This window comes from Lynx rufus, unplaced genomic scaffold (genome assembly GCF_022079265.1).
Source record: "Lynx rufus isolate CCGP_SWC_20201006 ecotype Redwood Valley unplaced genomic scaffold, mLynRuf1.p SCAF_2, whole genome shotgun sequence".
NCBI classification, from domain to species: Eukaryota; Metazoa; Chordata; class Mammalia; order Carnivora; family Felidae; genus Lynx; species Lynx rufus.
Genome location: NW_025814834.1, coordinates 60,093,031 through 60,303,871, shown reverse-complemented (window position 1 = coordinate 60,303,871; position 210,841 = coordinate 60,093,031). Strand labels below are relative to the sequence as shown.

Genomic DNA, 210,841 nt, shown 5'->3' with positions numbered 1-210,841 from the left:
GGAGCGCTGGTGAGCATTCCCAGATGTGGCTCAGAGCTGCAAAGCCTCCAGGCCTTTTCAAGGAGCCTCGTCTTTTACCAAGAGCAGTGAGAAGCCATTGAAGTAATTGAGGCAGGGGTTGGCGTTCCTAATGGTAGCCCTTGGAGGGCAGGGTCATGGCTTCATGGCACCACATTGCAGAGACAACGTGGTGTCATCCTTGATTCCTTAATGACTATTTTATGCAGGCTGAAAGGTAAGGCAGGAGGAACCGTGGATATTGGCAAATATCAAAAGCAGTCACGGACCTGGACACTCACACAGAGTCACGCCATCCTTCCTCCTGACTTAGTGCGCACTGAACTGCTTTTTAATTCTTTTGCTGCAAAATAGACACACTATAAAATTTACCATGTTAACCCTTTACAAGTGTACAATTCAATGGTATAAGGTCATTCACATTGTTGTGCCACTGTCACCAGTATCCTTCTCCAAACCTTTTTCATCAACCGAAACTGAAACTACCCATTGCACGGTCATTTCATACTCTCCTCCCCCAGCCCCCAGTAAGCACAAGCCCACATTCTGTCTCCATGGATTTAGAGGTTGCCTCGCATAAAGGGAATCACACAATGTTTGTCCTTTTGTCTCTGGCTTGTTTCACTTAGCATTATGTTCTCAGGGTTTATCCATGTTGTAGCATGTGTCAGAACCTTCTTCCTTCTTAAGGCTGAAAAAGATTGCATTTCATGCGTATACCACATTTTGCTTATCTATTCATCCGTCATTTGGTTTGGATGAATCTTTTTTGGCATTCTGAATAATGCTGCTGTGACCATGGGTATACAAATATCTGTTCGAATCCCAGCTCTCAACTCTTTGGATATGTACCTAGAAATGGAATTGATGAACTGTACGGGAATTCGTGTCTCATTTTTTGAGGAACTGTCATGCTGTGTTCCACAATCGCTGCACCATTTTATAGGCTACATCTGACATAGCCCATGCCTACCTATGTCACTTCCTTGGAGACCAAGGCTGCCGATGTATGGCATGAATTCTGGGAAGAGCAGTGGCCAGGGCACCCAGGACTCAGTACGTGGATATCCAAGCATTGATCAGGAAGCTTCCATTTGTCACGATGCCCTCCTTTAAGCCCCCTCCTTTAAGCCCCATCATAGCCCATGAGGCAGTGACAGACCCAGAACTGTGGACTGTCCCTGCTTCTTTCTTGGTAATCATGGCAGATTACCATTGCCTATTGCTCGACGCTGAAGGACTAGAGGAAATGTTATTAACCCCAAGAGAATAAGGGCATGGGAATGGGAAAAGTGTCTGCCTTGCTTCAGCTCCTTTGCACGTGCTTATCCAGCAGCTAGGGAAGGTCAAGGAGGATGCTACAGGAAGCCAGCATTTTTGTTCTTAGGGCAATTTAAATCTGGAAAGACTGGGACCAAAGGCCTGCTATAAAGGGAAGTGAGCACAAGGCACTGTGACCTCAGGGGCACTGGTGTGGGAGGCCCTCCAGACCTGGGGAAGAGAGAGAGGCTGGGGCCAGGGCATGGGAGAGCTGTTTGATTCTGCAATAGTCCCCTCTCTTCAACCAGCAGGGAGGGTTCAGATTCTTCCCTGGCAGGGTCAATCAGAAAGAGTGGAAATTCTACAGTAGGAGGACCAACACAAGAGAATAATTGGAACAAAAGTTGGCATAAAAGTCTTCAGAATGGGTTTTTGCAGCACCTGAGACTAGAAGAGGATTGGAGGACCCTCATGAAGTCTCCATCCATCCATCCATTTATTATTTATTTATTTATAATGTTTATTTATTTATTTTGAGAGAGAGAGAGAGAGAGAGAGAGTGGGAGGGGCAGAGAGAGAGGAAGAGAGAGATCCCAAGCAGGCTTTGTGCTCTTAGCACAGAGTGTGACACAGGGCTCAAATTCATGAATGGTTAGATGATGACCTGAGCCGAAATCAAGAGTTGGACACTTAACCGACTGAGCCGCCCAGGCACCCTAGTCTCCATCCATTTAATTGAAGGCAGGTGGCAAGAGTCTCTAGCATGATAACAACAGACACCTGGCAGGAATGGAGTACAATTGATGGTTCCAGTAAGAGTCCTGACATTTCAGGGCAGAGAGACAGAGTCGAATGGTTCAGTCTCCCCAGTGAGGAGAGGGGCTCAAGGTGAGGAGACACAGCAGCTCTGTGGTAGAAAGATTCTGTACCAGCCAAGATGAAGCAGCTTTAGAAGGATGGGGAATGAGGTGGTTCATTCCCATTGTGGAAAGATAAACCATACCGGCAAGTATATCGGTTGTTGTGTGTATATTAGACAGGGTTCTCCAGAGAAACAGCACCAGTGAAATGTATGTATATGTGGAAGGAGATTTATTTTGAGGAGTTGGCTCACACAACTGTGGAGACTGGAGACTCCAAAAGTTGCAGTGTGGGCCAGCAGGTTGGAGACACAGGAGAACCGATGGTGTAGACAAAGTCCAACCAGTGTGCTGGAAAATTTCCTCCTGCTTGAGGAGGCCAGGCTTCTTGCTCCGTTCAGGTCTTCAACTGATCGGATGAGGCCCACTCAATGATTAAGGGCTTTCTCCTTCCTCAAAGTTCACCAATTTAAACGTTTATCTCATCCAAAAACATCTTCTAAGTTCACACAGAAAATAAACCGTTGCCCTGTGTAACAAATCTCCCCCAAATTAGTGCCTTAAAACAACGACAACGATTCTACGGTGGAACTGGGTAGTTCCACCAATCTGGGCCAGGCCTGGTGGATCAGGTTGTGGCTCAGTCACACACCTGCAGGGGGCTTGTATAGGCCGGCCTCAGACGGAATGGGTTCATCTCTGCTCCACACGGCCTTGCCTCCTCCAGCAGCCTAGCCTGCGCTCACTTGTCAGTGGGGAAGGGTTCCCAGGGAGCAAGCAGGTAAGCAAGAGCTCTCGCGTCCCAGGCTCAGAACGGGCTCGCCATCGCCAACACTCTGCTGGCCACAGTGGGTCAGGAGGACAGCCAAGATTCAAAGGGCAGAGAAATAATTCTGTCTCTAGATGTGCCAGAGACACATCTAGAGACAGATGTCTCTAGAGACATCTAGATGTCTCTAGACAGATGTCATCTAGAGACAGATGTCTTCCAAGTCCCATCACAAAGACTGGATACAGGGAAAGGAAAACTTGTGCCCTTGTCACCAATGGTCTACTAGAGTGAGGCTAGCACAAGTCGCGACTGTCTGGAAGGTACACTGCTCTTGTTTGTGGAGAGTTTTTCGGGACCTGGTGCCGCCAGGTGTTTTTTGTTTTTGTCTTGTTTTGTTTTTATTTCTTTAAAGTTTTATTTACTTATTTATTTTGAGAGAGAGAATGAGCAGGGGAAGGGTAGAGAGAGGGGGGGAGGGAGAATCTCAAGGAGGCCCTGTGCTGTCAGCGCAGAATCCAATGCGGGGCTCAAACTCACAAACTGTGAGATCATGACCTGAACCAAAATCAAAAGTCAGCCGCTTAACCGACCGAGCCACCCAGGTGCCCCTGGGGCTGCCAGGTGTTTAAAGTGCTTCCCTAGGGTGAATCTAACTCTTGGGGAAGGAACATGGAATATCAAAAAGATAATAGGCTTTAAAATCAGACGGATCTGGATTTGACTCAGCACCTTCACGTGTGTTAGGAAAAGAGGCAACCCTTGCCTCCGGCTGCCACCACCCCACTGGAGACTTCCTCTCCCACCACGCTTCCTTGTGTGTGCCACAGCTTGCACCACTATCCGCAGTCGGTCTCAGCTGTGAACATGGGCCGATGTATTTAACCTCTGAGCTCCAACTTCCACATCTGCTAAGGGGAGTCATAATACCTTCCTCACAAAGGCTGTGTGAGGCTTCAATGAGTTAAGGTATATAAAGCACCTAGCATACTGAGTGCTTGGTGCTCAAGAAGTATCAGTGCCTTTCCTGACTCTCTGCTATACTGACAGGCAATAGTGAAGAGAACTTCAGAACATTCAAGGACACCTGAGAGTCTTCAGCCAAAACAATCACGAAAGGATGGAAAGGTGAAGAAACTTACATGGCAGTTGAGCCATTGAAACTGACTTGAGGGGCACCTGGGTGGCTCAGTCGTTTAAGCGGCCTACTCTTGATTTCGGCTCAGGTCATGATCTCATGGTTCATGAGTTTGAGCCCCACATCGGGCCCTGCCTTCACTGCATGGAACCTGCTTTGGATCCTCTGTTCCCCTCTTTCTGCCCTCCCCCCCCACCTCTCTCTCTCTCTCTCTCTCTCTCTCAAAAGTAAATAACGTTAAAAAGTTTGTTTTTGTTTTTTAAGAAAAGAAATTGACTTGAGGGAAGGGGCAATTTGAGAGGCATGGCCTTTACCCTCAACCTTTGTCCTTTACCCCAACTTATACCAATTTCAAAATGTTCTTGCTGGAATAATTGAAACAGGATACCGCTATCTTGAATGGACCCATCTTAAAAGTTATTTGCAATGGACTAGAAAACATTCCAAATTACCGAGTGAAAAAAGGGAGAGGTGAAAAGACTCGGGCTTTTTACCAATGGATAAAATGTTCATGTGTGAAAGAGTAGATCAGAAGCTCCGCCAAGTGTGACACAAGCCATACACACATCACACTAGGAGTTAGATTTTAACCTAACTTGGGTGTTCATTTACATGTTCAGTCCACATCACCTCAAAACGATTATATGCTGTTATGAGGTTCCTCCTAAGAAAGGAGTTCTTCATTGGTAGTTCTAATCTTCCGTCACTTGATGTTCACAGGTTGTTATAAACTCTATTTGTATTTGTGGCTTAAATTGAAGGTATGAGCCAAAGGGTACGCTAAATTAGGGATTATTGCTTATGGCACTCTATGTGAGCCAGGTGATGCTGGGTCCTTTTAATTAAGAATGTGTTTTCAATAACAACACAAGCAAATGAATAACATTAAGTCAACATTGAAAGGCTTGCATAGGAGAGGATTGTGGGAATAACTGAGATACAGTTGTATTATAAGCCTCATGTACAGAGTTCACTTACACATTAGAAAAAAAAAATCTTGGGAGCAACTAAATAAAGTCTGTAACACAGGGCAGGGAAATCTTTTGAGCACCAAGAGAAAATGATGGCTGGGGGAGGGGGGAGAGGAAATTCTATACTTCCATTTAAAATGAGAATAAAAGCCAGATCAGTAAGGAAGATAGAGTTGTAAATACAAAGTTCTCTGAATTCTGACTTCAGAAGAGACTTTTCTGGGATATATTGGTTCAGTAATCAATGCTTTTCACCTGTCACTTCACCTGCCATTTTTTGAATACCTACTATATGCCAAATGCATGCACATAGCATTTTCTTCTAAATACCTATGAGATGAATAGTCTTACTGTTTTATGCATGGGGAAACACTGAGAGAAATTATCTTGCTCAAGGTCACATGCTTAAATTACAGCAGAGTTGGGGTTTGAAACCAAGTATAATCTGCTTCCAAAGCATATGTTGTTAACTGAGGCCATACTGTCTGCCTCTTTTTTTCGTCCCCACGAGAACTGATTATTGAGGCTTTTGAGGCCACAAACTAAAAAATAACAGAAGAGGGTTTAGGAACGAAAGCATGAGATTTATTTTGCCAAAATATTGTAAGTGGAGTTTAGACAAGAGATTTGGGTCTATTTTTCTCTAAAGTTTGTCTTCAAAACAGAACTCTGTGTGTGGCCCTCACACTTCATATATCTGCCATGGGGAATCTTTAATTTCACAGGATATTATAACATTTCTCTGTATTTGCCACAAAGAATCCACTCATATTCAGGAAAGGGCTTCTGTTGTATTTGAAACACTTTATCTCTTAAGCTGAGTGGTTGTCTTCATTCATGTTTTCATATTATTCTCTATGTCTTATTTCATTAAAATCAAGTCCTGAAATTTGAGGGATGTAGATTTACTTGAATATTTTGTAGAAAAGATGGAGAAGGGGGTTTTATTACAGAGTCCCATAGTATTGGATTTAAAAATATCTCCACAGGACATATCTTGTCTTCCAAATCTTTCTTCTTTGCTGCCAGTCATATGGTCTCCTCTGTCCACTCCTGGTTCCCCACCCCTCTAGTTTGCAGATCATCCTTGGGGACCCAAAGTCATGTTTTCTTTTGTATGCACATCAGCTTAATTTTCTCATAGCCCTAGTTCCAAACATGAAAATCTCCATTCCGGCCGAGGATGAAGATATTGTTTGTCCTCAGCAAACAGAAGACCCTCTGTTATAGGGTCATTCTCTTTATTTTTTATTTTTTTAATTTTTTAAATGTTTATTCATTTTTGAGAGAGAGAGAGAGACCGAGTGGAAGTGAGAGAGGGGCAGAGAGAGCGGGAGACACAGAATCCAAAACAGGCTCCAGGCTCTGAGCCGTCAGCACAGAGCCCGACAGGGGGCTGGAACCCATGAACCGTGAGATCATGACCTGAGCCGAAGTCGGACGCTCAGCCAACTGAGCCACCCAGGCCCAGGGTCATTCTCTTTAGAGGGGTAGTATAAAAGACAAAACAAACAAACAAAAACACCTTTTGTAAAATTGTTATAATAGAGAAAATAGTCTTATTTAAAACCAAAACTAGCTAAGCTCCTTCTGCCTCCTAAAGGTGAATGTCATAATTCATACTGGGAAAAGTAAATCTCTCCCCTCTCACTTTCGATTTCAGAAACCAGTGGGAGAAGAAAGAAGGAGCGACTGAAACATCAGTCTTCCGCAATTCTGCTGTGCCCTAGCACACATTCAACACGGACATACATTCACAGCAATAGGAGTCTACCAAATCATTACCTTTCCATGCGGATAAATTTCCAGAATGCACATTGGTGTCACTCTTCCTTTGTCTTAAAATTCCCTAAGTCCTAATAAGCTTAGGGAATAGTTTTTCCCTGCTGTTCTTGACAAGTCTCAGAGGCTGCAATGATATTTTCAATGCCCTTCAAAATATCAAAGGACTTCTACCAATTCCGAATTTTTTCCTGACCTTTACCATCTTGATAACTGGATGCTCAAGTTGTAGCAAACATTTCATTTAACTGTTCATTGGGGCTACTCTTCCTGGGTATTCTTCCTGGCTATGCGTCCAGCACTCTCTCTCATATTTTGTCACTAGCTATCATGAGTTATAACTTCACAAAATGAGAAAGAACAAGTCCAAGGCATGATAGCACTAATTCTAGTGTACTGGCTGAGTAACTATGAAAATACCCTGAAGCAAGCCTGCCAATCAACGTGTCCCTCTATGTACTTGAGATTCCCATGGAATCTTCCTATTCAGGGAAGTGTCCTATAGGAGAAAAATCTACTTCACAATAGCAGGGAAAATCCATGCCAGCTACTTAATAGTCAACAAAATTTTTAATACTTAAATATAACTAGAGATATCCAAGAAAACTAGTACCATAAGAGAGAAAAATAACGGGAAATAAAGAGAAAAAACTGACTCCAGAGGAAACAGAAATAATTCAGTAACTGAATAATAATAATAATAGTAGTAATGATAGCAAATATTTAGAATGTGGAACATGACTAATAGTAATAAGAATAATACATAGTTTTACTGAACACTAATTCTGAACCAGGTCCTGGTTTAAACACTATATATATATATATATATATATTTACTTATTTAATCCAAACATACACACACACAAACAAACCCTATTATGGTCCCAATTTTACAGATGAAGAAACCAAGGCTCAGAGAGGCTGAATAAAATACCGAAGGTCACACAGGTCATAAGCAGCATACCTCAGCCCCGGTCTATTTAATTCCCAAGCCCATGTTCTTTGTCCCTATGCTATATTGCATTGAGAAGCTTCATCATTGAGTTTTAGATACTTTGAAGTCGTCACTAACATCTGTCTCAAGGGATCCATCAAGTTATCAAATTCTCATATACTAAGACCACTCAAGTTCCAACCTTGATTTGCCTAAGAGTCTGGGAAAGGGTGAGAGCTTGAATTTGATCCCCATCTACATACACATTAGAGATAAGACTACCGAAGTAAAACCTATGACTTTGAGAATACCTATAAGCTTCATTCATAGGATGTTAACACTAAATCTTGTTGTATCTAGATCCCTTGGGACCAGTAATAATCTGAATCATCTGGAGATACATCTGATGCAACTTCCCTCAGAGTCTGGGGATGTTTGTTATAGATCACAAGCTGTATAATCTAACACACTGAAACTTGTTAGAGGGGTTTATGCAACTAAAAATGGAAAGTGGAAAAATGATGCAGATAAACTGGTTGTATAGACAAGCCAAGGTTGGTTAAGGGAGACTGAAGTTTGATTACTCAAAGGAAATAATTCAGTAGGATTTTGCAAACCTGACATGATTATTTTGAAATGTTTGCCTTAACAGTTTGGTAAGGTTTACTTTGTATTAGTAAAGTAAAACACTAAGACAATGATCCAGCTTTTCAACTCTTTTACTTTTGCCTGATATCCAGGGGTAAGGAGAATTGTGATATGTAGGAACATGAAGATTAATCTCATGCATAATGATTTAAAATTGCAATATGTGAACGTAAGTACTGAAATAAGTGGCATGTAGGAGGCCTCAGCTCATTGAAAATGAACACTGGTGCGATGGAAGGCCTAATAAGTAAGATGATGTGTGACATAAAAGGAAGCAAAGACTTAATGAACCTCATTCTCTGATTTGAAGGTAACATGTCTAAGCCTATTATAAAAAACAAAGTCACCCCAGATTCTCTAGGAGTCAGGGAGTCAGTGAGTAGATTTGTAAGAAAAGAAAATATGTACACACACTGACTCTAATATATATATTATCTTATCCTATATATATTTAATATGTGAATGCAATATATATATGTGTGTGTATATATATATATATATATATATATATATATATATAGGCATTCTCTTGCTCAAAAAAAGGTCTAGAATCTGTCTCTTTTTAGAACACTGATACTACACATAGGAAAATAAAATATTACTGTTTTAATTTTTTCATGTAGAATATTTCTTGTATCAGTGGAAGAATATCCACTGAGAAAAAAGGCTTAATTTCCTTTTATAAATAGCTGTGGATTAGAGTACATCAATAGTTCTCTGCTATTGCTGTGCGTTTAAAGCCAAGATGATGACTGTATTGAAAAAGAGGGAAGAGAAAATCAATAGATTATTGCTTCAATGGAGCTCACAACAGTGCTGATTAGAGAACACAAATGGATTGCATAATAGTAAAATAACTATAAATTGGGGATGGATTTAAGCCTATGTTAAGACCATTCTTAACTGCATTGTATCTTTAGAAAACATGCATTGAAATTACAACAGCAAATTAAATCTATTCGACCGCAAAATTTAATACATAAGAAATAGCATTTATTAATGATCTGGAAGAGGGAGTAAATAGCATGTTAATGAAATTTGCAGATGATACTAAATTGGAAGGTGTTACAAACAACAATGTGGACAGGAGTTTAATACAAATGGACCTTTAAAAGTTAGGGAAAGCCAACGGAAGCAAAAAAAAAAAAAAGGGCATACAGAACTTAGAAAAATATTCACTGAAAAAATTTCAACTTGAGAAACAATAATATAAAAGAAGTGTGGATGGAAAAGTGACTTTGAAATTTGATCAGGATTTCTGATTTTAATAAACTAGTTAATCTACTCTTGAGAGGTCTTAGACCAACTACTAGGAAAGAATCATTCCTTTACCCCTCCATCCCCTCTATAGGCAGACCAGAAGAACTATATTGATCACTTGCAGGCCTTTGGGAGGTAAACAAAATGAAGAAAAAAGAGACCAGGTAAAAGAGTTTTTAAAAATTGCATATTGAAGACAAAGGAATAAGTAGTAAATAGGGAAGATACATGATTACATATTGGTATCATCATCTAATAGTGTTTACAATGAAGAGGGGCCATGAAAAATCTACAGATGCTTGAAAATTTTATATAAAAGCTGGTTGATGTCACTTGATTGTTTAAGAGCATTTATTCATTGGAACTAATAATTACCATATGAAATATAAGTCTTGCTTTTCCAGATATCAACAAATAAAAGAGTTTTCCTTCTCAATCACAGGTGCCCAAACCCAACAAATTTGTGATATGCTGAATGTCTTATGGGAAAATATCATTGGTCTTCCTAGAATGTCTGGAAATTTAATTTTCAGTTTGCTTTATCTAGAAAAATGGCAAGATGGGTTACCTGGAAGCTCTGGAGACACTAAGAAACTGAGTAATGTGTCTCTAATGTCCTACCAGCTCACCCGGGGCTAACCTATAGGTATCTGGGGATGAAAGCTTGGGTCTGCTTATTGAATCTGTTAAAGCAGAACCCTCATTTTCAGAAACATGACTATTTTCATAACACTGTTTCCCTTAAGATTTCATCTTCTCCTTGAGTGGAATCTGCCACTGCCACATGTGTGATGGAGGGAGGAGAAAGTATTCCTCGTGGCCAGGTGTGATGCCGAGAGTGAGAAGTGATGGAGGAAAACCCAGGGTAGGAGGTGGAGGTGCTGGGAGAGGGGCAGCGCCAGGCCCATGAAGATGGGGATAACGTTAGTGAGGAAAATCTGGATTAGGTCATGTGCCCTAAGGATCTTGGACTTGATTTAGCAGTCAGTGAGGTGTCAGCAAAAGTGGCTGAGTAAAGGTTTTTGAGTTTTGATATGATTCTTCTATATACCGTATTAGATATTCCTTCCAAATACATGTTATTCCCTAATTAGATAGGCACGCCTCCGGGATCTTCATCCAAAGTACAGAGAAGTTGGACAGGGCAGGATAGAGAACAAAAGGCCAGCAATATACCATTAGAAAGCCTTTGTAAGGGAACACTGTACCCTAAGTGACACCAGTATTTCTGGAGTATACCTTTGAAGCTGTTGTCCATCTGACAGCAATTTACTGTATTATGTTGTCATTAAAATCCCCTTCTGATTTTGTCATGTTTCACTGAAGAAGTCCTCATTGCCCTCCGTGATTCCAGCAGAGAAGACTAGGTTTGTCTGGTACGTCTTGATTTCAATGAATCCATGCCGGTTCTTGGTGTTCACATTCAAAGCAATTACCAGCTCTTCATCGAATCCTGGCATTTAATAATAACTCTAGGATCTTGCCAGAAAATCATATCAACTGTTACATATTTGGGGAAGAAGCATATGAGTTTCTTGCAGTAAAGTAGGGCTAAGGGCCAACAGGAGAGATGGCGAGGCCCAAAGCTGAAAGGGTATAACAAGCTCAGTTATCATTCAGTCACATTTTAGATCTTGGATATTGAAGAAGCATAGCACAGCAAAGAATAGTAGAGAGTAAGCAGTGCATACAACTCAAGACCCGGGTATGTAGGCTTTTATCATCTCGCATGACCATCAGGCAGTATGGTCCCAAGCAAGTGACAGCTGCCTAGGGATAGCCTGGTACCATGTCCCAGATTCCTGAGGTCTAGCAAAATGCTCTCTTTCCTGTTCCGGGCAGCTGACCGGTGATGCTGCGTGTTGAGGCACGCAGGACACAAAGGGATGGATTCCCTCCAGCTCAAGGAGCACCTCAGACTCTCTAAAATAGCAGTTCTCAAAGTGTCCTTCTGGGAACCTCTTTAGTGCACCTGTAAAGTCAAATCTCGTCTCCTAAAGATGCTAAGATGTTATTTTCACTGTGCTCTCTTACGAGTATACAGTCCAGTGGACTCTCCCAAAGGGTACGTGTGGTGTGATACTGGAATACAGGAAATGCAGATGCAGATATGAGAATCCAACTTTCTTCTTTTAGGCCAGACATTAGAGAGGTTTGCAAAAAGTATAAAACAATGACACTCTTCTCGCTACTTTTTTTTTTTTTTGGACAATATTTGTTTTTCATTAAAACATGTTATTTAAGCAAGCATAAGTGAATTTTAAATACAGAGATTTCTGTTTTGATTTCTAATGTGATAAATATTGATAGAATTTACATAAACAAAAACTGTTTGGCACCCTCAAGCACTCGTTTAGGGTGTAAAGGAGTCCTGAGACCAAAATGTGGGAGAATTGCTTAATCTAAAAGAACAAGCTCTGAAGTCCATCTCTTGCTCCCCGAGGGAAGACAAGTTGCTAAAGCTTTCCAAGGCTTTTTCCTGCCCTACCGTGCAGGATGATGATTCGAACTGCCTGATAAGATGGTTGTGATGGAGAGTGTGTGGAAAACTCTTAGCTCAGTGCACAGCACATGAGCTCTCAGTAAATACTAGCCATCACTGTTATTATTATCATGATGATTATTCTTGTTGCTACGGCTGCCACTGTTTCTACCATCATGAGAACTATTACTCCCTCCTGGCCATGGCTTTACTCAGATATCTTAAGGATTTACTCCTTGAACTTGTTAAATGTTCTTGGGCCTTTGTACTTCCTGTTCCCTTTGCTTGTGATACTTTTCCCATCTTTTTGTCCAGTAAATTCACTTCATTCTTCTTCTATGGACGTAGGGTTTCTTTGACCTCTCAGAATTGTGTTAGGTGCCCTGCTGCAATCCCACATCTTTGCCCTCTTAAGAGCACACCACAATATAATCACTTGTGTCTTTTCTGGCTTTTCCACTGCGCTCAGCAAACTCCGTGAGAACAGAGACCACATCTTGGTCACTGTTATGATCAGCGGCTCAGCACAGTGCCTGCCATTCAGTAAATGCCAGTGGAACACATTTTGCAAAAGTCTCCTATTTCTCTTCTTTCCCTTCTGCTTGCTCCTTTCATGCCCTGGAACACCTAAGCAGGTTTGGTACCTGAAATATTCCTGTGAACTCGTAAGTCCTTACGTTAGATGTGAAAGCTAAGTTCCAACAGTGACCTGGGCTTCATTTGTGATTTGAAGGTAATGGTCGCTTATCTCAAAGGATGTGTGACCATGTGCCTTCATTTCCCAGAGTGGTGCAGGAGGTAGAACACCAATCGTTGTGTAAAAGCTGGTCATTCTTAGCTATGATGAGACTACTCACAGTCTGCAATGGGGGACTGAGATGGCTAAAGAAAATGCTCCTGGGTACCAGCGTGCCTCAGAGCTCTGGTCACTACAAAGGGAGGGAAGGATAATCAGAATGCTTTCTTCCTTGTAAATTGCCTTTCCTTCTATCCTTAATAGAATTTATGTCTGCACTTCTCTGATCTACTGATAGCTGGTGGCAGTCCCAGAATTTCTATTCAAGGGGAGCATAGGGACAACGATCTGGATGGGGGACCAGAAGACTTTTTTCTGTAAGCTCTATTTGCATAGCAAATATACTGTTTTTTACTGACATTGCATATTTATTTTGGAGGGTGTTCTTGGATATAAGAGGGTGCTAAGGACTCCCAATCCACCCCACTGCTGAGAGTACATCTATTTTTAGTGTGGAGACATTTGAAGTAAAGGAATAGGAAGACTTGATAAGAGAGGTTTGACTAGGTCTCTTTTCTATTGCTATTTATATGTGTAAAGCTATGCAGGTGAGAATTAACCAATATATTCTCACAAAAAAAAAAAATTGAAAGTTTGAAAAAGCAGAGTCAGTCAGGCATGGGAATAAGCACTAGATTTATTTATTAGGTCTGGGGCCCAAAGAGATCAATATAGTCATAAGGAAAAGGGTAGCTTGACCAAAGAAGAGTCAGACTTGAGGCAACCAGTTTATCACACAACTATGTATTTATTTCAGCTACGGACAGAATATAAGATATGACCTCAAGGAACTTGCAACCTAATTGGGAAGACGAGAGAATGCCTACCAGATGATCATTTAAGCAGACTTGTGAAACTACTCTTGAGTGTTCACTGTTCCTGCTGGTTAGTCTCTTCACCTAATTAAGTAAGGAAAACAGAATGAAGGAAAAATGGATGGGTAGGAAAGGGGATGTGGTAAAAATATGACGACTCTTAAGGCATGTGCTCCAAATTTAAATACATTCAGGTTTAAAGCTGGAGCCTGGGGCTAACATCTAACTGGGCCCTCTTATTTTGCAGAGGAGAAAACTGTAGCCTGTCTAGCAAAGTACCTCAACTGATAAGTGGCAGGACTAAACAGGAGCCAGGTCTCTGATTCCCAGTGTCCTTTCCGTCACAGTGCAGTGCCTTCAAAGGTGAGGTAGAGTGACTGGAGTCATGTTATGCCTGGGTTCATCCTGAAGTCTTACTTTACTCTTTAATGTTTAGATGATTTTTAGAATTATGTGATCACCTACAACAGTAATTTTGTTAGCATGACAGTTTTCATCAATCGCAATTTCTCAGTTACCAAAATAGACTCCATCAGTGCTGAAATTCCGAGTTCTCACCACAGGGAAAATTCAATAATTTAAACAACAGGCTAGAGAGTTGTGTGTTTAGCTTATGTTCCCCCATCCCTCCGCTTTCATATCTTCAACTGGCTGATGACTTAGAATTGTATTTCTCTCATGACCTCTTTTCTGAATCTCTGTTTCATATTTCAACCGCTGCATCTCTACCTGTTTTTCCTCCCATGACCTGGAACTCAACAGGAAGCCAGCTTCTCCCCCACACATCCCTATTTCGGTCAATGACACCATCCTTCTTCCAGTCATCCAGGTCTGACACTTTGGCATCATCTCTGACTCTTTCCTTCTTCTCTTCTACCTCCCCAGTTTCTGTGGCCTCTTCCTGAAACATGGCTCTCAATTCCATTCCTCCTTTTCGGGTTCCATTTTGTACACTCTTGCTCAGGTCCTCAGAATCCTATTACCACGTTGTGACAATATTGACCTCTCATGCTGCCTCCCAGTTTTGCTCTAGCAACACATCCTACAACCATGTGGGCTGCGCTCGCTCGCTCTCTCTCTCTCTCTCTCTCTAAATCACTGTTCAGACACAAACACCTATTTCAATGATTCTAGTTCTCCACAGTTCCCCAGTGCCCATGGATCATAAACCCCAAACTCAAACCCCTGGATAATGCTGCCAGTACCTTTGCGACCTCGGCTCACTTTTCCTCCACAGAATCATCCTTCCCAATCAACAATCACTTTTCTTCCCAATACCTTTTACCACCTGTTGCTCACACGTGAAAAGGATTCTAGTCTTCTCATCTGAACTCAGTTTTGTTAAAGTCACCAACCAGGGCAGCAGACCATGACCCCTCCTCACAATTCCGTAGGTATTTACTTACGGTTCCATCACGGCAGCCTTCAGCCCTATCTCCTAGAAACATCTTTCCAGGTCTGTGCCCTTCCTTCCCAACTAGATAATTAACTCCTGCAAGGTATGAAGCAGCCTCCCATCTCTTTGTACTCCCAGCGCCCCTGACACAGTAAATATTTGTGGGAAAGGACTGACTTGACCATACAAGTGGGGTCAACTTGTTAAAATGAGGTGAAGCTACCGAGAGGTCCACGGGCACGCCTCCCTCTCCCCTCCACGCGCTGCAGGGCTAGTGCGCTCCCCGCTCAGCTCCTCCATCCGGGGCTGCGGAGGCTGCCGGGGCGGACGGAGCCCTCGGGGGTGCAGGCCCGGGAGGCCCGAGCGCTTCCCCACGCCCCGCCGGCCCGCTAGTCTGAGCAGCGGCGCGGGCAGGGAGGCCCGGCCGTTCCGCGCTCGGAGGTAGGTGGTGCTGTTGTCGCGACTGTCTTCCTCATTGGCGCGGGGCGGAGAGGCGGAATGTTCAACTCCTGACTCGGGCGGAAGCGTGGGAGCCGCGCGGGCCGCCGTCCTCTCGACCCCCGGTCGCCGTCCCTGCCCTCGCCGCGCGCGGGCCTCGGCGCCCCCGGCTGCCGCTCGCGCCCGGCCCGGAAGCCAGGTAAGGGTCAGGCCGGAGGCCGCGGAGGGCGAGGTGGGTCGGAGGCCCCTCGCGCTCGCGAGTCTCCCGGCGTCTCGGGGCCGAGGCCCTGACGGCCTGCGGGGCCCCGCTGGTCGCCCTCCCCGACCCAGGGCCCTCCGGGCGCTGCGGCCGGAGCGAGCGTTCCCGCCGCCCGCGGAGTTCCGCGCCGCGGCCCAGAGGGCCCAAAGTTCGGACCGGTCCCACGCAGAAGTTGGCGCCCGGAAGGGCGGGCGCCGCGTGTCGGGCTTTCTCGGCCCTGCGCTCGGCGCCGGCGTCGGGGGCCACCGCTTCCCCTCGCCGAGCGCCGGGCCCCCCACCGGCCGAGCCCGCGACCCCGGGGCCCGAGCGCCGGCTTCTCAGCGGGCGAGCCGGCACCTCTGGGAGGCGAAACCGAGTCTTCCAAATCAGGGCTGGGCGCGGGCCACTTCCCAGCAGAGGGCTGTGCTTGCGAGGAGAGACCACTAACTTCTGCTTTCCACCCGGCCCGGGCGGCTTCTTCCACCTCGAGCGGCCCTCCCCGGGACAGCGTGCGGCTCGCGCCGCCCGCACCCTCCAGCGGCCCTTTCTGCCACCGGCGAGGGTAGCTCCCACCCTACCCGGGTGTCCCTCGGCGACCCCCATGGCGTCCCCCGGTCCGCGGGCCCCGCGACCTGGCCCAGGCCGGCAGGGCAGCGCTGAGGCCGCCGCCACGCCTCGCTTGCTCCTGACAGCTTGCAGACCGACTTTGATACAGACCCGGCGAGATGGCTTCGAATTGCCTAAAAAACGGGGCAGCCCATTGTTAAGATTGCTGCAAATGTGCGTTTCTGATGCGCCTCGAGATCTCTCATAAGCACTGTTTATGGAGGACTTAATTAGTATTTTTGTTAATAACGAAAGCAACATCGTTTAGTGGCCCGCTCTGGATGATACTACAATAAGCAGCTCTCGATTAATAATGGTGTATTAGAATCGCCTCAGATGGTTGCTGAAGTATATTCCTGTTTTATCCCCGAACCTGTTTTACGGGGAGCCTTCTTGCTTTTCTGACCTCAGTTGAAGTGAGCAGTCAGGATTCAGTGGATCCCAACCCACAGTCACTTTTAAAGACAAAAATAAACAGGTGATTCAAGACAGTTAATGATTTCTTTGTAGTAGGCCTACATCTCCACAGTGAAATTTCATGTCGTTTTTCGATTTTCAAAAAAAAAAAATATGTGACAGCTACATTTTAATTATGGTTTTGGCCTTTGTTTAAAGTTCCGGCTACAGTAGTGAGCGATTTGGGAGATTGCAAATGAACGTGAATTTGGTTTGTTTGGAAACAGTGAATTAAGGTAGAGGAAAATGGTCTTCTAAAGCAACGTGTACTCTTAGTATTCCACAGCATAATTCCTACTATAACTTTTCTCGAGTTTTTTTTTAACCTGGAAGATATTATTTAAATCAAAAGTCATAATGGTAATAATTCCAGAGTAAATGACCACCGTGCAATGACAAAGGCCCTTGTCTAGGAAAGGAAAGATTGATCTCTTCTTACTCTTTTAGGGGACACATAAGACACATTAAAGAGAGACAAAGAGAGAAATATCCAAATATTAAGCAGGAGGATTTGGATCTAAAAATGGATGGTCAAAGATCTTGGGAACTGAGGGACCTTCTTGCCAAATAAGGAAACTTGGCAAGCTGCTCTGTGTATTTTAAGTTAGCACAAGAGTGAGTGTTATTGGCAATATATTGGCTGAGTGCCTATCTGAAATGAGCAGTGAAACTGACTTTGACAGGGCTACCAAACTATAAACAGGAGTTATGAGGGGCGTGGAGTAAATAATCTAGTCAGAGAAAACATTGGCGAAATTACAATGACGTTTCATGAAAAGAGGTCAGACATAGAGTGAAGCTATTAGTGTGGAGTAAAAGAGAAAAATGGACAGTTTTTAGAAATTGTTAGATTCAAAGAAAAGAGAGGAGAGAATCAATGATTTTTTTTTTTAAGCCAGAAAAAGGTGTTTTGTGGTGATATAGTACCTCTTGGAATAAGATAGCCTTATATCTGGATCCAGAGATACTGAAAATAAAAATCAATTTGGATCATTTGTTTTCCATTTTATTCTACCCAGGACAGATTGACAGGGAGGGTGTCTTGTCTATCTAAATGTAATAGGAACAGCTAAGGCACCTTTTGGTCTTACTGCAGGGAAGATTTAGGCTACTTCTTTCGTGGCTATTAACCTTGCCCCACTACACACAAATAAGCAGAGTTCCAGCTGTGACCAGAAAACTGTACCTGTTAAGGAAAGAGAGCTATAAATGCTAGAGCTTAGATTGGTCTGACTGATACATGGGTGCTTTTGTGTCAGACCCTCCTACGGACAGCTGAAGCATCGATTATGCCCTAATAGCAGTTAAATAATCCCAACACTGTAGAAGATTCTCTGAGAACAAAGCAGCCATGCTTTGCCACCCTAACCCCACATCACAATTGCTAATAGGAAATTAAAGCCTCAAATGGAACTTCAGGTGGATGACAAGCAATCCAGTGATTATTGTAATAAGCAAAGTGTTTAAAGAAAACGGCAGATTAGAAGGAAGAGGCAGAATGATACAGTGAGAAAAAAGACATACGGTAAAAAAAAAAAAAAAAAAAAAAAAAAAGATATGACTTTGAAGTCAGACCTGAGTTTGAATCCTAGTCATGTCGCTTGTAAGTTCAGCACTTGGCTTGGGCAACTTTCATACCCATCCTCAGTTTTGTCATGTGTACATTGGGCACAGTAATGCCTTCTTGCTGCACAAGCTTATGAGCACGTGGTAATGCTTGAACCAGAGCTTAAAACTTCAGCCACCATAACTGAATAGTAAGGAGTGTTTTCCACATTCTCAAATCAGACACAGAGCAGGCTGCTTGTCTCACCTATACCCAGGTAAGGCTTGCTCTTGGTAGCTGGCCCTGTTCCCAAATCATACTTCATGTGTATATGCAGGGCTGGGAGGTTTTCATAGATACTCCCCTGCTTTGAGTATAAGGATTTGAAAAGCAGCTTTGTGTACCTCTGTGTTTATGTATAACTTTGAGATTTTTTTGCGAAAGAATCTGAAAGTTAATGCATTTAAATATCTATGTGAAGAATTTGAAGAACTCAGGAGTTGTGTGACTAGGGGAAGGTTATGACCTAGAAAAGCTAAACCAAAATTACTTGGAACCCTTCTTAAAGCTGGCTTTGAGCACAGTTTATCTTCAGGGACTAACCTCCTTCTTTCTGGACTTTGTATAGGAAAACCAAAAAGAGAAGGTAAGAATCATTATCTAAAAGGTCATGGAAAAAGTCTGCTTATGAGACTTTTTTTTTTTTAACCAAAGTATCCTATTGTGGAGAAGAATGTATTTCTTCAGGGATCTGTAAATATCCCCGTAAATAAAACAAAGACTCCCATATAAGCAAGCACTTTCTTTAAAATCTTGTATTTAATCTTAAAAACTCATGTGAGGGGCGCCTGGGTGGCGCAGTCGGTTAAGCGTCCGTCTTCAGCCAGGTCACGATCTCGCGGTCCGTGAGTTCGAGTCCCGCGTCAGGCTCTGGGCTGTTGGCTCGGAGCCTGGAGCCTGTTTCCGATTCTGTGTCTCCCTCTCTCTCTGCCCCTTGCCCGTTCATGCTCTGTCTCTCTCTGTCCCGAAAATAAATAAAAAAAGGTTGAAAAAAAAAATAAAAAAAAAAAACAAAAAAAACAAACTCATGTGAATTTTGCATTCTCTTCTGTACTGTTTGACTTTACTGAACAAACCAGTACAGGCATGTATAGTCCCTTAGATCTTAAGGTAAAATTGACTTGTAGGAACTGGATTTATTCATACACCTTCTGCACAGTGCTGGGTGCTCCATGTATGGAGGAGCGTGAGCCTGGTTCTGATAAATGAATGTGTGCCATTAAGCTCTGCAGCCCAGCCCACTGCATGGGGTAATGCAATTTCATTTTGCTGAGAAAAGAATAATAGTATATCATCATCCAAAGATTTTTTATTTTCTGTGGTTATACTGTGGCTTTCAGCATGAACAAAGCTTTTTGCCTTTGGAAGTGGAGGAGAGGGGAAAGAATAGTGGAAGGATAGAAATCTGGAATATGATGCTCACCTTTTCAACCTGTTTGGGAGGAGAAATTGAGGAGTATGGCCCAGTCATCTCCATTATTTCCATTACTGATGCTGATCACTGTTCCTTTACTTTGCCGGGGACTCTTAGGTTCATGACTGTATCCCTGAGAAAGAATACCGTCCATACTTTGTAGTAGGTTGATTAGTCATAGCATACTCATAGGGTTGGAGTAGGTCTTAAAAACCATTCATGCTGTTCTAGCTGTTGCAAGAATCTCCTATTCCACATGGCCACCTCCCATTGAACACTCTCAGCGATAGGCAGCTCACTACTAGACAGAGTGGCATATTTTCTTATTAGGTAATTCTAATAACCAGGAATTCTCTCTGTAGTTTTTAGCTTTGTCTCTGGATCGATACATAATATAGGGTCTTCCATGGTCTTCTCTGGTTTTAGCAGTCCCCATTTGCTGTCATCTTATGTCGAGGTTACTAGGTTTTAACTGTCATATTTATCCTTCTCAGGGAACATTTGTTCCAGGTAATTAGTCCAAGATGGTACCTGTTTGTTAGCAGCTAGGGTAGTCAGATACTTTCTATTTGACAGAAAATGGTGCAGCACAAGAAGCAGCACATTTGGGGATGGGTGAGCCTGCTGACTGAAGTAAGCCTGGTTTATTCTTGTTTTCTCTGCCACCTCCCCAAACATCTGTGAATTCCTCTTCCTGCCAACCCATGGAAATGTGCTGTCTCAATGCTCCTTTATTTTCTTCAGAGACTCTGGTCCAGCTTTCTTCTATGCCTCCAGTCGCTCAACACAACAACCACCTCTGCCATGACCCATGTTATGGATTGTACCTACTCCACGTTGCCTAGTTGGGCTTCTATTTGAGCACAGACGCATTTCCACACAGTATTTCTGTGCCATAAGTGCCCCTGTCTCCTACATTCCTGTTCCTCCAGTGTTTTGCCTCAAGTAATGACATTTCTGGCAAGGAAGTATGTCATGGAAGTCTATTTTCATTAATTGAAATATTAAAGTACAAGTAAGAATGTTTCATTTAACTAGCTCGTTTTTATTTTAACCTTTGCTCTAATTAGAGGGGTTTGTTACTTCTATGATGAAACATAGAGGGAAAAAAATGAAACAATAGCTATTTTTTGGATTCTTAAAGTCTGCTTCTCTCTGATATCCATGACTAAAGATCCTATTCACTGAATTCAACCAGTTCTTTACAGGATATGCTGTTTTCCAGTAGAAGCCTTGGAGGAAGGAAGGGATATCTATGGTAGACACAAGTACTAGTTGGTTCTGTTTGCAACCTAGTCTCCTCCAGCGAGTCTTACAGATCTTTTTTGAGTGGTTTAAAAACAACAGTAGAACAGCAGTCCTGTTCAAGAATAGAATCTTAGAATCTTTGACCTTGCTCTTATGAACAAATAACGCCAAACTCCAGCTTTCCCCATGCTTTGAAGATAAGACGTGTAGGAAAGAAAGAGTTGTAGAACCATAATCCAAGTGGTATTGTTTTAATACACATGATGAAAAAGCATATTTTTATTATTGTATTCACTAATCTGTGTTAAGGAGGCTGAAATAATACTAGCATAAATAAATATTAGAGCAACAAGGTTGGCAAAATAATTTGTCGAGAGCTGTTTTATAAAAGGGTTTTTTTTTCTGGTCAGATTTAGGTCATAATAAAATAGTTTTTTTTTCTATACTGTGTCAAAAATAAACTTTTGTGAAGAAGGGAAAAAGGAAAATGTAAATTCGGGATAGAAAAAGAGGAAGAATCTGAATTCAGAAATCACAGGTCCATATAAACCTAAAAGAAAAATCCAGAAAAAGTCCAAAGACCTATTTTCTAGTAAAGTTATTAGTGCTTTTATAAGGTGGGTTTAATTTGAAAAGAAGTTATGATTTGCAGGTATTTAATGAAGCTGGTTGTAGTTTCTTGAATCCATCTGACATGTAGTAGATAAGATTTAAAGGAAGACAGTGGCCACCATGGAAGTAGGTATACTCTAGAAATGTACCAAGTGAATGCTATCATTGAATTAATAGGTCCTAAAAACTCTGGTATCTTAAAAAGTGCCACACACACACACACACACACACACACACACACACAAAAACAAAAAAAACTATCATCTTTTAATAACTTAGTCTCATTATGAAAAAAATAATTTAAAAGAAAATTATAATTACTTAATAAGATCTTGCAAAAATAGCCAAAACCAAAAGCAGCAAACAGAGCAGTGAGAAAGCATTAAAACATATGCAGATAAGAAGGATTCATGGACCAATAGTACATTTATCTGTTAATCATTGCTCTGCAAAACTAATGGAGATACAAAACAATTCTGAAAACACAGGGAGGAAAACTGAGGAAAGCATATCCAATGGTGAAAGCTGAAGGAGTAGATGACTAAATATTAAATATGGTAACAAGACTTATAAAGATAACTTGAGAACCATAATTTCCATGTATTGAGTATTGTGTACTAGGTGCTGGGCACTATGCCAGGCACTTTCATGGCATCTCTTACTCCCCAGCAACTATGCAGGATGGGTATTATTTCCAGTGAGAAAATGGAGGTCAGAGAGGTACAATGCCTGGGCCAAGGTCTAACAGCTAATAAGCTCAGATTCACTAATGGATCTAATTGGGGTGCTTCCCCTGGACCATGCTGCTTTTGTGTTGCAATAGTGGTATTTGGAAGTAAGACTCATTAAAGAAGTCAGGTAATACTCTGCAGACTTCATAATTTTGAGCTAGCAACTTGAAGACATTTGGTAACAGAACGGAAGAGATTTCAGATTTTTTATTTATTGGGTTGGAAATGTTAGGGTCAGAAAATGTGATTGGTTCAAGGTTACCAAGAGCTAGAGGCAGAATTCAAACTCCTATCTATTTAATTCTAAATCTTGTTTTTTTAATGTTAGAACGTTAGTCTTTTTTGTTTTATTTTGTTGTTTTTAATTCAGGACCAAAGTCCATTTTTTTGGACTTGAAAGCTGAAAACTTTAAAGTCAAATAATACTCCACTTAAGGTTTTCTGCCTCCATATAGTTTCACTTTTGATAGTTCATTGATGGTCACACACACACACACACACACACACACACACACACACACACGTGTATATGTTTGCTTTCAGCAATTTCGTAGTTAAAAATCTTTTTTAAATTTCAATTTTAAGAAAATTTTTAAAAATTGAAAAGGTTTGTCTTACTATTCAAGTACTCAAACGATTGGACTCAACCATCACATTAGTGATTTTCAACATTTTCAGTGCTATGACACCCTGTTATGCTCTGAGTTTTGTGCTGTCCCTGCTCTAACTTACCCATCAGTGCTGTGTGGTAGATACTTACTAATATTTAAAGCAGCTGTGAGAGTTTAGGAAACAAGTTAAAATGCTACCAAATTAGGGCTGGCTATTGTTGCATGGAGAAAAATTGCCTTTCTTGTGTAAAAGCAATTATTTTAACATGGCGGGATATAAACCTTTGATTGGGTATACCATGTAAATACATTTATATAGATGACTCTTATTAAATTTACGTGTATTCACTGGAGAACACATCTGAAAAATTAGAATGTGATTTGATCAGGTAACAGTCTTCCCCAAGATGCTGTAAGTATGATTAATCAGCAACTCACATTTGCCATTCTTCTGATCATACGTTGATCCTCTTAGAATAATGATTTTAAATTAAAGGGAGTTAGCATAAGGGGAAAAATAAATACACAGGTATCTTCTGCTTTTCGAAAATTTGCATTATACTACTTTGCTTTATGGAAGACCTATATTAGTACCTGTTTTTGCTAACAGAAAGAAATCTGAAGAGGATTTTCACTTTTAGGGAAAAAATGTGAAAAGGGAAAGTTGCATTCAGCATTTGTTTTGCAGTGAGATCTTGTAGAGGCAGCACGTACCCCGAGCTTCTCTCCCTGGAACCATGCTCAGCATCAAGCCGTCATAGCGTTGAACTGTGTTTGAGAGCATCTGTGCTTTATTTTATCTTGATTTATTTTGTGCATCCATTAACAAGATGTGTCCTGAGGTATCAGAAAAGCCTTAAGAGGGGTTACTTTTTGGGTCTGGAAATGTTAAAAAATTTTCCATGTAAATTAATGGCAGTTTCTTTTTTGCTTTACAGCATTTTGGCTAACGAAAGATTTCATGGGAAGGCTGTACTTTTAGATAGCTGGGGAAACCTATACGTGGTCTGATACTCATATAGACGGCAATGGGAATCTCAATTAGGTTTTTCATCTCAGTCTATGATGTTTGGCCAAGCTCGCTGGAATTAAAACCTGTGTTCCTATACCCCAGAATTGTTAGTCTCTTCCATAATAAGATGGGACTTAATTTTTTATGGTCTCAGTAAAACATTCAAATAATTACACAGTCCCATTCATACATAGCTCTTTTCCAAATGGCAGGATGTATCACAAAGTGAGTAACAGTGATTCTGGGGAAGAATATGATTAATTGCCTCATCTTGAGGAGTGAAGGTCCTGGAGAACTCTACTTCTCCTAGATCAACTTCCTCTGGCACTTTTAGATCAGTGTCGAATGTAACTGATCCTACCTCCGTTCATCCATATTCCCTGGACTTGCTCTGTACCTGAGGTTTAGATTTATTCATATTTATCTCATCCTGGTTCAGATCTCTAGGTTTGTTTTGAAAAGAATTTCCTTCCTTCTTCCTCCTCTTCTTTCTCCTTTGGACTCCTAGACACCTTATTCTGAAGTCCAAACATTTTATCCTCGGTTTCCCAAGCATCCCAGGCAGTAGTTTCCAAATTAGGATTTGCCTCATAATCCTCTGGGGGAACTTGTAAAAGCAACAGTTCTCAGATTTTAGTCTGATTGGAATCTTTCTAGCTGCAAAAGATAACAGAAGAATAGCCAGAAACTATTTATTCATTCATTTGTTCATTCAGCAATTTGTGAATAGAAAAAATTCAGTGCAATGTGTCTGGCTATGTACTAGGTGCTTAAGAAGATCCAGATGTAAATGGAAATGGGTTTTGCCTTTTTTTTTTTTTTAATTTTTTTTTTTTCAACGTTTATTTATTTTTGGGACAGAGAGAGACAGAGCATGAACGGGGGAGGGGCAGAGAGAGAGGGAGACACAGAATCGGAAACAGGCTCCAGGCTCCGAGCCATCAGCCCAGAGCCTGACGCGGGGCTCGAACTCCCGGACCGCGAGATCGTGACCTGGCTGAAGTCGGACGCTTAACCGACTGCGCCACCCAGGCGCCCCGGGTTTTGCCTTTAAGGGATTTATGGTCCCTTAAAGGTGGGAAGTAAGTGGGAAAGATGAATAGGTAAAGAAAGGTGCTAAGGCACAGAGGGAGAATTTAATTCTGCTCACGAGACTTGAAACAGATAGTTAGGGACAGGAATTTCCTGAGAAGAGAAAGACGTTCAAAGCAGAAATCCCTTATGCAAAGGAATGGAGATGTGAGAGGGGTAGGAGTACCATGTACTGGTAACTGCAAGGAGTTCCTCATGTGTGTAGTGAGAATGAGAAAACAAGAAGCAAAAGTAGCTATGAGTGGTAAAGGAATAACACAAGAAAATTTCCCAGAATTAAAAGATGAGAGTTCGCTGGGAGTACAGGCTGAGAGAGTTCACTGAATGTCCTACCAATGAATGAAAAAGATTCATTCCTGAATATGCCCTATTAATCTCGGGCATCCAGAAATGAATACAGGGTCCTAAAAGCTTTCAGAGAGAAGGTAATAGTGTGAAAAGGATTAGTTACCAGAGCAGTATCAGGCTGCTTTACAGCCACATTAGAAATTAGAAGACTATGAAGTAATACTTTTAAAATTATAAGGAAAATTATTTCCTACCTAGAATTGTAAACTCAGCCAGACTACCAATGAAGACATTTTAAGACACACAGATTCTCAAAAAATTACATTCTGGGTACTCTACTAGGTTGCTAATGGGAGATACACACTGTCAAAACAGAGAAACCAGGGAATTCTAGGACAGGGGTTCTCACAGAGGAGAAGGTAAAGGAAATTTTAGGATGATCATGAAAGGAAGTCCCAGTCCAAGTCAGGCCTAGAGAACAACCATTCCAGCCAGATTGAATTGAGATGAAGAGTATAGGAGGAATGTCTTTAAGAAAAAAATAGAACAACCTCCCCCAAATTACCTGATATTTTTATTTTATTGAGAGGAGTTTTGCCATTCTTGGGAGAGTTTAATGAGGTGAATAAGTGCTAAGTATATAAAAAGCTAAGCAAATAACAAAAACAGAGCAACTAATAACTCTAGGAGAAACAAAAAGTTGTCCAAGAAAGGAAAAGTCATTGAATCCTACAGAGCATTCCTAGGAATATTTACTTTGTCATCCTACTATTGACTTAACTAGATGTTACAATATAGTTGGAAGCTGGGACGATTGGGCAAGTGTGACATATTTCTATGCAAAGAGGTGAAAGGGGTATATGAGAACTAAATCCTTTTTTCCACAAGGAGAAGTTAATAGATAACATCTGAAATGGAACAATCAAGAAATAGCAATATGATCATACTTTTTAGAAATACAGAGGTAAATAGCAGAAGAAAATGCTAAAAGAGTTGAAATTAGTTCCCTCTGGAGAGAGAATAAGGTGTGGGGAGGGGTGGAGCGGGAGAGTTCTATTTTTTTATTACAAGCTTTGTAGTCCTATTTTATTTTTATATTTTGATAAAAATAAAAGCAATTAATAACAACATGGACGTAGCATCTGTAACGTGGAGGGAATCTTGCAAGTGGTGCTTTGCCTTTTATTGAACAAACTTCTTAGCTTGCATATTCTATGTACCTACCTTTGGCACATTCCTGAATTTTTTCCAAACTTTCTTCTTTTCTATGATTAACTGAATGTGAACTGAAACAAAAGTTAGTAAGGTGAATTGTTGACTTACATATGTATAGACTAAAGCTGGATGCTATGGGCTTCCCCCCAACCCACCCCTGTATTTTTGTGTAGACAGTAAGCTTTTAAACTTTAGGATAAATAAACAGTCCTCTCTCTTGCCTTCTCCCCAAAGTAGAGCAGAGTTTGACTTTATGTAAGAAATCAGCACTCTTGAGGTGTCTGGCTGGCTCAGTAGTTAGAGCATGTGACTTGATCTTGGGGTCGTGAGTTCAAGCACCACGTTGGGCTTACTTAAAAAAAAAATCAGCATTCTTCAGTGACATGATGTTCCTAAAATGGGATTGCTAGTCAGCTGCACATTAAGATCTCTGAGCCGACTGTGGACATCACTCAGCAAAGCTTCAAGTTGTTTATGAAGAAATTTTGTCAATTTTATAGATACAAACTGTCCCCTCCACCTTTTTATTTTGAAAATAATCAAACCCCACAGAAAAATGGAAAGAATAGTGAAACACTCATATAACTTTTGCCTAGAATCACTAGTTCTTAACATTTTGTTACATTTGCTTCCTCTCTATGCCGGTGCCCTGTTTTTAGAGATTAAGGAGCAGGGGTTTGAACCATTTTAAATTAAGTTGTAGGTATAATGCTTAAATATGTCTCCCAGTAGATCTCCCAATAACAAGGACATCCTCCTACTGAACCAGAATACTATTATTATCCATGGATAAGATAATAATACCTAATATATAGTTAGTGTTCAATTTTCTCTAAAATCCCAATAATAACTTTCTGTAGATTTTTTTTTATTCCAGAGTCCAGTGTTCATTCATTGCGTTTAGTCATCATATGCTAGAAGTTTTCCTGCTTTTTTTTTTTTAAGTCTCTCATGACTTTGACAGTTATGAAGATCCCAGACCAGTTGTTTTGTATACATATAGATTTGTCTTTCTGCACCCTCATGGTGAGATTCTGGTAAGAATCTGTATACAAACTTTTGTTCTCCACCTGCTTTTTATGCAGGTTCAACATTTTAGTGCTTTATTTTCTTGTTTTGTTTGTATGTTTTTGTTTTGTTTTTCCTGGGAATCTGTGGTTTGGCATGTGGTGTAAAGAATGACCACTTACCCAGAGAATAGTAAAACTCCTTAGACTGCAGAAAATATTAATCTCTGGGAGAGGTAATCTGTTCCTCTGGAAACAACATAATATTTTTTTTTTTTTTACACTCTTGGCAGAGGTTTTTGGATGACTTAATATTGTAATCAAGGGCAAATTTTCTTCTCTTTAATTAAGTCCTGCTACAGTATACAGTCCAGGGAGCCACTTGTGGAAAACACTTGGCCAGCTTTGCTATTCCCGAGCTGAACGCTTGCTTTTGGAATCTAAACACTGTATGTGTGTTCCCTCCGCGGCATTTGGGCTCTCCTTGGGGCAGGATGCTCCATTGCGTAGGTGATGTATATTTCGTGTGAAGTGAGCACACCGTGGGAGAGCCGGCATACCTCACATGCCGGGAGAGCTATGCAAGTTTGCTGTGGAAAGCATGCTTCCTGTGTGTCAGGGCTCCCTCATAGACCTGGTGACACAGTAGCCTTTAGGCAGAGCTCCTCGGGATGTGCAGGAAGTGCCGCTACAGGTTTTGTCGGGGGAGAAATCTGAGCCATTGCTCTGTGAACAGCTGTGTTTCAGAGCCTGGACAAGTTGCTGTCAACTTTTGCATGGGCTGCCGGGGTAAGTGTTTTCATTTTGATTTGTTTATAGCCTTGTTGTCCTTGCTCCTGAGTCCTCAGGGTTCTTTCTGGAAGTTTCACAGTGCTTGTTACACATTACCTACAGCAGCATTCAGAGGATTTGTTCTAATATGTTTATAATCCAACTTTTCTTTTTCTCTGTCTCTGCAGGTTTTGTGGAAGTCTAATACTTCGTCATTATGAGATGTCGTCTCTCGGTACCTCCTTTGTGCAAATCAAATTTGATGACTTGCAGTTTTTTGAAAACTGCGGTGGAGGAAGTTTTGGGAGTGTATATCGAGCCAGATGGATATCCCAGGACAAGGAGGTGGCTGTAAAGAAGCTGCTCAAAATAGAGAAAGAGGTAAGGCCTTTCCCTGCTCTCAGAACTGGTGGCGATTGCGCTTATGTAAGCTTTTCCACCGAGTCAGAGGTCACAGGCTGCCGGGGACCTAGCGAGCAAGGCCTTTGGGGCCGATCCATGAGGCTGTTTCCCAGTTTCCATTCTGGGAGCCCCATAAATAGAAATCATGGCCGCATGTGCTTTAGGGTTGAGTTCTAGGGGTCATCTGCACGGAGAGTGTTTCCTTCCATGGCATGAAAGACCGAATGTTCTCTGAGCTCTCTTCGAGGGGAAGGTGAGGTTTCAGACCTTCCTTGGCTTCAGGCTTTTCTTTTCCCTAGGTCAGCCGAGAGGGGTCAGTAAAGAGTAATGTGTGAACATTTTATTCCCTTTTTATTTTGGGTTTCGTGAATCTGTGGTTATCAGGAGTTGTCTTTTAAAAACTAAAAAGCATTATTTTCGACTGAAATATAAACAATACCAGCTTCTTGGATTTCACCTCTACTTGAAGCCAACAGTGATGGTTTTTGTTTAATGAAGAATTAACAGATGCTGGACAGAGAGCTGTCTTCTTTGTAAAACCAGAAAAGGGCCTTCTTGGCTTCCAGAGTCTGGGGCTTAGGCTGGTCCTAGTGGGCCCTTCATCTTCCTTAGGAATATGACACAGCTTGGTCCCCATGCTCAGTTTGGTACCTGGAGGATGAAGCTAATTGTGGAGCTGACCTGCAGGCATGGCGTTGATAGCTTTTAACAGCTACCCTCTGGAGCTTGTTTTGGTCATTTCTATTTATGTCCTGTTTTGGTTAATTATTGTTTTTTTTTCAATGTCTTTTTTTAAAGTGAACTTTTCTATAAATACATTTTAATCTCCCCTGAATGATTTCATTTTTTTTTTCATTAACTGCTGTCAGTGAACCGTAGCAATTGATTAGAGAAGGAAATCCAAATGGCAGCACTTTGTGGCGTTTCCTCCCAGCAGTGCTGTGTGACTGTGTGATCACCAGCTGAGTTTCCAATTGTTGAAGCCAGGTCAGAAGGACTAAGCTATTTCTGCCTTGGGGTACCTATAGGTTGTGGAAAGCATTAAGGAGCCCATATGTGCACAAAACGGGAGCATGCTTTGTATAGAAAGTTTCCTCCCCCTCATTTCTTGATCAACACATTTTCCGTAGTAGCCAAATAGTAAAACCATGTCTTACTCTGGATGGAACCTAGCTTCGTTTATCTAGTGAACTCTTTAGTCCTTTATAGGTAAACATTATTGTACCCATTTTATAGCTGGAGAAATAGAGGTTTGAAAAACATAGTAAGCTTCCTCAGGAGGGGCAAATGAATTCCAGGAAATCAGACCCCCTGTTCTGTAGTTCTCAATTCCAAAACCTGTAGGTGACCAGGTTAGATGGAAAATAAACCAATTCCATCAAATTCATATTCAAAAAAGTATATAAGCATGCTAATATTTGTAAGCATTAGGTCATGCATGCTTAAGTGCAACAAGCATGTTCTTATATGATTGTTGGATGCGACACTTCTTGAGTTATAGAACAGATTTTGACAGTAATTGCTGTGTTCACTCCACACCTCCCCCCAACCCCATACATAGTGCCTTTGTTTTGTTTTGTTTTCTAATCTTTAAGAAAGCTAATAGAATGACCTAGGAAAGCACAGGGGTGAAAGCAGGAATTGGAAAATGCCAAGTCCTGCTCTCATGTAGGTATTTAACCTAAATGGTTATCGTTCAGAAATTGAGTGGGTTGTAGTAAACTGTAGGAGCATAACTCATAAATTTTAGGAAAAACACAAACTCAGTTTCAGCTTTGGGGCTTGGTTTAGCCAGTGATTGTCAGTGATAAAGAGACATGTAAATTATTGCAAAGCATCCCTCCTTCTTGAATCAACAGGAGTTTAAGATGTAAAAAATTTTGGCTAGGGGTTGGGAGGTATTGGAAAGGAAGTATGCATTTCTTAGTTTGATTTTTGTTCTACTTTGTGAACTATGTATTGGCTTGCTGGCTGGGTGTTTTCTAAGTAAGATAAAAGCAATAAGCTCTAGATTTTTTTCCAATGTGTAGATTCAGTCTTCTGTTTCTTGGTCACTTTTTTGCCAAGAAGCAATGGGACATTTAATAATGTTTGCAGCTCATTCACGTACCTCTTTAAGGTGACTTAATATCTGATGAAATATGTTTTATGAACTTAGTGAAAGGTGGAGAAAATATTTATCAGACTCCCTTAACTTTGCTTATGTGAGGGGATAGAAGACCTTTGTTTTTGCTTTTTTTTGTAGACCTCTGATTTAGTGAGTATGTATTACTTTTCTCTGCTTTAGTGAGTACATATTACTTTTTTAATTTAGAAGAAAAGAAAGAAAAATGGAATTTACTTAAAATCTAGGTAATTCTTTAAAACTTAATTAAAAAAAAAAACTTTTACACCTAGGGAAAAACTCCAAGAATAGTACTGTGAACTCTAGCTTATCCTTTCCCTAGAATCACCACTAATTAACATTTTTCAGCATTTGCTTTCTTTTTATATATCAAGTTGTATGTATTCCTATTTTATTGAACCATGAGAGTAAATTGTAGATGCTGTGTATATAACATCTGTATTTCAGCATCTCCCAAGAATGCAACCATAATCAGAAAATTTAACATTGATGCAATAATATTACCTACCTCACAGTCTATATTCACATTTTGTCAGTTGTCCCAGTAAGGGCTTTTTATGGCAATTTTTCAACCCAGGATCCAATCAGGATCACATATTGTGTTTAATTTATATATCTGTTTAATTGAACAGTTTCTCTGCCTTCGTCTTTTAAACTTTGACATTTTTGAAGAGTATGGGATTGTTGGGTAGAATGGCCCTCATTTTGGGTTTATCTGATTTTTCTCTTCCTTTTGCCTAGTTTAAGATAATGTAGTTTTGGTAGAAATATTGCATAGGTCATATGCCCTTGGCATATCTTAATGGGAGACTATGATGTCAGTTTGTCTTGTTATTGGTGATACTAATACTTTTGAACCTTTGATTAAGAAGGGTTTATCCAATTTCTCTATAGTAAAAATACCCTTTTCTGAAAACTCTTTGTAATTAATCATTAAGCTGTTGGAAGATACTCTGAGGCTATGTAAACATCTCCTTTCAACAAGTGTTACCCAATGCTTTTAGCATCTGTTGGCAATTCTTGTTTGAACCAGATGTTATTATGACAGTTACTATGTAGAAAGAAAAGTTCTAGCATAAATGAGAGCCTTCCTTTCTTTACTTATTCACCCATTCATTTGTTTATTGTTTCATTGTGGACTTACGGATTCTTTTTCAAATTGAAAATGTACCATTATATTACTATTGTTACTTTCAAGCTTAAATTGTCCCAGTTGAGCAAGTAAGAGTCCCTTCAAGTTAGCTCCTTTGCCCTTTGGTATGTCTCCATCACTTTTTAGCATTTTTTTTACTTCCTGGCACAAGATTTTCCAGGCTTATCTAGTTCCTACCTCATTCCTGGAATCATCCCTTTCTTCAAGAATCCCTGATCCAGGGTACCAGAATTGGGACTGTGATATTTAGAAACCAAGATTTGGATACTGGTTTTGCATATTGTAGACTTTCTTTTAAAAAAGAGCCTTTATGGGGTGCCTGGATGACTCTGTGGGTTAAGCCTCTGACTTCGGCTCAGGTCATGATCTCATGGTTTGTGAGTTCGAGCCCTGCATAAGGCTCTGTGCTGACAGCTCAGAGCCTGGAGCCTGCTTCAGATTCTGTGTCTCCTTCTCTCTCTGCCCCTTCCCAACTTGTGCTCTGTCTCTCTATATCTCTCAAAAAATAAATAAATGTAAAAAAAAAAAAGAGCCTTTGTTCTTTGGGAAAAAGAATAGTTATAAACTTTACTTATGGAAGCATTTAATTCAAACGTTAGCTATGATCTGTGATACACTCCTGTTAGGAGTGTAAATTGGTAAGCTTCTTGGAAAGAGATTAGCAAAATGCATCAAAATTTTTAAAATATTAACTTTCTTTGAGCCAGAAGTTTTACTTCTATGACTTCATCCTAAGGAGGTAGTCAGAGATATGCAGAGAGATGGCTACAATAGCTGCTCATCTCAGATGATTAATGGTGAAGAACTGGAAACAACCCAAGTGTTCTTTAACAGATTATCTTTTAAATTACGCTACATCTCTCACACACACACAAAGGCAAATATGGAAGGTGATGGATGTGTTACCTCCATTGTGTGAATCTTTTCACTGTGTGTATGTATAGTAAAATCATCATGTTTTATACTTTTAAAATATTACAATCTGTTGAGTATACCTCAGTAAAGCTGAAAAAAGTATTCTACCTCTGTATAATAGAATTCCATTGCATTTGAGAGAATATTTAAAGAGCTGGGGAAATGCTCATTATATATTGCTAAGTGGTGAAAGCAAACTACAAAACATACATAGTAAGATCTTGGGTGTCTGCTTGGTGTCTGTATGGTGTTTTTATTTTACTTCCTTTGTTTTCCATATTTGCCAAAGATCTCACATTTTTCCCCAACATTTTATTATAAAAATTTCAAACATAAAGAAGGGTTGAAAGAATTTTCTAATGAACATCTACATATCTACCATCTAGGGTCTCTGTCATTAATACAAATATTTTGTCACATGTATATTCAGCTGTGTATCTTTCTATCCATCAATCCGTTTTGATGCATTTCAAAATAAGTTGTATGCGTCAGTATCTTTCCCCTTAAATACTTCAGCATGCATATTATTACCAGAGTTCAGTATGTGTTTACTGTTTTGTTTTCTTTTAAGGTAAAATTTACATACAATGAAGTGCACAGATCACTCAGTTTTGACAAATGTGAACACCGTGTGAGCCATATGTTTACTTTTATAATTGGAAAACACTCAAGAAAATAATTCTAGCTTGGTTAATCTATGTCACTTTCTCAGGACGTTCAGGTGAATTGAGTTTTATAAAAATCTTCAGTATGTCACGGATTACTAATTTTCCAGCCTCAATATGTGCCTCTGAAATGTTGAATGTTTACTTTTCCATCACTTTTCTGTAGCAACGCCAAATAATTTTCCAGTGGTAATTTAGCTTGTTTATGTTAGTTGCAGATTTACTTATTTTTGTTAAAAACGAGTTTTCAACAGGAAAAAAGTAATATCTTAGGGACATATGCCAAAGGTAAGAAGAGATGCCTTTAGTGTATCTTTTTGGTAAATTCCATCTGAGTTGAGATCAAACCATACTGCTTAGGCAGAATCGAAGCAAGGAGTGGAGAGGGCAAGGAAAGACGTGGGTCAGTGTCCTCTTTGCAGCCACTGACCTCACACAGCAGGAGTTCTTCAGCCTCCCAGTCCTCATAGAAAGGCTTAATCACAACAGCTTCATTTTGCTCTTGCAATGTATTTAATGATATGTTGAGCCAGACATGTCTGCACATGGTATGTTTTTCTGTCTGAGAGATGGAAACCTGCAAGCGTTTGTGTTCCCTTGATATGTGTGGGTATCCAACTGATAGGAAGAAACCAGACTTAAGTATGAGATAGGGAACATGATTCCTCTTTGTTTCTGCAGAAGAATTGAAAGGAAGTAGAGTGCTCAAGAGGTAAAATATGAGGATTCACTTGCCTTGCCTTTTGCAAGGCACCACTCCCTTTATTTAAAAAAGAAAATATCCTACAGAATTTGTTGTAGAAATATTGAAAGCCAGGTAAATTCGAGTTTCAAAACTGTGTCACACTGTAAGTATTTATAAATAAAGAGAAGATCAAAATGTCAAAATCGAGGGCAGAATTTGCTTGGGATTCTGCCCCTCCCCTGCTGGCAATCTCTGTCTCTCTCTCAAAATAAACACACCTGAAAAAAAAGGGGGGGTCATAAGAACAGGAAATACCAAAAAGCTTTTGTATAAAGGGGGAAATACCTACGTGAAATAGAAAATACAATCTTAAAATTGGCACAGAACTCAACTAAGAATAAAAGCTTTTATTATACAGACTTTATCAACGTGACAGCATTTAGTGTTTCATGGAAGGCTAGCAAATATTATCACTTTATTAGCTCATGGGAGACCCTTTTTCCTCCTTGCAGTTCTATAGTTTTTTACTAACGAATTATTGGCATTTACTTTAACTGTAGGAATGTTGTTTTAGTATTACCCCTGTCTCTGAACACAATAGAGAGGAATAAAACTGCGTTTATTTTCTTTGTAAATCCTCTCATTATTTAAATACACTTATAGGACCAATGTAAGCAAGAATAGCTTGCATACGTGATACCTGCCGTTCAGTTCTGGCATAGTTTCTTCAATGATTTGTCCACAATGGTGTTCAAGAATGGCGATACAGTATTTTTAAGTGTCAGGAGGGCAGACTTCACTATATTAGAGCTAACGTTCTAAGTTGCTACTTTCCAGTGCCCATACTCTCAGTGCCTAGCCTGTTTGTTATAGCATGTCGCCACTCCCCTAGTCTCCTCTGCTTCGCTCAGGAGGCCTGTCATGGCTCCAACTCACGACCCTAAAAGTCAAGACCTGAGCTGAGATCAAGAGTCAGACGCTTAGCTCCCTGAGCCACCCAGGCGCCCCATGTTTTCTTTAAATTTTTTTTCAATGTTTATTTATTTTTGACGAGAGAGAGAGAGAGAGAGAGAGAGAGAGAATGAATGAATGAATGAATGAGCGGGGGAGGGGCAGAGAGAGAGGGAGACACAGAATCCGAAGCAGGCTCCAGGCTCCGAGCTGTCAGCACAGAGCCCGACCCGGGGCTCGAACTCACAGACCGCGAGATTGTGACCTGAGCCAAAGTCGGACGCTCAACCGACTGAACCACCCAGGCGCCCCCCATGTCTTCTTTAAGACAACCCCGTGTACGGTTTTTTCTGTCCCCAGTCAGAATTTACCGATTCTGGATTCTGTTCTTTTAGGCCAGTGGTTCTCGAGGTCTTGCCTTTGGACTAGAAGCATTAAGCATCCCCTGGGAATTTGTTAGAAATTTAACTTCTCATGGGCCTCATGAGAGGCCTCATGTCCATCTTCTGAGTCAGAAACTCTGGTTTGTGGGGCCTGGCAGTCTGCTGTAACAAGCTTTTCAAATGTTCCTGCCGCCCTTCAGAATCTGAGAACCATTGCTTGAGGTCGTATCTAGGCAATCATATGTCACATGCGTTTGTTCAGTGTGTCAATTTTGGTTTGAAATTTTAGGTACCTTAACTGGTAGTGGTTGTTAGAGGCTTTTTAGACCCTTATATTTACCACGTTCGGGTGACCATCTGGGCACAGGCCCTGCTTGGCAGTGTCACTGAGCATCATGAGCTAAAGGCTGACTTGGGGAATGGCCCACATCTGTGAAACCTCAGGCAGATGCCTTCAGACTCCAGATCTTACCCCCCTCAGGTCCTCACCTGACTTTCCAGCCATGTCTTTCATGTTCTGACCTCGACTCCCATCGCCTTTTTCCATTTCTGTGACCGTGGTCCCTCTTTCCTTCAGCCGTAACACCTTTGTCCTCTCTGGCCGGGCAGATCCTGCCCATCCTTCAGATATAATTGCTTCCTTCTCTGTGAGACAGTCTCAGGTCTTACAAGCATAATTTTTCTTTTTATTCTGAATTTATTAGTCAACACCGATACCATTGATTTGACTTGCGATGGTTATTGCCTCGTGTGTGACTTTGGTACACTGTAAACTATCGCCACGTAACTTCTCATGCCCGCGGGCCTCGTCTCCTTTTCTGAAAGGTGGAGCTAACAGCGGTACCTACATCACAGGCTTGTCAGGAAGAGTAATTGAGAGGACACATGTAAAATGTCCGGGAGAGTGCCTGGCACACAGGAAGACCCGGGTAACCGTCAACTATCAGGTGTATGTTTACAATCATACTCTGAAGTCAGGATGGCAAATCGGCATCCTGTTTAGTGAAAACTCCAGTTTGTTGGTTCCTAGAACCTTATGTGGGAAAGGGGTCAGAGCCACGTTTTCAGTCTGCAGGAAAGAGCCACGGCAGGGCTCAGTGTGCACGTGGAAGGGCAAGGATGTGTGAGGTGTGTTCCACATCCCTGTCGTGAGCTCTCTAAGGGCAAGGACTGGCTTTACCTTTGTCGCCAATGCTGCCACCTTCCTGGCTGTCTTCATTGTACCAGGTACATCACCTCTGTGAACTAATCACTCGGTTAGGGGCTTTCCATTACTGCCCTCCTCTTCTTCACACTCCCGTTATGCGATTATAACCTCCATTTTATAGGTCAGAAATTAAGGCTCAGAGAGGTCAAGTAACCTGGCTAATATAAACAGCACCCTTCCTTGCCTGCCTCACCACTCCCAGCCCTGTGCCTTGCTCACAGTAGTGTTTGGTTGGTAGTGTTGATGTTTGGTTTCCTGATGCAGTAGACTTTTGTGTCATTCTCATCCAGGAAGGATCTCCTGTATCAGTGCACCTGCATTTTGTTCATTTACTCTCTTTGAGCTGTGAGAGAGGATGGAGCAGGCCTGTCTTTACTTACTGCTGATTGTGAGTTCACTTGGCTACATAGTGACAGAACTGTCCTTTTCTTTAGGGTAACTAATGTTTGATTTTTACAAGTACCCTTGCTTGTCTGCCTTTTAGACTGGCATGCCATTTCCGCTTAAGAAATTTTAAACAATTCAGTGTGCTGTACTTTTACTTTGTGCTAGATCTAGAAATCATCACTTAGAGAATAAGCAGTTCACCTCATTTTATCTGATAATTAACGTAATCGCCATCATCCAGAAGTATGCACTGAGCGGCTCTCCGTTGCGGAGCTCCTTTCCTCGGGGCAGTTCTCTTCCTGGGAGCTTGTAATTTAAGATACCCCAAAGTGAATGGCTATAGAGAGACTTAAGAAATTAGACACATATTGAACAAATGTATCAATGAAATGAGTAAGCATGTATCACTGATACTTCTGAAGGCAATACAAATCTTATAGGAGAGGTAACCACAGGAATGGCTTCTCCTAGAACCAGGAGTTTAGAAAATCACCTGAATGATAAATAATGTTCTTATCATGGTATGTGACATGCGGTTACATTAAGACAAATATCACTCTTTGCTATTTTTCAGATTAACGATATGACCATAGAAATGTTTGTTTGCAAGAGAAAGCCCTTATCCTTTTATTTTAGTTAAACAAATTTTAAATCCTTTCAAAACTTTGTTAGATTACATGTTTACTTGCACTTAGAAGTTATTTTTGTTTTGCCATGTGAGGAACATTATTGCAACTGTTATTTCAGCTTTTCATTAAAGTACTGATCTCAGTATATTAAGCAATAAACATTTCAGTTAGTTAATAATCAGTTAATTAATATCCAGCCATGTTCTAAATATTGTGCTGAAATCAAACCAATGAATGTATTCCAATAAAAATGTTACATCCTGAGTGGTGTTATACAAAGCTAGGCTCTTGCTTCATAAAAATAGTTTGAAGCACAAATTGAATTTCTGAGAAATTCAAAGCTTAATACAGAGAGGAAAACTGAAAGATTGAAGGAGAGGAAGAGCTATCCATAAGTATTCCAGATAGTTTCAAAAGAGATATGATTGGCTGTCAGTCTTCAGAATAGAAGTATCTCACTTGGGTATTAAAAAGGTACCTAGATTTTTCTTCTCTGCTTTCCAGTGAAGACAGGAAGTCACATGAAATTATCCAAGATAGAGACCATTTTCTTAATTTTTCTCCCCCCTACTCAGGCTTAATTCCTGCTCCTAGTTAGGACATCCAGTTTCTGTTTGAATACTGCCTTTGGTGACATATGAGATGCAGGCTGTTCAATTTTGGAGTAGTTTAATTCTTAGAAAGTTCTTTATAATGTAACTTAAAGGCATCGCTGTTGGACTCTGGCTCTCAGAACAAATCTTACCCTCTTCTGTATGTCAGCTGCTTGATGAGCACAAGTTCTATATCGTATTGATGTTTATATTTCCTGAGCTCGCTATAAGCAATCAATAAGTGTATAGGGCATAAATAAACAGTAAACATGGTGATCACGCTTCACCTTTCTTCTTTTGTAAGATTTACAGAAAGGTTCTGCTATTCCTGAATCCACAGAAAAGAACACAGTTTGCCATTCCTAGTCTACTACATAGCCTTTCTTTCTTCATGTTTGGCTGACTTTTTGAGTTCTTAATAAATTCGTTTGTCTTTCAATGAAAGCTTCTGTTCTATAATAGCTAGGAAGGATTTTCCTGGCCATGTTCTTACTTTTTTTTTTTTTTTTTTTTACATGTTTCCAAAAAAGGAATCCAAGATCCTTTTTCTTAGCTCTGCTAATATCAGATGTTCACTGATTGATGACCTAAGAAAAATTAAGGTGTCCTACATGAAATGAGACTGCCAGAATCTTAATGACTTGAAAATATGACTTTTATCCCTGTTGCTGTTCTTCAGAAAATAGTGCTTGGTAAAATTAGCTACTTAGAGCAGCTACACTGATAAGGAAGAAAATGTCTGGTGAGTGTTTGTGCAGGCTCTGTTAAAGAATGAGAGGACTCTATGCCTGCTCTGCTTTTAAAGAGAGGTAGTAAGCGATAAATGAATATAATCAGTTTAAATCACTAAGTTAAAAAAATTTTTTTAACATTTATTTTTGAGAGAGACAGAGGGAGACGCAGAATCCGAAGCAGGCTCCAGGCTCTGAGCTGTCAGCACAGAGCCTGACGTGGGGCTCGAACTCACAGACCGCGAGATCATGACCTGAGCCGAAGTCAGACGCTTAACTGACTGAGCCGCCTGGGTGCCCTTAACTCACTAAATTTTTAAAACATGTAGAACTGTGCTTCCTTTAGTAGGAAACTGAATTGCCTTTGTTATTAGAACTATAGTTGTAGAGTCTATCTTAAGCAGTGGGTATTCATTTTTATATCATTGGATGGGTATTTTAAAAGACAGTACAAAGTTTAGTTGGCATCTAAACTGACTTTTCCTGAACTAATTCAACTGTGGACAAATCTTTAATGTTGTGAAAATGGATAGCTTCTTCCCTTCAAAAATCTCAGGACAATTTCATAACCACGAGTTAAGGCCCCTGTGTGTAATCTGCATTCTTCCTTGGGAAAAAGTTTATCCTCAGAAGAACCTGGGAGCTGTCACTAAGGCCAGAGTACATGTCTCAGAACAAGAGGACATGTGGGAAACCCTGGTTCTAGATAGACTCACCTCAAGTACTGATCACCCCAAGAACAGAATTTAGTAAGAGATCAAGAAATTAATATTAACTGGATATGGGGGTGTGGAATGTTAAAAAATATATACTCTGCCTTGTGTTGAAAACAATTTAAGATTGTTAGGTAGAATAAGTATATTTTTTAGGTTCCAGGGAAGACCCTATGAGCCCCCCAAATCTCCCTTTCCTAAATGTACAGTAAAGAAATAGAAGAAAATTGACATTTCTTGAGTTCCTGTTAATTTATGGCTGCTATTCTAAGCAGCTGGCATATTCTATTTAATCCTATTGCTAATGCCTCAAGTTATAGTATTGCAATTTCACTCTTTAAGATAGTTTCCCCTAATAAAAATGCAAACAACATGGAGAAGGGTAACTCAACATGTTAGTAATACCTCAGAGTGAGTGACATATGTGTTGTTGGTGTTGTTGTTTTTCCCCTGAGCACATGGTTTTCTAGGTGGGGGATGTATAATTGTTGCTGTAAGAGACTGTGACCTGAACAGATTACTGGGAAATCTCCTTTTTGATATTCTGTCATCCAACAAGTATTATTACATGCTAGGCACTATTTTAGATACTGGAGCCTTCTTGGTAATAAAATAGACAAAAATTCATGTCCTTTTAGAGCTTACCTTCAAATGTGGAAATAAAACAAATTAAATTGTATGTTAAAACATAAAGACACTCACCCCTTTTAAATATGGGCTGAATTTAGTGACTCACTTGCAAAGACTGGAGTATAGGAAAAGGAAAACTAGTAACTTTAAGCTTTGGTAACTTTACAGTGGACGCCTGGCAGATACCATCTTAACCAAGTGATCTGGGTTAGCATCGCTAGTGATAAGCCACATCAGCACATGCATCCCCTGTGTGGTGTGATGAGAAAAGCACCTCATCTCTGCAGTCTTCTTCCCCAAAACCTGTAATCCCAGTCTAGTCATGAGGAAAACCCCAGATAAGCCCAAGCTAATAGACATTCTACAAAATACTTGGCCCCTGCCTCTCAAGGCTATTAACACGAAGTGTTGCAATCCAGAAGAGATTAAGGAGGCCTGGTCACCAAACATTTGGTATCCTGAATTGGATTCTAGAACAGGGGGAAAAAAAAAGGCATTGGTAGAGAAAATGGTGAAATCCAAATAAAATCTGGAGTTGAGTTAAGCAATCATGTACCAGTGATGGTTTCTTGGCTTTGACAAATCTAAGTGGGCAGCATGTTAAAATTAGGGGAAATGAGGTGAGAGGAACGATCTGCATTGTCTGTTCAACTTCTCTGTAAAGCTGACATTATTCCAAAATTAATACTTTATATAAAAATACAAGGAACACCACAGAACAGAGTAAGGGAAATCAGGAGTGCCAGCGTGGGGTCAGTGTTGCAAATTAGGTTAGGCAGGGGAGGCCTCGTTGAGAAGGTGATACTGGGCAAAAACTTGAAGGAAGTGAAAATGGAGCCCCGTACTTATATGCAGGTGAGACTTTCAGCAGAGATGACAGGTGGGAGCATAGTTGCTGCATTGGAGACATAACAAGAAGGCCATTGTGGCTGGAGTGGTGTGGATGAGGGGAAGAGAAACAGGAAATGGGGCCAGAGAGGTAACAAGGCCAAATGGTATAGGGCCTGGTACGCAATTCTAAGAGCTTCTAATTTAAATTGGGAGGAAATGGTGAGCAATTGAATGCTTTGGGTTTGTGCAGTGAGATTATTTGATTTATGTTTTAATATGGCCACTCTGGATACTCTGTAAGAAAAGACCATAAGGGCAGAGGCGGGGGCAGAAAGACCAGAAAGGACTATAATCCAAATGAGAGGTTTTTGTGTCTGGGTCCAGGAAGGTTACAGTGCAGGCAGTAAGAAGTGGTTGCATTTGGGGTATATTTTAAAGGTAGAGCTAACCAGACTTGCTCACCTGTTGGACATGCTGTGTGAATGTGTAGTCCTGGGGGTCTCAAAGGCTTTGCTCTTAGGAGATGGAGGGTGTGTTTGCCATCTTGTGAGATGGGGAACATCATGCATGGAACAGGTTTGTGAGAGTAGATTGGGAGTTCTTTTGTGGGGGGGGGGGGTGGATCCAGAGAGAGAGTGTGTGTAGGCAAGGGGCAAAGGGGGAGAGAGAGTGACTGAGACTGAGACTGAAGCAGACTCCATGCCTAGTGTGGAGCCTGATGCAGGGCTTGAGATCATGACCATGAGATCGTGACCTGAGCCGAAATCAACAGTCGGACGCCTAACTGACTGGGCCACCCAGGCACCCCAGGAGTTCATTTTTGATATAAACAATGAAAAATTGGAATTAATCTAAAATACCATTTATAGTACAACAAAAATATGAAATAGTTGGAAACAACCCAAATATCCATCAACAGATGAATGGATAAACAAAATATTGTATATGGGTACGGTGGAATAGCATTCATCCCTTTAAAAAAGGAAGGAGATTCTGGAACACTTTACAACATGGATGAATCTTGAAAGCAGTATGCTAAGCAAAGGAAGCCAAATACAAAAAGACAAATATTGTATGATTTTGCTTCTGTGAGGTACCTAGAATAGGCCAATTCAGATGCAGAAAGTAGAATAGTGGTTACCAGGTGCCACGGGGAATAGGGAGTTTCATTGGTACAGAGTTTCTATTTGGGGTGTTGAACACATTCTGGAAATGAATAGTGATGGTTGCACAACATGTGAATGCATTTAATGTCTCATACACTTAAAATGATATTTTATGGGGTGCCTGGGTGGCTGAGTCAGTTAAGTGTCTGACTCTTGGTTTTGGCTCAGGTCATGATCTCACAGTTTGTGAGATTGAGCCCCATGTTGGGCTCTGGGCTGAAGTGCGAAGCCTGCTTGGGATATATTCTCTCTCTCTCTCTCTCTCTCTCTCTCTCTCTCTCTCTCTCTCTGCCTCTCCACTGCTTGCATGTGTGCTCTCTCTCTCTCTCTCCCTTTCTCTCCCTCTATCTCTACAATAAATACATAAATTTTTTAAAAAATGATATTTTATGTACCACAACTAAAATATAGAGTTCTGTTTCTAAAAAACAATACGAAATATTAAAGGATAAATTTAACAAAAGCACTGTGCAGGATCTTTACATTGAAAACTATAAAACACTGCTGAGAGAAATAAAAGAAGGCATTAGTAAGTGGAGAGATCTACTCTGTTCATAGATCAGATATATGCTATTAAGATGTCCATCCGTTCTCCTAAAACTGATTTGTAGTTTCAGTACAGTCCCAATTATAACATCAGCCAATTTTTGGTAAAAATTAATCAGCAGACTGTAAAATCTATATGGAAATGAAAAGGATCTGGAGTAACCAAAACAGTTTTGAAAAATAATGATGTTGGAGGACTTACATAATATACTACCTTATTTTGTTACTTACTGTAAAGTTACAGTTACCAAGATTGTGTGGTATTCGTGTTATAGATGGACCAGTGGAACAGAACACAGTCCAGAAATAGATCCATATTTGGTCAATAGAATTTTGACAAAGGTACCAGGACAGTTCAGTGAGGAAAGGATAATCTTGTCAACCAATGGTGCTGAATCAGTTAGTGTCCATATGCCAAAAACTGAGAGCCACTGGACTAAGGAAATGTAACAGGGCTATGAGCATTGATAATGGTGTGTGTTTTCATCAGCCATAGTCAGCTCAACAGGTACAGGAGTGGAGTAGACAGAGAATTGGGTTTTTTTCAGGGTTGTGGTTTTCCTGAGTATAATGAAGTGAAAGCACAAGAAGGGAGTTGAGGATGGATGCAAAGGAAGGGTTCTGTGATTTGCAAAGGAAATTTAAGTTAGGAAGGAAGGGAACACCTCTGGGAAGGAAGTGGCACTGAAAAGGTGTAGGAACGGGTGACTATAGGTCACGGGACCATTGGAGCCCAGGTACTTAAACAGAGGAGCTGGAAATCTAGGAAGTGGGATGGATGGGTTTGGATTGTGGAGGGGTGCAGTTTAATGGTAATGCAGGGTCTAGGGTGTGACCAAAGGAATGTGTGGATGAGGTGTGGTGAAGGATTAGGTTATTGCAGGGGAGTTCAAGGACTTGAGAGGACAAGTGCCAGAGGCTCATTTATGTGCATGTGAACATTCCCACACTATGAGACAAGAATAGTAATTGGAGAAAATGACAGTGAGCCAGGAGCTAAAATCATCAAGAAATGAAGGGGAGCTGCTTGGAATTGTTGGTATATGTTGGCAACAATGAAGGATGATGGATGATGTGATCTAGTGACCTAAGGTCCAGCATTTAGGGCGGGGGAGAGCTGTCTGGAACTGATAATGAGGAGAGCATAAGGAGGTGAGCAAGGAGAACACTTTGCTCACCTCCAGACCTACTGGAGCAAATGCTAAAAGAGGGATTGGCTGCCATTGAGAGGCCCACAGAGAAGAGCCCAGCGTCTGTCAGAGAAAAGAAGGAAAGTTTAAGGAAGAGGTTCAGGATAGAGGGGGTCTGGCTGCTGGTGGGGCATGAGGGCACCGTGGAAGGGTTTCGGGAGCGGGAGAAAACTGGAAAATAGGGTCTAGCCGGAATATATGCAGTCATATAGGGATTGGCACTTGGGAGATGGGGGATGGGCACCTGGGGCTTGGGTCGTCTTGTGGCAAAGACATAATCAGGGATCATGGGCACAGTGAGGTGAGTCCTGAAGTTCGTAGGTCGGAAAGTGGTGGCCAGGCTGTGGAGGTAGGAGGGAGTAGATGTTAGGGTTCACCAGGCCTTCGGAATTGGGCATGACAGACCTGGGAAGGAGTATATGGACTATGAAAATCTGGTTAACAACAGAAGGGATTTTCTTTAATTTCAGGTTGTGTGATATGTGTTCTCTGGAATTTGTCAGTGGCTCTCTGAGGAGATAACTGATAACAAGGCCATTCTAGAGTAACCAGGAAAAACTTCTTTCCAGCAGCATGTGCTTAATGGGGAGTCAGTCCACTGGCTGAGATAGCAGTCAAAATGTTTACGAAGACTATAGAATGAATTTTCATTGGCATGTCTTAAACCAAGTTGTCTGTCTTTTGTTGAAGATGGAGGCATTAATTCCTAGGAAGCTGGATAGCTACGTGTTTTAAGAGCCTGCACTCCAGAGTCAGACAGTGGAGATTCAAATCCTGGCCGCACTCCTCATTACTTAAGCAGATCTCAGTTTTCTCTTCTGTAAAATGTAGATAATAATAGGGCCTGCTTCACAAGGTTATGACGAGGGCCAGCCGAGGTCATCCATGTTGAGCACGCCTAGCTTGCTTCCCGGCACCTGGTCCGCTTCGGCTTTCGTGACTGTTGCTATTACTGTTCGTTCGGCAGCTTACAGTCAGAACATACTCAGTGTTCATACTGTCCTCTGTGGCTTGCCGAACATATTTAAGCATTGTTTTCTTTTTTAAGAGCTGTGGACAACTTAGTTACTTACATTGCCTTACAGTATAATGTTTCCCAGACTTTTAAAATCCACATCTTCTGTGATGCTTTCTCATCCTGTTGTTTTTCATTTTCTTACGAGCCAACAATATTTTATCATTTACTTGGTATATATTTGTGTTATTAAGTAGAATGTTTTAACTTAAAAAAAAAACTATACTTCTTATACTTCCGCTTTCCCTGTCCTCCAAAAGTTGGTATCTTGCTCCCCCCCCCCCCCCGCCCACTGGAGAATCATTGTCACCTAGGGTCCTTATGATGGCATCATAGAACAATTTGGAGATATCTTCCCACACACAAGACCGGTAGAAGTGAAAAGAACTGATGGCACTTAGTGCTGGTGAGGGTATGGCATAATGGGCACCCTAGTCCCTTGGTATATGTTGGCAACAGTGAAGGATGATGGATGATGCAGGCTAATGACCTAACATTCCGCCTTTGGCCGTGGGGGGGCAGGGGGCTCGGAGAGCTGTCTGGAACTGGTAATGAGGAGCAAGGTGGACACCTTGCTCGCCTCCAGGCCGAGTGGAGCAGATGCTGAAAGAGACCACCTAGCTGCCGTTGAGAGGCCTACAGAGGAGAGCCCAGCTCCTGTCAGAGAAGGTGAGGCAAAGTTCAGAGAAGTTTAAACTTTCTGTGGACGTCCAAAGGGGCAGAGCCTTCAGAGGGCAGTTTGAGAGATTCTCAAAAGTCTTAAAATGTCATTTGACCCATCACCCTCACTTTTAAGAATTTGTTCTAAGGGAGTAGTTGGAAAAATGCATGTGCAGATATATTCAGAGCTGTGTATGGCCATGAAAAATGGGAAACAGCATGTGCTACTTTTATAATTAAAAAAAAAATAAAGCTGGGGCACCTGGGTGGCTCAGTCGGTTGAGCGTCCAGCTTTGGCTCAGGTCATGATCTCACAGTCTGTGAGTTCGAGCCCCACGTCGGGCTCTGTGCTGACAGCTTGGAACCTGGAGCCTGCTTCGGATTCTGGGTCTCCCTCTCTCTCTGCCCCTCCCCTGCTCATGCTCTGTCTCTCTCTGTCTCAAAAATAAATACAAACATTAAAAAAAAAAAAAAAAAGCTGACCAAATGCACGGAATCTTATAGCATGGAGACAGGGGAAATATCTTTATAATTGGTCTGTTCTGTACACAGGAGGCCTCTGTGTACTAAACTAAGCCTCCTGTTTAGTGTTGAATCATGCAAAGTACTTTGAAAGTTTACGCATATGTTTCCTTAATCCTTTTTTTTTTAGTGTTCATTTATTTTTTTTTTTTTTTTTTTTTTTAGTGTTCATTTATTTTTGAGAGAGTATGAGCAGGGGAGGGGCAGAGAGAGAGGGAGACAGAGGATCCGATGCGGGGCTAGAATTCACGAACCATGAGATCATGACCTGAGCCGAAGTCAGACTCTTAGCCGACTCAGCCACCCAGGAGCCCTTCATGTGTTTTGAAGTATTTTCTGCTTCACCTCTCCTAGAAGAATATCATTGATGACCCAGAATTTTAATCTCCTTATTTATCTTCCTTTCCCCCCGTCCCCAATTTCTTTGCTGTCCTGAAGCTCTGTGTACATATGGTATAAAGTAAACATGGATTCTTCTTAAGAGTTTCTCAGTCTTACTTGATAGTTGGAGAAACACTGCAGACACTTTAAGTTAAATGTAATTTGCATTTATCTGGTCACTTGGTACTAGTGACCAGGAATACAAATAGAACGTTTGGTTACTAACCAGTAAGGCTTTAGAACTTTGCCTATATTTCTAGCTTGCTCCCGATCTGGTAATTATAAAGGGGAGAAATCTGTATTTGCTCTGTGGGTGCAAATGTGTAAAGAACAAGTAGCCCAGTACTTGGGTGGTATTAGAAATATGCCTTTCCCTTTATTATGGTGGATTTTCCCCCCCTCTTTTTGTTCTAGCAAACTCATAAAGGTTCTGGAATGTTTACCCACAGCCATTTGTCAGGATGAGTTAGGAAGAAATTTTCCTTTTTAAGAACTGTATATAAACAGAGAGAAACATTTCACACCTGTTTATCTTAGCGGGGCCTGCGGAAAGGGGGAGATAGGTTCTGCCTTAACTCTTCCATTGAGAGAGGAGTTTAGAAAAGAGGCAGAGTGTCCTGTGATCTCGTGAGCTTTGGATTAGAGCACTCAGAACCAAGTGGAGGGGCCCACCATTTGTGGCTACGCATGAAAACCTTTCCTAAATTTCTTATTTCTCTGTTTGAGCCTGTCTTTCAGCTCACCTAGCGGAATTGTCTATGTTCATGAGATGCTTCTATAATACATTTTCAGACATACATTTTAGGATTCAGAATTTTTTCCTTACTGAAAACTACCTTTCAGTTTTGGTCTCCATTTGATACAAATCTCTCTCCTAGTATTTTAGGAAATCTTGTTGGAGGGTGGGGCATGATCTATAGTGTCTCCTCTAAAGGAATGTTTGATGATCCTCTTTTAAGATACTGTTCATTCAATTTTGTAATAAGTAAGACCTAATAATAGCCTTTTAACTTTAAAAAGAGAGTCCTTTTTTATACAACTTCGAAATCAAAATAAAGTGGTGTCGTCTCTGACTGAATCAGTTCATAAGCCGTGTGAGAAAATTAGTCTGTCTTTCCATTTGCTACAACCTCTCATCGCCGAGTCTCTTTCCTTACAACCATTTTCTCTTGCAGATGTTCCAACCTTACGTGGTTTCAGTGCCTACCTTGGTTAATGACTCTGCCCTGTCTTTGCCCATCATCCTGAGTGAATTTGGTACCCACTTGAAGGCCCTCTGAGTCGACTGCCCGCTTCTGTCACTACTACCACTTTGTCTTTCAGCTCCACTTCCCTGCAGCCACTTATGGGTACAACCTTCAACATCTCAACTTAGAACTACTCCACCTTGAAAATAGCAAGCCTTAGCTTCCCCTCTCTGCCCCCAATTCGTCTTACCCAGTCTTCCAACAACGCTGCTTTTCTTCACCCTTATCATGACCTCCAGCCTGTATGCTTCAAATTCTGCTCCCACCCCCTTTTTAAATCTGTTTTTAATTGAAGGAGAGTTGACATAGAATATTACATTAGTCTCAGGTGTCCAGCATCGTCATTTCACATTTATATACGTTACAACATGCTCACCACAGTAAGTGTAGTTACCATCTGTCACCATACAAAGTTTTACCATATTATTGACTATATTCCCCCGTTTGGATTCAGTTGCTCCAAGCTTGCATGTTTCCCACCATGTACTTATTTCGGTGCTCACCTCTTAATCCTATTAAATCCCTTTCGTCTCATCTCCTTGACCTTCCACTCCTTGAAGACAAAGACAGTGGCTTCGTGTATCTGTGCGTCACTTTGAACAGTGTGTATTTTTTTTTTAATTTTGTTAGTGTTTATTATTTTTGAGAGAGAGAGAGACAGAGTGCAAGCAGGGGAGGGACAGAGAGAGAGACACACACGCCAAATCCGAAGCAGGCTCCAGGCCCTGAGCTGTCAGCACGGAGCCCGATGCGGGGCTTGAACCCATGAACTGCAAGATCATGACCTGAGCCGAACTCGGTCGCTTAACTGACGGAGCCACCCAGGTGCCCATTATTTTCTTAATATGCAAATGAATGTTAACATATCTGTTCACAGATTCAGGTCTAACAACTTTTGGCTGTGCCAAAAATTAATACACCTACCATCAGAGGACAAATATTTACAACACCGAGGAACCCAACTAATAGAATTGCAGGGTCTGTACTTTCAGGGCTGCAAACTCCAGAGTCCTCATACAGTAATCTAAGGGTGTGAGGTCGGCCAGACATCACACGGTGGGAGGTGCGGGAGCTGGGGAAGCCGAGAGGGTGGCCTCTGCGCTGTGTAGCTGCGTGCTAGTCTCTCAGGGTTGTCGTTCAGAACATGGTCCAGATTGGTAGCTCATGGGGGCATCTGTCCTGCAGGTATGTTGTGTTTGGTCCGCACAGAAGTCTAATTTTTCAAAACTCATTATGAACGTTTAAAACATAGATGATTTTACATGAAAATCCAGATTTCTGGCTTCCTTGAAAAAGAAGCAAACTGGATCTATGTTGTTGAGTGGTGACACTGTTGTTGACTTCAATGATGAGGGCAAGGCTCGTTTGGAAGTATCAGTTCTAAAAGATTAGTGAATTTCAGTACTATAATTTTATAACTGAATCATAATGAGATGCAATTTTCATTAGCATTTAATAATGCAACCAATAAAATAAAAGAATTGGTCTTTTAAAACTATTTATCTGTGAAGGATAGCTGAAAGACTAAGGACTGTTAAGCTGAATCTTTTCAGAATGCCCCCCAAAAGAGTTCCTTATATGAAGTAGGGATATGTTCTTGTAAACTTTTAAACTTCCTCGTTCATTTTTTTTCTTAATAAAACATACTGAAATTTATTCTTGGAATTTATGGTAGCACAGAAATTTTAAGTGCCAGTGCAAAAATGCAAAATGTAAAAACCAGGAGCTGAAATGTATGTTTCAGCAAGCAGCAGCTTTCTGCGAACTACAAACACCACGTCCACGTTTCCTGAATTATTTCTGATGTGACAGCAGTATCTTCCTTTCACTTTATTCATTTTCCCAAACTACAGACACAGTGATTATTTTTATGTGGTAAAGGGTTAATGCAATGACTCTTTGTTCCAGGTCTATTGTGGTAATAAAAGAATGAGACAAATACCAAGAACAGTGATAATGAAAAATCACTCTTTTCCATTTTATTTTTCCACATAAAGCTCTCTCTTCTGTCCTCTGTTATCTCTGTGAAGAAAGCTACTCTAAAAAAGGAAATCTTTCTTTGAAAATTCTGGAATGATCAGACTGGGCATATTCCTCTTATTTATTTATTTTTACTGATTTTGCATCTATGATAGCAAAAGAAATAAAACACATAATGCTTTTTATACAAGAAGAATATTAGCAGACATTTCCATTCCATTTAAAGGCTTCTCCAACCCACACATCCCTTTTAGAGTTTTCTTCAAAAATATAAGGAGTGTTAAATGCACTGGTATATTTAATTTTTTGCTTAATCGAAGAGTTTTTAAAAAATGATGAAATTTGTAATAATAAAAAGATGAAATTTTATATGACTTGGTTGCTTGATGATTTACCCTTACATGAAAGTAATACCAAGGCCTTTGAATCATCTATTTTGCTATTTATTTTCTTAATAAAATTTCACTTTTTAGATTATAACCTTAATACCCTTAATTATACAGAAAAATTGGTTAGTAATTTGCAAGATTATACAGTACAGAATAAATATTAGGATAGTCTAGAGGAGTGCTCATCTAGGAAATGCATCCAAATGAGGCAAACTGACATAAATCATTTTGGACTACAGAAATTTTTATTAATCTCTTGTGGCATTTAATACTGAGACATTGTCCTCTTTTCCCCCTAAGGTATGTTAGAAAAACACCTAAGTTATATAAAGGTCTTCCCTGTTTAGCTAGAGCGATATACCTGCTGTTCGTCAAGGTAAAGACAGGGGAAGAGATGGCAGGTGCTTGGGAGAGTGGTAAATGGAGAGCTGTGACAAGAATACAGATCTAAGTCTCTGCAATGGCAGGGGACTTGTCTTAAGGGGTTTTCTGTTCTTACGCAATTATAATCAGAACATTTTGGACCTGAAAGCATATTATCTGAGGCCAGCTATTTTTGCTTCCATTGTTTTACAAATGGAGGTACCTAGCCATTTAGTAGACCTTCAGATTAATTATGTTCCATCTCTTTTCTCTTTATAAGTCCACTTTCCTTGAAGTCAGAATATTTCTTAGTTTATTGTATTGTTTACATTTAAGGAGATAAAAATATTTCCTTTAATAGATGTACCTGAAAGAGTGAGATCTGAAGTTAGTAACCTAATGATCTAGTTGGGGGAGCAAGAACTAACCACACAGTTTTATGGACCTCTCAGTTTTTTGAAATGACTTCCAAATTCTTGGGTTTGTGGTGGGGAGCAAATTTAGACAAGCAGCAAGTAAAAGATGTAACATGTTAATATTTCATGTGTTGGTTACTTGGGTTGCCTATGCATCTAAATTTGATCCTTGTGGCCATGAACACTGAGGAGCCACAAGCATGTGTGTATATACACAAACACACCCACACACTTCCCCCTAAGATTTTTACAAGACTCTGTTCTGGATCCAGCGATTTCATAGTGTAAAGTAGGGAATGGAGAATATATTTGACAAAGAGACTTGCTAGATTCCTTGAAGGAGAGAGAGCCCTTAATGGAAAGGCTTGACTTAGAAGTTGGTAGTCATTATGCCAGTTCATCTCCATTGTTTGCATCTACATCATCATGGAATATGGGACTTGATTTCAAACTATCTTCTTTGATTCCAGAAATTACAACTTCCTGTCATTTAGTTGAAAACATTATCAAAATAGCGGTTTTAGAAGTAGTTATAAAAGTGTGTAAGTTTTAAAAGTGTGCAGTTTGTACAGTTAGTAAATCCAGCCCAGTGGGGAATACCATGATAGAGGAGATGCGTCAGTCCAGAACAGGACATTCTATCAGTCAGGATCCAGTAAAGACACAGAAACCACACCTGTAACTTGAACAGTGAAAACTTAATACTAAAATTACTAACTAGCAAAAAGTCAACCACTATTAACTAGTAAAAGCCTCTAAAGAACACAGGAATAGCAAATACAGGGGTGGCTACCAGCTCTTAGGGGGAATACCAAAGGAAGGAACAGCCTTAGAAGAGTCCTTCCCACCCCCACCCCGGGCTGAAACGTATACCTCATTGGAGAGCACGTAGCTGTAGCCTATTGGATGATGGAGGGGCTTGCTGTGGTGTCCCAGGCTGGAGCTGGGTGACAAGTAGCCATCTGCTGCAATTCTACTGAAATTCTCAGGGGTGCCATACGCTGGTGCTGTGTGTGTGGGAAGCCATCTGCTGGGGAGCTGGTAGGCTGAAGGTGGCCCACAAGAATCTTAAAGCCGAGGTACTAATAAAACACTTGGTGAGTAACATTGGATCTCACACTTACCACTGGCTACCATAACTACTGGGGGAAAAAATCACACAGGAATCAGGAAGAGAAGTCTCCTCCTCTGCTGTGCCTTGCAGTGTCCCTTCAGTGTCCTTTATTGACACAGCCTAACGTTGCACCAGCTGGGAAAGGGAAAATGTTTGTAGGGTGTAGCTGTAGTATCACAAGGCAGAACAAAAAGCAATAGATATGGTGCTGAGAGGCAGCAGATTATCAGCTGGCACAATTCATGCCTTTGGCTACTCAGCTGCTATGTATACCCTTTATACACACTTGAACTTCCATATAATTATGAAGCAACTATGCTTTTACTAGACAAGATCAGCTGTCCTTCGTATAAGTGAAGTTCTTACCATTCCCCAAAATAAGGAGACACAGGTTCCCAATGGTCATTGTATCCATTGCGTGCTTCATTAGTTTCTCCTCAAATTCCATCGTAGTCCCACTGAATACTTTATTACCTAAAATCTCAATCATAAAGTTAACCTCAAACACCTTGTCCATAAAATATGGAGGAAATAGTCATTTTTTCCAAAGAAGACATACAAATAAAAATAAAGATACATTTGTAAAAATACAAATAAAGAAAATATGGTTTGTAAGGTACAAACTTTCAGTTGTAAGATAAATCCTTGAGACCGAATATACAACATGGCGATGATAGTTAATACTAATGTGAAATTTATTAAGAGTAGATCCCGGGGCGCCTGGGTGGCGCAGTCGGTTAAGCGTCCGACTTCAGCCAGGTCACGATCTCGCGGTCCGTGAGTTCGAGCCCCGCGTCGGGCTCTGGGCTGATGGCTCGGAGCCTGGAGCCTGTTTCCGATTCTGTGTCTCCCTCTCTCTCTGCCCCTCCCCCGTTCATGCTCTGTCTCTCTCTGTCCCAAATAAATAAATAAACGTTGAAAAAAAAATTAAAAAAAAAAAAAAGAGTAGATCTCGAGACCTCTCATCACACATATGCAAAAGGTAACTATGTGAGGTGACAACTGTGTTAATTTGCATGATTGTGATAATTTCACAATGTGTATGTATAGTGAACCATCATGTTGTATATCTTAAATATATGCAATTTTTGTCAATCATACTTCAGTAAAGCTAAGAAAAAGATAAAATAAGGGGAAGAAAAAGAAATAGTTGATATACACAAATAAGTGTGTATATATATTTATTTTTTTAGAGAGAGCATGTGAGTGGGGGAGAGAGGCAAAGGGAGAGAGAAAATCTTAAGCAGGTTCCAGGCTCCGGGTGGAGCCAGAGTTGGGGCTTGATCCCATGACCTTGGAATCGTGACCTGTGCCAAAATCAAGAGTTAGATGTTCAACCGACGGAGCCACCCAGGCACCCCATATATTTAGATATAGATATACAGATATCAGGCAAAGGGAAAATATACAAATCTACTACCATTCTTATTTATAGTCCTCATTTCTGTAATTGGTCATTATCTCTGGCTTCCTTCTAACACTGCTCATTTTATATTTTATTTTCCCTGCAGCCAAAACCTCAGCTGGCTGGGAGTCTTTCCCTGCTGGAGTGACTGAACTTTCATTCCAGAAGGTTCCAAATCTTCACTAGTCCTGCTTATTATTGGTTGTCCTAGTGTTTCATTAACTTTTATTCTTGGGCATAAAAGTACTAGGAATCACCGCATAGAATCTCCTGAGTTTCAGACATAGACTTCCTTGCCACCACTGTTTGGCAACAACCCAATTTTTCTTTGGTAATTAGGATCCATCTCTTTGGTCAATAGAGGAACCTCTTTTTTTTTTTTTTTTTTTGCTTGTTGGTCCAGTGGCATACAAAGTGAAAATAGCCAAGTGATAGTATTGTATTTCAATTCACTGGAATCATTATTGTGTCCTCTGGTGGAAAAATTCCATCAGTGGGGGCTAAGACCTTCCAAACCAGCAGAGCTCAAAGTTGTTGGGATGGGGAGCAAATAATAATGACAGGAACCCATTGATTCCCAGATCCAGTGGCCTCTGATTCAAAGCATACATTTCATCCTCTAAATCAGAAATGCTTTTAGGATGTTGTCTCCCAACTCTACGATGTACCTGAGACGACCTAAGTGATTCCACCTGTTAGGCTAGCTGCTTCTGAATGAATGGGTATAAGGTGAGGCCAGTTAATCCTATGGGTTTGAGCCCATTGCTACACTTCCTTTGCCATGAAATGGTTTCTTCCATCAGAAGCGATGGAATGTACTGAATGGAATAATGGTGAAGAAGGAATGCCATGGGGCAGCTGAGGAAGATTCTGTCAGAAACATTCCAGGTATTACTGCTGCTCAGCTCTGCTGAGGGGAAGTCCGTGTATATGGGCCTACACGTGGGCTCCACTGCAGTCATCATGGCCACTTGAGCCAGCATTGTGGTGGCTGGGAAAGAGTCTGAGTGACACCTATGGAAGAGAGAGAATTTTGTTCATGTGATTATTGAGTACCTCCTCTGCAGTGGATGCCCATTGATGAGCATTCATATGGGACAGTCTGTGCCCCATCTGAGAGGTCCATCCACATATTTCTTCCCCCAAATTCTTTGTCATCAGTCTTGCAGTCTTATTCCTTTCACGTCCCTGATTGTCCAGCCAAACTGTACACAGTCATCCATGAATTAGTGTAAATCCACACTTCTGGGCAGCTCTCATTCCAGATAGAGTGGGTCACTAAATGTACTGCCCAAGTTCTGCCTCCTGAGAGGATTTTCCTTAAAAGCTGTTCTTTGGGGATCACCCCTGACTGGGGCTGCAGACATCTAGTTTTAGTCAGTACTACCAATGTATGACACAGAACCATTTATAAATTGAGCTCATGTTTTTTCTTTCTCAGTCAACTTGTTATTGGGAACTTAGGATCAATTCAGAGCTAGTGTTTAGTCATCCCTGAAACCACTGGGTATTTCTTTTTCCCCAGTGTACTGTCCAGCTAGTAAATGGCGGCAGGTCCCTTTGATGGATTCTTGGAGGAAGACTTTCTTTTTTTTTTTTTTTTTAATTTTTTTAACCTTTATTTATTTTTTGAGAGACAGAAAGAGACAGAGAACGAGTGGGGGAGAGGCAGAGAGAGAGGGAGACACAGAATCTGAAGCAGGCTCCAGGCTCCGAGCTGTCAGCACAGAGCCCGACATGGGGCTCGAACTCACAAACTGTGAGACCATGACCTGAGCCAGAGTCGGATGCTTAACCGACTGAGTCACCCAGGAGCCCCTAGGACTTTCTATACTTGTGGCCAAACTGCAGGGTTTTTCCTTAAGGAAACCTGGCCTTCCCTTCATCAAAGGGTTCTGGGTCTATAAACTGTCCTAGGCCTGGAAACTGGATATGGAGCTGGGACTCTGCCTGGTGGTGATTTAATGGCCACCAGATCTAGACTTTTCTTCTGTTTTATAGATCACATAATATTTTAATAGGTTCCATGCCGATTTCATTCCTAGGGATACCAAGATAAATTACTACCAGAGATTTCTCTGGGAAAAGCATTCTGACTATCAGTATGTCCCTGCTGCCTTTTGTGATAAATGCACCTTTATCAAGGTGCATTTAAATCTTGTCTTTGGCATTAAGTGCTGCCACTTGGGCTCTCTGCCACTCCTGTAATCCCTTCATCCCCTAGGAAACCAGAAAACCTTTCTCAGTGGCAGCATCTCCTATGGTCATACCTGGTCTACAAATGAGAATGGCACAGAGTTTTTCAGAGATGCTGTATTTCTTACTGATTTATTTTTCAGTGTCTTAGTGGAAGGAGAATCTCTGGTCCTTCTCAGGAGATGTGGTTGGGATAGGTGGGTGGATATGCAGTTATAGGTGATAAATCCACTCCAACTTTCCTTTCTTCCTAAGCCTTTAGTTTCCTTTCTCCATATCATGCCAGGGAAGGTCTGGCATCCCAACCTTATTACATGTAAGTAATAAGACTATCCCTGTGCTCAAGTTTCTGTCAACCAACTAAGTAAGCTTTTAAGACACTTGCGGCTTCATGAGCTAATACATTAATCTGGAATCTCTAAAAAAATGCATCCATATCCATGAAATCAGCCTGATCTGTATATTCCCACCCTCTTCTAACACTTTTGATATTTACTCCCCCACTCATTCCCTGGGCTTTTCTAATATATATTAACAAAATCTTGCAGTTATTTTGGCTAAGTTATTTTCTTCTGGGTAGTACTGTGTACCTGACCCCCTGGAGCATGTTGAGATTTGAGAATAATATGTGCTTATGGCAGATCTTGAGGGGAACGAGTGTCCCTTTGCAAAGTGTCCACTTCAGGTGAGGCTTTCCAGCAAAAGAAAGCTAGTCTCTTGAGACACAGGAGGGTAAGCTACTCCCAGAGGCAAGGGAGCCCCAGAAAGACTTTGAGGTTTGGAATTATCAGTTTCATCTTGAATCCAGGCAGATGTTTCCCTTTCCAAGTGTCTGGTTCCATTCTTCCCCAATCAGTATGCTAACTAACGTTCATGTGAGGAACTTGGTGAGGTTGTGAATTCAGCTCACGTTGTAATTCAGGAACACACACAATAAGTTTTGTTTTTGATTTCTGGAAATATTAGCCCTGCGGCTACAGTTAAAAAAGATTCTTTCAGGGGCACCTGCGTGGCTTAGTCAGTTAAGTGTCCGACTTAGGCTCAGGTCATGATCTCACGGCTCATGAGGTCAATCCCCACATCGGCCTCCGTGCTGACAACTCAGAGCCTGGAGCCTGCTTTGAGTTCTGTGTCTCCCTCTCTCTCTGCCCCTCCCCCACTCGCACTCTTGTCTCGCTCTCAAAAATAAATAAACATTAAAAAATTAAAATAATTCTTCTAGATTGGCTATGGAAGTTTTTGTGGTTCTTAGACCATGACTTGGGCAGAGGATTAAAGGACCTGAGTTTGTCATTTTCTTTTGGTAAAAATACCTCCTTGATCTCAAAAGAATCCGTCCCTCCCTACAATCCTTCTGTTCATCATTACTGCCATAACGGTCAAGGACAGCAGCAACCTTGACTTTCAGGCCTGGTTTCAGTTGGAATTTTCATGCACTGAATCATAGATGATAGCATGATTGATTTTGATGCCACTTTAGGCTGTGGATTACTAACCTCCCATTTCCCACTGACAGGAACCTGTGTCCTTCATTCTGGTGCAAACTCATGACCAAACTAATCCTAAAATCCTGTTTTTGAGGGTCTGTAGCCTGGAACCACACCCAGTACCAATTCTATATTAGTCAGGAAAATTAGTATAGAGAATTATTAACTAGTAAAAGATGGCTAATTACTAAATGGGGTAAAAGAGACTCAGGAACACGGGAATAACGAATGCTCCTGCTCCCTGGAGCTGAGGGAGAGTATTCAAGGAACAAACACACTTGGAAGAGTGTGCATCGCCCAGGCTGTGACTGAGACCCGTTGGAGGGCCTGTATCTGTGAAAGGATGATGGCAGAGTTTACTGCCACTCTGTGGGCTGGAGTCAGTTCCCGGGAAGCTGCCTGTCGGGGTGCTGGGTTAAGTTTGACGTAGTACCATAGGTTCGAGTTGTTCCACAAGCAGCCACTCTCTGGGTTACCTGTGGGCCAGAGCTGGTGAACGTGGAGCCACCTACTTGGGCGCCAGTGGCCAGAGCTGGCAGGCAGGAAGCTGCCCGCCAGGGTGTAACGTGCCAGAGCTCGTTCTCAAGAATCTTGCTGCTGGGGAGCCAGAGAAAATTGCTGCGGGCTGAGCACCCCTGGGTCTCCTGCACAGTGCTGTCAGCCATGCTGTCAGAGTGAGCACCCAGGAGCAGGAAAGAGAAGTGCCTTCCTCTGATTTGCCTTGCAGTGACCCTCCAGTGCCTGCATTAACAAAGCCTAAAATTACACCCGCTGACTCAGGAGAAACGTTTACAGGGTTTAGCTCTGGTGTTACAAAGGAAGGCAAAGTGTAGGTGCAGAACTGAGAGGGAGTCAGTTCATACCTGGCACATATTTATAAAGTACAGGATCATTTTGAGAAGAAATGGATAATACAGTTTTTTCTTCCTACATTGAAAATCAACGGCCTAGTCATTGGGTTATATATTGTGTGGAAGTTGTGCGTGTTTCGTTCATGTTTAAATAGGTCCCTTGTAGAATCTCATATATGTTACCTCTTAAAAGAAAGCACTTTCTCGGGGCGCCTGGGTGGCGCAGTCGGTTAAGCGTCCGACTTCAGCCAGGTCACGATCTCGCGGTCCGTGAGTTCGAGCCCCGTGTCAGGCTCTGGCCTGAATGGCTGGGAGCCTGGAGCCTGTTTCCGATTCTGTGTCTCCCTCTCTCTCTGCCCCTCCCCCGTTCATGCTCTGTCTCTCTCTGTCCCAAAAATAAAAAATAAAAAACGTTGAAAAAAAAAATTAAAAAAAAAAAAAAAAGCACTTTCTCAATAAATTCTTACCCGTGTATTTCAGGCTTCAGATCATTAATATACTCATTAGTTCTGGGACTATAACTAAAGAACACACATTGTTTTACGGCTTTTTAGCTGGGTGAGAGCTCTCATCACAGTAAAACAAAGTTCTCAGATTGCTTTTGTAGCAGCCTCTGTTAGTTATGTTTTTCTGCCTAGAAGCCTCCACCTCACAGTTTGAAAATAGAAAAGAAAGTTAAATTTCAGAAATGTTAATTGAAAATAGAACCTTACATTATTGAATACACTCCTGTTTTTCGGTCTAAGACTAAAAATATCAGTGCACTGGAGAACAGAAGATGCATTTCACAGAGAGGGGTTTTCTCAAAAGGCTTTCTTTATTTCCTTTTAATTTTCTAAATCGAGGGATGTATATTTTCAATTCCATTTCACAGTATGTTCTACAGTACCATGTATATATTATGCAGTGCAGTGTACGTTATAAATGAGCTGAAAATTATACCACTAGAATGATTAAAAACACATGATTAAAGCAATATAATGAAGTTTCTTTATGGAACTTTAATATGTTTAATCTAAAGAATGAGACGTCTCTACGTGTATTCTAAAAGCGCTTTGTGTGACGTATTTGCCTCTGGCACTTCCATAGGATTGGTAGAAATGAGAGTATAGGGTTTTGGGTTTTGTACTATCTGGCTGGGGAAGGGAAAGAATGACCTGTAGGACAAGATAGAGATGATGCTCCGGGGTTCCAGTGGTGCCCAAAGTGACAGAGCCTGCTTCCTTACGAAGAGAGTATTCATTTCCTGTTTCTGCTGTCCAGAAGGAGAGTGAGCACCCCAATGGCAGAGTGCTCTCACAGACTCTACCTCAGACAGTGTGGGGGTTTATATTCAGATAGACAGCATTCAGACGTTTAACTCTGATGCTGGCCACTACGGTGAGTAGGAGATTGGCGTTTTCTGGATTTTAGAATATGAAATGGAGCCTGCAAGTAGAGCGTTCACTTATGTGACAGCCATGTGGTTTTGAAAGGGACATTTATTTTCTTGCCAAACCGCAATCCTATCTGGGTTGGTTTTGTGGTCCGCTCCGCCCCACCCCCCCCAACCAGCCCAGGAACAGGAAGTAGGGACTAGCATTGTGATCACTCCATAAACACCAGGATTTTGATTGCAAAACGAATAAAACAAGGAGTAAGAAAGCAAATTTCCATTGCAGAGGACCACCCAGTGGTCATTTCCCTCGGATTACATCAGTGAGCCTAAGAAAGAACGGAAAGGTGGATGTGTGGACATACGCTGCTTCTAAACTCTCATTCTTGCATTCCATTTCTAACCTCATTTAAACATTCTATTCATAGTTAAATAATTTAATTATTTACTACTCTCTCACCCTGTCTTTCTTTCTTTCTTTTTTTTTTTTTGTTTGTTTGTTATTTTTATTTTTTTAAGTAATCTCTGCACCCACTGTGGGGCTTCAACTCATGACCTGGAAATCAAGAGTTCAACACTCCACTCACCAGCCTAGTGCCCCACTCTTTTTTTTTTTAAGACTTGCTCTGCTGTTCAAAATGGGGGAGAGAAAAGAAAAATACTTTTGTAAACAATTTGTTTAGAAGTAGAAATTTTACTTTTCTGAGGATTCCATTAAAAAGGTGACCTTTAGGGGTGCCTGGGTGGCTCAGTCGGTTAAGTGTCCGACTTCAGCTCAGGTCACGATCTCGCGGTCCGTGAGTTCGAGCCCCGCGTTGGGCTCTGGGCTGATGGCTCAGAGCTTGGAGCCTGCTTCGGATTCTGTGTCTCCCTCTCTCTCTGCCCCTCCCCCGTTCATGCTCTGTCTCTCTCTGTCTCAAAAATAAATAAACATTAAAAAAAATTTTTTTTAAAAAGTCAGTGAAAGTTAATAAAATTACAAATTATTAAAAAAAAAAAAGGTGACCTTCAGAATTCGCATCTTTCAAATTTAGGACCCCAGCTGAAAATAAGCATGTTTATGTTTTGAAGAGTTTTTGATGGGGAAGAAAAATGATAAAAATTGATAAGAATAGGAGAAAAAGCTAAAATGTACACTTTAAGTAAACAAACCAGACCCTCTTTCTTGGGAAGCTTTTTAAAAAATTGCCTAATTCCTAAAAGAGATGGGGATGGGGAGGAAGGTTCTGACCCCAGAAATGTATATATTAATTAGGAATACAATGTTCATAAAATTTATCCTAAATTAGGGCAAAAGAAGTAAGAGATGAAGTCAGAAGCCCCATAATTTGCACATAACAACTAGTATTCATACTTTCAATTCTTGATTAAGCATTTCCCGTATGCCAGCGCTCTGTGTGCATGGTATACCCCTAGTAAGTTAGGTGTTGTTAGCAATATGCAGGTAAAGAAGTAGAGAGAAGCGAACTTACATGCCCAGAGACACATAGTGAGGGGTAGATCTGTAATTTGAACCCGGACCGTCTTGGCCCCCATATTCAACTGTACCTCTGTTAGCTGAAGCCTTCCCACACTTAGTTATACATTTATTTTTGACTCTAGCAAGACAGGTACAACGAATTAATTTTGTGGTGAAAAATTCATGAAAATTATTGACAGAACAAGAGAAAGTTTCCCCTGTAATACTAGGTTTGTCTCCCACTCCTGCTTGATGCCCTCCCCAGTATTTCTCCTGCTAGTTTTCTACTGGTAATTCCGGAGAAGCAGCCATGTGGGTTTGTGCATCTGCAAAAGATCTTGTGACAGAACAGCAGATGGAAAACATTGTGGTTACGTTGACTTTAATGAAAAGTTCCCACACTGTTCTTTGCATTATTTCTTCCCATAGTTATTTGGAAACCTTGTTTGAGATCATGATTTTAGGATATTATTGAGCTGATTCTTTCCTAAAAGTGCAAAATAATAGATGAATTCCTGCTCAAATAGAACTTCCTGTAACTTGCACTAAACTAGCACCTGTTTTATCTGTAATAATTTTAAAAGGAAAGATGGTCAACTGTTTGGACAATAAAATATGATTCAAGGAACTAAAAGACATTCTTCAGCTCAATTTTAGAAGTCTTAAACATTAAAAACAATTATGGAAACACGTAACACTGTGTCAATTACTGGTAACATTCCTGGAGTGTTTATGAGGCTAGGCTCATAGATGCCACGTTTCATGTCATTCTGATCACAACCCTGTGAGGCTGGTCCTACCCTATCTCATCAAATCTAAGATGTTTCTGGTTGAAAATGAGCCGTTATTAATTATATGCACCACTACAAAAGAAAAAAGGCTGCCCATGAAGGTTGTAAGGGGCTGCTTGTTGTAATACGACCTTAATGCTAGTGATCCCTGGAAAAATAAAGGTACATGTTAGAGTAAATGAAATCTAGCATTATTCCTATTTTACACATGACGAAACTGAGACACAGAGGATGAAATAAATTGTCTCAGATCACTAGGTGATGGGTGATGGTGCTGGGATTGGATCCCAGGTCTCTGACTGTGGGTTTATGTTCGTAACCATTACCGTCGTGCTTTCACAGATGCTTTCATTAAAGGCTTTGGAAGTATTTTGAGGTGAAAACGATGATCCCGATCCATATATATTGACACGGAAAAATGTCCATAGGATACCCCCCTTTTTTTTTTTAAGAAAGCAGCTTATAGACAATATACAGTTGCTTAACAAAGAACTGTTTTGAGATGATATCCACTTAATTTCTGTCACTATGACAAAAAAAAGCACAAAAAAGTCATGAGACTACCTTAGTATTTCTGTGCTGTCATGGAGAAAGTGACATTCACGTTTTTATCCTAGATTCTGATAGGAGTCCCTTTACCATTCTGGTTCCCTGCTCTGTAAAATGATAGGGTTAAAAAATGGAATGGTGAGAATGATGAGAGTCTTTCCAGTTGCAAAATTTAAATACACCTGCTTGAGAGAGCAGAATTGCATATGACAGGAGAATATGTTGGATCCCATCCAAAGTGTGCTGGTTGGCCGAGAGGTGCCTGGTCAGGGTGTGATGGGGCTGGGATGGGCGGTGGACACCTAGCTAGGAAAGTGCTCTGTGGGATGTGGGCTTTGCCCGTCCCAAACGGTCTTGTAGATGAAATGAGATTAGCAATGAGAGAGACGGGTAGTCAGGCTGATGATTGTTACTGCTACTGGAGTATCGTTATAGCAGTAGAAAACAAAAACTTTTAACTGTACCAGAATTCAGAGTTTGACAAGATTTTAGAACCTACCAAAATTCTGTTGAAATGTGGCAATGACTAAAACAAAATGCTTTCACAGATTTTGACTTTCTTTTTTGTTTAAATTTTTTTAATGTTTTTATTTATTTTTGAGAGAGAGATAATGAGCAGGGGAGGGGCAGAGAGAGGGGGAGACACAGAATCTGAAGCGGGCTCCAGGCTTGAGCTGTCAGCACAGCTCCCAATGCGGGGCTCGAACTCACAGAGTGTGAGATCATGACCTGAGCTGAAGTCGGGTGCTCAACTGACTGAGCCACCCAGGCGCCCCAGATTTTGACTTTCTGTCAGCACCTTTGAAAACAGTGTGCATACAGTTTCTTGGGAATTATAATTACTTCACATGGTAGTGGCATTTGTGCAGAGTTTTTGTCTGCCTGGATGAAACCCTTGGCTGTGTCTTCTAACTTGCTGAAAATAGCAGAACCAGTGGCAGCCCAAAAATCTTAAATCATCCTCGTGCATACACTCATTTTGTTTTTTCTGCTCTGGCTTTTACTCGCTAGAGAGGATAATGCATTGTCTCCAGAGAATTCAGACTATCCTATTTGCCTTACAGAATATAAAGGAGATTAAGTAATACACACACATATAAAGTTACAAGTATAGTAATTGACATTAGGTGCTCCATTAAACAATGAAATGCCACAGTGTACCAGTTCTCCAGGACATGTTGCCATGGATACCCAGTGTGATGGAGATGGGGAAAGAGTTGCTTAGGAATTCAACAATTTCATTTTGAAGTGGAGTGAAAAATAAACCATCCAGAGATGGGAACCATTAAACCAGTCACATATACAAATAGCTGTTTTTAAAATTGTCAATGAAAAGGAAAACATGTTTCAAAATGAGTATCAATTAATGACCATAGCCAGGTAGCATTCATCATTTCGGCTAGGAAATGATGTGGCATTTAGATATTCTTAACAGAAGAAATGATTTTTAAATGTTTGTTTATTTATTTAGAGAGAAATCATGTGCACACGAGTAGGGGAGGGGCAGAGAGAGAGAGAGAGAGAGAGAGAGAGAAACCCAAGAAGGCTCCATGCTGTCAGCACAGAGCCCCACATGGGGCTTGATCCCATGAACCACGAGATCATGACCTGAGCCAAAATCAACAGAGGCATAACTGAGCTCCCAGGTGCCCCAATAGAACATATATTAATCAAAGATAAATAAAATTAAAAACTCAAGTGTAGAAGTGCAGAATGATGGCAATAGGCCAGGAGGAGGCAAGTCCATTCGAGGGTCTGCTCCAACACGTTCGGTATTGTGGACCCTCTGGTTAACCTCTGGATTTATTGCAAAGCAACCATTTGGGAAAGAAGCAGGTTTTAATAATGAATAAGACTATGGAAGCAGTAGTAAGGGTGGCAGCTAACTGGTTTGGCGTAATTTCATGTCTTCCTCCATGTCTGAGAGTAGTTTGCAACCAAGATTGTTTCTAATTCCTCTGTTTCCTGGAGATGGCCCAAGCTCACCCCCAACCAATGGAGTTCACATCTCTAATCAAATGGGTTCCAAAACAGTCCTGAGGAAATGTTTCTGTTTTGTTGACAACAGAAAGATGTTTTTTTTTTTTTTTTTTTTTTTTTGGAATTGGTCCTCCCTTATCTCCATCTCTGCTTCTTTTAACTCATGTCATTATTATCTCTCCTTCCAGCATCTGGCTATTTTCCCTTTCTGATCCATCTTCCATATGGGCACCAAATTAAAAAAAGAGAGAGAGAGAGAGAGAGAGAGAGAGAGAGAAACAGATCTTGTCATTTCAGCTTCTTTCCCATTACCCATAGAATAAATTCTAACTCCTTAATGTGACATTAGGCCCTCTAAAAAAATTGCAACCCTCTCCTGCTACCTTCCCCTCCTTCAGGCTGTGTTTCAGCTTCAAGAGAGGACAGAACGTTCCTCGGATGAGCAGTGTGCCTTCCTGCCTCCAGCCACAGTGTTTCTCTACCGCTCCTAGGCTGTCAAGAGCCTGATGTCCTTAAAATACTCGTCCTTAAAAGCTCTTCTGGCCCTCTTTCCTCCCCCCACAGTGGAGTTCAGTGTGCCCTCTGTGTTTTCATAGAACTCTGTTTACACCTCTACTATGGAGCCCTAGTCTTAGGTTGCTTTTGTAAGACGTTCCCCTTCCCTTGTCAGGATGTGGAGTGGAGTGGTTAGAAGTACCTACTCTGCATAGTGCAGTGGCTGGAAATACAGGCTTGAAGTGGTTGTCCTGGATTTGAGTCTATCTGCTGTTCCACCTGCCGGCTTAGTGACCCAGGGCAAGTTACTTAACCACTAAGTCTCACTTTCTTCCTTTGCAAGCTGTAGAGAACATCAGTAGCTCTCACAGGCTTGTTAAAGGAATTGAAAGAGAATGCACAGGGAGCATTTAGCACAGTGTCTAGCACAGTAAGCATTAAACAAATGTTAGGAATATGCACTGTAACTTTTTATCTCTTACATTACCCAGCTCCCAGTGGCACTTTACATATAGTAGGCACTCAAAAACATTTATTGATTAAAAACTATGGCTCATTTCTATAGAGTCCTCAGTAAGTTTTTAGTATGCAGGTAATGATACTATGTAAAATTTAGGGAACATTATTTTTGAATGCCTTGCCTAAATATTTGTGTATTTTAAGAGGGGAGAAGTATGGTGAAGAATACATATTTTATGCATTCTTATGTAACTTGTAAATTTCATTTTTAAAACATTTTAATGTTTGTTTATTTTGAGACAGAGTGAGTGGAGGGAGGATCAGAGAGAGAGGTGAGGGAGGACACACAGAATCCCAAGCAGGCTTTGCGCTCTCTGATGCAGGGCTTGATCCCACAGTTCATAGAATTTTAGAAGACAGTATAATAGCAAAGCAATGTATACTGTTAGGAGTCCTTTGCGCATAGAACTGATGTCATTGTTTTTATCCATGGTCATAAAAGTGGTATGACCTGAAAACAGATTGGGTAACATGTAGAAAGATGGCATGCAATTGGGAAACTCCAAGTGGACGCTAACTTCCTGGAAGAAGCTCACTCATAGTGAAAGGGGAGGTGAGGCCAGAGTTTGATGTAGAGAATGAGGGTCAGTCAGGGATCGTATGTCTGTGGTACTTGAGAAGTTTAAATATGATAATGATAAAGAGACAAGTGAAAGCACATCTTCATAAAATTATAGAAGCTTAAAGTTGAAAGGAGCCTCATAAGTCCAGTCTTCCTACTTTTGACTGCATATCACAGTGACCTGGTGGGCTTGTTAACATACACATAGCTTGGTCCTACTTCTGGGGGTTCAGATTTCGCAATTCCACAATAGAGCCAAGGCACCTGTGTGTGTGCGTGCATGTGTTTAAGAAACATTTACCCCTGATGTAGCAGGTCCATGGACTGGCGTTTAGGAACCACTGGTCTACTCTAACCAGAGATTCTAAGTATGGGGTTATTTTCTCCATCATCCGGTCATCCAGACGCTTGAAATACTGCTGATAATAGGAACCTTATACTAAGACACCTTTTTTTTCTTTTAAAAACCTTAGTTGGTTTTAGTTAGAATTTGCTACCCTTTAACCCTGTCCATTGATTCCAGTGCTATCTGCTAGAGCCACATAAATTGGGTCTGATACATCCTCCTTCTGGCAGCCCTCAGGTATTTGGAGACTGGTATGATGCCCATTTGAAACCTTCTTTTATTTAGGCTGTAGTGCCCTCTCCATCCTTATTGTGTTGTGATTTCAACTTACCTCAGAGGCCATTTATTAGGGACTTAATATATACCAGAACTGTGCTGGGTTTTGGAGGACACACAGGTCCATCTTGCAATAGAACCGGGAGAGAGAAACTTACAGACAAATACTTTCCATACAGCGGCAGTGGATTGAAATGTGAGTTCTGGAGTCAGACCTGTGTTGGAATCCCTAGCTCAGCCACTTGACTAGCATAGTCTTTGTGCCCTATTTCCTCATATCTAAAGGAAGTAAGGGACACTAACAGGACCTACCTCAGAGAACCTGGTGGTGGGGGGGTAGAATTAGAGGTTTTCAGTGCAACGCTTGGAATACGTTAAGCTCTCAATACGTTTTGGCTAAAAAATATGCTAAGGGTTTTAATAGTGATAGGAACAAGAAGGTGGATTACTATGTGGATGGCAAAGTTTATCTGGTACTGAAATAAAAATGAGATAAAGTTTCCATGCACAAATTAGGTGAATGTGTACACACTCTTACAAGTACTTAAAGAACACTTAATCCTTGTGGAATTAAATAATTTTACCCATGCCCTATTCAACACTTAATAATTTAGGTAGCACCTGACTCACTTAATATGATAGTGGAAAACATACTGACATGCTAAAAGGCACAATTAAGATCAAGAGCAGGAGACGAGTTCACATTACAGCAGTGAGCCAGTAGATGGGAATGAAACCACATAGACTCTGGAAGGCTGAGCGTGAGTAGATGATGAGGAAGATATGGCTTAACAGAAAGACATTTTATATGTGGCTTATTATGAGTTAAAGCATGATATATTTGCCAGAGAAGCTAATGTGATTTTCAGACTGTGATAGGCGAAATGGAGGGTCCTGAGGAGTGGAGACTGTGCCCTGTTCTTCCCGTTTAAAGTTCTAGAGCTGCTTCTACTTGGGGCTCACACTGACCTGGACGTAGGGGGCAAGTCAGCTCACTTTCTAGAACTTAGTTTCTTCATCTCTAAAATGGGGGTAGTTCCTGATTAGTTATATTTCCCTTGAATTGTAAAGATCAAATATAATGAATGCAAGTGGTGTTTTTGCCGCTTTAGAGAATTCTGTCACGTTTTATTCAAAACCCTCTATCTTTGATATGACTGACATCCCTCATTTTTATTAACCATCCAGAATTGTAATTAACTGAAATTTAAATTAACTAAAATCTTAGAGATTATAGCACATACATTATTGTTCATCTTGCTTCACATTCAGTAGAAATATGGGCATCAGTGATTGGTAGATGGTGAATTACATTTTTGCCTCTTTTAGTTTGTATATTCACTGACAAACCTGACCAAGGTGCTTTCAAATAGGTTGAACTAAATACCTAACAGCATCAGTGCTAAGATTAGCTATAGCAAAAGCAGCATGAAACACCTCACTGAATAAGCCTGTGTTCTCCTTTTGGGAGAAAAGGATACTCCGGGAATATAGGAAAACAACAGGATGGTAGTTTCTCTTACACTCTTTGCTGCTGGTGACTTGTGCTTTTTATTGGGGGTGGGGGAGAGTGGAGGGAAAGGGTTCCTTTTTCCAGTTTTCTCTCTGTGTCCCTGTCTCTGTTTGTCTCTCTTTCTCTCTTATTCCACTGTTACAACAACAAAAATTCATAATATGGAGATAAAGATCCTGCAGATTACAGTTCTTTGTAATTATGTTTTAAACCCAAACATGAAAATTAGAATCCTTCTACACGCAATATGACCGTTTTCCATAAGCCTTAAATTGGCATTTTGGATTGTGTCCTGTGTAACTACTGAAGAGCCTCAGTGGAGAAGGAAAAAGAGGGTGAGAAAGAAAGGAAGATTCTAAATGACAGTCTTTTGACTAGTGTAAGTTCAATCCCTAAAACAAAAAGCAAGATCTTTTTTTCCCCTAAATAATGTGCTCTCCAGCTTCACCTCTTATCCTGAGAAACATGAAAGAGAAAGTAAAAGAGGTGACCCAAATCACAGAGTGCCTTTGATAGGAGAAATTCAGCTGTTTTGAACACTTACAATCAAAGGAAGTGGTTTCCCTAATTACATGAACTATGTGAAATCTCTCAGAATAGCTCTTCCACCCCAGGATTCCTTGCACTTTAGAAGTTTGCATAAAAGCTCACATGGAGAATCAGATGCAAAGTGTTTGATTCAGATTTTATTAGGCAGAAGAGTGCCCACATCCATCCTGCGGTTTGCCAGCTGCTTAGGCTAGGACCACTGTACCTGGTTTTGATGTGGATATCTTTCAGACCTGCAACATTAAGATCTTTGTTCTCTCCTCTTCTCGCAAGAGGCACCACTTTTCAGGAGCAGTAGCTATGGAAATATTCGGAAGATTGGTCTTCCCAATGTCTCTCTCATCCTAAAAAAGGACCCATGGCTGTGTTTGTGCACTTTGCATGGGGAAATATGATTTCCTGTGTTTGTTGCTGGGGAGTATTAAACTGCCAGATTGTATTAAGCTCTTCATTACATTTTTTAATATTTTAAATGTAATTATGATTTACCATAAAATTCATGTGCAGAATTCCCCATTTACTATCAGAATCTAGAGTAGGAATCTGCCAAAACACTTGGCCTAAAGAATAATAGTGATTATGATGATATTAAATCTTTTGTATTTTGATAGTCACCTTGTTATTGAGGCACACAGTTTGGTGCAGGTGTATAAAGAAGAGAATTATAAATATCCTAAGTTCTCTGTTTGGGGAGACAGGCACAAGAAGACAGAAGCATCCATTTTAATTAAAATGTCAACTTGTGAAGATCTTTTTCTGGGTGACTAATTTCATGTGTAAGGGAGATTGTCTAGTAATCATATATAGCAGTAAGAAAGAATTGTGTGTGGGGTTTTTTTTTGTCTCTTTTCAGCGAACCAGTATGTTGCTATTACTGTATTTTATATTCTGTTGAAATTTTGTGGGTCCTAAGAAACTAACAGGAGTCCATGAGCAGAAACAGAAGGAAATTTTATTTTGTCTAGTGTTTAAAGTACAGTGGTGACTTAAATTGTAACCCACACAAAATTTTCTAATACTAGGACTGTTGGCTCTTGGGCAGCAAAGATTATGTAAAAATAAAGTGCTCTTCAACCAACCTACAAAAATTTATTTAAACAATTACCCAGCCATTTCTTTCTACTTTAACAGTCCTCATTTATTCCAGGTAAATAAATAAATATTTGTAATTTTAGAATATTTAAAATCTAAAAGTGTTCATGATTGAACTGTGAGACTTTTTCCTCTTCTGTGTGTTGTGAACTGATTATGGATGGGTCAAGATTTGGCTATTTTGTGTATAGTCATATCAATATAATAAGAGAAAGGGAATTTGAAAGGTGATGAAGGGTTGATACTGTGGTGGGTTTGCACCTACTTGTGAAAAGGTCTGTTATCTTAGAAATCTAATACAATACACTGAAATTTTAATGGCTATTTTAGTTCAACAATCCCAAACTGCCATTTTAAAAATCAGTGATTTGAAGTGCAGCACTGTTATGTTGGGTAACAATAAATTCAGTTGCAGGGCCCAGGTCTTTGGTTTGCCAGTTTGGAGCTTTTGTCAGGAGCACGCTGTCAGGTTCCTACTGTGTGTGTTAGATTTTAAATGACATTCAACTGCCTACTCTATGCTTGTCATAAGAAAGAAGGTTAAATATGCTTGAATGACAGGCATTTGATAACACTTTAGCATTAGCAGTAAAAGGTCATTTTGTTTTTCTTCTTCACAGTGTTTCCAGCAGCTAGGGAAATAGTACCACATAAATCAGAATGCAGCTTCTTGTTCTAGATCAAGACTGTATCTAAATCATCACAGATATTGAATTATATATCTCTTGTCAAAATTCTATAACCTCTCTAGAAAAGTGAGTTCTATAGTCCTTACCTTAATGACTGGCTTAGATAACTCGTGTTAAGGTTTTAACCCAGTATCCCTTGCATTATCCTCAAATGATAATAGTATTCAGCTAGTGCCTTTACTATTTACAAAGCACTGCTACTTTTATCATTTCCTTTATAACTGATGGAACGGGATTAGTATGATTCCCAGATTATACTGAAGAAAACAGGACTTCATCTTGGGTTCTCTGGCTCTGGACCCACAGCTTTTACCCTTGATGGAATCTTAGCTTTGGGAAAGACCTTTATCGACCATATTTCTGATGCCTGAATCTCCTGTGCAACATTTCTGCTACAAGGAAGCATTTAGCTTCTATTTGAATTCTGATTACTAATGATGGAGAACTCATTAACCTCCTGGGACAATCCATTTCGTCTTTGGAAAACTGACCATCAGAACCCTCTTCTCCAGATTATTCTGAGTCTGTACCATGTGCCAACAGTACATCTTTGGCCAAACATTAAAGGAATAATGTAATACTGTAATGTGATTTTTAAAAAGAACGTTAAGATTATACTCAGGAAACTCTTACTAAGTGACATTTATTAAGTGTCTAATCATCCCCTAATTCTTACCTTATCGATAAGTACTATAACTCCACTTATTGTGGCTTTTTAGTTTTCCGTGAAATTTTTCAGGTTTTTTTTTTTCTTTTCAGAATGTCTTCCTAGTATTAAAGGTGACCAGGTCTTATGTAAAGGACTGTAATTTGGATATAGTATACTAATAATAGAAAAATAGATTTCTAAATATTATATATTATTTGATACACTTCAGTATCATGCTTCTTTTTTAAATTTCCATTTTTATCTATTTGTTCACTGTTATCCTTACAACCAGATATTTCCATGTTATATTTTCCAAATTTTATTTTTATATTAAAAAATGAGCATGTTCATTCTAAAATAAAATCAAGCATTAGAGCAGTCCATAACATAAAGAAGTAAAACTTTTCTCCTCCTGGCAATCCTCTGCTCTAAAACTTTCCAGTTTATGAACAACTTTCCAGGTTGATATTTTTCTTTGCATTTATAACTATAATAATATTCCCCCCCCTCATAAAATGGATCATATGAAAAGGGTAGCATGGGGGAAATATGTGATGGAACTGTCTGTATCTTGACTGTGGTGGTGATCACTTGAATGTATGTATGTTAAAATCATCTAGAACTAAACACAAACACAAGTGCATATAAAACTGGTGAAATCTGAATAAGGTGTGTGGATTATATCAATGTCAGTTTCGTGATTATGATATTGTACTGCAGTTATGCAAGATACAAACTGGGTAAAGAATACATGGGATTTTACAGCTACATGTGAATCTATAGTTATCTCAAAAGGTTAAAAACTTGATCATGCCGTTATATGTATATACTGTTCTGAAACTTGGGTTTTTAAGTTAGTATGTTGAGGTACTATGTGAGTATAAATAGAGCTATCTCATTTCTTTTAATAGCATTTATATTTTGTGTTTAATATTTATTTACCCTTACTTATTATAGTAAATTATATTTTTGACCAATGTATAATAAAAAATTACTAGACACGTGAAGAAATATGAATATGTTTCACTGGAAACTGTGAGATGACCTAGATGTTGTAATTAGCAGACAAAGACTTTAAGAAGCTTTTATTAACATATTCAAGAACTTAAAGGAGAACATGGCTGTAATTAAAGAACAGAATGGGAAATTGAGCAGAAAGATGGAAACTAAAAATTCTAGACACAGAAAACTGCAGTCTTTGAAATGTAAATTTTATCAGATGGGGCTTAACAGCAGATTGAGGGAGGTAAAAGGAAGAATCAATATATAGGAAGACAGATTATTAGAATTTATCAAATCTGAAGAACACAAGAGAAAAAAGACTTAAAAAATTGAACACTCAGTAATATGAGGCAATATCAATCAGTCTAATACATATAATTGGAGTTCCAGAAGGAAAGGAGAGAGAGGATGGACAGAAAAAAAAATTGAAGAAATAATGACTTAAAATTTCCCAACTTTGATGTAAAACATATAGGTCCAAAAAGTTCATCAGATCCTAAGCAGGATAAATCATTTTGCCTACTTTCACCATTTGTGTTCAGTGTTGTACTGGACGTGTTAGAGCAGTAACACAAGAAAAAGAAGCAAAAGGCTGTAAAGATTGGAAAGGAAGGAATAAATCTGCCTTTATTTGCAGATGAAACCATTATTTACATAGAAAATCTTAAGTGTTCAAAACAACTATTAGAAGTGATGGATTAATTTAGTAAAGTACAGGAAACAAGTTGATTATATTTCTATGTACTTGGAGCAAGTAATTCAAAAGACAAAATTTAGAGAACAGTTTTATTTACAAGCATCAATTTAAAAATACTGGAAGTAAATTTAATGGAAGGTAAGAAAAACTTCCATGCTAAAAACTACAAAACATTGCTGAGAAAAAGGTTACTTAAATAATGGAGAGAGAGATCATGCCCATGGATTGTAAGACACACTGTTGTTCAGATGGCACTTTTCCCTAAACATTGGTTTGTACAAGAAGAACATCGTTGGAGGACTCACACTTCTTGATTTCAACACTTACTGCAGAGACCCAGTAATTGAGACAGTGTGGTATTGGTGCAGTCAGAAACGTAGATCAGTGCAGCAGAAGAATTTCAGATTCAGCCCCCCACATATTAAAGTCAGTTGAATTTTAATAAACATGCCAATGCAATTAAATGCAGAAAGGAAACTATTTTTAATAAATATTTCTGGAGTAGTAGGTATACATATTTAACAAACTTAACCATAACTCCTACTTTACACCATACACAAAAATTATTTCAAGATCCATTTGAAACCAAAATATAAAAGTTAAAACCCTAAAGCTTCTATAAGAGAACAAGGAATATTTTACAGTCTTATGGTAGCCAAATATTTCTTAGATAAACCACAAAAAATGCTAATAATAAAAGTAAAAATTGATGACTAGAGCTTCATCAAATTTAAAATTTCTGTTCATAAAAACAACAGTTTAAAAAATAAAGAAGCAGGCCACAGACTGGGAAAATTATTTATAATAGGTGTATCTCACAGAGGACTTACTTGTGTCCAGAATATTTTAAAACTCCTACAAATCAGTATTAAGAAGTTAAATAAGAAAATTTTAAAATAGAAGATTTTAACAGTCATTCCACAAAAGATACACAGTTGACTCTTGAAAAATAGGGGTCTGAATGCAGGCCCACTAATACGTGGAATTTTTTTTTTTTTTTATAAATTCAGTGCAGTACTGTAAATGTATTTTCTTTTATGATTTTCTCAGTAACATTTTCTTTTCTCTAGCTTTATTATAAGAATATAGTATATAATATACAAAATACGTGTTAATTGACAGGTTATGTTATCAGTAAGGCCTCCGGTCAACAGTAGGCTATTGGCAGTTAAGTTTTGGGAGGAATCAAAAGATTTTTGACTGCACAGGGGGTCAGTTTCCTGACCCCGGTGTTGTTCAAGGGTCGGCCATATGTGGATAATCAGCAAGTGCGTGTTAAAGTGCTCAGTAGTATTAGTCATTAGGGAAATGCAATGAAAACCACAGTGAGATCCATTTCACACCCACTAGAATAGCTGAATTTTTAAAACCAGCAACAGCAATGTTGGTCAGAATGTGGATTAGCACCTTGTCATACTGTCGTTTAGGGGAGTGTCAAATGGTATCACCACTTTGAGGTGTTTTTTGCCTGTTTCTTCAAAAATTACCTATCCAAACGGGAACCCTCTTGCACTCTTGGTGGGAATGCAAACTGGTGCAGCCACTCTGGAAAACAGTGTGGAGGTTCCTCAAAAAATTAAAAATAGACCTACTCTATGACCCAGCAATGGCACTGCTAGGAATTTACCCAGCACCAAGGGGCACTTGTACCCCAATGTTTATAGCAGCACTTTCAACAATAGCCAAATTATGGAAAGAGCCTAAATGTCCATCAACTGATGAATGGATAAAGCAATTGTGGTTTGTATACACAATGGAGTACTACGTGGCAATGAGAAAGAATGAAATATGGCCTTTTGTAGCAACATGGATGGAACTGGAGAGTGTTATGCTAAGTGAAATAAGCCATACAGAGAAAGACAGATACCGTATGTTTTCAATCTTATGTGGATCCTGAGAAACTTAACAGAAGACCATGGGGGAGGGGAAAGAAAAAAAAAAGCTAGAGAGGGAGGGAGCCAAACCATAAGAGACTCTTAAAAACAGAATAAACTGAGGGTTGATGGGGGGGTGAGAGGGAGGGGAAAGTGGGTGATGGGCATTGAGGAGGGCATCTGTTGGGATGAGCACTGGGTGTTATATGGAAACCAATTTGACAATAAATTTCATTAAAAAAAATTAAATACCTACCCTATGATCTGGTAGTTCAACTTAGAGGTATTTACCCAAGTGGAATGAAAACATATGTTCAAAAAGACTAGTGTAAGAATATTTATAGTATCTTTATTCATAATAGCTCAAAATTAGGACTAACCCAAATGCTCATTAATAGGAAAATGGGTAAGCAATATTATATTGATAAAATAGAATTATAATTAGCAATAAAAAGAATGAACTACTGATAAATGCAACAACGTAGATGAATCTCAAAAACATAATGTTCAGTAAAAAATCATATATATGGTATGATTCCGTTGATGTGAATTTCAAGAAAAGGCAAAACTAATCTATGGTGCTAGAAAGCAGAACAGTGCCTATGAGGATGGTATTGATAAGACGGTACATGGAAAGATAGAAATAGTCTATTTCCTGATTGGGATGAAATACAAATGCCTACCTGTATCAAAACTCTTTACATTATTCATTTAGGATCTGTTTATTTTATGATACATAAATTTTACCTTAGTTAAAAAATGGAGTTCAGTTTTTTTTTTTAAAAAAGGAAAAGGAACAAGCCAACCAAATCTGTTGCCTTTTAAAGGGCTTCTCCCAAAGCATCAGTCGATAATTTCATATAAATAAATATGTGCATGTATATTCATATATGTAAAATTGAATATGAAATTAAATGTAATTCACATAACATATAATCCATGCATTTAAAGTGTACAATTAAATGGTTTTTAGTACTTTCACAGTGATGCATTTATCACCACAATCATTTATGAAGTATTTTCATCACCCCCAAAGGAAATCCATATCCCCTCGACTCCCCCACAACCCAGCCCTAAGCAACCACTGATCTTTCTTTTTCTATAGATTTGCCTTTTCTGGATATTTCATATGAATAGAATTATATAATTCTATTGTGACTGGCTTCTTTGACTTAGCATGTTTTTAGGGCTTATCCATATTACAGCATGTATCTACTTAAGTGGGTTCCTAGACCCAATTCCAGTGTAGGGAGGGTTTTTTCCCCCACACACACAACAAGCAATTCTTGGACACCAGTAGGGTATCCTACAGTTCAACTCAATTCTGAAATCAATCTACTTGGAGATAAGCATCAGCTAACACAGGTTAAGCCCAGGTTGTTACGGGTACTTCTGACTAACTGGCTGTAAGTTAGAAGTTTCCATGACCCCTTTCTTGGGTTCAGTTAGTTTGCTAGAACATCTAATAGAACTCAGAAAAACAGTTTTACTTACTGAATCATCTATTCGTTATAGAAGGATATAATTCAGGAACAGCCAGATGGAAGAGATGCTTAAGGCAAGGCTGTGGGGAAGGGGTGTGTCTTCCCTGCCCTCCTCAGGCGTGGGCTCTCCCAGCACCTCGATGTGTTCCCCAACCTGGGAGCTCTCGGAACCCTGTCCTTCTGTGTTTTTGTGGAGGCTTCATTACATAGGCATAATTGGTTAAATCATTGGCTACGGGCAATTGAATCCCCCTCCAGCCCCTCTCCCCTCCCTGGGGGTCAGGGGGACGGGAGGGAAAGTTGTAACCCACTGATCAGTCACTTGGTTGGTTGTCCAGGCAACCAGCCCCCAGCCTTAGGTGCCTTCTAAAAGTCACCTCATTAACATAACAAAAGACCACTTTTCTCCCTCATCAGTTAGGAAATTCCAAGGGTTTTAAGAGCACTATGCCAGAAATGGGGACAAAGACAAAATATATAGTTATTATAAATCATAGTATCACATACTTTATCCCTTTTTATTACTAAATAATATTCCATTGTATGGATATACCACATTTTATTTATCTGTTCATCAGATGATAGACATTTGAATTGTTTCTACTTTCTGGCTATTAGGAATAATGCTCATTAATATGAACATTTGTGTACAGACATGTTTTTAATTTTCTCGCCATTATTCCTGGAGTAGAATTGGCTGAGTCACATGGTAACTCTGTGTTTATTGTTTGGGTAATTGTCAGACTGTTTTCCCAAGTGGCTGTACTGTTCTACATTCCTACTAGAAGGGTATAAAGTTCTAATTTCTGGAGAAATCTTTACCAACACTTGTTATTCTCACTGCTTTTTGTTATTATAGCCATCCTAGTGGATATGAAATGGAATTACATTGTGGTTTTGATTTGTATTTTCCAGTAAATAATGGTGACGAGCATCTTTTCTTGTGCTTATTGGTCATTTGTATATCTTTTTTTGTTTACTGCTATTCAGATTCTTTACTTATTTTTAATTGGGTTATTTGTCTTTTTATTATTGAGTTGTAATAATTGTTTATATTCTCAATACGTAAATACATAATATTCTATTCTAATATTTTAAATACATAAAGAATTTTTATATATTCTAAATACAAGTCCCTTATCAGATGTATAATTTACACATGTATTCTTTTTTTCTTTTAACATTTATTTATTTTTGAGAGAGAGAGAAAGAGAGACAAAATGTGAGCAATGGAGGGGCAGAGAGAGAGGAGACACGGAATCTGAAGCAGGCTCCAGGCTCTGAGCTGTCAGCACCAAGCCCCACGAGGGGCTCACACTCATGAACCGTGAGATCATGACCTGAGCTAACGTCAGACGCTAAACTGACTGAGCCACCCAGGTGCCCCCACATGTATTCTTTCATCCTGTGAGGTTTCCTTTTTCATTTTCTTTGTGATGTCTGTTGAAGCACCAATGTTTTTAATTTTTATAATGTTCAATATATCCTTTCTTTTGTTGCTTGTATTTTCAGTGTCATATCTTAGAAGGCTTTGCCTAACCCAGGGTCACAAAGATTTGCTCCTATATTTTCTTCTAAATGTTTTATAGTTTTAGCTCATTGTTTATGTTTATGATCCATTTTGAGTTAATTTTTGTGTATGGTTATGAGGAAGGGAGTTCAACTTTATTTTTTGTACATGAATCGTAACTTCTTATGTCTTTTAGCTAGAATTGCACTATATGGTCATGTTTAGTTACAAGAGGGTTGGGAGGTGACACTTTGGTTGGGGGCATTGCTACCTTAAACAAAATAAAATGCAAGCAGCAGATGCCACAGCATATGATGTTTTTGCTTTTGACTCAAAATAGTATACCACCAAACTTCATGAGGCTCTGAAATATGAATTTGATCAAGAAGCATTCTATAACTGGCTTCAAAAAAGATATGAAGAAAAGTTTCTGGGGGCACCTGGGTAACTCAGTTGGTTAAGCTTTGGACTCTTGATTTTGGCTCAGGTCATGATCTCATGTTTCCTGATATCGAGCCCCATCTCAGGCTCTGTGCTGATAGCATGGAGCCTGCTTGGGGTTCTCTCTGTCTCCCTCTCTCTCTCTGCCTGTCCCCTGCTCATGCTCACTCACTCAGTTGCTTGCTCTCTCTCTCAAAAAATCTTAAAAAAAAAATGTTCTCTGAATTTTATTTGTTAATATGGTTTTCCTGAAGGTAATGCTGAAAGCTGAAAAGGATTGCTGTTTATTACAACCAAACAATTTACTTTACTCTTTCTTACACCTCCACTCAGCTATTTGTCCACCATACCTATCTCAGCCTTTCTCCCTTTTTTCTCTCTCTCCCCTCCCCTCCACCCACACATTGGAGTGTTTGTTTGCTAACGTTACATTATATTTAATGGGTTTGACATGCATACTGTTAAGTGAACGTGCTGGCCTCTGCACTAAAAAACAACCCAGTATTCTCCCTGTGTGTTGGGTCATAGAAGCTTCTGAACACTTCTTGGTAAAATGGTATGCGGTGAGAGGCAAGATGTTTAGTCTCCTTCCGTACCAGCTCTGCTCTGCTCTAGAGCTTTTCCTTCCTTTTATTTTTCTAAAACAACTTGGAATTTATTCACAATTTCCTGGTATCAGTAGGATGAGTTGTATGAGGAGCTTTCTCCTGGGCAAGTTTAACAAGTTCGGTGTGCTGAGGATGAAGGAAAGTATCACTTCCCTGCCTCCCGTTCACCACGGGTCATCATCTCTTACTTCCTAATGGTGTTTGGAAGCTGTGTGTAGACTGTTTAACAGGAAATGAGTAAGCATTTGTAACCTTGCTGGTTTCTATGGAATGGTGAAATGTCCCCTCTTGAATTTCATAGCTTCTTTGGTTGTGTTTCTCTGGGGTGCATGACTGATGTTTGATGATGAAACGAAGCCCAAGTGACTTCTGAGGTTCCGCCCATGCCTCTGCATTCACTCTGTCTCTTCTTGCCTGTCCCGCTCTTCTAGATTGAGCTGCTTGTGCTAACTCAGTTGGTTAGAGCGAGAGGTTTTTGAAGATTTGGTCAAGGGCTAACTCTATAAAGCTGACTTCCTAGAAAATAAAATCTGAAACGGTCGAGGAATTGTGAACCCTAAGCACCTGTTGAAGACGTGGAATTGATCACAGTGTAGATGGATAGGTCTAAATGTCCATCATGATAATGCTCATAACCAAGATTTGGAGATCAATACATTCCAGGCAGTTTTCTTGGTGCTTTACATGCATGGATTCCTTTAATGCGTAACAGTAGTAAATTATATTCTAATGCTCCTCTTCATTTTACAAAGGGTTTTCACATGTATTTGATTCTTATTGAAACCCTGTGATGTGCGGCCAGAAGAGAGTGGGGAGACATAACAACTGAATGTGAGGTGGCACCCTGGACTGGATCCCAGAACACATGGAGGACATTGATGGAGAACCTGGTGAAGTCCAGACAAAGTCTGCTTAGTTAGTGGTAATGTACTATTACCAGTAACAGAAGGTGTTAAGTGAGGGAGGACTATCCATGGAGTCTCTTTTTCTCTTAATCGGAACCCAATCTAAAACACAGCTTTTCTCTGAATCTAAAAATCACTCCAGAATCCAAAGCTTATTAAAAAAAAAATTTTTTTTTAAGTTTTCATCAACCCCTATTCCACAGATTTCTGCTGTTTGAAAGGCTAGGTAACTTGATGTGCTTGACATGGGGAAGTGGGGAAACCGGGCCCTGGAACCCCTGGCTTATATCCCCAGCTCAGTGCCTGTATTCATTGCTGCCTCAGTAAGAATATACTGCTTCCTATGTCATCCTCCCCGCAGATGATATCCTCATTTTACAACTAATAGATCATTACGATCTGTTCACTACTGGAGAAATAACTCAAAAATATGTCTGCCTTTGACTTCGAGCTGGGGGCCCTTCCATGTTTGAATGGAGAATGTAGTACATGTTTTGGGGTTCATTATTAAACCAATACAATAGAAACCTCACTGTGATGAAGGGTGACAGGTGTTTGGGAAAAGAATGATGGTATCCTGTGGTCTTCTGTGACCTCTGACACAGAAACCTGAGGAGGGGCAGAAAATAGAAACACAAGCACTGCCCCATCAGATTCAGATTCAGGTTCATTCTGTAGGTGGAGCGATAGTGAGGCTAGTGATGCCGTCTAAGCCTCATTCCTTACCCTGGGAGTGGCAAAGAGAAGTGATGTTCCGTTTCTTTCAGCTCGGCACTTTATTTTTTAAAATAGTAGGGGACTGGGGCGCCTGGGTGGCTCAGTCAGTTAGGCGGCCGACTTCGGCTCAGGTCATGATCTCACGGTCCGTGAGTTCGAGCCCCGCGTCGGGCTCTGTGCTGACAGCTCAGAGCCTGGAGCCTGTTTCAGATTCTGTGTCTCCCTCTCTCTGACCCTCCCCTGTTCATGCTCTGTCTCTCTCTGTCTCAAAAATAAATAAACGTTAAAAAAAATTTTTTTTTTTTAAATAATAGGGGACTGTAAGAGATTTGTCTTGAAGCTCTAACACCTTTGGTCGTCTTTCTATATTTTGGTCTTTGAAACAGAGGTTCTTCTACCAGGTGTAGTATGACTTGAGGATGCAGGATGACATGTGCCTTAACTCTTTTCCTGTGCTGTATTCACTGGACTCTCTGGTTCATGCTCAGTGTCTTGCCCGGACCTGTGTTTTGGCCTCTTTCTTTTATGAGTTTCACTGTGCCGTTGCTGTCAGTCTTTGGATCTATTTTCCAGCAGTTCATAGTTCCAGCTGGTGTTCTGTATATCTGAGTTCAGTTCTGTGTATCCTTAAAAAAAATTTTTTTTTTTTTGCTCACTCTAGGTACAATTCCTAGCGGCTAACATTTATTGAGGAAAACCATGTGCCTAGCTTGTACTTTCCATGTAACTTGGGTCCTCACAGCCATTTTAAGTGGCTTCATTTTAATTTTACAGCTGAAGACCAAGCTCAGGGACATGGAGAGACTTGAAGGGCTGCACATACATGATACATGTATGTATAAATACATGCTCATACATGATAGAACTGGTATTCAGTCCCAGAGTTTTCTGACTCCAGAGTAACCAGGCTACCATTCAGCTTGCCCCAGAACCACCCTCTAGGTCAGAGGGTCTAAATCCTGGCTGCCTGTTAGACTTACCTCAGCTTCTAAGAAGCACCTATGCCTGGGCCCTACCCCATACCAATGAAATCAGATTTAAGTCAGAATGTTAGAGGTGAAGGGACTTTAGATCATTCATTTCTGTGCTTTTTACCTCCACATTTTGACATTTTATCAGTAGGTAAACTGAGACCCCTACTTGCACAGCTATCAGGTGTCAGAACCAAGACTAAAATGCCGATCTCGTGATTTGATTCTAGAGTTCTCTCCATACTCAGGTCAAATAAATATGTTAGAGTATTTACTGTGTACAAAGTCAGAGGCACAAGTGTAGTCATAGGTGAGTTTATTTATCCACATGTACTATCTAGAAATGTGTGTGCATGTTCATCTGTATACATGTAGAGGCGTGTACATCTATGTGATTTTGAGAATTAATATTCATTTGTAAGAGAGGCAGTATTACATCATGGTTGAAATCATAGGCTTTCCAGCCAGACTGCCCGGTTTGAATCTTGGCTTAACTGCTTCTTAGCTATGTGCCCGTGGGCAGGTTACCCCAACTCTCTCTTCTTTGGTTTCTTAGAGATAAACTGGAGATAGCAATAGTAGTTACTTCATGGATTAAATGAGTCAATGGATCTAATGTGATGAGACGGTGTTGATACACAGGAAGCTTTCCATAAGTATTCGTTAGAGTAATGTATGATTAAGGGTGTATTCAGCTTACAGCTTCTGGAACTCCATAGTTTTTGCATTCGTTGACTAGAGAAGAATTATAATGGTGATAGTACTTATGTGATGTGGTTCATCTGTATGAAATCCCTTTCTCTCAGCCTTAAAGATGTTTGTGTAGCTTCCTGGAGGCCCTTATCAGGGTCTACACACTCATGCTTTATAGTTCACAGTCTTCTGTCTTATGAAAAACATGCTGCTGTTCTAAAATATTTTCTTCTTTATCTCTGGGCCCACTATTAACATCTCAGCCATGTTTAGCTACGACTTTCTGTGTTTTGCTAAATGCCTCGGGCTGCCAGAAATGTTGCTCTGATGCAGGTTGGAATTGGCATCAGTCACCTCCAAGTTTATATTTATTTACATGCAAAACAACTCTTGTTTCTTGAGAATCATAAGTAGTTGATAAATAGTATCATAAAGAAAATCTTGAATTATTTTCTCTGGGACTTTTCGTGATGAAGTCTTTTACATGAGAAAAGTTCCACGTAGAGAACTCAAAATATAAACTGAGGCCTGTCCCTGATCCGTTACACAACGCTGTCAACTGGCATGGAAGAATGGATCCATTTACAGTGTCCTTAAGTACCATTTATCAAATGCTTTTAGTGGAACTCTTTTTCTTCCTTTCTTCTCAGAAGTATTAAGGTATTAAGTAGAGTCCCAGTCAGATTAAGGACAACAACTGATTCTTCAAGCAAAGAGAAAAATCAGAATTTGGAGTGAAGTGGTGTTTGGAAAGGAGATAAAAATCTGAGCTGCAATGGATATAGCAAGCCAGTTCAGTTCAGGAACACAGGAAGTTACATAAGTCAGCTCTAGTAATTTGAAATGATTAGAATGGGTGATCATGAAAAGTAGTTTCCTGCTAGAGGAGATCTTACGGCTCCCAAGGATATAGTGAAGGTACCTCCTGGGCACAGCTGCCCAAATAGACCCCTACTAAGGTAGCTTTTGTTTTATGTGTTCAGAAATTTCATCTTAAGAGTTCAGAGTGTAGTGGACTCAGGACGCTAAATCACTCTCACGTATTTGACTGTGACTGAAGAATAAAATCAACTTGCTGATTTAAAAACTTTTCTATTTGTAGGTGAGTTATGTGGGAAACAAACTCACAAAGACCTTGCTTTGTGAGTATGGATTTAGAGCAGGAGGAGTTAGTAATGGGAATTGAATATATTCTAATACTACTACATTCTGCTGATAATCTGATTTATCCACCCTTCAACAGGAGGACCCTTCTCACTGGGGAAGTTATTATTCCTTAACCCCTTCCCTACATCTCTTCTCCCTCCCTCCCTTATTATCTGTTTTCTGGGCCATTATGGCTGACCATGTCTCACTGTCACCAAATACACACATGTGCATGGGCACATGCACACACAGTACTCTATAAAATATCTTAATACTTTCAGTGAAGTTATTTCCTGTCTTCCTGACCTGGAATGATCTTTCATTTTAGGGTCACTCGGCCTGTCACCAGTGTCACCCATTTAGATCAATCATTTCTCAATTCCTAACAAAGCATCACCTGGTGTTAACCTGTCATTGGGAGCGATCAATCACAGGTAGGGTGACTATTTCTTGGAATATACCTCAAGGGATAACTTTATGAAGAGAACAGTTGGAACAGGTGACCTTTAAGTTCCACATGGTAGGAAATGAATAACTCTTTCACCTCTGTACACCTCACTGATTCTGAAAGGTCTCTTTTGAGGTAACTAATATGTTTTTGTTCTGTTTTGTTTTGTTTTTGTTTTTACTTTATAGGAGTTGCTTCTAGTGAAATGCTACCTGAAAATCAGCTTGGCATATTATCCTGTTGCTGTGTGTTAGCAATTCCATTACCTACTTCTCTTCTCCTGCGTATCTTGCACATTCCCAACCAAACAGAGGTGCTACTGCTGTTCCTCAGACTTGCTGCCCCATGCTGCCTCTCCACCAAATCTCTTGCTATGTCTTCTGCTTGGAAGGACAAGCCTTTCCTAGCTATTAATCCAAATCTAAACCATTATTCATGGTCTAGTTGAAGCTTTCCAGTACTCCTCACCTTCACCAAGTGTCCCCATGGATCCTCCATTGCACTTTATTCTTCTGGTGGTTGTGTTGCATCTTGTTATTATACACTTTTATTTTCCCTTTGATGTTGTGTAAGCCCTTGACAGTAGTGGTTTATTTATTTTCATTTGACTTACAATGCCTATCCCATCCTTGTTTTCATTCATACCCGGATATAGCACAAGTATAGAAACTAAAGATAATATCAGAATGTTAAGGGGAAGCATGGTTATGTTGAACTTGAAAACTCAGAATAGAAACTGTGTAGGATATTTAAAAGAAAAGATCAGAATTCAGATATTAGGGAAATTTTAACAATAGAATAAAAATCCAGCCAAATATAATGGGATTTAAGGGGTGAATAGAAAGTGAAGAAAGAGAATTTAGGGTGAAGTATTATTTCAAGAAGTTTTGATGTTTAGGAATGTAGTTTGAGAAGAAGATGAGAGTCAAGGAAAATTGTTTCTTGGAGAGGTGAAACTCAAGCATTTTTTAAAACCTAGATGATCACTTAGAAAGAGATGAAAGATTCCAGAAAGGACATAATTGATGGTGCAGAATATCCTGAGGGAAGAAAGGGAGACATAAAGAACACAGGTGTCAGGGTAAGGTCTAGGGGAAAGGAAGGGTATCTTTTTCTCTGAGACAGAAAGGAAGACAGTAAGTGTAATGTAGGAAAGCAGAAGACAGCTCTGCCTGTTTCCCCAGTGTAAGAGTATTCCTAGTAATCTGAGGATGACAAGGGTTAGAACAGCTAAAGGATGTTAGACTTGGCTCAGGAAAATTATTTATTTCTCGATATCGACATTGTCTATCTTCCCCCAGTAGACTGTAAACTCCATGAAGGCAAGGGTTTTGCTATCTTGTTCATCACTATTCTCAGCACCAAGAAATTGTACCTGGCACATAGACAATATGTGTTGGATGAATGGAGGATGAAAAGGGGAGTCAGTTGAAGATACTCAAAATCATTGCTGTCATCTTTTAGCTTTCAGTAAGTGTACAGACTGTAAATACACCATGTTAATTCTCTCAGGACAGTTCTGTCATAAGAGCTTGTCTAAAAGCACTGAGAAGTATAGAAAGGTAATTATTGGATTTCTCCATACTTAGAAATGGGTAGGATGAGAATTAGAGCTCTATAGAGTGTGGGCAGTATTTGACCAAGGAGTGTAAAGTTGTGTGTAGTATCCTGAAGATCCTTTTATTAGACAGAATCTTGATCACAAATAGCATGGTACATACGGCATTGACTATTAGTTGTTTACCCAATATATATTCTCCTTGTCTTCCTTAGGATTCATGTATTGTTAGATGTGCTCCTGCAGCATAAAACTGTATTCTCCATGTTTCCTGAAAGTAAGATGAGATTTCTGAGAAAGCTCTTTAAAGGACGCTGATGTAGGAGGAAACTGTTACGCGCTTCCCTCCCTCCTGCTTCCTGGAACGTGAATGCAATGGCTTGGAACCCCAGGAGTTTTATATTGTAACTATTAGGTGACCTTGAGGATGCAAGCCAGTGCTAATGATGGTAGAAGAGTATAGTTGTGCAGCAACCATATTGAGCTTCCTGCGGCCTTCTTATTTTGAGACAATATAAACTATCTTGTTTAAACTACTGTTATTTTGGATCTCTGTTTCTTTCAGGAGACCTCAGTTGGTTAGAAAGGAAAACGAAAAGGAATTAAGGAATAAGAGACCTCAATGGGTCAATGAAAAAGCAGATATTGGGAATCAGGATAAGATGTTGAGGTCAGAAAGGGGTTTCTAAGTTTGAGATGGGTGGGTAATGAAAAAGTCTAAGGGATGGTCATAGGTTGCTAAAGTAGAATGCTATTGAAGTCTCCTAGAGAAGAGAAAGTCAAAGAAACAGTTATTTCTATATGTAGATCGGTCAACAAGAGTTTGCCCTTCAATTAGACCAGTGTTTCTTTGAATTTGATTTCATGGGCCACCAAGGATCTATCTGTAGATCTGGAATCTTAAGGACTCTAATTTGAGATGCACTACTGAATATTATTATATGGCTTTCTTGCCAAAATTATTTAAAGCAACTAATAAAGATACAAATTGTGGGGCACCTGGTGGCTCAGTCAGTGGAGCGTGTCCCTCCTGATCTTGGGGCTGTGGGTTCGGGCCCCAAAGTGGGTGTAGAGATTACTTAAAAATAAGGTCTTAAAAAAATAAAGATACAAATTATAAGATTAAAAAATTTAAAAATATTAAAATGAGGGAGAGAACAAATATGGTGAGAAACAAAATTGAAGTGGGAAGGAAGCTAACACAAAAACACCCCCATGAGGTTCTCTGTATTGTTAGATGTGGGCAGCAAATTTGGATATAAGCTTTTCCAGCAGTCAGCTTGAAAAACGTAACATGACAGGTTGTTACAAAATCACAGGAGCAGTGGGATAAAAACAAGTCAGTTCAGGAAAATTAGAAATATTTCTTTTATTAAGCCTATTTTGCTTGAATTATAACTTTGCATGATTGGATTAAATAATAACATCAAATATTTTCTTTCAAACGGGAGGAGAATATAAAGACAGTTTTGGGGAGAGCCACAATAAACAAGTTGACACTATACCCCAACATCAGGGTAAAAGTGAGTATGTTCAGTTGGGTGGCTCTGCCCAATGCCAGTTATCTGTGTTTTCAGCATGACTGTCTTTGCATAGATATAGGTAAATAACCAAAAGACTGGAAAATAAGACACGTCAAGAAAATTGGTAAGAATTAGAATTGTTAGGCTTAGGGGAAATGATAATGTAAAAGATTAGCCTTCGGATGTTATCTTTCACCGCCTCTACTGAGCACAAATCACTTAGATTTCAGCAAGAAGATTAGTAAAAAGAAAGGTTATCGTGGTTGGTGGTGATGGTTATTAGGAACGGGAGGCTCTTTTCATCAGACCTTGAGAGGAGAATGATCTTTTGCCTTTAATAGTGGAATTGCTTCAAGGTGGGGCTTGTAGTTGGGTACAGTGAAAGAAAAGACTGGAACACTGCAGATCCCTTCCATTCTTCAGAGTCTGAATCCAGATTATTTTTACTCTATATTTGTTAGGGTTTGATATTTTAAAAAAATCATCTGGCAGGTGTCACATACATGCCTTTGTCATTAAGTTGTTTTGAGTGTGCTGACAGAACCCAGAAATAGTGAAATCATTAATTTAGCTGAAGAATCCAGGTATTCAAGATACCATCTAAGTGGAGTCTAAGGTATTAAAGGACTTTTCAGACTATTTTAAAATTAAATTTGTCTGAATTCTTCTAAATGATTTTGCAGATTTCCATAATAAATGTGGCAAACATTTCTCTTATGGGATGTAAATAATCAAACTCTGTTGCACTGTAGAGTAATATTATAAAGCACTTAACTAATCAGATTGTGAGAGTCGCTCAAAATTTCTAACCATGTAATTTTTGCATAGAGAGAGGGTACTTCATGCTGTGCAATTAACTGGTTTTATTAGCTATAAATTTGGTTGTTGCTAGCTGGCCTGACGGGCTAGTGCCTGTGGAGAATTGGATCTTGGTTTTTGACGTGTTACTGCATGGTCAAGTGTCAGGAAGGCATGGAAATTTGTAGTGGGGGCAGAGGCCCTAAGAGGGAGTCAGTGAAGAATTGTTTCTCACACCTCTGTAACTAAAGAGAGCTTTGAAATTGTCTAGGCCTGTTGTCGTTTTTGGATGTTCTATAAACTAACATTCCATCCTGTATTCAAATAAGGTTTATAAAGCAAAATGGGATGGTTTAGTGATTGTAAGTAGGGCTTTGATGTCAAACTACCTGTGTTAAAAAACCTGGCTTTGCCATTTATTGTGCCCTTGGGCAAATTTTAAAATTTCCTTGTGCCTAGATTTCTTCCCCTGTGTAAGGGCAATAGTAGTAGGCCCGAGGCTCATGATGTGCTGTGAGGATTTGAAGGTTCAGTCAACGTGATATGCTTGGCCTGGCTCATAGTAGGCACTCAATAAATGGTAGCTCTTATTGTGGAGCTTATTTGTGTCTGCAAATTGGAATGTCTTTGAGAAAGGGCAGCTTACAATAAAAGATGTTTAGATGGGGACACCTGGCTGGCTCATTTGGAAGAGCATGCAACTCTTGATCTTGGGGTTGTGAGTTGGAGCCATATGTTGGGTATAGAGATTACTTAGGTAAATAGATAAGTAAACTTAAAAAAAAATATTTAGGTGAAAGGACTCCTATTTTTATTGGACTGCATTTTTTTTTTGGAGAGAGGGAGGAAATACATAAAAATATATAAAATATATTAAAAATATAAAAAATATATAGAGGTGTAAGATATCTAGATTCAAATTTTATTAGGCTTTGACCCGGCTCCTGAAGTGAGCTTACACAAATCAAAGACCCAGTTTTCTTCACTCTTAAACACAATAAAATAGCAAACTTATTTGTGAGGGTCAAATAAGAAAAGCGTTTTGAAAATGTTAAAGTACTGTATTTAGGTAAAAACATGGAAATATTCTTACCTAAACATGGAAAATCACATATAATAAAATAAATGAAGCTAATTAAAACAAGCAGAATATGACAGGAGGATCACTGCTGGAAGAGATTTGAATTTGCTCAGAAGGTTGACTTGAGTCTGAGGATGAATTGATTATCAAGAAAGGGGATGTCAGAGAAAGGAATTAGCATTGGTTGAACACCTGGCATTTGCTGTGCACTGAGATAGGATTACTGTCCCCATCTTACAAATGAGGAGACTGAGGCCCAGACGGGTTAAATAACTTCCTCGTTTATACGTGGCAGAGCCACTATTCATACTGAAGCCTATTGGTCTCTAGAGGATGTCCTAATATGCTGTGGTTAATTCAGTTTATCAAATATTTATTGAGTACCCACTCTGTATAAAGCACTATTAATAATACATCAGGTTTTTTTTTTATAGAAATGGATAGAAATTTAAAGCATAAAGGAATTTGAAAGATAATTTTGTTGAGCAAAGTCATTTTCTAGGAAGAGAACAAGGCCCATGGTGACCAAGGCAGCTTTAGGGCCATCCATTTTGGAATTAGAATTTAAATTCCACTCACCTGTCCCGTGTTTGATTAAATTATATTGCTACTCAGTCTTTTAAAAGCCTAATCCTTCATTAGTTCATACTTCAAGGCTTATTCAAGGGCTTTCTTTGGAGGCAGGATGGGCAGGAGGAGGTTCTATGTAATTTTAGCACCAAGTGGTCTCTGTGACCGAGTTACACGGGGTGTTTTGTGGAAAGCAGGGTGCTTGTAAGTAGTTTTGTCACCCAAACCGAATGCAGATTGCTTACAATGTATTGGACTTTTTCATGCCATCACAGTGACATTCTCTTGTGAGCATGAAGAATGTAAAATCTCTTAGCCGTTTTATGATTTGGGAAGATCTCTTAAATCCCTGCTCTTGAATCTTCATTATTTGTCTCATTCAGTTTTAGCTGCCTTTCCATCCTGCCAGGTTAGCCTGCCCTTAGTTGGGAATGTGTCCTTAACTAGAGAGCCGCCTGATCCCTGGATAGGAGCCCAGGCTGCTGTCTTGAATGGTTGCACGTGGAGGCTGCTGCAACCTACTGGGAAAACCACCGGCTTCCCAGCACTGGTGATGTTTGTAATAAATCCCACATGGCTCCATCTTGGGGCCATGGCCAGTGGGTAGAATGATTCGCTTATTTTTTCTTCTTAGTGTTTCTATCCATGTTCCTTCCAGAGAGAAGTCTTTCTGATGTCAACATCATTAGAAATATAGGCTGTATGATATTATGGAACCTGAATTCATTTATCCTTTTTTATTTCCCTGAATACCTAATGGGCAGCGTTTGAACGAGAACCCACAGAACTGTGAGGGTTGCTGCTTGTCACGTGACTGTGTTATTGAATGGGACTCATTAAGCCTAAAGTGAGTCAGAGAGCTTGACCTGTGGGTGACACTCTGGCGATGAAGTATGGGATTGAAAATCATCTGAGCCTACTTTGTAAGTTGTTCTTGTGGCATAGCATTTTTAGGAGCAGAGGGGCTGGTTTTCCATCTTGCCAAACATAAAAGAAATCAAGCTTTTCTTTTAGGAAAATGCGCCTAGCCATGATACTCTTGGGGAAAAAATGCAATTAATTAAACAGCATTTTCTTGTTTTTGACCCTGGTTTTTGTGGTCTGATGCATGGAAATCCTTTGATTACTGAGATTTGAGCGCTCTGCCTCCATTATCTTTATAATCAGAACCTGAAGTAGAAGGGAAGTTCTTTCCACCTGTGTCTTGCCTGTAAGAGCTGGGTGTTTTGACCTTATAGACTTGTAAATACTGTTTTAGGACATTTTAACTCAAAATGTTACTTTGTCCCTTACCTTCTGCTGCTAATAAGTACAATGGTTATGGGCCCTGCAATGCTAAAGAAAAGAATTATGCTGTACTGACTGGTGGCCGAGTCAAATCCATCCTGTTCATTAAGAGACCTGGCTGAATTGCTGTGGACTTTTATGACACTGGCCCAAGCTGGCTGCTTTAATGGATCACTAAAGACAGGGTGACTTATAAATAGCAAGCATTGATTTCTCATAGTTCTGGAGGCTAGGAAGTCTGAAATCAAGATGTATTAGCAGATTTGACTTCTGGTGAGTACCTGCTTCCTGGTTCATAGATGGCCATCTTGCTGTGTTCTCACATGGTGGAAAGGGAGAGGGCACTCTCTGGGTTCTCTTTTATAAGGGCACAGTCCCTTTCATGAGGGCTCTACCCTTATAACCTAATCATCTCCCAGAGGCCCCACCTTCAAATACCATGACATTGGGATTAGACTTCAGCATATGAATTTCTGGGGAATACAGACATTCAGTCTATAGCAGGGAGCGTCTATACCACAGTGTTCAGGGAGAATAGTAGGTACGGAAAATGTGTGGACTTGACAAAAGGCTGGCTTACTTTCAGAGGTGATTTTGGAAATAGAGTCGATCCTTGAACATTTGGGGGTTAGAGATGCCAATCACCTTCCTCCCCAAGCACAGTCAGAAATCAGTGTATAGCTTTTGGCTCCCCCAAAACTTACCTACTAAAAGCCTGCTGTTCTCTGGAAATCTTACCAATGATGTAAACAGTTGACTTACACATATTTTGTATATGTATTATATATCATATTCTTACAATAAAGTAAGCTAGAGAAAAGAAAATGTTATTCAAAAAATCATAAAGAAGACAAAATACATTTAGAGTACTGGACTGTATTTATATATATAAAAAAAAAAATCTACCTATAAGTGGACCCGTACAGTTTAAAACTGGTCAACTGTATATGGTAAATGTATTGGGTAGAATACGAGAAATGGAAGATTTAAGACTCAGCAAGGCTTTACATTCTCATTCTGAAAAAGTGCAATGTCAAAGCAAGGGCATGCATAGGGAATAACAAAGCAGGAAAGGACTCTCAAGGAAGTGTGTTCATGGGATTGCACTGGACTGCAGAACCTGCAAGAGGCTAAGTACAAGCCTTCATTTTGAAAGTTTAAATCAACAATGAACTAGTGAGCATAAATTTCAGATGGGGCTTTTGCTGTGGTTCTGTAACTGATTGACTGTCATTCCTATGAAATAGTAGCCTTAGTAATAGCCCTTGTACATGTGAGAAAACAGAGTGCATCCTGAAGCAGATCTGCACCCTCTGGCATCTTACTCTTCCACGTTGCGGCTCAGAGTAAACATTTACTAATGCAGACTCTCCACGGCAGTCATTTCAACACACTAAGTATCATTATCATCAGATACTGTATGTTCTTCAGGTAAGATTGAATGCTGCTTATATATATAAAGTATTCGACCTTTCTCATATGGTGTTATGCCAGACATTGTAGAGGATGAGCAATGTAGGAAAGGCTTCCCTAAGGGGCCACAGAAGCAGATGTAAACTGTGCGAGGAGATCATTTAATAAAAGTGCAGATACTGAGTAGGTTGAAATCAATCTAGATTTAGGTTTTCAGTACTCACATCTGTGGTCTCATGGCCTCTCTGAATCTGTGGCCTTTTTCAAGAATACCCTAGGTGAGGGGCGCCTGGGTGGCTCAGTGGGTTAAGCGTCTGACTTCGGCTCAGGTCATGACCTCACAGTTCGTGAATTCGAGCTCAAGCCCTGCGTCAGGCTCTGTGCTGACAGCTCGGAGCCTAGAGCCTGCTTTGGATTCTGCTCATGTTCTCTTTCTCTCTCTCAAAAATAAATAAACATTAAAAAATAAATTAAAGGGGCACCTGGGTGGCTCAGTCATTTAAGCATCTGACTTCAGCTCAGGTCATGATCTCAGGGTTCAAACCCTGTATCGGGCTCTGGGCTGAAGAGCTCAGAGCCTGGAGCCTGCTTCGGATTCTGTGTGCCCCTCTCTCTCTGCCCCTCCCCCACTTGCATTTTGTCTTTCAAAAATAAATAAACATTTTTAAAAAATTAAAAAAAAAGTGAACACTGATTTGTTCCAGACCCATGTCAGGAGACACTCACAGCTTACAGGCTAACTACCTAGTTTTTATATGTCTAGGGTAGTTCTAGGAAAGTAGGGAAAGAGTTTTACTTCTTCCTGATCCAGTCCTAGAGAAAATAAAAATTTCCATGCAAATAAATATTTTTATTTTATATTTATATTTTCTGGTCATATATATTACACGCATATATTGCTTTTTTGTGATTAAAAAATTATATGAGCTCATTGTAAAAATTTTGCAAATACCTAAAAAGTTAAAATTATTTATGAGTCTTTTTGCTACTTAGATATAACCATAATCAATATTTCATTTCTTCTCAGTCTCTCATATATATACAATTTCTGTTTTTATTTATTAAAAAAAATTTTTTTATGTTTATTTCTGAGACAGAGAGAGACAGAGCATGAGTGGGGGAGGGGCATAGAGAGAGAGAGACACAGAATCGGAAGCAGGCTCCAGGCTCTGAGCTGTCAGCACAGAACCCGACGCGGGGCTCAAACTCACAAACTGTGAGATCATGACCTGAGCCAAAGTCGGACGCTCAACTGACTGAGCCACCCAGGCACCCCAACAATTTCTGTTTTTAAAAAGCGTGGGATCATTTCCTATCTTCTTGAACTTTGAGGGAATATACTGATCCTGGATCATATTGGTACTCTGGAGACAAAGCAGTCTTTGGAGAAAGTCTTTTGACTTTGATTTCTATAGCATTGATTTCTGCTCTAATCTTTATTATTTCCCATCTTCTCTTTGGGGTTTTATTTGCTGTTCTTTTTCCAGCTCTTTAAGGTATAAGGTTAGGTTGTATATCTGAGACCTTTCTTCCTTCTTTTTTTTTTTAAATTTTGTAAAATATATATATTTTTTTATTTTAGAGAGAGAGACAAAGCACAAGTTGGGGAGGGGCAGAGAGAGAAGGAGACACGGAATCTGAACCAGGTTCCAGGCTCTGAGCTGTCAGCACAGAGCCCAATGCTGGGCTTGAACCCACAAACCACAAGATCATGACCTGAACCAAAGTTGGATGCTCAACTGACTGAGCCACCCAGGTGCTCTGACCTTTCTTCCTTCTTTAAGAAGGCCTGGATTACTATATACTTCCCTCTTATGGGGAGTATATAGTACTTTTGCTGCGTTCCAGAGGTTTTGCGCTGTGGTGTTGTCATTTTCATTGGCTTCCATGTACTTTTTAATTTCCTCTTTAACTTCTTGGTTAGCCCATTCATTCTTTAGTAGGATGTTCTTTTGTCTCCAAATATTTGTTATCTTTCCAAATTTTTTCTTGTGATTAATTTTGAATTTCATAGTGTGGTGGCTTGAAAATATGCACAGTATGATCTCAATCTTTTTGTACTTATTGAGGGCTGATTTATGTCTCCGTAGGTGATCTATTCTGCAGAATGTTGCATGTGCACTCCAGAAGAATGTGTATTCTGCTGCTTTAGGCAGAAATGTTCGGAATATATCTGTTAAGTCCATTTGGTCCAGTGTGTCATTCAAAGCCATTATTTCCGTGTTGATTTTCTGTTTAGATGATCTACTGCTGTAAATGGAGTGTTGAAGTCTCCACTATTACAGTATTTTTATCAATGAGTTTCTGTATGTTTGTGATTAATTGATTTATATATTTAGGTGCTTTCACGTTTGGAGCATTAATGTTTATAGTTGTTAAATATTCTTGGTGGATAGACCCCTTAATTATGATATAATGCCCTTCTTCATCTCTTGTTACATCTTTATTTTTTTAGATTTTTTTTAATGTTTATTTTTTTTTGAGAGAGACAGAGACAGAATGCGAGTGGGTTGTGGCAGAGAGAGAGGGAGACACAGAAGCAGAAGCAGGCTCTAGGCTCTGAGCTGTCAGCACAGAGCCCGACGCGGGGCTCAAACTCACAAGCTGTGAGATCATGACCTGAGCCGAAGTTGGATGCTCAACTGACTGAGCCACCCAGGAGCCCCTACATCTTTATTTTAAAATCTAGATTTTCTGATATAAGTATGGCTACTCTGGCTTTCTTTTGGTGGCGATCAGCATGATAGGTTGTTCTTCATCCCCTACTTTCAATCTGAAGGTGTCTTTAGGTCTAAAATGAGTCTCTTGTAAACAGCATATAGATGGATCTTGTTTCCTTATCCATTCTGTTACCATATATCTTTTGATTGGAGTGTTTAGTACATGGACATTTAGAGTGAGTACTGAAAGATATGAACTTATTGCCATTGTGTGGCCTGTAGAGTTGGAGTTTCTGGTGATGGTCTCTGGTCCTTCTTAGTCTTTGTTGCTTTAGTCTTTTTTTTTCTTTCTTTCATCTTTTCTCCCCTCAGAGAGTACCCCTTAAAATTTCTTGCAGGGGTGGTTTAGTGGTCATGAACTCCTTTAGTTTTTGTTTGTCTGGGAAACTCTGTATCTTTCCTTCTATTTTGAATAACAGCGTTACTGAATAAAGAATTCTCAGCTGCATATTTTTCTGATTCAGCATGTTGAATATATCCTGTCACTCCTTTCTGGCCTGCCAAGTTTCTGTGGATAGGTCTGCTGTGAACCTGATCTGTCTTCCCTTGTAAGTTAAGGACTTTTTTTCTCTTGCTGCTTTCATGATTCTTTCCTTGCCTGAGTATTTTGTGAATTTGACTATGATATGCCTTGTTGATGGTTGGTTTTTGTTGAATCTAATGGGAGTTCTCTGTGCTTCCTGGATTTTGATGTCTGTGCCTTTCTCCAGGTTAGGTAAGTTTTCTGCTATGAATTGCTCACATAAACTTTTTACCCCTTTTTCTCTCTCTTCATCTTCTGGGACTCCTCTCATTTGGATGTTATTCCTTTTTAATGAGTCACTGAGTGCTCTAATTCTTACATCGTGCTCTTTTGCTTTAATCTCCCTCTTTTTTCCTGCTTCATTGTTCTCCATAAGTTTGTTCTCTATATCGCTGATTCGCTGCTCTGCTTCATCTGTCCTTGCCGCCGTGGCATCCATTCTAGATTGCAGCTCAGTTATAGCATTTTTTATTTCATCCTGACTAGCTTTTACTTCTTTTATTTCTGCAGAAAGGGATTCTAATCTATTTTCAACCCCAGCTAGTATTCTTATTATCGTAATTCTAAATTCTGGTTCAGACATCTTGCTTGTATCACTGGCTGTCATTTCTTCCTGTTCTTTCTTTTGGGGTGAATTCATTCATTTCATCATTTTGGGGGAAGAAAATTAAAAAATTAAAACCAACACAAAAAAATCAAATAAAAGATGCTAGATTCTAGGTGTGTTTTGGTCTGGCTGTTGAAAGAAGCTTGGTAGAGAAAAAAAGGGAAAGAAAAAAAAAGGAAAATGTTTGAAAATTAAGAAAAAATGAATACAATAAAATAGACTAAAATGAAATGATTAAAGTAGAATAGAATTAAAAATTTACAAAAAATAAAAAATATAGTAGAAAAAAACAATCTTTTTTAGAAGAACAGAAATAAAAATACTTTTTTTTCTCTTTTGGTATTCAAAAATAACCAAAAAGAAAAAAAAATGAATAGATGGACCAGTGAACAGAATGAAATACACATGAAATTACATCCAGTTTCCCCTAGAAGTTAAACTATGAAGCACTTTATAGTCTGTAAACTAAGTAAGCAGAGAGACATGTAGTGTTCCCCTAGAGCACAGTTGGATGGGGCTTGGTGTAACAGCTCTGTTCTCCATTAGATGGCGCTGCTTAGCTCACTGGGGTGGATTGTTGTGGTACATGTATGCCTGTATGCACATGTTTGGGAGAGGTGAAAATGGTGTCACCCAGCTACCTGGTCTCTAGCATCAGAACTCTGTGCTCTCGGGGCACCTGGGTGGCTTGGTAGGTTAAGCATCTGAATTCAGCTCAGGTCATGATTTCACAGTTTGTGAGTTCAAGCCCCACACTGGGCTCTGTGCTGACAGCTCGGAGCCTGGAGCAAGCTTCTGATTCTGTGTCTCCCTCTCTCTCTCTCTGCCTCTCCACCACTCACACTCTGTCTCTCTCTCAAAAATAAATAAACATTTAAAAATTAAAAAAAACAGGGGCGCCTGGGTGGCGCAGTTGGTTAAGCGTCCGACTTCAACCAGGTCACGATCTCGTGGTCCATGAGTTCGAGCCCCGCGTCAGGCTCTGGGCTGATGGCTCGGAGCCTGGAGCCTGTTTCCCATTCTGTGTCTCCCTCTCTCTCTGCCCCTCCCCTGTTCATGCTCTGTCTCTCTCTGTCCCAAAAATAAATAAACGTTGAAAAAAAAATTTTTTTAAATAAAAATTAAAAAAAACAAAGAACTCTGTGCTCTCACCAACCAGCAATCAAGCACCCCTCCTCTGTCTCCAGCTTTCATCCACTCCCCACTTATATGCTGTCTGCAACCAAGCTGTCAGCCTGCCAGGCAGTACCTCCCTCCTGAGGTTTATCTCAGATGGGTCTGTGTTTCCAAACCCCTCACTTCTGAGGGCCCTGTAGCTTTGACCTGCTCTCACCCTTTGAGAGGGTCTTGCAGAGCAATGGCTGGTGCCAGCCCACCCCCATGAACATTTGTGTGACTGCACTGCTGCAGATGTCCAGAGACTGCCAGCCTGCCCCAGAAAGTTTGTGGGATCGTGTAGCAGCAGCGTTTCAGGGATTGTGGTAAATCACTACACACATCTGGCACCAGGCTTCACTGCTCCCTTGGAGGAGTGTCCTTATTCCTTGAATGTCCTTATTCCGACACCAGAAAACGTGTTTGTTCTTTGGGGTCTTCTGGGACCTCTGCCTGTAGGAAAGCCACACAGCCTCTACCAAATGACTTCCCAGGGTAACCATCTCTCCCTGTGTGGCCCGAGGACCCCTTGGACCTCACTGTCTGCTCCTGAGGATTCACCCTTCCCATCAGAGCTCTGCCGGGTATCCAGCTGCAGAGTTTCAGACTCTGCACTCCCTTGTTTATAGAATCCTAATGGTATTTAAACCCTGCCCTTTCTCCTTTCTCCCTTTCTTGTTCAGTCCCTTATGGGTGTTTCCACTGTTTCTCTCCAGCTGCTTTTAGGAGGAATGCTTTTCCCATATTCTCCCTCTGTCTCCATCCTCTCTCTGCAAGCAAAGATAGCTCCCTGCCCTCTGAAGCTTCTCTCTTACCCAGTTCATCTCTCCGTGCCATGTTCCTGCTGAGTTCTGTGACTCAAGTTATGCAGATTGTCGTGTTAATCCTCAGATCAATTTTCTAGGTGTACAAGATGGTTTGGTACTGATCTAGCTGCATTTCAAGGATGAGAGAAGCAGAAAACTTCCATGCTGCTCCACCTTGTTGGCCCCACCTCCAAAAGCCTTTGACTTTGAATGCACAGTGTGAAGGACACTGCTTCCTTTGAATGATTGAATGAGCTACTTTGCTTTTTTTTTTTACTATCATACTTTGATGGATTCTCTGGAATCTTGGAATTGGTGAGGACCTCCGAGATCAGGTCCCTGGAATGTTTTAAATGTCACATGCACCAGAGGGCAAGAAGGAGCAGTTGACACGGACAGTAGACATATACCTTGGACTTTTTTATACCTACTGTCTTTGTTGTCAGTGTCACATCACAGGCAGAGAGAGGGACCCTGTGTGACACAGTCCTGCTGTTACATGGGGGGTCATAGCTGTTGATAGCCAGGGAGAAAAACCTGTTCCTAAGGTGTAAATGGAGCCTGCCAGCCTACTGATGTGGGTCTTCATCAACTATTTCTTTCATTAGAGAGTGTTGTTTGTATAGATCAATAGAGTGGTGTCAGTATCTTTACTTTCTTTCAAAAAGGAAGTGAACTCACTTTTATTAATAACATGTCACATAAATACATAGAGACTGTATCAGTGGAATGTAAAAAATGTAAAACAGGCTTTAAAAACAGAATCTTTAAGGGTTTTATGACAGCTCTCAAATATTAAACATATTTAAATTTGGGATTAGGTTGAAAAACTTTTAGTTATAAGCCATGGGGATATAATATACAGCATGGTGACTGCAGTTAATAATACTGTGTTGTATATTTGAAAGTTGCTAATGGAGTAGGTCTTAAGAGTTCTTATCACAAGAAAAAAGAACTTGTCACTGTGCTGGTGATGGATGTTAGTTAGACTTACTGTGACTAGTTTGCAGTGCATATAAATATTGAATCTTCATGTTTTATATCTGAAACTAATGTTATATGTCAATCAGAACTCAATTTTTTTCAAGAAGGCAATTTTGGCAAAATAAAAATACGTTTTGAATCAAGGGAAAGGGATTGCTCTGAAGATGAAGCTATTAATTTAAAATGTTCTTTTAAGACTGTTAAAAGTACTTTAAAGGAAGAAAATTAAAACTTAAATTCCCTTAAATGTATTTAAATTATGATATTTAGCTAAATTTAATTTAAATTGTGATACTTTACTTCTCTTAATCTCTCTGAATCAGCCATTTGGACCCTGTGTGTTAGTCAACTTCCAAAACCATGGCAGACTGAGCTAATGGCTGACTCATCTCCCCATATAAAGATATAGAAAGGCCAGTTAAATTAAAACTAACAGGGGGCGCCTGGGTGGCGCAGTCGGTTAAGCGTCCGACTTCAGCCAGGTCACGATCTCGCGGTCCGTGAGTTCGAGCCCCGCGTCAGGCTCTGGGCTGATGGCTCGGAGCCTGGAGCCTGCTTCCGGTTCTGTGTCTCCCTCTCTCTCTGCCCCTTCCCCGTTCATGCTCTGTCTCTCTCTGTCCCAAAAATAAATAAACGTTGAAAAAAAAAATTAAAAAAAAAAAAATTAAAACTAACAGAATACCTCCTCCTCAGCTCTGTTAACAAACTACAACTCCTCTGTAACCCTTCCCATAAAGGAAGAAGAAGTAGGGAAGGGGCAAAGGAGGAAAGGGGGGAGGTAGAGGAAGAAATCAGCCAGCTGGAAGCAGTAGGAACAGTCACGTAGCTTACTGTAAGCGCAGATGGGTTCGGACATTTTTGTACTCCCATAAAGACGTTTTTATGGACAGACTGTGGCTACCTCACTTCTGTATCAGATTGGGACTCTTTGTTTTATGGAGTGTCTTTGAGCCAGAGGTAAAATTGTCTGTCACAGAGTTTCCTTACTTCCTTAAATCCTAATCTGGAAAACTGCTTCTTTACCTAAGGATATCTAGACCTTGAGCTGTGTAACTTTGAGATGATTACTCTGTGTGTGTACGTGTATGGGGGTACATATATGCATATAAATAGAAGATCATTATCTCCGCGGAAGTCTAGAATAGAATTTTTTAAAACTTTTTTTTTATTGTGGTAAAATATACATAGCATGAAATTTGCCATTTTAGCCATATTTAAGTGTACAGTTCAGTGGCATTAGTTACATTCACAGTGTCGTACAAACATCACTACTGTCTGTTTCCAAATCTTTTCTTAACTCCGAGCAGAAACTCTACACATTAAACAGCATTAGTGTAACCTCTAACCTTCTTTCCTTATCTCTGAATTTTCCAATTCAAGATAGGTCATAAAAGCAGGATCATGCTATATTTGTTGTTTTATGTCTGGCAGATTCACTTAGCAGGATGTGTTCAAGGTTCATCTGTGTTGTAACATACATCAGAACTTAATCCCTTTTTATGGTTAAATTAATATTCCATTGTATTTATAAATCATGTTTTATTTATTCATCAGTTGATTGTATTTGGGTTGCTTCTACCTTTTGATTATTGTGAGTAATGCTGCAGTGAGCTTTGGCATACACATATTTGAGTTCCTAGAATGGCATTCTGCAAACTGAGAAATACATAGATTCTGTACATAGAAATATTAGGTCATCTGTATTTCCAACGTTGATTAAAATTATTATTTCAGGGTAACTTAAGTATACACAGAATAGGGGTGCCTGGGTGGCTCAGTCGGTTGAGCGTCTGACTTCAGCTCAGGTCATGATCTCACAGATCATGAGTTCAAGCCCCACATCAGGCTCTGTGCTGACAGCTCAGAGCCTGAAGCCTGCTTTGAGTTTTGTGTCTCCCTCTCTCTCTGCCCCTTTCCTGTTCATACACTTTCTCTCTCTCAAAAATAAATAAACATTAAAAAAATTAAAAAAAAATACATAAAATAACACTAAGAACTACTTGTGCTTTTTTAAAAAAAAAAAGTTTTTATTTTTAAGTAATCTCTATTCCCAACATGGGACTCAGACTCAAAACCCCAATGTCAAGAGTCACATGCTCTACTGACTGAGCCAGCCAGACACCCCAGAACTCCTTATACTTACAGCTCTTATAAAATCAAACCAATTTTCCAGTTAAGGAAAAATAAAACTATAAAATCAGTATAGCTAAAGTGAACAATTTTCATCAATTACATTTACTGAAAATAAATGGGTTTTGCTGATGTTGATAGTATAAAAAGATAAATTTTTTGGCACAATGGAACATTATTTTAGCCATCGTTATTATGTTTCCTTTATAACAGTGAGCTTGTTTTAGACCACTAATCCATTATTTTGATGGGCAGTCTATTTTCTAGAGTATTCCAGAATATAAATCTGGAAAACAACAATTTAAGGAGAAGTTTTTTTGCTACTACAACAGTTTCACCAATGAATGGTTGGCAAGCAGGTTCTTGTAAAGACAAATCCACAGAATACATCCACTTGATATCAGATATTGACTGCTACAGCACAGGTTTTATTTGGCTAATCCCACAGTTATTTCTGTTGGAACTTGCTTGAATTGGTAACTTCATATTACTTGACCTTCCTTTATTGTAAATACCACTTATTTATGTAGTCTGTGTTGATTATAAATAAATTTATTATCATAGAACTAGTATAGCACTCTAAAGTAGTATGTTGTTTTCATGATGTTAAATCAAATTCTTAGTTTATTAAATTAGAACCTAAGTCTTATAATGTGAAAATGTCTTTTACTTACTAATTATACCACAAGAATTTAGTTTTTCTTAACTAAAAAAAATTTAAATGAACATGATAGTGGCACACAAGATGGTCGTTAGTTGAACATTAGCATATCTTACCAGCACTTGATAAATTCTATTTCTCCATGGCATCACTTGGCAATATCTTAAATGTAAACTTGAAAATTAGCTGGAATATTGAAAATGTCATGTAGTGCTGAATTATAAAATGATCATCCATGGATTTAGAATATACTTTTTTTTTTTAAGTAGGCTCTGCACCCAACATAGAGCTTGAACTCATGACCCTGAGATCAAGAGATCTTGAGATCAGTAATCAAATGCTTTAATGACCGAGCCAGCCAGGCACCCCTTAGAATATTCTTGTATTTATTCTTTCTTAATACAAACATTTTTGTAAAGATTTTATTTTTTTAAGTAAGCTCTACACTCAATGTGGGGCTCTACTTACAACCCCAAGATCAAGAGTCACATGCTCTACCCACTGATCTAGCCAGGTATAAACATTTTTGATGGTCACAGAACTTAGATAGCCAAGAATATACCAAAACATACCAAAGGATAAACACTCCCCTATTTTGACAAATACTAGTCCAAACGTTAATGCTTTACTCACATTGAATTCTAATGCTTCACTTGGAAAGAGTTGATCTGCCTTAAAAATAGTGGGGGCTTAGGGGTACCTGGGTGGTTCAGTTGGTTGAGTGTCTGACTCTTGGTTTCAGCTCAGGTCTTGATCTCACAGTTCTGTGAGGTCAGGCCCCACATGGTTCTTTGTGCTGAGCACAGAGCCTGCTTGGGATTCTTTCCCTCTCTCTTCCTCTCTCTCTCCTTCCCTCTCACCCTCCCTCTCTCCCTCTATCTCTACCCCTCCCCTGTGCACGTGCTCTCTCTCTCAAAATAAATAAATAAACTTAAAAAAAAAACATAAAGGGGCTTATGTTTTCCAAACTTCACATGAACTCTGTTTAATAACAAAGTTCATTTATTGTTTCTTTTTTAAAATGTTTATTTATTTTTGAGAGAGAGAGAGAGAGAGAAACAGAGTGTGAGCAGGGGGAGGGGCAGAGAGAGAGGGAGACACAGAATCCGAAGCAGGCTCCAGGCTCTGAGCTGTCCACACAGAGCCCGACTCCGGGCTTGAACTCACAAACCATGAGATCATGACGTGAGCTGAAGTTGGACACTTAACTGACTGAGCCACCCAGGCGCCCCTTGTTTATTGTTTCTTAATAAGAAATAGGATTGCCATATAGATGAATAATTATCTTGCCCAATTAATGAATTTTCCTTCTATTTGGAAAACTAAACTATGAGAAGCAGGTTGTTTGATGAACACAGAACCTCTGCACACAGTAGGCACTCAGTGTGAGAAAAATGTTTTGATAGCCCCCTTCAGCACCTGTATCACTGAAAGAAAAACATTGTCAAAGAAACCTTGATAAATGTCTCAACCAGCTGATAATAATTTTCCCTTCTCTTGATTCCATATTGACCTCATGGCAGCCCTTAAATTTCTCTTTTGTGCCTAGTTCTGATTTTAATGAAATCTCAATTCTTATCCTATGACAGAAATTCATAACAAATAACACCAACTTACATTGTGCAGATTCCCAAAGGGGAGTCCTCTTTCTAACCAACCCTTGTCCATTTTTCCTTAATTGCTTACATTCTTTTTTATTTTTTTAATGTTTGTTTTTCGAGAGAGTGAGACTGTGAGCAGGGAAGGAGCAGAGAGAGAGAGGGAGACACAGAATCCAAAGCAGTCTCTAGGCTCTGAGCTGTCAGCACAGAGCCCGATGTGGGGCTCGAACTCACAGACCATGAGATCATGACCTAAGCTGAAGCCAGATCGACTGAGCCACCCAGGTGCCCCAATTAATTGCTTACATTCTTGATGATACCCTTTCTGGCATGGGGAATTATAAATCTCCTATTTACTTACTGCCAATCACATGCTTTTCATTTAAAAATATTAAATGTTTTCGTACTTAAGTGATTTTATATCTAGCTGTATTATAATTCCTGATTAGCAATATTTTATCTCCATAAAACTGGTAACTCCATGTGATTTAGTTAATTTAGAAAATGTTCTTCTACAGACATTAGCAGAAGTAGCTCTGTTTTTTCATTAAAATTAAGTTTAATAAATAAAATTTATTTTTTATGATGTCACTCTGCAGTACAGTTTGCTAATATTTAATACATTTCAAATGTAAAGTATGGCTTCCCTATCAAATCACTGCTGAAGGTCAGGAATCCACCCTTACATCCTTTACAGCACCTTGCTGCATATAGCAAAGAGCGATAATACATTTGAATGATTAGATAATATAAATGGCTATTACTTGAATGTATTTCAGTAATAGTTAAGAAATCCTCCCTTAATTTTATCATGATTCTTCACCCAGGCAATAGAAGTTCAGTCTTGAGTCTCTCAGAAGACGTGATGCAGAAAACACCCATTCAACTCTTAGGAAGAGGGCTTTCTGTAAATAAATATGGTATTGCCACTTCAACCCCATTTCCTTTTTACATTTTTAGGAAGTTTCAATAGAAATTCTTAAACTTGGGCACCTGGGTGGCTCAGTCGGTTAGGCGTCCAACTTAGGCTCAGGTCATGATCTCACGGTTCATGGGTTCGAGCTCCGCGTTGGGCTCTGTGCTGACAGCTCAGAGCCTAGAGCCTGCTTCAGATTCTGTCTCCCTCTTTCTCTGCCCCTCCCCCGCTCACACTCTGCGTGTGTGTGTGTGTGTGCGCGCGCGTGTGCATGTGTGTGTTGTGTCTCTCTCACAAATAAAATAAACATTAAAACAAACTTTTTTTAAATCCTTAAACTTTCAAGACAACTGCTAAGACAGAGTTCTATCAGCATCCCATACTTGTTGAGCACACATATATCTTCGTAAATGTATGTTAAAGGAAATTGAATAGGAAACCTATTTTATGAGACTTTTATAAAGGTGAAATTTTATGTAACTTTGTATTTGATTTTTGTACAGGCAGAAATACTCAGTGTCCTCAGTCACAGAAACATCATCCAGTTTTATGGAGTAATTCTTGAACCTCCCAACTATGGTATCGTCACAGGTAGGCACGAATCATTTGACTTTTCTTTCCCCAATTACCTAGCTTTAGATTCCTTAATATGCTAAAATGCTTAATATTAGGTTCAGTCATGAATTGTGTGCTACTGTCAGATGTCACTTCTGTTGCTATAAAGCATTAATAAAACTGATTATATCAATATAATTAAGAATGGTGTTTCCACTTCTACCCATGTTTAATTGTGCTAATTATATCTGCGTAAATGCTATTTAAATGCACTCGCAGCTGCAATACCAATATTTAAAGGTGCCGTTTAACTAAAATTTCATTTAATTAGCTGAAATGAGCAATGTTTTTTGTAACTCCGTGACCTTTTACAAATTAAGATTTCTTGAGCTGTTCATGTTGTAATTCTTTGCAAGGTATTTTAATCCCTTTAGAGCATTCTTTCCTCAAGGTCTCTGACGTGAGAATAATATTTTTCAGGTTTGGTCATCGGGGTTGGTAATGACCTTGATCTAAATTATCACATTTGGAGCAGCAGTTTATAACTGATGGGAATACCCTTTCCAGAAAGGATCACACAGAAAATGTTGCCATATAAAAACGAAGACCCATGTTTTTAATACTTTGTGCTCATATGTGTACAATCCAATAAGCAGCTTTAGGTCTATAATAAGTATAACATTCAATTTTATAATAAATGACTTTGGTCACGTTCTTTATCATGGCTGTTCTTTGATTAAAACAAAACCAACAAGAAACCTTAAAAGATTAACCCTGTCTTCTTCTGCTATAGTGGTAACACCTATAATTTTCTTTACAGAAAGTAATAACCAAAATAACCCTCAATAAAAAGGTTTGGATTCAGTACTTTCTTATAAACGCTCTCATCTAACACTTACAGTAACCCCATAAGATAGGTAAAGTAATTTCTATTTCATAAATAAGAAACTAAAACTCTAACTTAAGTACCTTTCCCAAGGTCATCCAGCTAGTGGTAGATCCACTAAATTTCTCAGATTGACCTTCTACAGAAGCACCTCTTCTTAAATGCAGCCTGGGCTCTAGACGGCTCAGGGCACCAGTTCTTCCCATCCAAGGGATATAGTTCTGTAACTTCTGTCTTTGAGCAGCAAGCAGTTTAACAGGCTCTTACTCTGATAAATAGCATTTTTACCTAAGTTCTTACATGGAGGGAATTTTATCCCTATTTAGCTATATGTATTTAGGTCTATGCCTAAAATGGGGTAATGTGGCAGTTTCTGCTCTTTCCTATTAACCTGCATACCCAAGAATGAGTTACAGTGTTCGGGTGTAAACCACATTTAACTTACGTCATATTTCTGACTAAAGTTAAACCTCGTCCTGTCCCAGGTACCATATTGTTCCATCATATTTACTTTTAACTAGTTGGGTTTACCTTTAAAATCTGAATCCAGTTTTCTGTTCCTCATTTGTGACTTAAATTATTCTTACCTAGCAGATGAAAGCATGGCGCTCCAAAGAGATTAGATTAGATACTATGCTAATACTATACTATTAGATACTATTAGATTAGAGATAGATTAGATACTGTGCTTCTTGTCTTGTACCCTTGACGTTTAATACTTTTGAGTGGAAGACATTAGCTTTAATGAACTCAGTGGACTATTTATGAAGTTTTGTAGCTTCTTGAGGTGAGGATGAGGAATAGAAAAAGGGACTTGAGTCATGGTGTGAATTCCTTTTTCTAAGAGTTTATTCTGAGTCCCAAGGAGGATGTGAAACACATTCATTGTTAGCCAGCATACTCACCTCGGGTGTTCTCATCCAAAAGAGGAAGAAAGGATCCAAGGAGTTGGATGAGTAAGTTTGATTTTATTTAGTTTTTTTTTTTTAATGGACTAGCTGGTCCTTTATTTCATGTACCCCTCTAGCATTCCGTGCTCATACCTAGACCTGCCCCACATCTTTGGTTATAATTGATTAGCTCTTTTTAGATCCATGTCTGTTTCTCTGTGGAGCCGGTAATAAGCAACTGTTAACATTAAACATTTCTTTAAAACCACACAAATTTCACAATTGTCAGGTAATAGTAAATTGTGTATTTGTGGCTCTTTTATTGACCTGTGAGGTTGATTATTAAAGACACTTCTTAGCCAAGTTTTGGTGTTTTAAAGTGTATTAATTTGATAAGATTATTTTTGTTTCTAGAAATACTAATTTTGATTGTTTACAAGTATCCACCAAATAAATGTGAACTTCTCAAATGACCTGTAGCTTAAAGATCAAGCCATGTTCTGTGCGTGGGTAGCGGTCTATTTGCCAACTGAGCCTAGCTGGGGAGATCAGATGCGTTGGGGATGATAACAGCTATTCTGCCTCTTGAAATGAGCACAAATAAGTCTTAATATGGGGAGGTGAAGAGAGAACAGAGAGACAAACAGGCACATAGACCTTGATCATCCAGCTTAGCTGGCTCCCCCTCTTTTGAACTCTGTCAGATTTCTCAGATGTTGGGGTTCTGAGAGGGGAAACTTGAATCCATTCCACTTGAGTTTGTTAACAGAAAAGGTTGTTGCAGCAAGCAGCTGTTGTCACTCATACGGAGGACTTGAAAGAATGATTTGTCAGAGTGTTGGAATAGAATGGACACTGGTATTGGAAATGGGAGATGTGAGGTCTTGTCATGATTCTGCCAAAGCTGCATTGATGGATCTCTGATGATCTATGTCTCAGTTTTCTCCCATGTGAATGAAGGGACTAGAATAGATGATTTCTTGGTGGGAGTGTGTGTGTGTGTGTGTGTGTGTGTGTGTGTGTGTGTGTGTGTGTCCTGAAACTTTTCATCACAGACTTAAAAAACCTGCTTATAGGGGGATGTGAGGAAGAATTCTAGAGGCAACTGCCACTTTATTTCCCTTGGAGGGGAAGTGGGCCTCTTTCCCCCAGACCTACAAAGAAATGGAGTGACTAAAACTCAGACTACAGAGTCAAAAGAAAAGATACAGTAATGGGTCACCTTTTCTTTGATCTTTGGAAACCTCTTAATTCTGTACTACTCCCATTCTTTTATTTTTGTTTTCTTGATAGGTATTTACACACATACTTGATGATTCAGAGTCTAATGGTGAGATAACCCCTGGGGAGGAAGGTGGGATTGTTAGATACTAGGTCATGTAGTTCTTTTGTAGCCACATTGGAGAGGAAGCTGCACAAAGTACCTGGAGGCAGACTGGGTCCCAGGACTCCAGGGGAAGGTGGTTGAGGGTTTCAGAGGCCTAGGGAATTAAATCTTTGTGTCTAGGGCTGCTGTCACCTCTTAAGTTTGTTACCGATTCTACATGACCTCTTTTACTACTCGAAGAGAGGAGAGAGGAAGATACTAGTTCTACATGACTCTTCAACAGGCCCAAATTCTCATTAAACTCAACCATGGAAAACATACTAATTTTTTAGTGCCTGATCTCACTTCCTTGAACTTGAACTTGATCTTGATTTATTTTAGGCACAGACACATCTAATTTGCATGCTTTGATATTGTGTTGGTCTTTTCTCCGAATCCGAAAAGGACCATAATTAAAATGAAAAATAATGTAGAGTGACTGAATAGCACATTTGAGATAGCAAAGAAAAAAAATCAGTGAACTTAAAACTGGGCCAATAGAAACTGTCCAGTATGAAAAAGAGAAAAAATTTGTGTAAGGATGAACAGAACCTCAGAGACCTATGGACGACATCAGGTGTACTAATGTGTAATAGTAGCAGAAAGAGAAGAGGAGTAGAAAATGGAAAAAAACAGAAAAATAGTTGAAGAAATAATGGCCAGAAAAACTGAATTTGATAAAACGCATTCACCTATGTACTGGAGAAGCTCAGTGAACTCTTAAGTAGGATAGATTCAAAAGAACCCATACCTAGACACAAACTAGATTGTTAAAGACAAAGTGAAACCCTTGGAAGTAGTAAATAAAAACAACTTCTCACCTCTAAGGGAATAACAATAAGATTAATGGCAACTTCTCATCTACAACAATAAAGGCCAGAAACAGTAGACATTTAAAATGCTGAAAGAAAAAATTACATCCAGCAAAAATTATCCTTTAAAAATGAAAACAAAGATGGGGCACCTGGGTGGCTCAGTCAGTTGAGTGTCCGACTTTGGCTCAGTTCATGATCTCACGGTTCGTGAGTTCGAGCCTCGCATCAGGCTGTGTGCTAACAGCTCAGAGCCTGGAGCCTACTTCTGCTTCTGTGTCTTCCTCTCTCTCTGCCCCTCCCCTGCTCACACTGTCTCTCTCTATCTCAAAAATAAATAAACATTTAAAAAAATAAGTAAAAAATAAAAATGAAAACAAAGCAAAGATGTGCTTGAATAAAGGATGAGAGAATTTGTTATTAGTTCTGCCGTACAAGAAATACTAAAAGAAGTCCTTCAGGCTAAAAGAAAATGACAACAGATAGTAATTCAAGGAGAAATAAAGGGCACTGGAAATGATAAATATGTGGGCTACTCTAAAACACTCCATGTGTGTATTTGTTCTTATTTCTTCTTGTAACATCCTTAAAAACATAAAGTTGCATGAAGCAATAATTAAAAAATTATTTTTTTGCTGTTTTGCTTACTTAAAAAATATAGATCTATTTTACAGTAATAGCATAAAAATGAGGGAGGGAATGGAGCTGTATTAGAGAACAGTTTATTTTACTAGAATTTAGTGTTGAAATAGGTTGTGCTAAATTAAGATGTATTTTATATTCCCTTTAGCTACCATGAAGAAAGTCCACTCGTGAAATATAGGAAAAAAATCAACTGAGGAATTAAATTATAAATAAAAAATATTAACATAGAAGAGGGCAGTAAAGGAAGAGAAGATGACTGAGAAGGATGGGAGACATGTAAAAAACAATATGGCAAAATCAAATCCAGCCATATCGATAATTACATTAAGTGTGAATGGTCTAAACTTTCTAGTCAAAAGACAGAGATTGTCAGACTGGATTTAAAAGAGCAAGATCCAACAATATGCTGTCTATAAGAGACACATTTTATTTTATTTTTTAATGTTTATTTGAAAGAGAGAGAAAGCATGAGCAGGGGTTGGTGCAGAGAGAGAGGGAGAGAGAAAATCCCAAGCAGGTTCTGCACTCAGCATGGGTCCCAATGCAGGGCTTGATCTCATGACTGTGCCAAAATTGAGAGCTGGATGTTTGACTGAGCCACTCAGGCGCCTCTACAAGAGACACATTTTAGATTCAAAGACACAGAAACGTTGAAAGTAAATGGATGGAAAAAGACCTATCATGCAAACACTAACCATGAGAGAATTGGAGTAACTACATTAATTTCAGACAAAATAGACTTAAGAGAAGAAATAGAGATGAATAGGGTCATTTCATAATGATAAAAGGATCATCCCACTAGAAAGATAGAGCACCTGAAATGTATACACACCTAACAACAGGCCCACAAAGTACAAGAAGCAAAAACTGACAAAATGTAAAGGATAAATAGGCAATTCAGCAACATTTGATTTCACTACCCTACTCTCAGTAATTTATAGGACAGCTAGACGGAAAATAGCAAGGATCTAGAAGACTTGACAAACACTCTCCATCAATTCTATCTAAGTCACCATACATAGAACACACCACTTAACAAAAAATATACATTCTTTTTAAGTACACATGGAACATTCTCCAGGATACAGCATAAGTGAGGCTATGAAATAAATCTCGATACATCTAAAAGGATTGTAATAATGCAATTTATGTTCTCCACTACAGTAGAATTAAGTTAGAAATCAACACAAGAAAGAAATCTGAAAAAAACCCCAATATTTGGAAATTAAACAACACACTTCTAAATACTCAGTGAGTCAAAGAGGAAATCACAATGGACTTTAAAATATTTTGGACAGAGTAAATGAAAAATGCAACATAACAAAATCATAGGAGGCAGGTAAAGTAATACTTAGAGGGAAATTTATAGCTTTAAACACCTAAGTCAAAAAAAGCCCAAAATTGATCATCTAAACTTCAATCTTAAGAAACCACAAAAAAGAACCAAATAAACCCAAAATAAGCCAAAGAAAGGAAGTAATAAAGATGAGAGCAGAACATGATAAAATAGAAAACAGAAAAATAATAGAGTAGAATCAATGAAACTACACATTTGGTCTTTGAAAAGATCAGTGAAACTGACAAACCAGTAGCTACACTGACCAAGAGAAAAGGGAGAATGTACATATTAGCAAAATCAGAAATGAAGGAGAGGATAGTACTATGGCCTCAACAGAAACTTGAAGTTGACCAACTTTATGTCAACAAATTTGGTAATTTAGATATAATAAACAAATTCCTATAAAGATATAAGTTATCAAAATGGACTCAAGAGGAAACAGAAAATCTAAACAGACCTATAACAAAGAAATTAGAATTAGTAATTTAAAATGTTTCCATAAGGAAAAGCCCAAACCCAAATGATTTTAATGGGGTATTCTATCAAATGTTTATATAAAAAATAACACCAATCCTTCCCATACTGTTTCAGAAAATAGAGGAAGAAGGAACACTTACTAACTCATTCCGTAATGCCAGTATTATCCCAATACCAAAGCCAGACAAAAACACAATAAGAAAACTATTGATCAGTATCCCTCATGGACATAGATGCAAAAATTCTTAACTGCGTACAGAAGGTCCCCAACTTACAATGGTTCAAAGTTACAATTTTTTGACTTTACAGTGGTACAAAAGCAATATGCATTCAGCAGAAACAGTACTTCACATTTTGAATTTTGATCTTTTCTTGAGCCAGTGGTATGTGGTACGGTACTCGGTTGTGATGCTGGGCAACAGTGGCAGTGAACCAGAGCTCAGATACACGATCACAAGGGTGAACAACCACTACACCTACAAGCATTCTTTGCCCGTAGAACCATTCTGCATTTCACTTTCAGTACAGTATTCAATAAATTACATGAGATATTCAACTCTTTATTATAAAATAGGCTCTGTGTTAGATAATTTTGGCCAGCTATAGGGTAATCTAAGTGTTCTGAGCATGTTTAAGGTGAGCTAGGCTAAGCATTGATGTTTGGTAGGTTAGGTGTACTAAATGCATTTTCAGCTTAACCATATTTTCAGTTTATGATGGGCTTATTGAGATGTAACCCCATTGTAAGTCAAGGAAGATCTGTATTAGCAAACTGAATCCAGCCACCTATAAAAAGAATTATATACCATTATATACCAAATGGAATTTATCCCCAAAATGCACAGTTGGTTTAACATGTGAAATCAATTAATGTAATTAATGCACAGTTTAACATCTGAAATCAATTAATGTAAGGCAGTTATGAAATTGAATGCTCTTTTCGTAAGACTGGGACAGGGTAGTGAGGTTCCACTCTTGCCACATCTATTCAGCATTATACTGGAGGTTCTAGCCAGTACAATTAGATAAGAAAAATAAAAGGAGTCTATACTGGAAAGGAAGAAGTAAAAGTGTCTCATATGACATGATCCTGTGTGTAGAAAATCCCAAGGAATCCACAAAATCTACCAAAGCTCATAAGCAAGGTCACAAGGATCCAAGATTAATGTAAAAAAAATCAGTTGTATTTCTATATATCGAGAATGAACAGTCTAAAAATGAAATTAAGAAACAATTTAATTCAGGGTGCCTGGCTGGCTCAGTTGGTTAGAGCATACAACTCTTGATCTTGGGGTTGTAAGTTTGACCCCTACGTTGGGTGTAGAGATTGCTTAAAAATAAAATCTTAAAAAGAAAAAAGAAATAATTTCATTCGCAGTATCAAAAAGAATAAAATAGTTGAGGATAAATTTAGTAAAGAAGTATAAGATTTTTACCATGAAAAGTATAAAATACTGCTGAGAGAAACTATAGATCTAAATAATATGGAGAAGAAATGTTACATGTTCATAGTTTGGAAGACTCATTACTGTCAAGATGGCAATTCTCCCCCAAATTGATTTATTATTAAAAATTTTTTTAATGTTTATTAATTTTTGAGAGAGCGTGAGCAGGGGAGGGGCAGAGAGAGAGGGAGACACAGAATCTGAAGCAGGCTCCAGGCTCTGAGCTGTCAGCACAGAGCCTGGCTAGAACTCAAGAACTGTGAGATCATGAGCTGAACCCAAAGTTGGACACTTAACCAACTGAGCCACCCAGGTGACCCCCCCAAATTGATTTTATGAATTCAAAAATGATTCATATCTAAATCCCAGCAAATTTTTTTAAAATAAGACATTACAAGGTGATTCTAAAATTCACGTAAGAAATGCAAAAGACCTAGATTTTTTTTTTAATTTTTTTCAACGTTTCAGCCCAGAGCCTGACGCGGGGCTCGAACTCACGGACCGCGAGATCGTGACCTGGCTGAAGTCGGACGCTTAACCGACTGCGCCACCCAGGCGCCCCAAGACCTAGATTTTTAAAAGAACTAAGGTTGAAGACTTAGACTATGTCATATCAATACTTATAAGTCTGTAGTAATCAGCAATATAGCACAAGAATAGGTGTAGTATCAGCACAAGGATAGGCATATAGCCAATGTAACAAAATTAAGAATTTAGGGGAAAAAATCCTACATTGATTGTTAATTTATTTTCAACAAAGGTGCCAAGACAATGGGTAAAAGATAGTCTCTTCAGGACGCCTGGATGGCTCAGTCGGTTAAGCGTCTGACTTCACCTCAGGTCATGATCTTGTGGTTTGTAAGTTCGAGCCCCACGTTGGACTCTGCTGACAGCTCAGAGCCTGGAGCCTGCTTTGGATGCTGTGTCTCCCTCTCTCTCTCTGCCCCTCCCTGCTCACGCTCTGTATCTCTCTCCTTCAAAAATAAACAAACATAAAAAAAAAAAAATTAAAGGTAGTCTTTTCAACAAATTGTGCCAGGACAGTTAGAAGTCCACATGCAAAAAAATTTATCTTAAATCCTCCCCTTAAACCACACACAAAAATGAACCCAAAATGGGTGATAGATCTAAGTGGAAGAGCTAAAACTGTAGAACTCTCAGAAGAAAACAGGAGAAAATCTATATACTTTTGGGTTAGGCAGAGTTCTGAGATATGACACCAAAAGCACAATCCATAAAAGAGAAAAATGATATATTTGACTTCATCAAAATTAAGAATTTTTGGTCTTTGAAAGATGCTGTTAAGGGAATGAAAAGACAAGTTACAGACTCGGAGAAGATGTTTAAAATCATAAATCTGATAAAGGACTTGCTTCCAGAATAAACAAGGGACTCCTAAAATTCAATATTAATAAACCTAATTTTAAAGCGGGAAAACTATTCAAATAGACATTTTGCCTAAGAACATATACTAGGGGCTAATAGGCACTTGAAAAGATGTTCAACTTTATTAGTCACTAGGAAGATGCAGTTAACAATATGAGATGCCACTGGAATTATACACTAAAATGGCTATAATTAAAAACACAGACAATACCAAGTGTTGACAAGGATGTGGAGAAACTGAAACCCTCATAGAGTGCTAGTGGGAGTATAAAATGATACAGCCTCTTTGGAAAGCAGTTTGATAGTTTCTTAAAAAGTTGAACATAAACTTACTATATACCCCAGCAATTCCTCTTCTAGGAATCTACCCAAGAGAAATGAAAACATACTTCCTTACAAAGGCATGTACACAAATGTTGATAGGACACTATTCATAATAGTCAAAAATCAGGAATAGCCCAAATATCTATTAACTGGTGAATGAATAAAAATAATTGTGGTAGATCCACACAATGGATTGTTATTATTCAACAATAAAAAGGAATAGAGTACAGCATGAATGAGCCTCAGAATCATGTTAAGAGAAAAAAGTCAGACACAAAAGGCCACATGTATGGTTCCATTTACATGAAATGTGCAGAAAGGGTATATTTGTAGAGCAAGAAATCAGACCGTATGTAGGGCTGGGGCTGAGAGCGGAGCTTAACTGCAAAGGGGCACAAGGGAGCCCCTTGGAATGATGGAAAGGTTCTAACATTGGATTGGGTGGTGGTTGCCCAGCTCTGTCAATTTACCGAAAATCACCCAATTGTACACATACAGTAGGCGAACTTCATGGTAGGTAATATATGTCTCAAAGCCATTTTTCTATCTCAAAGGTTTTTGTGTGTGTGCTTAAATTTTGAGGGCTCTTCTAAATCCTGATGCAACAGGGATTGATTTGTTTACCTTGTCACACAGATGCTCTTATGAATTTAATCTTCCTCTCTCTCTCTCATAAGAATGACAGTTGTTAAAAGAAATACTTACATACACGCCTGCCTTTGTTTCAGATCCATTCTTCCGACACCTCTTTGTGTTTCTCAGCTCCATCCAAGTGGTGTTTGGTTTCGGCCTCAGTTGAAGTTCTAGTATTCGTTCTGTCAGTGGTCTTGTCTTTGACAAATTTCTTTTCAGGATGGTATTAACTTTAAGAAACCTCAGCATGGAACGGTCCTTATGTGCTTTTAATGTCCTTTGTTAAATCCTTTCATGGGTACACAGTCTTATTTCTGAAATGCACCTGGATTTTAATTATATGCTTGTCTTTCCTTTGAAACTAGAATATGCTTCTCTGGGATCACTCTATGATTACATTAATAGTAACAGAAGTGAAGAGATGGACATGGATCACATTATGACCTGGGCCACTGATGTAGCCAAAGGTAACAAAGCTTCCTGTGTTCTCACAGAATTGGTGGGGCACGTTTTCCCATCTTGATGTGGTGACTTAAGGCAGAAGATTTGTTCTTCTGTGTCTTTAGATGTTTCTTTTTCAGACTAAAAGTACCAGGAGTTCTGCAACTTTCTGTACAGATATTTTCATTGTATTTCGTATTTTAATTCAAGTATAGTTATATAACATACTGTGTTACATTCACTTCAGGTGTACAATATAGTGATTCAACAATTCTCTACATTACTCAGTGCTCATCAGGACAAGTGCACTCCTTAATCCTCTTCACCTGTTTCACCCATCACCGCCCCCCCCAGCAGCCATCTTTTTGTTCTCTATAGTTAACAGTCAGGATTTTTGGTTTGTGTGTCTCTCTCTCCCTACCTCCCTCCCTCCCTCCCTCTCTCTCCCTCCCTCTCTCCCTCCCCCCCTTTTGTATAGATATTTTAAGTCCCTGCCTTTCCACTCCTGCATTCTTTTTCTCTCTTTACTTTATTTCTTTCCCTAAAACCAAGTCCTAACAAAATCCGTGGCTCCAGGGCAGCCATTTTTGCCACATTTTGTGACATTGTAATTGACCAGCTTGCTTGATCAACACATTAAATGGAAAGATCATAATTCTGTTGTTCTGCAAGACTCCACTCAGACTTAGTATCCAGAAAACGTGATTTATTGTGGGATTAGTTCTACTCATTTTGTGTACATAATAATATGCTAAAAATAGTAACCACTTTCAAAAAAAAAGTTTTATTTGTCCTGCCATGTGAAAGCAATTCAGATTTTATTTTATATTTAATGTAAACTTGGAAGTCATCCTTGGAAATGAAATATTTTTAATACCCAAAACCCCTAAACAAGGTGCCCAGTTCTTTTTCCCTCATAAATTCCTGCATAGACTAATGCTTTCTAAAGCAATTTAAATTCCGTTTATTTTTATCTTTTCTTTTCCATTTTCCTAACTGAAGGTCTCTGAGTTTTATTTATAACTGTCAAAGTTGCTTTGGAAACAACTTAATCTAAATAATGAATGCTGATAGTTACACTTGTATTCTAGCAACCCCTAGAAAGTAAGGGTGTCCAGATTTTACCCAGGCACTTCACTTCTTTGCATCTCGCTAGTCTAAGCTCGATAAGCATCTCTTTACAAAGCAAATAAAAGGATATTTAGCACTCAGTAAGGAGAGCAACTCATACTTTGCTTTCACTGGGAAGTCACACAGTGACTTCCAAAAGTAATAGTCTTTCCTTTGGGGAATTATCTTGTCAGTTTTAAGTTTCATCAACACCTGCCAAATTCTTCAAATAGGGAAAGTGAAAAAAAAAAGTTTTTTTTTAATTTCATGCAAAATGCTGCTGCTGAACCATACTTCATTACCTTATAAGAATAACAAGCTCTGTGTTTAGGATGGTGTGCCTAAGGCTTTGGCTACGTTAATTAACTTAATTGTGTATTCATGCATCAGGCATTTCAAAATCAGCCTTAAATTTTGGCATTCTTAAAGACATTTTCCTGTAACATCATAGTCACTCCTGTATGTGTCGCTAGTACACGGGAACCGCCTGTTTGTAAGCAGGGTGGTGTGCTATTTCGGAGAACCACCGGAAGCATTGTGGAAACACACACACACATAAATGTAAACGCATATACAGGCAGTCTCTGGCTTAAAGCACTTCACCTTACAGACATTTGCGTTTAGGGTGCTCAGCCAATTACACCCATGTTATTACTTAATGGCACTTAGGATGGATAGACAGCAAACAAATCAACTGACATCAGTCACTCCGCTTCCTGCTGTGCACGTGCCACTTCAGCTTCCCTGGCCCTCAGCCTGTGAACCTCTTCCCTCCGGCCCTTTCCCTGCACAGTCCTTGTCTGAGGGGCAAGTCCCTTGGCTCCAGATCAGCTCAGTCATCGCTGGGGTTTCTCAAGACGGCTGGCACTGGGTGTCAGAAGGACAAAGAAGAGAAAGAGCAGGGCTAATTAAGTAGTAGACTGCTGGAACTCCAGGGACAGAGTAGGGATGGAGGGAATGAGTAGACGGGGACTGCATGCCAGACTGCAGAGTAATGACATCACGTTTTCATGGCTGGCGAATTGCTCTAAAAGGCAAGTTCTAACGTGTTTGGCCTCAGGTGAGAAGAATGAGGCAGAGAAGAAACTTGTTTATTTATAGTCCCAAGTAATGCTTAATATTTAAAATGGCCTATAAAAGGAAGAAGAAATCAGTGCTTTCAGAATGACTTCAGCTCTGTCTGGTAAAGCTCTGCACAGAACTTGGAGAGTGAAAGGAACCCTTGATTTTTATTGATTCCGTTTCAAATTCAGCCATGTATCTTTCAGTTTGACCACGATTGAAGACATCGAAGCAACAAGATGTTGAGAAATCAAAGAATGAATAATTCTATTCAAATAAGAGTTGATTCATGCATTTTGAAGTAGGCATTGCTTAACATTACTGCTGACAGAATACCTCCTCAAAGCCAAAAAGCAAAAAAAAAGCCTCTCTTCTCTCTGACTGGGAAGGGAAATGGAGGGCGGACCAGCAAGTAGGTCTGAACTGCTGTAGGTCACTCACCAGTGTGTCAAGGGAACGATTAAAACAGGTGAACCTGGATCCGGTCTGGTAATGGTCCTCCCTGATTCCAAATCTCCCCCAGATGACACCAGTCACTTCTTTGGGAACCCAAATCTTAAAACTGATGATGGCGTTTTTCAGCCTTCTTCGTTGTCTGTAATAAAAATAAGGCAGAAGTATGGATGGCTCTGTAAAAACAAATTAAAGAGAATTTTATATGATTGTGATTACTGCTATGTTTATACACACTGAGTATCCTGTAAATGTATGTTATACATTATACACAAACAACTTATAATATTTTTTCTCAAAATATCTGCCATAAGGAAGAAAATGCCTATATTTAAAGCTTTTGTGTTGTGTTTTGAAATCACTACTTGTCGGGGCGCCTGGGTGGCGCAGTCGGTTAAGCCTCCGACTTCAGCCAGGTCACGATCTCGCGGTCCGTGAGTTCGAGCCCCGCGTCGGGCTCTGGGCTGATGGCTCAGAGCCTGGAGCCTGTTTCCGATTCTGTGTCTCCCTCTCTCTCTGCCCCTCCCCCGTTCATGCTCTGTCTCTCTCTGTCGCAAAAATAAATAAACGTTGAAAAAAAAAATTAAAAAAAAAAAAAAAAAAAGAAATCACTACTTGTCAGCAGGTATAAAAACTATCTAGCCCTGCCTCTAATTGTAATTAAACAGATTCTACCTGAATTTGGTTCTTGAAGCAAGAAAGAGGTATGACATCCAGTCCTAAAAATGATTAAAAGTTATCCAAATGGTAGCTATTGAATTTTTAGTTTGTAATATGTACAATGTCATGTTAGAAGAACACTCTCCTGTATTCTAGCTCTGTCTTGTGTGAGATTGCTTAAATTACTGAGACTTCTGTCACCCTGACTCTTTTCAGTAATATCTGTATAATGCAGGAGTTTAAATTTTTAAATTTTCTTTGTTCTTGCATGACTCTTCAATATTTAACAATCAGAATGATAGAAAAATAATAGATTACTTTAAAAATTAGCCTTAATAAAATTGAAATTTTGTATATACTCAGAACCAAAGCCTACTTATTATGTGTAAATGGATAATTCATTAACAAAAGGAGCTTGTTTGATTGTGGTGGTGGGGAAGCTGTTTCATCCATTACTTAGAAGACAATTTGTGAAGAAAAGGGAAAGGAAATACTATATTTCAATAGAAAATGTTATTCTTTAAGAAGGTAGATAGTACATAAATACAGAAAAAGAGTCACTACCAAGAGGATAACTGTGAAGTATATATCTTTTAAAGTCTGATTTAAAACAGTAATGTATAATTTTTTATTCAAAATAATAAAACTATACTTTTTATATATACATTCAGTTTACTGAAGTAACTTGATTTACATTCTAAATATGTTGGAGAGAATTTTGGAGTGCATTTAAATATAGATTATCCTGAAGATTCATCCTTGTAAAAAGAATAAAATATTTTGCAACTCCTGTAAGTTTCTGTATCTGAGGATCATAAAATCTTTTATCAACCACAACTAATGAATCAAACCAGTTCTCCCCACCCGTACCCCATCAGCACTCCCAGGGGCTTATTAGAGTGAGTACCGAGAAAATAAATCAAGCTGCAGAAATCCAGATGAAAACTGAAAACCTGGGTCAGAACTTTGGCTGATTTAGAAGGCAACTGGTAGTGGAATACCTTAGTCATTGGAACGCTTCTTCCGGTTGTAACTGTGCTATTTTTGTGCAGACTCCAGAAAATTAAGGTTTCCTTATTAGGTATTGTAAGAAGCTGGCTTTACCCACAATCAAACTCCAGCTTCTAAGAGACTAAAGCACATAAACTTTCCTTAGCATACAAATTTTCCTAATGTAGATATACCCTGTCTCTATCAATCATGTAAGAACAGAACACATGAATTTAGTTTCTGCTGTTGAATCCTCTGCAAAAATATGACATACTGATGTTTGAAAATAGCTAATACTGATGCAGTGTTGAAAAATGATATTAATGGGCCTTTCTTCTTGTATGAAAAGGAATGCACTATTTACATATGGAGGCTCCTGTCAAAGTGATTCACAGAGATCTCAAGTCAAGAAATGGTAATGTAGCCATATGTTTTTATTTACCTATTTTATTACGAAATCCATGCACCTTGCTATAGAGATAGGCTCATGCTTTTCAGATCTTTTGTACCCTGATGTTTTAACCCGTCACTGATACCATGAAAATCTTTCCAGTGTTTGTAAATATCAAAATTCTTTATTTTATTTTAAGAAGCTGCATAGTATTCCATTGTATGAATAGCACAGAATGTGGACATTTGGGGTTGTTTACATTTTTTTCTATGATAGAAAATGTTGAGCTTGATACTTCTCAGCAAAAATTTTCAACACATCCTTAATTATTTCCCTAGAATAATTTTCTAAAAGAGATGTTGCTGGATCAAAGCATGTAGTCATACACTTCTAGTCTTCTATTTTTAGATGGTTCTCTGTACTAGCAGTTTTGAGTTTTGTTCTTGTTACTTCTGAATTATTTGGTGTAAACTTTTGATGTTCGTCATATTACCTGGAGTAGTGCCCAAAAATGATCAACACATTTCAGAGTTTGGAAAGCAAAGGCTTTCTTTTTCTTCTTTTCTTCTGTACTCTTCAAAGTTTATTTATGATCCTATATTTTATAATTTAGAAAGTGAGTAGGGGGTACCTGGATGGTTCAGCCGGTTGAGCATCAGACTCTTGATTTCAGCTGAGGTCATGATCCCAGGGTTGTGGGATGGAGCCCCATGTCGGGCTTTACATTCAATAAGAAGCTGCTTGAGATTCTCTCTCCCTCTGCCCCTCCCCGACTCTCTCTGAAAAATAAAAAAATAAATATAAAAAAGAGAAAGAGAGCATTTAAAAATGACTGGCAGGATTAGACATTATTACCTTTAAGTAACAGAATGCTTCTTCTGTTACATCACTTGGAAGCTAATGGATAAAGGCAGGGAGTGGGATTATTTAGCTGGCCCACACCAGCTGAAGTAAACATTAGAGCTTGTTACTAAAAAGAAAAAATCTTGCTATCAATCCATTTGCATGCTTTAATTATTTACATGCTTTCCAAATGATTCTTCTAAGTAGGGAGAACTATTTAATTTTTTAAAATCTTTAAATCACTGTAGTTAAAATGGGTATATGCTACAAGGGCGATCCTTGCAATGGGTAGTTGGAGGAAGAGACAGACGCAGGGGATGGGCCAGATGCCCTTGTTGGGACTCCAGGACTGTGAGGGTTGTTGCGGTGGAGAAAGGGAAGTTCTTGGCAGCTGCCACTCATCAGTAGTCCGGGTTGTACCCCAGGCTTGACCCTGACTGTTCTTTCCTTTGTCTAGGTCATCTCTTATCCTCTTATCCTTTGGCTCCTCACAGACAAACTTCCTAGAGCTAAGCACTTTTGAGAGGAGTTGGCTAACAGGAAGTTGTTAGGAAATCATTTCAATCCAGTAGGACATATCAGAGTCTTACGCCCGTGGATTTTTAGTTCATGCTCAGAATTTCATGCTAACAAGTTATTTGACTTCTATTTTTTTTTTAATCTGCTTTATCAGTATATCCTGAACATATCATGAGATGACAGTGATTAAATTTTGGATTTGAAACTAATAACGGAGACTGTCCTGATTTTCACCAGTCACAATTTTTGCAGTTACTTGATGGGAAAACAACATACACATTGCAACAATATTGACCTAAGTTTTAGCAGTTTTTTTCTGAAACAGGGAATAATAAGACTCTTTTATCTTCTATGTTATACCTTTTTATAATTTTGTTTTTTTTTAATTAAGCACTTGCTAATCTTATGAGAAAAAAGTAATAGAGGTATTTTAAAGAGTAACTGAATGTGGCATTTAACTATATATATATGTATGTATATGTATATATATATGTATATGTGTGTATATATATATTTTTTAAACTTATAGCTTGTATATGATATCACATTTATCCTTAGGCTATCTCATGCAAAGAGTATTTTTCCCACTTATCAAGGTCATTAGTAACAGCTAGTAAGCATTGATCAGATACCATGTTGAGGGCTCTGTGTGGCTGACAAAAGAAATACCAGAACAGTTCTTCAAGGTCTGCCTTGGGCCTCCTTGCCTCTTATGCTCTTATTCACCCACTGCCATAAAAGTCCCATTTGTGTATTAATGCTCTTAACAGACCTCAGCCTCAGAATCACATGTCTGTCTGCTTTTTGGGAGTGGCCGCACAGATATTCGTATGACTCGAACATGTATTGTGTTCACGATGATCTTTTCATCTCTCTACCCACTAAAAACTTATTCCCGCATTCCCTTTCTCTGTGAATGGCAGTACCAATTGCCTAACCTAGAAATGAGATAAAAAGGGACAGTTTGAGTGCAGAGCTCCTGTTGTAACCATTGTACTGTATTGCCTCTTTATTTGATTTCATCCTTGAGTCCTCCCTCCCCGCCCTGCGTCTCATCATTTAAGCCCAGCTGATTCTGCCTCCTAAATGTGCCTTGACTCGGTCCACGTCTCTCCTGTGGTATGCCGCGGCCTTTGTACAGGCATCCTACAACCGCTGTGTGCACAGTGATCTCCTTGCCTCCAGTTCTGTTCTCTCATATGCTCTCCCCTCTGCACATTTGACCATTTCAGTTCTCTGGTTAAAATTGTTCAGTGGCCTTCCACGTCTCACAAAGACTCTTCCAGACCAGGCCCCTGCCTTCCAAAGCTGCGTGCCTTTCCCTCTGCTCCTGACCTTCTGCAAGGCTCTTTTTTCTAAGAATGTGCTTTCCCCCTGCGGCGCTCCTCTGTCTGCTTAATCCCAGCTTGTTCTGCAGGTCTTCGTGTAAGCACCATTTCTTCCAAAAACTTCTCTCCGACTTCCTTAGACGTAGATACCCCTGCTCTTTGGTTCTGAGGCAATCTCTGTGTATCTCTCATCATAGAATTTATCCCACTTAATTATATACATTTTAAATTAAAAATTTTAACTCCAGCATGATTAACATATGGTATTATATTAGCTTCAGGTGTCATCCCACTTGATTATAGATAATGGTTTCAGGGTCTCTCCCATTGGAGTGTAAGCTCCACAGAGCCAGTCTTGCTCATCTTCCTCTTCCAGAACATAGTACATGCCCTTGCCCATAGTAGGTGCTCGGCAAATATTTGTTAAGTGAATGAATGTGTGAATGAGTGAATGAATGAATTTTGTCCCTGCCTATAAGAAAATTACTCTTCAGTTGAGAGCAAAAACTATATACCATGAAGTGATAGTGCTGATGCCTTCCTCAATATCATGCTGGCAGTCTAATGGCAGAACCCAAGTAAAAAGTTTGGTTCTCTCTACAACTATTAATGCATGCCCTGTTTACTGGACAGTATGACATTTGATTTAAACAAATGTTTTGAAAACCTTTTTAATCAGCACCTCAAGGAATTCGTTTTTTGGTTTTGTTTTAATGTCAGCTTTTTGCAAAATCTTCAGTGTAATAAATACTTCAGTTTTACCTTTCACATGCCATATGGAAGTTAGAAGTTTATGGCAGTTTTTTCTTTCAGTATAAGATGACTCAAATTAGATGATTATCATAATTTTTCTTTCTTTTTTTTTAGTTGTTATAGCTGCTGATGGGGTATTGAAGGTAGGACTGTTTCTTTTAATTTTCTTCAAAAGTATTTCTAAACTTCAGATGTAGGTTTTTGTGACTGATAATTCTTTTGTTCATCAGTAGTAGAAGGTTGATACTTGTTTCTCTCTTCTCAGATATGCGATTTTGGTGCCTCTCGGTTCCATAACCATACAACACACATGTCCTTGGTTGGAACTTTCCCATGGATGGCCCCAGAAGTTATCCAGAGTCTCCCTGTGTCTGAAACTTGTGACACTTATTCCTATGGTGTGGTGAGTTCATTTCTCATCTTTTGTTGCCCAAGGAAATACAAAAAGCAAACACCTACAGAGGGGGATACAGCAATTAACACAGCTTTACGGCAGTGATGCTGTTTCCTGGTGGGATGCCTAGAGCAGTGGCCGATCCAGTCGCGGGGACGTTTCCTGTGATCACTTTTATTGTTTTTTTTTTTTTTAATTTTTTTTTTCAACGTTTATTTATTTTTTTTGGGACAGAGAGAGACAGAGCATGAACGGGGGAGGGGCAGAGAGAGAGGGAGACACAGAATCGGAAACAGGCTCCAGGCTCTGAGCCATCAGCCTAGAGCCTGATGCGGGACTCACGGACTGCAAGATCGTGACCTGGCTGAAGTCGGACGCTTAACCGACTGCGCCACCCAGGCACCCCTGTGATCACTTTTATTGTGTCCTGTGTTGAGAAGAAACCAGTGCTGCTTCCAAACAGTGAATTGGATGGACCCTGAAGTCACATCGGGCCTGACGCACTCCTGGGAAGAGTGCTGTCCTGGGCTGGACATGTGACTGTGCAATGTCTGTGTAAGTCAGTGGGAACGTGGGTCATTTGGAACGGGACTTCATTGTAATAAGTTACTCAGAACACACCAATAGATCTGCCACATGATTTCACTAACAGGAGATGTTTGAATCTCAACTTTAAGCTGACTGGTGAGTTTCTGGAGAGTATAGAAGGAAAAGTATAGCTTTTAGCACATGGCCTTGCCCATGTCTGCTGCGAGTCTTATAAAGTAGCGTGAGTCTCTGAAACATGAATCGAAGGTATCGTGTAAAAGTCACAACTTAGCACAGTTACGAGAATAGAATGTGGGGGTAGGGGATGCTCAGGGAATGGAGACCACAGAAAAGGATCCCTTAAGGAGCAGAAGCTTTTGGAGGAGGAGTTTTGAGGTGGATCATTCTTGAGGAATAAGCAGAGAGAAAGAAGTAAGTGCAATAGGGAGACCGGTGGGATGGGAGGCGAAGATGAGCAAGGTGATTCTTTGGTAGTAGAAGGAATTCATTTGTTGCTTGTTTTTGTTTTGTTTTGTTTTTAATTAATTTTATTTTGAGAGAGAAAGAGAGTGAGAGGGGCAGAGAGAGAAGGAGAAAGAGAATCCCAAGCAGACTCTGCGCTGTCAGCACAGAGCCCTACGTGGAGCTCAAACCCACGAACCGTGAGATCATGACCTGAGCCGAAGTTGGTCTCTCAACCAACTGTGCCACCCAGGCACACTCCTGTTGCCCCTTTTTAAAGATAAGCTTTTTTTAATCCCTAACAATACTGTGTATCTCTTAAAAAGTCTAAAATAGTATTTGTAACTCCTTCTCTTTGGGTCTCACCCCTAATTGTAGTGCCTTTATATTTATATTATTACTCTTAAAAGGACATTTTCATAATAAGAAAAGCAGCAGACTAATTTTGGCCCAAATCAACATGGCTCTTCTTCCCAAACTTCTATGATTTCAATTGCGAGTGACAGCTGACGGCCCAGGAGGAGACCAGCATTGTTGAATGTATTCCTTTTGAGGCCACCAGTCTTTCGAGAGTCTTTCGAGGCCATCGGTCTCTAAATATTTACTGCTGGCTTCATTACTTAAGTTTTGGGCTTGTTTTCATTGGTAAGCTTTTTCTAAATTATAATACATCTTATGTACACCAAATTTATTTAATATAATAGAAATTAATTTTGTTGGCTATTGGAAAAAGCCTTTACAAGAATGAAATACATGTTTTTGGCAAAAGGCTAGAATTTTAAAGGCTGGAAGACAACAGTTGCTTCAGGCTAAATATCTCACTTCCTATAATTCTGGGTGTTTTTAAGGATGAAAGCTATAGGGGCCGCGTGGGTGGCTTAGTCAATGAGGCGTCTGACTTTGGCTCAGGTCATGACCTCGTGGCTCATGGGTTCAGGGCCCTGCATTGGCCTCTGTGCTGACAGAGCAGAACCTGGAGCCTGCTTTGGATTCTGTGTCTTCCTCTCTCTCTGCCCCACCCGTGCGTTTGCTTGTGCGCTCTCTCGCTCTCTCTCTCTCTCAAAAAGAAACATTAAAAGAAAAAAAAAAACTAAAAAAAAAAAAGGATGAAGGCTATAAACTATTATAGACAGTGACCAAATAAGTCTCAGTGAAAGATGAGGAAAAAAACATAAGTTCCTAAAGACACTAGATTCTAAAAGTGGTTCCCTGTGTCAAAAATTATTACATTCTGACCATCCTCCAAATCATCTGCTGGGGAGCCTGAAAATGAGGGAATTGGTTGCAATTTCAGACTTTTTGTGAGATCATTTTCTCTTAGGAAGTTCTGTTCCTTTGTTTTTAAGCAATAATGTATTTTTTTGGTGCGTCAGGCACTGTGCTAGGCACTAACATCGGGTAGTTTAAATTGTATTTCGCCAGTCTGTTGCTCATCCTGTGGAACAGGAGCCAGCAAACTTTTCCTGTAAAGCACCTGATAGTAAATATTTTAGACTTTAAGGGCCACTAATAATCTCTACTGTGTATACTTTTGGTTTTTTACAGCCTTTGACAAATGTTAAAAGCACTCTGCGTTGTGCAGCGGGCCATGGTTCATTCACAGACTCCTCTGTGGAGCAGGAGGGAGGGGAAGGGGAGCACCACGGCTGGGATGGTTCGTAGAGAGTCATGTGTATACAGACATACACACACGTTTATGTGGTTATAGTTTTTAAATTCTTTTTGCACATTTATATGAACTGGAAGACTTTTGAGGCTCATTTTAACACTCCCCAAGCTCTTGTACAGCACTTTTACTTTTAAAATTCTCCCAAGTCTGGGACTTTCCCTATCTCAGAAATGTTTGCTCTGAAAGACAACTCTGAGTTACCTACAGAATGAATTTTTGGTTTCAGTGTTATGAAACATTTATGAAAACAAATCTCACACCACCTCCCTCCAAAACCTTACAGTTGCCAGGGGCTTTTGTGTGAAATGCACCCACTGCGTTTCCTGAGCTGAGACAGAATCTCGGTTCCAGTAACCAAGAATCTGTTCATTTTCACACGCAAACTATCAACGATGGTGGTGACTTCTGTTTGCTGTGCTTAGGATTTTTTCCTATATCTTTTTAAATCCCTTTCACTCATTCCTCATTGACCCCCTCATGTTACCCATAGTTTGAATCAACCTTTCTGAGTCTGCAAATGTTGTTTACTTTATTAAAAAGCTTTTCCTTCAAGTGATTGCTCACTGCTTTTTTAGTAGGTGGGCCTGAACATTTCTCTTGGCGAATAAAGGTTTCTGTGTACTTGTTTACAGATCCTTCCTTTGTTTTGTTCTGAGGAACTTAACAAATTGCTTAACAGATCATTCTATCAAGTAATTTATAGCATGCCTGATAGCCAGTCGCTGAACATTTCCAGTGTTGCTCTATATTTACACACCAGATGCTTCACCTTAGAACCCATGTGCCCCAGTCACATGCTGCTGAATATCCACTCTGCGTTCATGATAGAGACTTCTTTTGACTGGTGGAAACTAAAACAGTATCTTAGAGAGGTTTACTTGGAACTCTGGTTATCCTTACCCATAGCTGTATCAACAAAATTCCATTCAGAAAATTGCACATACACTAACTTAAGTATAAATGAGAATTCAAGATTTTATTTCATTCCAACCTATTCCCATTCTGTTCTTGATAAACACCATTTAGTAAAAGAAATAGTACAAGGCATGCTCTTCAGAGTTTTTTGCTTAAGCAATCATAGCATTTTTAAAAAATGAAGAAAACATTACATGGTCAAAGTAGGTATTACCTAAAAGAGCAGTAGCAAATGGTTGTTAAGGTAGGGGCATGTTGGTTTTAGAAGTTTGTAATGCATAGACTTTGAAAGAGAGACCTACCTAGGAAAGCAAGGTGGTTGGTTATTTAGAACTTCTGATCTCCTTTCAAAAATGAGTGAGTAGCTAGAACCACTTGTCATTGAAGTATCTCTTTGCATAGAACAGAATTCCCATAGCTCATTGAAAATCCATCCTGGTCATTGAGCCCCGACACACATACATACATAGCAGTCACATACAGATGAGTAAGACCATAATAAAAGAGTTGTCCTTTTTTGAAATCCACCTCAAAAAAAAAAAACTAATATGTTTTTGCTTTTCATTTTTCTATTTTTTTCAGACTTGCTATAATAACAGTCCCCAGTATCGTCCAAGTCCCTGGCCCTCCGTAGCTTGATAAACCTGTGTGGCTTCTTAGCACATGGCAACACTAACAGCCTGGTACAGCCTTAAAAATAAATGTGACACAAATCCCCGAAATGGATCTTGTGGTCCTTGCTTCTAAGCTGACAGACTCTGCTAGGCAGGCGATTGTTTCTCTCTCCATTTTACAAGAAAGGAGATTGTGCTACCCCCTTAGGGTGATTTCTCTTGAAGGACCAAACCAGAGGAGTGTGTAGTATGTTATCCACAAAAAAGAAAAGGCTGGAGGAAACCAAAAATCATTGAAAGAATAAGCCTTCTGAGAACACAAGGCCTCGCCACTCTTTAGAAACAAAGCTCTCCTAATGACAATGCAGACAGGATTAGCTTCTCAGAAGCTTCTGAGCCAGAACCACTATTTGAAAATAGAGTGGCTTAAGAGGGAGCATCACTGCCTCACTTGTCTATGAGCCCCGTTCCAGAACCAACCCGGCTCAGGTAATGGCTTTCCATTGTTTGTAAAAGAAAAGGCAGGAAAAGTACACAGCCTTGTCCAAGTTTCTCTGCAAGCTGAAAATAGAAAATTTTCCTTGTGAGCACAATTTAAACGTGAGCACGTCTCAGTATAGAATGAGTTGGAAAGTATTTTTAAGGGGAAAGATCACAATAATGTTTGGCCTGCATCCCCATCACTGGTATTTTCAAGCATAGTTTAATATATTTTTAGACCTCCAAATGACTTCCTCCACAAAGGACTTTTTTGTGCCAAACGTCATTGTGTTTCATGTAGAAACAGCTGTTGTCCTATATCATACCACCTATGTTTTGATACATGCCTACACCTGGTGAATTAGTAACAGGGCATCGCGGCAGGTGCTGGTGCTGGACTTCACCTAAAGAGCCCAGCGGCTCACGGTGCCCTGTCCAGATCCCACACATGTGTGGCTGTCACAGGGACCCTCAGCTGCAGGAGCATGTCTGAGATACAGAGAGGGACTAAAATGAAACTCTTATGTTTCCAGTGTTAGAATTCTTGGAGAAATAGAACTCAGATCTTTGTAGATTTTGGCTATTTTCCAACTGAATATTTTGGAACAGAGAATGACAGAAATCTTTTCCTGTATTACTTCCCAAGCTCTTGGTTTTGCATTTTACCTCATACAACGCAGTCAGCCTTCACGTGTGCGCCTGTGCAATGGGTTGTGCGTGCAGGCCACACTCAGAAAATGGGATGCAAGGCCACTTACCTCGACATTTGGGGTCTGGACCATTTGATTTATTTGAAGTCGATTCACTGTACTCTTTCTCCTGAAGAAGGCCAAATCCTTCCATTTGCTTGCTGTTCATATCCCTTCCCCTCCACAGTCCTAGCATCAGGGGAGTGGTAATTGCACTGAATGGAGGGGCTTCATTTCCTGTTCGTCTCCCTCCCCTGTGCAGGCGGGGTCCCAGGGGTGATTGCATACCTGTTCTGGTCTTCCTCAGCTTCCTTTACTTATAGTGCTTACTAGAATCATCCCCTTCCGGGATGCCCCTTACCTTTTCCTAATCACTTCTGTGACTCAAATAGAATTATTCAGCAGCTCTTCTAAAGAAGCACCTTACACACTTGATTAAAAGCCGAAAGAGGCTGCAGCGAATTTTTTTTCTCCTGCTTGAGCAGCATCTGCCGATTTCCCTGATTTTCCTGCTAATTATCTTCGTATTAGCCGGAGTTCATTTAACACGTTCTGATTCAAATATGACCGAGCGCTGGCTGAGGGAGCAGTGGATATAGAGTTAAAGGTTTGTAGGACCTGCTTGAATAGATGTCCTCAGTCAACATTCTTATTTAGAAATGGCTTTTGTTTTGTTTTTAGGACAAGAGAAATCTAAATCAAAACCGAATTCATTTGCTTCTCACCTCTGCCATGGCTCCACACCTGCACTATGACTCGTCACATTCTCTCTCATACTGCAGCCTTCTCTTCTCTAGAGTTATGTCAGGTTAAGAGCTTGACCTTTAGGGCAAGGCAGCAAGTGCCAATTGATAGCAGAGTGTCTTTCGGCAAGTTTAATTTAACTTTCTTAGGACTTAGTTTCCTCATCTGTAAAATGAGGATAATATCTGTTCGATGGGGTTGATATTAATCATGGTAACATGTGTAAAGGGTTCAACAGAGCATCTGGAACATAGTCACTCAATAAGTGATAGTGGTGGTTATGGTGATTTATGGGTAAAATTGTAATTGTGTTTGCACTTCACCGAATGTTGATAGACTGATTTTGATGCTCATTTGTATAGAGAAAGTCACCTGAATATAAAAATCTCCATTACTTAGTATTTTAAATGAAACCCAAAATATTGGCAGTTTTCAGCATTCCCAGCTTCAGTTTGCTTTCTTTGGGGCATTCCAGTGCAGATTTATTAGTCATGCTGATCTCAAGGATTGTGGAGAGATGAACATACACATAAATTCACATACACACACACACGCACACACACACACACACTCAGCCTATACTTATGAACATAAAGTATTTATTACATTTTAGAATATATAATAAATGATGTTATAGGGGGAAGAAAATTAATACCTTAGACCGACTTACTTTGAGAGCGCTTTCTCCAAAAACACAAAATTTAAATGTTACAGTTTTTGCAAGTACCTATTATTATGGGGTGAAGGGTTTAGCCAGTGATTCGGATTTAGAGCTCAATTTTTCTTTTATCAGACCATTACTGAACCTTTAAAACTACAGTTGAATTCCCAGTTATTATCTTATGGAGAAATTTATCGGCAATTGAAGGTGGAAAGAGTTTGACCAACAAAATGTAAAATCTAATTTGTGGGAATCTGTGAGAATTCTCGTAACTTACAAGATAAATTATGTAGGCCCATTGGTTTCATAAAATTTTAAGTCTGGCTCTAAATGTTCTGATTTCTAGTTTTTTTTTCTTTATAAAAATGAACAAAAAATGTATGTATATGTTTATATGTATATGTGTGTGTATATATATATATGTGTGTATATATATATATATATATATATGAATATATACATTTTGCACAAGTTTCTACAGGTGGGGTTGGTTTTTGTCTGGTAATTGGATACAGTTAAATGTTAGATAAAGTTTCAGTAAAACACCAAAAATATAAAGTACAAGAATAAAAATTCCATTTTCTTTTTGTTCCAGGTTCTCTGGGAGATGCTAACAAGGGAGGTCCCCTTTAAAGGTTTGGAAGGATTACAAGTAGCTTGGCTTGTAGTGGAAAAAAACGAGGTAAGACTACGATTCTCCATTCAGGTACATAGATCAGAAAACAGTATTGGGGTTTTGCAAAAGACTTTTTCATCTTCTTCAAATTGAAAGTAAGTTCACGCTTATGGAAAGATTAGCAGTAGGAGCTAACACAAAGGGTCAAAGTGATGTTATTCCTCATGAATGGACCCTTTACATCTAATTGTTGCAGCTTCACGTCGTGATGCTGTAGATCAAAAATTGTACAAGTACTGTACTAGTTTCTCAGTCTCAATTGTAAAACCTAGGGGTTTGTTCTTAGTGATGAAAGAAGCCATTGCGTCCAAGGTAGGGGAACAGTTTAACTCCATCTCCTGCGTTTAGGACATCTTTTTTACTGGCCGGGAGTTGATATATCTGTAAGAGACCTTCAGCTACTTCAACTTACCTCTCCCAGCAGGAGTCACTATAGTACAAGAAACTGTCGCTTAGATGAGAATTTCAAAAATAAAAGAAGAAAAAATAGTTTCAAAAAAGGGAAAAATTACAGTTTTGCCACCTACGTTGAACACTACATTGAAGATGAGCTCCTCACTGGAATTGGCGAGGCAGTGGCATAACTGTTCCCTTCTTCATGCAGAGCCTTTCCATTTCAAAAGAACTTCAGTGGCGTAAACACCGTTTGTGCTGTGTCCCCAGCCTCGCTTTTCTTCTTCCCACAAATTGAGGCTTTCAGTTAGTTGGACCTATGAGCCTACATCAGAGAACGTGGTACATTCATATCAAAGAGAGCAACTACATTTTGAAAGGTTTAAAATTGTGACTGAAATGCACAGGCATGGAAATCCTCAGCATAAGGATGAAGCATCCAATATCAAGGTACTAGGAGAACTTAGATCAAGTAATGGAAGCATGCAGTTGTCTTTGCAATGCAAAACAACCTTATTTCACAAACCTTCATTTCCAGACGTTATCTGTGCCCTCCACAGAAGGTAAGAGTGTAACCTTAGCATAAAATAATTTGCAAAAAGGTTGACTGTATAGAGATATTCCTTTTTTCATGCTTTAAAAGAATTGGATTGATTTGCTCCCCATGTGAGTGCAGGAACAGACTAGATTAACCAAAAAGCTGCTATTGACTAAGAGAAACCATGTTTCCATAGTTTAGATCACATAATCCAGCTACCTTATTAATTTGTCCTCCTGAGCTATTGAGAGCGGATGAAATGTTCATGATAGCTGAACTTGATGGGAGAGAGCTGCCAATTTAAGAAAAAGGAAAAGGAGTTATATTCAAGAACGTGTCTTGCTCAGTGTTTCACAGGAGCTGTTCTGTTTTAATTAAATGTCATGGTTATTCCTGGTGTGCTATTAAATCAGACCTGGTACATAGAATAACTGATATTTTCATGATAGGAGAACCCACTTGTTTCTGTTCAGTTTCTTTTGCCAGTGAGGTGATTAGATGTTTGGTTCTGGGGTTACAAATGAGAGGGAAGAAAATTATTGACCCAATGTTGACTTTGGAGCAGAACACTCCATGTAATTTGTTTCCCTCTATGTTGTTCCAAGATAAACTAGAAGAAAGTTTTTTAAAAGCCAACTGGGCCCTCCAAATATGTCTAAGAAAAACGAATTAATATTTAAAAATAGTACTTCATCTAAAGGATGGCAGAAGAGGTGTGAATCTGAAGCACTTTCAAAACATTGGAGTATCTCTCAAGGATTATTAAAGCTGTTGAGAAAAATGAATTTAGAAACTGCCTTTGGATAGCAGGCTTGAGGGCTGGGAATCACCCATAATCTTCAGAACCTCCCCACCATGTACAGGAAAGAGGCTATCTCCCCCCTTTCCCTGAAGGATTCCCTAGAGTAGGTTGTACTGTTTTATCCATGGTGTACATGATGGCCAGCTAATAACTGACGGAGACTACTCAGACCCCTCCCATTCTGGACATAGAATAGCAAATTGAAAGACACCCCCCCCCCACGGTGACACAAGTTTTCCCAACTTTCCACTGAACTTGAGGAAATTTGGGTATTATGAGGATATTTCTCTCTCTACTCTCATTCTACGTATTTATTTGTCAAAAATATGGCAGTTTAGCTGTAAATTCCATTGTCATCATTCGGGAAGGAGTCTTCATTTCATCTCATAAACGTAGACACTTATTACCAAAACAAATTCTACTGACATAACATTAAAATAATTGCCAAGTCTCAACTGGAAGTTTGTAGAGAACAAACTGAGGGTTGCTGGAGGAGGGGATGGGTTACATGGGTGATGGGTATTAAGGAGGGCGCTTGTTGTGATGAGCTCCAGGTGTTATGACGTAAGTGTTGAATCACTAAATCCTATACCTGAAACTAATAGTACACTGTATGTTAACTACCTGGGACTTGACTTAAAGCTTGAAAAAAATTTGCCAAGGACTTATTTAATTTCATAATAAAATCGAGACTTTGATTTAAATGTAATTTCCAAAATCCTTTCAACTTCTAATTATTTTAATTCACTTATTTTTACTTTGGAATATCTTGGGTTCTTGAGTTGAAAAGAGCAAGCTGTATTTTTTTTTTTTAAACAGGCCTCATTTAAGTAAAGAATGATGTGTTTAAACTTAGCGAGACACTTTAAATGTAAGCTACTCATGCTAGAATGCACCTATATTCAAATATTAGAATTGTCTTTTCTTTTTAACTTTTATTTTGAAATAATCATAGACTCACAGTAAGTTGCAAAAATATTAGAAGGGATTCTGTGTATCCTTCACCCAGCTTCTACCACTGGTGAGATACAGGTGTAGGCCAATACCAAAACCAAAAAGTTGACATTGATACATTACTCTCAACTAGACTCTAGACCTTATTTAGTTTCATCATTTAGGACTGCTTTTTGGATCTGTAGGAAGATCAGTACTTTCTAAAAATATCTGAAGGTCTTTGCTTCTAAGTGCTTAATAATGAAATAAGGCCTTCAGACAATTTTTCCTAATATTAAATCCTATTAAAACTAGATACATAAAGCACTGTTAAAGCAAACAGTGAATCCTTACAGAAGTCCCGAAAGTAGGAGGGTATTGTTAGTAAATTTCATAATTCTTCCAGACATGTATGTTTGCCTTTGTTATTTCCATAAAACTCAATTAGTGGTCATTCAGAATATTCTAGCAGGATAATTTCTATCTTTACAAGTACTTAGATTCTTACAAAATGTGTTCTGTTCTTAGTAGCAAAGCTACTATTCTTAATAGAAATCCTCAAAAAGCGTAATCCATTGTTGACTATACTTTAGAAAAAGATAAATTATTAAGAGTAATTTTTTGCATCTTATGTAGAAAATGGTGCAAAAAGGAGTATGACCTTTAGAAAATGTCATGCATAACTTAGTGTTTGGGAAATATTTTAATTTAAATTTGAAACTTTTAAAATCTTACCGTTTTGAAGTGTTGCAAATCTATTGCTAATATTCTGGCCATTTCAGGATGTTTTAATGCAGTAGGAATACCCACAATTAGGTAATCAGGACTTAAATGCTTTGGATTCCCTTTTAAAGTACTTTATATATATTTTTTTAAGTACTTTTTGACGCACCAAAATAATCCCTTACATTAGCGTGTGAGTTTAGATTTAGTTGATATTTGACCATATCAGATAACTTAAAATAATTATATCTTATTTCATAATGTCTCAAGATTCAGTAGCTAAAAAGTTTTTCAGTGAGAAAAGATGACAGAAAATTAACATCCATATTCGTCCAGGTCACATTTCAGTTCTTAGAAAAAATGTGAGAAAGTTATATTGAAAATGTTACCTTTTATGAGAAATTTTTTTGCCATGGAGTGGATTCAGCTGAATAGTTGCAATCACTTCGTTTTTCTTAGTTGCTACTCCCAACCAGCCATCATATGTATGTGTGTGTATGTGTGTGTGTGTGTTTTAAGTAAACACCCGATTTTCCTTTTGATCTTCATCAAAAGGTTTCCAGTAAAATAGGAGTACGGTTTACCATATATTACAGTAAAATAAAAGTGCAGGTTACTACATCTCCTCTGTTCTATGTAATCAATTAAAAAGATGTTTAGCATACCTTTAACTTGGAGAGGGTTGTTTTGTTTAAAACTTGGTTATAAGGTTTTATTTTGGTTTATTTTGATTTTAAGGTTATCTGTAATTCTAAATATAGATCATCTGTTTTCCTGCCAGAATAACTCTTTTTCTAGTTTTATACACAATCTCCCCCAAATCCAAATAAATTCAGTTTAAGCTTTTTATTTACAAAACTTCTTCAGTAAACAATACTGTGGAATAAATCTCAGTACTTCTTAGTGCAGCAGTTCTCAACTCACACCCAGCGCTCTTTTGATAACAACCCTGTTAATGGTCCCTCTACTTCCCTGAAATGAAATTCAGAGGTAGTGCAACCTACCCATTATACACATTATATTTTAAAGTTAACATAATGCTCTAACTGTAATAAAGAAGAAATCGATGAAAAAGGTATTGCAATGTATAAATGCACAGGCATGGCCACAAGAGAGGAGAGTGTGGAACAATTTTAGATGCTTGTCCCTGCGGGTAAATAGGATTCAACAGCTACACATGCAGAGTCGCGCTGAATTGTATCAGTGATTCCAGCATCATGAGCAATGCTGTTGCAGGTGATGTTTTCCAAACATCTCAGTAAGGTTATGAGTACTGCAAAGATCAATCTGCCCTTGATTTATCTTATTTAGTAGTTGCGTTCTTTTTTTAATTTTTTTTTTTCAACGTTTATTTATTTTTGGGACAGAGAGAGACAGAGCATGAACGGGGGAGGGGCAGAGAGAGAGGGAGACACAGAATCGGAAACAGGCTCCAGGCTCTGAGCCATCAGCCCAGAGCCCGACGCGGGGCTCGAACTCACGGACCACGAGATCGTGACCTGGCTGAAGTCGGACGCTCAACCGACTGCGCCACCCAGGCGCCCCAGTAGTTGCGTTCTTAATTCATTGTATTTTAAAACTGCTCAAAAAAATGTGTTTATAAATCCAAGAGAGAGTCTGGGGTCAGAAAATGATAAACCTTGTTGTTTGCACCCGGGGCATCTGGAGTTTAGTGGAGTATGAGGGAGTACTTAATCAGGGATTTACAACACAGTGAAGGATGTCTAGTACTCTTGATCCATGCTAGGTGCAGCCCTCCAGTCTTCAAAACAAACAAAAAATGCCTCTGCAGATCTCTAGAGAGCCTCCAGGGACATCGCAAGTTCTAGAGAACCACTTGTGTAAAATGTTGGAACGGAACTGATCCTCACATTATAATCTCTGTTGTGTCCAGTCCCTGCGGTTTACCCGTAAGGGGTCATACATTCAGAATATCCTCTTTGGGGGTGCCTGGGTGGCTCAGTTGGTTGAGCGTCCAACTTCAGCTCAGGTCATGATCTCGCGGTCCGTGAGTTCGAGCCCCACGTCGGGCTTTGTGCTGACAGTCAGAGCCTGGAGCCTGTTTCGGATTCTGTGTCTCCCTCTCTCTGACCCTCCCCCGTTCATGCTGTGTCTCTCTCTGTCTCAAAAATAAATAGACGTTAAAAAAAAAAAAAGAAAAAGAAAAAACAGAATATCCTCTTTGCTGATGAGAAAAGGCACACTTCTTTAAAATTCTTTGACGGTCTCTGCAGAAGATGCTTTCAGAGTTGTACACCTCCTGCCAGAGCCAAGCTCGTTGCCTGGCTGCCCAACCTGTCTGCAGATTTCGTAGTTGTCTATGAAAGAATGGTGATAGGTTTGTGGTTTTACAGTGTGTATTTCTGTTCCCCCTTGCCCCTGTCCTACTGTAGTTTCTTTTAGACTTGTGTCTAGGTTTTTTTGGATTTGTTGTGCTGAATCCAACTTCTCCATCCACTTGGATACCATTTTGGAAGAAAAGTAGCATCAGTGTCTTTAGAGATTAGATATTATGAATCTAAACATAAATTCTTACTTGCCATGTATCAATCAATGGAAGTTTTAAAGTTAATGACTTATTTATGCTCTTAAATTAACTTTTATGACCTTTCAGTATTTGCTTACCTTAATGAGTCAATCCTTGTGTTGTTTTTCCTTTCTCTGTGGTAGAGATTAACCATTCCAAGCAGTTGCCCCAGAAGTTTTGCTGAGCTGTTACGTCAGTGTTGGGAAGCTGATGCCAAGGTATATAAATAAATATTCTTTTGGTCGTTGTTCAGAATTCTGAAATTTCACGTGTTTTCTTGGTTTTGAGTTTCTAAAACTTGGAGTAATAAGATTCCTTACAAAGCAAGCTGAATTGCTGCTTCTGTGAGTCCCGGATGGACTGTAAAGGCTTTCTGTTGATATCTGTTCATCTTGATCCTTAGAAACTCATTACTGGCTTTCTTACAGCATTCTGGTACTCTTGACTCAATGGAAAGAATTGCATTCCTTTGTTTTTAATCTCTAATAATAAGTATTGCACTTTCATGTTATAAAAATGGCTAGCACACAGTGCTCATTATATGCCAGGCACTGCTCCAAGCACTTTATGCACATTTGCTCATTTGTTCCTTAGAATACCTCTATGAAATAGGTTGTGTTATGACACTCATTTTACAGATGAAGGGTCAAGGCACACAGAAGGTAAGTAATGCTCAAGGCCACAGGTTAGTACATGGTGAGACTGGAGAAGGAACCCAAGCAGTCTGAACCAAAGACCAGGCAAAAGTAGCACTTCTAGAGAAACTAGATTCGTGATGTTTTTTAAGCTATCACAATAGAGTTGGAGACATTCCAGAATGTGGACTTTCATGTGGTTATCACATTTGAGCATGAAGGCCCATTTCCTTTCCCTGCAAAGATCATTTTAAAAGACTCTCACATACATACGGAAATATTTATAGATAAAATGATAGGGGAGTCTTGGAGTTGCTTCAAAATAAAGTGAAAGGAAATAGATGGTGGTGTAGATTAAACAAGATTGGCCATAGATAATTTTTGAAGCCACGTGATAGGTATATGGAGGCTTGTTACATTCTGCGTTTGTATATGTTTGTAATTTTTCATATTAAAAAGTTAGAAAGTAAAACAACGTCACAGAAGAGAAAGACTCAAGAAAGGAACTAATCTTATAGTTCGAATTTGCCCACTCTGTCACTGAAATAAATCTATTGCGAACTGACTTTTTTAAACAGATCTAAGACTTAAGAATGGAATTTCTTCCTTAATTTAAACTCCATTCCAATCTGGCCCAGGAAGAATGCATGATGGTAACACAGTCTGTTCTATAGCATGTGTTTCTTTAGCGGGAATAATGCATAAACCACCGGTAAGTCTGAGAAACATGTTCATGTAACACAAAATTCATGCTGAGTCATACCTGTTACCTAGCACGTCGTCCCACACCATCAAGTGAGAACAGCTCAACACCAAGTACAGTCTGCAGAGCAGCAAGGGACACAGATCTGTGAGGCACCTCCGCCCACGTGCTCCCTCGTGGCTGGATGGCCGCGCTTTGTCTTGGAGGAGTTTGTGGCTGGGTCTTCCCTGACTTGTACATGTCCCCTTGGCCCTGGTAACCAGCAACCTCAATCTTCACTTTCACTCCTGTTCATCAAACTGTCTTCACCCTTTTTAAAAGGAGAATCTTTTATTGACTTCGTAATGTTTTTTATTAACGAATTTAGGGGCGCCTGAGTGGCTCAGTTGGTTGAGCGTCCAACTTCGGCTCAGGTCATGATCTCACGGTTCGTGAGTTCGAGCCCCGTGTCAGGCTCTGTGCTGACAACTCAGAGCCCGGAGCCTGCTTCGGATTCTGTCTCCTTCTCTCTCTGCCCCTCCCCACTTGTGCTCTCTCTGTCTCTCAAAAATAAATTTAAAAATGTAAAACCAAAAAAAAAAATTAAAAAAAAAGAATTTAACATTTTAAAAATTCTGTTAGTATTTTTATTTACTATGATTGTTTTTATTAGTATTCAGTGACAAAGCTGTATAGGTTTGGAATGGTCTGCCCCGCCTCTGTTCGCAGAATATGGGGTTTTGAAGCACTAAGAGAAATGCCTGCACTTTGCAGCTAATCCAGTAGAAAATGTAAGCAGCTATTTGCAAGTTTGCTCTAGAACATAGATATTTTTTTAATGCTATCATACTACCTTTTCCATACTGTACCAGTTACACGTCCATTGTGGCATATATAGTCATTTTGGTGGTATTTTTCTCTCTGATACTTAAATAAAAATTTTACCTGAAATTATTTGCATTGAATTCGATTAACACACCTAAATCTCTATAACTGCAATTATATCTCAGTATGCAAAGCAGTTTTTGAATTTCTTAATCGGAAGCTCCGTACTTCAGTAATTAAAATTCTAAGAATATACAGTTTGGTGCATTAATGAAATGGTAGTGTAAACACCTAACACAGGAAGGACATCAGGCCCGGTGAAGCCATCAAGTTGGCATGTCTTTAACATGTAGCCAGCTTACCCTTCTTTGGCACGAGAGGAGTCTTGTATTCTAGCCAGGTGAAGTATAAGGTTTAAGACTGATTTTTAGGGGCGCCTGGGTGGCGCAGTCGGTTAAGCGTCCGACTTCAGCCAGGTCACGATCTCACGGTCCGCGAGTTCGAGCCCCGCGTCAGGCTCTGGGCTGATGGCTCAGAGCCTGGAGCCTGTTTCCGATTCTGTGTCTCCCTCTCTCTCTGCCGCTCCGCCGTTCATGCTCTGTCTCTCTCTGTCCCAAAAATAAATAAACGTTAAAAAAATAAATAAAATTTAAAAAAAAAGACTGATTTTTATTTCCTACATTCAAGGCATTTTATTCTGATACAACTAATACATTCCTTCTGTATTTCATTGTACATCCAGCTGCGGCCCATGCTTCCAGCTCTCATGGTTGATCTCCAGCCATACCTTCCACACATCCCTTCCCTGGGCGTGCCCTCCTGTTTTCTTTCTTCCTTTGATTACTTCAACATCAAGCCCTCCCTGACTATTCTGTTTACTGCAGCCCATACTTGGTACTCCTGTTCCTAAACCACAATCTGGGCTAAGGCCTTACCTTTTGCTGTTGTATTTTTTAAAATCTCTTTTCTGCCTAAGTGGACTGCTGTCTCTTTGAGGGCAAAGTGCTACCTTTGGCACCTTCCACACATTTAGTAAGTGGGTGCCCAATGTGTTAACTCAAGTAGTCAGACCAAGGCACATTTTAGTTCTCTGGCTAGAAGTCTGTAGCAATTCAGCCAGAAGTTGATGCCACTCCTGTGCACATATATAGAGCCATGACTGGTTACAAACCTTTCCTTTTTTCCCCAGCCTTTATGCTTTAAAGACATAGATAAAAAAAAATATTCAGCTCACCTGTAGAAAAATGTTCTTTTGCAATGAGGAGGCGAAAGAGAATACAAGAGAAAGCTATTAGGTAAATGTCAAGTCATGCCAATGGCTTACACCAGATGCTCAAAGTAGTTTATTAAAAAAAGAAGTAAAGGTGGGTAGTTTCCAGTTCTAAACTGGCATTTCTAAATAAGAAAAGAATAAAGCCCGGAGTTTGATAGGAATGTCTTACTCTCGTGTGATAAAACATATTGAAAGGTTTAAGAGCCTTGCCCCTGATTTAGTAACTTGCTTCCCGTGTGACACTGGGCAATCCATATTTTTCTGAGTTTTTCCTTATCTACAAAATGGAGATAATAAATAATGTATATAAATGCTTAATAAATGGCCCTAGGTGTAATTTTTTTAATGTAAGCAAAACCTACGTGAATACTAAAGGGAACGTAGGCCTGGGCCAAATACTGTATTCTGCAGTCAGAATATCTATAAACCATCATCACCACAAAATTCTATATTGTTGTTGTTTTTCAAACGTTCACTTTGATAATTTCCATCTAATTGTGTATTCTACCTATAAAATTAAGGTTTTTCTAGGGGTACTTGTCACCTAATTACAAAAGAGTTTTACTTTATTTCAAGAATGATTAAATGTAGGGAAAAATATTCTTAGCCTCTCACTGCTTTTCCATGCAAAAATGAAAATCCTGTATTACATAATTAGTTCCTGTGCAAACAATTAAAACATTTTTCCTTTTACAGCCTGACACGTGGTAGGAGAAATTAAAATAGGAATAAAGTTAAGACCGTATTTTTCAAATTTCCTACTTAAGGCATTTTCTTCTTTGCTTATTACAAGGCTTACTGTGTATCAGCGACACTTAGCTACTTAGGCCCTCTTCTTACACACACACATACAGGCACACACGCCCTTAGAAGAATACAATGAAGGCAGAATTCAGAATGAATAGCCCAGTTTTATATTCCTGAGAAGTGGAAAAATTGTCTTTCTTAAGGTAGGAAGCACTCAAGTCCTAAGAGCAAGCCACCTCAACGTTGTTCCTTCTTGTTTTTGTGCTCCTAAATTAAAATGCATGTTTTAATTGCTGCAACTGTAATTTGCTCAGAAATGGTATAATTACGAGGCATGATGAAGACAGAATGTGCATCATCCTTTTGTTATCTTTCTCCATTTTTGTTTTAACCTTTTGTTTCAGCCTTGGCTAGAGTCTAAGGCAACAGACAAGTGTGGTTACCGCTAAAGAAATGCACCAAACCGCCACTTTTTCAATTCCTAGTAAACTGTGCGTTAGAGCTTCCCGCTTCCCAAACTAGTTATGATGTGGAGTCAACACTGCAGACAATGAAGTCATAATGACTTTAAAATGGGGGACTTTTTCTATCAGCAAGTGGTTGAGGAAATTTTAGTAGTTCTAACAGAGTAAGTAGATTCTCCCCCAACATTGTAAGAATGTTCAAACATACAGAAAAGTTTATTGAATTTTATGGTGAACACTGGTAGACCTGTCACCCAGACTCTACCATTACCTTTTACTAAACTTGCTGTATCACCAAGATTTTTAAAGGATTTAACTTTTCCCTTTTAGGACTCCTTAATCCTACCCAAAAGAGAATTCGTACTTTCCGTACCTAGAGAAAAACTGTAATTATTCCAGCCTTAGGCCACATGATAGAAAAATGACATGAGACTATTCTTATAATTTATTGAAAATAAGGAATATGGTTCCCTTAAACCTGAGTAGTCAGACAGTTGTAATAACTAAGTCAGGACATGGCATGCTATTTTATTTTGTTATGGTATGTCAAGCTTATTGTTTTGCTTGTGGATTTTCTCTTAAAGACCTACTTTCTTAAGTCCCAACAAGTTTATTATTTTCTCTTTTTCAGAAACGGCCATCTTTCAAGCAAATCATTTCAATTCTGGAGTCCATGTCAAATGATACTAGCCTTCCTGACCAGTGTAACTCATTCCTGCACAACAAGGCAGAGTGGAGGTAGGTAAGCCTTGCACCAAGTCATGGCCTCTGGCTTTAAAAGATCGGGTCCAGCTCCACTGAAGAAGAAAACCAGTGAACTTGATGACACTCTAGAGTTTTGTTTTTTATGTTAAAATTTTTTGGAGATCTAGTAAGTCCTCCATTGCATATGTCTAAGTATTTGGAAAGACTATTAAAATCATGTCTCCTGAGACCGAAGACAGTTACCAGACATTTCTCTGTACCATACACTCTGTATTCGGAAGTCTTGGCATCTGTCCAGTGAGAAATAAAAATATTATTTGCCTAGGAGTTTGCAGAGTACTGGATCTGTTGATGGAGGAGGTAGGGAGACTATAAAAACACTTTTAAAAGAAAACTATTGATGTTATGAATCCTACTACATTTTGTCAAGTGGAAAGCAAACTTAATAATGAGAGAATTGTAATGTGTGAGTGGAAGGAGCAAGCCCAGGATGAGACAGTTGAGCCAGGTCACGTGCTGCAGTTATATAAATAGCATGTTTGGGAGCTGACATTATTCCTCCCTGACTCAGCAGAGATTTAAGTAACTTATCTCTGCTCCTGATAGCCTTGGCGGTAACATGACGCCTTACGCCACCTGCTGATGCCCAATGAATACTGCATGCACCTTGGAAACATGGAGTTGTTCACTCCTGTTCTTAGACGTTTCCTTGGGCTTTCTGTATGATTGTTTTACAGTAACCTTATTGGTTTTTATTCTTTTGAAATCTCTATCTGAGGCCAGTGAGTTAAATCAGTTTTTATTTAGGGAAACAAAAGTCATACTCTCTGCTCGAATGTAGGTATGAGGGGGGTTTCGTTCTGGACTTAAATAATTAACAAAACATGTAAGTTAATACTTGTTTCCTACAGTAAGAGACCAGCACAAATTAGGTCACTCTTGTTTCAAATCCGTGTAAGGGATTACTCTAGTATAAAGGTCAACGCTGCACAAGACTCAGGAGACCCTTTGCACTCTGACCTCAGCAGCCTTACCGTAAGAGCATAGTTCTGCCTCTTAACTTCTGGCTTTTAGTCCCTCAGTAGATGCATACTTCTTCCTTGTTCAGTGTCCTTGCAAATGCAGTTTCTTCTATATAAAACTCGTCCCTTTCGGCAGCATACCACCCTTGACACCCACATCCAGCTTGGCTCCTAGTCATCATTTAGATAGCAACTGAAATAACGTGTATTTAAGGAAGTGTTTCTGACCCTAGATCAGATGAGGTTCTACTTTATGTGCCCTGAGAGCATCTCCTTTAGAACCTCTACTGCTATTGGAATTAATAAGTAATTCTGTAGTTTGCTGTTTTATCTGTACCTCTCTGGCTGAAATGTAAAAGGATCAGATAATCTCTTTTGTTCATTACTATACCTACAGCATCTAGAATGGGCCTTGAACACAGCAGTTGCTCGATAAATATTTGGGGAGGGAAACACCATGGTGGCAGCAACAGTAAAAGACATTATGATATCATACAAGAGAATATAAATACGTAAGCTGATTTATTGACAGGTGTGTTTCTTACACTCATTCACATACTCCAGAACCTCTGCCGAGGCAAGGAGCTCTTGTGTTGTGCCATGGTGATGAGCAGAACAGCCCTAGTGCATATGGAGTAGGGGGTCTAGCGTTGAACTACTGACTATGGATGCACAAGCAACTTATTACTACTTTGATAAGAATTGTGACAGAGAATTACTGGACATCTGAGAGTATGCACATGAAATCTAGTCTGACGAAATAATAAAAGGATTTCCTGAGGAGATGCTGTTTGATCTGTTATCCAAAAGACTAATGGGATTTTAAAATTAGTGTATTATAATAGCCTTGAGATATGATACTAAAACTATGCCACCAACATCAGAAAATAGGGGGACAGTTGGTAAATTTTCTATAGAAAAATGTAAAAACCTCCTTTTGGCAAAAGCAGTGCCCACCATAAACTTCCAGGACAAATGCCACACTGATGTAACTTCCTTCCCCCTAGATAGTAGCTTGGCAGTTCCGGAAGTTTTTGGTCTCAGGACTCCATTACACTCTGAAAAATTATTGAGGACTACAAAGAGCTTCAGTTGCAGTGAGTTAGATCTGTCAGTATTTACCACATTCAGAATTAGAACTGAGAAAAAATTTAAGTATGTAGCTCTTGATTCATTTAAGTAACAATAAATCCTGTCTCTGCACTCAGCCTGCGGCACTGGCACATATCATGAAGCCTCTGGAAGGGTCTGTGCACTTGTGAGAGAATGAGAAAAGGCACGTCATGTCTTAATGTTGTTCTGAAAACCACTTTAATCTCTTCGATCCTTTGAAAAGCTCCCACGGGCCCCCAGATCACACTTGGAAGACTACAGTGGTAGACAGAGTTACTGCCTTTAAAATAACATTTTAATTATATCATTCTAAAGGACATGAAAGGCATTTCACAAAAGGAGAACTCAAATGGCCAATAAACATACGAAAATATTTAACCTCACGTACAATCAAGCAACTATAAGGGAACATAATTCATTTGCCAGATTGGCAAAAATCTACATCATGAAAATATCCAGCATAATAAACTTTCTAGTACATTGCTGGTGACACTACTACCTTTTTGGAGGACAGTCTGGCAGTATAGATCGGCTGCCTCCACTCCACCACTACCACTCCATTCCTGAGGAAATGAAAGGCTATACAAGAATGTACAGATACACGCTTATCACAGCGTCATTTAGAATTGTAAATTAGAAAGGGCATAAGGTGCAATAGATTTTTGTTTTTTTGTGATTTTTATGGTTTTAACAACTGATGCTATCTCCATATACAGAATAGATGGAGCCATTTATGATAATACAGATCTGATAAATGACTTACAAATAGAGGCTAGGGTCCAGTATGATTAGAATGATTGCATTTTTTGTACTATAAACATTTACGTTTAGATGGTATGTGTACCTAAAAGTATCAAAAGGTCAGTGACACCAGTGGATAATTAAATTTGGGAAGAGTGTTTTCTATTTGGATAGCTTTATTTTCTACAAACCTGGATGGTTGAATAATAAATTTTTTTAAATGTCTGAAGATGAAAAGATGAGGGAAATAACATTGGTAATACATTAATGTGTTTTAGTAAAAAGCAAGCAGTTGCTTAGCTGGCTTCCTCCCTGGCTCCTTTGAGAAACCAGTTGATCCTGAGAGCTGGTGAGAGAATATGTTTCTTTACCTGAACCCTTAAACCAGTCTAAGAAGTAGCAGGGCTGTTTTATCTGAACGTGGCAATTGGTTAAAACCAGAGGGAATAATATTAGAGTAACAACACACACAACTGCCATTTATTATATTCTCACCAGATGCTCGTACTTTATCTGGATTATCTTTTTTAATCCATACGGCAATCCTGACTTCTGTCACAGAGCAAAATGAGATGGATGGACATGTTAGGTCACCTGCCCAAGATTATACTAAGAGCCAGTACCAGAACCCACGTGGTCTGGTCCCACAGGCCTGCTGTGGTGCGCGCTCTACGCAGCGCTGCTCCCGGACCGTGGCCGGCGCCATACCATCCGGTCATGACCATGCAGAGTTCACTTGATTCCTTTGAGCAAAGAGAAATACGAGAGCGTGATTGTTCTAGGTTATGATCAAGGCAAAAACATCCCACTCTGTCCCACATACCAAAAAGAATCAAATGCTTTGTCACATCATCTGGATATTTCAAAGGGCAACACATTCAGACTGTCCTCTTTCTCCTGACTTTTGTCTTGTGTCTGAAACCACATGACTGCTGTTGAAAGCATGTGTAGGACATCTTGTGTTTCTGGGAAATGCTTGTTTTGTGGTAGAGCTTCCTTACACATAGACCAGATGAAACATTCTGTTTTAGAAAATTAAATGATTTTTATTACAATTCTAAATTTTATATTTAGTTTTGTTTTTTGAGAGAGAGAGAGACTAGGGGAGGGGCAGACAGAGAGGGAGAGAGAGACAGAGAGGGAGAGAGAGAATCTTAGGCAGGCTGTACACGCAGCATGGAGACTGATGCGGGGCTCTATCTCACAACCGTGAGATCATGACCTGAGCCGAAATCAGGAGCTGAACTCTAAACCGAATGAGCTATCCAGTTGCCCCTTAAAATTCTTTTTAAAGCTAGGTTATTTAAAACCATATAAACTATGTTCTTTCCAGGGTGCCTGGGTGGCTCAGTCGGTTAAGCATATGACTCTGGCACAGGTCATGATCTCGCAATTCGTGGGTTTGAGCCACACGTTGGGCTCTGTGCGGACAACTCAGAGCCTGGAGCCTGCTTCAGATTCTGTGTCTCCCTCTCTGTCTCTCTAAACATTAAAAAAAAATTTTTAAGTGAACTATGTTCTTTCTTTTGATCTAATAGATGATGGGAAAGAAACCTACAGTCAGATATTTCCTTGTTCGTATCTTCAGCTTGTTTCTCCTACTATTGATTTATTAGCAATAACAGCCATGATCATTAAGAACAGGAAATGTGTCACCCTGTTGCTCATGTTTGCAATTTTCATTGCCCCACATAACTGCCTTGTAATCAGCACTGAGTGAGCTGTGTGGCGCTGTGAGGCATGTTCAGATCTGTGTCTCTTGGCGGAATACTTTGCTGATTGTATTCCTCCCTTGTGATTAGAATACCCCTCCGTGGCACACCTTGTTAAAAACAAGAAACGGGCATCTGGGTTGGTTAAGCGTCTGACTTCAGCTCAGGTCATGATCTCAAGGTTTGTGAATTTGAGCCCCACGTCGGGCTCTGTGCTGATAGCTCTGAGCCTGGAGCCTGCTTTGGATTCTGTGTCTCCCTCTCTCTCTGCCCCTTCCTCGCTCACTCGCTCTCTCAAAAATAAACATTAAAATAAATAAAAACAAAAAACAGAGGCACCTGGGTGGCTCAGTGGGTTAGGCATCTGAGAATTTCAGCTCAGGTCATGATCTCACAGTTCATGGGTTTGAGCCCCAATGGGGCTCCGTGCTAACAGTGTGGAGCCTCCTTAGGATTCTCTGTCTCTCTCCTCCCTCTCTGCTCCGGCCCTGTTAGCGCTCTGTCTCTCAAAAATACATAAACACATTAAAAACAATAAAACCAAAAAACAGATAAGGAAATTTAATCTTTGCAATCTGGATATTAGCACAAATCCTTTAATATATAACACTAATATTCATATTATTTACTTACCATCATATATATAATATAGCTATTTTTACAAATTGACCTTGAAAAGATAATTACATTTCACTGCCTATTTTTGGCATGTGAAAAACTGATACTAGTGGAAGTCAACCTTAATTGGATTTGGGTTAAGAGAAAAACCATCATTTTCATCAACTAAAACACTTAAACTTTTAAAAACACCTATGTTTATAGAATAAGAAGGTTATATACATACATCAACAGATGCACTCAATGCAAAAGAATCCATTAACAACACGGGGAGCGGGGTCGTTGCGTCCCTCATGGTACATAACTTCCCACACTCCCTGCAGAAGTGGGGCGCCTGGGGCAGGAAGTAGTGTTGGGAAGTGCTGAGCCTGAGGAGCCGGGTTGAGGAAGCAGATTTTACTCAGTGTTTGTTTTTCTGTGTCACAGCTTCCAGCTTACTTAACCATTGGTCTGTTTTCCAGAAGGGCTCAAACTCACAGTTGGCTCCCAGAGCTGAAACTTGAGATGAACCCTTGCCTAAATTACAAGTGAAATTGAACGTGCTGGCCGCTTACCCCTGACCAGAGTATCCGTGTGATCATTCTCTCGGGCAGGGGTGTGGTGTGGCCTGCTGGAGGCACTGCACAGAGAGCAGCCCAGCTCCCCCCCACCACCTGCCACAGAGTGCCCCCCTCTCTGCTGCCTCCGCTCCTCACCCTCTGACCCCTTCAGTTCCCCAAGATGGCTCACTTTCACTTTCTTTGTTATAAAAGTTTAACCTAAGGTTTCCCACATTGATTTTTTTCCCTCAAATCTCCATTTGAAAAATAAACACACACTTATTTATGAATGGGCATAATCTTTTTGTCAGAAACATCAGGGATAAAATGTGGACTTGATGATAGTGATAATTCTGAAAGATTGCTGATTTTGGTGCCTTTCTTCAGGTAGTGTGACTGTTCTTATGTTCTATAATTTTCAAATGACACCAATAAGAGGAATGGAGTGTCGACGGCGGGTGCTTTTACACTAACTTGCTAACTCCCTGGCTCTGAGGTTCTTTTCAGATAACCAGAGAAGTCCAGTGTTGGACCCAAATCCAGACCCACCTCAGTAGCTGTTCCCTGTCTTAGATGTTGCCAAATAATACCTAGGACTTTTTTTTTTTTTTATGTTTGTTTATTTATTTTGAAGAGAGAGAGAGAGAGAGAGAGAGAGAGAGAGAATGAATCCCAACCAGACTCCATGCTGTGGCAGCACTTACCAGCTAATAACCAGTCAGCTGTCTCCAGGCCTTTCAGAAACTCAAGGGAAGGAACTTCCAGCTCTCAGAGCACAGTGACAGGCCTGAAGGAAGAAAATGGCTTGTACTGAGCCATGTCATCAACAGTTCATTTTCTACAAAGGTTTCTATAACTGGACATATTCTAAGTAGTGAGGTTGATTGGCCTATAGAGACTAAGGAGGGAACTTTAAAAAAATTATTAGACTTCAAAAGAATCCTAGAGTTCATCTGATCCACACTTGTCAGATTATAAAAATTACCTGGGTTTTTAAAAAAATTTTTTAATGTTTATTTAGTTTTGAGAGAGAGAGAGACAGAATGTGAGTGGGGGAGGAGCAGAGAGAGAGGGAGACACAGAATCCAAAGCAGGGTCCAGGCTCTGAGCTGTCAGCACAGAGCCCAACGCGGGGCTAGAACCCGCGAACCGTGAGATCATGACCTGAGCCGAAGTTGGACGCTTAACCGACTGAGCCACCCAGGAGCCCCGGGTCTTTTATTAAATAATGGAAATTCCTAGTCCCTACCCAGCCCTACTGAATCATAAGCCCTAAGGAAGGGTCCTAGGAATCTGTATTTTGTTGTGTATTTATTTGTTTTTTAAAAAGCTGCCCAGGTAGCTATTAGGATCAGGCAGTCTGGGGAACCCTGGTATAAGATAATCATCACCCCCTACAACTAAGAAAACTAGGTCAGATTAATCAATTGATTGAGTTACCTAGTCAGGGAATTAGGCTAACCTGAATTCACTAGGGACAGGATGTTGATCACCCAACCTGAACATCATTTTCCCCATCTCTATATATGGGATTAGTACCGGTTTCTTGGGGCTGTTATGAGAATAAGATGAGACATTGTGTAATAGTGCTTTCTAAACTATAAAGGGCTAGTTTAATGTCAGCATTCATTAAACAGCTAAACCAGGACACCAGCTCCATAGCTTAGGCTCTACTCTTGTGGGTCTTCAGTACTTTGTTAGGAAGTATTTTGAGCTGATTTTTCCAGACTAGAAACTACCTATAGATTTTTAAGGATGTGACAGATATCTTATTCTCTGATAGTTTCCTGTTTGGTTTAGAAGCACAAGTTTTGCCAGACTCACAGAAATAAAGGATCAGATTTATGGTTACCAGAGTTGGTGGTGGGGGCAAATAGGAGGAAGGTGACCAAAAGGTATAAACTTACACTGGGTGCCTCCGTCCGTTAAAGGTCCGACTCTTGGTTTCTGCTCAGGTCATACCTTACAAGTTCCTCAGTTCTTGGGATTCTCTCTCTCCCTCTCTCTCTGCCCCTCCCCCCACTTGCTTACGCACGCTCTCTCTCAAAATAAAAAAGATATAAACTTCTAGTTACAAAAGTAAGTCCAAGGACTATAATGTGCAACATGATGACTACAGTCTAATGTATCATATGTATGAAAGTTGTTTAGAGAGTACATCTGGAGAGTTCTCATCACAAGAAAATTTTTTTTTCTTTTTTTGCTTTCTCTATATGAGATGATGGATGCTAACTAAATTTATAGTGGGCATCATTTCACAGTATGTGTAAGTCAAACTATTATGCAGTACACTGTAAACTTACACAGTGATATATGTCAATGATATCTCAACAAAACTGGCAAAAATCACAGTCTTTTATTCAGCCTTTCATTTTAGCCTTTTAAGTTTATTTTTGAGAGAGAGTGTGAGCAGGGGAGGGGCAGGGTAAGCGGGGTTGGGGGAGAGAACCCCAAGCAGACTCTGCACCGTCAGTGGAGAGCCCTACGTGAGGCTGGATCTCACCACCATGAGATCTTGACCTGAGCCAAAATCAAGAGTCAGAGTCTTAACGACTGTGCCACCCAGGCACCCCAGCCTTTCACTTTCATTACACATTCTGATGGCCACTAAGCATTTAATAACTCTTGAGCAAAGCTGAGACTTAAACCAGTCATCCCTGTGCAGGTGCGAAATTGAGGCAACTCTTGAGAGGCTGAAGAAACTAGAACGGGACCTCAGCTGTAAAGAGCAAGAGCTGAAAGAGCGGGAAAGACGTCTGAGGATGTGGGAGCAAAAGCTGACGGAGCAGTCCAACACCCCGGTGAGTGCTCCCCATGGGTGACTCGGCCCCCAACTTAGAAGAGGCAGCATGGCGGCCCTCCCCTCCCCCACGGCCACCTCCCTCACTTCCTGCCTTATGCCTGCACGGTGAAGGGCCTGCGTTTACACTCAAGTAGCGCTCGGATCTCATTTCAATTAACAAAATGCCAGAAATTTAAAAGAAAAGCTTAGCCTATTTCTGGCCCTTTCTCTAAGTACTGTTATTCTGTCAGCGTGTTTGTATATTAGAATTACAAAAATAAAATGCAGTGTATTTTCGCACCATCTGTTAGATCCCCAGAACACGTGCCTAACGGCTGATTAACTCCATAGAGCCCATCAGGAATTAATAAGCAGAACGCCGAGGCAGCTCGCTGTCCAAGAGTCTCCATGTGGCAGAACTTAAGCAAGTTTTCCTTCTAAAAGAGAACAAACTTGGTGACATATCAACGACCAGCATTAATATTCCTTGCTCCATTTAGTGTTACAATCACTGCAGCAAAAGATTGGAAAAAGATGTCCCTTGTGACAAGCCTCTAATATTTACTACTTAAGAACTACCTTGTTTTTTTCCCAAGCTTTTTATTTAGAGGAAGATAAAAATTCTTCATAAGGATTTCACTATTTCTGTATTTAGCTTATACTTATATATTGACATGATATATTAAAGTCTAACCAAATTTCAGGATTCTTCCCTATTTTGAATGGTTTATCATTTCAGAAATTTAGTAGATCATTGGCTTTTTTGGTTTTTTTAATGGGTAAAATTTGTCCATTTTATATATTTTTTTCGACCGTTTATTCATTTTTTGATAGAGAGTGAGTGGGGTGGGACAGAGAGAGAGGGAGACAGAATCTGAAGCAAGCTCCAGGCTCTGAACTAACATCACAGAGCCTGACGCAGGGCTCGAACTCATGGACCATGAGATCATGACCTGAGCTGAAGTCGGACGCTTAACCGACTGAGCCACCCAGGTGCCCCAATATTTGTCCACTTTGAAAACCAAGTAATGGTAAGATTAAAAGTAAAATTATGTATTTTAAATTCTTTTTTGATAGTTGCTGCGGTAATTATACCCAAAAAATACTTACATGCTCTTCACTTGGTGATCTTCAAAAAGCTTTCCTATTTTTAAAAGCCTTAATCGCCATTAAGCAGCCAGTGCCCAGTTGCAGAGTATCTTCCAATGTCTAAAGAATAACATAGTTTGCCTCCTTTTCCGGTTTATGTGGAAAAGCAACCTGATATCCAAAAAAAGGGAAATACAATGAAGTTAAGTATTTATTATCAGATTTAACTTTTTTCAAAATGACTCTGGCCATCCACGGACTTCCAAAGCAAGAACTGAATTGCTATACATAAGACTGCCATGGGACATTAAAAAGGTACTACATTTCGTAAGTTCATTTGGCTCTCAAGAGGGAACTCGAGTCTGGTTGAATTGGTATCAACCGGCGGACTCAGAAAGCATCACCCTAAGGGTCTGCTGGGAGCAGAGCTTCTCCCAGAGCTGAGGAGAGGCAGACACATAGCTGTCTTCTGAAGGCTGAGAGGTGGTTTTTTTTTTTTTTAAGTACATTGAAATCTTAAGCTATAAAGCACTGCATGGCTTGACTCTTTCTAAATGTAGCATTGTAAGAAAAAACTTTAAACTACCTATTACAGTATGCTTTAGAAGCTTTCTTTGGTTTATCGGCATTAGTTTTGCTAAGAAATCATGGGCTGCCTTGCACACATTATTGCTATTAGTAACATAGTTGTGTAATAAATAATGAAACAGTAGGAGTGCTCAGTAGGTTGTATGCTTGCGTTTTAACTCCAGAAAACTTTCTGTAAAGGAACCGCTCTGAAGGCTACCATCTAACAATGGACAGCATGAAGCATGATCTCAGAGTTTCTTCTTTTTTTTTTTTTTTTTTTTTTTTACCTATGAGGGCTAAGTTTTCTTTCTTACAGTACTTGCTTTTAATGTCTCTTCTGCTTAGAGCTCATATTTCTGAAGGAAAGAAAGTTTGTGCTCAGGTATTTTCTAAGTGGGTATTTTCTTTTATCCTCACATCAGTTTCTAGTTGACTTTAAATGAGGTTTCTGAGAGAAAGATGAAATAAACCTTTTAAAAAGGAAGTGGCTGGAGGTTTAGGTTTTCTGTCTGTAGCCTCATCTTAATTATAAAAGTTTAACATTTATGTAACTTCATAAAAAATAGTATTATTGGATTTATTTCAAGGAGGGACACCATTTATTTTCCTGAAATTAAAACATTAGTTGAAGATATTTGGGAAGAGGAATTCTCCCATACAAAAATACAGACAGTGTTTGTTTTTTAATTATTGTTGCAGCTTGATGTAAAAATTTGATTTCTCTTAAACATCAAAGCTTATTTGAGAGACATCTGTTGAGAAGGCGAGGACAAAGCTCTCTAAAGAGAATCTAACAATTGAAAACAAATTTGAGAAGCTGCAAAGTTTGGCTGCAAGGAAAATAATATCCTGTTTCCAGTGTTAAAGGATCTAACACAATTTTTTCCTTCTTTATAACTGTATTTTTTAGCTGAAGCATGTGAAGTTCTTATTGATGCAACAACTCTGGAAATCTTTTCCTAATAGAGTAAGATATTTTTTAAAAGCCCAACTCCAGGGGGCGCCTGGTTGGCTCAGTCAGTAGAGCATCTGACTCTTGATCTCAGGGTCGTGAGTTTGAGCCCCGTGTAGGGTGTAGAGATTACTTAAAAAAATAAAACTTTAAAAAAAAAAAAAAGAACCTCAACTCCAACTTCAGTTTAAAAATTAGGAAACTGGCCCTAAAAACCATATTTATACCCAGGATGTAAAGGTCATCCCATGTTATTTATGCACTATTTATCATAAATTTACCCATATTTGAACACCACCAAAAATATAAGCCTTAATTTGCTTATTTCTCAAAAGAAGAGGCAGTAACACTTTTCAGATCCTGACAGACTCCTGAAATGAATAAGACCAGCATTTATGGGAATAGGTTAGTTGTTCAAAATCATGATGTAAGGTAGAAAATAGAGGTCTACCACTGTGAGAGGGGGAATTCCTAGAAAAAAAAGTTCTACTACAAGAAGGGCACTTAGAGAATAGAGCAAAAGGTAACAGTCTAAATTAATACTAATTTTCTCTCCCCCAAATTTTCATATGTATTTATGTCCTTAAGTATTAGAGACAGATCTAGAATTTGTTCACTAAGTGAATTATTTCATAAGTCAAGTAACTAGGTTTCTATCTGGTTGTAATAAATAATAAGCGGAAACTACTGAATCCTAGACTCCTTTTTAATTTAGAGTCAGATGGTAATCTAGATAGAAAGGAGATTAATGGCCCAGATTTCTGTAGAAGGGTATTGACTACTGAACTGTCTTTATGCTTCCTCTGAACTTGATCCTTTGGTACAAGGTTCCTTCATTTTTTACTTGAGATTTAATCTCTACTTAATTTCTTTTTAATTTAATATTTAACGTTTCTGTGTGAAAGTGAAATTGGAAAAAATTAAGAGAGATCCTAAAAACTGTTTTAAGCAAAATGAGGGCTTAAAACTTGCAACTTCCTTCCCATTTGAAATCTGGCCTGCTGTGGCGCTCTGCAAACTTTTGGTTGTGGTTTACTCTGTCATTTGTAAATTATGGCAAATATGCTGGAGCCAAACCTGCCATTAAATACGTTTTTACAGGATCCCCTACATTCGTTTATTTCACTAATCATTTACCTTCTGTGCAGCACCCACTAATTTTGTGGTATCTGTTTCCTTTATTTAAATTGGTCCTAATTTCTCTTTTTGCTTCTGTCCTTTCTTCCCTCACGATAGCTTCTCTTGCCTCTTGCTGCAAGAATGTCTGAGGAGTCTTACTTTGAATCTAAGACAGAGGAGTCAAACAGTGCAGAGATGTCATGTCAGATCACAGCAACAAGTAACGGGGAGGGCCATGGCATGAACCAAAGTCTGCAGGCCATGATGCTGATGGGCTTTGGGGATATCTTCTCAATGAACAAAGCAGGAGCTGTGCTGCATTCTGGGATGCAGATAAACATGCAAGCCAAGCAGAATTCTTCCAAAACCACATCTAAGAGGAGGGGGAAGAAGGTCAACATGGCCCTGGGGTTCAGTGATTTTGACTTGTCAGAAGGTGACGATGATGATGATGATGATGATGACGGTGATGAGGAGGATAATGACATGGATAATAATAGTGAATGAAAGCAGACAGCAAAGTAAGAAAATTGAAAATGTTCGGCAAACCAAAAGAAACTTGCTACTCAGTCTGTACAAAAACCAGTAAGGAGGTAGAAAAGTAAGCACGGAATTTTTAAGCCAATCACATTTCTATGACAGTCATTTCTTTAATGATTTTACTTTTTTTTTTTTTCCTGCTTACAGAAAAATGGGGGGTGGGGAGGGTTAAGCCAGAAAGGTATATTTAATGAGTCAGCAAATGTGGTGCCTGATTATAGAAATTTGTGACTCTATTATACAATATAGTATTTTTCACAACTAATTATATTCTGGCTTTTTTTTTCAAGCAAATACTTTATACTTTGATTTGATTTCATTTATTTAATTGCTTAAGAAAACTTACATTTTGAAAAAGCACTCTTAACTCCTAATTCTTCTTAGACACTGATTTTCTTGTAACACACTACATTTCTTTTTCTTCTGGCAATATGCTGTGCTGTCAGAAATAATTGAGAGTGACTACAAAATCCAACAATAAAAAAATTGAGATGAAAGGCGGCGATCACAAATACTTCAGAAATACCTAAATGCCAAGAATTTTCAATAGTTAATAGCACAACTACTCACAGTAAAACCTGAGAGATGTTCTTAATAGTATACTGGAAGAAGAAATACTCTAATTTGAAACCAACAGCAGATGTTGCAGGCTTTCATGCCAGTGCTAGCCCTGGAAGCTTCTGAACAACACACGATCATCTGAGGCGTAGTTTATAAAAGAAGGGTATGGTCTTAAAGGGAAACTTACAGGCAGGGCAGCTCAAGTGCTAATACAGACCTGCTCTGCGCTGCCAGTAAGGATATATGCATGTTCTTTTTCCACAGGGGCATGATCATTCTGGGTTCTAAATATATGCAGAGATGTTTTAAAGAGGGAACTAAATATATAAAGGGAAGAGCGAAGGTAAATTATATCTACTGAGACAGACGTGGAGGATGAAGGGTCCTTTTTAATTCAGATCCAGCCTCCCAGTGTTTTGGGTTTTTTTTTTTTGACCTGGATTGAGCCACACTGGTGATAAATGGAAGTGAATGTAGGTGCCGTCTGAAAACCTAGTTCTTCAGAGAGAGGTTCTCAGAATGTTATCACATTTGTCAAAGCTATAAAACACTGTTTGAAAAAAACAAAACAAACTACAAAACATTTGTAGTCCTATATATACAAGAAAGGCAAAAGAATAAAAACTTTTTTCAGCCTATTTTGGAAAGAAGGGCCATTCATTTGACTATTAAACTAAAACACTTTTGGTAGTTCTTTTTATGGGGAATTTAAGAAAGGATATCATCATAGATATTATCTAATACTATTTCCAAGTATACTCAATCAGGAAAAGTCTCTGGAAATTTGAAGCATGACAGGCTTCTAATCCCTATTAACAGCTGAAAAATACCACAAAATGATCAGTACACTGTGCCAGCTTTATTTGGAGAAAAATAACTATTAAAATGTCCTGGGGTGTGAAATGCAGAACAGTCTATATGCCATGGTGATAAAGAGAAGGATCTGTAGTCAAATTATGATTCAAAACTGCCGTGTAATCTGTTAGAAATTATTTAACCTGCGTATCTGTCTGCTCATTTTTGCCATGGGAATGGTAACAGTACCCACTTCAAAGGATTGCTGAAGGGATTAAATGAAATAATACATGTAAAGCACTTAACACAGAACCAGGCCCATGGGAAGTGGTCAGTTAACTTTAGCAAGTCTTCATTATGCCAGTGAAAAATAAGTGGTTACAGTAACCTGGAAAACTAAACTATCAACTTCAAGTAATACTTATTGAGTAGTAGGCGATGAAAGTTAAAGTAAACAGCTTTCGGGAAAGATGAAGAAAGCATTCTTAGAACGTAAACTATATAAACAAATTTAACCTGGTGTTCTTTGAAGACTACATACCTGAGGGGTTTGCAGGCCCTGCTACCACCCATAGACTAAGTAAAAACAGAACGAATAGGTAAGTCTTTCCCCTGGGAGATGGGTTCCCTCCATACCCAATCCAGTACACCTTCTGTCTATGCAGCCATTCACAGATGCACACTACACAGTGCTGCCGGCAAACAGGCACAAACCTCAACAGGTGTCCTGTCTGTGCGCAGACGTAAGAGGAGCACTCCTTGACTCAAGCTGAGCCCCTCAAGCTGAACATCTGGGAGCCAAGCAGAGGGGTGGTTTTCAACTCTTGACTTCCCAGCATGCCCTGGGGGCACTGTAGTCCAGCAACCTGGAGGAGAGAATCAAGGAGCAAGTAGTTAAAATTTTTTTTAATGTTTATTTATTTTTGAGAGAGAGAGAGAGAGACAATGCGAGTAGGTTGGGGGAGAGAGAGAGAGGGAGACACAGAATCCGAAGCAGGCTCCAGGCTCTGAGCTGTCAGCACAGAGCCCGACGTGGGACTCGAACTCACAAGCTGTGAGATCATGACCTGAGCTGAAGTCGGATGCTCAACCGACTGAGCCACCCAGGTGCCCCAAGTAGGAAGTAGTTTAAAAGCCTCTTGCACAGCTTTCTAGAGAAAGATAAAGTCATTCATTCCACAGATATTCATTGAGCCCCTTCTCTGTGCCAGGGACTGTTCCAGGGACCAGCTAGAGGGAGACCCTGGTGCTCATGGAGCACACCTGCTAGTGAGCAGAGATCCTGACAGTAAACAAAACAAGTGGGTTCTATAGTACGTAAACACTTGTTAAGTGCATGCTGAAAAACGGAGCAGGGAAAGAAGATGACACACGGAGGAATGTTGTGGGTTTTCAAGTGTGGTCGGACAAGGCCTCGCTGATCAGGGAATGTCTGTGGGCTAATTTTGAGATCTGCGCACTTTATGTAAGAATGTAAACCCTGCCTCTCATTCAAGAATCCTCATCAACAAATTTAGAACATATAAACAGAACGAAACTGACATTTTTTTCTTAATTTACATATAAATCTATCGTAATTACACATAAAGTTTCAGTGCATTAATAGAGGCAGCCAAATAGGGCTAGAAGAGAAAGGTAATAGGACTCTACTCAGACCTAGGGGTTGCCGTTAATTAGGGAATATCTCCCTGATCTCTCCACTGCTGTCATCTTCCTCACCAGTATTCAGGGATTTAGGGTACAGCAGAATTGAAAACTTCAGTGATAAGCTTGAAATTGTTCTCCACCTGGAATTGTACTTTATTATAGGTAATTATCATACAGCATTACTTTACTTTATGTTTCAGATAAGTCCCTTTCTAGGGTTTTGAACATCCCTAAAGTCTAAATCCTATAAACAAAATTTTAAAGTGGTCTCACTCTATCTGTGAAGATTATTTAGAAGACTTTAGACTCTTATTACTTTTCAAAGGAACTGTTTATTATGCACATTTTCTAATGATGTTAATTGTACAGCTTCTAATTCACTTTTCAAATCAGTTTTTCAAATGGCAAATTGTTGACGTTGGATTTATTTCCAATTACTTGACTTACAAAAGTGTATACTTATAAAGAAACACTAAGAAATTTAAAGATTTACAATAATAATTGAAACTCTAAATTGTCATAATTTTCAGAGTCCTAAAACTGAAAATATAATTACTCTTTTTCATCTCTTTTTCTATATTCATAAAGTTGACGATCTAGAATTTGATGACTCTCTACCAGCCATTCTCGTCTTGGGCACCTAATGATGTTTGGAGGGGTGGGGGGAGGCTGGAGAATATTTTTGGTTGTCACAGTGACTGGGGTATATTTAATGCCCAGTGCCAAAAATGGTAACATCCTGCATGCCAGGGACAGTCCCACCCAATAAAGAATTCCATTTACCAATAGCATTGTCCCTTTCCCCTTTAAGAAACTTGCTAAACCTGGCAGTTTTACAGTTCTGTATCAAATTTTTCTCCCTCAAACAAAATTGCTCAAGTCAAAAGATACATTTCCAAAATTACAACTACTGTACAATCTATAGTTTATAGGTTTGTGGCATTTATCTTCAATCCTCCCTTGTGGAAATGGTTTCTTTCCCCTTAAGAATGCTGGTGGAAACTTTATAAAACAGCAAAATTTACCTGGGGTGGGGGTTGGTGTCACTCTGTTACACTAATTCCAAAATAAGTAAAAAAGGAAAACATCACTGAGGGAGCTATAGTTCTTCAAAGCAGCCAGGTTAATTTAAAAGGGCTGTGTGTGTGTGTGTGTGTGTTAAGTAAAATCACATTTTAATATTTTACATTAATAACCAATGGGAAGAGTTGAAGGCACACAGGACACTTGTTTTAGATCTTCTGGAAATGTTGAGGGCCAGTTTTTAGCCAGTGATGTTTAACATGCAGCAAATCTGTTAGATTTTAACACCAGCTGAGTTAATTCAAAATTGATTCCCATTAAAATCAAGGAATCAGACGTAAGATTTGGGAGAGATCCAGAATGACTTCTCCTAGAACTATTGTGTACATAACTTTATTTTTCAGAGTTTTCATTGGAGTAGTAAGAATTTCATGAAAGATCATTTTAAAAGTTATTCTGAGTTAAATATTGAGACTTTTTTGGGTTTTGATACGCTAGACTTGTTGCAGCATTTGAAAACTAGCACATTCTCACTCTACCACATATGAGAGAGCATAATTTTTCTATAATCAGGCACCTTTTGCTGCTTTTGAGTAAGACTGTTTTCCTGTTTAGACTTTAAGCGTTGCCAGAAAGAACAATCTGTTCTGTTCTTTCGATTGTGGCCCAGCCTGATAGCTGTAGCATTTCTGTGATGAAAAAGGAGCGTGTACCAGGAAATCTGAAGGGCTAGCTAGCCATGTTCGTTTATGCTTCAACTATCAGTTGCACACTATTGCCTATGAGGAGCTTTCTGGCATGTGATTATTGACTTTAAAACTAGTGTTTCAAACACCTACATTAATTATTTTATATTGTGTGCAGAACAGTTTAACTTTTAATGTCAGATACAATACACTGCACATATTGCTTTTGCACTCTTTTAGATATTTTGTACTAAATAATAGGAAATATTTATATTCTTTGAGTGTGAGCTTTGAATAGATGGCATTATCACTTTTTTTTTTTAACAAAACCTTTTTCTCAACTATTCTGTTGCAATGTTATTCTGAGCAAATCCTATGCCAAATATCTTGTATAATGTTTGTATGGGAGATTACATATCACTCGTGTGTGGTAAGACTACTCAGTTATTGATTTCATAGTTGGAATTTGATATTCCAGCACAAGTCCACAATGTATTCAGAAATCCAAGTTGGTGTCATACATTTCATTTTGATGTGAACTTTTCTTTGCTTTTTTCTTTGTTTTAAGACTCCATTTTGCAATAAACGTTTTGACAGTAAATCCCTTTGTTATGTGTTGCTGTGTATATCAGATCTTTGTTAGATGGGATTTCCCAACATCCTTGGAAGGAATCACGGTCACACGCATGCACATGAATGTGAGCTTTTCTCTCCTGAAATCAGTTGAGTGTAAATAATGAATTTGTAAAGTGATGGGGCAGTCACGAGGTGGATTTTTTCTTATCCTCAAAAGAACAAAAGGCTTAGAACTCATGCTACAGCAGATACACTGACATGCTAAGAAGGTACAGAAAGCATAAAGGAAATGGTAAACCACTATGTGGCTAGAGATCATTAACTCTTACCCCCATCTTGCCAAATTCAAACCGTCTTGAAGCAGTGTCTGGCTCCAGCCTTCCTATCACTGATCTCTGCAAGCCTTGTGCAAGAATCCTGCCAGAGTGATTATCAAACTGAATCTATGCCTTTCCCTTGGCGTCCTCTTGACGAGCCACTCTAGGAGGGCAAGAGAACTCTTCCCCTCTCCTTTTGACCTTAAAACCAAATATGATGGGTTTTGATTAGTTGTTTCATTTACAACCTTTATTCAAGAAATACTTAACGATTTTGCTTAGCACAACATTTGGGAATTGTATAAAAATCAAACCACCACATATCCCCCCACTCCCTATAGAGGCCAGCCTTGATGCAGGGAAAGAGTTCTGTAAAGTCAGTCTGTTGTTCCTTGAACTCATCAAAAAAGTTCCTTATTTCACATTTGTTTCCGTGATGGGAAAAGGGAATGACATGTTCCTGCAGCTGTATTCAGCTGCCCCATGAACAAATAAAATGTCATGTATATTCTTTGGTCAAATTCAGTTTTAGATTTTTCTTCCTCAAATCATTTTCCTTTCTGCATTACTGAAGCAGGTGAGTGCATGTGAAGATTCCTACCTATATCCAGTATCTCAGAGGAGGAGAGGGGCAATCCTGAGGGAACTGGGGTACATGGGGGGTAGCAGAGTATATACAGACCGGTCGTGATTTATGCCCTTACAACTCAGAACACTCAAACTGTACACAATCAAATATATTGTAACTTGTGGGTTTACAACAAAAATTCTGATTGGCTCCCTAGAGATTTTTAATCATTGCCAGAGAGAACTTAGGCATTTTAAGCAAAGATGTTAAGCATTTCCCCTTTATCCTCCAATATACACACGCTGCATCCAGTGCTCCAGTAAGGCAAACATGCCACGCCCCCCTTCCCTCCTGTCCCCAACATCAGTGCCAGTGTCTGGCCTTCCTGCTTCTCCTCAAGTAGAATCACATCTCTGTTCTTCGTGCCCTAGAGTACCCAGCTCAAGCCACCATGCCTTCCATCCCCATCTTGGTCTATGAAACCCTCCCTTTTCCCTGGTATACCCGCACACACTGAATTCTCTATCAGAGGATTCAGCATTTTAGTAAATGCACCTTGCAGCTGGATTCATTCAACGAAATGGTTCAACAAAAATTTACCAAGTATTGTATGCCAGGCACTCTGCTAGGCACTGAGTGAGCCAACACGAAGGTAGCCTTAAACTCCATCTATAATCCATATCTGTTTCACCCCCAATTAAATTAAAAGCTCCTTAAAGGGAGGAGCATACCTTTCCTAGTATGGTTTTGAGCATGTGAGTTCAAAATATTTGCAGATTAGAAACTCACCCACCTTCCGATTTTTACACTAATAGTAAAAGCAACCAGATTCAACTTTGTTTTTCAATTCATTCACCCCCCCCCCCAAAAAAATGTCATTTGTAACAAAGGTTGAAAGGCACTGCCATGTTACCTTACAAGCAATCCAACCATGCTGGCAAGTTAAGTTAGTTAAAGCTAAAGGGTATGGCAAACTAATTCAAGACACAGGACACAATTTTTTTTCAAATTATGTAGGCGTTTATCATTTAGTCTATTGCCATGGGCATATACTGAAGCAAGTAGCTCTTTGGCTTTGAAAATGATGCAGGCCAAAGTCCTTTTGCAAAGTCTTTCATGTCTACATCTGAAAAGGAGAGAGGTTAGTGGTTTTCATTAGAGCAAACTCTGCAATGTGGGTTTCTTGGGACGACAGTTCCAGTTTCACCCGTCCTTCTTCATCCATGGATCCTAATATTTCCTTTTAAAAATATAATGCAAGTGAGTCATTTGGCTAACCACTTAGAAATTCTCCTGTAAGCAGCAGCATATATGGATGCCTGGCTGGCTCAGTTCGTAGAGCAGGCAATTCCTAATCTTGGGATTTTGAGTTCAAGCCCCACATTGGGTGTAGATATTACTTAAAAAAAATAAAGTCTTTTCATCTTGGTAAACTACCCCAACAGTGTGAAGTTAGAATTCCATCAGGGTGATGCCAGGTTCCATTTGAAATTTATTTGCAACCTGCTTGGGCACAGAAGCCGTTGCCTCCACAAACACTGGCGTGGTTGAACTGACAGTTAATGTGTTGTGACCTGGAGTTCACCGTTAAAAGGGTCACCCAAGCGAAGTCCTGGAGTTTATTTGGTTATTAATATGATTGTTGGCACATCCTATGCAATATATCTAAATTGAATTATGGTATCAGATAAAATTATAGATGGGATTAAAGCTTGTGTGTATCGTCCATTATCATGTGTAATCAATAAACGATTTAATATTCTCTTGAAAAAAATTTAAAAAATAAAAAATAAAAAAAAAGTAGCAGCAGCAGCATAAAGGTCATCTGATTACCAAAGTGTTGCTTCAGAATTTTCATGAACAATCTGATGATCCTCATGCTGAGTGGGAATTCCAAGGGAGGCTCTGGTATCTGGCAACTGTCAGAAGCTCCTGGACTGTCAAACCCTATTGTGGGAGGGAAGTCTACTCTTGGTGTGCCAAGTACCGAGAGAGGACAGTCTCAAGATCTACAGCCCCTGCTGCAACAGCTCACCAAGTGCAATGAATTGTTACTGACAAGCTGGTGCCCAGGATTGGCTTCTGTGGGTAAATGCTTGGAGCGATGAGAAATTCCCCTCAAGGTCAGGAGAACTGCTTGCCATTCAACCTAACCTGCCAAGGAAGAAACCGAGCCAGAGCAGCGGCTGAAAGCTAAAATAGGGGAGACAAGAGATGAGCCAAAAAGACAATGATAATATTACTTTTGTTTTTCACTGCATTCGTATTTCCCATGCAGCTGCTGCCTTCCTTTGAGATTGGCTCATGGACTGAAGATGACGTGGTAAGCGGCTTCTGTTAATGCCTCCTTTGACCTGGGCAGGTATTTCAGACATTGGTCCACAAGTTACAGATGCAGCTGGAGGGGTCGGGGCCTTAAGAAAATCTAACTAGGAGAAGTTGACAAATTCCTTGTTTTTCTATTTTTAATGCAGTAATGATTTAAAATAAGGCCTCAAGAGCAAGGCAAGTATATCTTCAAATCTTACAAGAGGATTCCACCTCCCTATTTGCTCTGAAAGGTATTCCAGAATACTATAATGAATACCAATGGCAAAGTTAAAGGAGTGATTCAGGATACCAAATGAACAAACGTGAAAACAATTTGATCTTAAGTTTTCCTAAAACACCAGGGATGGACTGGAACCACAGTGGAGAAAGATCTGGGAAAGGCAGCTCTAGACTGGGATTCCGCTGAACTGGGTTTCCTTCCTACCTTAGGCCTGTTTGAAAGTGACGGGTGCATCTGTCCTCTGGCCTTTCCCAGGAAGAATGGATGCAAGCTCCCAGACATCCTCTGCAGCTGCAGCCAGAGGAGGAGGACAGATTACTTAAGTCCAGAGGAAGTTCTATACCTTACACTTGGGTAGAGACCCTAAGGAACAATCCTTCTTGGCCTGTTGCGTCTCTGTATTTGCTTCTTTAGTGAAAAGTCTGGAGAATTCTTGATCAGAGACCTCAGGGGCTTATACTTCTCCAGGTCCACTTTATAGGCTCAAGTCCCATTAAATGAAAAAGAAAAACAGCTATAATGCCAGCCTTAGCAAGCCCTCACCCCAGAGAACAGACCAGATGCCACAGTGTACAAATTCACTGCTAGAAACTCTTAGGAAGGTCTGTTTACCTACCTCAACCTGGTTTCTGGACTGGGGCGTTTTCCTCCCTGCCCACCATGCTCTGGTGAAGTAAAACTGCTTTCAACATTAGCTAACCTCTTTGGCTTCTATAGGGTGAGGAAACTTGGCACCACTTGCCTCTACTTCTTCCCATTCACTGGGCCTCGTTGTTGGTAAAGTTCCCACCAGCCCGGATTGTTAACAAGGAAAAAGAACTTAGGATCTATTCATGGGTCTGGATATAATCCCTTTATCCCCAGCTGGAAAGTTGGCCCATCTCATTTGAGAAGAAATTTTTTAAAAAGCACTGAGCTCTAACAGTTATTTTTAGTCTTTGCTCTGAGGTCGAGTGGTTTTCAAGCCATGTAAATAAAATCCCAGGGTCAAGGGCCCCCCAGAGAATTGCTGGGACTGGGTCTGGCCTCCCTTCTATGTGAGAGGTTACCAGTAAACACGTGCCAAGTGATATTCAAGGACGGAGGGTCACTGGGTCCAACTTCATTCTATACAGGAAGCTCTGTGCTTTAACTTGTCTTGGGCCACAGAGCTACTTCCTGACCAGGCCTAAGACAGCATATTCTGCCCACTTCTCTGTCCACTGCCGTGTGGTCCCTGCTCCCCATACAATTCCTGGGTAAACCAGTACCCCTCAGTAGCTCCGGGGATGACCAGCACATAAAGAGAAAAGTCATTATAAGTTAAGAACATTCTTGAAGGCTTTTTTTAAATCTCCCAAATAAAAAGCAAAACCCACATTTCCTCAAGTATCCCAAGATGTCCACAGGGAGGGGTATCTCCAATTTGAGAGCTTGATGTTTTAAATCCATAAAGAGAATGTCTTTCATTTTACCTTGGTGGTTGAGCCAAAACTTACATTGCAAAACTACAGATATTTTAATCTATCGAAAAGTGTGTTTTACTGTGAAGTCAGGCCACTGACCGTGTGTGAATCTTCAAATCCATATGTGTCCTCTCTTTCACAGTATTTTTGGGTTCAGCAGCTCGTCAGAAAAGGCAAGTAGAATAACTTACCTTCTTAATTCATGCAGTTAACTTTGCTCAGGGCATGGTTTCATCTCATTTTGTTCTGCCTTCTAATCCCTTCCTTCAGGGGACTCTTCCGAAGAGATGAGCATATATGCAAGCTTGTTTAAGGAAAACAACATTACAGGAAAGCGACTGCTTCTTCTGGAGGAAGAAGACTTGAAGGACATGGGCATTGTCTCCAAGGGGCACATCATCCACCTGAAGGTACCTCAGAGAGGGAGGACAGTTGGTTGACAATCTTTACTGAGCACCTACTATGTAGCAGACCTTGTGTCATGTCAGAGGCTGAGGATACACACTCGAGTGCAATCAACTGTTACGGTGCTGACATACTCCCATACCAGCTGATAATTAGCCTCTGCTCCCATGGGACCCCCACTCCCTCCTCATAATCCAACCCAGCACAACAGAAGTCACCTAGATACACCTGAATATCACTCCATGCCCTCAGGAAGTCCTCAGTTCAGTGGAGAAGACAGGGATTGATCATGCAATCGTGATAAAAAGACAGCTGTAGGAAATGCCACAAAGGAGAAGTGAGGTTGAGATGAGGAAAGTCTTTTGCAAAGAAGTTGTGAAGGAGCTGAGAGCCTAAAGACAAGCAGGTGTGAACCAGGGGAAGGGGATACAGGGGAGGAGGTGTTCTGAAAGGGAAGGCACCGCCAGTGGCAAGGCTGTGGTGTGAGAGGCAGCTTAGTGGGCAGGGAGGCCCTGGAGACGTGTTTGTCCGGTGCCTGCAGACCGGCCGTCCACCCGGGAAGACAATTGGTGATTCCCTTAAAGGCCAGAGAGGCTGGCTGCCCATTAGGAATCCCTAAGGATGCTGGGCCTGTGCAGAGTGAAAGCTAAGCCACTGTAGTACCTAACCTCACGGGAATGTGTGTTCAGTTTGCAGGGTTTGTAATTTTGACCCGGAACGGACACACCACGTGTGTATTCTAATCCTTCATTTTCTCAGGAAATCCTAACATGTCCCCCCAGACTGAAGTCTTGAACACTTTAAAGCTAAACCTGTTTTTGGTCCTGTTGCTTTTCTTTTCTTTTCTTTTTTTGGTAGTTTAGCAACCAGATCTGTTTCTCTGTCTTGTTTTTTAGTTACCCAAACCAAATAATTGCTGGCATCTGTGTGGACGCTGTTACTAGAGGTGTGTTTCAAGAGAGATTTTAGGATAAAATCAGTTTGTTCCCCGGACCTTCTCAACCCCATTGTGGGTGGATGGAGGGGTGGGCATAGGTTAGAAAGAAGAGAAGTCAAAGAAGGAAAGGTAGAAAAAGCAGCTTCCTAGCCAAACCCTATCTCACAAAGTCTCTACTAACACGTCAACTGCTTTTCCCTTTACTTCAGTTAATTACTTCAGTTAAAGCCACCGGTGTGGCTTTTTCCTTTCTAAGGAAATCTCCTCTGAGGTCCAAAGAGAACCCATCTACTTCCGTTCTGCAAGCCCTGGGCCCATGCAAGGACTGTCCTTACAGCCCGAGCACCTGTTGGATGATGGCTTAGCCTTAACCTCACCATCTTCTCCCTCTTAGAATAGGGCAGGAAACCTCATTCATAAACATACATCTCAGAGGCTGGCAAGTAATTTAATCTCAACCTCTGGGTGTGGGCACATCCATCCTGAAAAGCTAAGCTGGCTCAGATGGGCTGCGATGGGAAAAATTATTTTCTCTAGTGCAGAGAAGTTTCAGGTTTCCAACAGAGCAATGTGGTAAATCCTGTCCTATTTGGCAGATGACAAGTAAGATGCTCCGACCTCCCTTTCCCTCTGCTGTCTTTGAAAAAGGACCAACATTCCTTAAGGTGCTGTCAGGAGGAAAGAGGGTAGCAAGCTTTAAATCACAGAGCAATAGTGATTTAAATACCCCCGAGTGGGCCTAAGAGACAGTGCCGCCTCCATGCTGGTTGGTATCATTAGGGCAAGCAACGTCCAAACTTATTATTGTTCAACAAATTCAGTGAATGCCTACTACCTGCAAGATTGGGCCTGTGCAGATACGAAGAAGAATCCTGCCCTTGAGGAGTGTACGCCCCAGAGAAGAGAAAACATGTACATGCAACTTCTCATGATAAAGAGTCTTGGCAGTTGGGAGGAAAGGAACCATTCACTGCCTCTGCTTGGGAGGGGCTGTGGGCGGTGGGGGGGGGGGGGGTGCGGCCAGAGGGAAAACTTCATGGAGTGGGGAGGGTCCCCAAGCTGGATCTTGAAGAAGGACAGAATTTGGAATGCACACAGGCGCAGGAAAGGCAAGAACATGAATTTAGACAGAATAAGGAGTTCAGAGAGAAGGAAACAGGAGAGAACAGAAAAAACTGGTTCACTACAAGGAACAATAGGTGGCTGTGTCTGGTGGAAGCCTTGTGCTGCAGAGGGTGGAAGGGAGGTGAGGCCAGACCCTGGACAGTTCATGCAGGTGTTTTCCTTCATGCAGGTGTTTCATGGCTTCTGTGCAGTGGCTTCAGGCCAGTTCATGGCTTCAGGCCAGGGGTCTGGAGTCCGACCAGCTGCAGGGAGTATTGGAAGTTTTGAGAACTGACATGTTGAAAACTTTGCTTCTGGAAGTTGTGAAGTAGATTAGAAAGGAGAGGCTAGGTTGGGAAAGACCAGTTCAGAGGTTATGATACAAAGTAAGAAGGCCTAGCTAAGTGTCACGAAAACGTGAATAGAGACGGGAAGGATTCCACAGGTAACAGATCTATTTGCAGGTTCAAGAAGGAAAACTAGTGAACACACGCCGTGACATAGCATAACCGCAAAACCATCCTGCAGAATGAAAGAAGCCAGACCCAAAGGGTCACCTAGTGTATGATTCCATTTACATGAAATATCCAGAAGATAGGTAAATCCACCTTACAGAAAATGGATTCGTGGTTGTCAGGCGCTGGGAATGTCAGGAGTGACTGCTACTAGGCACAGGGTCCCCAAATGTTTCGGAACCAGACAGAGGTACTAGCTGCACAATGCTCCAAAGGTACTAAATGCTGCTGATTCAGCACTTTAAAATGGTTAATTTCATGACAGTGAATTTCACCTCAATAAATAAATAAAAAGAAGGAAAGCACAGTGGCATGTACACGCCTGACCACAAACAGTCTTCCAGTGGGGAAGCTTTCTCTATTTGACAGACGATGGGCCTTCAAGAAGGATGCATGTGGCAAGGAGACATCCTAGGAGCCTAGGCAGGAGGAAAAGAGGAATGCCCACCCAGGAAGTAGGAAAAGGAGGAGAGAATGGTGTTACAGAAGCCAAAGGTTAAAAAGCTTTATAAAAACAGAGTCTAATGCTGCACAGAAGCCATGAAACACCTGCATGAAGGGAAAGCCCTCACTGGAGGCAGCTGGTTGGGGTGGGGTCAGTGCAATGTCCTCTGCTCATGAAGCAGAGTATCTGCCTTGAGCTCCAAAACAGAGAGCAGACCAGTATCGGGGGGGACCCAAGACTCCCCTGAAACTCATGGATGAGAATGCATATGTGCACAAAGACAGTTCCCGGAGAGGTGAGTCTCAAAAGTCAGGCGGTCCACCTAACTGCCAAAGCCACAGCTAGGTGACTGGCCACTCACGGGAGACTCAGCCAACACGTGACACTCTTAACTCAGCCAGGTTGTAGGTATTTCTGACAAATAAGCTTGTATGACAGAGAAGGATTAAGAGAAAAGGATGATGGAGGCTTGTTCTGGGAGGTCCTGCAAACATTTGTGGGGATATGAGGACAAATAATGCTTTGAGTTGGGCCTCTGGGGATAGGACACCAGGTGAATACCTCCAGACTAAAGGAGCCTTCCTGGTACTTGTCAGGCATGTTACACACACACACACACACACACACACACACACACACACACACTCACTCACACACACACAGACAATGAGAATGTGCCCTCCATTCTCTGCTGTCACCAAAGAAAGCACAATCATCGCTGTGTACTTTCTCAAAGAGACTCTCAACCCTTAAATGGTAGGTCATGAAACTAAACAGTCTTTCTACCTACCCCTCTGCCACTTCGTTGTCCCTTTAAACCTGTCTCAGCATCCTTCTTCCCTGTGCCTGGAAGCCTTCACGTGGAGGGGCCGTGCGGAGGGAATGGGGCTGAACATCCGTAAGTGTTCATTACATTGTCAAGTGTCAACAGCTTTCATTTCACTTTGAAAAATGCATCTAATTTTTCTCACATTGGCACTTTCTTACTCTCTACGTGATACGTTCTGTTCACAGAAAAGCTGGATTATACCTGAGGAGTATAAAAAAATAATTTAAATGGTTGCCCTTTCCTTCAAGAGTTCTTTGTGCTTCAGTGGGGGCAGGGGGAGCATTGGACACATACCCATAGTAAAGCCCTTACCATGCAATAAACCCTTTAGTGAGATTTCAGCCTTAATGAAAGTCTCTGGTGATATATTCATGTTCTTTGTTGTTTTTCCCACAGTTACTCAGGGTGACAACTGCATTCTGCACACTACAACATTAACTTGTCGCCAGTATACTCTACCAGTGTTTGAAGAATGGTTTTATTTACTGTGTACTCTGAGACTTAACATCTTTAAAATATCTGCCTGTTCCATTAAATAATTATGAACTACCTAGAATACTCTGAACAGCTTTATTCTCAATAGATGTTGGATATTAACATCCCCAAGATATTTTATGGGCTACATAAAGAATGCCTTTATATGTGCACAATAATTTAAATCCTCTCTTGGCACTATCGGATCATTAATAAAGTCATGTTTTTTTGTTTTTGTTTTTGCTTTTACAGTCAGCCATTGAGAAATTAACCCACGATTACCTAAACTTATTTCACTTCCCACCACTGATTAAGGTAAGTAAGGTGTTTTTCTCACCGAGAATGGGCTACTTTATTGATGTATGCACCTGCTACATCCACACCTAAATTTGCCAATGTCGGGAATTGTTGTTTGAAGCAAACTTTAATTATTGTCTAACAAAAGGCCCTTTGAGTGAAGCTTAGGATGTGCATAAATTCAACATGCTTGATTCCTACAAGTTGAAATATTAACAGTGTATTCATGATAAGAACAACACATATCACCTTAGTGACTCAGGGATGTTAAATACTAACATTGTAGATTAGTACAATGGCCTCCCACCTGTCTCCAGAAACCTTTGTCCAGCACATAAGTCACTAAAGGAATTCACATAGTAGGGCTCTGGATTATCTATCACTTGCATTGGGTGCAGGGGGTAGGAGATGTCTTGTTTGAATAACGTATTATATTTGACTTATTATTTTGAATCCAGTCTACAAGTATATGGCACATGTTTTTATACAGTACGTGTTTGCAATTAATACACAGAGCTCTTCTCATTCACTAACTATGGTTTTCCACCTCTAAACTCCAGAAGTTTCATTTTGTTTCTTTTCTTGGCCCTTCACCTTCATCTGTTCTAGCAAGTACACAGTTCCTCTTTGGGAATTGCTTGCAAATATCTTGAGTGTTAAGAACTCTCAGAGTGAAGTCTCATAGTGCATCTCCAGGTGCTAAGTGCATTGCTAGAGTAAAAGTGTACAATGCAAGATGCATTGTGAAACATGTAAGAGAGTGACATTCAATTTGTAGTGCATGAGATAAGTCATGTGGAAATGTTCTCAAAGGCTTAAGATGTCATTTCTCTTGCTTTAAAGAATTGTCATTTGTAGCTTGATCCAAATTATCAAACATTAAACAATAGGTTAGCATGGAAACACTAGTACTGAGAAATCATCTCTTCTATATGAAATAAAAAAAAAGACACTACATACTATTTAGAGTAAATAGTGCTTGGTTTTCTGTTTTAGGACTCAGTAGATGAACCTAAAGAAAATGAGGAAAAAATCGTGAACCTTGAACTTGTTTTTGGTTTTCACTTGAAACCAGGAACTGGCCCACAGGTAAATCACATATTAAGTCTTTTGGATAAATTTCGATCTAATTTACTATTTTTCTCTCTTGGAACTCTGTGATTTCATACACCTCCCCCCCAACATCCCCAACCAGCAGATAACTCAATTATGAGTAAAGTATATGGGCTTTAAAAAATAGAATTTACTTGAAAGGCTGCCAGGGGCGCCTGGGTGGCTTAGTCGGTTAAACATTCCAACTTCAGGTCAGGGCATGATCTCACAGTTTGTGAGTTTGAGCCCCACATCAACTCACTTGCTGTCAGCACAGAGCCCACTTCCAGTCTTCTGTCCCCCCCTCTCTCTGCCCCTCCCCCACTCTTTCTCTCCCTTTCCCTCTCTCTCAAAACTAAACATTAAAAAAAATAAAAAGAAAAAAAGAAAGAAACAAAAAGAAAGGCTGCCAGCCACCTATGTAATCCAGTCTTGGAATCTTACTCTCTTGTTCAGCTGAAGAGTCCTGTGTGAGACTACCCAAACCCTCAGGGAAACTCACAGCAAAGCATTGGGGGGCGGTGGGGAGGATGCCAAAGTGATAGTTGATGCTGTTGGGCCTCGAGCATCTCATCTTCTTGTTTCTGTTTTGTAACACTGAGAGTAAAACAACACTGAGAGTAGAACTGTAGGCAATATGGAAACCCAAAGTATCAGCTCTAAATAGGGCAGAAGGGCATTTGACCAACACTTATTCAATCAGGCTTTCGCTATATGTTAATTTTAGAATATGGCAAAATTACTTGACCCAGGTGGCATATGAACTGGAATCACAACAAGTTTGTGTTACTTTGGATTACCATAGATAGGCAGTAATGATAACTTATATTAATGGAACACATATTGTGTTCCAGGCACACAGTACTGAGGCATAAATGCTACTTCCCCCTATTTTACAAATGAGGAAACTGGGGCTCTGAAAAGGTTAACCAACTTACCCAAGGGTTACCTGGCTAGCAAGCAGAGAGATGAGGCTTTGAATGCAGGCCTCTCTGATCCCAGAACGAAGCTCTTACTTACGGCACCGTTTGTACCTTTCTTCGGAGGCAGCAGCTAAGAGACCTTGTGAATATAGCTCCTTACAACCCATAGCCAGTTGCTCTGGGAGTGCTAGCCTAGGCTCAGCTAGCCCACTGGCCTGTCCCTAATTATGCTGTGCATACCCCAGGCCATTCCTGAAACCAGTGTTTGGGAGTGACTGGAAATGGTTTTGAGGGGGTAAACACTTCAAAAGATACACTTTCTGGACTCCTGACAGCGTCCTGCCTGCACCACTACAGCTATATTGGTGCTTTTGCTGAATGGAAATCTTTATCTCCCTGGTTTTGCCATAGAAGCTGGTTGAGTTTAAAAAAAAAAAAAAAAGCAGCAGCAGCAGCAGCAGCTGGTTGAGTGAAAGGTTTCTCATATACGAGCACTTTCCTTTCTTCCTGTGATGGGTCATGGTCTAGTCATTCCTGTTGTTAGAAGCAGCTACAGAAAGTGGGGCAGCAAGATCCTCTCTACAACAACAACCAGGCACCCTTCTAGCCCTGGGATTCTGTGGCCGTGGGCACTCCCAAGTCCATGTGATGGTAAACAAATCACATATTTTAATTTGCTCTCTTTGATGTCCTCGACTCCATGGCACTTAGTACTCTTTGTTTAAACCATCGTATGGCTTGTAGGTGGTGAAAGAAGAGGGAAGAATGTTTTTTGAGAGAGACTTGTCAAATTTAGTCTCAACCAAGAAAATAACTTGCAACTAACAAAGAAATGACTTGTTAATATGGAAAACTAAAAAATATCTTCTGTAAACATTTGCAAGGTATAAAGGATACTGGAGACCAAATACAGTGGTTTCGTTTTGTCCACAGTTGTGTAGCCTTCTCAAGCCGTAGGTTTTCACGAGGCCTAAAGTCATTGCAGCTTTTGACAGCCTATTGATCCTTGATCATGCCTACAGTCATAATTTCAATACATTTACACCATGCATTCAGCAGACGTTTACTGAGGACCTGGCTCTCTGCTAGAAGGTCAGAATACAAAATCAAAAAGTATAGTCCCCAGCTTGCAAGGAACCCATCGCTGATTGGAAGAAATAGACAAGATCAGTGAATGGTTTTAGTACCGAATGACGTTTTTTTTTTTGTTTTTTTTTTTTAACATCAAGCACATCATTCAATGGAAGCACACTGGCTGCACATTGAAAGCAGATGCATAGAGGGGTCAGAGAGGATCTTAAGGTCTTTTTGGTAGAAGTGATGCTTCAACTAAAAATTTAAAACCATTAGGAATTATTAGGCAGGGAGAAGACATGAAAGGCAAAAGGCATAGCTAGCATCTGCAAAAGATGTATGAAGTATGAAGCCAGGAAGACACAGGGAGCTCTTCTTTAGGCTAATTTCTATGGGACTGCACAACTCACTTCAAGCATCACTGCCTCTGGGACTTAGCACGAAGCAGGGGGACGAGTGTGGTGAGAGTTAGGCCATAATAGTGGCTGGTGACCAGAAAAAGAACAATGTTAGGTGCTAAACTAAGGAGTTTTAAAAGTTTTAAGCTGGGAGTAGATAGGATCAGATTTATATTTTTAAAAGATCTCTCAGGGGCACCTGGCTGGTTCAGTTAGAGCATGTGACTCTTGATCTTGGAGTTGTGAGTCCAAGCCTCATGTTGTGTGTAGAGATTACCTAAAAATAAAATATAAAAAAAATTTTTTAAGTAAATAAATAAAATATCTCTAAAAAGCACAGGGGAGGGTCAACTGGAAAGAGACCAGGCTAAAGTGAGAAAGACCCATTAGCGGGCAATGCAGACAACCAGGTTAAAGGGAACAAGGAGAGGAGGCTATGGCAGTGCCATGGAAGCGCCAGGAGTCCAAGGACCTCGAGACGGAACTGCTCAGACTAGGTCACCAGCTGGAAATGGTGTAGGGATGGGAGAGGAGCCAGGATATTGCCAGGTTTCTAGTGTGGGCAGCTGGGCAGATGATGTTATAACATAACAGATCAAAAAGTGAAATGTACAATGTGGATGTCATTCCATGGTGCTAAAAGTATAAAGAAGTGACTGGCGGGCTCCGTGCTGAGTGTGGAGCCTGCTTAAGATTCTCTCTCTGTCCCTCTACCCCTCTCTCCAGCTCAGGCGCTCTCTCTCTCCCTCTAAAATTTAAAAAAAAATTTTTTTTTTTAATTAAAAAAAGGACTGGAATGGATGAGGTTAACCAGGAAAAGCTTTTTTGGAAGGGGTAAGTTTTAAAGCAAGGTTTGAAGAGGTCCATGGTCATTTGCAAATAACTTCCTGAATATAATGTTTAAAGCTTCTACTTAGTACTTTGTTCTAAAGAGCTAAGTTATTTCATAAATGTCATCTCATTTATCCCCTTGGCATTTCTGTGAGATGCTTCAGGTATAATATTGTCATCACTGATCAGGAAACAGAGAGCAAGAGGAAGTGTGTGACCAGCCTTAGATGGGGCGAGGACAGAGCTGAGACTGGAAATTACATCTTTATCATTACCTTCTTATTAAACATGTGCTAGCTCACATACCTGTCCCAGGAGATTTAAGCCATCTGTACATTTTCATAAAATAATCCTAGAATAAATCACTGTCCAGTTCTAAACTACCCAGTTATGCCAGCCTATACCCTAGCATTATGAAACATTTCCCCCACATATTTGAAATTCCAATTCCCCACATGAAAACTGACCTTGACCTTGACCTTATTGCCTTAACCTTCAAAGGTAGAACCCAAGAAAAAAGGACATCCTCAAAATCCCAACTGAGTTCTCATAAACCCATCGTCACAGAAACGGTGAAGCCTTTCCGTGACTAGAATAAGTTACTAGAGGACACTGATGCTCCGCAAGTTGTCTCCAAACCGGGCTTTGCATATCAGGGAGATCTGCTTGACCATTTCACCTTTCCTTTTACAAACAAAATGAAAGATGCGTTCTAATTACAATTACAACCTCCAGGAATAATACAGGACAGTGACCTTATGATGAAATAGCAGCTCCATTTTCCCATCGCATCTGAAAGGGACCACCAGTTCCACAACCACTTAAAATTAGTACGTTGCTTCAGTACCTGCCCTGCCAGGAGAAAACGGTGAAAATATGACCTTATCCACAAATAACAAATACATGTAGAGGAAAAGCCTTTCATTGTAAGACCGGTCAACCTTTTGTTTTAAGAATTCAGATGCAATGCTGGTTTTTAGCCTCATTTTACAACCAGATGGATTCTGGCACAAAAGTGAGGTTGACTTGCTCAACTGAGGAAAGCCATTCAGGTCTGAGCGCCTACATGCCTGCTATCGTGGCCAGGGGCCACTGCATGACGCCTTTCTGTGATGTGTCTTTACTGCCTCGCCCTCTGGATAAGCGGGACCTCAGCAGACCAAAGCCCCATGCACATTTACAGGATTCTCGCACAAATGAAGTATGCTTTTCTTCTTTCCTTTTCGAGGCAAACTGGCAGGGAAGATAGGATTGGACCAAAGGCTTCGCTGCCCATTTAAATTAACAAAATCTGAGAATGGGGTTTACCCATGTATTTTACCTACTTCTAACAAGTAAATTATTAAATAATGCTATATATTGAGGCAAACTTGAACTTGAAATTATGACAGTGGAATTGGCAGAAATTGGGTCTTTCTCAGCTCAAAATTTTCCTGTCCTCAGATTTGAAATGCTTGTAATAATTATTTCATACCTTTGCCAGACACTGTGGTAAGTGCTCTGCAAACATTCTTCTCACATAGTTGTTATAAGCCACCATCACAGTGAGCACTATCCCTGTATCATCTCCAAGAGAAACTGAGGAAGGAAGAGGCAAAGTTCCTTACCCAGAATCCCCACCTATTTAGGGGCAGATCTAGTCCAAGGACTCAACCACTGTGTCATACTGCCTCTTTCTAGAAAGTAGCATCATCCCTAAAATAGATATATTGGTAATAAAAAGATAATTGGGGGGGGTCACCTAATAGTAAATAACCATCTTTTGTTTTGTGTGGGAAATGCCTTGTTTTGTAATCTTAAGGCCTTCCACTTGGCACAAAAGGAAAAAGGTTTCTGGAATCTCAGATAGCTTCATGCACCGCCCCCCCCCCCCCAGGGTCGCAACCACCCTTTCTTTCACTAAAATATTCAGCTCCATAGAGTTTATTATTATATCTCATATAAACTTGCCAGTCAGGAATATTGATTCTCAAATTGCCAAGGAATAAACTATCAAATCACCCAGCAGTTTTCTCACCAAGAAACTTTCTGAGACTGTGTCATAAAAATTTTAAATCAGGGTTATGAAGGAAGTATCTGGGAAGCCCATGCTTTCCTTGCGTGTACTGGACAGTCACAGACGTGGTCCCTGGAGTCCCTACCCCCACCCCCTACCCTCCACATGGAAACCTGTGGGTCTAAGTTGATGACCCACAGCACTCAGGGGAGAAGCCCGGGAAACACCACCCTGTCTCTGCCAGCACCCTGGCTACGCGGACCCCAAAATAGACACAGGCTTCCGGACTCCTGTACCTCCTACATCTGATTTCCTTTTGAGCAGTATTCTGATGGAGCAAGTGAATAAGGAAGACAAAATAAAGAGGAACACAATTTTGAAGGTATAGAAGCAGAGTAACAGCCCCCATCAGAGTCCAAGGCTTCTTCCGTTCACCCTGCCCCCCCCTTCTTGCGTGCGTCACGGGTAACACGGGGACCCCTTCTTCCACACCTTACCAGAAGCAATTCAGTCAACAGTTCTGCTTCTCTGTTCATCCTCTCTAGGTTAGAAACACTGCTTGTTACAAATACTTCCCACCTACTATTGTGCTGTTAGGTCTTTATTATTGGATCACTTATAAAATGTTGCATTTAATAAACAATTGAATCTCCAGGCCCTTTCTCAGAGCATTGTAAATATCAAAAACTGTCAAATGGGGCTTTTTTTTTCCTATTGTGTAATTTTTATAAATGGATAAATAAAGTAACAGAGCACAAAGAAAAGGATTTTGTAAGGAAGAAAAAAAAAAACCCCAACACTTTTTGTAAATTTCAGAACAGCTAAAAGCAATGCTTTACTTTGATATACTTGCATTTATTAAAAATGCAGTGTAAAGAAGCTTATTTCCTATGATCAACTCTTTCTTAGGGGATAAACATATGCACACACACATGTCCGTGTGCCTAAGTATATGGGCTTGTAGTGGCAGGGTTCTGTAAGAAATACAACTTTTAATTGACAGCCAGGGAGCAAATGCAGCTTAGAATATGACTGCATGAACTTGCTGCATATTTCTAATCACAGTGGGGCTACACTTCATCACACAGGTCAAGCAGCTGCTTACAGGCCCAGAGCAGAGCTGCTAAGCACATACTTGCTGATAGATGGATAATCACATGTAGAAACGGCACACCAGAAAATGTCTAACAATGGGAGAAAATGGCCCTGACTTGTAGTGTTTGTGGATCTCCATGGTATAAATATTTTCACCAGGGCCAATTACCGATCTGATGTCTCTGAACTTGAAGTTGGGGAGAGGTGTGAGCAACCAGCTTGTGAGGGCGGCTCCAGCACACCACTGGATCCCTCGTGGCCTTCTTCATCAAGACCCTGAATTCCTTTTAAGATAGTGAATGGAAAGGAAGTACACGTGATAAAACATAGGTATGACTGCACAACAAATACATATAGCTGGTTTCCAGCTATAATAATATGTGTAGTTAGCTCACAGAGAGCTCTAGTTTCCCACCGAATCCATAGATGGCTCAGATCTCCTTGGGTTGCCATTGGCTCATACAGATACACTGACTCTATTATAGGATTTCAAAAATTAGGATTTGAGTTTGTAGAGAGTAGGAATATACTACTTATGGAAACAGAAACAAAATTTAAATTTGTGATGGTCTTTTAAAAATATTTGAATAGCCACAGTTGTTGACTCCATTGATGACAGGACATCTTTGCTTTCGAAGGTTTTCCAAAGCCACTGAAAGAAGGAAGACTGTGATAACTCAAAATGACTTGTGTTTTCTGAACCAAAAACTAGGTCTTGAGAATAATCAATTATAATAGGGACTGATTATTTGAAATGAAATTAAAAGCACTGCATTGGAAAAGCAAAGATGTACGACAACCATCTCAATCCCATATGTCAGGATCTGGGCTGAGAACAGCTCAAATGGTAAACAATGCCTACCAACCTTTTTCTTCAAAGGTCATTAATTTTTGGCATCATCTCTGGAGTCACGGCAAGGGAGGGGAATTTAGTAGTCAGAAGAGCTGTTTTTATATTTTGAGTGTCCTGGGTAAAAGTCAATTTGCAGCCCATTTGTTAGCGTTTAAAAAAGCTTATAAGCAGTAATTAGGTAAGCTAGAACACCTTCTATGTTGTTCAAGAAACTCAGTCTTGAGAATAGATTCTGAGTTATTCAAAATCAATAGCAAGACTTACTCTTTTTTTTTCCAAGATGAATACCCAGTACCTTCCAATTTTAAAAAGAGTTTAAAAAAAATGAAAAAGTCCTTTCCAAACATGTCAACTAACATCTGAACCATTTCAGGTAGTGTGTAATGCATCATATGAGAGTACGTCTCACTTGATTTCTTTTACTTTATTTTAACTTCATCCCTAAAGTCCTTTTTTCATACATAACTCGAATAACAGCCCCCCAAAAGGCAATATAACAACCTTATCTCCACTGGTGTCTAGCTGGCACCAATCTGCCCTGACCTTAGACACAAGCCATTGTTAAGGGTATAACGCATTTACATATTTTGCAATAAAACATCAGTTATTTGCATTACTGTGTCAAGTTTTATTTGATTCTTTCACCTAAAAATGACTCATTTTCCTTTCTTGTATTTTAAAAACCAACTACTCTAAGCTTGTTTGAGAATAATCAAAAATTGCCCATTTAGCTAGAAGTCATTTTCTTTTCAAAAGGCAAATGTTATTTAATCTTTCAGCTGTTCATTGTGCCATCATAAATACTTTCTTTTCAGCACAGTTGTGGGGACTGAAATGAGCCCACTAATTGCCTCCCATTTCGACTGACATGTGGTGGTTTAGTGGAAAGAGAACACAGCAGGGAGAAGGAAATAGGAGGCTGAGAAAATGAGAGCTAATTATTTTCACTGCCTCATGTCAGGCTCTGTGTCAGCCTTGTTTTTACAAACTGGAAGGTTTAGCACTAAATAAAACAAACTGGCGTCATGTTTTTATATACTGGCAGTGTCATGGAAGCAGCTGCACATCTCAAAGACAATATAATGCCTGCGTTCGCATGGACACCATCTGACAGACACTGTGAGCCACGGCTAATGAGGACATCACAGTGGTGCCAAGTGAAAGGTGCTGAATTATGTATGATTCTTCATCAGTACAGCAATAGTCCTGTACATCATTATGAGACATTGTTTTGCTGAAGAGATTAAAACATTCTTAGTTCCAGACCCTGCAACCTATACGCGCTGAAAGAGGTTATTAATGGAATTTTTAGGGAGAGTTTCTTGTGGATTTCTTTTTGGTTGAAAAACAAATCTCGCGGGACAAAGCCGTGATGGGTCATGACACCGTATAGATAAAGAAGAGAAGCAAATTAACCATACTTGCATTATCTTCTTTTTAAAGGCAGCATAATAAAATAGAGAGTAGCGGGGTTATACATAATGATAAATAACCCAGGTGCTATCATGGGATGTTCCACTCTCCTGCCTTTAAAACAGCAGGTTTCAGCAGCTGAGCTAGATAATAGCAACGCATGTAAAGAAGCCTTCGGAGGCCTAAATCATCAACATCTTACTACTTTTAATGCCAGCATGACCAACATTTCTACCGCATTTTTATTTCATCTTGCATTACTTCTTACATTTTCCAACAGTCACCTGCTAAGAGACTGTTTCCCTTCCCCCCCCTCCCTTCTTGAATCTTAAAAAGTTTATTTCAACCTCTATTTTATATTTTAAAACGTTCCTCAGTACAGGCCTTTTTAAGGTGGAGAGGCCTCTTTGCTACAATCCTGAGCAATCGCTGGTGGTTTCACTTTTTCTCCTCCCTGGGGGAAGGGGGTAAGACGGAGACGGGATTTTAAAACTCAGTGTCTTTACCATTAGACGGGGCATGCCCAGGAACTAAATTGCGGCCCCGGCGCAGCTAAGCGCACTTGCCGCAAATCTCTACATTTTCTGAGTCTCAGTCTACCCATCTGTAAAGTGGAGACATGGCTGTCGACAACAGGGTAAGGCTGGAAGGGTTAAATAACATGGACAAATCTCAACAACATTATGCCAAGTGAAAGAAGCCAAACATAGACAAGTACATACTGTAAAGTTCCAATTTTGCCAGGTTCTAGAGCAGGCAAAATTAATCTATGGTGAGAGAAATGAGAAGAGTGCGCACCTCCCCTTGTGTCCCTGCCAGGCAGGGACAGGAGACTTTCTAGGGTTGTGGGAATATCTGGCTTGTGGGGGTGGTTACACTGGTATGTACATAGGTCAAAATTCACTGAACTGTGCACTTAAAAATCAGTTCATTTTACTGTTTGCAACGTATATACTTCAATTAAAAAAAAAAATCTACCAAAAATGTTTTTATCTGTAACCTTCAGGTAGAAGTGATCTGTAGAAGGCTGAAAGCCTAATGTGGGGTCTGTTTCCTTCCGAAATGTCCTGAATAATCTTGTTCTTAGAGTCTCTCTGACTTACCTACACTGTTCACATTTGCAATAATTGAGTGGAGAGAGAGAGAAGGGGGGGGGGGGAGGGAGGAAGGGAGGGAGGGAGGGAGGGAGAGAGAGAGGGAGAGAGGGAAATATCGTTGTCTCTGAACTGCCCAGAACTTGAAACAATATTTAAAGTTAATTTCTGTGCTATCTTCAATCCCTTTTTCTACTCATAAAATTTACCTCTATATGGATCATTTCTTTGTACTCCCTCCCTCCCATCTTTTTTTTTTTTTTTTTTTTTTTGGTGGGAGGGAGAAGGGATGTCTATGTTTGGAATCACTTGTTCTAGCTTGGAACTCCAAAGAATTTTAAACAGCTTGCAAAGAATGTAATAGTGATTTCTCACAAAGAGATACTTAATCTAGCATTAACTGAGTGTTGTTTGGGGTTTTATCTTCACAGTGTTAAGAGTTTCTGTTTTACTTGGCCAGTAATCTTAATTCAGAAAATTTTTTAACATAATTGGCAATACAGAAGCAGTTCAGATGGAATGCTTTCTCCTCCTCCATTAACCACACACTTGATTCTAAAATTATCCAGGTATTTCAGCAGCTGCCCAGATAAATAGTACATATCCTGGGCACCCAACGGAGCTGTCTTTTCATCAGTTTCCAATGCAAAAACTCCCCTCTTCCCAACAAAATTCCATTCATTTCTTGTAGATTTGCATGGAGAGGCAGATGATCCAATTAGTGGAAAGGTTTGGATTACCATTTTTTGCTATTCAAAGCCAAGAACATCCCAGGGCCCAGTACTGCTCCTGTGCCAGTGCCTTTTTCCTACTGGTTAGTAAGAGCATTCCCTAGAAATGTGCATCAAGATACAAATTTGAAGAGTGAGTCTGTGGGAATCTGGTCATGGAACAGAAATCCACAGTAGTCAGGACCGGTCCCCATGATCTGCTTGTGCAACTAGATGGGAGTGGGTTTTTTCTGGTTTGAAAAGTGGAAGTCATGCCGAGCCACAAAGCCTAAGCCAGGGCTGGCGGAAAGTGTTTGTGATTCCAAATACTGGCCAGAGAAATCAAGAAGAGGAGCATAAAGACAGTGGACTGGCACCATATGCACTTTTAACAAGGATCTTTGTCAATAATGGAGGGAACATAGGCTATGCTGGACTTATTAGAGACTCCGTATTTCAGTCCCTGCCATGGAGACTTATAAAGAAATTCACCAACATAATCTTGACTGTTTGTTGACTCTGGAAGATGGAACTCCCCTGCACTGTAATTCTTACTTCTGTTTAACCCACAACAAGGAAAAGTTCCAGATTCAGAAAAGACTGAGGATTTGGAAACCTGCTCCTCATAGCACCAAGAGACTACCTTAGATCAGTTCCGAACTCCATCTCCTTCTGTCTGTGAGATCTTGGTCAGACTTCCCCATCTCTCTATGCTTCAGTTTCCTCATCAAGATAAGGCTCTCAGGCTGTCAATCCCATTTCATAGCCACCGTCCTCCAGACATCCGATGGTTCCTATTGGTAGGGTCGCATTAGGACCTGCTGAAGCAGGAAGGGGCAGAATTGGTGTTCTATAATCCATCTATGTGAGAAGATACAAGTTTATTCCTTCTTCTGTTTATTTCATAAGACCAGTCATTGTTACGGTGCCACTGTCTACATCTTTTTTTTTTTTTTTTCCAACACCAATACCAGACTTTGGTGCCCTCTGGGTGCCCAAGTAAGATGCTCTGACCGCACCTGCCTACTCTGGCCAGAGCCCTTGTCTAACCACTCTGTACCTTCTTGCTTGTCAAAGCTTACTCAACTTCTGGCCCATTCCCTTAGATCGCTGCTAGATGGTGGGGTGGCTAGTCTAATAAACTAATTGGAGCTGTGTTGGTGACTAATGTTGGTAATGATAATTACAATTGCCCCTTTCCAAGCTCCTTATTTGGCTCTGGCACTGTGCTGGGCACTTTATTTACATTATCTCATTTAATCCTCATTCAACATACTTGTGAATAGAAACACCAAGGTCCAAACAGGTTATATAAGTTGGCTAAGGTTGGGGGGAAAGTGACAGAAATGGAATTCAAGCTCCGGGAGCTGGACTTTCAGCTGTCATCTTTCATCTCATTCCCTGCTACTCCCCCAGTCATGGCTTAATGTATACTCTTTTTCTGTATTATTTCTATCTTAATCATCACCATCAACCCTTTAAACCAAATGAGTAACAGGGCCATTTCAGACTGCCAGGGGTGAAATGGTTTTGGGAAAGAAGTCCTTTCGTGCCCCCAAAGGCTCTCAGAATACAGAGTTGTCTGCTTTTGATTTCTGCCTGTCAGGACTGCGAGTTGTTCACAAGATGTCCAAAGTGACTCTTGAATGTTTCCGATTCATAAATCAATACCCACATTTCTGTCACTCACATCAAGCCTAAATCAATAGTTCACCCTGGTAAAAGTGAATGGCTTTTACATCTGAGCCCACATTCCCACTACCTGGTTCCTACCACTACCAAGAAACTGAAAAGGCAGCAATTTTGCACGTAAGATCCTATATTAGGCTCATAAATATGTTGTTACTTTTAGTGATGTTCTTGATGATTTAATTCATGTTACTGCTATGAAAACCTTTTCAGTGATCGATTGGTCAAGAACTCATCACATGGCATCCTGTCTCTGTTGGGTCCTGTAGAATTCAATACTTTGTTTAAATCCTGGTAGTTGTGAGCAATGCAATTCATTGACAACTTAATGACTCGCTGTGTAGCAAAAATGCAGAGAATACCTGCGGGTAATAGGAAATTGAGCAGAATTTAAAGAATTCCATGACTTGATTTGAGGGTTACTTTTCTTAACTAGGCAACAGTGAAATCACAGATGCCCCCCCCCCCTCAAAAAAAACCTAGAATTATGTCAGGGCACTGACAGATTAAGTTAATAATTGAAGTGAACACTGCATATTTTCTTTCCCACCCAGGTTTGTAATTTAATGACATGGATAATGCCCCCCTTGTCTTACAGTGCCTTTGAGTATAGTTTTATTGCTTCTGTCGCTATCTTTTATGGTTCAGGCAAAAGCCTTTCTTTCAGATAAGAGAAAGAATTTGAAAAGTAAAAAGGTCTATAACCCTATTATGGGGACCCTTGTTTTTCCAAGTTGGACTCTGGGGAACAGGGAAGCAGTTGCTGCAGGAGAGGACCTGCGGCCACTTGCTTTTTCAGTTGTATTAGCAAAATCTTCCCTGGTCCTTCCCCCACTTGCCTATTGTCAATAGCTGGTCCCATTGTGAAGCTCTGAGAACCGCCCAGTGAGTACATCCTGCCACCTCTCCCAATTGCCCTTCCCTATCGGCAGCTTCTCCAACTCTGGAGCCAGGCGGCCTTGTGCTATTATAATCCCACCTCTACCACTTAATGGCCAGGAGACCCTAGGAAAATTCCTTTATTTACCTGAGCCTCATTTTTCTCACCTAATGGGAAAATAAACCTAACTTGCAGGGTTACTGTGGATCTCAAACAAAAATAGCACAAAGTACCCAGCAGCATGCCTGGAGCAGATTAAGCACACCAGCAATGTGAGTTCCCACCTGTCAGCAACCCCTTCTCAACAGAGAGCTCCTCTGAGCGCGTGCACAGGCCGGTCTATGGCAGGCCTGAGGTCAAGGAGAGTTCTCAGGCTGTGAAGTGGGAGAGCCGAGGGCCTCGGGCATTTACACACAGCCTGAGGTCTTTCACCTGTGATTTGGCTAACTTCGTTCCAAAACTGGACAGGCAAAAGAAACAGAACTAAGTCACCTCATCTTTCCTAAGGCTTTTTATTCCAGCCACTGCTTGAGGAGGCTCTTGCCATGTCAGAGAAGTGCAGTCATGACTTCAAATAGTCATTATGCTGCCCAGTTACCTCAGGGCTCCCGCTGCCCAGGAAGCAGCCCCAAAACAGAGAAATACTAAGAGATCTGTCCATTCTGAGTGACTGATCTGACTTCTGTTAACCGAAAACTGGGTTTTCACATTACTGAATAGACCTTTTCCTTCACTAATTGGCTCTCCATTTTGTGAATGTGGTTGGGCAAAGAGGGTCACTCCCCTCAGGCACGTGCCCTGCTTGGTTGTGCAATTTATCTAGAAGTTTTCCTAAAACAAAGGGCTCCCCCAGCTTTCTGCTGAAGCCAACAGGTTTTCAACAGCCTCTTTGTTAGTGCTTTTCCATAATAATTTTGTCTGAGCTTGCTCAGGAGACATTCCAGGTCTACTCCTATGAGAGCATTTTCTAGTTTCAGCATGTAAAGTGCTCACTACATTATCCTTAACCTCTCAGAATCCTTCATTCTTCAAGTAACGTAAAAGACAAGGTGAATTTATGGTTCAGGGGTCAAATTTGGTGCAAAGACATGGCGTATTTCTCCTTTTCATTGCACACACAGTGTTTATCTGCCAACATTTTTATTATTATTCATACAGCCAAGTTAAAAAAAATATTTATAATGAATCCTCCCCTACCCGCTAAATGCAAACCATTAGCATTTTATTCTACTTGCCTTATCACATAGATGTCCATCTATCACTCTAGCCATATACCAATCTTCATTTTTTTGATGCAAGTCAAAGTCATTTGCAGACACCAATACACTTCCTCTTAAATATCTCAGTACGCTAGAGTTCAAGAAGAAATGCACACATCTTAAGTATACATTCACTGAATTTTGACAAATGCATATGCCTATATGACTCAAACCCCTGTGAACAGCGTATTAGCCCCCCATAAAGTCTCACCATGCCCCTTACCAGTCAATCCCCATCTGCAGAACCAACCTTTTCTGAAATTTTTCCACTGCAGATTGGTTTTATCTGTTCTAGAATGTCACATAAACGGAATCCTTAGTATGTTCTTTTTTTTTTGTATAAGACTTCTTTCACTCACTGTAATGGTTCTGAGATTTTATCCATCTTGTTGCATGTGTCAATGATCTGCTCCTTTTGTGTTGCTGAGTAACATTCCATTCTGCGAATATATGACACTTAACTCATTCTCCTAATGAACACTTGGCCTGTTTCTAGGGAGCTTTTAGTTTTGTTTTTTGGGTTTTTTGTTTTTTTTTTTTGTTTTTTGGCTATTATGATAAAGCTACTCAGAGCAACACTGTACAAGTCTTTTTTCATTTCTCTCGGGTAAATACCTAGGAGCTGAATTTCTGAGTCATCAAATAGATGTATGTTTATACGTATGGATATATGTTTATAATAAATTGCCAAAGCCTTCCCCAGAGCGATTGTACCATTTACACTTCCACCAGCAATCCGGTAGCTCAAAATCCTGGCCAACATTGGATGTTATCCATCTTAGCCATTTGGTGGGCATATAGTGGTATCTCATTGTGGGGACATTTTAATTTACATCCCTGGTGACTAATGATATAGAGCCCTTTTTCATTACATGGTGGTTTTACTGAAAATTTAATTAACGTGACATCATTTTTAAAAATCGAGAGGTTTCACATAAGAATCCAGATATCCAGCTTTTTGGGAAACATTAAAGGACCTAGCAAGACTGAGGTCATATTCCCACATGGGGACAAGCAACAGAAGCTGAGTGATGGCTGTCCCTTTAGGGCAGCTGCCCTTTAGACCCCCAGAGTCCTAACCCTCCTGTAACTCCCTAACACATGAGCCAGTTATCAGTTGCCATACATCACGTTTGCAGGGTTCCCTCCTGTTAAGAGGAAAGTGAGCTATTTCTTGAGCCCATATTATTATCAACACTGGCAAAGTGAAAGTTAAATCAAAAGGGCCTTGTATTTCAAAATGGGAAGTCCACATTTCTTTGCACGAATAAAAAAATATTCCTACAATGTTTAATATGTAAATTAAATGGGTCTATTTTGAAAGATGACAATTTAGGGCTCTATAATGAAACTGCCTGGCTTTACTCATTTTCATTATTAAATGCCTGGTCCCTTTAGGATTTTGAGTTTGCAACTCCTATAACAATAGAACATTTACACTGATAAATTATGTCTCAAGACTGCACTAACTGGGGGTTGTTTAAATATATAAAGAGATCTAATTTCATGTCCTTTTTTCAAAAAAGGAAAAAAAAATTACCTCAATATTTCATTTAGGAAACTTCATGTGTTATAAAACATTGGGACTAGAAAAATTGTTTCACTCTCTGAAATTCTATAATTTTGCTTTTAATTCTAGGATTGTAAGTGGAAAATGTATATGGAGATGGATGGGGATGAGATTGCAATAACCTACATCAAAGATGTGACATTCAACACTAACCTACCTGATGCAGAGATTTTAAAGATGACAAAGGTAGGGTTCTATTTACGGCTTAAAAGCTTTTTTGAATTCACAGATATCAAACAAAGACATTAAAATCCCCCAGCAGTGTGCTTTTGTGCTTGTCGATGTTCACGTCAGCTCAGCCTCAAGCTGCCTGTTGAAAGGCACATTTTATTTAGCCGATTGAGATCATAATAGTTTTTTGTTAAAATTCCACTTAGGCTGTGTGAACTAAAAAGTACTACAAGAAAGTGTCATTTAAATTTTTTTTTATTTTCTTCTCTATTTCTTTATGCTTACTCTGTCATTTGTTAAAGGAAAGAAAATGCCAATGGTGAAAATATTTACCTCAAATTTGAGGTCATTTTTTAAACTTTGAAAAACTTGTGCGGAGGAAGGCTTTCTTGGAGGACTGAGGTGAGGTTATTCAGGAGGCACCTGTTGATGTCTTCATAGCTTCCTTGAGTTCACACCTCCGGCCAGAGAACACCTCACTACTTCAGGGTCAGTGGTAGAAGCATGCCCTTTACAACACAAAAGACAGATCGAGAGAAATGCTTAGCTTCTCCTCAAAATGGAAAAAAATTCAGTTCTGTCCCAATAAATCTGAAAAAATACATTTGAGACTTCAACAGGAGAAAGTCAACAACTTGGGTGAATAACCATGCTATCCATCAGACCATCACTTGAAACTTCACATAAGCCACTCTTTAGTACGTGATGAACTGTGTATTTGGTTACAGTGAAGAAAGTGGGGTGGGTAGCAGAGAAGAACCTGGGTACAAACACAAGTGGGGAAGTGAAGAGTCTTCAAAGCCACAGCATTAGACTTGCAAATGTGTTCCCTTCCCAGGCATAAGATTGCTAAACATCCAAGTCCTTTTAATTTACAAGTGTATTCATCAAGTCGATTGATTTGATATTCATTGTTGGAATCTTCTGAGTAACTGGGAGTCATTTCAAAGGTGTTATTTATCTGTAAAGGTTATGATCTGGTTTTAACTTTCCTTTATTTTGTTGGGACATGATGTTTTGATGTCTTAAAGGCTGGACAGATCCTTGCTCCTTCCCCCCAACCTATGCCATTTAGAAGCAAGATCCAAGTCCTTGCCTGCTAACAAAAGGAAGCCACTCACAGCAAAAATGACAGGGTACAGCTCTAAAGCCAAATACAGGTGTTTCTGGTATAATGCCACATATGCACTCCCAAAGAACCACATCTTGTGCAAAATCACACACCAACATTAACTGGGGGCTATAGGAAAAACAGGATTGGGGGAGACCATTCAAAATCTGTAGAACTTTTAACATCAACAGGATCATAACAATACTAATTAAAAAAAGAGAAAAGGAAAAAAAAAAGAACCCAGTTAAATCTCTACCCCATGTGCTTTGTACCCATCTCAAGGCCAGTCATTTGTAGCCTTAAGTATAGAATGAAGGGGTGGAGGGTGGTTAAAAGAGTGGAGATTCACTTATAATAAAAACCATTTTCATCAAAATTAAAATGGGATCCAAGGTGTCAGGGTGAAAAAGTTTCCTTCTGCCCTTCTAAGTTCTTGGGCTGGTCTAATAATTAAATTAACATAAGACAGATTAACAGGAGAAGAATTTAATTTTGTACATACAGGAGCCCCAAAGATGTGAGACTTACGGGCAAGTCAGGAAGCTGAGGCTAATATATGCTGTCCTCAGCTAAGGAATGAGCCAGGGGCCTGGGGCTTCAAAGAGGGGAAGGCAATTCACAGGAAGATAACAAGAGCAGATGTTTGGTAGTTAGAAGCTTGCCCTGCCATGCAGATAGGTCTTTCAGATAAAAAAAAAAAAAAAAGTATCTCTGATAAAAGCTCTCTTTCTGGGCCAGGTGCCCTATCTAAATTCTTTCAGGCAGTTATGGGAGAGGTAAAAGTTTTTCTTGAGTCTTCTGGGTTTTGATGGTCTTCAGCTAAAAATACAATACACCTGCCAAAGGGCTATGTTTTGGGGTGACAGTCTCCTTGTGAAAGGCATAGGCTTCTTCATTAATCCTTTCATTTAATACTGTGGGGAAATGTTGCCACAAAGCAGCCTTTGCATGCACAGCCTTGCTGGATAGCCTGATACAGTGAAAAGCAGAGTAGTTGTTGAAACTACTAACCCAGCCATTGCTTGCATTCAAAGAAGGCACTTCTGAGTCTGTATCGTTAAGTCTTTCTCTTAATTATCAGAAAGCTTTCTACTGATGCTTCAAAATATTAGCATGAATAATGAATGACCTAATGATAGGGTTGAGTAGTATATCAGAAAAGAGAAGATCGTGGGACTAAGACTAGATGTTTACAATTACAGAAAAAGAGGTCTTATGAAAACTAACATCCAAGACATTAGCACGTTGTGAGTAATCACACATGAACCAACACCATGACTTTCATGATAATCTGACATTATACCCTATTTGCCAATTGCATATGGCACAGCTGGCCTCAAAGATCCATGCCATAGTAGGGCAGGCACTAGACCATCCTAACTTTTGTTTTTCAGCCCCCCTTTGTAATGGAGAAGTGGAATGTAGGAATAATGGAAAATCAGACTGTAGAATGCACTGTCACATACGAGGTAAGCTTGGGGTTGGGCAAGGGTGGGGTGCTGGTGGCTTTACCATCAGTTTCTTAGTAGGAATTTATTAGCTCCCTCAACAGTGCTTAAAATTGGAAGAGAAATTATTTAACCAACATGAATATGGGAAGATTAACATAATTACTCTAACAAAATGTTGGTAAGGAAAGAGAACAGGATATTCTTGCCTAGGTAAAGATTGAGACAGTAATATATCCATTCATCAGCTAATGATTGAACATCTACATGCTGTGTAACATGTTAGGTACTGGGGTTATACCAAACAGTGACCAAACCAAAGCTCTGCCTTCTTAGTGCTTAGAGTTTAGGGGTAGATCAGCGATTCTTCACAAGGACAGAAAACAACTTCTACTGTCACCTGGTGGGGAGAGAGGTCTATTCTCAAAAACAGATTCCATATATTTTATATATGGATAAATAGAAAAACTGACACTTTAAAAAATATGCTACTAAGATTAAAATTCACATATTTAGCAAATACCTGACAGTTACTCTTCTATGATTAGGGCAGACTAAATCTATACTCTCTCTTGAGGTTCCAATGAGAGGAGATCGATAATAAATAGGTAAACAATAAGCAGAGAGTGATAAGTGGTAACCAGAAAATAGTGAGACTTGGGCCATGAGACTGGGTGGTTAGTTAGGGAAGGCCTCTCCTCTGAGGAGGAGGCAGCAAGAAAGAGCACAAGAGAGTCAAGGCCAAGCTCCTGAGGCACAGAGGACAATGACAAAGCTCCCGAAAGGGGCAGGCTGGATCACAGAGGTTCGTGGGGCCACAGTGAGGAGTTTGGATTTACTATAAACACAACTGGAAGCCAATGGGGTGTTTTAAGCAGTCTATTGCTTAAAATAATCTAATTATGTTTTTAAAATCAGCAATATCTTCGGGTGCCTGGGTAGCTTAGTCAGTTAAGCAGCCAACTTTGGCTCAGGTCATGATCTCACGCTCTGTAGGTTCAAGCCTGCATCGGGCTCTGTGATGATGTCTCAGAGCCTGGAGCTGCTTTGGATTCTGTGTCTCCCTCTCTCTCTGCCCTAACCCCACTCACACTCTGTCTCTCGGTCAAAAATTAATAAGCATTTAAGTCTTTTTTTTTAAAAATCAGCAATATCCACATGGCTGGTGGAACATAATGCTTTACAAGGTAGAGAAACCCTGCAGGAACAGGGGGGAGGGGAAGAAGTAGACCCCAGAGTCTCATGACACATGGAGATATTATATTAATATGCATCTGCCATCAAAAGGACACGCATTTCATTCATTCATTTTATTATTCATTCAGGAATCACCAAGGATTCACCAAGACCCAGGCACTATAACAGGAGTTTACACCTGTTTTATCCCATTAACGTTGTATAAATACTGAGAGATAGGCAGCATTAACTTTCATAGGGAAAACAGCCTCAGAGAGATAGAACGAGGTCCCGAGGTCTGGGGTGGTCGGTGGAGTCACACCCAGGCTCTCAGACTATAAACAGTTTCCACTATTCCTCAGCTGTCCTACCTGTTCCCTTACCAGCAGTAAGATGAGGGAAGTCAGCCTGTAAATGGACTCCATGCACTGCTGCATTGTGATGGTCTTCTGAGCCGCCAGATTGGCTCTGATTCAGCATTGGAAATCCATACCCTGGCTAGTCCACTTATCCAGGGTGATCTGATGCCGGAAGCCAATGAGTATTACAATAGTTCCTTATCCTCACCAGCCAGGGAGCACAGCTTGTCAGGGATGAGGTGCCTGAGAAATAGCATTAACTGTCAAAGTGCTGCTGGTAGGACATAAAACCTAAATAAGAACAGTTGATTGGTCCTGAGAAACATGGAATCTAGACTGTTGTGGAACCTGTTGACCAGCCCCCACTATGCAGGAGAGCCTTCTTTTTAGTAACTTTTCTTCTCCTCTCTCCTTCCTCTTCCTCCTTCTCCTTATACTCTGTGATGATGTGCTACTTGTGTCTGTAATTGTCACTGCAGGGTTTTTTAAACATATTTTCATAACCATATCGAAGTCTGAGAGGCTCCTGAACCTGATTTGTGACACCTGGTGATGAAGGGTTTCAGGATGAGAAGGTGGTGTGTCTTGATCTGGTATCTTCTCCTTTTTCTAGTCCTTATTTTTTACCTCCCTACCCAGTCTCACTTTTCTATCTGTTACCCTGCACCCTCCACGGGGATAATTATCCACCAGACTGCCCACACCCACTCAGTTACCCAGCTGATCAAAGGCAGTCGTGGGCAAAATAGGGGTCAGATTTTTATGTATTCAAATCTGTCTTCAAGTACTCTAAACAGAAGAAATTGTTTTTCAGTCCTTAGTAAGCAAAAAGGTAAGTTGAGATTCGCCAGATAGAATAAATTCTGGGAGATGACAACCACATTTTGAACTACTATAATCCACTAAGGAATAAAGTGGTCAGAACTTTCCTCTTAGGAGCGCCTGGGTTGGCTCAGTTAAGCATCTGACTCTCGATTTCGGTTCAGGTTATGATCTCTGGGTTGTAGGATCAAGCCCCACATTGGGCTCTGGGCTGAGACAATGGAGCCTACTTGAGATTCTCTCTCTCCTCTCTCTCTGCCTGTCCCCTGCTCTTGTGCATGCACACGTGTGCTCTCTCAAAATAAATTAAAAGCAAACAAAACACTTTCCTTTTAATCAGATTACCATATTTAGGCAGGCTGATATTTCACCTAATGCATTATGATAATAGTGTTCTCAGGAGTTAAATGGGAGTGACATAATAACTTGAGTTCTTTTCTTCCTGTTTTATAAGCACCAGCATGTCATTGTTTCTCTCTCTCTTTTTTTTTTTTTTTTTTTTTTTTTTTACAGAGTGATGTTAGAGCTCCAAAGAGCACTAAACATGTCCACTCAATTCAGTGGAGTAGAATGAAACCTCAGGATGAAGTGAAAGCCGTTCAGCTTGCCATTCAGACACTACTCCCCAACTTAGAGGGCAGCTCTAGAAGCAGGTCTGACTCAAGTAAGTTAGAGATGTGTGCTAGACTAGATTCCAAAACCTTAAATATCAATTTCTCATACCAGGGATAAGTGCCAGTCTGGTAACAGACAATATAAGACTTCCTTCTTCTATTTTTAGAATATTGGTCTTATACACATACTATATGAACAGTAGTGTTTATGGATTATAAATATTAGCATATTACAATAAATTTCAGTATTTGGATAACTATGATAAAGATGAAAATTAATAATTATGTTATACTGGTAAATAAGTATATGTCTATTTATACACTGACATATTTCGTTTCCCAAATCATAGACAGATATTAATCTTCCGTGTCCCGCAAACATTCCTATGAAACCAATGCGATTACTGGGGCAATTTCTTGCGTCCTGAACATCACCGATACATCAAAGCATAAGAATGATAGGGGAAGGGTAGGAGGAAGGGAGGAAGAGAGGGGAATAATAAAGGTAAGGGAGGACAGAGGAAGAGAAAACATGAAATGCATATGACGGACAGTAGTGACAGTAATTACAGATGCTACACTGAAACAATTTAGAAATTACACAGGGGAAGCCTGGCTGCCTTGCTGTTAAATTGGTCATTATTTGGTAGATTCAGGGAAGAGGTCCTGACCTTCACCTTCACAGATGTCTAGAAATTCTAATACAACCCAGAGTTAGGCTCTGGAGGACTGCAACAAGCTAACAGATGCATGGAAGTTGGGTGCATAAACCCCCATGCAATTCACTTTTTACCAGGAGAAATATACCTGCCCAGCGAACCAGAAATACATGTTTCCTGATCAGTGCATTATTTTTCCTGGTAAGAAAATATACCTGAAAAGCCATATCAGAAGGTTCTTTGATGGCATGGAAATAAAGTACCCCGATGACTGCTGTCACTGAGTTATGAGAACCTAGCTAACCGTCCTCTACTCTCAGGACTAGCTTACCAACTGGACCAGATCTTTCCATACGTCGGCTAGCTGGGGAGGGGGGGAGGGCAGTTGGTTTGGTTATTTTCTTTCACAATGAATCATGACAAGACATTCTGGCCACCATGACTGAACTGGAGTTTTCACCAAGCCTTCTCAGCTACACACATATTTTCAAACTTCTCTTAGGGCAAGCTGTTTCTACACACCACTAACCCAGGTAATGGGTGTTGATTCTCACTAGTGGCCCCTACCTGGAGCATGGCATTTCTAAGTTCTTTTATTTGGTATTCCAACAATCTCTTCTTGCATGCCTACTATCACCTTTAAAAGGACTTCTTACTATAATAATTTTCCCCTCCCAAATAATTAATATTTACTGGCCACATTTTACTTCTATAAGGGCTTTCATTGCTACGATTCTATTTGATCCCTACAACACTCCTGTGCAATCTGTGGGCGTCTTCTCTCTCCACTTCTGCTATATTTTTCCCTTTTACTAAAAGCTGGTTTTCTGTTTCCCCAGCCACAGGACTCAGAATAGCTGCCAACTGCCTCCAAGTTTTACATGGTTCAAATCCCACCACTTTGAGAATCACCAAATACTTCAACAGTCCCAATTCTAGATTTCCTGGAGTAAGACTGTTGCTGTTTTTTCCAAGCATTCTCTTCTGGACCAATTAACTCTATCAGCAGGAGGAGGTGGTGGTGGGTAGCATAGCCCAGTGGGGGACGCAGGTGGTGAGGACATCCTGTGCAGTGAACTGTAGCCATATGGGTGGAAACAGGGGAGAGACATTCCCCAAAGAGGACAATAAGCAGATGTCTGACAAGTGTCCTGTACCTCTCTGATATCTAAATCTTTTGGGAGAAAGCAAATTATTTCTCTAAGAGAGTTAGGAAACGTCAATACCCTTCAATCTCCCAGTAGAATGGCTTTGGATAAACCTTTCCCTCTATCATTAACTGGAGAGGTTGTGGGATAAAAGGAGAGAGTGACCCCCCCACCCCCACCCCATGGCTCTCACTTCAGTTTTAGCTAGTTTGCCTCCCCCTTCCTTCTTCCTTGTATTTCTTTTTCCCTTTTGCTGTGAAAACTCAGAGGACACCACCTGGACCAGTTAGGATATATTTTTTAGCTGCAAGTAACAGAAAATCCAACTTCAACTGTCTTCCTCCCAAATGGACCAAAGTGCAGTCCCAGGAACAGTAGCCTCAGGATCAATGGGAACTTGTTAGAAATGCAAATTCTCAAGCCCAACCCCAGACCTGATGAATCAAAAACTGGGAGGAGGGACCAGCAACCTTGGCATGCAAAAGCTCTGAAACACGGGTTTCGGCTGTAATAAAATAGTTATCTTCTGGACTGAAGAAGTCCAGAAGGCAGCTGGGATCAGGTCCAGTGAGAGAAGCTGGCTCACTCATGTTGAGGACCAGGAACAAACCTCTCCTCCCTTCTGCTCTGCCATCTTAGTATGTGCCTTTGCCCACCGCCTAGCTCTGCCACATTTACTGTCGCCACACAAAGATACGGCAACGTGCAGAGGCCACAAAAGGCCGATGCCTTCCCTGCTCTCCTGTCCAGGGGTGAGAAAGACCTGCCTACATGCCGCCAGCAGACCACCTCTCAAGTTGCCTCGGCCAGAACTGAGCAACTTGTCCAGTCCTAAACGTGATATCACTGCATCTGGCTCAGGCCAATCAAAGTCTGCCACTAGAGCCAGAATGTGGTCAGTGCCCCCCACTGTGCATGGCTCCAGCAGGGGGTTGGATGCAGGACAAAATGAGGGCTCTGTCAGAAGCTAAAATTTCAGAGAAATCAAGGGGAAGGCAAGAAGGCACTGCGGTTGCGTGAAGCTGTGAGGAGTGTCTGGACACAGCAGGTCAACCTGTGCAGGGCAGTGAGGGAGGCTGCTTGCTGGGAGTCAGGAGTGAGCGGGCTTCTATTCCTCTCCAGAACTCATGGCAAGAACAGCCCAGGGAGGACTACAGGGAACTCAAGAATGTGGGCAATATGGTTCAGGCCCTGGGGGAGGCAGAAAAGACCTAAGGAGGGAGGGACTTACTTATTCACTGAAATAGAGCTTACCAAATGGTTCCTGTTAATTCACCATTTTCTTTTACCTTAACTTCTCTTCCTGTTTGCTGTGAAGCTTCATTTTTCATGGATTAAAAACAAAAACAAAAACAAAAAAAACATTTCTTATTCCTGGGCCTCAGAATCTCTCCTCTGGAGATGTGAACAGTCTTTCTTCCAAGCAATCCCTAGCTGTCTCAACTGGCTGGAACCCAATTTCTTTTGTCTGCACTGAGGGTTCTTGAGGATTTAAAAGTGCCTGGTGGCAAAAAGCCTTTCATTTACTGAACATGCCCTTACCATCCAAAACACACCAAGAGCAATCTCTAGAAGTGACAACATGGCTAAGTGGGAAAAAGATGGGTTTTAGATGCAGAAAGACCTGGATTAGCTGAGTGACCTTGGGCAAGTTACCTAGCCTCCCAAGCTGCAGTCTCCTTGTTTACAGAATAAGATTATTAGTACTTACCTGAGAAGATTATTGAGAGGATTAAATAAGGTCATGTAATTAAAGCCTATGGAACAATGCCAAGCATATAACATATACTCAGTAAGTGCAATCACCCTTATTTTTTAAAAAGTGTTTCTAATAATAAAGGAATGTCCTTATACCTAGCCTAGAACTTCTCTGAATGGTAAAGATTGAAGCATCCAAACAGGCTTGAATTATCTCAAGGCAGTCTTATGAATCAGACCTGCAGCTTACAGTGGCTTAAAAGATGCTCATTTCCATTTCCTCTGCAGGTGCTGATCGCCAGTGGCTGGATACTCTGAGGATGCGGCAGATTGCATCCGATACTTCTTTACAACGTTCTCAGAGCAATCCTATTCTGGGGTCACAGTTCTTCCCATATTTCAATGACCAGGATTCCTATGCTGCTGCCGTAAGGCGGACCCAGGTGCCCATTAAGTATCAACAGATTACACCTATAAACCAATCCAGAAGCTCCTCTCCTACTCAGTATGGACTGACCAAAAACTTCTCTTCTCTGCATCTCAACTCCAGGGACAGTGGCTTTTCCAGTCTTCCAAGTGACAACTCTTTAGAGAGGGGTCGGTACTCAGAGAGAAGCAAAAACAAATATGATCGTGGTAGTGCATCACTCAATTCTTCTCCTAGGGGAAGGTACAGTGGGAAAAGTCAGCATTCCACTCCTTCAAGAGAAAGATATTCTGGAAAATTCTACGGGGTTTCTCAGTCAGCACTCAATACTCACCAGTCGCCTGACTTTAAGAGAAGTCCAAATGACTGCCACCGGTCCAGGACCATACCAGGGATGCCTCTGCACACAGAGACAGACTCAAGAGCCAGTGAAGAGGAGAGCAGAGTCAGCGAAGGAGGATGGACAAAAGTGGAATACCGAAAGAAACCCCACAGGCCCTCTCCTGCCAAGACTAACAGGGAAAGAGCCAGAGGAAACTACCGGGGAAGGAGAAACTTTTGATGAACTGAACTAGAGAAGTTTTCTTAAGCAGGTTTTTTTTTCCTTTTCTTTTTTTCTTTTTTAAGATGTAATGGATTTTGATAATACCTTCAGACGGAATTAACAAAAAGACAACTTTTCCAATTTTGGATTTAGGAAATGCCTTCTAATTGAGACTACAGCCAAACCACAGCTAAAATGATGGATGTTGGCTGCCAAGGATGATAACTAGACTTCAACATAACTATACATACCTGCATCCCCACACCCCAAATTAACATTTTGACAGGAGGGGATATGCCACCTCATTTCCCTAACCACCGCCATTCTGGTTAGCAGGGCCTGGGCTAGGGTGAGGTTCAGTGGGGCACTTGTCTTGGGTGCAAAAGGTAAGGGGGTACCAGGAAGCTCGGTAATCAAGATACGTAACATTCTAATGCAATATTTAAATAAATGAAAATTAATGCAAAAATTCTGTGATAAACAAATCAAAATTCTACATAAATATAGGATCAGTATTACTGATTTTCCCTCTTGTCTTAGACCCCGGTATGGCTTGGTAAGGCACTGTTACTGTAGATCCTATTTTAAAACTTTGATATTTTGTTCATCATGAATTTTTGCATTAATTTAAAAAATACTGCATTAAAATATCATTAATCTTGATTACTGAGATGTTGGGAGTTTTTGGTTGTTTTTCTTGAGGCCTCCTTAAATTTTGTGCCCTAGGCAAGGGCCTCACTTGCCTTACCCGCATCCTGACACTGCTGGTTCGTATTTATTTTAGTAAGGTATTTGGATTCTTATCCTGGTCAGAGCTGAAGTGAAATGGCTTGTCATTTTTAGGCAATAAAAGAGGTTATTGAACTTAATCTTGATTATGATGCATATCTCCTTCATTAAGACTCATCTGAAACCAAAGATCTAAACTGCCTAGGAGATTTGTGGTTACTGCTTTTCCAAAGCTCCCAGGGACTGCTTTTGAATATTATTTTCTACATTTTACTAAAGGAGAAGCAAAGAGGGAAAAAAAAGTCCATAAAGACCCCCTGGAATGTCAGAAATCTAAAATCTGAAAGAAAACAGACACAGAGTGGGATAATAACGTCACAAGCCACAAGCCAAAGAAATTTAAAATTACCAACATCTTTGTTAACACAAGCCTTGTAAATACCATCCTTGCAGCAAGAAAGCTCTAAGCAGCTGGGGGAAAAGAGGTAACCGGTACAGGTGGGAGGAAACTGCCTGCCGTTTAGGACAGGAATCGTGAGATCCAACTTAGGAAATTCTTCATTGTTTACAATTCAGAAAGTCAGGAGGAAATAAACTTTTATGTCAAATAAATAAATGTTACATTCCAATACATTCTGAGATTCTGTTCAACATTCACTAACCCTGAATATCCAGTGTCCTTTGCCTGCACAGGATTCTCAGTGCTCTGTAGAAATTCAAATGCCACACTGGTAATTCTATGGGGTTGAGTTCTCTCTTAATAGAAACCAGTCATCAAGTACATGCTTATATTCCCAGAGAAGCAGATCTGCTCTAACACAGTGCCTGGGGCCTGGTGGAGGAAACCATTTTTGGGAGGCAATAAAGTCAAGGTTATAGGAAATGACCTTTATTTACAAGGGAAGCTGTGACCTAAACGTTGATGCAACAATTCAATTTTGTAAGTTGTATTGTTTGCCACCTGCATTTATAAGCAAAAGCAATGGAGAATGGTAAAATCAGAGGGCAAGGTGTTCTTTTCCATCATGGATAACCAACATCTCTAAGGTTGTAAGCTCCACTGTGATCTTTTCTCACAAATCTGATAGCTACTACAGTCTGTTTTCAATTATTTTCCCCATGCCCTTTGAGTTTAAATTTAAAGAAAAATGGACTAATAGAAAGTATGCTACCTTAATGGCATGCTGCTTCCAAATAAGCAATAAATTTCTCTGATGAGAATTTTTGGGTAAGTGGCTAAACACAGAACAGAGAGTCTTAACTAAGTCAGTGTGAAAGGAACACAAAGTATGGCTTTAATTACTAACCAAAATGGGCATTTTGAAGAATTATTTAAGACTCTAGTTTAAAAAGTGTTACACAAATGATTGCTTGTTACAGTCTATTTTCTCTACTTCTTGCTTTCCTGGGCTATGGGTTAGAGAATCCAGGCTGGTAGTGAAATGACTTAATGACCTCAGCCCTATTTAGTGTAGTAGCCGATTGCAAATTGGTTATTCCAAGAGCACACAAAACTGACCACTTTGTAATACCTCTTGGAAAAAATACTTGTTAGCATCAATGCTCCCAGTCAAAACGAAAACAAGAATATCTAGAATCTGATTCTTGATTGTAAAGAAATAATAAGAGTTGGATGTTCTTTCTTTCTTTCTTTTTTTTTTTTTTCTAATGATGCTTATTCACCAAGAGTTGCTTGCCAGGTTGAAAGATGAAATAAGAACAGAGCAAGGATTAATAGAATTTTTTTTCCATCCAACTAAATCAGTTGCCAACAATGAGAAATTATAGAATTTACAAGAGGCTGGATTAAAAAAAAAAAAGATATTTTAAGAGAAAAAATTCCAGTAGAAACAAATTAAGAAAATACATCTTGAGTTGGGCATCTCTAAATGTGGCGATTTAGTGGTCATTAAGGAGGCTTTTGACAGGATCTGGAACTGCTGAATCTGTCGGTTGCTACCATACAGGTAGTCATTATTCTAGGCTCAGCCCAAACAAAGCAAGATATTTTGCTCTCTGCAAAGTCACTGAATTAGCAATTCTATAGAAATAGTCTGAATAGGGGCGCCTGGGTGGCGCAGTCGGTTAAGCGTCCGACTTCAGCCAGGTCACGATCTCGCGGTCCGTGAGTTCGAGCCCCGCGTCGGGCTCTGGGCTGATGGCTCGGAGCCTGGAGCCTGTTTCCGATTCTGTGTCTCCTTCTCTCTCTGCCCCTCCCCCGTTCATGCTCTGTCTCTCTCTGTCCCAAAAATAAATAAACGTTGAAAAAAAAAAAAAAAAGAAATAGTCTGAATAATCAAATAATCCCAAATCTGTAAAGGAAAACTGGAGATTATTTATCAGGGACTAACTTTAGAAATAAATATAAACTAACAATTGTTTTCAACCAATTAATAATGAATATAGTTCATAAGAATAATAACAATTAAACTGCAGTATTTAAAACTATTCACAGTGAAATTGAGAATGGTAAAAGCTAACCTGGGAAAATTAGATTAAGAAACAATTGCCACAAAAGAATACCCACAGTGGCACAAGTGATAACTGGTAAAACTTCAACAAAACAACTTTTGATATACAAAACCTTCAATGTAAAATTTAAATTGAAAAGAATTGATCCCGTGGGGAAAAAATTGATACAATAAAAAATTTAATATAAAAATGAGAGGCGGGGCACCTGGGTGGGTCAGTCGGTTAAGCGTCCGGGAATGATCTCATTATTCCCGAGTTCGAGCCCTGTATCAGGCTCTGCGCTGACAGCTCAAAGCCTGGAGCCTATTCCATATTTTGTGTCTCCCTCTCTCTCTCTCTGCCCCTCCCCTCCTTGCACTCTGTCTCTCTCTCTCTCTCTCTCAAAAATTAAAAAAAAAAAGGGGGCAATTTTATTATGTTGGATAGAAAATCAGGAAATTAAATTGACAATGACCTTCACTTCATGCAATTCTTTCTTGAGAAAAAATCTTAATAATTATATAGTTTTGATAAAAAATATTTCATCCATATAGAGTCAGATGTCCTAGGGAAATCAAAATGTCCAGTAGTACAAAGTAGCAGAGCCAGAACATCCTGGACACAGCTCTGGGCATTCTGACTTCACGGAGATTTTTCCATTAGAGAAGTACCAGCTACTTTATAAGTACATTCTCCATAATCTATCAATTTGCCTCAACAAGCTGGTACAGATACGGCATGCTTCCACAATTTTGGCTCTCAGAAACTGCTCAGTTATAGGATGCCACGATTTGGTTGTGCCAACTTGTTCAGGACATAGCATTACTGAAATTTTAAATTATAGACACTGTACTTAGGAGGCTTATAAAAATCTCTTGCCACCACCGGATCTGAGAGGCTCTAGGTAGGCCAGGATGCCCTGGGGAAGTCAGAGCATAAGCCCTGGGCTTACCTCTATTTGCTATTACTGAAACTGGTTTCTAAGATTCCAGAGGTGGAAGAAATGCCAGATCCACGGTCAAACTTGTCCAGACTTCAGCGGAGCCGGCACCAGTGACTTTTTACTCAATTGCCCTTTTCCTTTGATGAATGAGCTTACCAAATAATGCATGGCCAAATCAAGAGGGTTAAAGAATGAAGAAGACTCATGCCCTCAGAGTTCATTCATGCAAAACCAAAATCAAGATTAACTCTCCAGAACTAATGATCCATATCCTCAACAGTCCCCCAGGCGTCCAGATCCTTCCCTTACCACTAGAGAAATCCCACTCAGGCCTCAAGATCCAGGGGACATCCTGCTTCTCCCTCCACATTTCCAACAATTTTCCCCATTCGGTACTCCTCTTGCAAGCCTTTCATCACTCACTCCCTAGCACCACTACTCAACCCTTCAAACCCACTTCCCCAAAGGTCCTCTGTGAGAACAGTGCAGGGATGCCCAAGAATGTGTCAACAGGAAAGCAAGACTAACCTCTGAGATGTCATCAGTGGAATGGCCACAAACGCTGCAATATCTCCCAGATCTCAAGAACATGTTTGCAAATCAGACTGGAAGTACGAGGCAATCCAAAGACAGCATGAACCTTTTAGAGGTGGAGGGAGGGTCAGGGTATAGGTTTGGAGACAGGTTTGGAGACAACCAGGGGTGGTCAATCTTGGAAGCCCAAGATGAAGTGACCCACAAAGTAAAAGGTTAGCCATACTATCCACGCCAGGCCTTCATGCTGGGCACAATCTGTGCAGTCATGCACGGAGACCCCTTAAGGAGGACAATACTGTCCAGCAGAACCCCTTCCAAACAGACATGAGAATCCACTCAGTTGGGGAAATATGAACCTGCTGTGGAGACGGTCATATGGTCCCGTTCTTCTGTATCCCCATTTGCCTCTCCCCACGGCAATCAAACACTATGCTCTAGCCACACTGAATTGCTGCCGTGTTCCTTCTGGTCTTCAAAACTGGTAATCCCTCCATCCAGCTTCCTTGGCACTGTGTGGCTAGGTCATCCTTCAGCTCTCTGCTAAGACATCACTGCCTCCAGGACACCTTCCAAGATCCCCAGGCCTGGGTAAGGCCTTCCTTCCCTCATGAGAACCTTTTGGTTACTCAATCATATGTATTCCCCATTGTTATAATTGTCCCCAAATTTGGTTATAGAGTTGGTTGTCCTACTAGGCTATCAGATCTCTGAAGGCAAGGGACCGTGCCTATCTTGATGACCAGTGTATCCCACAATAGTTGGTACTCAGTCTATTTGCTGAATGAATACATTAATTAATGAGCCTAGCAAACCAATAAATCATCTAAATTCTTGCCCTAAGCTTCTCATTAAGTGACCTTACCAAGAGTCTCCAATCCACTTTAGAGTTGCATTTCTAGTGTTAAAATACTTGCCATTCTGACTTTATACATCAGCCTTTTGTGAGCTTTGCCAATGGGAGCTGGCCCCTGAGAACTCAGAGGCACTGATTAAATTTGGGGCTTATCACTGACAGCAAATTGTGGCTAAGTCAAGTCCCCCAGGGAAAAGTCAGACTATTTTTCCCAAGAAACAACTCTTTGTATCATAGTGAACTGTATGATTTTCCACTTTGAATCTCTAGAGTATAGCACTATAAACACAGGCTCTCAATAAATGCTTGTCACAGGAATAAAAGAGAATAGAAATACTATGTGTGTTCAAGACATTCACATATAGACATTGTCTTTTTAGACACTTATAGTCTCACTATAAGGCTTTCCTTTCCAGAAGCCCAAAGTTCTTTTTAATGACTAGCAACTGTTTCTAATCCTAGTGCCCTCCCCAGTGCAGCTGTGACTGCTCCTAAAAGTACATAAAGCTTTACTGAAAGTCTGACCTGGCAGTCTTCCTTTCTCATACCCAAAGGTACCAGGCACATTCCTGAGCCAGATGATTCCTGCTCTGGCTGAGCCTGGGGGAGGCTTGACGTTGGTGCAGGGACAATTCAAGATCTGTCAGCTGGTTGTGGCTGATTATCAAGATGTCCAAACTGGCTCCTTGCTATGTGTAAGCAATTTAATTTTGTGCCTAATTTTAATCTGCAGTGTACTGTATGTCTACATCTGCTGTGTTAAAGCATTCATTAGCATTTAAAGGGGGAGCTGATGGTATTGATCACTCCTATTAAAACCAGAAACTGTCATTTGGCAGTAACTGATGAGCATTCTCTTCAACCACTGAAGTCACAGCCGAAGTTGATGTACTCAAAACACCGGCAGAAATGGAAAATGCAATACTAAAGCAGGGATACCAAAGTGGCATCTGTTATAAGCATCTATGGTTTGCCACCACCCACCCAGTCCCCAGCTTCCCAGATTATGAGCTGCTCCACGACAGGAAACTGCATTTTTTCCTGAATTTCACCACCTGGTACAGTGCCTGGCACACAATAGGTTCTCAGTAAAGTTTTTAATGAGTGAATAAATTAAGGAATGATGGTGAAATAACCAGTGCATGTTATAAAAACATTCTATATCAACAACTATATTGTTCACACAGGCATTGCAACAGCTATGCATTGCTGTGGAGTAAATCATCCCCAAACTTTTAGTGGCTTAAAATAAGAATAAACATTTGTTATCTCACATAGTTTCTGTGGTTCAGGAATTCAGGAATGGTTTAGCTGGCTGATTCTGGCTTGGGTTTCTGATGAAGTGTTAGTCAAGATGTTCACTGGGGCTACCTTCATCTGAAGGCTTGACTGGGGCTGGAGGGTCTGCTGCCCAGACGGTTCTCTCAGGTGGTGCTGGGTGTTGGCAGGAGGCGTCAGTCCCTTCTCATGTGTATATTTTCACATACGCAAGTATCCTCGTGACATGGTGGCTAGATTCCTCCAGAGAAACAGAATCAAGAAAGTGAAAACCACAATGTCTTTTGTGACAGCCTCAGAAATCACACACGGTCACTTCCCATCCTATCTTACTGTTCACACAGGGTAGCCCTATCAGTATGGGAGGAGACAACCCAAGGGTGTGAATACCAGGTAAGAGTCTCTGAGTCACCTCGTAGCTGGCTCCCACAGGCACTAGAAAAGTCACTGTACTCCCCAATTGTGGTTTGCCACCTCCTCTGAGCTTTGCCTTTTCTGCCTCTTTTACATTTTCCCACAATCTAAATTTCAAACCCGAGCTACTTCAACTGAGTGTTAGAGCAGGAAGGCATCATGAAGACCGTCTCCAGAAGTTCAGTACCCTCACTTTACAGATGAAGAAATCAAAGCCCATAGGAGTGACGCACCTGCCCAGCACCTCGGCCTGCTACAGGCCAAGGCGGAGCTCAAGGCCACCCCATTGCAGCTCTCCTCTACACTGTCCTCATGGAAGCCCGTGCTTCGCAAAATGTTTAATCATACGTAAAACTGGTGTTCCTGAGGTCTGGCAGCTATAGGTTAACACTTATTTTATTTTGGTACAGTTGGGCTTTCTTAAGTCTCCATAGAAACCGGGAGAGTCTTTGTGGATTAGGAGCTGTGACTAAATGCTTCTTAAAAACATCAAGGCAATTACATTTCCTCTGTCATCAGGCCTTGTGTTGGTTTCCTCTGGTGCTTTAGAGGGAGCATTTGTTTTCTGGAACAAGTATTTTTAATAAAGTCTGCCGAGTACATTTTAATGCTCAATTTGGTCAAGCAAACATTTGCTGAGGTCCCACTGTATGTCAGGCATTGGCCCTCCCTTCTCTGTGAGTTCCATTATAAATTCAGAAACACATCTCAGAGGTAGGGGGAATTTCCTATAGACTAAATTAGAAACTTGGAAAGAAAAAGATGGAAGTATAAAATGGAAAAGAGATCATTTATCCTGCAGGACAGGAATAATTCCCCACTTTGCCAGTTCTTTCACCCCACGGCCTCCCCTTTCTCTGACTCTCCACATTTTATCTTTGCCTGGGGCACCTGCACCTCTGAATTTTTGAGTTCTCAGGACTTAGCTTACCTAATTATTCTTTGTCTTTTTCTTAAAAAAAAATCTAAAAATCACTAGTTCTGCATTTAATATAAAACACTCAATAATGACCTATCCTTAAATTTGAGCCATCTTATTTTATCAAAGAATCAAAATGAGTTTACTAAAATGAGAGCTCCCGTGCCAGATGGTCAATTTTCAGAAATCCCATACTTCTGACCAACACAGATGAAGTTCCAGGCAAACTCAAAGGAAAATAACACCATCTCCTTGTTTTACTGAGGTCTCATTATAAGAAATAGAGTCACATTCTAGCTAGACACAATTAAATTTATTTTCATGTAATATAAAATATATCACGGAAGAAATAATTATGATTAGACTTAACGTTTATTGACTAATCACTATGTGCCCAGGCTGGTACTAAGCCCTCCCTCATTAATCTTCCTAATCAAGCCTAGGAGGTAGAGTCTATCATGATCTCCATTTTACAGTTGAGGAAACTGAGGCATAGAGAGGTTAGCTATTTGCCAAAGGTAATTCAAGAAGTGGCATTGCAACAGGGTAAGACCCCACAAAGATTGGTGCTGGAGGAGGGCTGCTCAGAATTCAAGGTGGCTCTAAGGGCCTGTGGTCACTGGATCCTTGCCCCCACACTCTACAATTAATGTGACTCAGCTACCCCCACTTGGCTGCTTCTTTCCATGCCACCAACATCTGATGTTTGCTGCTCTCCTGTATTTCAGTCTGCACCAACAAGGCTTCCCATTGCTGATGCCCCCTCATGAACTTTCAGCTATAGTTCCTAACTTTAACTGGTAAATTCCATCCATATTCCTTGTTTCAAAGTCCCCAGAAGAGAGAGAACAGCTTGGCCCAGCTCATGTTTTTGAGACAGACAAAAGAAGTCACAGGTTGCTCTGCTCAGCAGACCCCAGGTTGCCTGGGTGCCCTCCCTGGTCCTGTGGCCTATGAAGTGCGAGAATGGCACAGCACAGAAAACAAGGCCATCCAGGATGTAAGGTCTATAGCCATAATAACTTCTCTTAGAACAGGGTGTAGGCATACTTTCCAGCACACTTTTATCCTCTACTATCTAATCTATACAGTGTACTAGAAGGGCATATTCCAACTAATTGGCTGAATTTAATAAGTATTTTTATATGGCATTTATAAACTATACCAAGAAAACTGCAAATAAAAATTTCTGCTTTGTAAACAAGGCTGGACTGTGAGTAGGAAAACTACACTCCTCTCTCCTTTACTCTCCCATGACTACTGCACTCATAAAACTTCTGACACTAGATACGTGGGGCTTTTTGCCCATACTGAACAATTCTGCAAATCCTGCTGGGTGTCCTACAATTTAACTCAATTCTGACACTATCTCCCTGCAGATCCCACAGGTTAAGGGCTCAGCCCACAAAATTGCTCCCTCCACTTCAGATGCCAATCACAAGTCCACATTGTCACATGTGCTTCTGACCAGCTATAAATCAGAGGTTCCCAGGCTGCATCCTTGGGTTCAGTAATTTGCGAGAGCAACCACTGAACACAGGAAAACAGCTTTACTTATTATTTACCAGTTTATTAAAAAATGATATGATAAAGAATACAGATGAACATCCAAATAGAAGAGATGTGTAGAACAAGGTATGTGGGAAGGGGCACCCAGCTTCCATGCCCTCTTTGGGTGCACCACCCTCCCAGCACCTCCATCTGTTCACCAACCCACCAAGTTCTCCAAACCCCATACCATTAGGATTTTTATGGAGGCTTGATTATGCAGGCGTGATCAATTACCAGCTCCATTTCCAGCCTTTTCTCCTCTCTGGAAAATGAGTGATGGGGCTGAAAATTCCAAGTTCTAATCAAGACGTGGTCTTTCTTGTGACCAGCCCCCCCATCCAGGAGCCCACCAAGAGTCTCCTCATTAGAACAGACATTCCTATTACCTAGTAAATTGCAAGGGATTTAGGAGCCTAGTGTCAGGAACCAGAGTCAAAACAAAATATTAGAACAAAAGATGCTCCTATGTGCTCTTCTCACTTAGGAAATTACAAGGGTTTTAGGAGCTCTGTTCCAGCAATCAGGGTCAGACACCAATATATATTTTCTATTATTTCACAGATTGGATAACTTTATATACCAAAGTGTAATCAATTCAAACCAATATTTAATTGAGCATGTACTACAAGTAACATCAAGGACAAACTTCCTAAGAGTAGGAATAGAGTTTTTAGGATTTGAGGGGTAGGAAAGACAACACATGTCCCCCAAACTGGGGTCAGATATATTGTAAAGGACACACGTTCTTTAAGAAATCTTAACTTTTGTGTTTGTAGTCTAATAATAATCTAAGAAATATAGGAGCAGATTTGGGATCATCTGCACGGACGCCTCAAATCTATGTACTGTCATGCAATTTTGGTGTTTGGGTCTGTGTTTTTCTTAATGCCAAACAGCATCAACATTCATTTTGGTGAGCAAACCATAAAGGGAAACCTAATGACACACATGAGCCACATTTATGCCAAAATGCACTGTATGCAGCAGTTTGATTTCCTGGTGGTTTGAACAGAGAAAAATGGAGACAGGATTGAGGTACTGAAGACACTACATTCATGACGGAACCAGCAACTTTACTTCAAAAACTATCATTCTTTATACCCAATTAATGGTTCAAGTTTGATTTTTAGCTTATAAATTAGATTGGGTTGTACAGTTGAATGACAATTACTGCATAATGCAAGGAGTTTATGCTTTCTCAGGTGGTGGTGGTATTTAAGTACCATTATCACCAAAATAATTTATTAAATTTAATAATTCTTAATTCCTTTCCTTTTAATAATTTAGTAGTAATTTAGTTTTTAGAATTTCATTAATTCTTTTCTTTTTTAAAAATTTTTATTTATTTATTCATTTAAGTAATCGCTACACCCAAAGTGGGGCTGGAATTCACGGCCCTGAGATCAAGAGTAGCATGCTCTTCCAACTGAGCCAGCTAGGCCCCCTAATTCTTTTTTTTTTTTTTTTTAATGTTTATTTATTTCTGAGAGAGACAGACAGTGTGACTGGGGGGATGGCAGAAAGAGAAGGAGACATAAAATCCAAAGCAGGCAGGGCTCGAACTCACATACCGTAAGATCATGACCTGAGCTGAAATCAGATGCTTAACTGTCTGAGCCAGCCAGGCGCCACCCCCCCCCCCCCCCCGCCCAATTCTTTTACTTTTAAAAGAAGACCATATATTTACTAAAGTCTGAGGAACACTGATTTAGGTTAACTAATTTTCAGATGAAAGGCACAAGGCCCTGAAATATAAAGAAACCTGTGAGCTACTTAAGATAGGGACTGTAACTTATTCATCCCAAGAGCCCAGAACTTAGATTCTCCATACACTGTTACTAAACTCCAGTGCCCAGGACCACAGCAAGATGGTGACAGAGGCAAGGCTAGCTTCTTACACCTATCTTCTTTCCTAGACTCCACCCCCTCCTTCCCTCCCTCCCCTGGCCCTGGGAGGCTTGTCAGTCCTTGCCTAGCTGGGTCACCTAAGTGTGACTGACTTTTTAAAAACTGTAAATATATTTGACGCTAATGATGAGGGAGGTGGGGCAAGCTGAGGGCAAAGTACAGGCTAACAGCACTCCCCACCTCCCCCAGGCGGGATATGTGTGATATTCCTCGGACACTCCTGGCTGTCCAAGAACAGGGGAAAGGAAAGAAAGCAAATGGTTGGCTGATAGAGATCACAGCCATGCAGGACAGGAGTCTCCTTCAGTTTATGGATAACTTAGTAAACTGCAAGAAAAAGGCAATTTTACCCATAGCGTAATCTCCAGAAACCTACAGACTCTGTTTCCTGGAGCCCTAAATATCACCCTCATCAAGATGGAAAGGGGTTTAAACGCTTGCCATGGTGGCATGGGAAACTAAGGCAAATGAGAAATTAAATGCCCTTATTGCCGACAGCCCATTGATGAGTCCTTGAAACAGGCAGAGTAACCTCCTTCCAGGAGCTCAGCTGAAAGATGGTGACACTTTGCTAGGGGCAAAAAGGAATCTTGGACTAACATTATCCTACCCTCCTAGGACCCTGTAAGACTACTTTAACATATAAAAATTCCTTTGGAAACTTCCTTTATCTCAATTCCCCCAACATATATGCTGGCAATTATACTCCAAGATTATGGCCCCCTGATACACATCTGAAGGGTCTCATGACTGAGGTTTTAACTAAGTGGTAATAAATGGTGTTTTCCTAACAACAGCTAGCCCCTGAAAGTCCTAGAAACCCTGCTTCCAAAATACCTCAAAGACTTACTCTATCCCTAAGCCCCTCCCAACCTCAGGGTATATAACGAGTTACTCATCACAACCCCAGTGCAGCTCTTTCTGCCCACAAGTACTGGCCCCGTGTTTTAATCAAATCACCTTTTTGCACCAAAGATGTTCTTTTTTTTTTCCACCTTTTTGCACCAAAGAATTCTTTCTTGGCCGTCAGCTCCAGACCACGCCACCATCACCCCCTAAAACTCATCAATACTGTCTTTCATTAGTTTTCCAATGTCCTTTTCCGGCCTTTTTTCTCTCTCCCATTCTCAGTAGTTGCAATAATTGAAACTACAATTCAACTATAGCTTACTCTGTGCCCAGTGCCTTGCAAACATTACCTTGTTTAACATTTAATTAGACTTCTCAAATCTTAAATTGTCTTCAGTTTTACCTTTTTTGTTTGTTTGTTTGTTTTAGCTTAGCAGCTTTTCAAGATGAATGGTTACTGAATGTTCTTAAAGGCTGGCACTTTGAACCTGAATCAGGCTACTGTGTCTACTGAATTAATGATACTTGTCTATTGAATTAATGATACTTGCCTAGTCATTATCTTAAGAGGTTTTTGTTGTCTTTAAAGAGGGATGATTCATTTTGCTTGGGACAGAATGGTGCTCAATAAAAGGCAGTTCACATGCAAGTGGAAACCTCTGTATTTTATGTGTTCTGCTGTGAGCTGCTTTCCTTAGCCAGGTTCCCTGAAAGAAAACACCCCTCCTCTTCTTCTCTCAATCCATCATTTTTCATAGACAGGGTTCCCAAACAAGACAGGAAAAGTACCAAATGTAACACTGTTCTTCCTTTACGCAGTGCTTTACAGCTACCCCACACAAGGCAGGCTCCGTAGCCAGGGATACCACTGTGTTGAAAACCCTTATCTCTGTTCTACAGATGTGGAAAGATTTTCCTGAG

The 210,841-nt window shown here is 40.0% G+C and overlaps 1 protein-coding gene across 1 annotated transcript; it reads left to right on the top strand.

Moving 5' to 3' along the window:
* The first annotated feature begins 15,629 nt into the window (after positions 1–15,629).
* Positions 15,630–198,838, top strand: MAP3K20 (mitogen-activated protein kinase kinase kinase 20). Its single transcript, XM_047083311.1, has 20 exons — positions 15,630–15,766; positions 28,663–28,855; positions 104,579–104,666; positions 115,199–115,300; positions 119,899–119,964; positions 123,498–123,526; positions 123,649–123,786; positions 131,135–131,221; positions 137,275–137,349; positions 142,389–142,495; positions 150,873–151,008; positions 163,711–163,755; positions 165,571–165,601; positions 165,699–165,838; positions 170,390–170,452; positions 171,431–171,523; positions 187,381–187,497; positions 189,988–190,062; positions 192,912–193,062; positions 196,806–198,838. The coding sequence occupies exons 2-20, from the start codon at positions 28,697–28,699 to the stop codon at positions 197,504–197,506; spliced, it is 2,403 nt and encodes an 800-aa protein (XP_046939267.1). The 5' UTR covers positions 15,630–15,766; positions 28,663–28,696; the 3' UTR covers positions 197,507–198,838.
* Positions 198,839–210,841: the final 12,003 nt, after the last annotated feature.

Coding starts and splice junctions, on each gene's coding strand:
- MAP3K20 (XM_047083311.1), top strand. CDS start 28,697: ATGTCGTCTCTCGGTACCTCCTTTGTGCAAATCAAATTTGATGACTTG. Junction 131,222..137,274: donor TTGTAGTGGAAAAAAACGAG/GTAAGACTACGA, acceptor TCTCTGTGGTAG/AGATTAACCATTCCAAGCAG. Junction 171,524..187,380: donor AACCAGGAACTGGCCCACAG/GTAAATCACATA, acceptor TTTTAATTCTAG/GATTGTAAGTGGAAAATGTA.